A 235,858-nucleotide genomic window follows, 5' to 3' on the forward strand; every position below is an offset into this window, starting at 1 on the left:
CAGGTACACAACCCCATAACCCACCTGTTCTTTTTCTAATTACTTCAGTCCCTTACTTACAGGGTTTATTTTAACCATTTCTAATATAATAATGAGTTTCCTTTTTATCCTAACTACTGTTTTAGCTTTAACTGTAAGTTACATTTATGATCTCTTTTGTTGTTGTTGTTGTTGTTGTTGTTGTTTGGTGTGTGTGTGTGTGTGTGTGTGTGTGTGTGTGTGTGTGTTTCCAGGCAGGGTTTCTCTGTAGTCCTGGCTGTCCTGGAACTCACTATGTAGACCAGTCTAAACTCAAACTCAGAGATCCACCTGCCTCTGCCTCCCAGAGTGCTGGGATTAAAGGCGTGTACCACCACCACCCCACTACTTATGATCCCTTATCAGGTTTTTTGTTTTTTGTTTTATAAACACTTAAAACTTCCTTACCCTTTTTGTTGTTTTTCTATTTCCATTTTCTGTTGGAACCCACAGAGGTTTCCTAGTGAGATCTGAGCTTGCTGGGCTACATAAGAGGATGATTGGACCACTGGCCTGGGTACCAGGTGTCGGAAGGGTCTACAGTTGACTCTATCTAGCAAGGGGGAGGTCTTTCGCCTCGCCCCTTGGCATTGTTATAGAAAGCCCTTTTGAATAAAGTTCTAGGCTGGTGGGTTTTGACCCAGGCCCTCCCGAGGTTATGTGTTTCTGTCTTTCCTCTCATCATCTAGATATCTCTTTCTATGTAAATATTTCTCACTTCTCTCTTCTCAAGAGTTCCTTGATCATAAATGTGGGAGAGGGTGACCCGTCCCGCGGGCCAGGTTATTTGATGAGACCCGAGGAGGCACCTCCTGTAAGATCAATGGGGGTGAGAGAGAAAGGAGACCAGGCGCGTAAAGGAAGACAAAGTCAGTCTGAGTTGCGTCAAGGTCTCGTTTATTGCAAGGGGAGTCAGGCTTATATATGCTAGGAGCTAGGAGAAGTAGATAGAGGTATGGAAAGTTACTAGGAGGAAGTTAGGGTAAGGTAGGGTTCAGGAAAAGGTCTCTTTGTTCCAGGGCCTGATCAACGGACCATACAGCAAACCATTATTTTTCAGGGAGTCGATCAAAAGGTACATACTGTGGTTTTGTTGAAAAATGGTTGCTATTGAAACTGTTAACGGAAGGTTGGGTACACAACTTTTTCCCATGAGAATCAGTTAGGCTACTTGGCTCCTGACAAGAGGGTCTCCCAAAATTTTCTTCTTCTCAATATGTAGAATGTTATACACCATTATATGGTGATTTTGCCAAAAGTGCACATAAATGTTTTATATAAAAATGGTGATAACCATCAGGATGACATTCTTAGAGAAGAATTCCCTCACCACTTTCAAGTTCTGGACAATGACAAAATAATTATTGCCTGAAGTCCATGGCATGGAGTCCTAATGTAGATTTTTGTAGTTTTGGGGGACAGTGTTATGTAGTCCAAGCTGGCTTCAAACTCCTTTTGTAGCCAAGGCTGGCTTTGAAGGTCTGCTCCTCCTGTCTCCAACTTCTGAGTCCTGGGATTATAGGTGTGCACCACCAGGCCCTACTCAGAACGTTTGTTTGATCTTTTATTTTAATTATGTGTATGTGTGTGGGTTTGTGGATGTGAATTTGGTACCCACAGAGGCCAAAAGGGGGCATCAAATCCCCCGGAGTTGTGAGTCCCCTGATGTGGGTGCTGGGAGCTGATCTCAGAGCCTCCACGGAGCACTCACCTCAGCGGCCTGGGTTGTTTTTTGTTGTTATTGTTTGGGGGTTTGTTGTCGTTTGATTTTACTAGAGGCTTATTTTATCATCCTTTCCTTCAAACTATCTCAACTACGGCATACCTGTCTGTGAAGATGCTATCGAGTGTGTGTGTGTGTGTGTGTGTGTGTGTGTGTGTGTGTGTGTGTGTGATGTATGTGTTGTGTGATGTTTTGTTTGTGCTCTGACAAATAAAGCTTGCTTGGAGATTGGAGGGCAGAGCTAGCCACTAGATAACCATAGAGGCTAGGTGGTGGTGGCTCACAACTTTAATCCCAGCACTTGGGAGGTGCATGCCTTTAATCCCAGCACAATCGAGAGGTGGAGACAGAAATATAAGATGAGTGGAGACATGATCTTGGCCCCCCTTTCTGTCTGAGGATTCATAGAGATAAGAAGTCTCTAGTGACTGCTGCTCTGCTTCTCTGATCTTTCAGGTTATTACCCCAATATTTGACTCTTGGTTTTTATTGATAAGGCTAATTAGGATCATGCTTCATGTATGTATGTGCACATTCAGCTTGATTATCAACTGTTCAACATTGGACATATATATATACAAGAGAAATAACCTGTTTTAAGACAACATAACCCCAAACTTCTAACACCTTTTCTGTTGGCAATACAGTTCTGTCCTTCATAATATTCTCAGGATTTAATGAATGAATAAAATTGATGATATTCTCTGGATAGCAACCTACGGGGGAGAGGGGCAAATTGGAGGAGCAGTAAGGAAACTTCACTGTGAATGAAATCAGCTGTTTGAGGAGCATTTTACACTGCAATGCTACTTCAAACACACACACACACACACACACACACACACACACACACACAAAGCTTCCATTAGTGAGTCAGCTGATACACCTGATCACAGCTCCTGCCACACACAATCCGGGCAATAAGCAGCCTTCACCCTGTGGCCGAGCTTATGGGAGTCTCCAAACTTCCAAAAGCTCTCCATTCCCAGAATTAACATGGCTAATGGCTAACGGCAAAGGCTTTGTTGTGAAACAGTTATTTGCAGGGAAGTTTTGGTATTCGGGAAGTTCAAAAGGGATGCACACGGTGGGGCACTGCCCCTGCGTGTGTCTGCACAGTGGCTTTGCTTTTTAAGGGTTTTAGCCAGTCTGCGGGTCAGGCTGAACCTTCCTCTCTGACTCGTTCCTTACTAGCCCGGCTCTGTTTCTCTTCCCTCTGGACTGATACTTAGCAGGAAGTGAAAATGAATCTCAGTGGAGAGTCGGTCAGAGAAACGAAAGTAAATCCATCCAAGGGAAGCCAAAGTGCCAACATTTCCCTTTGCTACATACTATCACTGTCAGTGCTGCATGCGACATGGATAGAAAAGTCAAGCAGCGTCCTCACAGGCCAAAGTGAATGCTGTCAGGAGACCCTAGAGACACCATCCCTGCTGACTAGCCCTGAGCCTGCTCCTTTCTGCACTGGGCTTCAACGAAGCCAGCTTTGCTACACAGACTGCAAGGGGCTGAAATTCAGTTAAAGCTAGGTTCTTGTGGGAGCCCGTTCTCGGGTTCCTCGTGGCTTTACCCAGCAGGTCCTCATAGAGGATGATTAGACCACGGGCCTGAGTGCAGGTGTCTGAGATGGTCTGCACTTGGCTGTGCTGGGGGAGGAGGTCTTTTGCTCCACCCCTTGGCGTCTCTATAAAAACCCTGGGGCAGAGACAGTCGGGGCCTGTTGGAAAAGGTTCCAGGCCCTCTCGAGGCTATCCTTTATTTTCTGTCTGTTTATCTCGGCAAGATTCTCCGAAATAAATCCTTCTATCTAATATTTCCTGCTGCTCGCACTCAAGAAAACTCTGGGGAACTGTGGGGGTGGTGAGTAAATGCCCCACAGGTTCTCTCTAGAGAAAATTAGTCGTTTGCGGTAGAGATGTGGAGAGGGTCAAGAGATAAGACATTACCATCTTCCTTGTGGCTTAGTGCTTGGTAGGGACAGTAGATGTTGGATGTCTTCTGACTTTCCAGGAATCCGAGTATGGCCTTCTTGTACTCAAGCTGGGATGTTCCTCTTCAGAGCTATAATTTCAGACAGTGTGGGGGAACTCACTAGAGATTGCCTTAGACTGGGCAGTTACTGTTCCAGGCTGGATCCTCAGACTCCCCACTTGCTTCCAGGAAAATGCAACAATAACGGTCTAATGTAACACACAGCTAAGGTCAAAGTGAAACACTACTCTTGGTTAGCTTGTTTCTCAACTTGACACAAGCCAGAATTGCCTGAGGCGAGACACCTCATAGAGAAAATACCTCCACTAGATTGCGTATAAGGAAGCCCGATCTTATGATTGATTGATGTGGGAGGGCCCAGCTCTCTGAGGAGCAGTGCCAACCCTAGGCATGTGGCCCTGGGTGGACTAAGAAAGCAGGCGGGGCTAGCCATGAGGACCATGCTAGTGAGCAGCACTCCGCCACAGCGTCTGCTTCAGTTCCTGCCTCCAGGTTCCTGTCTCGGCTTCTCTTCATGAAGGACTGTAAGCTGAATGAGCCATTTCTTCCCAAGTTACTTTTGGTTACCATGCTAATCACAGCAACCCATGGCAAACTAAAGCAAAGACCCTGCCTGGAAGGATCCAGGTAACTGTGTCTGTGCCCACTGCTGACACACACGGCTTGGGCGGGCGGCAGCCTTCCTCCCTGGCAGCAGCAAGTGTGAAGAGATGAGGAGGGGCGAGGTGGCAGGGTTCCCAAGTTACAATCATACTCTTTCCCACAGCACTATTCCCCTTCAGACCCGAGTCCTTCCGCCTTGGAGGTACCGCCATCAGTCACATACCCCAGGTTTCTATCCTGTCTTCAGAGTCAACAACAGCCGCCCAATTAGACAGATGAGATTCGAAGTCTGTGGGAACAACAGCTGCCTGGATCTTCATTCTCTCCACGTGGTTATTGCCATGGTTCAGCTCAGCATTCTCCCATGGAGAGGCTGTTTCCGGACTGTAAGACCCGAGATGCCCCTCTCCTTCAAGCCGCTGGTTTGAGTCACTTCTCTCTCGTACTCATATAGACACCCTATTTTCCAGACTTTTTTCTCCTTTCTGTGGCCGAACAATTATGGTTTAGTCAAGGCTTCTGAGATGAGTCCCAATTGAGAGCCCAGACATTCAGATCCTCTTTACTCCCCACCAGATTTGGGTAAAAGCCCAGCATTTAAAAAACAGAAACAAAAAACACAGAAACCAACCTCTGAGGGTCGTTTAGAAGAAATAATGCAGATGACATAGAGGGTGTTTGCTTCCGTTGCCCAATCCAATCGCATGTCTCCCCACTTCCGGGGCCAGCTCTTTTTCATAACTTTCTTCATGATGTGGTTGGAGATCTGACCTCTTTTCTCAGAATATTCATATTCTGGTGTTCGCACAGAGCTCGGGCCCCTCGGCTCTGGCAGGCCTTGTCCTTCTCCCCCATTCCCTCTGCCTTGCTGAGAACCGTTAGATTACATTCCTAAAGCTAGCACCACGGTCTAGTCCCTTATTCGACCACTTCCTCCTCGTGAGGCTGACTACCAAAGTCCAGCTATCGAAGTATCAATCAAAAGCTTCAAAAGCTTCCTTTGGATCACCTAATTAACATGTCCAATTAAAATTAAACCTGAAGCTAACACGAAGTTCCCCCTTTACCTTTATAAACTGCCATTTCCTACAGGCCACATCTGTCTCCTCTCTATCCAGAGGCAGTCCTTTGTCCTCCGACGCAAATACTCCATCTCCCTCTCCCGTGTTCCCTTCCCGCTTCTCCCTCATCTCCTTCACCACCCCATCCTAGCCCATTCTAACACAGACCTCCCCTTTTCCTCCTCTTAAAAAGTACACCTGCGAGGTCGTTTGCTGCTGTTTTCTTCTGCCTGAGTCAGAAATCAGACACTTTTCTTCCCCGATTAATAAAGGGTCTCTCTGTGAAAACGAGGTGTTTGATGTGGTTTGTGCCTAATCCGGGTCCTGGCCCCGCTGTGCCGGAGACCCCTTCAGTTATAGATTGTAATTTGTTCTAAAGTTCTCTTCTTCTACAAAAGTACACGCACTTACTGAATACCTTTGGAACAAACCAGGAAAAGCATAAATACCGCAAGATGTTTCTTTTTAGCACCTTACGTTAAGAAAAGGCTTTTATTAACAGATGGACATCGGTGGGGTCATTTTGTTTTGATATCTCTACAGAAAAGGCCCGAGGGAATTGTTATCACATGGAACTGGAAGGCAGGTTCAGTTGGTTTGTGGAGAAGGAAGCCAGCCCAGGCCGGTCCCCCCTCCCCACACACCAGAATGAGCGTTATTAGGAGGGAGAATCCGGAGCCCACGGGGCGCGATCCAGCCTTGAGCTGCTTGAGCTGGGAGAGCAGTCAGGAGAGTTAGGGGAGAGCTAGCCCAAAGTGAAGGAGAGGAAGGAGAGGCGGGTGCCATGGACAGAACGGCGCGGGAACAAGCTGTAAAGACGCAGAGGGAACGTACTCTCACTTTATAGTCTTGGGGGAACTGGATTTGCTGCCTCAGCCAAGATCTGTGCGCTCTGAGGAGGAGGTGCTCTCGGTTCTTTTGTCTCAGGGGACAAACTGCAGGTTGGGGACCCTGGCCTGACTTCGGGGAGGGAAGGTCTCCGGATAAGGTGTCTGTGTAGTCCAGGAGCTAACTGCAATTGTTTATTCCGGTGATCGAAGTCGGGGCGTGTTGAGCATCCTTAGAAGATTTGAAGAGCATTTTCTTCCGCCACTCTCTGGATTCTAGGTCTCAAAAACATACTCTTAACTTCAGAATTTAGTAACAGGGTCTCACTTAGCCCAGGCTGGTCTCACCCTCACCTTAGCCTGACATTCCCACCGGTACCGGTTCTTACTACTCCAAACCCAATGACATCTCTAGGCTTTCGACACGCTCCAACACAATAGAAGAGCCACTATCAACAACCGGCGACTGACCGAACTGCCAAGACAAAAGTCGTAGGGACCAGAGCACAAAGGGGAAGAGAAAAAAGCTCACTCAAAATTGGAGACAACATAGCTAAAGTTATCACTGGGAAAAGAGATAAAAGACTTACTTTTGCACACCAATACCAGGGGAGAGCGCGCACGCAGTCCCCACTACCATAAATTTTGCAGTCGAGTTTCCCGCATTTGGGGAAATCGCAGGGGTCAACACACCCCAAGTGCAATGGGTGAGCCTCGCCCTGGGAAAACCACCTGCTTAATCATGGTGTCTCCCCTGCCAGGTAAGTATGCTCGCCTCCCCACCACACACCGCTCAGACACCCCGGACCTGCGCTCTCAACACACGGTCACTTCGCCGACAGCGATCGCGGGCCTCCTCGGACCCGCGCCCGGTTCCTGCGTTCCGCTGTCACCCGCGGACCCGCGCTCCCTCCCACGCCGCGTCCCAAATTCCTCGCCTTTCCGCAGCGGGTGCGGACCGGCAGCCCCTGCGCGCCCCTCATCTGCATAGACCACGCCCATATTCTTGACAAGGCTGACGTCCCTGTCCCCAGCTAACAGGAGCCCCCCACCTCGGAGAAGGTGGTGTCACCTGCGGGGTCCTTTTCTGCACCTCCTCTGCATAGACCACGCCCCTCGCCTTCGCGCTGTTGGCTTGGTGAACTTTTTTTTCCCCTTGGTTTTCTCTGTGTGATATTTGATAGGTATTTGTTACACACTCAGCATTTTTCACTTCCGTATTGGAGTCCAAGCATTCATAGAGGAAGAGTCATTGCCCTGATTCATTTGAGTCTTGCTTCATAAGGAGGACACTGAGACAATATCATCGAAATGCTTGGTGATGACAAAACATCCACGTCGTTTTAAGTTAGACTAGTGTGGTGGCACACTCCTCTGATCCCAGCGCTTGAGAGACTGATGGGGAGTGTTGTAAGTTTGAGGCCAGCCTGGGCTGTGTAGTAAGACCTGCAACGAGTAGAGGAAGCTCTGGCTGTGTGATGTCCTGAGTGGATGTGTGCTGTTGACACGGGCATGGCCGTGACAAGGACCCCAAAGCCTCAGACGGCGAGGGAGGCAAAGCCCGTTTCTGGTCTGTGTGTGAATGTTGATAGTGTGTGAAGAAAATGTCCACCATGATTTTCTTCCCCTGTATTCATGGCCAAGACTGCTCCCTACAAAGACTGCTCCTACCAAGATTAGTTCACCCCATCTCCTTGGTCCAGCTGCGCACCACAAACACTGCCTCCTCGTTTATCTGGGTGTCACAAGGCCGCCTTCCTTTTCAACGTGATGAGCTTCCCGGCTTCTCCCTCAGCGTCCACTCCACAGGATCCCAGCTTCTCTGTGTGTCTGTGTGTCTGTCTTTTCTTCATCTCCTTGCCATTCCAGTCTGGCCAAATCCCCAGAGCAGCACAACGATGCAGCCAAAACCCCCCCGCTCAAAATAGCCAACCTGAAGAGCAACAGAGTTTCGCGCAGGTTTACCCTCCCGTCTCCACAGAACCGCTGTCATTTCGACTCGGGCTATTTGTCCCGCCTCCAGCACAGAGGTTCTCAGCCTTCCTAACCCTTCAGCACGTTAGTTCTTCATGTGGTGGTGACCCCCAACCATAAGATGATTTTCGTTGCCACTCCACAACTGTAATTTTGCTACTGTTATGATTCCTAATGCAAGTATGTGGTTCCAGCGGGGGGTCGTGACCCACGGGTTGAGAACCGCTGCTCTAGACGCTGCCATTTATTATATTTTGATTTTTCAAAAATACTATCCACACTAAAATTAAAAAGAGCTAACTGCTTTTAGTTTCAAGAGTTTCTAGGTCAGAAAGGAATTTCGGCAGGCCATAATTCATTTTTCGTTTTGAAGACTCCATTGCTAGAGGCTCTCCTCGGTTAACTGCTGGTTAAGTAGATCAAAAACCTTCCCTCCCACTAAGGATGCGAAGGATGGACCAAATCGTTTCAGTTGCTCCTTGTTTCCACTGTTCCAAGTCCCAAGAGAACACCTTCGTGGTTTGTTTTCCATCTGATCAATTCACCATCCGAGAACTCTTCCTGAGCTTGTAGCTCAGACTCGGCTGGCCTTAAACATTACGGGCTCTGCGAGAAACAACGGGCACGTATTTTTAATACCTGGTCTCCGAAGACAGCCTGCTACTTAAAAGATGAGAAAGTAAGGAGCTGGAGAGATGGCTCAGGGTTAAGAGCACTTCCGGCTCTTGCAGAGGACCCAGGTTCGGTTCCCAGGTCCGGTCCCCAGCACCCACATTGGGCAGCTCACAACCACCTGTGACTCCAGAGCGATCTGGTGTCTCTGGCCTCCATGGCCACCTGCACTCACGTACGTGCACATGCCCACACATACCTACACATAGTTAAAAGTAAAATTAATTATTTCTTTAAAATATGTATACTTGTAACCTCAGCACTCAAAAGGCTAAAACAGAATGATGGAAGGATCAAAAGTGTGGGCTATACAGAAAAAAAAAAAAAAAAAAGGCAATCAGGGATCAATCACAAGGACCGTTGCCAGACCCAACATTAAATTATGCATGAACCTGCAGTGTAGGGTCCATGATGGCTGGGGTGCCCACACATAGGTATCTTGATATGACTTAGTCTAAGATAATCCTTACAGTTGGAAATAATCCCAGTATTATGACATGGTTCAGGCATAACCCCAGAGCATCTGGAGGACTCAATGGTGGAGAATTACTCTACCAGTTAGTTCACTAAAGTCCTTGAGTAAGCAGTCTTCCCATGCTTTTGTACAAGCTCCAGAGTTACTTTGTCAGCAGGGCCAGTTACCCTGGGAAAGACGAGCACCTGCTGAGAAGCCTCGCTTCCGCTTTATTTATTTTCTGCAGTGCATACTCAAAGACAATAAGCACGAAGGTACTAGGAATTGATCCTTAATAAGTCAGTGATATGGAAAATTTCAGAAAAGCCATAAAATATACCACCTAAAATTGCTCAGGAAACAATAAGGGTCTGGAAGAATTTTGCCTAGAAAGAGGTTTTCTTAGTGTCAGCTGAACATTCAGGATTACAAGAGGCTCGTGGACCACACATGATACCGGTCAATTAGAAGGGTGCAGCATAAGAACCACACACAGCTTGCTTTAAAAGCAGGAGAGGGGCAGCATCAGGAGCGGCTTCCAGGGTGGCGACGGTGGGGGGCTGTGGTGATGGTTGCTCATCCATCCCTCACCTGCCACAATGGGGGCGGGGGTGACAGCTGAAATGCTTGCTTGGAAGCTGGTTTAGAAATGCCTGGTCCCACGGGAGCCATAATCTCTGGAAGGGACATAACAGAGCAGCTTCCAGTGTCCACACAGGTGTGAGCAGCTTACCTGCATCTCATACTCAGAAACTTTAAACACACCCTCTTACCAGGGGCTGTGCCTTTTCCCCTGAGCCAAGTGCAGTCTGTCAGTCAGGAGTTAAGGTGCCAAAAAGATCCAACTGTTGATGAACCAGACTGCCTCCATCTTAGGCTTGAAAGCCATCTTATAGTAAAGACATACTAGGCTCGTTCCTGTTTGTGATCAAACTTCATTTTCTCAAGGATGGGCTATACCCCAGCTGTAACCTTAACCTGTGACCTACAAATGGTTCTGTACTGCCTGTCCAGGGCATGGCAACCACGCCTTTGTTCAAAAGTTAAAACCGTCTTGCAACCCTATCTTTGTTTCAAAGGGTAACATGACTACCTTCTTATGACCACCTTGCAATCATGTCTTTGTTTCAGGAGGTCATTCTGAGTAACTTGTTATGCTTATGTTCTGTTCCTGTAACCCCACATATTTTGCCCACTAAATCCCCCATTTGGAAGCCCCCTGCCCCTGAGCTATAAAAACCGTGTCTTCTCACATCCAATGCTGACCTCTTGAACCCCACCTTAGGGAGAGGCTGCCTGTGTACACCAAGAAAAAAGCTTGCTTTAATTAATTGCTTGCTTTAATTATAATTAATAGCTTGCTTTAATTAATTTGGCTATGGTGATTTGGGTCAGTGGTCTTTCTCCTTGAATCTTTGGGATTAATACTCTGAAAGTCATCAGTCTGGTTATCACTCAGAAAAAGGAAAGGGTTTTGTTAACAAAATACACACAAGCTACTGGAATAAAAAACAGATTTAGAGGGTCGAATAGAAATTACTAAATGAAATTAAAGGAACAAAATCAACAACTCGGTGGCAGAGTTTAACAAAAGAGAAACCCTCTTGAGAGTCAGTGGAGTGGAGGCTAAGGAAGAAAAAGGAAATCCAAGACGCAGAGCAGAAGACAGAGCTAGACACACCCTAAGAAATAGCAGATAGGGTGAGAAGGAGGAAAGAGAGGTGTATTCGAAGACGTGTTTCCCAGTGTTCAGCACCAGGAGAGCACACACACACACACACACACACACACACACACACACACACGTGTGAGTGTTGTAATAACAAATTTTTTTCTTTTATAATTTAATTTAATTTTACATATCAGCCACGGATTCCCCTGTCTTCCCTTTGGGAAGATATTTAAGGTCAAAACTATAGAGAGTTAAACATATTTAGATCTATGTTAAATAATAACAGTATATAGCACATATGCTGAGTAAGACTAACTGTGATAAAGGCAATACAGGGTTGTTACTTTGTCTGGCATAAGAATAAGGGTATTAATTATCAGTATAAGTAATTATGGGTTAACAACTCAGGGTTTTATGTGTGTGTGTGTGTGTGTGTGTGTGTGTGTGTGTGTGTGTGCACCACATGCATGCAGTACTGTGAGTCAAGAAGGCGTTGTATCTCTTAGACCTGGAGTTAGAGGCGACTGGCAGAAACCATGTGTATACCAGGATCCTCTGGGTCCTCTGCAAGAGCAAGCAGGTGCTCTCAACTGCTGAGCCATCTCTCCAGCCCCACCAAAGCAGGTTTTAAAGTAACCACTAAAAGAATGGAATCAAAAGAAGAAAAAAGTGAAAGCAAAGAATATAGAAGAGTAAAAGCCTCAGTGCTATAATAGTTAAAAGAACCAATCCAAAGCAGACAAGACGTAAACAGAAACAGAGACAGAGCAAGGACAAATGGGGGGGGGGGGAGTAAAGATGGCAAATTTAAAATTAACATATTTTTTAATTACCTTAACTGTAAAGAGGACCAGATTCATTCAGCAAATAAACAAATAAATAAATATTACTATATTCATTCTATTATGTATTTGTTTTTCACTTTGTGTATGTGGAGTCCAGAGGACAGCCTTGGGTGCTGTTCCTGTGTTTTTGAGGCAGGGTCTCTCATTGACCTGGGGCTCCCCTGATAAAGCTAGGCTGACACCACCCCCCACTACAGCTGGCTTTTTAATGTGGGTTCTGGGGATCAAATTCAAGTCCTTATGAGGTGAGCACTTTAGTGAGCTTTCCTCAAGCCCCGGGAAAACTAGATTTAAGAAATAGCTCTTTGCTATACTCAGGGTCACCTGGTCCCAGTTACATCAGAAAGTAACAAAATATTGGGAACAAAATGAGAGAAGGTGTTCACTTTAAAGTGTTAACCAAAAAGGAGTTACATTAAAGATGCTGGGCGGTGGTGGTGCACACCTTTGATCCCAGAACTCAGGAAGCAGAAGCCAATCTCTGTGAGTTTGAGGCTAGCCTGGTCTACAGAATGAGTTTCAGGACAGCTGGGGCTACACAAAGAAACCCTGTCTTGAAACAACAACAAGAAAGAAAGAAAGAAAGAAAGAAAGAAAGAAAGAAAGAAAGAAAGAAAGAAAGAAAGAAAGAAAGAAAGAAAGATGTCAAAGCAAAGAGGAGGACTTCAGATTATATCTCTTGTGGAAAATAATAATTCCTTTCCAGATGCCTCTCATGACAATTATCATAGATAGGAATGTATATTAATTTCTGAGTCTGTCTGTTCGAAAAGGAGCTTTGATGTTTTCATCTTCATCTTCCACCCAGAAAGGTGTAATCAATTCATAAACAGCTAATGATTTTTATTTTAAAAAGTGTTGAGCTGGGCGGTGGTGGCACACGCCTTTAGTCCCAGCACTTGGGAGGCAGAGGCAGGCGGATCTCTGTGAATTCAAGGCCAGCCTGGGCTACCAAGTGAGTTCCAGGAGAGGCGCAAAGCTACACAGAGAAACCCTGTCTCGAAAAACCAAAAAAAAAAAAGTTTATGTAAGTGATTATTGTCATGTTACTGAACTTACGATGATGTGTGCACCACACTCTGCCTAAGATCAGAACGTCCCTCTGCAAATCTCTAAGATGATAATAATGATGATAATAATAATGGCGATTAGCCGTTGAGTGTTGTTTAGACAGCCTTGAGTGCTCAATCATTTTCTCCTGCCTTCCTAGTGATGTGATTGCAGGTTTGTGCCATCCCCAACCCAGAGCCCAAGTTTTTAACTGCCTGGTGGAAACCATGAGAAAGATCCCACAATGGCATCGATTCTGACACGAGGATGAACGGTAGTGCATGAGTGGGACTATTTGTCATTGTGACGATACCCAAGGATGGATGGCAGTGCATGGGTGGGACTATTTGTCATTGTGACGATACCCAAGGATGGATGGCAGTGCATGGGTGGGACTACTTGTCATTGTGACGATACCCAAGGATGGATGGCAGTGCATGGGTGGGACTACTTGTCATTGTGACAATACCCAAGGATGGATGGCAGTGCATGGGTGGGACTACTTGTCATTGTGACAATACCCAAGAGAAACAGTTTTGAGGAGGTCAGGTCTTGTTGAGCTCACAGTGTCAGTCCATGGCCAGAGGGCTTGTTGCCGTGGCCTTACTTGAGGCTCAGTATCATTGTGGGGACCGTGCGGTGAGAGGCTCAGCATCATCATGGGGACCGTGTGGTGAGAGGCCCAGCCATCATCGTGGGGACCGTGTGGTGAGAGGTCCAGCATCATCGTGGGGACCATGCAGTGAGAGGCCCAGCATCATCGTGTGGACCGTGTGGTGAGAGGCCCAGCATCATCGTGGGGACCGTGTGGTGAGAGGACCAGCATCATTGTGCAGACTGTGGTGAGGCAGAGCAGCTCACCTGTCCACAGACAGGAAGAGGAAAGGCCAGTGCTCAGATACTCCTTCAGGATACACACCAGCAACTTTTTCCAGTTAGGTCCCATCTCCTTAATGTTCTAACACCACCCAAAATAATGTCACCATCAAGGCACCAAGGCTAAGACACATGAGCTGGGGTGGAGAAAGGTATTTTATACTCAGACAACAACATGTCCAAACAGCCTTCTGCTGCTCAGAGCTTTCCTGTTCTTCTCTCTCTCATATAGATGGTTTCTTCATACCAACTGTCTCCCTCATCACTGAACCAACAGTATCCAGAGACAGTGGAACCTTTAAGAGGCGGTCCCTAGCGACAGATTTTCAGGTCATTGGAGGCATGCCTTTGAGTGGGATAGTGGGATCCCAGTGGCTTCCTCTTTTCCTGGTTGTGTGGTAAAGGATTTTGTTCTGTAGATGCAGAGACCATGATATCTGGCCTCACCACAGGTCCAAAAGCAACAGAAACAATCAAAAATGGTCTAAAATTTCTGTGATAGTTTTTTTTTTTTTCTAACACAAGCTGGAGTTATCTGGGAAGAGGGAACCTCAAGCGAGAAAATGCCTCCTGTAGGCAAGTCTGTGGGGCATTTTTCTGATTAATGATTGATGTCGGAGGGCCCAGTCACCCCTGGGCCTGGGTTGTATAAGAAAGCAGGCTGAGCAAGCCAGTCAGCAGCATCCTTCCATGGTCTCTGCTTCAGGCCCTGCCTCCAGGTTCCTGCCACGACTTCCCTTCATGAAGGACTGACTATATGCTATAAAATAAAATAACCCTTTTCTCCCCAGGTCACTTTTAGTCATGGTGTTTATCACAGGAATAGAAACCTAAGACAACTTCTAAAACTGGGCATTAAAAATAACATGGTTTCCTTATGTTGAGTTTTCTTCATTGTTTGTTAAAGTACTTGAAGCCGAGTAACACAGCTATATCAGTAGATACGGTTTTGTTTTAACTATAGATGTGCCCAGACTTGTATTGCAAAATCCTCACTTGGGATACAATGTTGCAAATGGACCAGACTAGGCAAAGCTGGCTATAGAGAAGCCCTGTTTTTGAGCCATCTATATTTAATGGATATAAGAAGTAATGTAGGACAGAGTGCAGTTGATGGGGCACTGAATCTGTAAAGAATCCAGTAAACCTAAACAACTAAACTAGAAACAAATTGTAGTGTTGAGAGATTGGGACTGTCTATCTAAGGAAAATGGCAAATTCTGGGTCAGACAAAAAGATGAATGTTAATGAGAACACATAGACCAGGCAGGGATAGAGACAGGTTCCTGTGATGGACTAAAGCTCTCAGAACAGTGTACTGCTCATAGGGGGATCACAGTGCTGACGTGGAGGGTGGCATGGGATACCAATCTTGGATACACTGGTGTGTGCCATTGCGGAATTTGACACTATAAAGTGCATCTGAGGTCTCCTCTACGTTTAGGAATTGAGTGCAGGAAGTGCAAGTGTGTAGGCTGGGAAATAAATGCAGTTCAGTCGATGCATGTGGCGCTTAGAAGGTGTTTGCCGAAGCTGTCTGTGTCTTAGGGGTGGGCAAAGGGCCCCTAGGACCGACCACTTGGCTAGGTCAGCACGAAGCTGGAGTTTCTTGCCGAGGTCAGGTCTGTAATTCAGTCTGCACCTGAGTCCAGAACCTGCTGCCTTGGCTTGCAGTGACAGAAACACAATTCTGCAGGTGGCTCTTGTCTTTTCAAAGTCAGGAGGACTCCTGGACCCAGAGCCTGTGACAGCTGTTCTATTCCGTTTTCTTCCTCCTAAAGGATTGGGCCAACAGATCTCTCCAACACTTAAACTTTGTCAAAATAAAGATAAAACAGAAGGCACATACTGTTGCTACAATAATTAGGAGACTGATCAACTCAACAAACATCACATAACATGATCAACTATAAAAACTAACTCTTCAACCCAAAATTTGATTATGCCTGTTTGCCCCTATATTTCCTTTAATTTTAATTCTTCTCATTTCTCCCTTGATTAGACTTTTACCCAGGTCACCACCACAGACTGGTCACCTCAGAAACACCGAAATAAACACCAAGGCAACCATTTGAAATTAAAAATTGAAGATTGGTGATCAGAAATAAGAGGTTCATGCAACCTAAAAGCTATTTTTCAGGTTGAGTTGGATCGGGCAAATCAGATAATTATGGTTTCTTCTAGTACAATGCTTGTATTTTTTTTTGTTTGTTTGTTTGGTTTTGTTTTTAATGGTTTGGATGCATTAGTTACTTTTTAGGTAACACCGAGACCAAATCAAACCACAAACCCTTGTTGAAGAAATTAGGTCTTCCTACCCTTCAATAGGGGTAAGCATGAGGCATTGGTGGTTCAGTGGTAGAATTCTCGCTTCCCACGCGGGAGACCCGGGTTCGATTCCCGGCCAATGCAACGTTTTCAGAGTTCGGGTTTACATCTAATTGGTAAAGACCGCACAGAGTCTGCAATTTTACAATACAATCCAGTTGAAATGCTGGAGCTGCGGTACTGGATGTCTGTACCTAACATGGTTGTTTTCTTCCTTTAGAATCCTCAGAAGCCGGAAGGTCCGCAATTCTGGATGGACCTTAGACTGAGACGTTGAAAGGAGATCCGCTGCAGGGGGCAGGCCCTGGGCAGATGCAGGCGGGGGTTGGGGGGACGACCCGACCACAGGACCCCGACCACAGGACCACGGTGCATACCCTGGACGTAGGAACCCTGGTCGTCACCACGCTAGCCGCGCGTCCCACAGTCCTTCTGGAGATCCAAGAAGGAAAGGGTCCATATCCCCAGCAATGTGTGCCAACAGACTCGGCCCCAAAACTGTCCTTTTAATAAGAAAAAACAAGGTACAGAATCTGAGTCTTGTTTATGTTTCTTAGCACTTAGGGAGGCTTCGGGTAAAGTGTACAACAGAAAGTAACGTGGGCGTGGTGAGATGGCTCAGCAGGTAAAGGACTTGCCACCACGTGTTGATGACCCGAGTTCAATCCCAGGAACCCCACGGTGGAAGGCCAGAACTAACCTCTGTCTTCGCGTGCCCCCAAACAAATACACACAATAAATTAGATAAACCTTTTTTATTTTAAATAATGCCACTGAATGCCACTGTGTCAGAAAGATAATTGATCTCCCAAATTCTCTCTTATCCAAGAATAGCTTAAATCTAAGATTTTTTTAAAAGTGTTTTCAAGCCGGGCAGTGGTGGCGCACGCCTTTAATCCCAGCACTCGGGAGGCATCCAGGAGGATCTCTGTGAGTTCAAGGCCAGCCTGGGCTACCAAGTGAGTTCCAGGAAAGGTGCAAAGCTACACAGAGAAACCCTGTCTCGAAAAACCAAAAAAAAAAAAAAAAAAAAAAAAGTGTTTTCAGACCAGTGATAATTCTTCTGTTTAGACACAGGCTAGCAGTGAAGTGCTGGCATTCTGGGCCTGTAGCAGGACAGCCGGTCAATATCCGCCCCCCCCCCCTTTTTGTTTATTGTTCAAGACAGGGTTTCTTTCTGTGTAGCCTTAGCTGTCCCAGAACTCACTCTGTAGACCAGACTGGCCTCCAACTCACGGCTCAGTATTTCTCTTTTTAATAATGTATGTACAGCTGGGTGTGGTGGCCCACACCTTTAATTCCTTTGCTTGGAGAGGCAGAGGCGGGTGGATCTCTGTGAGTTCGAGGTCAGCCTGGTCTACAAAGCAAGTTCCAGGACAGCCAGAGCTGTTACACAGAAAAACCCTGTCTCAAAAAACCAAAATAAAATAATGTATGTACTTATTAGCATTCAGGTTTCTTTCTTCTGCTGTTATGCCTTTCTGGGTTTGGTTAATAGATTGATGGTGAGTTTTTGTTCTTCAATGACCATACTGTGCTGAAAACATCAGGTTTTTTTGTTGTTTTGAGGTTTTGCTTGTTTTCCTATTTTGTTTTGACTTGTTTGGAAACCCCTGAATAAAAACTGTCACACACACTACATAACTTCTTGTTTGGTTGGGGTTTGCTTGCTTCCAACACTTTTCTCTACATAGGAAGCAGGTTTTAAGAATAACCCGGGAGAGCTTTGCTGGTTAGGTTTGTCAACTTTTCACCACTAAAGTCAAGGAAGAGGGAATGCCAGTTGAGATAATGTCTCCATCAGATTGGCAAGTCTGTGGGACGTTTCCTGATTAATGATTGATGTGGGAAGATCAGATTACTGTGAGCAATGTCACTCCTGGACAGGTGGCCCGGGTGGCATAAGAACGCAGGCTGAGAGAGATGGACAGAGGCACAAAGGGCATGAATCCCACAATGTGTCCTCAGGCAAAGGCACCGTGAAGCTAAAGTAGGCCTCCTCTGGAAACCAGAGGCTCCCAATCGCTGTTGCACTGAAATCCTGTCTCCCAGGCCTGACTCCAGTCACAGCTGGGCAGCACCTGGACTTAAATGGTAATCATCTCTCCTTGTGCTTTGGAAGATGCCAGCAGGGAAAAGGGCAAGCCCCAGTCTGGGATGGCACATTCACACACCATGCAGACAAGGGAGCTCCATCCTGGAGAGGTGGCGAGTTTCCAAACACACTGACAAAAATGGAGGCACTGCAGCTTCTAAAATGGACACTTAGGAAGGGAAACACAGCAATGACCCACTGACACATCCAAGGGTGCTCAAAGCATTAGCTGTCAGGAAACCAGGGTTAGAATCATGTTGGGACACCGCTAAACCCAGTGGTATAGCTATAAAATTTGAAGACACCAAGTCGTAGTAAAGATGAAACACACCAGAACGCAGAAAAAAAAATTTTTTCGAGACAGTTTCTTCTGTATAGCTTTAGCTCCTTTGCTCCTTTCCTGGACTATTGGTTGAAATATTATGGCCACTCCACATAGTTAAAATGGAGGTTTATTTTGTGGGGTAACTTACAAGTGAAGGGATAGGTTACAGGGTCTGGGAAAGATGAAGCGCAGTCCAGCGGTGTTCTCTGGAGAACTCTGCTCGGTCTACCTCCAGCGTCCAGGATCCAGGAACCAAGAGAGCTGCCCATCTGGATCTCGGGTCTTCAGGGTCCTCTCTCCTCTCTTGTAGGCGTGACAGTTACCAAAGCCTCAATACAGGTTGGAACTTCCAGGTCAAAGCTGGAACGGCTACCCACTACATCTCCCCCTTTTGTCTAAATAAGAAGGTTCTAACCTAATACAAAACTATATACAATAGGAATGATTATCAAATATTGTCCAGGAGTAATGAGGGATAATGACCTAGATAAGATGGAACTACAACCAACAAGAACAATATCAAACAAGAGACACATACTAAAATCCAGAGAAGTCTGGAGCATGGGTAGATGGCACGTTACAGAGATCATTCCAAAAGGTGTCCTATCCTAAAGAACCTGAACCTAATACTTAATATGTTCTAAGATACTATATATCTATATCTATCTATATATATATCTATACACACACACACACACACACACACACACACACACACACACACTAAGTTGTAACTATAACTGCTAGTCTTCAATCCCATCAAAGACCTGAGAAGGAATATAATGGTACCTGAGAAATGGAAGATGGATGTAAGCAACTTTCGGGAATCTTGCGAGAGTAGACCGAGACAGCTGGCAGCCTGGACAGTCACCTAATGTTTCTCAGCATTGTTGGTGCATTCAAATTGGCTACAGGCCTAGAGTATCTGACAGACCATTTTCCGAAGCAGGAATTCTGAAAGACCATCTTACCCTGTCTTGGCAGAGTACAGTGGTCGCTTTCCTTGTGTCCCGCTTGTCCAGAAAGGATAGCATTGCATTCGTACTGTCAGCAGTCGAGGCAAGGGCAGTTCTTTGCCCAGTAGGCCATTTTGTGCCAAGAAGACAAACTTCCAAATGGAAATGTCTAGAAGCCCAACATTCTCTCGGGATCAAATTGGTGCAGCCAGGAGCAATTGTGTCTCACGTCAACAGAATTCTAAGTTATTTAAATGCCATATTCTCTAGGTCTATGAAGTGTTTGAAGATTACCTGTCCATCTGACCTATGTATCTGTAAATCTGGATAACCTAACTAACGTAACTATAGAGATAACAAGCATAGGTGACTATAAATCTATAAGTCTTATCTACCGAAATAACCTAAGGACTAAGGCTTCATGTAAACAAGGTAAACAGTCTGTAAGCAAATGGTAAAGGATGATGACTTCAAAATTGTGACAATACACAAAATATCTTTAACAGAGGTAGTAATTATAGTGCAATATGTAATATGACAATAATCCTAAATATATATCAAATATATATATTTACAAATATATACAAAATATCCTAAACAGAGGTAGAACATACATACACTATGACAGATTATAAATTTACATGTGTATCAATATACAAATATTTCAAAAAAGAGTAGAAATGTATGTACATTATAACAAATATAGTTCTGTATTTGTGTAGCATGAATCTTAAAAAGTTCTTATTAATAAGACAAACCCGGGGCCAGTTATTGGGGTGAAATGTTGCATGGTCAGAGAGACAGAACAAGCCACAGCTAACCTCACCTGGCCAACTTCTCAGCTGATCTTGTTTCCTCAGACTGGAAGCTTCTGTGTCCTCATCCCAATGGCTCTCAGCTGAACTGTGCTGCTAGAAGCCTGAAAGCTTAACTAGCCAAATGCTTCTAAGTTTCTGGTCCTCACGCCTTACAAACCTTTCTGCTTTCTACCACCACTCCCTGGGATTAAAGGCTTGCTTTCTGGGATTAAAGGCGTGAGTCACCATGCTTGGCTGTATCCTTGAACACATGGATTTCTGCCTCTGGAATGCTAGGATTAAAGGCGTGTGCTACCACTGCCTAACTTCTATGTTTAATATTGTGGCTGTTCTGTCTCTGACCCCAGATAAGTTTATTAGCATGCACAATATTTGGGGGCATACAATAACACATATTTGTATCAATATACAAATTATCTTAAACAGGAATATAAAAATAGTTTACATTTGTATCAACATATAAGAATCCATAACAGTGCAAATTATCTAAGGCTGCTATTTTACTAAATTTGTTTACTAGTATATACAATAATCTATCATAGTATCTTATACCTATCCATTCCACTTTTTCTTTTCTTTTTTTTTTTTGAGACACTTTTTCTTTTCTTAAGGAGAATACTGTCTAATATTTTCTTCCACCCCCAACCCTATAACCATCATCCATAACCCTGAGAAATATGAAACCTTTGGGAGAAAGGGCGTCGTTTTCTTAGAATTGCTTCCTGCTGGTCAGGGGGTGATGGTATCTCTGTTGGGTACTGTAAGAAAGCTCAGATAGGTAAGTCTCAGTTGGACTAACTGTAGATTCTGCAGTAAGTCTCAGAGTAATGGGTAAGACTGTCTCAAATTCTGGCTAGAAGTGTAGTAAGATGATGAGTACCATGGCATCATTCTGGACTGGGTAGAGTTGTTGTTGTTGGGGCCCCATCTTCCTTCTGGAGACTTCAGAGATTGCTATTGAAAAAACTTATTTTTTTACCATGAAAAACTTGAACATTATTAATATATCAAAATGGAAAGTTTGGATTTAAAGATGATATGACATGTAAGAAAGGATTCCGAGAAATCAAGAGTAAGCATGGAGAGAATTAGAATCTAGAAGACAATGGTTCCTTTTTATTGGTTTCCTTCTGTCCCACACCAGAGGGCTCTTCTGACATGGGACTGAAGAATCTCTCAACCTTTTCTTTTAGCAATATGCTTGGGTTTAGAGAAGGAGTGAGCCAATTCCATCTCCAAAGCCAGCTTGGTTTATAATTGAATTGGAACCACAACTTTTCTCCCCCACCCCCCCAGCTGAGGACCGAATCCAGGGCCTTGCGCTTGCTAGGCAAGCACTCTACCACTGAGCTAAATCCCCAACCCCACAACTTTTCTATATTGAAAGAGATATAGATGTTAGGCAGTGAGATTTTACTCTGTGTAGATTGGTACCAATAGATTCTTTCTGCTGTAGACATCCGGATATCCAAGGCCTTATGATTTCTGGAAGATGGGTATTTCCATTATCCTGGAAAGACAAAAACAGAACCCTACCCCAACCTTTGTTAAATTTTTCTTACAACTTGTAGAGATGTCACATTGGTGGATGAGCTTTTACTTCTCCTCAAGGGGTTTCTCCTGTTAGAATCAAATTTTTATTAATTTTGTTGGTATCCATAGCTTTTTTTCTCCTGCAGAAACAAAAGCAAAACTCCTTCCCCAGCGTAGGACATATCCAGGTTTCCATTCTGAGGTCAGCACATCTTTGAAATAAACAGGCTGGTTTAGCTCAGGAGTTTTGTCTGTCGTCCAATGTCTCTCCGCAGCTGTTGTTCCTTTCTTATCAGCATTGAGAAGATTCAAGGTTAATAAAGCACTATGCAATCTATTTCTAGGAGTCATTGTTACCTGTTGCTGTTTATTTAGCATATCCTTTAAAGTCTGATTGGATCTTTCTATGAATGCTTGGCCTGTGGGATTGTGTGGTATACCTGTAACATGTTTTATATTGTAATAAGCAAAGAACTGTTTCATTTTATTGGAGACATATGGTGGGGCATTGTCTGTCTTAATTTGTACAGGTATTCCCATGATGGCCATAACTTCTAATAGGTGTGTAATCACAGAATCAGCCTTTTCAGAACTCATAGGAGTTGCCCACTGAAATCCTGAATAGTTGTCAATGGTATGGTGTACATACTTTAATCTTCCAAATTCTGCAAAATGAAACACATTCATCTGCCAAATTTCATTTCTTTGTATAAAACATTTGGTACCACGGGGCCTTCTTCCACCTCTGGGATTTGTCTCTCCTATCCAAGCCTCATTACTGTAGTTACGAGACTCAACACCATTAGTATACTGAATCCATTCTTTCAAAGGAGCTAATCTGATCTTTAATGGTGTAAGTATTCTTTTGCATTCTGCATTAGCATTGTCAAACGCCAAGGACTCAGTTAATACTTTTCTTAATTCTTTATCTGACACAGCTTTTCTTATAGCTGTGTTCAGCCTCTTTAAAAAATCAGTGAAGGGTTCGTGTGGTCCCTGAAATATCTTTGTGTATATCTCAGTTGGTTTTCCAGGTTCTGGAATTTTTTCCCAAGCATTTAGAGCTGCTGTACGGCATAGCGATATTGTATGCTCATCATAATTGGCTTGTACATTCCTGTCAGCGAAACATCCCTCACCAAGTATTTGATCTTGGGAGATCACAAAACCTCTGAGTTTACCTTGTTGTTCTAAATTTCTTGCCTCTTCTCTCAACCAGCTTTTCCACTGTAACTGCTGGCTATATTCTAGAACAGCTGAAATTAACTGATGCCAGTCATCTGGAATGATTCTATGTGAGGTAGACCACGAATTTAACAATTGTTTTACGTATGTGGAGTGTATCCCATACGTAACTACTGCTTCCTTTATATTTTTAAAGTCCCTTGTTAAAATTGGTTGTAATGTATATGTATTATATGGCTCAGGGTGTTCATCATCTGCTGGCTTCTCATGGACGATAACAGGACAAGGCATTGTATGAGAGTCATTTGGAGATGTTACAACCTGTATGGTCTTGCCCTTCTGCTTATTAGGTCCCTTGTCATGTTTACTGAGAGTTTCTTCCAGGGCTTGCAAACGAGCACCTAGGGTCTGTTTTAGGGAGTGAACCTCCTCTCTTACTAGGGATTCTAGATTTCTCATGGAATCATGGAAGTTTTTATTTTCTTCTGAAATACATGATTCCATAGACCTTATTTTATCAATTAATGATAATCTTCCTTCCTTATATAGTGTCTGGAGAGTTAGTGTTCTATTCATTAAATATTCACATTTACTATCAATAAAATCAATTTTGGGTTCAAGCCTGTTTTGTAAATCCTGGTTAGCAGATTCCAGGGAGAGAATCTTTTTCTGTAAGCCTTCATTGTTATCTTTGAAAGCCTGTAAATCCTGGTTAGCAGATTCCAGAGAAAGAATCTTTTTCTTTAAGCCTTCATTGTTATCTTTGAAAGCCTGTAAATCCTGGTTAGCAGATTCCAGGGAGAGAATCTTTTTATGTAAGCCTTCACTGCTATTTTTTAAAGCCTGTAAATCCTGGTTAGCAGATTCCAGAGACAGAATCTTTTTATGTAAATCCTGGTTAGCAGATTCCAGGGAGAGAATCTTTTTACGTAAATCCTGGTTAGCAGATTCCAGAGAAAGAATCTTTTTCTTTAAGCCTTCATTGTTATCTTTCAAAGCCTGTAAATCCTGGTTAGCAGATTCCAGAGACAGAATCTTTTTATGTAAATCCTGGTTAGCAGATTCCAGAGAGAGAATCTTTTTATGTAAATCCTGGTTAGCAGATTCCAGAGAAAGAATCTTTTTCTTTAAGCCTTCATTGTTATCTTTGAAAGCCTGTAAATCCTGGTTAGCAGATTCCAGGGAGAAAATCTTTTTATGTAAATCCTGGTTAGCAGATTCCAGGGAGAGAATCTTTTTATGTAAATCCTGGTTAGCAGATTCCAGAGACAGAATCTTTTTATGTAAATCCTGGTTAGCAGATTCCAGAGACAGAATCTTTTTATGTAAGCCTTCACTGCTATTTTTTAAAGCCTGTAAATCCTGGTTAGCAGATTCCAGAGACAGAATCTTTTTATGTAAATCCTGGTTAGCAGATTCCAGAGAGAGAATCTTTTTATGTAAATCCTGGTTAGCAGATTCCAGGGAGAGAATCTTTTCATCTAAGCCTTCACTGCTATCTTTGAAGGCCTGTATCAATCCCAATAATGACTCATCTTTGTTCTTATTATTAAACCAGCATTTGAACACTGTGTGAATTATTACGATGAAAGCCAAAATGGTACAGGCCAGATAAGCCTTAGGAAGGTTGTATATTTCCAGGAAAATGTCATTCATCATACAGGCAAAGAAGTTTTTAAATTCTTGTGAGGTAATGTTGTCGGCCATATTACAAGAATTACTCAAAATTTGTCGGTTTTAAGGTGTAAAATTATCAGGTACTTCTACTTGAAATAAAACGCTGGTTTGCCCAGCTTACCTTTCGGTGGTGTGGGGGTGTAGTAGCGCCTTTCAGCCAGCAGGAGGCGCTGGTACAGCTCCAAAGCAGGTCCTGCTGGCAACCTTGGCTGGCGGCAGCTGGAGGCGGGAGCCGGGACGGGATGGGGCGGGGACCTGGGATGGCGGGAGGGGAGCCGGGGACGGGGACGGCGGGGATCCGGAGCCTGCTCAGGGAGGAGGGGATCGCCTCACTCACAGCGGTTTTTCGCTGGTCTGCGGGCTAAGCTAGGGAGCTGAGACCGGACTTGCTCCCTTTTTGGGAATGGAGCCGTGTAGGCGTTCCCTGGTTCTATGGAACTCTGCAGGCGGGTTTAGGTACCCGCCGGCCCGGGAGGAGGCTGAGGGCGGGAGCCACCCAGGCCGTTGGAACTTGCCCCACGTGAGCGCCAGATATTGGTGAAACTATTAAGGCCACTCCACGTAGTTAAAGGGAGGTTTATTTTGTGGGGTAACTCACAAGTGAAGGGATAGGTAACAGGGTCTGGGAGAGACGTAGCGCAGAACGGCGGTGTTCTCTGGAGAACTCTGCACGGTCTACCTCCAGCGTCCAGGGTCCAGGAAGCAAGAGAGCCCGCCCTTCCGGATCTCGGGTCTTCAGGGCCCTCTCTGGGCCCGCCTTGTGGGCGTGACAGTTACCAAAGCCTCAATGGGGGTGGTACTTCCAGGGCAAAGCTGGAATGGCTACCCACTACACTAGAACTCACTGTAGACCAGGCTGGCCTCAAACTCACAGAGATCCAGGTGCCTCTGCCTCCGGTGCTGGGTTTAAAGGCGTGCGCCACCACCGCCCGGCTGTAATCCTGTTCTTACTGACTTTTCACCCACGTTTCCATGATAACTGAAAACACATGTCTGCACACACACACACACAAGCACAAAGATACACACATACAAGCATGCACATGTGCACACACATGCACCCATGCATGTACATGTACAAACATGTACACGTGCACACACACATACATGTACACACACACACACACACAAACACACTAACAAGAATTTTCATAGCAATTTTATCCACAATAGTCCAACCTTCAAGCCACACTCAAGAGTCCATTATTGGAATATTGATAGATTGTGCTGTATCCAAATTGTGGAACAGTACTCAACAGTTAAAAGGAATGACTGTCTGATTTCTCAATAATATGAATAAAACTCAGAGACATTATACAGGGAAAACTGGACAAAACAGCACGTGTTATAGAAACCCATCTACAGGGGATTTCTACCAGAAACACCAGTTTAATGTGCAGAATATCTAAACAGTGGCTTTCAAAAATAGTGCAGACAGATACAATTATCAGAAGTGAGCCGGGCGGTGGTGGCGCACGCCTTTAATCCCAGCACTCGGGAGGCAGAGCCAGGAGGATCTCTGTGAGTTCGAGGCCAGCCTGGGCTACAGAGTGAGATCCAGGAGAGGCGCAAAGCTACACAGAGAAACCCTGTCTCGAAAAACCAAAAAAAAAAAAAAAAAAAAAAAACAATTATCAGAAGTGATGACGCTGAGGAAAATGATTCTCCAGAGTTGCCTTATTGGTTATCTTCAGATACAGCCGAGGGAAGAATGAGGTGGACCTTTCCATTAGTCCCATTTCATGGAAGAAAGAATGGAGACACACAACTGAAGTTCAAGGCCGCACAACAACAGAATAGATTCACAAGCCAGAAAACAGGCCAGGTCAGGTCAAGGTACAGGTTAGACCCTAATTTTCTTTTTCTCTGTTTTAGCTATTTTTGATTTTCATAACCATAGAGGTGAGAAGAGAAAATGAGAGAAGGCCAAAGGCCAAGGAGGTTTGCAGGAAGAACGTAACTGGAAATGCTGTGGGTATTGGTCTGCTGGCTGAGTCTAGAATTTTAATGAGATCAGGAAATAAAAAAATAGATTTTTAGCATGAAGACTAAAAAGCTTCGAAAAGAAAATGTTACTCTCTGTTTCAGGTAGGAGAAATGTCTTGGAGATCACAGAGGCTTTAGCAATAAAAGGGAAAATGAAATTGAATTTCATCAAATTCTGAAGCTTGTCAAAGACAAAAAGCCTTGTAAGAATTGTGGGGTGTCGTGTCACAGGCCTCAAATTCAAGAGCTGGGGGGGGGGGCCAAAGGCAAATAATTTGGAAATTTCATCTTTCCCCAGTAAGAATGATAAAGATAAGAAACAAATACTGAAGAGGATGTGGAGAAAAGGGATCCTTAACTCACTGTTGGTGAGATTTTGAACTGGCCCAACCACTCTGAAATCAGTGTAGAGGTTCTCAAAAAGTTAAAGATAAGTGCACCATATCATACGACTCAGCCGCGTCACCTCTTAACATATCCTAAGGACTTGACCCCTACTCCACAGCACTTACTCAGCATGCTCACGAGCGCTCTGTTCACAACAGCTAGGAAGTGGAAACGACCTACACGTCCTTCAGCCAACGAATGGGAAATGAACACGCGGTGCATATCATGATGGAATACTATTCAACTGTAAAGAAAACCGAAATCGTGAGCTTCTCAGGTAGATGAAAGCACAGAAGATCAGGTTGATGAGGTGAAGGCAAGTGTTGCGTGTCCTCTCTCATCGGAGGCTCCTGGCTCCACATCCCCAGGTGCGAGCAGATGTCCTGGGGTAACTGCAGAAACCAGGGCAGCAAAAAGGGACCATTGCCAAGGTGCAGGGATGGGAGAGCAATAGAGAGGAGGACAGTAGGACCCGATGATCTGATGGGGAGATGATGGACAAATGTAAGAGACTAACTAGGGAGAGGGGGAGAAATAGGAAGAAAAGAGGAGGGGAAATACCAGGAAGGGTGTGTGAAAGGTCATAACATTGCCGGGTGGTGGCGGTGGTGGCGGCGGCCGGGCACGCCTTTAATCCCAGCACTTGGGAGGCAGAGACAGGAGGGTGTAGCAAAGCTACACAGAGAAACCCTGTCTTGAAAAAAAAAAATCATAACAAACTGTATTATTAACTATCTACCTTGAAAAACCAAACCAAAAACCTCTCTCCTGTGTGTATCTGTGTGTGTGTGTGTAGTTCAAATGAAATTTTCCCATCTGGGCTGACAATGACCCCCTCCAAGAGTCAAAGACCATCAACAAACACACAAACACACCAGCTACGAGAAGCCTTCTTTTGAGTTGTGGGTCAGGGTTGTCCAAGAGATTCCCAAAACATTGCTATTGTCCTCGGTTGTCCCCCAAAGGTAGATGGTAAGTCCTCACTGCTGAAGGTACTTCGGACAAAGGGCCCAGAGGCCCCTGAGCTGGGACTGACCTGGGAGCCCCCTCCCTGAGGAGTAGCTTCTGTGGTACCAGAAGGCACCACACAAGCTTCCCAAGGAGGAAAACAACCAACTACAGTCCCACCCGGCTGTGAACCACAACAATGACCAGCATCGCACACAGCCCTTGGCAGTAGCCCACAGCTTCTTAACTGGACTTCAGAGGGAATCACACCTGGAGACATAGCCAACGCCCGGGACTAGTAAGACCATAGCTGTTGGAGCAGAACCTACAACCACCCCTTTACTAAACCAGCAAAACCCCTAATTTCTAAATATTTGTCGTTATAGCTGCAGGTAAGTGCAGTCCTCTCCCCTCATCAAGGAGACTTCTCTTTGCAACCGACCCGACGGCAACCATTACAGAAAAACACAACCAACCAAAATGCACACTTGTGAAGCCCAGTCCCAATGGACACATCCACAAAACACTCCAATACCTAAGGCTCAGGGAACTTTTCAGAAGAGGGGGCTGAAATACTTTAAGAGCCAGGGGATCAGGGAGTTTGCTGTGAGATTGTGTCTCCTAGGAATGTCAGAAGCTACACGGTTAAGTCTCATCAACATAGGGCTGGAGAGATGGCTCAGCCGTTAAAGGCTAGGCTCACAACCAAAAGTATAAGTCTCACCAACATGAGTGCCTAAGTGTGAGTTGACCAAAGACAATAACAATATGCTAATAATAGTGCTAGAGTGGATTCGAGAAAGCCCACGAGGCCTCAGCCTTACACAAAGAACTACAGGCAACTGAGGAATGCTGTGGGCTGGAGAAATAGTCTTCCCCAGGGAAGAGCACACTGATGGGTTATCCAATACCAAATGGTCAGCCCTGAGAACATACAAACGAGTAATTATACAGACTGGGCTGTTGTATTTAGGAATGTATATGTGTATACATGTGTCTACACACTCACATATGCGTGTTACAGCAATGAAAGAAAAGAAGTCATGAATTTGAAAGAGAACAAGAAGGTGTATGTAGGAGGGTTTGGAGAGAGGAAAGGGAAGGGGGAAGTGATGTAACTATAATCTCGAAAAATAAAAGAAGTAATAGATAAAAAATTACCAGAGACCATTCCAGAAAATCACAACCAATCAAAATGCAATTGTGGAGTCCAATCCCAGTGGATACATCCACAAAACACTCTCAGACCTAAGGCTCAAGGAACATTGTAGAAGAGATTGGAAAGATTGTAAGAGCCAGAGGATCAGGGAGTTTGCTGTGAGACTGTGTCTGTTAGTAATGTCAGAAGCTACACCATAAAGTCTCACCAACATGACTGCCTAACCATGAGATGAACAAGTACAACATACACATACCAAAGTGGACAGGGAAGCCCACAGAGACCTCAACCCTACACGAAGAACTACGGGCAACTAAGAAACACTGGGGGTAGGAGATCCTTTCCGATTGGTTAGCCAGTACCAAATGGTCAACCCTGAAAATATATATACGAGTAACATTATACAGGTTGTATTTATGTATTTAGAAATATATATATACATATGCAATACAATGAATATGTGTATGTAACAACAATTAATGAGAAGAGACCGTGAATTTGAAAGGAGGGTATAAGGGAAGGTTTGGAGGGAGGAAAGGAAAGGGAGGGGTAAATGAAGAAACTTCATTATAATCTCAACAAAGATGGGAGGAGGGAGGAGGGGGGGATCTGTGGATAGTATGTGGAGTGAGTAGAAAATTTCTTAATAAAGAAAACTGAAAGGAAAAAATAGTCTCAACAAAGAACTGTTTAAAAGAGGGGGGAAAAAAAGAAAACAGTACCGACTCAACAAGTTCTACTGTCGCTCGGAGGGTGTTAGCTTCTCGTAGGTCCCACCTGGGCAGACCCGGGAGACAGACCCGCGGGGCGGGGCGGCGGGGCGGGGGCGGCGGGGCTTCTGAGCTGGGGAACACTAAGAAGGCGATTCAGCTGCTGTTCTGATTCAAAGCGCAGGCTTCAAAGGACAAGAGCAATTGGATTCGCCGCTCCAAATACTCCAGGTTTGCAAGGCTCTGGAACAAGAGCAATTGGATTCGCCGCTCCAAATACTCCAGGTTTGCAAGGCTCTGGAACTGACCCAGGAGTTCTGCAACAGCTGTGCGTTATTGGCTAGGGGACAGCTCACTCTTCACTGGAATGTAGTCATGAGTGCGGCTGTGTCTCTGTGGCGCAATCGGTTAGCGCGTTCGGCTGTTAACCGAAAGGTTGGTGGTTCAAGCCCACCCAGGGACGTCGTGTGGCTTTTATGTTTAAGCCTGTCTCATTGTAATGAGACAGGACTTCCTTACTAATTTACTTGCTTGCTCTTGTGGCCTCTTATTCTAAGATAAAATGTCCTGGGAAATTTGATTATATCTGCTGTGAACTAAGCGGGGCGCTCCGCCCTCGAGTGAGCCTTTTCTGTGTAGTCTTGGGCAAGAGAAAACGTTCTGTACCAATACTGTTTTGTTTTTTTTTTCTGTCAACTATAATGTGAATTTAATGGTACATACTACATTATCTACAGGACAAGCTGGCTTTAGTGATTGTTCATCCCATATTGCTACCAGGAGAGGCAAAGTTCATCACTACCATGCTTGCCTAATATTCCTGAGCCCTGGGTTGATCTCCAGCACTTGAAAGAAGTTACCGTGAGGCTGGAGTTCTGGCTGAAAGGATAAGGATGTGTGTTGCTTTTGCAGAGGACCCAAGTTCAGTTCCCAACACCTATTCCAGACTCATCACGCTGTCGCCACCAAAATCCACCAGCGCCTGACCCCTGTAGACATCTATCCACACATATATTACAAATCTTTTTAAGTCAAATAACTCCGCCTCTTCCTCTGCTGTCCCATTATCTATTCCTATACAGGTTACTTTTACAGTTCAGCTGTTTCTGTAATTTTATGCTCACACATTCTCGTGCAAATATCGTTTGCCAGTTGTACAAGTGTTTCTAGGAGACTGAGCCCTAGACTTACAAACGCTATACCAAAGAGATTATAGTATATGTGCTTCTCAGCAACAAACCTTATGCATTTACTTTCTATAGACAGGGAGCCAATTTACATTCCAATTTATTTTGTTAAAAAACAACAACAACAACAAAAAAACAAAAAAACACTTCAACTCCTGCTACTGCAGCAAACCGCTCTCCATACATCTAGGAATGTCATTCTAAGAGCATGTTGCCCTTCTGTGAAGAGGGTGGGGGGACACAACACACAATGAGGACCAAGTAGGGTGTCTCCCTGTCTGCCCACCAGCTACATCTTCAAGGTATTTTGCGTGACGGTAACTTTCTGGTGGCCTGTTCAACCAGGGCTAGATCTAGTGACCGGCCGGAGTGACTCCTGGAGTAGCTTTGTATCCAGCCATCTTACCCAAAAAGAGAACCGCGTCACTGACCCCTAATGTTTGTGCCCCCTCTCTCTCTTCTGTCCATGACTGGAGCGAATCAGTATAACATGCTCTGTTATTCAGAATTTTCCAATCTACACGTTGATCAACCAATATTTATTTTAAGAGACTGGCTCCCATAATTGTGGAGCTTGGCAAATCCAAAAGTGGCTGTGTGACCTGGCAAATGCGTTCATGAAGCATTTTGGTTTAAGTGAGTCTTCTAGGACTAGTAATGCAATGTTAGAATTATATAAGTATATTATATAATATATATAATCGATTCCCTCCTTGGGAAGGTCAACCTTTTTTTTTTTTTTTTTTTTTTTTTCGGTTTTTCGAGACAGGGTTTCTCTGTGTAGCTTTGCGCCTTTCCTGGGACTCACTTGGTAGCCCAGGCTGGCCTCGAACTCACAGAGATCCGCCTGGCTCTGCCTCCCGAGTGCTGGGATTAAAGGCGTGCGCCACCACCGCCCGGCTACAACCTTATTTTTTTATTAAAGCCTTCAAGTGATTGGATGAATGTTTTGGAGTATTTGTTTAATGATGTAAAGATGTGTTGTTGTTTTATCTTGCCTGCCTAAGGCACCTGATTGGTCTAATAAAAAGCTGAATGGCCAGTAGCAAGGAAAGAGGTATTGGTGGGACTTCCAGGCAAGGAGAACAAGTGGGAGGAGGAATTTAGGCTCAAGGAAGAAAGAAAAGAGATGCCAGGGGCCAGCCAGACACAGAGGAAGTGGGAGAGTAGGACATACAGCATGAAAGAAAGGTAGAAAGCCCTGAGGTGGCCAGGCAGAGGTGGTGCACGCCTTTAATCCTGGCATTCAGGAGGCAGGGGCAGGCGGATCTCTGTGAGTTTGAGGCCAGCCTGGTCTACAGAGCGAGATCCAGGACAGGCACCAAAACTACACAGAGAAACCCTGTCTCGAAAAAAAGAAAAAAAGCTCCGAGGCAAAATGTAAATACCTAGAAACAGGTTAAATTAAGTCAAAAGAGCTAGTGGGACAAGCCTAAGCGAAGGCTGAGCATTCATAATTAATAAGAAGTCTCTGTGTCTTTATTTGGGAGCTGGTTGGCGGCCCAAAGAAAATCCCAACTACAGATGAAGCCCACTCACATTCTGTTTCTCTTAGCATTTACTAATTTAAAAGTTAATCTCATTGAAAATACATCTTTGTCTGGTCTACAGAGTGAGTTCAGAACAGCCTGGACTATGTAGAGGGACCCTGTCTCAAAAAAAAAAAAAAGTAGTTAGTAATTTAATTCAATATACCTTTGCCAAAACATCTAGCATCTTGTTGGACCAAATATCTATGTACTGTGACCTAGCCAGGTTGGCACATAAAATTGACTATGATACTATCTTTACATTATCCCTCGATTGGAGGGAATGCTTTTTCTGATGAATTATCCATCTTAGATATAATAGTCAATAGAGTTCCACACCTTTTGACACCTGATACAGAAACAATTCCACAGAACTCATTCCTTTGTCTGTTGACTCGAGTTCTTTGAGTTTATTTTTTATGGTGTTGTTGTTGTTGTTTATTTGTTTGTTTTTTCAAGAAAGAGTTTCTGTGTGTATCCCCGGCTGTCCTGGAACTTGCTCTGTAGACCAGGCTGGCCTCAAACTCAGAGATCCTCCTGCCTCTGCCTCCTGAGTGTTAGGATTAAAGGCCTCCGCGGCTGCCACCACTTGGTAACAACTTTATATCTTTATCTGTTCACTGTCAGACCTTCTCCCATGAGTGTGTGCATGTGGACTTCTGAGATGCTCCCTGCTGAGCAGTGGCCCGCACTGTTCGTTCTCTGTGAGGTGACACATGGCAGTTAATGCAGTCTGTGGGTCTATTTCGATTGGCATTGATTTGTTCTGAGGTGTTGGTTATGTGTTGTTTTGGGTCCTCCTGGTAGTTGACTCTTGCTGTGTTGAAAATGATTCACATTTTATCTTCCATAGGATAAAAATCCAATGGGACCAGCAGGTGTCAGTATATATCCCTAACACGAATGCTCTCCATACACGCTCTCCCTTATGAACAATACAGCCCTCTGCCTGAGAGTGGAAAGAAAACAGGGTCCCTGGCCTCCAGTAGTGCAATGAAGGTCTCCAGCTTTGGAATAATTTTACAATTGTTTAATGGGCTGCAGAAAGGAGGGAAGAGATATTCTGTCGTTATATGGCAGTGAATGTATATGTGATCTGTGACAGGGATCCCCGGAGAATGAAATGAAGGCTTCTGGAAACTATGGAAGCCAAGAATTAACAATCATTTGTGTAACAATTAGTTACAATTTGAATGAAGGCTTAGTTATTAGTATACAATTAGTTCTCTGGTGTATCCATTAGTTTTAAGGGTTTTGGAGTGTTTTTGCCCCCATTGAAGGAATATAAATTAGTTTTTAAGGCAAGAAAGTTTACTCTGACTCACAGGTTTGGAAAGTTTGTTCATAATCTGGTAGACCTGTGGCTTTCAGGCTTTTCATGGTGGGGCAGAGGCATGCCTTAGTGGAAGGGTGTGTTGAAACAAAACTTGATCTCATGATATGGAAGCCAAAGAGAGGAGAGAATGGGGCTGAGATCCCGTTATCCCCACCAAGGGCAGATATCCAATGGCACAGGCCCTCAAGTCTCTCCTATCACAAAGCTGGGACTAAGGCTTTTTAACACAGGGCCTCTGAGACACTTAAGATTCAAGCTCTGTCATGAGTAATCAAATGACTTTCTGATGCTCACAGAATCAGGCGCCACCTGGACCACACACACCTGGCCATTCTAATTTCTAAAATACAAAGAGTTTCTCTTTCTCGCTATGCTGGGGATGAAACCCAGGGCATGTACACAACAGGCAGTCCTACCACTGAGTTACACCCCCAACCCTTTAAAAACAAAAAGACCATCTCCCTCTGGGACACAGACAGCCTCAAATCCATGGTCCTCCTGCCTCCACATCCAGAGTGCTGGGAATAGAGGTGTGTGCCCCCATGCCTGGCTTCCTTTCGGAACCTAACATGAGCTAGGGTTGGTGGCACGCACCTGTAACCTGAGCATTACCTATTATCGAAGCACTTAGGACTCTGAGGCAGGAGGATGGCAGGTCCAAGGACAGCCTGAGCTACAGAGCATGATCTTGTCTCAGGCAAACAAAAACCTAACTGTCACCATATAACCCATCCACAATTATTCTTTTCTTTTTTTGTTTTCCGAGACAGAGTTTCTTTGTGTAGCCCTGGCTGTCCTGAAATTCTCTCTCTGTAGCCCAGGCTGGCCTCAAACTCACAGAGATCCTTCTGCCTCTGCCTCCCGAGTGCTGGGATTAATCTAAGACTCTAATTTTTAAAAATTAAAATTTTTTTTTTAAAAAGCATGGTGTGGTGGCGCACACCTTTTATTGCAGCACTGGAAAGGAGGCAGAGGCAGGAGGATCTCGTGAGTTCGAGGCCAGCCTGGTCTACATATCGAGCTCCAGCACCACCAAGCTATGTTGAGAGACCCTGTTTCAGAGAGAGACGGAGACAGGGACAAAGTTAGACAGAGACCTACAGATTTTAAGGGGTCAGAGAGATGACTTAACGGTAAGGGCGGTTGCCATCAGAGCTTGATCCATGGAGCCCACGCGGTAGAAAGCGATCCGACTGTCACAAAGTGTCTGCTGGCCTCCACACGCCAGTCAGGCACACACACACCGCCACACACACACACACACACACACACACACACACACACACACACACACCCCGCCACACACACACACACCGCCACACACACACACACACACACACACACACACAGACAACACAGAAAACAGAGTACTTATTTATTTTGTATATATGTGTTTCTGCCAGAGTGTATGCAGGAGCCTGAGGAGGTCCAGAGAGGGCACAGTGGATCCCCTGGACCAGGAACACAGATTTTGGTCACCCCAAATACCATGTCCCCACGTAGTGTCAGCTTCACGGTGTTTCTGTAGAAGAGAACAAAGAAACCCATACATCAAGAGCTTTTTAAAATACAGGGGTGGAGACACTAGGTAGGCAGGTTGGAGCGAAGCGGGGAGACCTCTGCTGTAGGGCTGGCTCCCGGGCTCCCCGATCACATTCTCCGACTTGGTGTTGGAGGGAGATGGGGGTCTGTTCGAACTCACCAAAACCAGTTACAAGGCTGTTAGGCCAAGCGGTGGGCAGCCCACGGCTGTTTAGGGTTTGGGGACAATTCAAGATGATTTGTCTCTGGTCCTTCAACACTCCATCCAGCTCTCCGCGAGCAAGAGAGTTCGCCAAGCCAACGTGGCGAAGGGGAGGGGTGTGATGTCACCCTTGGGTGCCAGTCGGGGGCGTGGTCTATGCAGATGAGGGGCGCGCAGGGGCTGCCGGTCCGCACCCGCTGCGGAAACGCGAGGGATTTCGCGCGTCGTGGGAGGGAGCGCGGGTCGGCGGGTGGCAGCGGAGCGCAGAAATCGGGCGCGGGTCCGGGGAGACCCGCGATCGCTGGCGGCGAAGTGACCGTGTGTTGAGAGCGCAGGTCCGGGGTGTCTGAGCGGTGTGTGGTGGGGAGGCGAGCATACTTACCTGGCAGGGGAGACATCATGATCAAGCAGGTGGTTTTCCCAGGGCGAGGCTCACCCATTGCACTTGGGGTGTGTTGACCCCTGCGATTTCCCCAAATGCGGGAAACTCGACTGCAAAATTTATGGTAGTGGGGGACTGCGTGCGCGCTCTCCCCTGGCAACATTGTGGGAAATAGTAGACTGATTGCTATGGCTTATGGTTTGGGTCTGTTAGCTTCAGAAGTACATGGGAAACCTGCAAAACTGTTTTATCAAAGAAGACTGAGACTTTCACTGGCCGTATAACTAACAACTGAGAAATCTTACTCCATGTAAACTATAGTTCAATAACTTTACCAACAAAACAAGGTAAATGGTCAGTTAAGTTGTACTAAGTAGCCAATGTCAACTTGACATTAACTATTGAGAAAATAACCTCCGTCAGATTGGGCTGTAGTGTAGGCAAGCCTGTGGAGTCGTCTTGGTTAATGATTGAGGTGGAGTGGTACCACCTCTGGGCAGGTAGTCCCGAGAAGTATGAGGAATCAGGCTGAGCAACCCTTGGGCAGCAAGCAAGCTTGAATAAGGAGGAAATATGCTCACACACACACATTAAATACTGTGCAATACCAGCAGAAGGTTGACATCTCAGTGATTTGGGAGTTGAGTGCTGGCATCCAAAACTTTTTTTTTTTCTTTTTTGAGGCAGGGTTTTTTAGTGTTAACAGCCCTGGCTGTCTTGAAACTTGCTCTGTAGACGAGGTTGGCCTTGAACTCACAGAGATCCACCTGCCTCTGACTCCCGAGCGCTTGGGATTAAAGGTCTAGGCCACCACAGTCCAGCTCTCAAACATTTTTAAAAATATCTAACTGGTTCTTAAAAGTTTCAAATTATAAAATTATCCCTGACTTCCAAAGGGGCATTCCCTATGCCCTTTATCTTAAGTGTAAGAATTTAAAATTTCATCTTTTCACCCAATTTAAATTTTATTTGTCTTCATTCATCCTCATCATTTTCTTCCCTTTTATTTTATGATTTATTTTGAGACAAGGACTCACTGTGTAGACCTGGCTGGCCTTGAACTCATGGAAGGCCTGTGTCTCCCAAGTTCTAGGTTTAAAGGTGTGTGCCACTACACTCGACTGCCCCCTATTTTAATACATATGCCAGCCTTCCTTTTCCTCGTCCTGCAGTGGCATCTCCCCATACCTGCTCCATCTTTCTCTAACGGGTTGAGTGGGTCCTCAGAGCTGAGGAGGGACTCTTCAAAGGGATACAGTGTACCCTTCCTTCATCTTTACTTCCCCGTGGAGCTGCTGATGTGGTCATCCCTGTGGCAATCTCCTCCCATAACCTCGCTTCTTCAAATTAATATTAGTTCAATTCTTTTTAGGTAGCACTGGAGAAAAGCTGGATCTAGACACTTTTCTTCTGTAACAAGTTCTTCATAACAAAATGCTCCAATTGAAGACCAGGCTACATCGGGTCTTAGAGAAGAAGGACCAGCGGAGAGGTGTGGCTGAGTCTTCTACTCAGTCTGAGGAGTCTCTTCCATGTCTTATAGCAGGCAAGACGGTGCTCACACACTTCCACCTCAGGATGAAGTCGCCAATGTACCGTATGTTAATTGTAGAGCTCTAAGATCTCCTTAAAATGCTTTTGGAGAAGTGTATAAAATTACTAACTGAATATTCAGAGCAATTTGACCTTACTCCCTATCTTAGTTAGGGTTTCTATTGCTGTGAAGAGACACTATGACCTCGGCAACTCTTACAAAGGGAAGCATTTAATTGAAATGGCGGCTTACATTCTCAGAGGTTTAGTCCATTGTCATCATGGTACTACATGGTGGCGTACAGGCAGACATGGTGCTGGAGAAGGAACCGAGTGTCCTATATCTTGATCCGCAGGCAACAGGAAGTGGTCTGAGTGTCACACTGAGTGAAGCCTGAGTGAAAGAGACCTCAAAGCCCGGCCCCTCAGTGACATACTTCCTCCAACAAAGCCACACCTCCTAACAGTTCCTCTTGCTCTGGGGGCTGTTGTTTTTCAAACCACCACACTCCCACCAACAACACGTGCATTCACTAAATACATCATCTTCAGGTGTACTTTGGCTGGAAATCTTGTGAGTGATGTCTCTTTTCTAGATTGACAGGAATGTGTAGGACTCTGAACACCTTAGATGTTTCTCTAGTGGAAGCTGAACCATCTCAGTGCCTGAGGTGAGATTTATACAGAAGTTCCTGCACCTCTCTCTAACTCAATGTCATGGATCATGGTAAAATTGCCTGTTAGACTTAAGCTCTTAATAATAGTCTCTGATTTCTGTCAAATCGATAAAAGGGTCCTAGGCAAGAAGAGACAGGTACTCTTGTATCATATTCAAAGCTACAGTTTAACTGTGTGAGGAATCCATAGTGAAGCTTAGAAATGAAACGGAGACAGACAAGTGGAAGAATGGACAGAAAGCTGGGATCCAGTGGTCTGGGCTCTTGGATGGAGAAACCTGAGAACCCAGAAAGCTCACATGTCCTTCACAGAGTTGAACAGACCAGGAGGAGTTACTGCATACAGCTGAACTGGGCAGCAGGGTTTGGGCACACAGCTGGCTTAGGACACAGCGTTAGCTGATCTTTGTAGGACAGTCTGTGGAGAGAAGCTGACTCCAGGCCACGAATATCATGGGTGTGGCGTGGAAAGCTATGGTGGGCATGTTTTACATATTGTCATCCAGCCTTTGCACACGGTTCCCTGAGGAAGGCCTCTCCACCCCCCTGAGCTCACTTGGGGAAGGCTTTGCCACTCAGGACCTCACTCATTCAGAGCCTCGTCTGATCTCACAAGTAGCTCTGCATTTTTCTGTAAATTAACAGGGTGGTTTGTGTAACATACGCATTCCTGAGAACTTCTTCAGTTTCTAGTAAGCATTCTGTGTGGCTGTGACAATCATCCCTCAGAGACTGGTGGGAATGGAGGTAGAGACTCACATTTATCGAATGCTATATTTTCATCAAACTCTTAAAGCAAATTTGCGTATCACAAAGTCTACTCATTTAGTTCTGTAACTGATGTTTTATTGATAAGTATTCCGGAATATAAACAGCTTGAGTAAATTGCCAACTACTGTGCAGTTTGTAAGTGCAGAATCAGGATTTAAGTCCAGGACTGTATCCACGCCCCCGAACTGGCCATGTAGCCCAAGGATGGACTTGAACTCCTGATACAGAAGAGAAACGCCAGCACACCCAGCTATGAGATGGTTTTTATTTCTACCTCTAGGGAAAGTCCACTAAATTAATGTTTGTTTTTCAACAAATACATATGGAATATTTTCTGTGGCAGGCATGTATGTAGGCACCCAGGCTGGGGTAAACATGGCAGACCTTTTCAAACAAAGATACTCAACACTATGTAAACATCTCACTTAAAGACACTTATTGTGATGTGTTGTTCATTACTTGAAAACTAAGAATAAACAGATCTAAATATCCGGAATAATGGATAGGTCCCAGCCAAGACTCAGAGAGTACCTCAAAGTCAGACCAATGAGACACACAGCATTACTAAAGAACAGTATTAGGTCCGGAGTGTCCACAGTGGCCGAGGGTGTTGCCTTGTCCAGGACACATCTCACAACTGACCTCGAGATGTGCCCACCTCTGCAAGGTCACAGTGTGGGAGGACACTAAGGATGGGGGGGGGCGTTAATCAGGGTGAGAAAGGGCACACCTTGAAGACCTCAGGAACCCCAACATCTTAAAGGAGTTTGAAGGATGCAGGAAGAGAGACAGCCAGGATAGAAAACTATCAAGGTTTGGCTCCAGGACCCTGAACTCATCTCCAAACTTCACTCCACAATGCACTTGGCAGTCTCCCAGTCCTGGACTCTCATCCTTATTGAGTTTCTGTGAAAATCAAAGGCGCTGCTCTTTTCCTCAAAGCATTTTCTATCAACTGTGTAGACCTTGTCTACACAATCCCTCCTTTTGGAAACTCTAATTTTGAACAAAGACTGGAAAAGGCACTGGAGATCAGTTTAACTGGAGTCTAGATTTACCCTGGAAGTCTTTGAATTAGTCTATCGTTACCCTTTTTGATTTTCTGGGTCTGTTCCTAGAACCAGCAAGAGGAAGCACAGCGTTCCGTCCTAACGGCTCCTCTCTGGAGAAGAACTGCATACCGCTGCTGTTCCAGCCCGCAGAGGCTCATGGCCAAGTCTCTGTGGAACCTGCAGGGTCGAGTGATGCAGGTGGGCACAGCCGAGGGTCTGTGGTCTTCGGGGCCCATGCCCTTCCCGCTTAGGTAGCAGAATGGACATCTGCTACCTGTCTTGTGTGTGTTGGACCCCAAAGGATCTAGACTCGTCTCTAGGTGGGTGCGGGAGTGGGGAGACACGCTATGAAGGGTAGGAGAGAAAGGTCTCTCCAAATGTCTCCATGTAAAGCTACCAGGAGAAAGACCGGCCGTGCCTCTCCCGATGAAAACGGGATTGGAGAAAATGGAACGCGAAGCTGATGGATTAATTGATTAATCTTCACAGCCTCAGCCTTCTCTTTGCCCTTCTGGCAGTTTGCTCTAAGGCGAATTGTCCTGGGTTAAAATTCTCACTTCATTCAAAGCCAGTTGAACAGGAAAATAACAAAAACACAAAAGATGCTTGCAGTTTTGTAAAGAATAAACTAAAGCTGTCGTCCGAAAAAAGAACCTCAAGACCAAAGAAGTTCTGGTCGGTGTTAGGGATTCCAAAGTCTCCCAGTGATTTATTTATACCTGACCTGGCGGCGGGGTCCTCAAACCAGTACAGTCCAGGCTGCGGACTTGTGGCTTGGCTTGGCTTGATATTTGGTATTTTAAAAAACGAGTACCTTAACTGGTAAGGTGATTAAGTACTGGATTTTGAGTTGCACAGACTGAATGACCGCAGCCGGAACCCGAATGGCCCACTCGGGGTCGCTCTAACGGTGGAGCTTGAGAGGAAAGAGTGTGGGGTCGGGCCACTGAGTCAGGGGAGAGAGCAGGGCCGGAGGAAACGTCCCACAGCTTCGGGGTGGACGCATCGATCGCTGGCGCCCTGGGGCGCGGGGGAGCCACCCTGCGGCCACCGGCTTCCCGGGAGCGGGTCGTAGCGAGGTGCCCAGAGGCTGGGGCACACCCAAGTGCCCGGGTTCCCCTCGGAGGTACCACCTATTTCCAGTCCGTGAACTCGAACCCTGGTGAGGGGCAGCATTCCGCCCCGCAGTGTGCCGCCCCAGGGCCTGCGCGTTCAGCATGGGCAGGCTTGCAAGACACCGTGTCCGCTTGTCCGAGGGATCCCAGGCGTGCCCCGGGACTTGCTTGTTACATTTCAAATGCCTTTGGATTTCATGTCAGAAACCGATGGAGACGGCAGGGGCGCAACTTTCACGACGTCTCTCAGGGACCTCCCCATGTGTGGTTTCCGTAGTGTAGTGGTTATCACGTTCGCCTCACACGCGAAAGGTCCCCGGTTCGAAACCGGGCGGAAACAAGCGGTTCTTTTTAACCGGAATCACAGCCTTTTCATATGGTGATTGTTTATGATCAGCACACTAGGGAAAGCCCCCGCTGGGCTCGCTCTCGTGCTGGTTGTAAGTACTGGATGGTTTGTGCCTCCAAATGCATCTGTGAAAGGCTGGACTCCCCAAAGCCTTTGAAGCTTTTGATAGGAAATCAGGGTTAGACGAGGTCATGACAGTTCCACCCTCAGGACTAGGTCAGTGTCCTTAAATGAACAAAAACCCCTTATTGGGACTAGGAACCACAGCTGCTAGAAAAGAAAACGTTCCAGTTGTTTAAAAATGTAGGTTTTGATATTTTGTTATGACAACCTGGGCTGAAAACCCGCTGTTCTCTAGAAAATCCGCTGGCTTGGCACTATGGGAAGTTCGGGTCCTTAGTGGATTTCAGTACTTAGTGGTGAGAGGCGTGAGAATGGGCCTGGACGGCGAAGGGAGCCGATGTTCGTGCGCAGGCAGCAAGTGGGGTATGCAGGTGAGGAGCTTTGCTTGCCCAGCTTCACCTCCACGGTGATCTGCTTGACCGGACGGCGCCTGGACAAGTGAAGTCACGGCAGTCTCCTGCACGGAGCAACTCGGAGTCACGGTGACATCTGGGTTGGAGGGAGGGTCGTGAGCGTCAGGGAACAGGACGGTAGAAAGGGGCTTTGAAAGTGTCCCCAACAGCTTTCCTGCTTACCTGGCGGGGAGAATACCACAGCCGACAAGGTGGTTCTCCTCGGTGAGACTCACACCACTGCTCTCCGGGGTCCTGATCCGTGCGGCTCCTCCAAATGCGGGGATTCCGGCTGCATCATTTATGGTCTTGGCGGACTGCAGCAATCCGCTTTTGAGACCCACTCTGACTGTGCTCCCCACCGCACGCACGCCCAGCCAACTAGGGTCAGGTATCGTGCGCTCTGCGTAGCTGACTTGGGGTGTGGGGAGTGGCGCTGCTCTGCGGGTTTCTGTCGGGTCAGGCCTCTCTAGCTCAGGTGCCGTAGGGTGCAAAGCCCTGCCTGGAAAAATCTGGGCGCACCGTGATCGCCCCAGTTCTGTTTTGAAAGAACGTTGTGCTGTGCGAATGAGTTTAGTCCCAAGTGTCTCTTCAAAGGACGAGGCCTGCAGACCGGCCCGTGGCCCCGTGCACCACACTGAGGCACTCGGGGGCGGGGGGGGGGTCTCCACCCTGTGGGCTCTGGCTGCTGGAACCAGAAGAAGAAAAGCTGCAGGCTAGCCTGGGCGTAGCGGTTCCTTCCTTTAATTCCAGCGCTCGGGAAGCAGTGTCGGTGAGGAGTTGCAAGCCAACCAAAAGAAAACAACAAACAAAACCTAGGCTGGGCATTTCAGCTATCTCCCACGTCTCTCCTCATTTCCTTATAGTCTCCCGACCTCCCGACCGATACCATTTAATAAGGTTTTTTTTCTTCCTCTATCCCCTCAACCCCCTTCCCTATGCTCTTGCTTTTGACACGGAATAGCAAAGCACGCGCGGTCTCTCCAGAGCGCTCTCTTCACGCTGCTCTCCACCTAGGAGCCGGAACGAGGGAGCTGGTGCAGGACTTTGTTGCTAATTTCTGCATAAAGGAGACGCACACAGAAAATCCAAGGTTTCTCCTGACCAGCACCCTGACATGGAGCTCCCCGTCCTCGCCCGCCAGCCCGGCTCGGCGGCCGCCAGTGGGGTGGTGAGAGCTGGAAAAAGGCGAGAGGACTAAGGGGGAGTCGTGAAAAGAAGTGGGGCAAGTATCAGAGGCACCGGCCAGGTCCAGAGAAATGTGTTCGGATGGGACGAAGAAGAGGAAGACACTAGAGGAAAACGAGGCTCTGTCGCTGTACCGTAGCAAAGCTGATTTTTAAAAAAAAATGTAAATTAAAAAACAAAGGCCACCAAAAAATAAGGGAATTCGTGTTTAGGGTGCCTAGTGGTGTTTAAGTGTGAGCCTACGGCCACGTGGGTTCTGATCTGAGACCTGGTAGTGCCGTGCCCTCTCTTGGGCCCACTGGGACTAACTCGTGTATCTTTTGGTGTTGGGTTTTGTTGCTGTTTCCCAATGCACGCACACGGTCATACGGTATGCTTTACCTCCAGCCGCCGAGATCCCAGCGAGAGCACTGGGGCATGCGCTGAGAGAGAACACGGAGCCAAGCCGGAGGCCGTGATTTGTTTCTTCTTACAGAGATGAGTAGGACGCTTTTCGTTCCCTGTCTTCGTGGCGCAAGCGGTCGGTGCGTTGGGCTGTTAAACAAAAGGTTGATGGTTCGAGCCCACCGGGGGACCTCCATGAGGCTGAGATTTCTCAGTACTTCTCTCCATTAACACTGTGCTGCTTTCTCAACACTGTCCTGTTTTCCGAACAGAACAAGCCAAAGCGAAATTCTTTTCAGGTTCTCAAACTAAGTTGTGTGGGCCGGTGAAACCAAAACTATAATTCGGTAAGATTTCCTTCCGGTTTTTTGCAGCTACTGTCTGTCCCTCTTCCGTAGACTTCTGACATTTGGTTCCGTGTTTCATTGTTATAATTAAGGACAGCAGCCGTTCTTGTGCACACATCTGCGGTCGCTTGTGCAAGTGCTTCCGTAGGGCAGAGTCCTGGAGAGCAAGTGTCCAATGCTAGTGGTTAAATTAAAACAGTTGCCTCTTACACTGCCCTACTGCTCACTGATGCTCTTTCATAAACCCTTTTTCTTTTCTTTTCTTTTGGTTTTCCGAGGCAGGGTTTCTCTGTGCTGTAACTACTTTGTAGACCAGGCTAGGCTCAAACTCAGAGACTTACCAAGCTCCAAGTGCTGGGATCTAAACCGTCACTTGAAATACAGAGAAACTAAAATTAACTGATTAATTCTGGAAAGTGACAAGCCCATTTTCAAGATGTAGAGTCATAATTTGAGTGTTTTTGTCTTTGTGAACTTCTACTGCAAGTAGGAATCCACAGTGCACTTAAATAAAGCTGTACAGACTTAAACAACTTTGTGATGATAATATGCCAGTAACTGTAATGGGTTAGGATACCAACAAGTTCCAATCACAGATCAAGTTATGTCAGGAAGGTGAGTGGTAAAGGAAGGATTCCATCGCCTAGAATAGTCCCTGAACAGCCTCTGTTTAAAAAGTGTCTGTTAAAAAAAAAAGTCTGTCCCCTGTCTAGTGGTTAGGATTCTGTCCCTGTCCAGTGTTAGGATTCTGTCCCCTGTCCAGTGGTTAGGATTCTGTCACTGTCCAGTGTTAGGATTCTGTCCCTGGTCCGGTGGTTAGGAGTCTGTCCCTGTCCAGTGTTAGGATTCTGTCCCTGTCTAGTGGTTAGGATTCTGTCCCTGTCTAGTGGTTAGGATTCTGTCCCTGTCTAGTGGTTAGGATTCTGTCCCTGGTCCAGTGGTTAGGATTCTGTCCCTGTCCAGTGTTAGGATTCTGTCCCTGTTCAGTGGTTAGGAGTCTGTCCCCTGTCTAGTGGTTAGGATTCTGTCCCTGGTCCAGTGGTTAGGAGTCTGTCCCTGTCTAGTGGTTAGGATTCTGTCCCTGTCCAGTGGTTAGGAGTCTGTCCCCTGTCTAGTGGTTAGGAGTCTGTCCCTGTCTAGTGGTTAGGAGTCTGTCCCTGTCTAGTGACTAGGATTCTGTCCCTGGTCCGGTGGTTAGGAGTCTGTCCCTGTCTAGTGGTTAGGATTCTGTCCCTGGTCCAGTGGCTAGGATTCTGTCCCTGGTCCAGTGGCTAGGATTCTGTCCCTGGTCCAGTGGCTAGGATTCTGTCCCTGGTCTACTGGTTAGGATTTGGTACTTTCATCACTGTGGTTCAGGTTTGGTTCCTGGTCAGGGAAGCATGTTTTGTAAACTCGGTCCTGGGAAGTGTTCAAAGTTTAGATAATCAAGATGCTATCCATCTTTCAGGAAAGGAGAAATGGACCTCTTCCTCCAGGTACTATTGTTCTCCATTAAGCCTTTCCCGTGTCTGTGTTCTAATTCAAAAAGCCTAAGGGATCCCCTCCCCTTTCTGTCTCCCAGGATACCGGCTAAAAGCCTAAGTATTGTCTGTCCTGACACACTGAGCATTCTTTCTCTGGGTCTGCCATTCCCTCATTGACCCACTCAGGTTATCACAGCCTGGCTAACATTCACGAGGCTCTGGGTTCACTTCTACACAACGAAAGAGAATATACAGGAAAATATAACTGTAATCAATTTTAAAATGGAAATCTTGGAGATAGGAACAATGTGGGACTACATGCTGAGTCTGGAGGAGTGAATATTCCAGAAGCAATTACAATCAACTTAATTACATGACGGAGGTGACAGAAGTTAGTGCACTTGAGGAGAGAAACAGAAACCACACACAGGAAGCACAGGAGGAATGCGGCAACTTTTCTGAAAATTAACAAAACTTTGGAACCTGTGAGAGAAATATCAACAGTTTTAACATCCAGGAAGATGAAGAAAACGTGGAAAAATAGTTGCTTAGTACCAGATTAGTTGAAAAACCGCTGTTGGCTAGCGCCCACAGAGTGTGGTGTTCCAGGAGAGGATGCGACCTGAAGGCTGCAGCCTTCACACAGTGGAGACCATGCTTCAGGGCCCTCTGCCCTTCCGGTGTCTCAAGGATCACCTCCAGCCACAGCTTCCAAACGCCCATTAAGCAGTCTACTCGTAAAAGTCGATGAGGTCGAATTTGAATATGAATATTCAGGTCGTGAACGACAGAGGTGTGGAACAGAGAGAGCCACAGAGCCAGAATAGCCGCCCCAGGAGGCTGTGGCGACCGGCGAGCCCCAGGAACTGCAGAGTATCCTAGACAGTGGGCGCTCAGTTCCAATGAGTATCAGACACTTGAATCTAGAAAGTCATCAGCTGGCGCCTGTCTCCAGGAGGAGAGCTGCTGGCCTTGCTCCAGGGGCCGCTGCCCACCCGCCCTCCTCCGGGGCTCTTCCCGCCCGGTCCGGTCCTGGGGAGTCGCTGCGAGAGGAGTCGCCTCTTCCGGGAGCCTGACCTAGAGATACACTTCGGTGTAGAGTTGACTCTACACGCTAAAAGTGATCCATTAAACATTCCGAGGACGTTTTCACCCAGGTATGTTTTGTCACATCTGAAGAATCTGTTTGTCTTTGCAGAATACACAGATGATCACGGAAGTCTGACGATGTAGATTGAAGAGACGACGCCTATAACAAAATCCATCCCTACCGACGACGGTTGTCTGATTTACTCTGCTAGGACAACATATTTCCATATTTAAAAAATAAAATAGCAAAGAAAACTCTTGTGGGATTTGTGATATTAGAAGAGTATCTGTCTCTGTAAAATAAGTCAATAAACAAACAAACCAAAAAACCCCAGTAAGGATGCGTGGTTTTCCAATACGTCAAACTCGTTTCTGTGTGATATTGGATACTTAAATTTTATTTGGCTAACTAAGACACAACCTTTTCTGGAAATGGTCCCACTGATAGACACCACGCGTTTCCGCAGTCCTAGGTACCTAATAATCCAGCCAAACTGATGACCGAAGCCATCAACGGTGGTTTAAAGATAGATTGGACGAAAAAGATGTCAAGGTAGCCACAGTAAATTCTAGGTTGTGGTTACAGGGTGTTCTTTATGTATTTGTCAAATGTATTTGTTTGTTTGTTTAACCGAGCGGCCCGGGGGTGGGGTGGGCACGAAAAGAATGTGGGACAAGTGAGAGGAACGCTTATTGAGAGCACAGATCCAGAAAGAATGTTGTTTGAAATGAAAATGTTGGGAGAGCAGCTGTTGAGATAAATAATATTGAGTAGACAGAAGGACCGGAGGGGATTTGGGACAGTTTTTAACTTGTCATTTGGTTTTACATTCAGTCTTTTTAAACGATTCGAATTTCTTTTTTATTATTATTATTTATTTTAATTACAGTTTGCGATGCTCTCCCGGTGCTTCTGAGCCCGTCTTCCGGAGCCAGGCTGCCTGCATTCCTTCGGTTCTGATTCCTGCTTTGAAATTTCAGCCCGCTCCTGCAGTCGTTGAACCACAGTTATCCGGTTTCCCGTTTTCCACCCGAGGTTCTGCAGACCCGCCAGGACAACAGGAGTTTCTGCCAGCGCTCTGCCAAGCAACCTCACCCTCCCAGTCCCGGAGCCACGAGAGCAAAACCCAGGCCACGCTCGAACCTCGTTCCGAGTGCATCCTGAGGGACGCAGCTGAGTCCGCTGTTGCGGAAACCCCGACATATCAGTAAACCATCAGTAAACCAAAACCCAGCGCGGCACCTGGGCAAAACCCAGGGCTGCAGCCTGCACCAAAACGCCCACTCGAGCAACCAGCTAACCTCCGAGAGTGAACGGAGAGACCTGGGGGCCACCCAGCCCCAGCTCACTGAAGAGAACTTAGGACTTTCAGGTCTCTGGGGACCGGCAGGGCGCCGGGAAGGGGCGGCTGGACTCAAATCTTGCATGAGCACAGGAATGAAATGAAAGAAAAAGGTTGATCTCCCTTTGCGGGAGAGAAGGTCCCACCGAGATTTGAACTCGGATCGCTGGATTCAGAGTCCAGAGTGCTAACCATTACACCATGGAACCTACAAGTACTACTACTCTGTACTATCCTCTTAGATGTGTCAGAGAGATTATTTATCCATTTTCTTATTTGTTTGTGTATTTTATTTTATCTGTGCCTCAGGAAATGAGAAACTAAAGTCAAGTCTCCTATGGTCTTAAAAACCAAACAAGAGCCCCCATCAAAAACAACGTGTTCTCCCTTCTTGTAAACCTCTCTGTCCTGAGATGAAATTTCCGAGAGCGAAGGGGTTTATTTCTTTCCTGTCATTCTATTCCTCCTCCTCCTCCTCCTCCTCCTCCTCCTCCTCCTCCTCCTCCTCCTCCTCCTCCTCCTCCTCCTCCTCCTCCAAGGAGGCTCAGAGGTGAAAGGGTGTGATCTGGGACCTCCCCTCTTCTTCCTTGGACTACTGGTTCCTAGGATGTTTCACACCACCCACCTCTAACATGCAAACGTAAGGCTGCGATAGAAAGGTCTGGAGGGACCTTCGTGTATTTCTTCATACACATATGTGTCCTTCGTTTGGCTTAAGTTTTTTCTGCAAAAACAAACAAACAAACAAGCACCATGTGTATTTATTGAACAAAATAAGAATTCGAGATGTTTAGGGTTATAAACCACTCAAACTAGGTCACATTTCCCTGAAATCCATCTGTGCCAGCCAAGGCAGAAGGCTTCACTCGGACCTTTAGACACACTGATTTCTGAGAGCTGGCCATTGATTCCATTCCAATTTCCCTATCATAACTGAAAATTTTTGTTTTTTTAAAGTAGATACCATCCAAAGTTACCCAAATCACTCCCTGGAGAGCCATAGACTATATGTATCCAAGGCCTCATAAAACACATAGATAAAAATCAATATTGTATCTCAGAATAGTGATATGTGCATATTGCAAGAACGGTCTCCAGGCAGCCTTGGAGTGTTAAAGATAAGCCTGTGTTCGCTAAGGTTTAATTTAAAATTCTTTGATCCCTCATTTATTTATAATCCTAGCAGAATGAAGGCAGTTTTGCACTTTGCAGGGGGAGGAAAGTTATAAAATTATATATAATATATCATATATACTAATTTATATATGTATAAATTATAAAGTGATCATGAGAAGCAAAACAAAAAGTTATGTTTGATTGTTCAGAGTGGAAACGACCTAGTTAGTCCTTTATGATTGGTAAAGTCTCTGGTTTTGTTGATCTCTGGTCTGAATTGTTTGGTTTGGAGCTAGGGAAACACATAAAATCAAGCTTTGTAGCACGATCTAGCTTCCAGCTGCCTGTCTTCCCGCCTGAGCCGACCGACCATGCACTGGGCTTACTGACAGGCACAACCAGCTCTCTGTTTACGCTGGGCTTTGGTGCGCTTATCCAGGATCTCATCCATTCCATGAACTTCTTAGAAGAAGAACAGTTTAGGTTGACAGATGCTTGGGAAAGCCATTGACTGAATCAATGAACTCTGTGGAAAAGGGCCATGGTTAAAGATCTGGTGAGAACCCGTTACCATGACAACCCAGCTAACAAGGAAATTTGATGATTTCTATGTCACACACTATGTGAAGATAACAGCTATGACTGTGTTATACCAAGTTGTAGTGGATTTCTGGGGATATCACAACAGTTCCACAGAACCTTGTCAATAACATGCATCTGTATGCATGTTATTTACTCAAAGACAGTGAAATGCTACTTGTTTTCTGTGCTGAGAATGAGTCCAAGGCCTCTTGCAGGCTTGAGGTTTAATCTACCACGGAAATGTATCACAAGCCCACACACCGTTTTTTATCTGATACCACTTCCTACGTAAATTAAATATATTATGTAAGCATTATTTAGTGACTATTTTTATTTTTAAAAAAGAGTACTTTTTTGTTTCTTTGTTTGTTTGAGACAGTATATAGCTCAAGCTGGCCTGAAACACATTGAGATCCTCCTGCCTCTGCCTCCCCAGTGCTGGGATTAAAGATGTGTGCCACAAGCCTGTTGAAAATATAACACATTTTTAGATAGTCTATGGACCCTTTAGAAATCCTCAAAATTAGTTAGATATCAGATTTCACTTAGAGTTCTATATTAGGAAATTTGTCCAAAAATATCAACAAAGCCAGGTATGGTGACACATGACTTTAATCTCAGCACTTGGGTAGGAGGATCTCTGAGTTCAAGGCCAGTCTGGTCAACAGTGTAAATTCCAGGAGAGCCAGGGCTACACAGAGAAACCCTGTCTTGAAAAACCAAAACAAAAAATAAATAAATAAATAAATCAATAACAACAGCAACAAAAAACCCGCAGCAGGGTAAGGTGGGGCTGGAAGTGTGATCTACTAGAGCAGAAACGGGCTATGCACGCCTTTGGGGTTAATCATCACCACTCAGAAGTCGTTGGCTTAGCTTGCTTGTGAGTAGATACTGCAAGCGATAGATCACATTTTAAGAGAAATGAACTTTATACATTACGAGAGGAAAGGAAACTAGAGGCACCCATGCGCCTCTAATAAATAAGTGTAAATTTAAACATGTTTCTGTGGTTGTTGATGAAAAGGAGAGTAACAGAATCATAGCTGGGATTTTTGTTTGTTTTAAAACAGAGGCTCACAATTTGGCTCTGGCTGTCCTGGAACTCACAGATATCTGCTTGCTTCTGCCTCTCAGATGCCGGGATTAAAGGCGTGAACCACCATGCCCAGCCCCAGCCCTGACTGGGATTCTAACATGTTCCTGGGCATACAACCCAGAAAAACAACCACTGTGTCATCTCACAAACTCCTGAAACTGACTCTCCCAAACCCAGTTCTAGATCAGCTGGCTACAGGAGCAACCAGAATCGGGTGGTTTTGTTGTTGATGCATTTTTGTTTTTTTTTTTTTTTTAGGCATCATTCGTTCCTAAATTTCTTCAGTAATAATTCTCAGAGGTTCCTTTAAAAAAAAAACGCTCCTTTTTGGTTTTCAGACTGCTACAAGAGGACTTCTCTTGCTTTGGTTGTCGCCTCGCTTCTCAGTCCTCCTCTCCCTCCCTTTCTGCGCCCATTGAAACCGGTTTTCCTTTCTGTGCAGGCCCCCGAGCCTCCAGCCACACCTGGGGGTGTGACCAGTCCCTCGCCGCTCGGGGGGCTTCGAAGGACCTGGCCCTAAAGCGCGCGTGGGCTCCTTCTCCGAGTCCTCTGTAACCCGGCCAGCGTGGAGTCCCTGGTGGCAGCGGGATCCAGCGTCCGGGAGGTGCTGGCCAGTGCGAAGAGTTCACACTCTCCGCGCAAGAGCTACCCAGTAGAGGATCGTTAACTGAAATGTTCGGGGTTCACACCTACCTTGGGACACCTGCTGCCTTAACAGGTTCTTGTCCTCCTCAAGGGTGGACAGATAAACATCATTATCAGTGGCAGATGGATAAACACAAGGGCCACCTAAACCTGCTGGTGGGACACCACTGTTAAACCCGTGAGACTCAGCCAATTCCTGAAACCAGTGCCCTCTGCCCCATTCTAGATCAACAGATCCTTATCTCTTTATCAAGCCTTGCACCCCTAAGGCATGTGCCCCATGCTTTTCACCTGCAAAATGAGGTGGACAGGGGCATTCTAAGAGTAGCAGGGTACCTGAATTTTAAGTAATTGCTCTAGCAACGATGTTACCACTACAGAGAACATCAGCATAATCACTCGGCTGCACATAGTGCAAGCATTTTGTGTTTGAGAAAACATTTTATGTTTGAGAAAAAATTTTACGAATCCCATGCTGGCCTGGAACTCACTCTTTTGACTCAGACTCTGGAGTGCTGGGGTACAAGTGTAGGCCACCTCACCGCACACGACTTTATTATGTGGGAAAAGAGCATATCTTACTTGGTTTATGCACTATGTTGCTTACGCCTTTCCAATTTTTAAAAACTGGATTGTTTTCCTGGTTCTCTGGGGACTTCTACAGATGTTTACTTCAGTAGGAGATGCCTGCACCATTGCCACACGGTAGTGTTTATGTCGTGCCGTGGCTGTGCTCACACCAAGTTATTCCTCTCTTCACAGCTGCTGCTGAACCAGCCTGTCTCCATCCTTGGCTTGAGCCATCTTACAGTAAAGACAGACTAGGTTCATTCCTGTTTATGATTAAATCTGTTCCTCAAGGATTGGGCTCGGCCCCACCTGTCACCTTAACTACAAATGGTTCTGTATGGCCTCTTCCAGGAAACAACCATGCCTTTGTTTCAAAAAGTTGTCATGACCAACTTGTTATGTTTATGTTCTGCTTCTGTAACCCCACCTATTTGGAAACCCCCTGCTCCTGAACTATAAAAACCCTTATCTTCTCCATGTCCAGTGTTCAATGCTGATCTCTTGAATCCTGCCTTTAGAGAGACACAATCCATGTACACAAATAAAAAAAAGCTTGCTTTAATTTTTGTCAGTGGTCTTTGTCCTCGAATCTATGGGATTAACACTGTGTCACTAAAGCTTTCTGGTACTGCTTTTGACAAAGCTAAAAGCAGACATTAGCTGAGGCTGTGAAACAGACTTTATTCAGTACCTACCAAACACAGCTGCCACTGTTGAGTTGTGGGCATGAGTACCCGGGCATTCTAAAGGAGAGGTGGGCAACAGAGGGCAGGCCAGGGAGGGGTTAGCACAAGTGAAAACCCACAAAAGGCTTGCCGGTGTAAATGTCTGTCTATCAGGCTGCTGAGGCTGAGCTCCCTGCGGATTATCCTCCCCTTCCTTCCCAGAGACGCTGCCCCCAGGTCTGGAGTCACTGTGAATCTCTGGCACACTCCTCCACGGTCAAGCACGTTGGTCCTGCAGGAGAATCTGGAACCACAGTGGCATGTCTGCTTTAATGGCAGCCAGAGTTGCACAAGGTGGAGATTCGGTTTCATGGATGAATCCTCAAGGGATGGTGTGGGCTTTTTCTCCTGCCCCCCCTCGGTGTTTTCCATAACACTTGAAAGAGCCCTGAGAGGCACACGCTTGCTTTTCTATCAGTAATGTTCACTTTAAAATAATTATCTAAAAGAAGAGGCAGAGGAAGACGGGGATGTGGAAAGGAGAAGGAGGAAGGGAGGGGTGTGTGGAGAGGAGGAGAAAGTGACAGAACCTTGGTGGCCTCCAGGTGGAAAAGGAATGCCTGGGAGTTCCCACCCATTGCGACACAAGGATTAACCTGCATCCCCGCTGTGACTGGGTTAGGCTGGGGCACCGCAGCCAGCAAACTTCCCCTGAGCATTAGATCAGGAATGTGCAACTTTCCTCTTCCTAAGTCTCTGTAAGTTGGCAGGGTCTAGTGTCTAAAAACCAGAAAGGATCTTCTGCTGAACCCTGCTTTCTTGCCTCCCTAAGCACAACTGCAGAGCGGAGCATCTCGTCAGGAAGAGGTCACGCTAAGTCTCCACCTGGAGAGCCAGGGGGCCGTCTTAAAATGACGATCCGCTGGAATGATTGCGATGGTCAGAGAGGAAATGGAACCAGTGTGCCGGTTCTCCCTTGAGCCAATTACCACATCAGGAACCTGAAAGATGATGTGAGTCACCTGCCGAGAGCTGGCTGAGTGGCCACTTTACACACCAGGAACCCAAGGCTTCAAAGAATTTCTGCACAAGGCTAGACTGGAATGGAACCCCGGTGAGTTTCCTTGTGGCCTGGCCCCAGAGCCCAGAGATTCAAGGGACCCCGGAGAGTGAGAGGTGCCAGCAAGTGGACCAGAGGCTTTGGGTGCTGGGGGTGACTCTAACCACACTTGGCACCTCCTAGTCTTCAGGTTCAAGTCTTTGCTTACAGCTCTATCGTATGCTGCCCTTCCCTAGGATTAGGTGCTTTCACCTGTCAGGGAGGCCAAAGTGATACGTGACCTCCCTCTTGAACGCTCGGAGGTTTGGCCACACACACTTAAGGTCCACAAACACAAGAATCCTCCCCTAGGACACCAAGATCCAACAAGAGAGCTTGTGGGCTGTCCAGGAGAGGTCAGTGGAGGCAGCCCTCTCAGGTCCTGCTCTCCTCATCAAATCACAGCAACTCCAATTGCTCTCTTCTCAAAACCAGAACGAAAACGGGGCCTGAGAGACGTGTCAGAGATTAAACGTGCTTGCTGCTCTTGTAGAGCGGCCCAGCATTCAGCTCACAACCGTCTGCTCCAAAGGGTCTGGTTTACAGGCAACAAGCATGCACATGATGCACATGAGTGCTGCCCTACACATGAATTCTTTAATTTGCCTATTCTTCTCCCATGTATTATTACATCCCAACACAGTTTCCCCTCCCTCCATACACGTAATTTTTTTTTTTTTTTAAGAATATGACTTGTTTCTCTTCTCAGGACAATTCAGCAGGTGTTACCAGACATAAAAATAAGCAAAGACTTTGATCTAGAAATGGCTTTTTCAGGATTCATTATATGTGTAATATACTTACTATAATTGTATTATAATATAGTCTATATAGAGAGCCTAGTTCATGTGCACGAATTTTTAAATATATACTGCTCTATCCATAACACAAAAGAAGCTGCAGTTTTTGAAGGGCTGATACAGGTGATGGATGGGACCAGTGTTGTGGACAGGTTCTTTTTTAATTTTTTAAAAAAAATGTATGTGTATGAATGTCTCAACGGCATGGATGTCTTTGCACCACATCTGTGGCTGGTACCCAGGAAAGCCAGAAAAGGCCCCGGTATTGACTACAAAGGAGAAAGCTCTCACTCTCTTTGAAGTTGTAGTGTGACTGGCTGCCGTGCCCGGACGCGATGGTCTGTAGCCTCAAACTCCGAGCCAAATTACGCCCTACCTTCTTTAAGCTGCTCTTCTCCGATCTTTTGTCACAGAAAGTACATGCAAGGAGCCATTTAATTTTGGGGGACAATCTGTAAAGAAAGTATTTCTAGCCTGCTTCAAAATGCAGAAATTTGGGTACAGAAAACCTCCGAGACTTGTTTAAGGTCTCACCGGAGCCACTGAGGCTCCCCGCAAGTCTGCTGCGTGCGTCCCATCCTCCTCAGGTCTTGGCAGCTTCCCAGAGGTCCGAAGCTTTTAAAACCAAGTCTGGAGAAAAATAATTGCTAAGAGTTTGTAAGTTGTGTTTGATGGCCTCGCCTGCCTCTGTTTAGGACGCCCGTGGACCCACAGGGAACAGTGGAGATCGGAAGAGAGTTCTTCCGTGGTTACTCAGAGTCAAACCTGGATTCTTCGGGGAGCTCTCTTAGTCTAAGCCGTCTCTCTCTCTTTCTAGCTCCTTATTAGAAAAATTCTTGATGAAACTTAATCTTGGAGAGAGCATTAAATAAAGCTGTTGTCCTCACACAAAAGGATTCTTGCGCTGGTGAGACATTGGAACCCTTACTCAAAACTTCTTACCCAGAAGCTGCAGTTCAGTGATACCGAAACCTCAGGACAGGATCCCTAGGGATAAAGACCTTTTTGGATGTTTTTTGAGACAGGGTCTCACTATTTAGCTCTGGCTGGCCTGGAGCGCGCTGTGTAAATTAGGCTGATATCCGTATCTCAGAGATCCTCCTGCCTCTGACTCCGGAATGCTGGAATTAAAGGCGTGTGCCGGTTTTAACCCCCACACGCCTGATAGCCACTCCCCTCCCTGTATCTTCCAGCCAGGCGTTACCAGGTAACTAACTCAGTTACAGAATAAAGCAGATAGGTGAAGCCTCTGGGGACGGCACTCTTCCCTGAACAAAAACGTTTGAATACCTTCTGCCTGCCCGCCCTCTCCTCTTTTTCCTGCCTAGAATACCGGTGTGAAGCCATCTTCAGCCAAGAGAATAGATTAACCTCGGGCTAAGGGTGTCTGAATGGAAACAGGAAGAGCTTGGAAATCATCGAACAGTTGTGGTAGCGGTATTCGATATTCACAAATTTGTAAATGTGTACCTGGACACCTTGATACCTGGAAGACAGGTGCTAACGTGCTTGAGCTGATGCTAGTCAAGTTCGCTGTTAACATTTCCAGCCAAAAACAGTCTGAAAAAATAGACTTGGGGATTCTCTGCTCGCACCAAAAAAAAAACAAATAAGAAAAACAAACAAACAAACAAACAAAAAAAAAACAAAAACAAAAAAACCTGCAGGAGGTGGCAGGCAGGAAGAAAGCCAGACTGCATTGGCCGGGAATCAAACCCGGGTCTCCTGTGCAGAAGGCGGGAATTCTGTCGTTGAACTACCAACACACCAACAGCATATTGAGAAAAGAGAGGTAAGAGAAGCCATGCTTCTCAATGAATTTCTACTGAAAAACAGCAGTGCAAACCAACGCTTCCTCATAACTGAGTTTTCCAGTGTTGAAGAGGAAACACAGGTTTCTTGTTACATGCTAGGCTGTGATAAATCACAGCCCGGCAAAGAGAAGTGTCTTTACCGTTACTCGAGTATTTGGTCCTAGATGCTTTGCTGGTACCAAGAAAACACGCTGGTGATAGACCAAAGAGGAAGAAAAAGACCCCTACTTTGCATTGGCCGGGAATCGAACCCGGGTCTCCCGCGTGGGAGGCGAGAATTCTACCACTGAACCACCAATGCTCTCCTAAGGGTGCTCCCTGACAACACAAAAAAAGGTAAAAGAATCCACCCGTCCATCTGTTTTCATCGACTGACAGAAATGTAATTCACTGTCTCTACAATTTTGTAAATACAGTATCTTTTGTATTTCCCAGTGTTGAGTAAAAAGGCTCAGGTCCTCTCACGCGTCAATCTGGGCCAGGTTTGCCCCTCAAGGAGTTTTGAGGAATTGGCTTACTGAATTCCTTCAACTTCTACCTGCCATGACCTTGAAGTTTCAGCTCATTCGAAGGGAAATGCTAAAGCAGTTCAAACTCATGGCTCTGCAAAGCCTCCTTTGAAGTTTACCAGACCTCAGTAAGGATACCACCGAAGTCCAGCTTGGTGAAGCAATGCGTTTGTCAGGGTTTGTCAGGGTTACAGGAATGTGGGAGAGGGTGACACTCGAGAAAGCTAGAAGCCAGGAGGAGTTCACCCTCTTTAGAACGTCCTGTGTCTTAAGGAGTCAGCATGGAATGCTCAGCCAGGAGGAAATCGCTACATCACTCAAAGTGCAGAGGGGTGCACAGTCACCCGCCTGCAGACAGTGGTGCCTCGTGTTCTGAACAGAGACTTCCTCTACGTGAGTTCCAAAGATTTCATTTCTGGTTGCAATGAATACATGTTGCTGACCAGGGTAGGAACCACTCCTCCATTGATGCATTTTTAGGCAACACCTTTTCACTTTCAGGAATAAGCTGCTTATGCTCTGCACCTCATGGGTGGTGGTGGGCAAATGATGATATTTCCCTGCACAGCGGGCATCAGAGGAGTCCTGCCGCTTCATCTGTATTGAAAATGAAGCCTGCCTCTCCCTGATCTCACTTGCTCAAATAATAGAAACATGATCTGCAGGTAAGACTCCCTGATTGGTGCCCGGCACCCCCCCTACTCCCCCAATTTGTGTTTGTACTTTTGTTAGTACAATAGACTTTTGGATAGCTTGCTTTTTTGTTTTAAAACAGAAACCAAATGGCCAGTTTGTACCGCCCTATGGAAACCGGGCTGGCCCCATTTCATCCGGGAATCCGCCTACCTCTGGATGCTGAGTTTAAAGGTGCACACCACCCACCCTTCCCGAGAAATTTCTTACCTAGTGTGCCATAGTTCAAAATGGTCTCATTTAATGTGGGTTTTGCCAACACTTTTGTTAAGGAGATCGTAATAGTGGTACAGCCGTGGTTCTCAACCTTCCTAATGCTTCGACTCCTTAATACAGTTCCTCATGTTGTAGTGAGCCCCAACCGTGACATTATTTTCGTTACTACTTCATAACTGTAATTTTGCTACTGTTGAGTTATAAAATATCTGTGTTTTCCGATGGTCTTAGCAAACCCTGTGACCCATAACGGGGTCGAGACCCACACATTGAGAACCAGTTCTCTACAGGATCACATGGTGTGCTGCAGATAGGTGGCTATTTAGGGGTTTAAGATAATTCAAGATGATTTGTCTCTGGGTCTTCCACACTCCAGCTCTCCAGAAGCAGGAAAGTTCAACAAGCCAATGGAGTGAAGGGGAGGAGCATGGCAGCTCCCCTGGGTCAATGATGGGCATGGCCTATGCAGATTAGGTACCAAAACGGGGCGTGACAGGGTGACAACACTACCTCCCAGGTGGCGGGAACATTTGTTGGCAGGGAACAAGTGGAAGAGCAGGAACTTTCGCCTTGATGTCAAGGATATGGGCGTGGTCTATGCAGATGAGGGGCGCGCAGGGGCTGCCGGTCCGCACCCGCTGCGGAAATGCGAGGAATTTGGGACGCGGCGTGGGAGGGAGCGCGGGTCCGCGGGTGGCAGCGGAGCGCAGGAATCGGGCGCGGGTCTGGGGAGGCCCGCGATCGCTGTCGGCGAAGTAACCGTGTGTTGAGAGCGCAGGTCCGGGGTGTCTGAGCGGTGTGTGGTGGGGAGGCGAGCATACTTACCTGACAGGGGAGACACCGTGATCAAGCAGGTGGTTTTCCCAGGGCGAGGCTCAGCCATTGCACTTGGGGTTTGTTGGCCCCTGCGATTTCCACAAATGCGGGAAACTCGACTGCAAAATTTATGGTAGTGGGGGACTGCGTGCGCGCTCTCCCCTAGTAATTTTGGTACAGAAAGAAAGAACATTTTGTTTCACTCTGGTTTAAATTTCTTTAACTAGGTTCACTTGCAACTATGCATTTTTTTTCTCTCTCCAAAGATTTATCTGTTTTCCTTGCATGAAGGTCCGCGTGCTACATGTTGGTCTGGTGTCCAAAGAGGTCAGATCCGTGAAATTGGAGTTCCAGAAGGTTGTGAGCCCCCCACTTCCTCTGCAAACCCAGGTCCTCTGCAAGAGCAACAAACCCTCTTAATTATGTACCTAACTCTCCAGCCCTTATTTATTTCTCCTTTAGACAAGGTTTCAAGGAACACAGGCTGTTTGTACCTATGGCTTTGGACTCCTAATATTCTCGAGCCAACTTCCTAAACATGTATCTCTAGCTCTTGGGGGTCCCTGTCCCCCGTTTCCTGGGCCTGACTCTGGGTCTCTTATTCTTTGTCTTGGTGTCTGCTCCCCACTCTTTGGCTCTGCTGCCCACCCTGCCTCTGCAGAGCCCAGACTGGTTGGTGATCATTGGTTCCAGAACAGACTCTGGCAAGGGAGGGAGGTGGAGAGAGGAATCAGGATGAAGACGTCAAAGAAGCCAGTGGCCGGAAGACTGGAAGCCCCCAGCACAGGGATGCATGTGAAGAAAGATCATGAGAAAGTGTGGAATGTACAGACATAAAGATGGTGTACTACGTAAAGCACATATAAACTCACGACTCACTGACCCTTTCCCAGCTCTATCAACCACTTGGAAGTGTTTTTAATAAATTCTCTTTAATGCTTACTACTGTCCATGGGATTCTGCTACAATTCTTCTCTTCTGGTCCACAATGAGCTGGAATCCCAGCAGATGCTCTCTGGACTCCCAGTCCATGCCTATAACAGGACTCTGCTCCTTTCCACTGCAGATCCTGCTCTCCCACTACTTAGGATCACGGGCACCTGATGGCTGAGAACACAATGGAGGCAGGCTGTCAAGAACCAGGTACACCTGCTCTGTCCCTACTGTCCCTCCCCCAATCTCTGTCCTCTGGCTTTACTGTTCTGGGCCTCCCCTGCCTGTGTGGTGGTGTCACGGCTTCCCGTCTCCCCACTGACACCTGCCCCCTCTGACCGTCTCCTGCCTCTTCCTTACTGACTTCTGCCTCTGCCCTCTTTCCGACATCACTGCTGCCGTCCTGTGAAGATCCACACTCATCTCTCCATGCATCTCTGTGACTTCTTTTGGGATGTTCCTCCCTGCCTCACATTTGCCATCCGCATCGAGCTTCCTCTTCTTTCATGCGTCTCCTTAATTCTCTTAGTCTTTGATCTCTCTCTACCTGTGCGGGTGTTTTCTAAGGGCCTGTCTTTCCCTGTTCCTCTCACATGTAAAGAAGCGTGCTGACACGACAGAGACTATTATCCTGTTGGCGCCCCTGCTCACCCCTGTACAAACTGGGAAACTCTGTCGCCCTACTTACCCAACCCCACCCACACTGAGAAAACCCTGAACAAAAGAATGGCCCCCAAAGCCCAGTTCCGAATTTCTGGTAGTGGATGGAACCCACCTTTCTGACATGACCAGCCCACCCAAGTGCCCGCCCCGCAGCTTAGCTTTTGACCTTATTTGGGCACAGTCCTAGCTCCTGGCTGACATGTCATCACCCATTGCCTAAGATCTATAAAACCTCCTTGCCTTAGCCCAGGCACTCGGCTTCCCTACCGGTGTTCTTGGGGATGCACACAGCTCCTCTGTAGCAGCTGGCACCTCGCATACTGTGTGGACTCGTTGAATGGGAACGCTCCTACTTAAGGTACAACACTTCAGAGACAAGAGATTATAAACTGATTGTACTGAGGTGACACCTTCAGGACTTAACCATGTGGCAGGCCCTGTGAGGCTTGTCCTCTCTGTGTAGCAATCATTCTTGGGCTGGGAGAACCCCAGAGCCCAAGTCCCCAGCAGGTCTGTCTGCTCTCTGTGTACCGCTCCCCTCTCCCTCGTCCCTTTCCTTTCCTCCTTGTCCTCTATCTCCTGTCTTTGTCTCTTTTTACTGTATTTCTTTATGTGCATTGGTGTTTTGTCTGCATGTATGCCTATGTGAGGATCCTCTGGAGCTGGAGTTCCAGACACTTGTGAGATGAGCCTTACGGGTGCTGGAAATTGAACCTGGGACGTCCCTCCTGCCTCCTATCTTTGTCTCTTATTCCCTGCCCTCTGTCCTTCTGGGGCAAATACATCTTTGTGCTGAGAACTTGGTCCTGGGGTGTCTTGTGCCAGTACGGGTCCCTTCACTCGGCTCTTGACTAGAGCTGTTACCACAAATGACAGTGTTAACGGCTGCTGACAGTGTGAGTTCATTATCACAGCAGAAGGGCCTCCAGCTGAGGGGAGCCAGAGGATTCAGACAGGCGTTCTGATGACAGGGAGACAGTGGGGGAAAAGTATGACAGGGCCAGAGGTCTGTGACACACACTCATACTCAGGAAAACTCAGCCAGCTGCTCCCTCCTCTGTCTTCCTGTCTTCAGGCCCCTGCGGTGTGACACAGGGACACATGGACTTCTACTCATTCCGCGGAGCAAACCTACTCATCTCAGGTAGGGAAGGGAGAATAAAACCAAGTATGGATACCACCAAAGCCTTAGGAGAAGCAGCGAATTTCACTGGGGTCACTTCCAGAAGCAGAAACAACTCCAAAGACAGCTGCAACCCAGAAGCCCATGTAGAGTGGCTGCCAGCTCACAAAGTCTGGGAACCTGGAGTGCACTGCACAGCCTGAAGGCAGGCTCAGCAGGTGTGCTTCCCGGGCAGCTCAGGAGGTCGGAGAATCCCAGGTGTGCTTCCCAGGGAGCTCAGGGGGTCGGAGAATCCCAGGTGTGCTTCCCAGGGAGCTCAGGGGGTCGGAGAATCCCAGGTGTGCTTCCCAGGGAGCTCAGGGGGTCGGAGAGTCTCAGGTGTGCTTCCCGGGCAGCTCAGGAGGTCGGAGAGTCTCAGGTGTGCTTCCCGGGCAGCTCAGGAGGTCGGAGAGTCTCAGGTGTGCTTCCCAGGGAGCTCAGGAGGTCGGAGAGTCTCAGGTGTGCTTCCCAGGGAGCTCAGGGGGTCGGAGAGTCTCAGGTGTGCTTCCCAGGCACCTCAGGGGGTCGGAGAGTCACAGGTGTGCTTCCCAGGCGGCTCAGGAGGTCGGAGAGTCTCTCTGCAGTCCTTGCAGGGTGTGTGCATGCTTGTGAGGGCGGGCCCTATTGAATCTGGTCAGTTTCGGTGACTTCCTGAAGCTATTGAGTTGTTTATTCCTTGAACTTCTTTCAGGATACAATGTTTCACTTCATCTCCTTTTAACATCCTGTCTTCACTTCCCCTTAGAACATGTGTTGTTTTGCTTCCCATTTAAATTCTGTCTCTCAAGGAGAGTCCCTCCAGTAAGGAAGGTGTTAACCTCCCGGGAACTGCTACACAACGGGTACACCTCCCATGAGGGTCTTGGTGCCTGCTTGGAAGAGGGCAGATGTGGAGGAAGAGTGAGTGCCCTTCCAGCTTCTGCTTAACATGATTAATGAACCAAAGTGCCATGTTTCAGGCTAGTGTGTCCCAAACTCATCATCCCTAAGATGCAAAACCCAGAATCCAAATCAGTGATATCAGTGACTGTAGATGTAATTCTGAACGGTTTATTAAATAAGAAACACAGAGCCAAATGCAGAGTTAAAAGCCCCAGAGGTCAGAGCAGTAGCTAAGAGCTGAGACTAAAAACCACCTTCTTACCACCGCTGCCGTCCTTCCCCTGAGAAAGAGACCTACTTCCTGTGTGCCTGTCTTTTTATTGACTTTCTGTTCTGCCTTCTCATTGATTGTAAACCCAATCACATGACCTCCCCGTCACTGCCTGTCTATACAGACCTCCAGGTCTCTATGGTTGGTATTGAGATTAAAGGCGTGAGTCTCCAAGATGGCTGTATCCTTGAACACACAGAGATCTGCCTGTCATGTGATCTGGATTAAAAGTGTGTGCCACCACTGCCCGGCTTCTGCTATGGCTTGCTATGAGCTCTGACCCCCAGGCAACTTTATTTATTAACATACAAATAAAATCACATTTCAGCACAAATAAAATATCACCATTAAGTGACTGGGAAGATGAATTTCAAATGCTTACATCCACACAAAGGAATGAGTTTGTATTTATTATACATTCTTTTCTCTCAGATTTATGTGTCCAAAGCTTGTTGTGAAAACAGCAGTCCCCTAAGGAATGTCATTATCCAGGAGTACAGCCGTCCTGTTGTTTGGTATTTATCTGATCTCTGGTAACTACTGTCTTTCCTTGGTTCTCGGTCTCCATTCAAGGCTGTCAGACCAGCAAGGATTCAGCCCCCAGGCGACCTCTGAACAGAGGTCCTCCCTGAGCCTTGGCCAAGCTAGGAGGCATCTATGGTGAAGGCCGCCTCATGCCTAGGAATTCCGCCTCATGCCTGGGAGTTCCGTTCCAGAGACCATGGCGCCGCAGCCACTCAGCTTTTGGAGGGTACTACAGAAAGGCAGCCGCGGCCTCTGCTCCAGCCTGAACCAAAGCAAAACTTGCACCCAGGAACCCAAGGACAGCTGTGGCCGTGTTTCCTGTTACAGCTCACCTGTGCAAGGTTGAGGGACCTGGTGATTCGGTGACCTTGGGGTCACCCAGAGCCCCAGGGCAGGTCACCCTGTTGTGTGTGGTCAACTTCCCCGTCTCTCTGCCTTTCCTCAGGATCAGGATCTCCTCATTTAAATGAAAGAAAACTTTCCTCTGAAGGTAAACATAAAGGTCCCACCGAGATTTGAACTCGGATCGCTGGATTCAGAGTCCAGAGTGCTCACCATTACACCATGGAACCAACACACCAAGTCTGTTTCCTGTCTAACATTTCCTGGGCTGTGGAATAGAGACTACCATCCAATTTTTCCTATTGACTATCCTATTGCATTTCACCTGCACCTGCAAAAATGAGATTAAGTCCCCTCAACTCAGAGCTGGGAAGTCTTTCCAGCCTCCATCATCTGTCTCAGACTGCCACCCCTTCCTGTCCTTGTGACATTTCTCCAATAAATGGTGTTAGTGTTACTGTCTTGTCTGCATTTCCCCACCTCCCAGGAACACCAAGAGCAGCATTTGGAAGTTCCTGCCTTCCTTGGTCACCTAGCAGCCACAGAGGCCTTCCACTACTTCCTATAATATATGAAAGTGGGTCAGCAATGGAGGGGGGGGTTGAGATGTGGGGGAACCTTCAAATTTTCATCATATATACACATGTATATACATTTGTGTACCTTTGGTTTTTGTGTTTCTTACAGCAAATGTATTTTTAAAAAGCAAGTTAAATGCAAGCAATTATGTTTAAAGGTTTACACAAAACATTTAAGCAAGTGTTAATCCCCAAAATGTGAGGAAAGAGACCACTGACCTAAATTATCATGGCCAAATTAATTAAAACACACAATTGGCTGGGCAGTGGTGGTGCATGCCTTTAATCCCAGTACTCGGGAGGTAGAGCCAGCCGGATCTCTGTGAGTTCGAGGGCAGCTTGGGCTACAGAGTGAGTTCCAGAAAAGGCGCAAAGCTACACAGAGAAACCCTGTCTCAAAGAACAAAAAAAAAATTAAAATTAAAGTAAGCTTTTTTAATGGTGTACATGGGCTGCCTCCCCCTAATGTGGGCTTCGAGAGGTCAGCATTGGACATGAGGAAGAAAGGGTTTTTATAGTTCTGGGGGTTTCCAAATGGGAGATTTGGCGGGCAAAATAGGCAGGGTTGCAGAAACAGAACATAACAAGGTAGTCATAACAACCCTTTGAAACAAAGGTAGGGTTGCCAGATGGTTATAACTTTTGAAACAAAGGCTTTTGCCATTCCCTAGAACAGGCAGTATAGAAACATTTGTAGTTAAGATTACAGGTGGGCATAGTCCATCTTTGAGAAAATGAGGTTTGATCATAAACAGGAACAAGCCTAGTTTGTCTTTAGTATAAGATGGCTGTAAGAGATCAGTTTCAGCTGAGGATCCCCAAGATCAATTTCTCAGCACAAAGGAGATTTATTTGCCTTTGAAAAGGGGGAGGGAACAAGGGAGAGGGGTATAGTCAAAAGATTTCCTGTGTCCTGCCCAGCCCGCTGTGGGACCAGAGTTTGGAGAGACTCCTGTCTCCGCACACCTTATGTGCCTTTCTCTGCCCGGCCGTCACTTCCTGGGATTAAAGCCAGGTGTGCTTCCCAAGCAAAGGCATGAGATCTCAAGTGCTAGGATTAAAGGTGTGTGCCACCACTGCCTGCCTGTTTCTCTCCTAGACTGAGTCAATCTCATGTAGTCCAAGGTGACTTCGAAGTTACAGAGATCCAGACGGATCTCTGCCTACCAAGTGCTAGGATTAAAGGTGTGTGCCACCACTGCCTGGCCTCTATATTTAATCTAGTGGCTTGTTCTGTTCTCTGATCTTCAGGTAAATTTTATTAGGGTACACAATATATCACCACAGAGAGGAGAGAAAAGGGGCAAGAGAGAAGAGGAAGGGGTATTTGTCCTGCAGGGACAAAGGACTGTCTCTGGATAGAGAGGAGGCAGACATGGCCCATAGTCAAATGGCAGCTTATAAAGGTAAAAGGGGAAACCCCATGTTAGGAGGAGGTGTTTAATTTTAATTAATTTATTTATTGTTTTTTAAAGACAGGGTTTCTCTGTGTAGCTTTGGAGCCTGTCCTGGAACTCACTCTGTAGCTCAGGCTGGCCTCGAACTCACAGAGATCTGCCTCCTGACTGCTGGGATTAAAGGCGTGCACCACCACCACCACCACCCGGAGAGGTGTTTAATTTTATTTTTATTTTTTTTTTATTTTTTTTAAAAAAAAAAATATGGAACGCTTCACGAATTTGCGTGTCATCCTTGCGCAGGGGCCATGCTAATCTTCTCTGTATCGTTCCAATTTTAGTATATGTGCTGCCGAAGCGAGCATGAGGTGTTTAATTTTAATTGGGCATGTTAAGTGAGCCAAAGGAAGCTTTTGATTGCTGGACTAATACTTTGATAGCTGGACCTTGGTAGTCAGTGTCAGGAAGAGGAAGTGGCCGAATAAGGGACTAGACCGTGGTGCTAGCTTTAGGAATGTAGTCTAAAGGTTTTCAGCAAGGCAGAGGGAATGGGGGAGAAGGACAAGGCCCACCAGAGCCACATGCTGGAGTGGGCTAGTGTCCTTTCAACGGCTTTTAAGTTCAAGATGGAGGCAGACTGGTTCATCACTAGACCAAACTTGCCTGTGTTAAAATACCATATGTCAGATTAGACAGGCAGTCTTATTTTCTTACTTATTTTCAATAGTCACTTAGCAATAACCACTTTTTAAAAAATTGACTATAATCCTGGTGTAGAGGCATGTACCTTTAATGGTATGGAGGCCTATACCTTTAATCCCAGCACTTGGGAGGCAGAAAGCAGGCGGATCTCTGTGAGTTTCAGGTCAGCCTGGTCTACAGAGCGAGCTCCAGGTCAGCCAGAGCTACATGATTAGATATTGTCTCAAAATAAATAAATTTAAGAATTATTAAATTGTAGTAGATTCGCTCATGTTTTGCAAAGAACATTTTTAATAACACTGCAAACGTTCATCTCTTGAACAAATAGCTGTGTAAATTGCTTTGAATGAACAAACACTTGCTCCCTCCCTGGTCTCCACAGTTCTTAACTCCAGTAAGGGCAGCTCCCACCTTTCGGGAACCATGAGGCCTAGTCTCAGACCAGTATATGAGTGCTTGTCCAATGGGTCTCCAGATGAGGCAAAGCCCACGGGGACAGTCTCACTTGGCAAGGACCAGTGGAGTTTGAGGACACCGGAGAATACTGCTGGGACCTCCAGGCCTGAATACTCTCTTCTCTCTTATAATGATGGATGATTCTCTTGGCGGTTTTAGTGTCATTTTGTCAGTCACACACGGGACAGATATGATCATTCCTGGAAACCCCATTTTTTTCTCAACATATTTTCCCTAAAATTCTTTGGGAGCTGATGCTTCCCAAGTTTCTTGTCTGGGGAAGCTAGCTGTCACTTCAGACCCGGGGAGCTGTTCTGATTCAGTGCTGACAGGATCGGAAGCAGATCACCCCTATTTCTGTAAATATGTTTTGAACGATATTGCTATTTTTGAAATTGTGTGCCTACGTTTATCACCTTTTAGTTTTGTAAAGACAGGGTGCACCCGGCTCGGCATTTGACCAAGCTAACAAAATGATGTGTTGTTTTGGTTTAAAGATGTTTTGATGTTAAAGTTGGGAGAAAACATATTTGACCTATTTGTTTTTGGCGGAGGTTAACCTTGGAGGATGGGAAATACTTGTTAGTGTGGACAAACGTGCTTGTTTTTGATGTATAAATAAAGATGGAGCTACTCGGGCCGGCCGCTTGTGTGAAACTCATCTGGTGGTTGGACAATTCATTTCTTGGGGCCAACTCCCCGGCTCAGGACCTAAACCCAGGTCTTTGGTCTCCCCTACACCCAGGCCCAAGCCCGGACGGCGCCGCGGCTCCAGCACACACGTGGGATGAGCAGCCCCAGGGGCTGCGAACCGTCGGACCCCAAAGCGTAAGTGTGCTCCTTCGCTCAGTCTTGCTGGGCGCCCGGGCTGTGACCCCACCAGCATGGGACCCCCAGACCCCCTTGTGGCGGCGCGATCCCAGCATCGGAAGTCACGGGCAGGACGCTTGGGGTTCCCAACGTTTGTGCGAGCTCGGGAAGCAGGCGCGGGGCCGACCCCAACGTCTGCACAGCGGCCAGCACCGCCGCCGGCTGATGAGGACTGAACCCAGCCCTGCGGTCAGCCCGAGGTGACGCCGACGCGGTGACGCCTCACTCACCACCCAGCCGCACTAACAGCGTCCCGCATCGTCTCTGTGGCGCAATCGGTTAGCGCGTTCGGCTGTTAACCGAAAGGTTGGTGGTTCAAGCCCACCCAGGGACGGCTGGTGTTCCTTTTGTTAGTACCTTCCTTACCTTACTAAAGTGCTAGCCGTGTACATCTCAAGAAACAGAAACCATCCATCCCAGGCCACCCCCGCCACCTCCAGAGTCAACAGTAGACTCTTGTAACCTACGCCAAGAAAGTTGGCAGGAATATCCAGGGTGGGATTAGATTGTGGAGGAGGGGGCACTGCTAATACTGCTGCCATCATCATTTTATTTATTTACTTTAGTTGTTTTAGACAAGGCCTGGAAATGTCTCACGCCGGCTGATATTTGCTTCTGCCTCCACCACAGCGGAAATGAAAACAGAGGCAAGACACATCGCGCCCGACAGTGACCTAGTCTGACCCAGTCATTCTCCAGGATCTCCAGATACAAATTTAGGGTGGTTTCCTTTGACTCCTTGTTTGGGTTTGGACACTTGAAAGATGAAAACTGAGGATTCTAGACCTAAAGGGAAGTCCTCTTGCTGCGCTTTCTTGGCCCTGGTCTCCACGGTACTGCTGGGGTTGGTCCTAGCACCTAGTAGGGCAGCAGGAGTAGAGAAGTCCTCTGCGTTTCTTTCTCTTTTGATTCGTTTATTGAGACAGTTTCTCACTGAGTAGCTTTGGCTGGCCTGGGATTCCCGAAGATCTGCTGGCTGCTGCCTCTGGAGTGCCCGCACTAAAGGCACGTGTCACCACCACGCCCAGCCATGCCCAACTCTGCGTTTCTTTTATATTACAAAAGAAATCTATATGACTATATATAAGAAAGAGAAATTTTATGAAGGATGCTTTGTTTTGTTTGAGACGGGGTCTGACTAGGTAGCCCTGGCTGTCCTGGAACTCCCTATGTAGATAGGCTGGTCTCTAACTCAGGAGATCCACCTGCCTCCTGTCTGGGATGCTGGGACTGAAGGTATATGACCCCACACCTGGCTAAGATTTTATTTTTGTGTATGTGTATGCTCACAAGAAGTCAGAAGAGGATGTCAAATCTGCTGGAACTGGAGTTGCCGGGCCGTTGTGAGCGGCCTGGTGTGGTTGCCAGTGGAGAACTCTCCAAGCAGAGGAAGGACTCTTAACTGCTGAGCCCTGTCAGCACCTACTCGGAATTTATGTCATTCTCCTCCTCCTCCTCCTCCTCCTCCTCCTCCTCCTCCTCCTCCCCCCCCCCCCCTCCTCCTCCTCCTCCTCCTCCTCCTCCTCTTCTGAGACAGGTTTTCCCTGTGTTGTCCTAGAACTTTCGATGTAGACCAGGCTGGCCTCAAACTCACCAAGATCACCTGCCTCTGCCTCCCGAGGGTGAGGTCATTAAAGGCTTGCGCCTGGCCCTACTCTGAATTCCTTAAGGCCTCAAATACAGCTAGGTTCCTCCGGATCCCCACCCTCCCTTTCCTTCCCTGTCACTTTCTTCCAGATAATTGTTTTTAAGTGGATAGAACGGCTGTGAAAGCAAACACACACTTGTTGACTCCTGCAAATGTTTGCTTCAACAGTGGAGAGATGGGTCTGCCATTGTCACGTGATGGTGTTGATAGCGTGCTCTACTCTGAGCCCATTCTGCAAATGTATCTTCCACAGGGGTGGTGCCTGGTCCTGGTCAGTGTTCCCAGCTGTAACCGTGTTCCTTTCTTGTTTACTTGCCTGCACACCAAACTTTCTCCCAGCTGTCTCCAGTGCTGACCCAGGGCAATGCTGTCATCCCGGCTTATTAGCTCGGGGAAGGTGCAGCGGAGGACCACAGTGCACAGGCTTAGCGGGGGGTGGGGGGGGGTGGGGGGGGGTGGGGGGTGTGTGTGACCACAGTGCACAGGCTTAGCTTGGGGTGAGGGTGGGGTGCAGCGGAGGACCACAGTGCACCGGCTTAGCTCAGGGGTGGGGTGGGGTGAGGGTGGGGTGCAGCGGAGGACCACAGTGCACCGGCTTAGCTGGGGGGAGGGGTGCCACGGAGGACCACAGTCCACAGGCACACAGACACTATACAGCACAATTTGGATGGAAATAAGGCACTTCAGAGTCCTCCAAAAGCTGGAGGACTTTCTGGGATGACCTGGTCACTCAGATCAAAGAAGACTGGCCAGTCGGGCTCTTGGACAGTTCGCTGCCAAGCTGCTTGTCCAAAGGGAAGAAAATCTTGACTGTCCTTGTCCGGTTTTGTTCCTCACCTCTCCTCTTTGCTCTTTGGGTCTTGGTCTGACACATAAGGTCTTTGCTATAAACAATGAGACCAGTACCTGCCCCCCAGGAAACTCTACAGTGTTCTTGACAGAAAGTGGGCAGGCTCTGTCACTGAAAACTCTCTTGTCTGAGACAGTCCTGCCAGTGTGCTTTTCTTGCCCTTTGGAAACATCAGTGTCTCTGGGAACTTGTGTCTGAAGAGAGACAAAGGGAGGAAATCTTTGCAAGTGTTTGTACATGATGTCACGGAATCCTCTACAACACCCAGATCCTTGCTGGTCCTTGGCTGCCCACATCAGCAAGCCTATCAAAAGTGTTCATGCTCTTTCTCCAGATTGGGAAGGGGTCAGCCCCAGATTTAGGATAGTTCCTTTGCAGAGGTGGGCTTTCTTCTGTTCTTCCCTGTCCTTTGTGGGGAACTACACGCTGAGTGGAACCTGCACTTTGGTCCTTGTGGACAAGAGCAGTTCTCCTGGGCTGACCGAGGAACAAGGCAGGGTGGTTCCCAGAGCACCCCACCCCCACCCCCCACCCCTGCACAGGCTCTCCGTCCGGCTCTTTGTTTTAGCGGTCCCGCATCTTACGGAACTTTTCTAGGTAGACCCCTCAGTCAGGTCACTCTGAAGACCACAGCTGTTTGAACTCTTCAAGCCTGCCCTCCATGTGGTATCAGTGAGCACCCATGCTGCTTCCGGGTACTTCTCTGAAAATGTTCTGCTCAAGGACAGACACTGCAGATTGGCATCAGGAGGACTTCTTCCAGGTCTCTCTCTCTCTCTCTCTCTCTCTCTCTCTCTCTCTCTCTCTCTCTCTCCTCTGCCACAGATGGACTTGTTCTAGAATTTTCTGTCTGCATCTTTCTCTAATAGTTACAACTATAAAGGATGAAATTATGTTATTTGCTAGAAAATGGATGCACCTCGAGATAACCATAGTAAGTAAGTTAATAGGTAAGAAATTGTGCTAAATTGAATAGTTATAGTGAGTGAGGTATCAGTGATAGATAATTTTTGTTGTTTTGAGACAGGGTTTCTCTGAGATATGGAACTCACTCTGTAGCCCAGACTGGTCTCCAACTCAGGGATCTGCCTGCCTCTGCCTCCAGAGTGCTGGGATTAAAGACATGAGCCACCACCCCCAGGCCAGTGAGTTAATTTTATCTATTTAACTAGACTCGAAGATGCGCCGATATGTAGGTAAGCATTTCTGCATTCGGTTCCCATCTGAGTCAGTAGACTGGGCAAACCACACCGTGCTCCCCACAGTAGGTGAAGCTCAGCAAACTCTTGAAGCCTGAGTAAAATAAAGACTAAGGAAGAACTTCTCCCTGCTTGACTGTCCTTGAGCTGGGGAATCGGTCTTTTCACTGTGAACTTGAACTGGGAGGGGAATGATTCCATCAGTTCTCCTGGATCTCCACCTAGCCTAGTGCAGATTTTGAACTCTGTGCTGTGACACAGTCCCTCACTCTGTGCGTGTGTGTATGTGTGAGAAAGCATGTATATACATGTATGATGCTGGGGGGGGGGCTGTCTTAGAAACTTCTCTATTGCTGTGACAAAGCACTGTGGCCAAGGCAACTTATAAAAGAAACTGTTGAATTTGTCAGGGCGGGTTAGGGTCCATGATGGCAGAGTGAAGGCCTGGTGTCAGGAACAGCTGACAGCTCACATCTCAGACCACAAGCAGGAGAGAGAGCACACAGAATGGTAAGAGGCTTTGAAACCTCAAGCCCGCCCCAGGGACACATCTTCTCCAACAGGGCCACACGGCCTAATCCTTCCCAAATAGCCACTAATGGGGACCAAGTATTCCAGTGCCAAGACTTACTCAGGACATCTTGTTCAAACCATCAGAGCTCTGCTCTTAAGTGTGTAGCCCAGTGTAAAGATCAGCAAAATATAAGCCAGGTGGTGGGGGCACACGCCCTTAGTCCCAGCAGAGGCAGAGGCAGAGGCAGAGGCAGAGGCAGAGGCAGAGGCAGAGGCAGAGGCAGAGGCAGAGGCAGAGGCAGGCAGATCTCTGAGTTTGAAGCCAGCCTACAGGACAGGTCTATAGGAGAAGCAGGGCTGCTTCACAGAGAAACCCTGTCTCAAACAAAATAAAACAAAACAAGCAGCTATAAACTTTAGTGTACAGGGTTTTGTGTGAACACAGTATTTACTTCTCTGCAACAGTGCTGGTCCCTGCCAGATACAGCTGATATCTATAAGGTAAACAGATACAGTTTACCTTCAGACAATAGACTATTCCCTAGAAAAACTGTACTATGTAGCAGGAATCTAGTATAGTCATTGTATCTAGGGTAAATATTACAATGCAACAGTATCACTGTATCTAGAGTAACAGTTGAATGAATGTATCAGTTGAATGAATGTATTAATATTTGTTATCTAGACCTTGAAGAAATCATAGAGATTTCTTTCTATGGTTGATAGAGTTGTTTTTCTGAGGAGGTTTTCCATCTGTTGCATGACTTTGGTCACAAACAGTACACAATCAGGACTAAGGTTGTGGGCTGTGATGACTTCCTTCAGTGAACATACAGAATAGATCAAAGGGGCTTTGATATGAGGAACTTGTTGTACCTCAAACACAACCTTTGTGTACAGCAACTAAATATGCTTCCGAACAGAAGTTCGAGGTTCAGGTCTCAAAAACTGTTCCGCCCTGCTGCCAGAGAACCTAAAATTACATTCTGGGGTGACTCTTCTTTTTTGAACAGCCCACACAACACAGAACACAACACAGAACAACAGTAATATCTTGCATTTCCAACAGTAATATACAGGATGATCCCGCTGTTCTGGATCTTTCCAGTCCTGGATGGATTCACAATTTCATTTCCATTCTGATGGCTATGTATAGACTTCTCTTTAGCTGTAACTAGCCTATCACTAGTGGCTTATGACGTTAGGACTTTGGGTTTCTTTTCTACTGCTGTGATCACATGTGCTAACAGAAAGTAAGGGAAGAAAGGTTGAGTCTGGCTCTCAGTTCAAGGGAGAGTCAGTCCATCATGGTGGGGAAGTCAGAGACGGGAACTCGAAGTCACTGGTCACATCAAATCCATAATCAGGAGGCAAAGAGGGATGCCTGTCTGCAGCCCCCCAGCTCCCTCCCTTCACTCATGTAGTCCAGGATCCCAGGTAGGGACTGCTGTCACACTCCGGGGGCTGGTCTTGCCATCCCAACACAATCACAATAATCCCCCTAGGTGATCATAGATGTGTCAAGTGACAGTTACCCCTACCCATCACAGTCATGGCATCTGAACCTCAGTTCAGCTCACCACGAATATTATGCTGCTACTGGGGGTTGTGAATGGGGCAGGAAATTCTTCTTCATTGTCTTCTTCATCTTCTTCTTTTCTTCATCTCCTCCTCTTCCTCCTCCTCCTTCTTACCCTCTAGCTGTCTTCTTTTGTTCGTGAAACTGTTATGTTTACATATTTTCAATCATCTTTTTTTTGTATCGGCAAGTCTGCAGTGACTGTACACTCATTTCCGAGTCTCATATTTATCTTACTTTTTCTCTTCAGTCTTGTTTTTGTTTGGTTTTGAGGCACAGTCTCATAGCTAAGTCTGGAATGCAATGTCTATGCAGCTAAGAATGACTAGGAGTGTGTGTGTGTGTGTGTGTGTGTGTGTGTGTGTGTGGTGTGTGTGCGCGTGCGTGTGTGTTGGGCAGAGAGACAAAGACACAGACAGAGGGAGATCACCTACCTTTTCCGAGAACCAGCTTTGTTTGTTAGTTAAACTTGGTCTGTCTCTCAGTTTTCCCAGGCACTGGTTTCAGGGTTTTTGTCTCCCCGACTTCCTCCTCCCTTCTGTGCTCCAGGACTTACCCTGTTGGTCTCTCAATCTGACCTTTAAAACCTGACAAATGTCCCCAAGCCATTGCTTTCCCAGGGACTGTTGATAAACCAGCCTGCCCCCAGCACAGGTTTAAAAGCTATTTTATAGTAAAGACAAATGAGGTTCACTCCTGTTTATGATTAAATCTCTGTTTCTCAAGGACTGAGCTAGGCCCATCTGTCACCTTAATTATAAATGGTTCTGTACTGCCTGTTCCAGGAAAAGACGCCCATGCTTTGTTTCAAGAGGTTGTTATGACCACCTTGTTCCGACCACCTTGTTACGGCTGCCTGTAACCATGCCTTTGTTCCAGGAGGTTTTCATAACCAACTTGTTATCTGCTTCTGTCACCGCCCCCTTGCCCTTTATTTACCTTCCAAATCCCCCATTTGGAAACCTGAGCTATGAAAAAAATTACCTTCCCCATGTCTAGGGCTGAGCTCTTGAACCCCACCTTAATCTTGCTTCAGCTTGGCTATTTGGATCGGTGGTCTTTCTCCAAGCGCTTGTAGGATTACACTGTCCAAATCACCAAGGTGTAGCTGGGTATTATTCATAGGCCAGAGCAGTGGGAATCCCTGTGGGCCGAGGACTATTCAGGCCACGGATGTGAGGACTAGGACGGGTCCGAGGTTCTCGCTGCTGGAAGCGCTCATCGGTGGAAAAGCTCCAGGACGCCGGCGTCCGCTTTTCCCACCTGGTCCCCCTCCGCGGAGGACCCCAAACGGCCGCCCGTGGTCCACAGTCACAGGCGGCCGCCCGCACCCTGGGTTCGGACGTCGGAGCCCGGGGGCTTCTGCAGCGGTGGGAGCCCAGGAGTCAGCGGGGAAGCGTGGAGAAAGCGTGAGTCCGCATCATTCTGGAACAGGAAACACCCGCACCACAGTCGGGACCTCAGGCCAGGGCAGGAGTCCCTAGAGACGGTATTGGCAGGAGGAGGAAGGGCGGTCTCTCGGGTGCCCACCCAGGGTCCATCGGGGCCACAGTCTCCTGGTCTGGAAAGATCGTCAGGCCTCTGGCGCACGCTTCCCCTGGCGAGCACTTTCTGCCTTGGAAGACCTTGGACACGCAGTGGCAGGAGCTTTGCGGGCAGCCAGAGCGCACTGGGTAGAGCACAAGACTCCCCTGGTGACAGATCCACCGGGGACCCCGTCGGCTGGTTCTCCTCACCCCTGAGCAGTTTTCCACATTGCCAAGCTCTCTGGGCAGGACCTTGTTCGCTATCCCGCCAGTTACAGTCGCTCAAAAGACTTTCTGGGCCGTGGTGGGGCACGCCTTTAATCACACACTCGGGAGGCGGAGGAAGGCGCTCGAGCGAAGTGAGCTGGAGGACCAACCTGGTCTACAAGGCGCATTCCAGACCCATCAGGGCTACAGAGAGACACCTGTGTCGAAAACAGAACAGAACAATTTTCTAAAAGAGACAGAGGAAGAAAAGACAGGATGAGAGAGGAAAGGGAAGGTCGAGGATCACTGAGATGAGTTGCAGAGGCCTTCCTCACCTCCAGCAACCTGCTCCGGGCTGGGATCCATCTGGCTTCCCGCTGTGAGCGAGATAGAAACCCGGACGCTGCAGCCCGAGCCCTTCCCCTCCGCGTTAGATCCAGAACCCCACCACTTTCCCCTCCGCCTAAATCCCTCCAGGCTGAACAGGGTCTGAAAATCAAGTCTTTCTCCTGAAGTCCATTCGCCTTGATCTCACCCTGAGCACAGCTGGAGCACAGCTGGAGCACAGCTGCCGGGCGGGCTGACTGGAGCCGCAGAGAAACCAACACAGTGGGAGAAAGGACCCCGGTCCGTCCCTGGAGGTCTTCGGATGCTGTCCGCTGCGGTGGTGGAGGAGGGAGGGGAGGAACAGCAGCCCCTCCCTGCGGGAGCGTCCCGGGAGCCGGTTCCCGTGACAGGGACCAGGAGGACTCGCGGGCCCGCCGCGCTGAGGCAAACCGACAGTTTACCCACCAGGAACCCGGAGCTCAGAGGAAGAGAGGGATGCGCCATCCTGGCGCACTTGGTGCGAAGGCTGCAGTGGAGTGGGTTCCCCATGCGCTCTCCTGTCTGCTGGTTTCAGAGGCAGCCGGTTCCCCAGGCTGTAAAGGGGAGAGATGATGATGATGATGATGATGATGATGGTGATGGCCTGGACCCGAGGAGCGAGGAGCGGGCTCAAAGCTGGGCTCGCCAGCCTTGGAAAGCGAGTAAGGTTTCCTCCTGGGAGTTTCCTTAAAGAGGTCAGTGGGGAGCATTATCTATATCCCTGGTGGTCTAGTGGCTAGGATTCGGCGCTTTCACCGCCGCGGCCCGGGTTCGATTCCCGGTCAGGGAATCTCCTTTTAGCAGCCTCTCACCGGCTCTGAGGCACAAGAGCCCTGCCTTGAACACCAATAAGGAAGTCCAGTGGGTACTCTCAGAGAGGTCTTTGCTAAGATAAAGGGGTTGAGGGAGGGAAGTGGGGGCATTAGTTCCAAAAAGAGAAGGAAAACAAAACCTCTGAAGCACTCAAAAGTTGGGACAACAGCGACTGTTTCTTCCCTAAACTCCCGACTTAGCATCTTCCCACTTCGGAGTCCTTCCCGTTTTTATGTGCCCCATCCTTGGAGAGCAATTCCCACAGGCTCTGAGGCACAAGAGCCCTGCCTTGGACACCAATAAGCACAGTCTAGTGGGTACTCTCAGAGAGGTCTTTGCTAAGATAAAGGGGTTGAGGGAGGGAAGTGGGGGCATTAGTTCCAAACAGAGAAGGAAAACAAAACCTCTGAAGCACTCAAAAGTTGGAACAACAGCGACTGTTTCTTCCCTAAACTCCCGACTTAGCATCTTCCCACTTCGGAGTCCTTCCCGTTTTTATGTGCCCCATCCTTGGAGAGCACTTCCCACACACCAAGACCTCTGGCTTGGGCTACAGTGGCTCCTCTCCCTTGTCAGGGTCAGTGCCTGGAAGACCAGGGGAAGGCTGGATCCTCCTAGGGAAGGCCCTCTTGTCCCTCAGAACCCAACACCCATGTGCTCCAGACTCTTGGAGAAGCTTCAGGTAGAGGCTGTTTGGGTTTTCCTGGACAGTCCAGGCCAAGCTTGTCCAACTCAGGCTTGTAGCCCTGAATGTTCTCATTTTGCCATCCTGATAACATTAGCCCCCCCACTCCCTGGTTGCTCTGAAAGTGTCTTGTGTATCCTGGGCTGCCCTGGAGCTCACTATGTAGCTGAGGATGGCCCTCAACTCCTTCTCCACCTTCCAAGTACCAAGACAGATGTGTGCCATCAGACTTTGCCCTCCAGTGGGGTCTTGGATCATCATGAGCTCTACCACATCCCAAGTAAAGGGAGACCTCAGGGAATCAACGTTTGCCCTCTGCTCCCTCCTGTCTCTGTGTGTGCTGTGGAGGTCTGACAGGGCTAGGAGGAATGGACAGAGCCAGCATGGTGGCGCACACCTTTGATCCCAGCACTTGGGAGTCAGACACAGGCAGAAATATGGGAGTTTGAGGCCAGACTGGTTTACAGAGTGAGTTTCAGGACACCCAGGGCTACGTAGAGAGACCTTGTCTCAAAAACAAAACAAAACAAAACAAAAACCAAGAGCCATCTTCCATTGTTGGCAGAGTTACAGAAAGTGTAAAATGAATAAAAGAAGAGGACTAAGGTCTCTAGAATTGTCTGGTTAGGGGCTGCCCTTTTGACTTGGCCTGGCCTGGCCTTGAACTGGTCTCACCTCCTGTTTATGTCCAGGCAGGCAGATGTGTGGCAGGTCTTTCCAAGCTCCTCTCCTGGATGTACACTTAACATGCTTCTGTTTCCAGGGTCCGAGTGGAGCCCAAGGCTGTCACTGGTGAGTCTTTCCCCTTTGCGTGACCGTCCTCGCCCAGTCTCTAACTTTGGGGGTCTCAGTGTCATCTGTGAGAGAAGAAAGGGGAGCTGGAGGGAGGGCTCGGCAGTTAAGAGTAGGAGCCGCTCTTGCAGAGGTCCCAAGGTCAGCTCTCAGCATCTGTATAGACGGCTCACAACTGCTGTAACTCCAGGCAAGATGCATCTGAGATGCCTCTTAGCACTCACACTAAGAAAACAATAGCCAGTCGGTGGTGGCACACACCTTTATTCCCAGCACTCAGCAGGCTGTAGATCTTGGTCTACAGAGCAAGATCCAGGCAGGACAGGCACCAAAACTAAAAAAACAAAAAAAGAAAACAATAAAGCAAGTTGACAGTAAAGATATATTTTTAGCTTCTCTAAACACTTTAAAAATTTTAATACTTGATGGTGTGAATCTGTCTTCTACTTTCAATTAAGTGACTCCTTGGCTGCATCATACCATTGTCATGATGCTGGCCTATGCTCTATCCTGTTGTGATTTCTAGATTTCCTAATTTTGTAGAACTTGTTGGTGACATTGTATCTTAGCTTACAGAAGCCCTGGCCTAATTTCCAATTCAAATATCTAATTATGCTGAACTTGCTAAATTTACTGTATCAATTTTACCTGTCAAAGGTAAGCTGGGTGTGTATGTCAGTGGTGGAACACGTTTGGTATGTGTGAGGTCCTGGGTTGAACCCTCAACATCCCGCTCCCCTGAAGAAGCAAAACAAATCGGTGAATATTGTAGTTTTGTTGATGCCAAAACACAGCTCTTAGGCAGTAAGAGGTAGTTCAATCTGATTGTGGCATGGGGCAGGGTCACAGATTTCAGTCACTGCAGGCCCCATGTCCCAGTGTAGTAACAGTTTCATGAAGTATTTATAATGACCGAATGAAGAAAGTCATAAATCAGGGTTCCTCCCGAACTTCAGGTAGGTGGGTTACAGTGAAGCAGAAAGTGTCTGCTCTAGGCCCCAGATTCTGTCTGATGATATGCTCAGCACCAGGACCGGTGAAGGACGGGAATCTGCTTATACATTCCCAAAACGATTTTACCTGCCAGTCACAAGGATATCAGATCATACACAGTGCCGGGCAATAAATGATTTTTTAAGGGAGAGGCTGAAGAGATAGCCCAGAGTAACTTGGTTTGGACCTGCAATGTTCTGGGTCTGTACAATCTGAGACATTCTCATCAGTCAGTCACAGGACCTTTAACACAGGCACAACTTTTTTTTTGGGGGGGGGGGACTTCAATTCATACTTTCAATGAAGATTTAAATTTATATAATATTAAAATTATGAATCAAGTAAGTTAAATATACTTTGCATTTAAAATCAAAATCACTTAAACCAAGATGAGCTTATTATTCTAGAAAGCATAGTGATTCCATCCATTTACCAGCAATTTCTATATAAATGTTTCTAGGAATCATCTAACACATGATTTCCCATATGCATTTCTTAATTACATGGCAGCTCAGCTGGCACATTTAATATCTGTATTATCTTTCACAGACACTAAGTCACACTGATTGATGCGTGTCTTTGACACCTAACCAATGTAATACATGTTATCAGTCACCCTCAGAAGTTGGGAAGCTTGAGCAATGTCTGTCCCAGGAACTGAAGAAGAGTTCCCAAGGCCTCCTGGTCTCCCAGTGTGCTTACTTATTTAAAAGACCAATTCCTTGCTTTTGAACATGCCATTTAGGTTTTTCTGTGCTTATGAAGGAGCAAAAGTTGCTAACTTTGGTTCAACTCTGGGAAGTAATATGGATTCCTAGTACAAATGAAGTTTTGGAACATACTTGGAAAAGTTGAAATAACAAAAGATAAGGCAGACCAGGTACCAGGAAATATCAGGCCAAGAGGATACAAGACTGTCTTGTCTACTTGTAAATAAACTTGATTTGATTATTATTATTGCAATGGGGTCTTGTAACATAGCTCAGGCTGATTCCAACTGGAGATCCGGCCATCTGAAACCCTGACCCGGGATTCCAGAACGCACACCTGGCCAGTACACTGACTCTGAGGCACCTTGCCAAACCCTATCACTTTCATGCTAGCAGCTGTAGTTTTCACTGGAGAGGGAGGACCCAGTCCTAAAGCATTTCCAGAATCATCCTGCCAAGAACTGCCTTGTGTGTATTCTTCATACGGGATTGGTCCCTTTGTTGTCAAAGACAGCTTGCTTTCCTGTCTCTGCCAATCTAAATTCTTTTTGTTTGTTCATTTTGGGTTTTGAGACAGGATTTCACTATGTAGCTCTGACTAATCTGGAATTCCTAAGTAGACCAGGCTGATCTCAAATTCATAGAGATCCACCTTCCTGGTTTCTGAGTGCTGGGATAAGAGGCATGAGCTCAGCTCCAATCTAAAATTTTAACAAACCACTGATGTAGTCTTCTCCACTCAAAATCTAAGACACCGGAGCACACCGGAGCTTGCCTAAAAGTGTGTTGCCTGAGTGGCATCTATTATCTGCTCTAATAAACTCCTTTATCTCTTAAAGAATTTATTCCTCTTCCTCTCATAAAGATCTACTCCTACAAAGAATCGTGACCACCTTCGGTACATATAGAAGATGCAAGTTAATGCTTGGGATGTTTATGAACTCAGTTATTAGACTTCTACCAGCCATTCAGCTGCATCCTATGACATTCACATTTTTATTAACATCTCGTGACCCTGAGAAGTTTCAGAGCAGGACTCCCACAGCTGCAGCCTGCACATGGGGGGCGGGGGGGGGGGGAGCCAGACAGACTCTATCTTCTGCTGAGGAATGATTTAATCCTCAGTGTTGCCACCGCGTGCTTCTGGAAAACAGATGATCAGGTCTAGTTCTGTCTGGTTTTAGTTTCCTAAAATGACATGGACCACATGGAGACCATTGCTGCTTGACACAGTTCCAGCATTTCGACATTGCAGACCACACTTCCCCAGCACCTTTTTAACTTTCATTTTCAGTGATTCTCAATATTAATGCCTTTCCCTTTGGGAAATTTTGTGTGGGCTTTGGCAAAGGATAAAAATGTGTACAATGGTAGCCTCTCTAATCAAAATAATTCTTTGGAAAAAAAAATCCCCGCCACGGTGGAACCATGGTGCCTTCCCCCAATTACACCAAGAACAGTTAAGTTAGAGATTTACTAGACACACCTGATCCCAAGGATGAAATGCCTACAATTGAGACCCAGAACCTGAGGCCCTTAACGGCAAGAGTTCAGTTAATAAACAGAGAAATCAGAATGATATGGTATAATGGGAAAAGAGTACAACATCCGGATCTTCCCTTTGGGGAGTGTTATAAGGGGAACAGGCCCATATACTACCACCAGGAAAGTTCCTGCTTGCTAAAGCAGTCCTTCTCCTTATCTGGACAGAGGAGCTTGTGGCCCTTTCCTTAACATATAACTGGTGCCTGTTGTCAAGGTCAAGGCTAGCTTCCTCAATCCCAGATTTCAAACCAGACCCCCAGCTCTCACGCCCCTTGTCACCGGTTTAATCCCGTGCGCAGCTATGGAGTATAAAGGATTTAGTCTTGTTTCCATTAAATGCTGCTGGCAGCCATCCTGAATCACCCTCAGATGACGTCTGTCTCCTCCTCCTGCCCCTCCCCCTGCCCCTCTCTGACTCCACACATCCTCTTTGGGACCTGAACTCCCCTTCCCCCCACTGAAGCAGGTCTTGGGACTAAAACAGCAGCTTTTGAGGCAAACCCAGGGCAGTAATGTCTAACTGGTCCCTGTTGGACGCTTTAAGGGGATCTGAGAGATCCAGCTTCAGAAATTCCCGTGTGTAGAGTAGAGAGGATCTGTTCAATCAGGTGTCTGCCTCCCTGAGAGAGATCGGAAGACAGTATAAGCTTGCTCCCTGGGAGAATGAAGTGCTCCTTGAGATGGGAAAGCTCTGATCCAGGCCTCCTTAAGCCTTCCAGACTCAAGCCTATGCATATATTCATGTGTCATATGTTTTAAAGGCTGGATCTCACTGAAGGAAGTCAAAGCAGGAACCAAAGCAGGACTATGGAAAACTACTGCTCACTATTGTTCCCCAGGACTTGCTCGGCCGGCTTACTTTTCATTCTTTTGCTTTTATATTTATTTATTATCTCTATCTATCTATCTATCTATCTATCTATCTATCTATCTACCTATCTATCTGAGACAGGGTCTCACTAGGTAGCCCCAGCTGTCCTGGAACTCACAACTCACAGAGATTCACCTATCTATCTATCTATCTATCTATCTATCTATCTATCTATCTATCTATCTGAGACAGGGTCTCACTAGGTAGCCCCAGCTGTCCTGGAACTCACAACTCACAGAGATTCACCTATCTATCTATCTATCTATCTATCTATCTATCTATCTATCTGAGACAGGGTCTCACTAGGTAGCCCCAGCTGTCCTGGAACTCACAACTCACAGAGATTCACCTTCCTCTGCCTTCCCGAGTGCTGGAATGAAAGGTGAGTTGGCACCCACCACATCCCTCTGAGGCATTTTCCTGATTGAGGTTCCTCTTCTGAGATAACTCTAGCTTGTATCAAGTTGACAAAAATACTAACCAGGACAGACCAGTCATGTCCTCGGTGGCCACAAGACATAGCCAGTTGTCTGTTGATATCGGTACATTCATGTCGGGAGCCATGCAGCCTAGTTTCAGACCAGTGTATGAGTGCTTGTCCATATTGTCAACTGGTCTCCAGATGAGGAAAGGCCTAAAGGGACAGTCTCACTTGGCAAGGACCAGGGGACTGCAGAACAGCACACAATACTGCTGGGACTGCTCGGCCTGCACACTCTTCTCTCTCAATATGGATGATTCTCTTGGCGGTTTTTAGCGTCATTTTGCAATCACACATGGGACAGATGTGATCATTCCTGGAAACCCCATTTTTTTTCTGGAACATTTCCCCCTAAAATTCATTGGGAGCTGATGCTTCTCAGGTTTCTCCGTGGGGATGCCTGATGTGACTCCAGACCCCCGGAGCTGTCCTTATTCAGTGCTGACAGGATCCGAAGGCAATCACCCCTATTTCTGTAAAAATGCCTTAAGTTTTGAACGATATTGTTGTTCTTAAAAATGTGTGTCCACGTTTGTCATCTTTTAGTTTTGTAAAGACAGGCTGTTCCTGGCTTGATAACTGGCCAGCAAAATGGTGAGTGTTGTTTGGGGTTTAAAGATGTTTTGATGTTAAAGTTGGGGGAAAAACGTATTTGACATATTCGTTTTTGCCAAAGGTTAACAACGTTGGAGGATGGGAAAATCTTGTTGGTTAGTATGGGAAAACGTGCTTGTTTTTGAAGTGTAAATAAAGACAGCAAGAGCTATTTGGGCCAGTGGCTTGGGTGAAACTCATGTGGTGGTCGGTCAATTCATTTCTTCCCGTGGTCGCCCCTTCTCCGTCTCAGGACCTGAACACAGGCTGGGGCAGGACTCCCGGAACATTCACATACTGGAAAAGTGCTCACCCCCACAACCAGTCACCCCTGCAGCAAATACATGGGCATAATAAGAAAGGTGTTGCCTTGAAAACACAAACCCCCTGACAAAAAGCTATGATGCTCATGTATGTGGATTTTAAGTGTAAGAAAAGTTCATTCTGGGCAAAGATATCAGAATGGTGATTGTATAACGGGCCTTGAGGTCGGGATGACCATAAAGGACTGGGACTTTCTGAGCTGTTGAAAATCAATGATCTGAACTAGGAGATGATGGGTCGCTCTGTCAAAATTCACCAGGCTAAACTAGAATTCTGTGCGTTTCAATCTGTATGAATTATACTTCAATCACTCGCTCACTGTGAGGGGGAAAACAGTTGGGAAACGTCTTGACGTTTTATTTTCGTGTATTGATCAAGAGTATTTAAAATACCCTACTGAGTGAGAAGTCCGATCTCATTTTTAACTTGGCCTAGAAATCGAATACCGTTCGAAGTATCTGAGATAACAAAACGAAAACAAAACCCAAAACCGAATCTGGCCACACCATGGCATTAAAGCACGTTGCAGCGAGACAGAGAGGAAGCCCTTCCTCCCTTGCGCCAAAACCAAATCCTCCTGTTTGCCGGGCCTTGGGTGTGCACGAGGCAGTTTACTTTTTCCGTTCTTCTGCCTCAGTAGTCCTAGGCAAGGCTTGCGCTGTGGTGGCCGGTAAGTGACAGAAAAGCTCAGTCGCTCGGTGGAAGCCCATTCCCACGTCTCGGATTCCAACAGCAGCTGCAGCGTCAACACGCAAATTACTAAGAGCTCCGCAAGAGCTTGCGGATCCGGGCACCTGGGCAAGCATGAACCGCATGCAGTTCGTGAGTTTGAAAATTCAGACAGGTAGGGGTTCCGTCGCTCCCCTGCTGGCCCTTCTGCCCTCCTCTCGCTAGCCTTCCGCACCCACAGAAACCCATTCGCGAAGGCTGGCCAGCCACCGATCTCCTCACGTCCGAGGTTCGGGCTCCACCGGCTCTTGCCGAGTTCTATCCTCGCGTTGCGTTCCCCCTCTTCCTCCCCTCCCACCCACAAGGCCCCCCGCCCCACCCCACCCCAGACTCGGCCCTCGCGCTCCAGTGCTCTGGATCTGCGAAGGACTAGACCCCAAAGCGCACGCGGTTTCCTTGCCGAGTCCTGTTGGGGGCCCGGGTGGAGCCCCCTGTCGGCTTGGAGCTCCGGGCAGCTCGGTGACGCCGGGGTGGTGTCTAGGAGGAGCCGAGGGGAGCTCGAGGCTCATCCACTTTGGGAGACTAAACAGTCATCACTGGGTCCTTATTTACAGTCTCTTCCGAAATAGCTACTTGCCGCGACCCGCGCAACTGGAGCACGAAATCTGGCGAGGGACGCCGAGGTTAAACAGCACTCAGGACACCCAGTCTCCGTTCATCAGGGAAGCTCTCTTTATTCACACAAACATGGGTTTATATACCCTTCTAACAGCAGGGGTCAAGGAACGGTTACTCTGTATCCGGAGGCAAGCCGGACACTGTTTACCAAACAGGAAAAACCACAGGGGAACCGATCCCCAGCACTTTCAAGAACCCAACCGCACATTTTCACACCAACAACTTACGCAAACACAGCATAACTGGGACAGGACAAAAAAAGGGCATTTAGGATTAAGGCAGCAAACTTACTGCTGCCAACATGTTATTCCTGGCTGACATCCCGAGTTTGTGTTGAATCGCGGAGCAGCGTTTTGTTTGTCAGCGTGCAACCCTGGCTGGCCTAGACCTCACTGTGCTGACCAGGCTAAGTGAGGACCACAGAGCCCTTCTTGGGCTTCTCTGCAGGAGTTAAAGGCGTGAGGCACTGTCTCTTCACCTTCTCTTGAAACAATTCTATGAAAGAGACATGGAAGGAAGACAGAGGAGGCAAAAGGAAAGGAAATGGAACGAAAAGCGACGGAACGCAGCCGGAGGTGCGGTCTCAAGACCTTGTCTTTAATATTCGCCTTGCTCTCACCCTGAGCACAGCTGGAGCACAGCTGGAGCACAGCTGCGGGGCGGGCTGACTGGAGCCGCAGAGAAACCAACACAGTGGGAGAAACGACCCCGGAGGTCTTCGGATGCTGTCCGCTGCGGTGGTGGAGGAGGGAGGGGAGGAACAGCAGCCCCTCCCTGCGGGAGCGTCCCGGGAGCCGGTTCCCGCCGTGACAGGGACCAGGAGGACTCGCTGGCCCGCCGCGCGCTGAGGCAAACCGACAGTTTACCCCCCAGGAACCCGGAGCTCAGAGGAAGAGAGGGATGCGAAGGCTACAGTGGAGTGGGTTCTCCATGCGCTCTCCTGTCTGCCGGTTTCAGAGGCAGCCCGTTCCCCAGGCTGTAAAGGGGAGAGATGATGATGATGATGATGATGGCCTGGACCCGAGGAGCGGGCTCAAAGCTGGGCTCGTCAACCTTGGAAAGTGAGTAAGGTTTCCTCCTGGGAGTTTCCTTAAAGAGGTCAGTGGGGAGCATTGTGCACATCCCTGGTGGTCTAGTGGCTAGGATTCGGCGCTTTCACCGCCGCGGCCCGGGTTCGATTCCCGGTCAGGGAACTTCTTTTTAGCGGATTCTCGCTTCAGCACTGCTCTGAGGCACTAGAGCGCTCTGCCTTGGACTCAGAAGACCCCAGAAGCCTTCCAACAAGCACAGTCTTGTGGGCTCATCCAGAGATGTCTTTGATGAGTTCGAGATAAAGGGCTTGTGAAGGGGGGAAGTGGGGGACATTAGTTCCACCTGTTCTTTCTCAGAGAAGGAAAACAAAACCTCTGAAGCACTCAAAAGTTGGGACAACAGCGACTGTTTCTTCCCTAAACTCCCGACTTAGCATCTTCCCACTTCGGAGTCCTTCCCGTTTTTATGTGCCCCATCCTTGGAGAGCACTTCCCACACACCAAGACCTCTGGCTTGGGCTACAGAGGCTCCTCTCCCTTGTCAGGGTCAGTGCCTGGAAGACCAGGGGAAGGCTGGATCCTCCCTAGGGAAGGCCCTTCATTCTTGAAGGAAGTCAGGACGGGAGCTCACACAGGGCAGGAACCTGGAGGCGGGAGTTGACGCAGAGGCCGCGGACGGGTGCTGCGTACTGAGCATGGCTTGCTCAGCCTGCTTTCTTATAGAACCTGGGACCACACTGGGCCGCGCTCTCCCCCATCAATCACTAATTAAGAAAATGCCCTACAGGTCCGCCTACAGCCCAATCTTACCGAAGCTTTTTTTCCTAATCGAGGCTCCCTCCTCTCCGATGACTACAGCTTGGGTCGCTGACGGAACACTTCCTAGCACGGGCTCTGGTGATGATTATAATTAGTTTGCCACCCTAAGGGCATCAGGCGCCCTCACACTCACCCCGGTCTTTTGTGGCGGCCCTTTGATTCAGTGGCTGCTGCTGCTGCTGCTGCTTCCGCCTCCTCTTCCTCCTCCTCCCTCCTCTTTCTCTTTCTTGACAGTATCCCAGACTCCTTCCTGGCACTCACTTTGTACCCGAGGATGACCTTCAACTCCTGATCCTATTGCCTTTTACCTTCCAAGCGCTGGGATGACGGCTCTGCGCTGGAATATCGGGTCAACCTGAACGCTACATTGATTGCACAGTTAGCAGCGGCTCTCTCCACCCGACCGAGGCGCAGACGCGTGCACTCGGCGCCGCTCCCAACGCACCGGGAAGAAATCACTTCTGCCGGACAGGCGGTTCCGAAAACCAGCAGAGACCGGTCCGCGCCCGGCGCTGGGCTGCGCCCCACTGGGGCTCCGGCGGGAACAGACAGAGAGCAGGGCACGACTGGGCCGATCGGGACTGAGGCTCAGTCAACAGCGTCAGCGCCAGAGGTGTGCTCGTCGTCCGGTTCGTGGCTCGCCGTGATCGTATAGTGGTTAGTACTCTGCGTTGTGGCCGCAGCAACCTCGGTTCGAATCCGAGTCACGGCACTATCGCCGTTCTACCCGGCGATCTTTTTGCGTCAAGCTCATCTGCCACCAGTGGTCGGCAGCAGTAAGTTTGCTGCCTTAGTTTTAAATGCCCTTTTTTGTCCTGTCCCAGTTAAGTTGTTGGTGTGAAAAATGTGCAGTTGGGTTCCGGAGGGTGCTGGGGATCGGTTCCCCTGTGGTTTTTCCTGTTTGGAAAACAGTGTCCGGCTTGCCTACGGATACAGAGTAACCGTTCCTTGACCCCTGCTGTTAGAGGGGTTTATAAGCCCATGTTGGTACGAATAAAGAGAGCGGCTTCCTTGACGAACGGAAACTGGGTGTCTAGAGTGCCGTTTAACCCCGGCGTCCCTCGCCAGATTTCGTGCTCCAGCTGCGCGGGCCGCGGCAACCAGTGGGCCTGGGGAGCTGAAAACACCGGGCAGTGCTCTCCCGCCCAGACTCCGGGATCGCTGCATTTGAGCAGCTCACAACAGCCTGTTTCCAGCATCGCCCAGGGATTCTCCCAGTTAAACAGGACGAAACTTGATCTTTCAGCAGCTGTTCTGTGTTCTACTCCCCCGGTGTTTAATGCTCACAGAAAAGGACTGAACCACATTTCGGTTAGAGTCAAATATACCACTGCCTTGATTTTGACAAACGTTATTTACACCCAGATTAGGTTACTATGAATTACTTTCCCACAGCAAGACCAGATTAGTGACTACTGACCTATACATGATCTCTCTCCCTCTCCCTCTCCCTCCCCCCCCCCCCAGGGTCTCACTATTTAGCCCTGACTGACCTGCAAGTGGTTCTGGCTGGATTCAAACTCATGGAGATCTACCTGCTTCTGCCTCCCAAGTGACTTCTATTTGTATTGGCTTATTGTACACCTTTAATCCCATCACTCAGGAGGCAAAAGCTGGCAGATCTCTGTGAATTCAAAGCCAGCCTAGTCCACACAGTGAGTTCTAGGCCACCCAGGGCCAAAAGTGAGAGGGCTTCGGAACAAATAAATTTAAACATGAGTGCTCATCGAAAATGAGCTCAAATTCTTTTTAGTTCATGGGACCTAAATCTCTAATGAAGAACTTAAAATAGTTTTGTTGGTAAGGCAAAATAAAACATCTCCTGTTCATCAGCATCTTCCCTATGTATACATTCATGACTGTGGGATGCTTAAGATGTCTTGCCCATGGTTTCCACGCTTTACATATAGCTGCCTGGGTTTTCAACAACAGAGGTGAAACAGGGCTGGGGAAAATGATTTCAGGCCCAGGGCTCAGCCCAGACAATGGCCTGAGCCCTGGGGAATAGCACATCCCCAGACACATAAGGACCTACCTGAACCCTCAAGGAAACCCCAGACGAAAGAGGATTCTACGGGCCTGACACTTGCACAGCTGTGGTTTCCAACCCACAGCACTAAAAGAGAATGGTCCCCAGTGGAGTTTGTTGTTAGTGCTGGAAACAGAGGTGATCTTTGTGTATTGATCTGCGACCTGGCAACCATCCCGAGATCATCTGTTAGCTTGACAAGTTCAATTTACCTTTATTTTGTTTCCTTAATGGTTAACAAATCTGCAAATAAAAATTTTGCTTGTTAGCCGGGCGGTGGTGGCGCACGCCTTTAATCCCAGCACTCGGGAGGCAGAGCCAGGCGGATCTCTGTGAGTTCGAGGCCAGCCTGGTCTCCAAAGAAAGTTCCAGGAAAGGCGCAAAGCTACACAGAGAAACCCTGTCTCAAAAAACCAAAAAAAAAAAAAAAAAAAAAAAAAAAAAAAAAAATTTCCTTCTTTCCAATATGGTTGTCATTATGTCTACTTGCCTAACTGCCCGGCAAAAATCTCTGACAAAAATCTGTTTTCTAGACTTATTTGTTTTATTGTATGTGTATAAGTGTTTTCCTTCATGTGTGTATGTATGTGCACTACATGTGTGCTTGGTACCCACAGAGTTCAGAAGAGAAGCTCTGGAACCGGAGTTATAGATGGCGGTGAGCCACCATGTGGATGCTGGGAATCAAATCCAAATCCTTCGATTTCATCCTATCAAATGCTGGTATTAGGTGTGTACCACCATGCCTGGCTTCCAACAAATATTGATGACAATAAATAAGGGACCAAATTCAATGTCTGTGGATTAGGAAATATCTAGATAAACACTGCTTCACTCATACTACAAAAGAGAACATATTTATTTGAAAAGTTGATGCCAACTGTCAGAACAGGAGTGGCAGCACCCACATCAGTAATAATGACGAGTGCTAACAAAACGTTTATTCCACTGAAGTCCTCAGACTTCATGTTTCAACCAAAAGTGTCATTTAATATTTGGAACAACGTGTGAAGAGAGCTCTCCTACCAGCCTGTTCTATAATGTAGGTGCAGAAAACCTCAGTGAGTTTTTCTAAGGCTCGCCTGTTCACTGAGGTCTGATGCTTCCTGTGGAGCAGTGCAAGCTTCTCACTGCCTTCTCTGGGTATCAGTGGCATCTCAGAGGTGTGCAGCCTTAACATCCGCTCTGGGGAGATTACAGTAGACGGAGATATGTCTAGGCACATTCGGAAAGTCCAGAGATGATATTCATGGAAAAAGTGATATTTTAGGGTGTTTGTGTTCTGAACAGATCTTTAACCTCAGACAGGATTTTCTTTTTGGATTTAAGCAGAGGAGTGCCAAACACTTGAAAGTACTGGATGGTTGAATGAAGGCAGGGAGCAGGGAAATATGAGTCACCATGTGTTTTGGGTGGGATGGAATGACTGTGCCCCACTTGAGCACCCCCCAAAACAACCTGTCATGGCCAGATCTGGACTGATATGTGCCTCCTACCCACAGGCTAGGGTACCATCAAGAGTGACCTCAGAAAGCTGACTCTGTCAGGTGGTAGGGAAGCCTGAGAACAGCCTGGACCATGAGGGACAGAGAATGGCAGAGGCGGTTGGAGCAGAGGGGATTGAGAGTGGAAAGTATGTGGGTCACGGAGACCTGGTGTCGCTATCCGGTAGCTCCCCTTCCACAAGTCTTTCTCTATCAAGAATTACAGGATGAGAAGTGTGTGGTCCACAGCACACACTATTTATTGCAGCAAAGATGTTACACACTACACTAAACCAGAGTCCCCTGCATCACACGGGACAGGGTGTCCAGAGAGGGAGCATTGTCTGGCCCCTGGGGATCTGGGTTTATATGCTGTTTGTTTGTTTTGAGACAGGGTTTCTCTGTGTAACAATCCTGACCGTAACTCACTTTGTAGACCAGACTGGCCTTGAATTTACAGAGATCCACCTGCCTCTCTTTCTCCCAAGTGCTGGGATTAAAGGCATGGACACTCACTGCTAGGTGGTTTATATGCTTTTTAATAGAGGGTTTAGCAAAACTTGGCTCCATTTCTCTTTCTTGAATTGGGCTGTGCAGGATGCATTTAGCTGGTTGGGTCATTTTAAAGATGGCAGGGACCTGGATGGATGCAATGCAGGAGACTTGAAGTTCCTGTGAAGAGTAAAGCCCAAGGAGCCCATCCAGCCTTGTTAACTACCTTGTTACCGTCCTATTAGATGAGATGCTTGACAAGCAGCTGTGCGCCTTCAGGACCGTCTTTTCCAGATCCACTTAGTGAAAACACAAGGGAACTGCTGGTCTTGGAAGGCTTCCTGGGCAGCTCACAAATGTAAGAGTATGTCTAGGTGTTGACCACGCCCTGCTCTTGTACCTCCTGCTTACTTCAGTCAGGAAGTATTATAGAACGTTTGTTATAATGACGAGTGTGATTAAAAAAAGGCTGTGTTGTGAATTTGAATATTACATTGGAACATCGATGGTTCTATTGCCTTTGGTTCTACAAAAGTTATGACCAACATCAGAAACAAATGAGGAGATTTTTGTTTGGGGGAAAAAGATTGATTGATGCCAGGCAGTGGTGGCACACGCCTTTAGTCCCAGCACTCAGGAGGCAGAAGCAGGAGGATCTCTGAGTTCGAGGCCAGCCTGGCCTGGTCTACAGAGTTCCAGGACAGCCAGGGCTATACAGAGAAACCTTGTCCTAAAAAATAAGACAAAATAAAACAAAACAAAATTTGCTGTTGGTTGTTTTTACTCTTTTGGGGGCCCGCCACCCATCTCCCAAATAAATCACACACAGAGGCTTATTCTTAATTAGAAATGCCCGGCCTTCGCTTGGCTTGTTTCTAGCCAGCTTTTCTTAACTTAAAATTATCCCGTTTATCTTTGGCCTCGGGGCTTTTATCTTTCTCTATTCCTGTATATCTTTCCTTTCCTTCTTACTCCATGTCTGGCTATTTAGCTGGGTGGCTGGCCCCTGGAGTCCTCCTCCTCTCTGGCTATTTGATCTCTCTCTCCCAGATTTCTCGTTTTATATATAGTCTCTTTATTCTATATATTCTCTCTGCCTGCCAGCCCCGCCTATCCTTTCTCCTGCCTTGCTATTGGCTGTTCAGCTTTTTATTAGACCATCAGGTGTTTTAGACAGGCACAGTGACACAGCTTCACAGAGTTAAACAAATGCAGCATAAACAAAAGTAACACGCCTTAAAATGATATTCCCCAACAACTGACTGTTTAGACAAAAATAATAACAACAATAAATTATGAAGTCTACAAACTTGGAAGAAGCAAAATTCATGATAAGAACAGCGTAAGCGCCAGGAAGGGAAGAATAGTCCTTGAGCGCAGGCTGTGGGAAAGTAAAGGTAATGCCATAAACCTTTGCTACAGCCAATGAGCCAATCAGACAGCGAAAATGCCATGATGGTACACAACACACACAGGGAGGAAGGAGAAGCGACCAAAGGCGGGACTTGTCGCAAAGGGGCGTGGTCTATGCAGATGAGGGGCGCGCAGGGGCTGCCGGGTCTACATTTCTTCATAAACGGTAGAGATTTCTCATGGCGTGGGAAGGAATGACCGGCCGTGGGTGGCAGATGTACTCAGAACATAAGTGTGCGTCTGAGAAAGCTAGCAAGCGCTCGCAGCGAAGTGACCGTGTGTTGAGAGCGCAGGTCCGGGGTGTCTGAGCGGTGTGTGGTGGGGAGGCGAGCATACTTACCTGGCAGGGGAGACACCATGATTAAGCAGGTGGTTTTCCCAGGGCGAGGCTCACCCATTGCACTTGGGGTGTGTTGACCCCTGCGATTTCCCCAAATGCGGGAAACTCGACTGCAAAATTTATGGTAGTGGGGGACTGCGTGCGCGCTCTTCCCTGGTATTTGTTGTAAATAAAAGCAGACTAAGTAACTTACTAGTAGAAGTGGAGGTGGTGTTCCTTACTTTAGTTGCCTTTACAGGTATAGTTTTTTTTTGTTTTTTTGTTTTTGCCTTATTTCTATTGTTTTTGTCTTACTCCCGGTTTCATGTAGCGCGCTTTGTCGGATATGTGTAAAAAGAAGGTAGTAAAAACGTGTTTGAAGAATGCTGGGCTATTTTTCTCCTTTTTGTGGTCTATAACGATTGGACGGGAATGTAGCATGACAACGGGGTTTTTGTTAAAAAAAGCTTCTGTATGTGAATATTTTGCCTACTTTGTACATTAAATACTTATCTTAATTGCGACGCTGGCACCGCGGCGGTCAGAAGCGTCCTTGTGTGGTTGGAGTCCAACCCGGGTTGTCGGGAGACTCTTGCTCTGAGTTCTAAGGGATTTAACCCGGGTGAGAACTGCAAGTTTAAAGTCCCAGGGCTTTGGGTCCTGGGTCTTCTAACGTAATGTTTTTCTAGTCCTACGTTTAGGGTTTTATTTAGTTGCGGTTCTCATGCAATATTGTTGTCAAAAAGGGTGGTTGCGGTTGAGGGACATTTTAACCCTAGAAGAAGTCTAGGCTTGAGCCGTCCTTAACTGCGGTTCGGTTGCTGAGAAGTACCAGGACCGGATCCATAGAGATGAAAGGCCTTCCAAACCTCTTTCCCTGTTTCGGCTTTTGTTGTTTTTAGGTTTTTAGGTGGTGGTGGTGGAATTGGTTTTTGTTGTTGTATTGTTTTTTTTGTTGCTTTGTTTTTCTCTTTTAGAGACAGGGTCCCTAGAGATGAAAAATTTTTTGTTTGGTTGGTTTAATTGAGACAGGGTCTCACTATTTCGCTCTGGCTGGCCTGGAGCGCGCTATGTAAATTAGGCTGATATCCGTATCTCAGAGATCCTCCTGCCTCTGACTCCGGAATGCTGGAATTAAAGGCTTGTGCCGGTTTTAACCCCCACACGCCTGATAGCCACTCCCTTCCCTGTATCTTCCAGCCAGGCGTTACCAGGTAACTAACTCAGTTACAGTCTAAAGCAGATAGGTGAAGCCTCTGGGGACGGCGCTCTTCCCTGAACAAAAACGTTTGAATACCTTCTGCCTGCCCGCCCTCTCCTCTTTTTCCTGCCTAGAATACCGGTGTGAAGCCATCTTCTGCCATGAGAATAAATTAACCTCAGGCTAAGGGTGTCTGAATGGAAACAGGAAGAGCTTGGAAATCATTGAACAGTTGTGGTAGCGGTATTCGATATTCACAAATTTGTGCCGGAACTCATTGATAAATGAGAGTACTTACCTGCTTGAGCCACTGTTAGTAAAGTTCTCTGTTAACGTTTCTAGCCAAAAACAGTCTGAAAGGATAGACTTGGGTGCTGGTCCGTTCTCTGTTTGCATAAAAATGCACTGTGGGTGGCAGGCAGAAGAGGAGAAAAATAATAAAAATGACAAGCTGCATTGGCCGGGAATCGAACCCGGGTCTCCCGCGTGGGAGGCGAGAATTCTACCACTGAACCACCAATGCACCCTTAAGGATGCTCTCAATCAGCACATCGAGAAAAGGTAAGGGAAACCATGCTTTCCTCGTGACTTCTTTAATTTTCTAGGGTTGAGGAGGAAACACAGGTCCTCCTACATGCCAGGCTGTGATAAATCTGGGCCGGATTAGCCACTCAAGGAGTTTCGGGCACAACTTACAGAATTTCCTCTACTTCTGCCTGGCCTTCAGCTCGTTAGAAGGGAAATGCCAATTCCAGCTCAAACTCGTGGCTCTGAAAAGTCTCCCTTGAAGTTTTTTAGTGCCCAAACTGTGCTCACTTCAGAAGCAGTCAAAAACACACGTGACGCGGGTCCTGGGGACAATTCGGTAACAAACCCTATCTGTGTGAAACATTCTCTTACAGTGCTCATTCTCCTCCCACTGGATTGGACAGGAAGGGGAAGAGGTGTGAAGGGAAGAGGTGTGAACAAAACCAGCCACTGTTTTTCAGGTTTATATGATGTTTTATTCGCTGGGCCTATGGCGTCCAATAGCTGCTCTTCCAGGACCATGATGTGACCATGAGTAGTAACCTAACTGAGTTCCGTTTGTGTAAAAATGCATACCATTCTTTTTAAAGCTTTTATTGATTCTTCGTGGATTTCACATCGTGCATCTCGATCCCATCCATTTCCCCGTATCATTCATAAAACTGCCCAGAAGATGGACACAAGCAAAAAAGAGGCAGAAATTCATACACACACCCACTCTCCCCCTCCACCCGGCCCTCCCCACACACACACCCACTCTCCCCCTCCACCCAGCCCTCCCCACACACCCACTCTCCCTCCACCCAGCCCTCCCCACACACCCACTCTCCCCCTCCACCCAGCCCTCCCCACACACCCACTCTCCCCCTCCACCCAGCCCTCCCCACACACCCACTCTCCCCCTCCACCCGGCCCTCCCCACACACCCACTCTCCCCCTCCACCCGGCCCTCCCCACACACCCACTCTCCCTCCACCCAGCCCTCCCCACACACCCACTCTCCCTCCACCCAGCCCTCCCCACACACCCACTCTCCTCTACCCAGCCCTCCCCACATACAGAGCAAGTTCCAGGACAGCTAGGGCGCCATAGCGAAACCCCGTTTTGAAAAACAAAAACAAGAAAAGTTAAGGTGTCATTACACAGGTATGATGACAGCCTTCTCTTCAGGATGTGCTCCAGGCTATGGAGACTCAGAAGGGACAGCTTTAATCCACAAAGAATGTTTTGTAGTTTGATTGAAGGACTGGTAAGGAAGGGCCTCTCCATCTGGCTGATCCAATGGGATCCTTTCTTACAGGTCTTCAATGGTTAGTCTTCAGACTGTACTTGTGGCTCATATTTTATTACCAGGATATGGGAGGGCATTAATATTACATATTTAAATTTTTTTTAATTGTATATGTTTTACCTACATGTATGTCTGTGTACCCTGTACATAGCTGGTGTCCAGTGAGGCCACAAGGGGGCATCGGATCCCCTGGGGCTGTACTCTAACCTGGGTCCTCTGACTCACCTCTTCAGTCCCCATTACCATATTTTGATAAAGCTTTCTGTACCTGTCCTGAATTATTATGTGTTACCATTATTTGGGTTTGTTGGAGCTATTATTAGGTCAGAGGCTAGAAAGGGCCAACTGTAAAGACTCTCTCTCACAGGGCTGAGCTATGAGACCTTAGGGACAATTCTAGTTCTTGGTGCAGAACAGCTTTTCCTAACTAGGACGCTGTGGAGGTGAGAATTTATCCCTGGCATTCCTCTTCCTACACCCTTGCATTCCACAGTAATATATATATATATATATATATATATATATATATATATATATATATATATCCACAGCAAGGCACGGGGTCCAGTTCTATCATACACCACCACTACTACTACTTCTTCTTCTTCTCCTTCTTCTTGTTCTTTCTTGTCCTTGTTCTCCTTCCTGCTCCTCCTTCTTCTCAGGACTACTTCTTGTTCTTCTTCTTCTTCTTCCTCCCCCTCCTCCTCTCCTCCTTCTATATAGGGTCTTCTTATCCAGGAGACCTGAACTCACTGTAGTGCAGAGGATAGCTTTGAACTTCTGATCTTCCTGCCTCCATCTCCCAAGTGCTGGCATAGCAAGTGGATAGCACCCCACTGGCAGCTCTGTGGAAAACTGAACCATGTCTCCTACCTTCTTCGTAGGTAGGTACTCTATCATCCAAGCCTCGTCTCTAGCCTTGTATCATATACTTTGATTTTTAAAAAATCAGTAATCCTACTCGCTACCAAATAGTGTCTGGTGTTCATTTTCGATGTCAAGTGGCTAATGATGTAGACTGTCTTTCCAAACATGGACTTGTTGGCAGTTGCATACTTGCTGTATATCTGCAGAACGTTTCGTCTCTTATACATCGGCTTGCCTTTTAGTTGTTGGGCTGTAACCATTCTTTGTGATTTGGAGGATACAAGTCCTCTATCCAATGCATAAATTGCAACTACATGCTCTCCTCACTGAGAGAGTCTTTTCTCTTTCTTGAATACACGTAAATGCTTTATTTCTACATACAGCAGGGATGATGTGTTGGAGACAGGGTTTGAGTGTGTCAAAGCCAATGAATTCAGGTTACTCCAGAGGCTCAGCAGGAAAGATACTCAACATCATTATTGATCCATATCTGCCTAAGATGGGGTGTCGTGAGGAGTCTGTGATGGCTCCACTGCTTTGTCTCAGTAGACAAGAAAGATGAAGAAGAAACAAACGCTGGGGCTGGAGAGATGGCTGAGAGGTTAAGGGCCCTGCTGTTCTTCCAGAGGACCTGAGGTGGGTTCCTAGCACCCACACTGGGTGGCCACAGCTGCCTGTTAACTCCAACTCCCGAGGGTCTGATAACATCTTCTGGCCTCCACGGACAACTGCACTCACATACACCTCCGTGATGGCTATTCTTGGTTGTCAACTTGACTACATCTAAAATCCAAATGACTGGGCACACCTGTGAGGGATTTTTTCTCAACTAAACATTTGAAGTGGAAAGACCTACTTCTAATCTAGATCTTTGAGATGGGAAGATAAACCTTTAATCCAGATTGGGAAGATTCATCTTTAGTCTGGACCACACCTTCTGGTGGACTCTTATATAAGGACATGGAAGAAGGAAGCTCTTGCTCTTTGCCTGCTTGCCCTCAGTCTCACTGGCAAGTCTACTCCTTTCCTGGCATTAGAGCTTACTTCTTCAGTATTCCACTGAATATTGAAGACCAGCTATGGCATCCAGCCTCGTGAAGTGACCAACTACTGGATTCTTGGACCTTCCCTTCATAGGTAGCCATTGTTGGATTAGCTGGGCCACAGCCTGTAAGCCATTTTAATACATTCCACCATATATATAATTAATTAAAATTAATCTTTCTAAAAAAAAAAAAAAAAAAAACAGCCAGGCAGTGGTGGTGCATGCCTTTAATCCCAGCACTTGGGAGGCAGAGCCAGGCAGATCTCTGTGAGTTTGAGGCCAGCCTGGTCTACAGAGTGAGTTCCAGGACAGGCACCAAAACTACACAGAGAAACTCTGTCTGGGGTGGGGGAACCTGTGTATCAGAACATGTGAATGAAACTGTGTGAAGATTCTGAGTGCTTGTGAGAAAACTCCCAAGAAAATAGGACAAGAGTCCTGTGACCTCAGTCCTCCAAAGCACAGGTTGTTCTTGGAATGTGCTTTTGTGCCCCACCCATGTGTAGTAAATAGGAGTGGGCTTGCTTCGGGTTACACATTGCCATTTACCACTGTTACACAGCCATGCACAGCTGCCCTTGTGACGGTATACAGCTTGAACCCACGTGAACTTTGCTCCTATGACCTTGCTTAACCCTCAGAATATAAATTGTCTGACGCTCTAAATAAGGTTGGCTATTGCATGAAACTTTAGTCTGCCTCATTCTTAGGCTCTATTCTCCCAGGTCCCACTGCTTCTAAAGCCATCATTGTGAAACCAGAAGAGAAGCCACATTGTTGTTAAGGAGCCACATGGTTATACATTGTTATTAAGTCTCCATACCTTACAAGGTTAAGTTTCTGTTTCCTAAGCCTAATGTGTCCTGCAAACCACATTTTTCAACCTACATCAAACCTGTGACCCCATGATGTATACCACCCCTTTGCCTTGCTAAACTCCTGAACCTGTGATATATGATTGCCCTTTTGCCTTACCAAAGTGCGTGTTCCCAGACACCTCCTAACTGCCAATTATCCCGACAGTTGTTTTCTATTACACTTATCCACGCCACAGGCAGCCTGGAGTCCTGAGTCCCCTACTCTTCTGTCCAGGTGCTAACAGTCAAATTATCTCAACAGCTGTTTTCTATCCACCTTAACCCTTCCCCGTGAAAGGGACCTCAAGCCAGTGAGGGGCTGCTCTCTGAAACCACGACTTAGGGGGAGGCAGTCATCAGGCAAGTCCCTTTCCCACTTCCAAAACCAGCCTGCTTTAATCAGACAGTCGTGGAAATGCAGGTCTAACATACCACCTGTGAAAGACGGTTGGGGTTTGACGGTAAAATGGCTGCCATAGGCTTATGTGTCTGAATACTTGGTCCCCGTCTAGTCACACTGTCTTAGAAGGCTCTGTGTGACCTTTGGGAAGTAGAAACATGCAGGAACAAGTAAGTCATTAGAGATCAGCTTTGACACTAGGTAGCCTGAGCTACTTCCTCTCTGCATTCTGCTTCCTGATTTGGACTCGAGGTGATGGAACATCTCAGGCACCGTCCTGCCTTCACCACTGTCCCAAATTGTGTCCCCTGCAACTGTAAACCCGAATGAACCCTTCCTCACTTAACTTTCCCAATGTCAGGCATTCGGTCAAAGCAACAAGGAAAACAACCACTCCAGGAATAACAGAGATGGTTGTCAGCATGCTAATTCTGCTAGTGAGGAGAGAACATTGCTATATCCAGCACAGACAAATGCAATCCATAAAGAAAACAGAAGAATACTGGGCATGGCTTACACCTTTAATCCCAGCATTTGGGAAGCAGATCTCTGTGAGTTCAAGGCCAGCCTGGGCATTTACATAATGAGTTCCAGGCCAACCAGGGCTACCTAGTGAGAACCTGTCAAAAAAAAAAAAAAAAAAAAAAAAAAAAAAGGAAAAAGAGGAGGAACAAATGCCCAGGACTAGCAATTCCCCTTCCTGTTAGATGAGCTGTTTGAAGGAAGAAAGGTGGGCTCATTCCAGTCTGTTTCCCCGGGCCTGTGCAAAACCCAAGGGCTCAGTTATCATCATTGGGAAGCAACCAAGGAACAGCACAGGCGGCCATGACCCCTGACAAGTAGAAAATCCCATCAGTGCAACAGAATCAGATGTGTTATGGTGTTAGAACTAGGAGACAGGACTTTCATTTATTATGCCTGAATCCCATAGGCCCAAATCTCCAAAAGGAGATTCAGGATATTTAAAATCAACCAAATGAGAGATTAGAGATTAAAAGTAAGATGTTAGAGAGGGCAGCTTGCCTAGAGGGATTAGCGGCAGGTTACCCATTGCAGAACACCTGATCAGGGAAATATATCCATAAGCAATTGAAAATATCTAATCTGGAGCTGGAGAAATGGCTCAGTGGTTAAGAGCACTGGCTGCTCTTCCAGAGGACCCTCGTCCAATTCCCAGCATCCGCACAGTCTCTCATAACCAGTCTCAGGGTATCTGATGCCCTCTTCTGGCCTCCCAGGGCACTGCACACATGCGTTGTGCATATACACACGGTGGCAAAAATCCCATACACATATAAATAAATCTTAAAAATAAAAAAATATTCAAACCGAGACTTAAGGACAAAAAAAGAATTTTAAAAAATGAACATATCTATGAATTGTAAGACAAACTTATATGGCCTAGTATGTGAAGACTGGGCTTCATGAAAACTGTGGGTAGAGGAAAAAGAAGGAAAAAATGTTTGAAGAAACAATGGCTGGAAATTCCCCAGCCAGGACAAAGGTTATTGTGTTGTGGGGGATCTGCCAGAGAAGACTACTCAGAAGCGATAGAAAGCCATTAGTAAGCTGAGTGTGGCGCACACCTTCAATCCCAGCACTGGGGAGGCAGAGCCAGGTGGATCTCTGTGAGTTTGCGGCCAGCCTGGTCTACAGAGTGAGATCCAGGACAACTGTTATGAAGGAAAAGCTCTGTCTCACAAAACAAAAGCAAACAAATAAAAAAAGTCATGATTAGTAGCTGGTGGCGGCTACAGTGGGCGCTCGGGATCCCAGTATAGACAGAGTCTTTCTCAGGGTGAGCTTTTAGCACAAAACCACATTCTGGGGGACAGGCCTAAGTTAACAAGAACAGTTAGCCAGAAGTGGAGTCACGGGGCAGCTGAAAAGCAAGGTCAGTGCATTTAGAGACTTTCCCAGAACCGTGGACTCTGATGGATTAGGTCTTTGTTTTGTTTCGGCAGGTGGTACTGTCTATGTGCAGAGTTTGGTGGCTTGGATGGCATTTCCACCATGGCATCTGTTGGGTAAGTAAGGTCCGGAGCCTGTCACAGTGAAAGCAAGACACGCAGAAAGCTGAGGAACTCAATCGGAGCGTCGTGATGTAAAATAAGCCTCAGACAGGCTGTAATCAACTCCAGCGAAAACGACGCTGTAATCCGTGGGAACGAGGAGAAAGCTCATGTCAGATTCCTCCCTGAGTTCCTGAGACTCCATCTGAAGCCATGTGAAGGAGAACACAGCAAAGGCAATTTTTTTAAAACACTGAGGGCAAGAAAAATCTATGCCATTATATGTTGTGGAATAATCTTTTTGTTCACTGTGAAGACATGTCTTTGCCAAGGCACCTTCTGATCGGTTTAATAAAGAGCTGAATGGCCAATAGCTAGGCAGGAAGAGGTTAGGTGGGATTTCCAGGCAGAGAGAGAGAGGAAGAGATGAATCTAGGTGCAGGAGAGACCAGAGGACACCCAGAGGAAACAGGAGGTATGAGGCAGAAGAGAGGTAAAAAGCCATGAGGAAAAATGTAGATTAATACAAATGGGTTAATTTAAGTTATAAGAGCTAGTGGGATAAGCCTAAGCTACAGGCCAAGCTTTCATAATTAATAAGAAGTCTCCATGTTATTATTTGGGAGTTGGCTGGTGGGACAGAAAAAGACTTGTTACAATAATATTTATTTTCTAAAAATGGATCCAGGAAAGGGAAAAAAAAAAAAAAAAAAAAAAAAAAAAAAAAAAGGATCCAGCCTTGATGGCATAGACCTGCCTGAAATTCTAACACTGGAAAAGCTGAGGCAGGAGGATGGGGAGTTCAAGGCCATGTTCTACACACAGGGAACTGAGGTCAGCCTGGGCTATATAAGATCCTACTTTTAAAAAATAACTCATCTAAACAAGGGCATTCCAGGAAATGCTGAGATAATTCACTGAGGGATGGCATACCACCTAAGCCAGGAAGGGAAGAATGTCACTTAAACATGTGGAAAACAAACGGCATGTCAGAAACCCTAAAGCAAGCATTAAGAGAGTTTTAGAAAATAAGCCACCAAAGGACAGAAACAAATCAATGAAAAATAAAATAGAATACATAAACGCTCTAATAGGGCAATTGGACTCCTCCCCCAGAAAAACTTAGATCATTGGTCAAAGGTATAGGGACAAGAAGGGGGACCAAAGCTCATGTCAGATTCCCTGTCTGATTTGTAATCAGAAAATCCTAGACCCAATTTAATTCAACATGTATGTGGTAACAGCGAAATAAATCATTGACACGGGAAAAAAAAATGGCAAAAATGCCTAATATGGTGAAGAACCCCGAGACTGCTGGTGGTTGTTTTGTTATTTAAAAGAGTCTGTGTACGGCTGGTTTCTTCCCTGGCTCTTTGAAAAGAGAACGACTTTTAACTTTTCTTTTCTTGTTTTAATATCATTGTTACTCTTTTGAGTAGGGTCTTACTGCGCACCTCTGGCTGAACTCCCTATGTAGTCCAGGCTGGCCAGGACCACCATTCACAACCTCTCCAAGGGCACCAGCCACAGCAAAGACATTGGAGGACAATGAAGGTGTCCCGACGTCTTGAGAAAGTCAGGGGGTGGGGGCGGCAAACATCAAAACAAAAACAGGAAAAGAAAATGAAAGCAGCAGAGGTTCGAACTTTTCACCTTCCGACCACCACACGCCCTCACTAACCGAGTGAGCCACAGAAGAAAACGAGGGAAGCGTTTCTCACCGCAGCAGGAGAAAGTTTCCAGCTCGGTGCTGGCCGCAGCCACAGCCGTCTGCGTCACAGGCTGCGCAGAGACCTCGCCAACGAGCAGCGGGTTCATCCGCGTCCGCTCGCTTCCAGCCGAGCAGCGGGGGGCCGAGTTACCGCGCAGGCACCCGGGAGAAGCAGCCGCCGTGACCGGTCAGGGCCGGGAGGAACGGGACTGAAGGTCAGCCAATTGTGTGAGCGTCGGTAGCGTCCTCGTCGTTCGGTCGGTGGCTCGCCGTGATCGTATAGTGGTTAGTACTCTGCGTTGTGGCCGCAGCAACCTCGGTTCGAATCCGAGTCACGGCACTATCGCCGTTCTACCCGGCGATCTTTTGCTCCAGCTCTGAGCTCATTTCTAGCCACAGATCTCCCCGCCAGCGCCCCCCGGTGCTCTGGGGAGCACAAACACCGGACACTGCTCTCCCCCAAGATCTGGGATGGGCGACAACACTCCTCCCATGCCCCTCCTCCCCTCGGTCACCTACAATAGCACGCCAGCCGGCGGCACCCTTACTCTGGCGCCCGCGGGCACTCACAGCCGCGTGTTTCCAGCATCGCCGAGAACATGGTGCGTGAAATGGAAATGAACGTCTTCAGACTCATCCCTACAGCCTACAGCGGTTGTCAGCACTCAAGAGTTCCCCTCGTTCGCATTTGTGTACTAACAGAAGTACTGGAGCATCTTTCAATAAAAATGGTTTTTAAAAGTCGGCATCTGGACCAAGTTACTGTGAATTCCCCTCATCCCAGCAAGGTCGGGGAGGGGGTAGAGAGGAAGCGGGGACAGGGAGAGGGAGCCATGGTGTGCCTACGAAGGTCAGAGGACAGTTTTCAGAGTTGAAGGAACTCATTCGCCAGGCTTGCAGGGCGCGAGTCCTAAAGTCATCCACCTTAAAAAGTGAGGGTCCAAGGCTGACTTAAAGCTCGAATTCCTGATCCTCCTGCCTTGGACCCTATGTAGGATTACAGACATTAGCCCACAAGCCAGGCAGAGTTTTATTCCTTGATAGTAACATGAACAAAGGTATCTCCTCTGTCCCCTCCTGGCTTTTCCCACGCCTCATACCCCTCCTGCCTTGGGAGTCTGTCCACTTTCCTGTGATTATCACTCCCTCTGTGGTGTCCTTTCTGGTTTGGAATGTGTCTTAGTCAGTGTTCTATTGCTGTGAAGAGGTGCCATGACCACGTCAACTCTTATAAAGGAATACATTTAAACTCTGAAACATTTAAACTTACAATTCAGAGGTTTAGTCTATCATCATCATGGTGGGACATGGCGGCATGCAGGCAGACATGGTGCTGGAGACGGAGCTGAGACTTCTACACCTGGATCCTCAGGCAGCAGGAAGGAAGAGTGAGCCAGTGGGTCTAGCTTGAGCTTCTGAAACCTCAAAGCCCACCCCAGGTGACACAATTTCTCCAACAAGGCCACACCTCCTAATAGTGCCACTTCCTAGGCGTCTATGGGGGCCAGTTTCATTCAAACCATCATGTAGTCGGGTGGCGGTATGTGTCTGTTCCATCACACTGGCGGTCCATCTTGGGGCCTAGAGCGTACTGAGTACCTGCTCCAACACGGAGCTACTCCTCCATCCTTACTTTGGTCTCATTGATGAGTGTGACCACAGGACATGAACGAAGAGGTGCTTCTGTTTGTATTGTGTGAAGCGTTGTGGAAAAGCTGGGCCCACCAGCCACTCTAAAGCAGAAGAAAGGGTTTGTGGCCCAGAAGACTTCTTCCTTCCTTACAGGAAAGAGTCCTTACATCCAGTGCTAAACTTACCAGATCCAACACTGTAGCCCGATCTAGCCTTGAAATGCCTGTGTAGCCCAGTGAGTGTGGCCTTGATCTTACAGCGATCCTCTTGCCTCAGCGTACCAGACTCTAGGATTATAGCCATGAACCATCACCTCCAGCTAACTTATTTCGTTGAAATCATTCTCTGTGTGCCTTTTAAAAAATATTTATTATTTTAAAAATTATGTCTATGGGGGGTTATGGGGGCACATATGTGTCTGTACCAGCGAAGGCTATAAGGGCATCAATTATAACCCATCTGATGTGAGTGCCAAGACCTGAACTTGGGTCCTGTGGAAGAGCAGAATTGCTGGTCTTTCTGCTTCTGCCCCCCAAGATCCAGTATTTCAGGCAGACTTCCAAATTCAGCTCCATTTTTTTTTATACATTTTTTCCTAGGTGCTATTTAGCATATCTTTGCATAACTACATATCACCATCTCCTTGAAGTACTTTGCCACTAGATTTTAAGGTTTGACCTATGACACACATCAAATTAACTTTTGAGTGTGGCTGGGGATCAAACCCAGGACCATGTACATGCCAGGCAAGCACTGAACCACTTTAGACCCACAGCCTCAAATTAACTTTTATGTTAGTGTTCAACAGAAATAAAGTTGATGACATTTTTGCTCTCCAACATGGACATTGAGTTAAGTTGTTCCAACATCATTTATTAAAGCTGGTTTCTTTCCCTCACTGAGCTATTAGAGCTGAAAACCAGTTGATCAAGTAGCTGTGGGTTGGTTTCAATTCTTTTTTTTTTTTTTTTTTGGTTTCAATTCTTATTATTCACCCATTTATGTATCTGTGCCTCCTGTTGCTACTCACCCATTGCCTAGTCTAAAATGGCTTCCAGTACGTCTTTTGTTTGTTTGTTTGTTTGTTTTTCGAGACAGGGTTTCTATGTATAGCTTTGTGCCTTTCCTAGAACTCACTCTGTAGGCCAGGTTGGCCTCGAACTCACAGAGATCCACCTGCCTCTGCCTCCCGCGTGCTGGGATTAAAGGCGTGCGCTACCACCACCCAGCTCCAGTACGTCTTAAAGTCAAGCAGTTTGTCAGTTTTCTCCAATGGGCATTCCTGGGCATGGCAGCCACACTCCATGGCAGCCACATTCCAGGGCAGCCACACTCCATGGCAGCCACACTCCAGGGCAGCCACACTCCAGGGCAGGCCCCATGCCCAGGAATAGCTGTCCAGCAAAATATGAATCCTCATTTGTTTGTTTTGTTTTGTTCTGACATCTCTTGTCTTATTGTGGTTTTGTTTGTCTGTTTTGATTTTTGGTATTTTGTTTGGAAGAACATGAGAGAGAAAAAACATGAACTTGGGTGGGTGGGGAGGATTTGGGAGGAGTTGTGGAAAGAAAAAACATAATAAAAATATGTTGTATGAAAAAATTGTACCATCCTGTCTGGCTGTATTATACAGATCAAAATATTCTGGGACCTTACCTTTCCCACTCGTTGTGAGCTACATGCCTTCCAATATGGGCTAGTTGTCCCCTGTGGCCAAAAACTCTAGACCTTTAATAAAGAAGAAAATGAAAGTTTTGCAGTCCTTTGATTTTTAGGGAGTTTCTTCATCTCTAAGGTGTGAGAGTGCACAGATTGTTTAGGATGTCCTGTTCTTTCTGGGTAGATTGCAGCAGACTGCGTGTGTCTGCCTCCACTCCAAGTCCGTGTGTTGAAACCCCAACCGATGATGCAAGGGAATTAGGAGGTGGAGTTAATTCACAATAATTAGATCATGAGTGAGATGGCTCTGGGACTGTGCTCATGTAGGAGGAGACCTAGAGGATTCTCGGACTCTCTTTGCCCTGTGTGGAAAGGAGCATGTAGCACTACAGTCCCAGAGAGGCCTTTGCCGTAACCCTAGGGGGCCAGGCAAGGATGCACTTACTTACAGACCAACATGTGATGACGTTTGGGTGAATCCTAAGTTGAAATGGAGACCCCAAGGTGTTGGAGATTTAGGCCTACCTCAGGCAAGGACAGGCACTAAGTTCTGGATCAATCTGGTAGCCTGTATCGCTCAGATTCCCATCCTGCTGTCATTTGAAATCTGCTTGCTTTTCTTTCATTTTGCTCTTCTCCCTGTCTCCACCCCCACCCCACCCCCTGTAGGCCTTGTCAGGCTGATCCCCAGTAAATCTTTCTTCTTTTCTACCCACAGAGAGGTCTAGTTCGGTAGTTTCTCTGTGCCATTGCTTACACTCACTTTATCCTTTTGGAATGGAGATGTTTATGGTTTACCACTTTCGAGTTTTTTATTTCATAGTTAAGAATGTCTTGAGTCTCAAAAGCAACTGAGCTTCAGAACAGTGTTGGAATTGTTGAGACTACGGGACTCTTGAGGTTGAATTGAATGCACTATGAAATGACTCTTCTGGAGGAGGGGCAGAATGTTCTGGCTTGAATGCAAAGTATACCCTCCAGGCTCGTGGGATGGAGCACTTGCTCCCCGTTAAGGGGCTATCCAGAGAGGTTGCCATCTTCGTCATGGTCATCGTCCAGTCGTTCCCCCCTCACCCCCCCCCGCCCCACCCCAGAATGCGAATGAGCCAGTGCCAGAGGCGAGCCCTGTGGGTGCTCTGCCTTCCTCACTACAGTGCTCTGCATCCTCTGAAACGGGGACAGAAGCAGGGTGCTCTTTCCTTAGGGTGCTCTTTCCTTAGGGTGCTCTTTCCTTAGGGTGCTCTTTCCTTAGGGTGCTCTTTCCTTAGGGTGCTCTTTCCTTAGGGTGCTCTTTCCTTAGGGTGCTCTTTCCTTAGGGTGCTCTTTCCTTAGGGTGCTCTGTTGGGTATTCTGTCACATCGGCAAGGAAGGAAAGTGGTACGATCGGAGATACAGAGCGGAGGAAGCATAAGCTAGAATCAGCAAGCTGAAATCCAGGGCTGGATCTGGGCACCTGACTTTGGAGGACACTGATGGGCGCACACAGACAGGAAAGTCGCTGGAAATAGCAGACAGTTTAAGGGCATTTTATAGTTTTCATTTACATGCAATTCTTTTTTCCCATTTTTGTAAATATAGCACAGGTGATTTTGATATGTATTCAATGTTTGCATATTTTGTTTGTTTGTTTGCTTTTTATGTTTTCCAAGGCAGGGTTTCTCTGTGTGCTCCCAGCTATCCTGAGATTCATTCTGTAGACCAGGCTGACCTCAACTCAGAGATCCACCTGCCTCTATCTCCTGAGTGCTGGAATTAGAAACATATGCCACCACACCCATCAAGTTAAATATATTTTTGCAATATACTCTTGTATCCCCAATTTTAGATCAAAGAACTCTCAGAGGCAGTAGAGTTGCAAAGTACAAATCTTTATCACGATGCTGGGCCTACTCACTCTGCACTGGAATAGGAGAAGATCGGTGGCAATACTGGGATACACAGACATTGTATTCCAATACACAGCATTGACAGAGAATACAGAGATGTTGGGTTCAACCATAGCTCAACAGATCAGGACAGACAAGATGTCCCCAAAACCACAAAAGCAGAACTGCCTGTTTACAAAAGAGTTTAAACCAAGGGTCAGCCGATTGGAACGGCAGCACGTTTACAGTCTTAAGATTAGGACATTTGGTGTCATTTGATTAATGTGACAGGTTTCACAACCTCATGGTGTTTACTGTCTCTAAGGTTACAACCCCACTGTGACAGGTTTTACAAGTCCATGTTTTTGTTGTGGGATATTTGTACACTGTGTGAAGATGTGTTGCTGTGATTGGTGTAATAAAGAGCTGAATGGCCAATAGCTAGGCAGGAGAGGCTAGGCGGGATTTCCCGAGAGAGAGAGAGAGAGAGAGAGAGAGAGAGAGAGAGAGAGAGAGAGAGGAAGAGGAGGAGGAATCCAGGCACGTGGATTTCACCAGAGACTCGGAAGAAGTCAGACACAGGGTACAGAACAGAGGTAACTAAGCCACATGGCAGAATGTAGATGAAAAGAAACAGGTTAATTTAAGTTTTAAGAGCTACTGTAACAACTCTAAGCTAATGGTCAGGCTTTCCTAATCAATAACAAGTCTCTGTGTCCTTATTTGTGGATTGGCGGACCTGATGAGAAAGTACAAGTGCAAATGTTTTATCTCCTGCTTTAGTTAGAGAGATTCAGTGGATCCTTTAGCAACCGTGGGTGTGGCCAGATCCAGGTGAGGACCTGAACTCGTAACACATGTGACAAAAACAGCTGCTGTCCAAGCAGACTCCCTCTTCTGCTCCTGCTGGACGCGGCCCTGGCTCCATTGTAACTCGGTGTGGAGGTTTGCTGCGTGTGGTTATGTATTTCGCTTAAGCATTTCCCTGTTGTAAATGATTTCTCAGGATGCCCTGTGAGATTTGTAAAACCTTAGAGATCTTCCTCTGTACAAGTGTTATACGATCCCGTGTACAGCAGGTTCACTGGTCTGTTTAACTTTAGGAAACATTTAGGGCCTCAGGCCAACTGCCGCCTTGGTCAGTCTGCAAACCTCGGCACTGTCCTTTGAGACCCCAAAGCCATCCTTGCGTTACCGAGGTCTCCTCAACTCTAGACATACCTTCTTTTTCTTTTCATGAAGGTACTATAATGGAAGCAGTTCTGCAAATTTAAATGATTTATAAACAGAGTAAAATTATTTTTAAAACAACAACAAAAAATAGAACACTTTGTCGTTCTTGCTTTTCCAGTGCTGGGTACTGAACACTTAAACTTGCTTAAGGCCCTTCAAACCTTGAAAGAGTCTCTTGTCCCCTCTCTGGTGTGAGCAGTGGTCTGTTTGTAAGTCTCCAGTTCTTAGAAATGACAGTCTAGTCGGCTGTAAATGAGTGGGAAGAGCTGTAAGATTTGAAGTCTGGAGCTTTCGTGAAACCACAGAGAGCACTCAAAGTCAAGCAACTCCACGTTTGGTTTGAATTTCTTCCTTGGCTTCTGTGCTTTTCACATGCACCAAACCTGCGTTTAGTTGCCAGACGACCTTCTCAGTGGATGTTCTGAATAGTTGAGTCAGTGGCAATTGAAAGAACAGGGATGAGCGGACCAGCCTCAGCAGTTTCGGGGGTCCACCCCCGAAGGACGGGATACCTGGAAGGCGCAGTAACGACTCAGAGACAGTGCTCGGGCAAGCTGACAGGTCACTTCCGGCTTCTGCAGTTGCTGAGTAGCTTCTGCTACAGCTTCTGCTTTTGCCTTGGTAACCTCAGTCTTTTATTATCATAAGCAAGGGGAAACAGAAAGGAAAGGGGAAATCACCCAATTCGGAATATTCTCATGATTCCAAAGGCTATTCTTAGAAAATCACCAATATATTCTTCATCGTCTTTGATTAAACACAGGAACTATCCCAGACTTAACACCAAAGCAAGCATAATCTATTTTTTATTATTGATGATTATACAGTGTTCTGTGTACTTGACTCAGAGGCTAGCAACATGCAATTTTGCAAAAAAGGATAAAAATAAGAACAATGTTTAATGTACCAGACAGTCATTTCCTTCTCACACAGCCTGCTCCGACCTCAAAACCCCTGCAGATGCCTAAGTTCCTCCTCAGCCTTCTGCAAACACTAAGCCCAGTGACTGGTGGGCCACAATGACTTCAGACAAGAAATCTGTCCCTGCAAATCAGCAGCTTCTGTCCTTCTGTATCCCAACAGTTCCAAGGAAGACCTGATCCAATTTTCAGAGCTTCCATAAAAGGAAGCTCACCTTTTCTGGCAGTTCTTTTCAATCTAGGAATCCAATAAAACTTACAGCAATCACTCCATCCATTGCCACATTGTCTCCACACTCCTTCAGGAAGAATAAAAAATGTCTGGATTAGAGTTGTCATCTCCCTTTCTTGGTGGAGGCCACCATTTTCCTCCTATTCTAGGTTCCCACACTTCTAGTTTGTCATCCCATCTATATGTTACTCCATCCACAGTCTTCAGCCAATACCCCTTAGGGTCTCAAGTTTTACACAATGCTTGGAATATCCTCAGAAACTGAATTATTCATCATGGCCAAATTGAATCCAGTGTGTTAATACACCATACCATGTGCTATAATTACCACACATTCAGTAAGTACAATTTATCCAAGCCTGAAAAGCTCCCCCAGGCTGCAGGTTCTTTCCCATGACCTGCATTGACCTCAGCCTTATCATCTCTGTATAATTTCCTGTGAAATTTACTTCACTCCTTTCCTGTATCACAGAAATCACCATTGATCTAGGAACACAGAAGATCAGATAGAAGAAAAAGACTAGCATTACAAGAAGTAATTATATGGAGGAGAACATGACATGTGCACCCCATAAAGCATGACCTTGGGACATGTAGGCATTTCTGCCTTGGACCTCTAGAGGCATGCTAAGCAGAAGATCTGGAACACACGGAGGGGTGATGGTCCACAATCTCGGGTCCCTCATCTCCAATCTCTGCTGGCAGCATGTCAGGCATCTTATATGCCATCCCTGGCACAGAGAAACAGTTGCTAGGAAACAACTCTTCCCTTATTTTTTGTTTTCCCTCCAGACATATGCTGTTAACTTTTTTTCTTTGAAACCCAACCTTACAATCTTACTGTTTTCATGACAAAATCAACTTAGAGCTGGATCACTTGGCCCTTTCTCTTCTTGTCTCCTCCCAGTTCAAAGTCCTTGCATAGCAAGCATCCTCTTAGGTCTGCAGTCCGGCTCTGGGCACACTCTTCTTTGGAGGCTTTTATATATATAGTTGAGGAAAATATGCTCAGTTGGCCACTTAGGTTCCCTGTCAGAAAGACACTAATCTTCACCCTTCTAGTACTAGGTCTGGTGAGTTTTAGGAAAGTTCAGCCTGCTTGCAGGTGTGCTATCCAATCAGGAAGCAGTTACATTTCTGTAAAGATGCTATCATTTGTGTGTTTTAAGCAGGATAACTACAGTGGTTCCGAGTATATTCTTAGGAGCCAGGATGGCTAAGTTCATATTCAGTGTTTCATGTCCAATTTCATAAGCTGACTGACCTTGAACCAAAGGTTGCTTCAAGTCCCTGTCCCCTTTCCCTTATTTACCTTTCCAGGCATCCTGGGTTCACAAGTGCCCATCGGAAATGGAAAAGTGGGCTTTTCCATTCTGCCAGCCAGTTCCCATATAATCACATGGAAACTTATTAATTATAAATGCTCAGCCAATAGCTTAGGCTTATCTCCAGCCGTCTCTTACAACTTAAGTCAACCCATTTCTATTACTCTATACGTTACCACAAGGCTCGATTCTCTCATCTATGAACTTCCCATGTTTTGTTTGCATCTGGCTTGAGACTCCTCAGACTCCGCCCTTCTTCTTCCCAGCATTCTCTCTGCCCCCAAAATCCCACCTAGCTCTCAGCTAATCAGCTTTTTATTAACAATGAGAGCAACACATTTTCACATTGTGCAGAAGGATTATTCCACCCCATATTTTGTCTAATAAGAAAGGAAGGTTTGAAGGACATGCAGAGATGACTGGCCACACTACAGGAAGCCCATGAACTGTGGACTGGTGGCTGTGGAGCCCCCATGGGACTGGACTAGGCCCTCCGGATATGGAAGACGGTTGTTTGGCTCGAACTGTTTTGGGGGGCACCCAGGCAGGGGGATCAGGATCTGTCCCTGGTACATGGGCAGGCTGTTGGGAGCCTGGTGACTGTGAAGTGACGCCTTGTGCAGCCTTGGTGCAGTGGGAAGGGTCTTGGACCTGCCTAGGCTCAGTGTGCTGGGCTCTGATGACTCCCCATGGGAGACCTTGATTTGGGGGATGTGGGGATGTGGTGTGGCTTGGGAGAGAGGGCTGGGGGGTGGGAGGAGGGAGGAGGGAGGATCTGTGGGTGGTATGTGGAGTGAATAGAAAATTTCTTTTTTTTTTTTTTTTGGTTTTTTGAGACAGGGTTTCTCTGTGTAGCTTTGTGCGCCTTTCCTGGAACTCACTTTGTAGACCAGGCTGGCCTCAAACTCACAGAGATCCGCCTGGCTCTGCCTCCCGAGTGCTGGGATTAAAGGCGTGCGCCACCACCGCCCGGCCGAAAATTTCTTAATGAAGAAAAATGAAAAAAATATTTTAAACAGCAGTGAAAACAGAAAAAAAGGAAAGGAAGATTTTAACTTTAACACAGTAAAATTATATACAACAAATATAGGTATCAAGCAAGAATTACAGTTACAATATCCAATCTATTTGTATCTGCAAATTTAGAAAAAATATTCTATTATTTATCTTATATTTGTGAGCTCAAACAAAGAAAAACAAACTAACAAACAAAAACTAAAAACCCTTCATAAGCACAGGTACTACTTAATGTTTTCCTTAGTTATGATAAAAAGTAAATTTGATAAAAAAAAAAAAAACTTAAAATGGGAAATGTACAGAGAGTCTGATCCTGTATGTTATTGTGTTGTCTTTAGATTTTCTGATTGCTGATGAAGGAACCACAGCTACTAAGACACACAGGATTATGAAGACTCCTGGGTTAATACACTTCAAAAATTCTTGACTTCAAAATGGGAGTCAAAAGATGTATTACTTTAGGGAAGAGGTTATGCTTTTATTTCCACAGGAAATGCCAGCCTGTGGATTCATTCCAGGTTGATATGGATCAGGTTTGATCAGGTAAGACCCCATGAAAATCCTGCTTACAGGAATAAACCTAAAAAAAGCTACAAGACAAGTAACATATATTTTACCTGCTCAAACATAAAACAAAAATCATCTTTGGCTGACTTGTGTGTAACACACAGTCTATACTTGTATTAATGCAGATATGTATGTTACCTTTAAAAGTTTATGTGTTTTCAGAGCAAGAGGACCAGACACCAAGAAAAACAGATAGCCCAAATGATCCAGCATCTCAGAGCATCTCTTCTGTGCCCCTCTGTCTCTGTGGCTCTCTGTCTCTGTGCCCCTCTGTCTCTGTGGCTCTCTGTCTCTGTGCCCCTCTGTCTCTGTGCCCCTCTGTCTCTGTGCCCCTCTGTCTCTGTGCCCCTCTGTCTCTGTGCCCCTCTGTCTCTGTGCCCCTCTGTCTCTGTGGCTCTCTGTCTCTGTGGCTCTCTGTGCCCCTCTGTCTCTGTGCCCCTCTGCCTCTGTGGCTCTCTTCCTCCTCCATCTTTAGATCCCTTTTCTCTCTCCAGTGTCTCTGTTCGCTGCTCTCGGAGTCAGCTGCTGTCTCTCGCTATCTACGCCTGCTCCCATCTGATCCACTGCAGAGTCCATGTCATGATCACCAGCTGGGTCCCTAAACATCTTCCTTCCAGTTTGGGAACCTGCTTCATGTACCACAAAAAACCAAGAACATGAGGGGACAGATTGCCAGGACCAGTTGTCCCTGCTCTAGTCCTGAATCTCTGCCTGTCCTACTGATCTCTTCTCCTCCTTACTGTAGTTGGATTTTTCTCTGGGCTTCCAGCTCACAAAAAGCAATATGGAGACTTTTTATTAATTACAAAAGTTCGACCTTAACTTAGGCTTGTCCCCAACTAGCTCTTATGGCTTAAATTAACCCATTCATATTAATCAACATCCTATCACGTGACGTTACCTCTCTTCCACCTTGCGCCTCCTGTTTCTTCTCCATGCCTCCATCTCTCTCAGCTCCGGCAGTGCTTGGACTTTGTGGGTATGCCCGATAGAGCCTTTTCAGACAAGATTCACTGCGGTAGGAAACAGGCCTTCAAAGTGGATGGAGTTTTCCAACACAGGGTGTAGGGATAAAATGGCCCAAAGAAACGCAGCGTGTACCTGCCTGCCCTAACAGTATTGCCTGCCACCACAGCTTCAACCCACTGTTGACTTTAGACCAGCCTTACAGCCTAGACTCCATCCCGGGACTCTCCTGGGAGCGCCAGGCCATCAGCACCAGGTTGGGAGTGCAGAGGCATCCTGTGCAATGGACTGAACTGGTTTCCCTGCTTCCCAGCGTGGTGATAGTTCTGTGTGGACTAAACAGCCCCTACCATGTAACCATCCTATCAGATACACACATGTGCAAACACACGGAGGCAAACATACACTGTTGATTCTGCCCCTCTACGGAATCCTGCTGTCTTCGTCACTTTTCTTTTTGCTGTGACAAGATACTAGACGAGAAGCAAGTTAAGGGGGAGAGACCTAATTTTGTTCATGGTCTGAGGGTATATTCCATCATGGCAGGGAAGACCCAGCATCCAGTGTCAGGCAATGGATCACACTGTATATGCAGTAGGGTATGTGTGGGAGAGAGAGACAGAGAGACAGAGAGAGACAGAGACAGAGAGAGACAGAGAGAGAGAGAGAGACAGAGAGAGAGAGAGAGAGAGAGAACACTGGTACTAAGCTGACTTCTACTTCTTCCTCTCTAATTTTCCCTTTGGTCTGTGATCTGAGTTGAGATGGTGCTGCACACATTCAGGATAGGCTTTCTCTCAGTCAGACCTTTCTGGAAACACCCTTACAGGCAGGCCTAGAGAGGTATGTCCTAGAGGATTCTAAGCCTATGCCAAGTTGACACTGAAGGTTAAGCACACCTCTGCCAAGTTCTCTCGGCCTTCAACACGTCTACCCCAGGACAGTATTTATTTGAGTCTCTCTGTCTCCCCTTGGTTCTCCACATGGGGAGAATCAAGCCAGCCAATCACAAAATCTGTCCCTTCAGCTGTGGCTGGAACACAGCACAAGGCACTGAGCGTTGACTGGTGGAGTTGGGAAGCGCTCTATTTGGATTCCACACTGCAGAGTCAGGACCTTATAAAACTGTGTTTAGGTTACGTCTTCAGTACTCATCAGCGCCACAGACTCTGCTGCAGAGGGGAGACTTTTCTGCTTGCTCTCCCTGCTGTCTCCTGGGCTGGGGCATCCCAGAACCCCAAGTCCCCAGTAGGTGAGCTTCTCACAGTTCAGGGGACCCGCTACAGCATTCACTGTGGGATCTTCTGCCCATTGCAAGGAAAGTTGATTAGCATACTAGCCTCAAAACTGCTCATATGACATCTTTTTTACTTTATTTTCAAGACAGGGTTTCTCTGTGTAGCTTTGGAGCCTGTCCTGGATCTCGCTCTGCAGACCAGGCTGGCCTCGAACTCACAGAGATCCGCCTGGCTCTGCCTCCCGAGTGCTGGTTTAAAGGTATGCACCGCCACTGCCCGGCTGGCACCCCTGGCAAGTTAAATGTTTTTGCAATATGCATTTACAGAAAAAGGATGATCATATTTCAAATATTCATCTGTGACAAACCTGACCTCCTTCAAGTTGTCCTCTTACCGCCACACCAACTATAGCCTGCACGAGCACACTGTACACACACACACACACACACACACACACACACACACACACACACGTAATTACCAAAAGTTTTTGTATTCTTTGAAAGTTTCACTCATTTTCACAATGTATTTTGATCATATCTGTGATGGCTAATTTTTGTTGTCAACTGGACTACATCTGAAATGAACTAGAACTCAAGTTGCTAGGCATGTCTGGGAGGGATTTTAAAAAAAATCAGATCATTTGAAGCAGGAAGACACACCCCAAATTGTGGCCACACCTTCTAGAGGCAGCCTACAAAAAGGGCCTGGACGAAAGAAACTGCACTTAGCCTGTTTGTCCTCACTCTCCACCCTGTGCCGTTGCTGTGACAGGTGTTAAATCCACCTTCTCCAGCATTCCAACATAGACTGAAGAGCAGCCCCCTCCAGGGGTCTCTTCTCAGGCTTCCAGGACCAGACTGGGACCGCAGAGACATCCCGCCTCCCGGACTGACCGAGGACCGGATTCTTGGCAGACAGCCATTGCTGGACTACTCAGAACACGACCGTTAACCAGTTTAACAAATTCCCTTTTAATATACATTTTTCTCCCATCCTATCAGTCCTGTTCCTTTAGAGAACCTCAATATACTATTTGGCTCACGACTACTTCCCTCCAACCCCCTCTAGATGGGGTAGGGGATACTAGAGGACACACCCCATTTTATGAGGTTTTTTTTTCTTTTTAATTTTACAAGTTTTATTACAAAATATCACAACACCTGCCTTCACTTAAGTTCTCTCTCCCCATATCTGGTGAGCCTTTGGACAGATGGGGACTCTCTTGGCGTGGTATCTTCCAACAAACCCACGGTACGCTTCACTGAGGCGCACTAATGGCTGCTGCACTCGGAAACCTCAAGTCAGTTTTGAAATGCTGGGCGATCTCTCTCGTCAACTTCTGGAAATGCAGCTTCCAGGTAACAACAGTTCAGTGGATTTCCAGTAACCACGAATCTGTGGAAGAGACAGGATCCTGCGCCTGTAGCTATGAGGTTTCTTCACCCCTCAAGTAGAAGGCGCACTGTTTCTGGCAGCCTTTCTGCCCAGTTGTTTGCGGGGTGGAGACTTTCCCTTCCATGGACTTCGGAATGCTTGGCTTGGTTCGGGGGGAAAAAACGAAGTCTGAGGGCTTTCTGTGACCACCGCAACTCTGATAGCCGAGGAGCTGAGCAGGAAGATGCTATAGCAAACCACCGAAGATTCTGCGCCCCTAGTCACCTTTAGAACTGTTATTAATAACCTGCTGAGTGCAATTAGTGCTGCCCATACGCACGTGGGTGTGGGGGCCCGAAGACCCACCATGAACCCAGCACCGAAGGAGAGTGGCTCATTCCAGAGAAGCCATCAACTTCTGATCCTTGCTCCTTTACAGATGATGCCTCCAAAGCGGTTTCTTTGCTTTTTAATATTTACCTAGTGGTCACAAGGATGACACAAGATGGTCAATCAATAACTATTTATGCAGCTAAGATAGCCCAAGACAACCTGGCTGCCGACTTGTACCAGCACACTGATCACAGGAATCCCAATCAGCCAATGGGCCTGAAAAACCGCACAGAGCTGTGGCTGGTTCTGGAAACTTGAGTCTGCAGTTCCCCTTGTTGGCCGAGGATCACGCTATGGACATGGGGGGTGGGGCATGATTGTATGTCCCTCGTGCTGAAGGACTCATTCTAGGATGTGCCATAGACAAGGCTGTATAGGCAGGGAAGCAGTCTTCAAGAGAAAAGGAAATGGTTGGTAAACCATAAAAGGAAGACATCTGTGGACTAGATTGTCAAATGCGCTTAGGTATCAGGATCTGGGTTTGATTTCTATCTTTGATTCTTTTCCACCTGCAGTCTAACATTGACCTACGACTCAACACTGGAGTGGTACACCTAAGGTTAAAATAATCAAGAACATAGAATGATCTAAACAAAGACACCGGGTTAGAGAGATGGCTCAGAGGGTAAGGGCCCTTGCCGTTCTTCCAGAGGACCTGAGTTCAACTCCCAGCACCCACATCAGGTGACTCACAATCACCTGTAATTCCCCCTCCAAGGGATCCCAGGCCTCTGGCTGCTGGAGGCATGTACACATGCCACCAACCCCTTACTGGTACACATGTACATATACATAATTTAAACAAATCTATTTATTTTAAAAAGGAAGCAAAGACAACTGATAATAGAAACCGGTACTTCAATCAACTAAAAAATGTATTTTTTAAACCATATTGAATATATTTTTTCATGGCTAGCCAGGCTGGCCTCAAACTCACACAAACCCACCTGCCTCTTCTTCCCAAGTACCGAAGTTAATAACTTTTCCACCTGATTGCCTCAGTATTTTACCAAATTTTAGTTTGAGGAATAAAGAGAAAGTCACATTACAGACAAAAATCACATAACAATATAGTTGTTTGGTTTGGTTTGGTTTGGTTTATAGGACTTGCTGATTTGCCTTTTGAGACAGTCTCACTTTGTAGCCCTGGCTAGCCTAGAACTCACTTTGTAGACCAGGTTAGCCTCAAACTCACACAAATCCATTTGCCTCTACTTCTGAGTGCTGGGATTGAAGGTGGGCCCCACCGTGCTGGCTGTTATGATTTTTATTTTATGCCTACAGGTGTGTTGCCCGAAGGTCCGTAGCATGCAGGCCTATTGCCTGCGGGGGCCGGAAGAGGACTCTAGATTTCTTGGACCTGGAGTGATGGTCTTCTGTGGGACAGTATGTGGGTGGTGGAAAATGAAGCTCGGTCCCCAAACAGTAGCAAGTGCTCCTAACTGCTGAGCAACCGCTCTAGCTTCCAATACAGCAGTTTCAGAATTTCCTTTTAACAAAATTGTCTGGTTGTTTTTATGTGCCAAATATTATTAATAGCAGGGATAGCAATAAAGAGATCAGACCTGCGGGCGGTGGTGGGCACGCCTTTAATCCCAGCACTCGGGAGGCAGAGCCAGGCAGATCTTTGTGAGTTCGAGGCCAGCCTGGTCTACAGAGCGAGATCCAGGACAGGCACCAAAGCTACACAGAGAAACCCTGTCTCAAAAAAACAAAACAAAACAAAACAAAACAAAAAGCAAAAAAAAAAAAAAAAAAAAAACGAGGTCGGACATGTCAAAAATCGAGACTTGTAGGTTTGGGGGCATAACTAAATAGCATTGCTTGTTTTATGTTACAAAGTGAATTGGGACTCCAATAGGAGTCACTTTATATTATTGTCTGTTGCTTATTGGGGAGCTGTAAATGGTAAAGACTGGACAGTTAGTCCGGGGGTTAAGAGCACTGGCTGCTCTTGTAGAGGATCCAGATTCAGTTCCTGGCTCCTACATGGTGGCTCATAACCACCCATAAATCCAGATACAGGGTTCTGATCCCCTCTCCTGACCATCATGGGCACTGCTTGACTGTGGTAGACAGATACACAAAAGCAAAAGCATTCATATGCATAAAGTAAATCTTTTCTTTTCTTTTTCTTTCTTTCTTTTTTGGTTTTTTTGTTTTGTTTTGTTTTGTTTTTTGTTTTTTTGAGACAGGGTTTCTCTGTGTCTGTGTAGCTTTGCGCCTTTTCTGGATAACACTCTGTGGACCAGGCTGGCCTCGAACTCACAAAGATCCACCTGCCTCTGCCTCCCGAGTGCTGGGATTAAAGGTGTGGGCCACCACCGCCCGGCCATAAAGTAAATCTTTAAAACATACATTTTTATTTAATTAGTCTTTTTAAACCCAGGGTAGGTGTGCTATAAGGCTTCTCAGATACTTGTTTAATCAAGAAACATGGACTTTTAGTTATAATCACCATGGATGTCGTTCTTATTGAAGGTGCCTGTTTTGAATAATGTGCATGAGAAGAACTAACTAAAGGCTTTGGATATTTCTAGTAACAGTCTTCGGAAGGGATGGAGAGATGGCTCAGCAGTTAAGAGCACTTGACCTTCTTGTAGAGGACCCAGGTTTGGTTCCCAAGACCTGTGTGACATCTCAGAACCATCAAACATTTGATCAGACCCTGTCCAAGGGCACCAGGCACTCAACATAGAAAACACTATCTGAAGGGACGCCAGCCAGCCCGAGCGTGGCAAGCACAGCTCTGGTGGGCCTTGCCCTTCTCCCCCATTCCCTCTGCCTTGCTAAAAACCTTTAGACTACATTCCTAAAGCTAGCCACCACGGTCTAGTCCCTTATTTGGCCACTTCCTCCTCCTGAGGCTGACTACTAAGGTCCAGCTATCAAAGTATTAAGTCTGGCAATCAAAAGCTTCCTTTGGCTCACCTAACGAACATGCCCAATTAAAATTAAACACCTCATCCCAACACTGGGTTTCCCCCTTTACCTTTATAAACTGACATTTGCCCATGGGCCACCTCTGTCTCCCCTCTATCCAGAGGTAGCCTTTGGTCCCTCTGGGACAAATACCCCTGCCCCCTCTCCTCCTTGTTCCCTTAGTCTTCTGCTTCCCATTTTGTCTCTTATTCCCTGCCCTCTGTCCCTCTGGGGCAAATATATCTCTTTGTGTTGAGAACTTGGCCCTGGGGCTCCTGAGCCCATACTGGTCACTTCCCTATCCAGCAAGCCTAGTACAGCAAGCCCTGAATATTCCAACACAGCTGAAGCCCAAGAAAACGACCTTAAAACCAATTGTATGAGATGATAGAGCTCCTTAAAGAGGAGATGAATAAATTCCTTAAAGAAAGCCAGGAAAAACAAAGTGTGGTGAAGGAAATGGATAAAACGGTTCAAGACCTCAAAGTGGAAACAGTGGAAACAGAAGCAATAAAGAAAACACAAACTGAGAGATCATATAGAAAACTGTTTTCTTTCTAAAATAGCTATATTCCAAACCAAAATCCAGGCAGCTGTATCCAAAACACAGAAAATGTGTATTTTGTATCTTAGCTATCTAACAATTATAAATACAGGCAAAGCATGCTATGAATCCTGCAGACATTTACATTTTCTTCTGGCCAACAAAACTGCACTAACCAACTTGTTACAATTTTGTTTGTTTTTATTTTTATTTTGCAGTACAATTCAGTTCTACATATCAGCCACGGATTCCCTTGTTCTCCCCCCTCCGGCTGCCCTCACCTTCCCCTCAGCCCAACCCCCATTCCCACCTCCTCTAGGGCAAAGCCTCCCCCAAGGACTGAGATCAACCTGGTAGACTCAGTCCAGGCAGGTCCAGTCCCCTCCTCCCAGGCCGAGCCAAGCGACTCTGCATAGGCCCCAGGTTTCAAACAGCCGACTCATGCAATGAGCACAGGACCCGGTCCCACTGCCTGGATGCCTCCCAAACAGATCAGGCCAATCAACTGTCTCACCCATTCAGACGGCCTGATCCAGTTGGTGACCCCACATAGTTCATGTGTTTCCATTCGTTTGGCTATTTAATTTGTTACAATTTTAAGCCAAGTGGCAACAGACACTTAGAGATTTCCCTTTGAACCTTCAGACAGTGAGAAGCAGAGATATTATCTGATTTTTATTTGTTTGGTCGATTTTTTTTTTCAGCCTTTACTACCGAGTCCTCTCTTTGCCTTCCTGATGCGCATGTTCATCATTTGATGAGTATCTCACCTCAGTCACTCTAACCTTCTTTGAGCCCGAAGCTCCGAAAACATTGTATAAGAGTAATTATGTTTATGAGTTAATGACTAAACATTAGAGTCATCTGTAAACCTTAAAATGCTGTACTACGTCTGTAAACGGGCTAAAGAGGGTTTAAAGGAACCGGGTGTGGTGGCACAAAGCTCTTATTCCTAGAACTATGTAGACACACCCTGTCTCCGGGTGAAGGTAGTGGGCATTGAGGGGGAATGCAGAGAGAGACAGAGAGTGAAGGGAGAGGGGTGCGGGGAGGGGTGTTTAAAGAGCCAGAGAGATGGCTTATAGGCAAGGGCAAGGGCGGTTGCCATCAGGCCTGACAGTCCAAGAGCTTGATCCACAGGGCCCACGCGGTAGAGAGAGATCCGACTGTCACAAAGTGTCCGCTGGCCTCCACACGCCAGTCAGGCACACACACACCGCCACACACACACACACACACAGACAACACAGAAAACAGAGTACTCATTTATTTTGTATATATGTATTTCTGCCAGAGTGTATGCAGGAGCCTGAGGAGGTCCAGAGAGGGCACAGTGGATCCCCTGGATCAGGAACACGGACTTGGGTCACCCCAAATACCATGTCCCCACGTAGTGTCAGCTTCACGGTGTTTCTGTAGAAGAGAACAAAGAAACCCATACATCAAGAGCTTTTTAAAATACAGGGGTGGAGACACGAGGTAGGTAGGTTGGAGCGAAGCGGGGAGACCTCTGCTGTAGGGCTGGCTCCCGGGCTCCCTGACCACATTCTCCGACTTGGTGTTGGAGGGAGATGGGGGTCTGTTCGAACTCACCAAAACCAGTCACAAGGCTGTTAGGCCAAGCGGTGGGCAGCCCACGGCTGTTCAGGGTTTGGGGACAATTCAAGATGATTTGTCTCTGGTCCTTCAACACTCCATCCAGCTCTCCGCGAGCAAGAGAGTTCGCCAGCCAACGTGGCAAAGGGGAGGGGTGTGATGTCACCCTTGGGTGCCAGTCGGGGGCGTGGTCTATGCAGATGAGGGGCGCGCAGGGGCTGCCGGTCCGCACCCGCTGCGGAAACGCGAGGGATTTCGCGCGGCGTGGGAGGGAGCGCGGGTCCGCGGGTAGCAGCGGAGGGCAGGAACCGGGCGCGGGTCCGGGGAGGCCCGATCGCTGTCGGCGAAGTAACCGTGTGTTGAGAGCGCAGGTCCGGGGTGTCTGAGCGGTGTGTGGTGGGGAGGCAAACATACTTACCTGGCAGGGGAGACACCATGATCAAGCAGGTGGTTTTCCCAGGGCGAGGCTCACCCATTGCACTTGGGGTGTGTTGACCCCTGCGATTTCCCCAAATGCGGGAAACTCGACTGCAAAATTTATGGTAGTGGGGGACTGCGTGCGCGCTTTCCCCTGATTTTTTCCGGTAACAAAAAACAGACACCTATTTACTAGGTGTTTGGAGCAGCTGGAGTCATAGACCTGTAATCCACCAGCTCTTCAGCATTTAGAATCATCTCTTCGCACTTTTGACAAGAACCATAAGAGGTTCTAGATTAATACAAAGACAAAAGGAAAACAAGACAGAAAAAGCAATATTGGACGACTGGAGTGGAGTCTCTGCCTGACAGACAAACAGCACTTTTAGGGAAACTACGTCCCAACCTGGGTTTCACACTCCAGACCTTCCTCTCTTTCTTTCTTTCTTGGTTCCCGTGTTGAACATGAGCACCACTCCTGGGTCCCGGGGCCAGCAGCACCACTGTCCAAAACCTGTTGTAAGTTTAGTAAGAACGAGTCACCCCTAGAAACCGCTGATAGGAAGCAATTCTTCCTCTGCTTTGTTCGTTTCTCCCCGTCTCCCCCGTTTTTGCGGTGAATTGAAAAGAACAAACACACCCGGGTGACTTTATTGTCTTCCTAATGAAGTTGGCTTCGACCGCGTCCGCTCGGTTCTAACGCTCCAGTCTCTTGGATACGTGCGCCCTGGGGCTCCACGGGGCTCGCGCCTCCTCCGGGCCCGGCTGCGTGTCCCCACCCACCCACCCCACCCTCGCTCCCGCCCGTCCCTCTCCACCCCGGGTCCAGTCCCGCCGTCTCCCTCCCGTCCGGCCTCCCCGAGCACCGCACCGCGCTCGCCGCCTTTCCCACGCGGCCGCGCCGAGGCTCCAGCACACACCGGGGTGACGAGCCCTCGCGCGTCCGTGCTCGGGGTCTGCAAAGGACCCGACCCTAAAGCGCCCTTGGGCTCCTCCGCCGAGTCCTGCTGGGCGCCGGGGCCGCGAGCCCGCCAGCGTGGAGCCCCGGAGCCCCGACCCCGGGTGGCCGAGGGTCCCTGCGTCCCGGCGTCCCGGAGCCGCCGGCGGCTCGCCCCGGGTTCCTGAGGTTCGCGCGAGCTCGGGGAGCGGGTGCGCGGCGCGGGTCACGGCGGGGCGCGGGCCCGGGGGCTTCGGGGCTCGGTCGTCCCAGGTGTGGCCGCCGCGGTGACGCCGGCCTCACCAAGGAGACGCCGCCCTACCTGCCGCACCGTCTCTGTGGCGCAATCGGTTAGCGCGTTCGGCTGTTAACCGAAAGGTTGGTGGTTCGAGCCCACCCAGGGACGACGGCCCTTAGGCTTTTAACAGCTTTCCCAGGAAACAGCCACTGTGAACGACTGGGAAATGCACGTTCCTGCATTCTGCTGAGATCCTTGAGACCCACATAAAACTCAAGCCTATGTGTGAAAAAGCCCTACCTTCCCCTGTCACACATTATTCACGGCCAGGCCTCTGGCAAGGAAAATTTCAACAGGAAAGCTTTTTTTTTTTTTTAAACCCCCCCCACTCCGAATGGGGGCAGCAGTAGACAAACCCCCTGCAGCTGTCTTTGGTGTATTACAGAATGGGTAAAGTAGGAATGCTTTCTCAATAAAAGAAAATTATGGACAAGTCCCCAAAGCACAGGACACAGACCGGATTTTAATAAAACAGGTAAACTTTACACCACTGTTTAAAGATACGCATACAAGAAGGGCGACCCTGCAACGTAATTGGTAATCAGAAAACCCTGGAACCAATTTAATTCGAAAACCACGTGCTGTGGAAACATAAATCACAGACACGGGCAGGACGGGCCGTGTGGTACGGAATCCCGGGCCGTGGGGTTTGGGTCTCTGCAGACCGGCGTCCACCGAAGCCTCCGGACCGCTGGTTTGCTGCCCTGCTCTCTGCAAGGACCCGTAGCAGTCTGCCCCTCCCGCGGTGCTCCAGCCTCGGCCGACAGCAGGCGGTGGAAGTCTGTCACGTGCTGGGGAAAACACTGCTCCCGCAGGAGTGGCATCGACCCACGCACTTCCCAGTTAGCAGCCGCCCTCTCCACCCGACCGAGGTGCAGATCGTGTCCCCGGCGCCGCTCCCAACGCAGCAGCCGGAGAAACCCCGATGCAGGACAGGCGCTTCCAAAGCGTCGGGACGCCCGTGGGGCGTGTGGCTCGCCGTGATCGTATAGTGGTTAGTACTCTGCGTTGTGGCCGCAGCAACCTCGGTTCGAATCCGAGTCACGGCACTCGCGCCCGCCCCCGCATGCTGCTTTCTTGCCCCCTGCGCCCCGTACCTGGCTAACGTCTTGCCACAGGCTCCAGTCTCCTTGTCCGAGCCCAGCTGACTCCAGGAACTCAAGCAGCACTGTTGCAGTTTGGGGCTGTGGTCTTCGCTGTCCATCCCGCTGTCTCCGGTGCACTCGTAAATTCGCCTTCACCGTCATCACGCCCAAGACCTCGGACATAACACCCTCACCCCTAATTTTGGCCTTGGTCAGGATGATACAGGGTCTGAATGTTCTGTCTGGTATTTGTCTTAGTGGTAACACATCACAAGTGGAAAAACTTGTTTTATGTGTGCTGCCCCACCCCCTTGAGAGTAAAATCTTTATCGTCTACATGCTGAATAATTATTGAAGGTGAAAATCCGTTCTAACAAAGCAACAAGACTACAATTTCCATAGAATACACTCTATGATCTAATCGACACAAGAAAATAAGAATACTCATATATATATATATCTCCTGGTCAAAGAGATGTGAGAAGCATGAGCCGCATCCCCACGGTGATCCGTTCTCCAGAGCCCCACTGAGAGGAAATTCCAACACACTAGGACACTTAACACAACCTGGGCTCATCCCAGTGCAGGACGGCAGACGGGAGACGGATTATGTCTAGATGTGCTCTTTAAGTGTGTGATAGCTTTACTTGAGACGCTTTTATTAGTGAGTTACAGAACAAATACTATTCGATGGGCTATTTGGAATTAATTTGAAACCCATTTGACAGACACTCACGTTTAAAAGTGGTGGAATAATCTCACAGTATAAAAGACAGGGGCTGAAGAAGAGCCTGCTTGATGGACATGCAGAAAACCGTTTTAAATTATGCTCGTGTGTTTGTGTAAGCTCCCATGTGCTTGTGAGCACACGTGTCCCAGCATGCTGTGGGGTAAGGTGGCAACTTGAAGGAGTCAGTTCTCTCCTTCCACTCCACCATGTGGGCTCAGGGCGGGAACTCTGCACGTGACAGACTTCCACCGCCTGCTGTCGGCCGAGGCTGGAGCACCGCGGGAGGGGCAGACTGCTACGGGTCCTTGCAGAGAGCAGGGCAGCAAACCAGCGGTCCGGAGGCTTCGGTGGACGCCGGTCTGCAGAGACCGAAACCACACGGCCCGGGATTCCGTACCACACGGCCCGTCCTGCCCGTGTCTGTGATTTATGTTTCCACAGCACGTGGTTTTCGAATTAAATTGGTTCCAGGGTTTTCTGATTACCAATTACGTTGCGGGGTCGTCCCTTCTCGTATGCGTATCTTTAAACAGTGGTGTAAAGTTTACCTGTTTTATTAAAATCCGGTCTGTGTCCTGTGCTTTGGGGACTCGTCATGATTTTTTTTTTATTGAGAAAGCATTCCTACTTTACCCATTCTGTAATACACCAAAGACAGATGCAGGGGGTTTGTCTACTGCTGCCCCCATTCGGAGTGGGGGGGGGGGTTTAAAAAAAAAAAAAAAGCTTTCCTGTTGAAATTTTCCTTGCCAGAGGCCTGGCGGTGAATGATGTGTGACAGGGGAAGGTAGGGCTTATTTTACACAGGCTTGAGTTTTATGTGGGTCTCAAGGATCTCAGTAGAATGCAGGAACGTGCATTTCCAGTCGTTCACAGTGGCTGTTTCCTGGGAAAGCTGTTAAAAGCCTAAGGCCCGTCGTCCCTGGGTGGGCTCGAACCACCAACCTTTCGGTTAACAGCCGAACGCGCTAACCGATTGCGCCACAGAGACGGTGCAGTAGACAGGGTGGCGTCTCCTTGGTGAGGCCGGCGTCACCGCGGCGGTTACACCTGGGACGACCGAGCCCCGAAGCCCCCGGGCCCGCGCCCCGCCGTGACCCGCGCCGCGCAGCCGCTCCCCGAGCTCGCGCGAACCTCAGGAACCCGGGGCGAGCCGCCGGCGGCTCCGGGACGCCCGGACGCAGGGACCCTCGGCCACCCGGGGTCGGGGCTCCGGGGCTCCACGCTGGCGGGCTCGCGGCCCCGGCGCCCAGCAGGACTCGGCGGAGGAGCCAAGGGCGCTTTAGGGTCGGGTCCTTTGCAGACCCCGAGCGCGGACGCGCGAGGGCTCGTCACCCCGGTAGTGCTGGAGCCTCGGCGCGGCCCGCGTGGGAAAGGCGGCGAGTGCGGTGCGGTGCTCGGGGAGGCCGGACGGGAGGGAGACGGCGGGACTGGACCCGGGGTGGAGAGGGACGGGCGGGAGCGAGGGTGGGGTGGGTGGGTGGGGACACGCATCCGGGCCCGGAGGAGGCGCAAGCCCGGTGGAGCCCCAGGGCGCACGTATCCAAGAGACTGGAGCGTTAGAACCGAGCGGACGCGGTCGATGCCAACTTCGTTAGGAAGACAATAAAGTCATGCGGGTGTGTTTGGTTTTGTTCTTTTCATTTCACGGAAAAAACAGGGGTCAGTGGTGTTGTTGGCCCGGGACCCAGGTGTGGTGCTCATGTTCAACATGGGAACCAAGAAAGAGAAAGAAAGAAAGAAAGAAAAAGAAAGAAAGAAAGAAAGAAAAAGAAAGAAAGAAAGAAAGAGAAAGAAAGAAAGAAAGAGAAAGAAAGAAAGAAAGAAAGGAAGGAAGGAAGGTCTGGAGTATGAAACCCAGGTTGGGACGTAGTTTCCCTAAAAGTGCTGTTTGTCTGTCAGGCAGTGACTCCAGTCGTCCAATATTGCTTTTTCTGTCTTGTTTTCGTTTTGTCTTTGCATTAATCTAGAACCTCTTAAGGTTCTTGTCAAAAGTGCGAAGAGATGATTTCAAATGCTGAAGAGCTGGTGGATTACAGGTCTATGACTCCAGCTGCTCCAAACACCTAGTAAATAGGTGTCTGTTTTTTGTTACCGGGAAAAAGTCAGGGGAGAGCGCGCACGCAGTCCCCCACTACCATAAATTTTGCAGTCGAGTTTCCCGCATTTGGGGAAATCGCAGGGGTCAACACACCCCAAGTGCAATGGGTGAGCCTCGCCCTGGGAAAACCACCTGCTTGATCATGGTGTCTCCCCTGCCAGGTAAGTATGTTTGCCTCCCCACCACACACCGCTCAGACACACCGGACCTGCGCTCTCAACACACGGTCACTTCGCCGCCAGCGATCGCGGGTCTCCCCGGACCGCGCCCGGTTCCTGCGCTCCGCTGTCATCCGCGGACCCGCGCTCCTTTCCACGCCGCGCGAAATCCCTCGCGTTTCCGCAGCGGGTGCGGACCGGCAGCCCCTGCGCGCCCCTCATCTGCATAGACCACGCCCCCGACTGGCACCCAAGGGTGACATCACACCCCTCCCCTTCGCCACGTTGGCTTGGCGAACTCCCTTGCTCGCGGAGAGCTGGATGGAGTGTTGAAGGACCAGAGACAAATCATCTTGAATTGTCCCCGAAACCCTGAACAGCCGTGGGCTGCCCACCGCTTGCCCTAACAGCCTTGTGACTGGTTTTGGTGAGTTACGAACAGACCCCCATCTCCCTCCAACACCAAGTCGGAGAATGTGATCGGGGAGCCCGGGAACCAGCCCTACAGCAGAGGTAGACCAAAGAGAGATATGCATGGTAATCCTTTACCTTCAGGAAACTTGATGAAGGGCTCAGCTTGGGGCCCAGGAACAAACAAGATGAGCTACCTATTTTCTGATGCAATGGGATGACTCATCACCAGCTATTGGGGGAACACAGGCTCAGCATTGGGGATTTAATGCCTGCTACTCAGGAAGCGCTGCTTTAGACCTGACGGTGTCAAACATCCTTTGTTATCTCCACAAATTCCTTGTTATAGAATAGCCACTGCGGTGTATGGTCCCCTTCCCCTAGGAACAGTAGGAATAATTTGGGAAGAAGCGGTTTAATGTCTCAAGGATTTATTGTACACCCAGGAATTACAGATGAAGATTACCAGGGTGAAAATAAAATTATGGCATATGTAAAAAGAACTATGCAAAGAGAAGCTGGTGATAGAACTGCTCAGTTGTTATTACTCCCATGTTTTAAAGGTAAAGCAGCTCCTGTATGTAGGAGAGAAGGTTTTGGAAGTATGGGGGAAAAGGTATTTGGCAAACAGTCATCAATGGTGAAAGGCCTAAACTGAAAATAAAACTAAATGAGGTTGATATTGAAGGATTATTGGATTCTGGTGCCAATGTATCTATAATTTCACAAGAATCCTGGGATCCCAACTGGCCTTTAAAAGAATCTGTAGGCATTGGAGCCTTATCTTAGGTAAAACAGAGTGTAGAGTGGATTAGATGTGTAGGGCCTGAAGGACAAATAGGGATGTTAAAGCCTTGTGTAGCTGATACAGCCATGAATTCAGGGGGGAGAGATTTGTTGCAACAATGGGGAGCTCAAATGAATATTCCTACAATTTCAGAAACAGCTTGTAAATGATGTTTAAAATGGGGTATGTTCTGGAAAAGGTATTGGAAAAAGTTATCAAGGAAAATCACAGCCTATACAGGTTGTCCAACAAGATAAAACAGGAATTGGCTCTCCAAATTTAGAGTAGGGGCCACTGCTGGTAACCCAACTGCTCTGCCTTTGAAATGGCTAACTAATGAGCCTGTATGGGTGGAGTGATATTTTATTGACTGCTTCTGATACAAATATCTTAGAAAAAAATGTTTAACGTGATACAGAAAATTTTACCCTGTTGGGGATTACAAATTTCTCCTGAAAAAAAAAATACTAATAACTAAGGAGATTCTCTTAGTTATTTGAGATTTAAATTAAGTAAACAGAGAATTCAGTAGCAAAAGGTACAGATTAGAAGAGATCAGTTCCACACTTTTTTGTTTGTTTGTTTGTTTGTTTGTTGAGACTGGGTTTCTCTGTGTAGCTTTGGCTCCTTTCCTGGAACTCACTCTGTAGCCCAGGCTGGCCTCAAACTCACAGAGATCTGCCTGCCTCTGCCTCCCGAGTGCTGGGATTAAAGGCATGCGCCATCACTTCCCAGCTTTTTTTTTTCAGTTCCACATTCTCAATGATATTAAAAAATTATTGGATGATATTAACTGTTTGCAGCCTACCATTGGATTGTCTATTTAAGAATTAAGTCATTTGTTTCAAAATTTTCAAGATGTCTCAGATTTAAACAGTCCAAGACAATTAACAGCTGAGGCTGAAAGGGAATTAGCCCAAGTAGAACAAAACGTACAAAATGCCTCTGTGGGTGGATTAGATCTCACAACTGAATGTATTTCCATAATTGTACCTTCCAATCATTCCCCTACTGGAGTCCTTATGAGAGGGGCAGTAATATTTTGGAATAGATTTTTCTAGCTCACAAACAAAGTAAAAAGTTAAAGACCTATATAAAAAGGGTTTCTGAATTTATCATAAAGGGAAGAATAAGACTTCATCAGTTGTCAGGAAAGGATCCAGCTGAGACTGTAGTACCCTATACCAATGCTGAAATCTTGCAATTGTTGGTGATTAATGATGTTGGCAAAGAGCTGGCAGTAATTTCTCAGGAGAAATTAACAACAAAGTTAAAAAAAATAAGGAACTTCAATGTATAAAAAGAACTGAATAGATTCTTCCCTGCATAGTGAGAAGAGCACCTGGAGCCCTTACATTTTATCCTGATGCAAATAAATTAGGAACAGCTGGTTATAAAGCAGGAAGCATCAGTAAAGTAATTCTAAGTCCATATGATTCGGTTCAAAGATCAGCTAGACAGCCCCCACCGAGTCTGTTTGCTGTCCCTTCCCTTCTGCTTCTGAGTTGTGTCAGGACATTTGGGGAACTTCTGACTCACAGCAAGAGACTGTGGCCTTTCTACAGAAAGTGATGACTCAAGGCATGAGGCAGCTGTGACCTAGAATGGATCCGAACACTCTGTCTGAGGCCAACCCAGGGCCCAGCTGCCGATCCTGCGAAACCCAACAACTTGGAGGTGTTGCTGAGATTACCCTACTAAACAACCTGCTCAGCTGAGATCCATTCGGGAGAGGATTCAGAATCCTACAGTCTGTGGTCTGAGGAAACAAGACCCGCTGAGGAGTTGACGAATGAGCAAAATGTGACCTGAGAACATAAAAGAAGGTCCAGCCACCGAACCAGATCACCAGAATCATAAACCTACATTACACCCACTGGGAACAGGTAAGCTCCATCTCCGGACCGGCAGATCAGGTCTCTAGCCCCTAGGCCCTACCCATTGGAGTCCCAGGGACCAAACAGATACCTTTCCCTGCTCTCCCACCAAAAAAAAAAAAAAAAAAAAAAAAAAAAAACCTACAAACCTAACAACCACTGAAACCATAAGCACACCCTGCACCAACTGGGAACAGCTGCTCCCTGAGACAGAACCCATTAACACTGATTGGACTAAGCTGCTCCAGAAGAAACAGAGCCCAACAGCACTGATTTAACCAAGAACTCCTAGTGGACCAAGACTGTCAATTAGAACAAGAGAGGCACCTTCAGACACAGACACTGCCTACACTGAGCAGAGGAAGAAATGAGTAGACGCCAGTGCAAAAATACAGACAACAACATACAGACCTATATGACAACATCAGAACCTAGTGATTCTACACCTGCAAGACCTGAACATACCAACGCAGAAGAAACAGAAGAAATCAATCCTAAAAATGACTTTAAGAAGATGATAGAGGCCCTTAAAGAGGAAATGAAAAACTCCCTTAAAGAGGAAATAAAAAATTCCCTTTAAGAAATGGAAGAGGCCGGCCCCCAGCTCCCATCTTGCCCTGGACTTCCCTTCTGAAGCACAGCTCCCAGCTCCCATCTTGCCCCGGACTTCCCTTCTGAAGCACAGAGCTCCCATCCTGCCCCGGACTTCCAATTTGGACAAGAGAGCTCCCATCTGGACAAGAGAGAGAGACTTCCTGAATCTGTCAGCTCTGTCTGAACCAAGTGTGCGGATAAGGCCAAGAACGAACCACAAGGAGATGGGCAGACGTCAAGGCAGAAACACATACAACAAAATGAATAGCAATACACCATCACCAGGCCCTAGCCCTCCTCCAACACCTAGACCTGAACATCAGAAATTGGAAGAAGCAGAAGAAAATAGCCTTATGAATGTCATCATGAAGAAGCTAGAGGCTCTTGTAGAGGAAAAGACAAAAAAATGTGAAGAACGCTGTAAACAACTAGAGGAAAGGGCAAACAAATTAGAAGAAATAAAAAAAGTCCTGGAAGAGAACAATAAAATACTGAAAGAAAATCAAGAAAAATCAATGAAACAAATGAAGGAAACAGTCTAAGACCTGAAAAGGGAAATAGAAAAAATGAAGAAGACACAAACAGAGGGAATGCTGGAAATATAAAATCTGAGAAAACGATTGGGAACTTCAGATGCAAGTATAATCAACAGAATGCAAGAGATGGAAGAGAGAATCTCTAGCGTTGAAGATACAATAGAAGAAATAGATTCATCAGTCAAAGAAAACACTAAAGTCAACAAAGTCATGAACCAAAATGTCCAAGAAATTTGGGACACCATGAAAAGACCAAACCTAAGAATAATAGGGGTAGAAGAAGGAGAAGAATACCAACTCAAGGGCACAGAAAATATATTCAACAAGATCATAGAAGAAAACTTTCCCAACTTAAAGAAGGAAATGCCTATGAAGATACAGGAAGCCTATAGAACACCAAACAGACTAGACCCCCAAAAAAAGTCCCCTCGCCACATAATAATTAAACAATTAAATGTACAGAATAAAGAAAGAATATTAAGAGCAGCAAAGGAAAAAGGCCAAGTGACATATAAAGGCAAACCTATCAGAATAACACCCGATTTCTCAATGGAGACTTTGAAAGCCAGAAGGTCCTGGACAGATGTAATGCAGACACTAAGAGACCATGGATGTCAGCCTAGACTAATATACCCAGCAAAACTTTCAATCATCATAGATGGAGTGAACAAGACATTCCATGACAAAGCCAGATTTAAACAATATTTATCCACAAACCCAGCCCTACAGAAAGCACTAGAAGGAAAATTCCAACCTAAGGAAGTCAGATACACCCTCGAAAACGCAGGCAATAGATAAAGCCACAGCAGTAAACCCCAACGAAGAAAAGTACACACACATCACCACCAAAAAATAACAGGAATGAACAATCACTGGACATTAATATCCCTCAATATCAATGGACTTAATTCACCTATAAAAAGACATAGGCTTACAGAATGGATACGAAAGCAGGACCCATCTTTCTGCTGCATACAAGAAACATATCTCAAATTCAAAGATAGACACTACCTAAAAATAAAAGGCTGGGAAAAGACTTTCCAATCAAACGGTCTTAAGAAACAAGCGGGTGTAGCCATCCTGATATCCAGCAAAATAGACTTCAAACTAAAATCAATCAAAAGAGATCAAGAAGGGCATTACATACTCATCACAGGAAAGATCCACCAAGATGAAGTCTCAATTCTGAACATTTATGCCCCAAACACAAGGGCACCCACATATGTAAAAGAAACATTATTAAAGCTTAAATCACATATAAAACCCCACACATTAATAGTGGGAGACCTCAACACCCCACTTTCACCACTGGACAGATCCCCCAAATCGAAACTTAACAGAGAAATAAAGGACTTAATTGATGTCATGACTCAAATGGACTTAATCGACATCTACAGAACATTCCATCCTAACAAAAAAGAATATACCTTCTTCTCAGCACCCCATGGAACCTTCTCTAAAATCGACCACATACTTGGTCACAAAACAAATCTAAACAGATACAAAACAATTGGAATAACCTCCTGTGTTCTATCACACCACCATGGTCTAAAGTTGGATTTCAACAACAACAAAAACTACAGAAAACCTACAATCTCATGGAAACTGAACAATACCCACCTGAATCACCAATGGGTTAAGGAAGAAATAAAGAAAGAAATTAAAGACTTCCTAGAGATCAACGAAAATGAAGACACCACATATCCAAACCTATGGGACACTATGAAAGCAGTACTAAGAGGGAAATTCATAGCACTAAATGCCCACATAAATAAGCTGGAGAAATCTCACACTAGTGACTTAACAGCACACCTGAAAGTTCTAGAACAGGAAGAAGCAAAGTCTCCCAGGAAAAATAGATGCCAGGAAATTATCAAAGTGAGAGCTGAAATCAATAAAATAGAAACAAAGAGAACAATACAAAAAATTAATGAAACAAAGAGTTGGTTCTTTGAGAAAATCAACAAGATAGACAAGCCCTTATCCAAACTAACCAAAAGACAGAGAGAGAGCATCCAAATCAACAAAATCAGAAATGAAAAGGGGGACATAACAACAGACATTGAGGAAATCCAGAGAATCATCAGGTCATACTTCAAAAACCTCTATTCCACAAAGCTGGAAAACCTAAAAGAAATGGATAATTTTCTGGATAGTTACCACATACCTAAATTAAATCAAGACCAGATAAACTATTTAAATAGTCCAATAACCCCTAACGAAATAGAAACAGTCATTAAAAGTCTCCCAACCAAAAAAAGCCCAGGACCAGATGGTTTCAGTGCAGAATTCTACCAGATCTTCAAAGAAGAGTTAATACCAATACTCTCTAAATTGTTCCATACAATAGAAACAGAAGGAACATTACCAAACTCCTTCTATGAGGCTACAATTACCCTGATTCCCAAACCAAACAAGGATACAACAAAGAAAGAGAACTACAGACCGATCTCCCTCATGAACATTGATGCAAAAATACTCAATAAAATACTGGCAAACAGACTCCAAGAACACATCAAAACAATTATCCACCATGATCAAGTAGGATTCATTCCAGGGATGCAAGGATGGTTCAACATACGAAAGTCTGTCAATGTGATACACCATATAAACAAACTCAAAGAAAAAAACCACATGATCATCTCACTAGATGCTGAAAAGGCATTTGACAAAATCCAACACCCCTTCATGATAAAGGTCTTGGAGCGATCAGGAATACAGGGAACATACCTAAACATAATAAAGGCAATTTACAGCAAGCCAACAGCCAACATCAAATTAAATGGAGAGAAACTCAAAGCAATTCCACTAAAATCAGGAACGAGGCAAGGCTGTCCGCTCTCCCCATACTTATTCAATATAGTACTTGAAGTTCTAGCCAGAGCAATAAGACAACATAAGGAGATTAAGGGGATACAAATTGGAAAGGAAGAAGTCAAGCTTTCCCTATTTGCAGATGACATGATAGTATACTTGAGCAACCCCAAAGATTCCACCAAGGAACTGATACAACTTATAAACACCTTCAGCAACATAGCAGGATACAAGATCAACTCAAAAAAATCAGTAGCCCTCCTAGATACAATGGACAAAAAAGCGGAGAAGGAAATCAGAGATACATCACCCTTTACTATAGCCACAAATGACATAAAATACCTTGGGGTAACACTAACCAAGCAAGTGAAGGACCTATATGACAAGAACTTTAAGTCCCTGAAAAAAGAAATTGAAGAAGATGTCAGAAAATGGAAAGATCTCCCATGCTCATGGATAGGCAGAACTAACATAGTAAAAATGGCAATCTTACCAAAAGCAATCTACAGATTCAATGCAATCCCCATCAAAATACCAACACAATTCTTCACAGACCTGGAAAGAATAATACTCAACTTCATATGGAAAAACAAAAAACCCAGGATAGCCAAAAGAATCCTGTACAATAAAACAACCTCTGGAGGCATCACGATCCCTGACTTCAAGCTGTACTATAGAGCTACAGTAATAAAAACAGCTTGGTACTGGCATAAAAACCGACATGTGGACCAATGGAATCAAATTGAAGACCCTGACATTAATCCGCACACCTATGAACAAATAATTTTTGACAAAGAAGCCAAAAGTGCACAATGGAAAAAAGAAAGCATCTTCAACAAATGGTGCTGGCAAAACTGGATATCAACATGTAGAAGGCTGCAAATAGATCCATATCTATCACCGTGCACAAAACTTAAGTCCAAGTGGATCAAGGACCTCAACATAAATCCAGCTACTCTGAACCTGCTAGAAGAGAAAGTAGGAAGTAGTCTTGAACGCATTGGCATAGGAGACCATTTTCTAAATAGAACACCAGTAGCACAGACACTGAGAGAAACAATCAATCAATGGGACCTCTTGAAACCGAGAAGCTTTTGTAGGGCAAAGGATACGGTCAACAAAGCAAAGCGACAGCCTACAGAATGGGAAAAGATATTCACCAATCCCACATCTGACAGAGGACTGATATCCAGAATATATAAGGAACTCAAGAAATTAGATATCAAAATGCCCAACAGTCCAATTAAGAAATGGGCTATAGAACTAAACAGAGAATTCTCAACAGAGGAAACTCAAATGGCTGAAAGACATTTAAGGAATTGCTCAATATCCCTAATCATCAGGGAAATGCAAATCAAAACAACTCTGAGATACCACCTTACGCCTGTCAGAATGGCTAAGATCAAAAACACTGAAGACACCTTATGCTGGAGAGGATGTGGAGCTAGGGGAACTCTCCTCCACTGCTGGTGGGAATGCAAGCTTGTACAACCACTTTGGAAATCAATATGGCGCTTTCTTAGAAAATTGGGAATCCATCTCCCCCAAGATCCAGCTATACCACTCTTGGGCATATACCCAAGGAATGCTCAACCACACCACAAGAGCACTTGTTCAGCTATGTTCATATCAGCATTGTTTGTAATAGCCAGAACATGGAAACAACCTAGATGCTCTTCAACTGAAGAATGGATAAACAAAATGTGGTACATATACACAATGGAATACTACTCAGCAGAGAAAAACAATGACATCATGAGGTTTGCAGACAAATGGATGGACCTAGAAAAAAATCATCCTGAGTGAGGTATCCCAGACTCAGAAAGACAAACATGGTATGTACTCACTCATAACAGGATACTAGATGTGGAACAAGGATGACTGGACTGCTACTCACATCACCAGGCAGGCTACCTGGAAAACAGGACCCCAAGAAAGACACAGGGATCGCCCAATGACAGAGAAATGGAATGAGATCTACATGAACAGCCTGGACATGAGTGGGGGTAGTGAAGGGCGAGGGTCGAGGGAAAGAGAGCTTGGGTGAGTGGGAGATCCCAGCTGGATCAACAACAGAGAGGGAGAACAAGGAATAGGAGACCATGGTAAATGAAGACCACATGAGAATAGGAAGAAACAAAGTGCTAGAGAGGCCCACAGAAATCCACAAAGATACCCCCACAACAGACTGGTGGCAATGGTCGAGAGACAGTCCGAATTGACCTACTCTGGTGATGGGATGGCCAAACACCCTAATTGTCGTGCTAGAAACCTCATCCAACTACTGAGGGATCTGGATGCAGAGATCCATGACTAGGCCCCAGGTGGATCTCTGGGAGTCCAATTAGCGAGAATGAGGAGGGTTTATATGAGAGAGAATTGTTGAGACCAAGGTCGGATAAAGCACAGAGACAAATAGCCAAACAAACGGAAACACATGAAATATGAACCAATGGCTGAGGGGTCACCAACTGGATCAGGCCCTCTGAGTGGGTGAGACAGTTGATTGGCCTGATCTGTTTGGGAGGCATCCAGGCAGTGGCACTGGGTCCTGTGCTCATTGCATGAGTCGGCTGTTTGAAACCTGGGGCCTATGCAGGGTCGCTTGGCTCGGCCTGGGAGGAGGGGACTGGACCTACCTGGACTGAGTCCACCAGGTTGATCTCAGTCTGTGGGGAAGGCTTTGCCCTGGAGGAGATTGGAATGGGGGGCGGGATGGGGGGAAGGTGAGTGGGGCAGGAGGGGGGAGAACAAGGGAATCTGTGCCTGTATGTAGAACTTAATTGTATTGCAAAATAAAAATTTAAAAAAAAAAAGAAATGGAAGAAAAAGCAAACAAAAAATTGGAAGAAATCAAAGAAAGCCAAGAAAAAGTAATTAAACAGATGAAGGAAACAATTCAAGATTTGAAAACTGAAATTGAGACAATAAAGAAAACAAACTGAGGGAATGCTGGAAATAGAAATCCTGACTAAACAAACAGGAACTACAGAAGCAAGCATAACCAACTGAATGCAAGAGATGGAACAGAAAATCTCTGACACTGAAGATACAATAGAGAAAATAGATTGTCAGTCAAAGAAAACACTAAAGACAAAAAGTTGTAACACAAAACATCCAAGAAATTTGGGACACCATGAAAAGACCAAACCTAAGAATAATAGGGATAGAAGAAGGAGAAGAATACCAACTCAAAGGCACAGAAAATATATTCAACAAAATCATAGAAGAAAACTTTCCTAACCTAAAGAAAGAAATACCTATGAAGATACAAGAAGGTTACAGAACACCAAATAGGCTGGATCCCCAAAAAAAGTCCCCCTGCCACATAATAATCAAAACACTAAACACACAGAACAAAGACAAAATATTAAGAGCTGCAAAGGAAAAAGGCCAAGTAACATATAAAGGCAGACCCATCAGAATAACACCAGACTTCCCAATAGAGACTATGAAAGCTAGAAGGTCCTGGACAAATGTTATGCAGACACTAAGAGACCACGGATGCCAACCCAGACTATTATACCCAGCAAAACTCTCAATCACCATAGACGGAGTAAACAAAATATTCCATGATAAAACCAGATTTAACCAATACCTGTCCACAAACCCAGCCCTACAGAAAGCACTAGAAGGAAAAATCCAACCTAAAGAAGCTAAACACACCCATGAAAACTCAGGCAATAGATAATCCCACACCAACAAATACCAAAGAAGGAAAACGCAACACTACCACAAAAAAAGTAACAGGAATTAACAATCACTAGTCATTAATATCCATCAATATCAATGTTCTCAACTCACCTATAAAAAGACACAGACTAACAGAATAGATAAGAAAACAGGATCCATCCTTCTGCTGCATACAAGAAACACACCTTAACTTCAAAGACAGATACCACCTCAGAGTAAAGGACTGGGAAAAGACTTTCCAATAAAATGGACCTAAGAAGTAAAATGGTGTAACTATCCTAATATCTAATAAAATAGACTTCAAACAAAAATTAATCCAAGAGATCAGGATGGACATTACATATTTATCACAGGAAAAATCCACCAAGACGAAGTCTCAATTCTGAACATTTATGCCCAAATACAAAGGCACCCGCATTAATAAAAGAAACATTACTAAAGCTTAAATCACACATCAAACCCCACACATTAGTAGTGGGAGATTTCAACACACCACTCTCACCAAAATACAGATCTACCAGACTGAAACTTAACAAAGAAATAAAGGACCTAACAGATGTTATGACTCAAATGGACTTAATAGATATCTACAGAACATTCCATCTTAACACAAAATAATATACCTTCTTCTCAGCACCCCATGGAACCTTCTCAAAAACTGACCACATACTTGGTCACAAAGCAAATCTCAACAGATACAAAAACAGTGGAATAACCTCTTGTATCTTATTGGACCACCATGCCTTAAAATTAGATTTCAACAACAACAAAAATTATAGAAAGCCTACAATCTCATGGAAACTGAATAATGCCCACCTAAAACATCAATGGGTCAAGGAAGAAATAAAGAAAGAAATTAAAGATTTCCTAGAATTCAATGAAAATGAAAGTACAGCATACCCAAACTTATGGGATACTATGAAAGCAGTGCTAAGAGAAAAATTCAAAGCTCTAAATGCCCACATAAAGAAGATGGAGAAATCTCATACCAATGACTTAACAGCACAACTGAAAGCTCTAGAACAAAAAGAAACAAACTCACCCAGGAGAAATAGATGCCAGGAAATAATCAAATTGAGGGCTGAAATTAACAAAATAGAAACCAAGAGAACAATACAAAAAATCAATGAAACAAAGAGTTGGTTCTTTGAAAAAAGTCAACAAGATAGACAAACCCCTAGCCAAATTAACCAAAAGGCAAAGAGAGAGCACCCAAATTCACAAAATCAGAAATGAAAAGGGAGATATAACAACAGACAACGAGGAAATCCAGAGAATCATCAAGTCATACTTCAAAAACCTGTACTCCACAAAACTGGAAAATCTGGAAAAAATGGACAATTTTCTGGATAGATACCACATACCAAAGTTAAATCAAGACCAGATAAACTATTTAAATAGACCAATAACCCCTAAAGAAATAGAAACAGTCATCAAAAGTCTTCCAACCAAAAAAAGCCCAGGACCAGATGGTTTCAGTACAGAATTCTACCAGATTTTCAAAGAACTAATTCTAATACTCTTCAAATTGTTTCACACAATAGAAACAGAAGGAATATTACCAAACTCTTTTTATGAGGCTACAATTACCCTGATACCCAAACCACACAAAGATTCAACAAAGAAAGAGAATTACAGACCAATCTCCCTCATGAACATTGATGCAAAAATATTCAATAAAATATTGACAAACCGAATCCAAGAACACATCAAAAAAAATTCTCCACTATGACCAAGTAGGTTTCATCCCAGGGATGTATGGATGGTTCAACATATGAAAATCTGTCAATGTAATACACCATATAAACAAACTGAAAGAAAAAAAACACATGATCATCTCATTAGATGCTGAAAAAGCCTTTGACAAAATCCAACACCCCTTCATGATAAAGGTCTTAGAGAGATCAGGAATACAAGGAACATTCCTAAACATAATAAAGGCAATTTACAGCAAGCCAACAGCCACCATCAAATTAAATGGAGAGAAGCTCAAAGCGATTCCACTAAAATCAGGAACAAGACAAGGCTGTCTACTCTCCCCATATTTATTCAATATAGTACTTGAAGTTCTAGCTAGAGCAATAAGACAACAAAAAGAGATCAAAGGGATACATATTGGAAAGGAAGAAATCAAACTTTCACTATTTGCAGATGATATGATAGTATACATAAATAACCCCAAAAATTCTACTAGGGAACTCCTACAGCTGATAAACTCCTTCAGTAAAGTGGCAGGATACAAGATCAACTCCAAAAAATCAGTAGCCCTCCTATACACAAATGATAAAAGGGCTGAGAAAGAAATCAGAGAAACATCACCCTTTACAATAGCCACAAATAATATAAAATACCTTGGGATAACACTAACTAAACAAGTGAAGGACCTTTTTGATAAGATCTTTAAATCTCTAAACAAAGAAATTGAAGAAGATATCAGAAAATGGAAGGATCTCCCATGCTCATGAATAGATAGGATTAATATAGTAAAAATGGCAATCTTACCAAAAGCAATCTACAGATTCAGTGCAATCCCCATCAAAATCCCAACACAATTCTTCACAGACATGGAAAGAAAAATACTCAACTTCATATGGAAAAACAAAAGACCCAGGATAACTAAAAGAATCCTGTATAATAAAGCAACCTCTGGAGGCATCACCATCCCTGACCTCAAGCTCTACTATAGAGCTATAGTAATAAAAACAGCTTGGTACTGGTATAAAAACCAACATACAGACCAATGGAATTGAATTGAAGACCCTGACATTAATCCACGCACATATGAACACCTGATTTTTGACAAAGAAGCCAAAACTATACAATGGAAAAAAGAAAGTATCTTCAACAAATGGTGCTGGCATAACTGGATGTTAATATGTAAAAGATTATAAATAGATCCATATCTGTCACTTGTAAACTCAAGTCCAAGTGGATCGAAGACCTCAACATAAATCCAGTTACACTAAACTTAATAGAAGAGAAAGTAGGAAGTACTCTTGAACACATTGGCACAGGAGATTGCTTCCTAAATATAACACCAGCAGCACAGACACTGAGCACAACAATTAATAAATGGGACCTCTTGAAACTGAGAAGCTTTTGTAGGGCAAAAGACACAGTCAATAAGACAAAAAGACAGCCTACAGAATGGGAAAAGATCTTCACCAACCCCACATCTGACAGAGGGCTGATATCCAAAGTATATAAAGAACTCAAGAAACTAGACATCAAAATACTGAACAATCCAATTAAAAAATGGGCTAAAGAGCTAAACAGAGAATTCTCAAAAGAAGAATCTCAAATGACTGAAAGATGTTTAAGGAAATGCTCAACATCTCTAGTCATCAGAGAAATGCAAATCAAAATGACTCTGAGATACCACCTTATACCTGTCAGAATGGCTAAGATCAAAAACACTAATGACAGTCAATGTTGGAGAGGATACAGAGCAAAGGGAACACTCCTCCACTGTTGGTGGGAATGCAAACTTGTACAACCACCATGGAAATCAGTATGGCAGTTTCTCAGAAAATTGGGAATCGATCTACCTCAAGACCCAGCCATACCACCCTTGGGCATATACCCAAGGAATGTTCAATCATACCACAAAGATACATGCTCAACTATGTTCATAGCAGCACTATTTGTAATAGCCAGAACCTGGAAACAACCTAGATGCCCGCCATCTGAAGAATGGATTAAGAAAATGTGGTACATATACACAATGGAGTACTACTCAGCAGAGAAAAACAATGACAGCATGAAATTTGCAGGCAAATGGATGGAACTAGAAAATATCATCCTGAGTGACGTAACCCAAACCCAGAAGGACAAACATGTTATGTACTCATTCATAAGTGGATTCTAGATATAAAGCAAAGAACAATCAGACTGCAACCCACAAAACCAGGGAGGCTACATAGCAGGGGGGACCCTAGGATGACTGTGGCTTATAATAAGTTTTGGTTTTACTCAATTACTGGGCAAGCCTCAATGAAACATTTCACTATTAGGATAAGAATTTATACTGAGCCGGGCGGTGGTGGCGCACGCCTTTAATCCCAGCACTCGGGAGGCAGAGCCAGGCGGATCTCTGTGAGTTCGAGGCCAGCCTGGGCTACCAAGTGAGTTCCAGGAAAGGCACAAAGCTACACAGAGAAACCCTGTCTCGAAAAACAAAACAAAACAAAACAAAACAAAACAAAAAAAAGAATTTATACTGTATCAAGCTGATAATAGAAAAATAAATAAATAAATAAAAATGGGGAAAATATATATATATACACCCCCCAAAAAAAGAAAAAGAAAAGAAATCCATTTATAGATTTTTTAAAAATCACTTTGAGGCTGGGGAGATGGGACAGTTGGTAAGGTGCTTGCTACATAAGCGTTAGGATTTGAGTTTGAACCAGAACCCCGTGGGAGACAGGAGAGATGAAAGAAGGGGTCGAGAGTTCTGAGTGGATATTATGGTGATATTTTATTTGTACTGAAATGTGATTTTATTTGTATGTTAATAAATAAAGTTGCCTGGGGGTCAGAGCTAATAGCAAGCCATAACAGAAGCTGGGTGGTGGTGGTGGTGGTGGTGGTGGTGGTGGTGGTGGTGGTGGTGGTGGTGGTGCACACCTTTAATCCCGATCACATGACAGGCAGATCTCTGTGTGTTCAAGGATACAGCCAGCATGGAGACACACGCCTTTAATCTCAATACCAACCATAGAGACCTGGAGGTCTGTATAGACAGGCAGTGACGAGGAGGTCATGTGGTTGGGTTTACAACCAATGAGAAGGCAGAACAGAAAGTCAATAAAAAGACAGGCACACAGGAAGTAGGTCTCTTTCTGAGGGGAAGGACGACAGCGGCATCGAAGGGTAAGAAGGCGGTTTTAAGTCTCAGCTCTTAGCTACTGCTCTGACCTCTTGGACTTTTAACTCTGCATTTGGCTCTGTGTTTCTTATTTAATAAGGCCTTTACACCTACAGGATTTAACACCTTCTAGCCTGTGCTCATAAGAAGAGCTGCCTGGCGACAAACACAGGGAAGACGCTCGAAGAATTTCCACACTGGTCCTCCTGTGTCCTCCAGGATGCATCCATTGGTCCATCGCCACCGCCCTGTTGATACTGTTACTGATTGGATGTGTCCTGAGCACACGCCAGCTGTGAGTAAGAGCCAAGAGCCTGATGTCTTGGGGACCTCTCCTCCTTGGAATCAGAACTGTGGAAAACCCAGAATGAACAGGCTAAAGCTGTCCCCTGGGAGGCGTCTGTGATTTGGGATGTCATTTAGCCATGGATAGGTTCACGGATCCTAGGCGGGAGGGAAGAGGGAGAGCAGAACGGTGTTGAGTGGGATCAGAGTTCTGTGCTCAGACTTTGTCTGGACCTTGTAATGCCCAGTTTCACTGTTCAAAAGCCTTTTTGACTCCAAGCAGTCAAGACTTGTGAAAAAAAAAAAAAATGGAAGTTAGTGCATGGAGCAATATTCCAAAGCAACCTTGGAAAGGCACTTTGTGAGAGCTAACCTAGATTCTGAATCCAATGTCTTCTGGGTTCAAATGCAAGCTCTACTGAGTACTAGCTGTGTGACTTAGAGTGTGTTATATAACCTTTTCGTGCCCCAGCTTTTTTTACTACACTCCGTGGATGATGATACCTGACTCATAGTATTGTTGGGAGATTGAAATAAAGTGAAGCACATAGAAAAAAATCAGAGTTATATGCCATTCTGATGGTTTTATTAGACTTTAATGAATTTCTTAATATGATTACTGATTCTCAATATGCAAAAAGGATTATATTGCATATAAAAACTGCTGAAATTATTCCTGATAAATCAGAATTAACTTTGTTATTTGTACAACTACAACAGGTAATCTGAGAAAGGAATTACCCACTTTATATTACCCATATTTGATCTCATACTGGGTTGCCTGGACCATTAACAAAAGGAAATGAAGAGATTGATCAATTACTGATAGGAAACGTGTTGGAAGCTTCAGAATTTCATAAGAAACATTATGTTAATAGTAGGGGCTTAAGAAAAAAAATTCCATTACTTGGCAACAAGCTAAGGAAATTATGAAAAAAAAAACTGTCCTACTTGTTCTTTGTATAACCAAGTTCCTTTTCTTGCAGGAACTAATCCTAAAGGTACACAAAGAAATGTAATTTGGCAAATGGATATATTTCATTTAGCAAAATTTGGAAAATTAAAATATATCATCATACCATTGATACATAGATGTTCTGGAAAGGCTGATCTATAATTACACATTTATTAGAAACAATGGCTATGATAGGCATACCGATACAAATTAAGACTGATAATTCCCGAGTTTATGTTTCCAGTAAAATGAAACATTTTTTTTTTTACCCATTACAGGGATACCATGTAATCCTACGAGAGAAGCAATTGTTGAAAGAGCTAATCGCACTTTACAGGAGATGCTTGTTAAACAGAAGGGGATGTGAGGACCCCCAGGGACAGACTGCATACCGCTTTACCAACTTTAAATTTTTTTAAATGCTAATGAAACAGGGACACTGAAAGACTTTGGATTGTGGAAAAAACTGCTGAACTGGGTCAGCCAGTATATTATAAATGTTTTAACACCTTTATGGAGTCCAGGAAAAGTGTTGAGATGGGGCCAAGGGTATGCTTATGGTTCTATGGGAGACGTGAAGTTACGGATCCCATCAAAACTGATCAAAATCTGGCATGAGCAAGAGGAATCTCTTGGATGCTTTGGCTGCTGAGATGCCTCTGTTTAAAAAAAAAAAAATACAGAAGGCCTGTTGGAGCCTGCAGACCAGTCAGCTGAGTAGCTGGGTAGAGGCATGCAGATTTGTAGAGACAGTCTTGAAGGACAGAGGTAAAACAATGCACAGCACAGGCATTCAACTACTATCCTGTCCTTGAATTAAGGAGCAGGCAGTTCATTTTTTTTTTCAAAGATTAATTTATTATGTATACAATGTTCTGCCTGCATGTATGTATCCCTGCACACCAGAAGAGGGCACCAGATCTCACTACAGATGGTTGTGAGCCACCATGTGGTTGTTGGAACTCAGGACCTCTGGGAGAGCAGCTAGTGCTCTTAACCACTGAGCCATTCTCCAGCCCCACCTGGTAGTTCATTTTCTATCTCCATGTTCCTCCGGCTGTCGTCAGCAGCCTGCATCTAGCTAGATAGTATGTTCCTTCCTGTGGGCTAATCAGGACTTTCTCACAGCCCTGGAGCAAGCAAGCCTGAACTTGATTGACTCAGAATAGACTTCAGTTTCAAACTGGGAACCTGAGACAGTTGTGGGCTCCCACAAAGGCCTTTGGAACAGACAGCTAATCCTCCCACCTGGGGACAGCTTAAGAATTGGTGTGACAAAGGACAGGCAATAATTCAAATGACTCAAAAACTTCTGAATGTTACAAATCTGTTCCTTGCTATGCTGTCTGTGGAAACTGTACAGGCAACAGGGATTGGTCATAATTACTGGGCCTATATCCCTAATCCTCCAATTAACTTAGCAGTAAGTTGGGGAGATATGGATATTCCTGTGGTGGTTAATGAATCTTCTTGGCTCCCTGGTCCTTATGACAACTGAGGTCCTGCTCAGTCAATGGAGGAGGGTAAAGAGATTAAATATTACACTGGGGGAGTACAAGGATGTAACACGGATTTTAAATGGTCTTATTAATTAAAAAAAAAAAAAAAAAACCTGAGTGCCAGCTGGACGGTGGTGGCGCACACCTTTAATCCCAGCACTCGGGAGGCAGAGGCAGGCGGATCTCTGTGAGTTCGAGGCCAGCCTGGTCCGCAGAGTGAGATCCAGGACAGGCACCAAAACTACACAGAGAAACCCTGTCTCGAAAAACAAAAAAAACAAAACAACAACAACAAAAAAAAACCCTCAGTGCCAGCTATTGGGGTGAATTCTGAAAGATCAGAGAGACAGAACAAGCCACAGCTAACCTCACCAACTTCTCAGCCAATCCTGTTTCCTCAAACTGGAAGCCTCTGAGTCCTCATCCAAATGGATCTCAGTTGAACTGCTGCTAAAAGCCTAAAAGCTTTAATGCCTCTAATTCCAGGTCTTCACATCTTATATACCTTTCTGCTTCTTGCCATCACTTCCTGGGATTAAAGGTGTGCGTCTTTCCCAAGCAAGATATGAGATCTTTTTTTTTTTTGGTTTTTTCGAGACAGGGTTTCTCTGTGTAGCTTTGCGCCTTTTCCTGGAACTCACTTGGTAGCCCAGGCTGGCCTCGAACTCACAGAGATCCGCCTGGCTCTGCCTCCCGAGTGCTGGGATTAAAGGCATGCGCCACCAACGCCCGGCTAAGATATGAGATCTTAAGTCCTGGGATTGAAAGTGTGTGCCACTACGCATGGCTCTGTTTCTACTGTGGCCTTGAACTCACAGAGATCTGGATCGATTTCTGCCTCTGGAATGCTAGGATTAAGGGTGTGTACCACCACTGTCTGGCCTCTATGTCTAACCTAGTGGCTGTTCTGTTCTCTGACCCCAGATAAGTTTTATTAAGGTACACAATATATTGGGGGACACAATTTACCTCCACACAAGGAATTCCTATTTGTATGGGAAATGGAATTTAATGTCTAAATATAACCTTTCAAGTATGACTATACATAGTCAATATTACCCAAGATTCTCATAATAGATTTCATATGCTTCATGAATCTGGTTTTAAAGGACAGGAGATTAATGCCACTAGTTCCATAAATCTACCCTTCTGTGAGATGAGGGTTACCAACATGGAATCTGACTGGGTACATTGGCAACAATGTAAGAGAAACCTTGAGTGCTAATTAATGTCTCCCATGGAGACATCACTGATTGCAGCCCTTATGGCTCCCCTCAAATAAAACAGTCTCACTCAAAGTTAAGATGGCAGCAGTGTAGTTTGAATGGAATTATAGAAATTAGTCTTCTGTTAATGAACCTATCCAATGGCATGGAGTTGGAACGTCAAGTCCTCTCCTGCAAGTTGGCAATTCAATTCAGACTAATTTGTGGAAATTAGCAAGTGCCTTCCACCCTCTTAAAGCATGGGAAGGAAAGTTAAACAATGGCACCCTAATAATGACAGCATCGCTTGTGCACACTGTACCCTCCACACCTGTGTTAATTCTAGTATGCCTTTAAACTTAACCTCTGAAAGTTTATGTGTTCTTAGAGCAAGGCCAACAATCGGATGTCAGTGAAGTTGTTGAGGCCATGGCAAGACTCACCTGTGATGATCCTGGTACAGAAGCTCGCTGAAAGAATATTAAGAAGAATACGTCGAATGGTTGGACTGATTATTACTGGTATGGGAATTACTGCATTGACTGCTACTGCTCCAACAGCCAGCCCTTCATAAAGAAATTCAAACTGCTGAGTTCGTTAGCGACTGGCATAGGCATTCTACAGAGCTTTGGACTGAACAAAATAAAATAGATGATGAAATAGTTAATGAATTAGCTGATTTGAGACAAGTTGTTATATTGTTAGAAATACTGAAGGAGCAGATAAAATTAAAACGTGATTGGAATGTAACATCCTATTGTATTACACCTTTAAAGGTCAATGATAGCAAGTATGATTGGGAAAAGGTTAAGATGCTTTTGATGGGTCACCCTAATTCTTCTCAAATGATTTATGATTTACAGCAAGAAATAAGGAAAATTCTACAAAAAAGTTACCTGATATGACAGGAATGGATGTTATGGAAAGCCTTGCAGATATGATACCCTCATTCAGCCCTGTGAATAGATTTCTTGTTTTAGCAACTGTTACACTTGTGCTAGCAATAGTAACCTTATTGGCTTTAAAATGTGTTTTGGCTTACTTACATAAGATTGTAAAACAGAACAGAGAAAAGGCTGTTTATGCTGCAAAGCTACATAATCTACAAAATGGGGGTATGTTAGTGGAGTTCCTGCAGATTTCAACAGCTGGATTGATTCTGGAGTGTTAGCACCTAGCTTTGATCTGCTTTTTGTGATTGCTACCTTTTGTTTCCAGAACTTTCTGTTTGAAGTCTTATCTGAGGGTTTCCTAGGGGTTCAAAGCCTATGCAGAACTTGGTTGGGGGACAACCCAGAAAACCATGGTGTACCTTAACTGAGAATTTGCATTTGGCACTGTCCCTTTGGGGAGCTGAAATAAGAGGTTTTGGGGTAAGGAAATTAAACTTGTTACAGGTATAAATTGGAGAACAATAAAAAAGCCCTTTGTTAAGCTTCAAGAGTCAGTCTGGAGAGGCTGATCCCCCTGCAGCTGGAAAGGCTAAAAATCATCCTTAGGTGCTTCTGTGTCTTTTTTCTGGGGACCCACATGAGTCCACACTCGTTATGCAACAATGTTTGGTTGTTGTCCCTGGGAATCCTGTTCTTTTCTAATGAGAGGAAGAAATGGGATGGATCCGGAGGGGAGGGGGGGGAGTGCAGGGAGGGGAAACTATAATCAGGATATATTGCATGAGAAACGAGTCTATTTTCAACACAGGGGGAAAAAAACTGGAAAGTGATACTCTAAATGAAGGAGATTTCATTTTTAAAGATTGCTCTCTTTTAAAAAAAATAAAAACTAAGATAAAATTATGCAAACATTGAAAAGAAAGATTCTCTGAAAGAAAGAAAACAGTTCACTTGTTAGAGTGAGAAAGGATAGGTGGGGGAGACTTTGCTCTCTGTGTTTTTATACTTTTTGGTGTTTTTTGTTTGCTTGTTTGTTTTTTTTTTAAGACAGGTTTCTCAGGGGTTGGGGATTTAGCTCAGAGGTAGAGCGCTTGCGCAAGGCCCTGGGTTCGGTACTCAGCTGGGGGTGGGGGGAACGGGCTTCTCTGGGTAGTTTTGGAGCCTGTCCTGGAACTCACTCTGTAGCCCAGGCTGGCCTCAAATCACAGAAATCCACCCGGTTCTGCTTCCCGAGTGCTGGGAGTAAAGACATGCGCCACTGCTACCCGGCTTATTTTTTGATGCTTTAACCAAATAAATATAGCATCTATTCCAAAAACTCATTTTGAAATTTTGATTCTCAATTTGCTAAGAATATATAAGCATTCATTAGCCGAAAAAATAAAGAAATGAGGAAGGAAGAAATGAATCCGTGTTAAAACAATGATATTCTAAGAACTGCCTTTATTCATTCACAATGTGACAAGAAAATTTTTTGCAGAGGAACTATTTTTCAGTAATCCTCTTGATATGCTTGATAAATACGTTATCAGTTTCTTTCAGAAATGTAACATAGTAAAGGAGATATAACTAATAATGATGGTAAATTCTAATCATCCCATTTCTTCTGATAGTGGACTTTAGCTTATATGGGTGAGGACAGTAATTAAATATGAATTTAGAATATATACAATAACACAGTGTCAAATTATTATGGATATGAGACCCGCGTTAAAAAGATTACTGTTATGTTAAGGATTTCAAAGCTAACAAATTTTAAATCTATTGTGTAAAATTACAATTTTAGCCATTCAGACTTTAATATGTATTCTTAGTGGTCCTCTAATTTATAGAAAACATTATACATGTTATAGTTACATAGTTTATTAAAGTACCTTTCCATAGAAAGTAAAAATAATTATGTTTCACAAAATGACTGACAAGATGGCTGAGCGGGTACCTGCGGGCAAGTCTGACCCCGAGTTCCCGCCCTGAGCCCACATGGTGGAGTGGAAGGAGAGAACTGACTCCTTCAAGTTGCCACCTTACCCCACAGCATGCTGGGACACGTGTGCTCACAAGCACATGGGAGCTTACACAAACACACGAGCATAATTTAAAACGGTTTTCTGCATGTCCATCAAGCAGGCTCTTCTTCAGCCCCTGTCTTTTGTACTGTGAGATTACTCCACCACTTTTAAACGTGAGTGTCTGTCAAATGGGTTTCAAATTAATTCCAAATAGCCCATCGAATAGTATTTGTTCTGTAACTCAACTAATAAAAGCGTCTCAAGTAAAGCTATCACACACTTAAAGAGCACATCTAGACATAATCCGTCTCCCGTCTGCCGTCCTGCACTGGGATGAGCCCAGGTTGTGTTAAGTGTCCTAGTGTGTTGGAATTTCCTCTCAGTGGGGCTCTGGAGAACGGATCACCGTGGGAGTGCGGCTCATGCTTCTCACATCTCTTTGACCAGGAGATACACACACACACACACACACACACACACACATATATATGTATATATATATATATATATATATATATATATATACATATATATGTATTCTTATTTTCTTGTGTCGATTAGATCCTAGAGTGTATTCTATGGAAATTGTAGTCTTGTTGCTTAGTTAGAACCGATTTTCATCTTGAATAGTTATTCAGCATGTAGACGATAAAGATTTTACTCTCAAGGGGGTGGGGCAGCACACATAAAACAAGCTTTTCCACTTGTGATGTGTTACCACTAAGACAAATACCAGACAGAACATTCAGACCCTGTATCATCCTGACCAAGGCCAAAATTAGGGGTGAGGGTGTTATGTCCGAGATCTTGGGCCTGATGACGGTGAAGGCGAATTTACGAGTGCACCGGAGACAGCGGGATGGACAGCGAAGACCACAGCCCCAAACTGCAACAGTGCTGCTTGAGTTCCTGGAGTCAGCTGGGCTCGGACAAGGAGACTGGAGCCTGTGGCAAGACGTTAGCCAGGTACGGGGCGCAGGGGGCAAGAAAGCAGCATGCGGGGGCGGGCGCGAGTGCCGTGACTCGGATTCGAACCGAGGTTGCTGCGGCCACAACGCAGAGTACTAACCACTATACGATCACGGCGAGCCACACCGCCCCACGGGCGTCCCGACGCTTTGGAAGCGCCTGTCCTGCATCGAGGCTTCTCCGGCTGCTGCGTTGGGAGCGGCGCTGGGGACACGATCTGCGCCTCGGCCGGGTGGAGAGGGCGGCTGCTAACTGGGAAGTGCGTGGGTCGATGCCACTCCTGCGGGAGCAGTGTTTTCCCCAGCACGTGACAGACTTCCACCGCCTGCTGTCGGCCGAGGCTGGAGCACCGCGGGAGGGGCAGACTGCTACGGGTCCTTGCAGAGAGCAGGGCAGCAAACCAGCGGCCCGGAGGCTTCGGTGGACGCCGGTCTGCAGAGACCCAAACCCCACGGCCCGGGATTCCGTACCACACGGCCCGTCCTGCCCGTGTCTGTGATTTATTTTGGTGTCTACACACTGTTGTACCCAGAGTCCCCCAAAGATCACCAAGAGACCAAATCTGATGCAAAAGCGAAGTCTTTTTATTGTTGCGGGATAACTCGGGACTCGGTCGTTCTGACGGAGCAGCAGAGCTGGAGAGACCCTGAGTAGCCATCAAGCAGGGTTTTTATAAGGGTAGGATTTCTAGGGCAATTCCAACTGTATACAGTTACAAGCTCAGGGTTGGTGCCTACTTCAGGTCAGAGACGCTTGGTTTGAACTGATTGGAGAGTTGCAGCTGCGAGGGAATGGCCATCTCCTCTAGCCATCCATGTTACTGTGTCTATTTTGTCAGCAGACCCATTTCCTCTGACAGTCAGAATCCCGTTTTTATCCGGAGGAAACCCATTCCCTCTGACAGCTATGGTATACAATCTATAACAGCAGAAGACATCCCACAGGACATATCTGGGGCTTTATTATGCCAGTTATGTTATAGAACATCCTTTAGGCTATGGCAGGAAATGTCTGGTGTGCAGCTCCTAATTGTCTGGGTCTAGGAGCAAAGGGGCAGCACATACCCTAGCGTTTTTTGTTTTGTTTTAGAACAATTTGTCCAAGGGCCTGCTGCCCCCGTGTGACCCTTCTCTAAGATAGTTGCAAACCTGGCATCCTCCCTCACACCACGTGGTTTTCGAATTAAATTGGTTCCAGGGTTTTCTGATTACCAATTACGTTGCGGGGTCGCCCTTCTCGTATGCGTATCTTTAAACGGTGGTGTAAAGTTTACCTGTTTTATTAAAATCTGGTCCGTGTCCTGTGCTTTGGGGACTTGTCCATAATTTTCTTTTAGTAAGAAAGGATTCCCACTCCACCCATTCCGAAATAAACCAAAGACAGCAGCAGGGAAGGGTTGTCCACTGGTGCCCCCATTCAAAAAAAAAAAAAAAAAGACTTTGTTGTTGCTTTCCTTGCCAGAGACCCGGCCATAAATAAACAATCCGTGAAAGGGAAAGATAGGCCCTTTATATGCACAGGCTGGAGTATTGTGTGGGTTTCAGGGATTTCTGAGTAGGAGGTAGGAATGTGCATTTTCCACCTGCCGAGTGAGGTCGTTCACAGCGGCTGTTTCCTTGGAAAGCTGTTAAAAGCCTAAGGCCCGTCGTCCCTGGGTGGGCTCGAACCACCAACCTTTCGGTTAACAGCCGAACGCGCTAACCGATTGCGCCACAGAGACGGTGCAGTGGGCAGGGTGGCGTCTCCTTGGTGAGGCCGGCGTCACCGCGGCGGTCACACCCGGGACGACCGAGCCCCGAGGCCCCCGGGCCCGCGCCCCGCCGTGACCCGCGCCGCGCAGCCGCTCCCCGAGCTCGCGCGAACCTCAGGAACCCGGGGCGAGCCGCCGGCGGCTCCGGGACGCGGGGACCCTCGGCCACCCGGGGTCGGGGCCAACTTCGTTAGGAAGACAATATAGCCACGCGGGTGTGTTTGTTCTTTTCAATTAACCGCAAAAACACGAATTGCTTCTATCAGCGGTTTCTAGGGGTGACTCGTTTTTACTAAACTCACAACAGGCTTTGGACAGTGGTGCTGCTGGCCCGGGAGCCAGGTGTGGTGCTCATGTTCAACACGGGAACCAAGAAAGGAAGAAAGAAAGAAAGAAAGAAAGAAAGAAAGAAAGGTCTGGAGTATGAAACCCAGGTTGGGACGTAGTTTTCCTAAAAGTGCTGTTTGGTTTCATGCAAAAGCTCCAGACCCCCATTATTGCGTTTTCTGTCCTGTTTTTCTTTTGTTTTTGCATTAATCTAGAACCTCATAAGATTTTTGTCGGGCGAAGAGATGAAACCAAATGCTGAAGAGCTGGTGGGTTACAGGTCTTAACTCCAGCTGCTCCAAACACGTAGTAAATAGCAAAGGTGAAAGAGAGTCGGAGGTGGAAAAGATCTGCTTTTTGCTACAGGAAAAAGTCAGGGGAGAGCGCGCACGCAGTCCCCCACTACCATAAATTTTGCAGTCGAATTTCCCGCATTTGGGGAAATCGCAGGGGTCAACACACCCCAAGTGCAATGGCTGAGCCTCGCCCTGGGAAAACCACCTGCTTGATCATGGTGTCTCCCCTGCCAGGTAAGTATGCTCACCTCCACACCACACACCGCTCAGACACACCGGACCTGCGCTCTCAACACACGGTCACTTCGCCGCCAGCGATCGCCGGCCTCCTCGGACCCGCGCCCGGTTCCTGCGCTCCGTTGTCATCCGCGGACCCGCGCTCCCTCCCACGCCGCGCGCCAAATCCCTCGCGTTTCCGCAGCGGGTGGGGACCGGCAGCCCCTGCGCGCCTCTCATCTGCATAGACCACGCCCCCAACTGGCACCCAAGGGTGACATCACACCCCTCCCCTTCGCCACGTTGGCTGGGCGAACTCTCTTGCTCGCGGAGGGCTGGATGGAGTGTTGAAGGACCAGAGACAAACCATCTTGAATTGTCCCCAAACCCTAAACAGCCGTGGGCTGCCCACCGCTTGGCCTAACAGCCTTGTGACTGGTTTTGGTGAGTTCGAACAGACCCCCATCTCCCTCCAACACCAAGTCGGAGAATGTGATCGGGGAGCCCGGGAGCCAGCCCTACAGCAGAGGTCTCCCCGCTTCGCTCCAACCTACCTACCTCGTGTCTCCACCCCTGTATTTTAAAAAGCTCTTGATGTATGGGTTTCTTTGTTCTCTTCTACGGAAACACCGTGAAGCTGACACTACATGGGGACATGGTATTTGGGGTGACCCAAGTCCGTGTTCCTGATCCAGGGGATCCACTGTGCCCTCTCTGGACCTCCTCAGACTCCTGCATGTATGTGGTGCACACACACATACACTCAAGCACAAACATACACAAATTAGGCCAGCTTTCTGATGGTAACTTTCTCTTTTACTTCATCTTGAAAATCCTCTTACTGTCTCCACAAGTTACATCTCTTTAATACAGAACATTCCTTGGTTAAACAGTCGTCACCAAATGATTATCTTGTGACTGTGTACTTTGCACTTTCTAATTTCTGGAATCTGAGTTGACTGGTTCCACTAACTCAAGGCCTGTTCCAGTAACTCAAGGCCTATTCCTAAAATGGAGAAAGCTTAGGCCTTATTTCTAAGATGGAGGCATTTTGTTCTTATTTTGGTCTCACATTACACAGAGAAACCCTGTCTCGGAAAAAAAAATTTTTTTTTTTATTGGATTCAACCAAATTACTAGGGCAAACAGGTTTTTTGACAAATTGCCATCAGCAAAACTGCTAAACCTTGTGAATTTGTAGTTATTCAGTAAATTCTGACATTGTGGAATAATACAAGCCATTTTATCTGTTTCTGGCATCATGAGCTCATGACAATGGTGTACCCTGCCTAACTCTGCTGTTCTCACAGCTACAGCAACCAGGAAGCTAGTAAGTGTCCTAGTGAGCCCTGTGGCTCCAGAGTGTGTCTCCTCCCACACACCCAGGAAATGAGTGCCTGGAAATTAATATGATCAACGAAATTAGCCAGACTCAGAAAGACAAATATCATGTTGTCCCCCTTATACAAACTCAGATATAAAAATGTATGTGTATATATTTATGCCAGGCATGGTGGCACAGACCTTTAATCCTAGCAGTTGGGAGGCAGAGGCAGGCAGATCCCTGTGAGTTTGAGGCCAGCCTGGTCTACAGAGTGAGTCTAGGACAGTCGGCTACATAAAGAAACTATGGGTGTTTGAAAAAAAAAAAAAACTCCCAAAGAGTGGTACTATTAGGAGGTGTGGCTTGTTGGAGTAGGTGTGGCCTTGTTGGAGGAATTATGTTGTTGTGGGTGTTGGCTTTGAGGTCTCACATATGCTCAAGCCACACTGAGTGCCTCAATCCATTTCCTGTTGCCTGCACAAGATGTAGAACTCTCAGCTACCTCCCCAGCACCATGCCTGCCTGCCCACCACCATGTCCTGCCATGGTGACAATGGACTAAACTTCTGAAAATGTAAGCCACTGCAATTAATGTTTTCCTTTCCTTTGTAAGAGTTGCTATGGTCATGGTGTCTCTTCACAGCAACAGAAACCCTAACTACGACAGAGACCCAGTCTCAAAAATAAAAAATAAAAAGTGCATATGCATGTATTTATACATGTGTGTAGATGTCATGAGACTAGAAAGGGCATCATGAGGAAAGAGGAGGCAGCTTGAAAGGGTGGTAGAATACAAGTTGTAAAAAGCAGAAAGGGGCCAGGTGTGCTGGGTCCTGCCCGACTACCCAACAGTCTTGAATAGAGGGGTGAGGATTAAAAAATAATAGACATGAAAAATAGAGACGCAGACATACAAGAAAAAAGGCAGAGACACATAATAGTATCGGGATGCTCCTAGTCAACACCACAATCTCTCTGGGTTTGTTTTTCAGGGCCTTTTTATACCCTAAGCAAGGGGGCAAAAGACCTCCCCCTCCCAATGACATCACTGTTCAAACAAGTATAAACACCTCCTTAATTCTCAAGACATCTAGTACCACCTCTTTGGCAAAACATCCTGTTATTCAAAACATCCTGTTTTTCATCCTTGAAGGGCAAAACAAGCTCAGACTCTCTGACCTTGAGTCAAGATGGAAAAAGGCCACACTATGGAGTCTCTGTGGGCCCACACACAGGTGTTGGTGGTGCACGCCTTTAATCCCAGCACTCGAAGCAGAGGAAGGCAGATGTCTGTGAGTTCAGAGCCAGCCTGGTCCACAGAGTGAAACAGGACAGCCAGAGCTATTAAAAGAAACTGTCTCAAGAAACCTTAAAAAAAAAAAAAAAGCAGATTGTATCAAGAAAGGGAGGAAACTAGCCAGAGGGGAGCAGGGGGTGGGGAGGCACTTGAAGAGGAGACCAAAGAGAACATAACACACATATGTGTAAAAAGTCTATATCAAACCCCACTAATCTATATGCTAGTCTAAAAACTTAATAACTCCACTATATTTCCTTCAGGAGTGAAGACATACATCCAAAAGGGCTCTTCATAACAATTCGATGATTCTGACCAAAGGACTCTGACCCTTACATGCTATGGTCTCCTTTCCTAAGACATGCTCAGCTCTAGCAATTTATGAAAACTGAGAGTTCATACGGAACAGAAGGACTGTTGCGTATCCAAGTCTCCCTTTCTCTAGATCTGCTCATGTTGCAGAAATCAACAACTATTGGACCCACAGAATTTTTACCAAATACTGGAAGGATGGGAAGCTTTCTTACTATTGTGCTCTCGACAGAAAATATGAGATCCTTCGGAATAGTAAGCAATTAAAAACAAAGAAAAAGATGGTACATATCAATGTCAATCACTATAGTACTCAGAAATCCACCTTATAATACCAGAAGCTCACTTATGATGGGGGGAGTGAGGCTAGAGAGAGACAAACAGAGAGAAACAACGCCTGTTCTATAACCTTACTGCCCAGATAAGGGCAATGTCAGCCAATTGCACAGCATTTGTCTGTTACAGATTTTCATCGGCTCCCACATTTCATGTGCATTAATTTCTAAGGACATAGCCCCTGGAACAACCTGCCAGGAAATAACACAACCAAGGGGTGGAGAGATGGCTCAGCACTTGTGTGTAGACGTAGAGCACTTGTTCTTGCAGGGGACCTGGGTTTGATTCCCAGCACCCACAGGATGGCTCACAACTGCCCGTAATTCCACTTCCAAGGGATCTCTTAGTCACTGTTCTGTTGCTGTGAAGAGACACCATGACCAAGGCAACTCTTATAAAAGAAAGTGTTTAACTGAGGGCTTGCTAACACTTTCAGAGGTTTAGTCCATTATCATCATGGCGGGGAGCATGGTGCTGGAGCAGTAGCTGAGAGCTACATGCTGATCTGCAGGAACTGGGGGGCTGCAACCAGAAGCCTTTCTCTGTCCCGCCCTGTCCTGTGGCCCCACAGCTGCTTATAAAATAATCATTCAGAGGTTAATATTAAGTATAAATTTTTGGCCAATGACTCGGGCATGTCACTCTTTTATCCTAAATTAACCCATTTCTATTAATCTATATTTTGTCAGGCAGCCATGGCGTTACTGGTCCACTGTCATCTTGCTCCTTGGGCAGCTGGAAGGCGTCTTCCTGACTCCGCCCTCCTCCCTGTCTCTCTGCTGGGACTTCCTGCCTGGCTGTAACCTGTCTTGCCATAGGTCAAAGCAGCTTCTTTATTAACCAATGGTAGCAACATATATTCACAGCATACAGAAAGACCATCCCACAGCAGGGGGCTGGGCCTGGTATTGGCTTCTGAAACCTCAAAGCCCACCCCCAGTGACACATTTCCTCTAGCAAGGCCACACCCACTCCAACAAAGCCACTTCTATTCCTTCTAATCCTCAAATAGCGCCACTTCCTGACGGCTATGCATTCAAATGTATGAGCTTATGGTAGCTATTCTCATTCAAAAGGATCTAATGACCTCTTCTGGCCTCCAGGGACACCAGGCATGCATGTAGTGCACAGACATACATGTAGGCAAAACACCCATATGTATAAAATCATTAAATCTAAGTGTAGCCACTGTTACCTGCATACTATTCTCTATCACGTGGGAGCAAGCACAAACTGCTAAGAGGAACCCAAGATTTGTAAGGAAAGAAGAAATACAAGGAGGAAAGGAACTTAGGGATATTCTTTCCCCTGGACAGCAGTTTGTCAGGAAACTATCTATGACAGTGGTTCTCACCTTTATAAAGGGTTACTGCAACCTTTTTCTAAGTTCCTCATGTCGTGGAGACCCCTAACTATAAGATTATTTTCTGTGCTACTTCATAACTGGTTTTGCTGTTATGAAGTGTAATGTAAATATCTGATATGCAACCCTGTGAAAGGGTTGTTCAACCCCAGGGGGTCTTGACCCACAGGTTGAGAACCCCTGATCTAAGAGTGTGTGTGTGCGTGTGTGTGTGTGTGTGTGTGTGTGTGTGTGTGTGCGTGTGCGTGTGCATGCAAAACAACTGCAGTTATTGGAGGACTTTGAAGTTCTTGGGAGTTTCTGTCCAAAGATACAACATAGCATCTGTGTGCCTGTGCACTGTGGTCCTCCGCTGCACCCCACCCCCCCCCACCCCCGAGCTAAGCCTGTGCACTGCACCTTCCCCGAGCTAAGCCGGGATGACAGCATTGGCCTGGGTCAGCACTGGAGACAGCTGGGAGAAAGTTTGGTGTGCAGGCAAGTAAACAAGAAAGGAACACGGTTACAGCTGGGAACACTGACCAGGACCAGGCACCACCCCTGTGGAAGATACATTTGCAGAATGGGCTCAGAGTAGAGCACGCTATCAACACCATCACGTGACAATGGCAGACCCATCTCTCCACTGTTGAAATAAACATTTGCAGAAGTCCCCAAAGACGTGGTGCTAGAAATGATGATTGCAACAGCATGGCTTGTAATTGTAAACCTGGAAAAGATAAACCAACAATTCATAATTTAAGTAAGAATTCTCTTTCCCTAAAACAAATAATAGCAGACAGTGGTTATAGCCCCCAGAACACTATGGGCAGAAAAGTAGGAGGATTTTGAAATCAAGTCCAGCTTGAGCTAAATGTCAACCAATCAACAGTGTTTATCCCTTTCTGAGAGGGTAACATCACTGCAATCGATTTTGCTTGCCTGAGGCTATAGACAAATTATGACTGGTCGGTTTTCCCTGCATCTCAGCAATTTTTGTTGTTGTTAGATGGGGTCTCACTATGTGGCCCTGGCTGGCCTGGAACTCACAAGAGATCTGCCTGCCCCGCTCTCCCGAATGCTGGGATTAAAGGGTATCTAGGAGATTTTTGAATCCTACGATTGTAAAGGTAATGTGCCAGCAGCTACCGTAAAAATGGAAGCTGGTGGGTACTCTAAGGGAATGTGAATGTACCAGTTCCGGAATTCAACCGCCGGTGACTGTTTAATGGGGAGGCTGCTAAAAACCTAAGGGCCGGCATCCCAGGGTCGGCTCGGAGAATGCACTAACGGATTGAGCCACAATGACAGTGAAGGAGACATCCTGTGATGTTCGTTGATGGGTGAGCGGTCACCGCACCCCTCCTGAGCTCGCGGGAACCGAATGAACCCCGCGGGTCCCTCGGCCACCCGGGGGTCGGGGCTCCTGGACTCCACGCTGGCGGGCTCGCGGCCCCGGCGCCCAGCAGGACTCGGCTCTTTAGGGTCCGGTCCTTTGCAGACCCCGAGCACGGACGCGCGAGGGCTCGTCACCCCGGTAGTGCTGGAGCCTCGGCGCGGCCGCGTGGGAAAGGCGGCGAGTGCGGTGCCGGTGCTTGGGGAGGCCGGACGGGAGGAACAGGAGGAAACGGGGGTAGGGGGAACGGGGGTGCAGAGAACAGGGAGGGTAGCGTCGGAGCCTAGAGCCTGGAGCCGCGGAGACCGTCGCTTGCTAGGCGCGGCTAACGGGGGTGGGGGGTGGGGGGGCAGGTTAAGAAAATGGGTTTTTGTGGGCGCAGAACGTGAGCAAATGGGGGGGCAGAAGAAGAAAGGAGCGACGACCTTTACTGTCTGAATTTTTAGGGGGTGGGGTGGGGATTCAAGCCAGGGTTTCTCTGTGTTGCCCTGGCTGTCCTGGAACTCACAGAGATCCACCTGCCTCTGCCTCCTGAGTGAAGGGATTAAAGGCTGCTCCACTACCGCCGGGTTTACCTGTCTGATTTTTTGAAGGCGGCCACCGGTTTTTACACTTACACTTGACAAACAGTAAAAAAGCCACGTCTTTGGTGGTGTTCCTGCGGCTCACGGTGATCCCACAGTTGCTAATACTCTGTGTTGTTTGTGGTCAGAGTAATGTGGATTCGAATTCAAGACACGTAAGTAATTTCTAGGGTGTGGTAAAACGGCCCTTCCAGTCTCCAGTCTTCCCATCACCGCACCGTAAGTGCGTGAGGCCGAATGAGAAGGCATCTGAGACCCTGAAACTGCGTTCGCCTTTTCTGAGCAAAGTGCATGAACCAAGCCACCCTCACGGAGGTCTCGCTTTAATCCAGGGATGTAGTCCTACCATTCTTTCCCGTGGTGGATGTTTTTAAATACTGGGCCTTCCTCCTTAAGACAGATCACAAATTCTGAGATGAGAGTTCCTGTCTCAATGCAGTATTTTGAATAACATCTAATAAATGTAATAAAATTAAGCCTGGCATTGTGACTAATGCCTGTAATCCCAACACTTGGGACGCCAAGGCAGGACAATCAAGTGGACTTCCAAGTCAGCCTGAGATACGTAGTGACATCCTGACCTTCCCCCAAAGAAATGTCCAAAAGAATTAAACACAATACATGTCCAGCTACCTTTTTTTAAACAGTGAAGTATACAGACCAAATTGTACAACTATCTGATGCTTAAATGGTGAGTTTAATGAAGGGAATTGCCCCCTCCCCCTTTCCTATTGTTGTGATGAAATACCTGACAAGGTCCATTCATGGGAGAAAGGTTGATCTATAGCTCACAGATCCAGGCTAAAGTCCATCGTTTTGAGGGAATCAGTGGTTGGAGTTTGAGGCAGCTGATCACTTTGCATCCTTATTAAAGAAACAGAGAGGAACCAATCAATGCATTCATGCCAGAACTCTCTCTCCAGTCTCATACTGTTCAGGACACTCAGCCTAAAGAATGGTGTCACCCACAGTGGGCAGGTCCTAAAAACCTCAATCTAATCAAGACATCTAATCAATTAATATTAAATTAATATTAAATCAATTAATCCAATCAAGATAATCCCCTACAAACATGCCCACAGGCCAACCTGATCTAGCTAAGAATGTCATCAGCATCTTGGGCTTATAGAAAAGCTTCCCCCATCTTGTTATAGAAGCCTCCCTGAGGTACCCACTAATGTATTTTAAACCTGCCTTGATTTATGACTTTCTTCAATCTTAAAACCATAAAACTTCATAAAACTGCTTCCATTTTGGAACATGCAATTTGGAGAAACCTAAATCTGTTTTCCTGGGCCACGGTCACTCTAAATGACTCTAAAACTATCTCTTATTCCCTTTAAGATGACTGCTATGTTTTGTCTTGTTTTGCATTAACAATATCTCCTAAGACCTTGTCTCAAAAAACAGAACATGAAAACTCCAATCAAACAAACAAAAATCGTGAGTTCCTGTAATCTAGCACTGGAGAGGCATAGGCCGGAGGGTCAGTTCTAGGCTTAAGCAGCAGACAAGGCCAATTCACCTCTCCTTACTGATTCTGGAAGAAGTGAACCGGGAAACCAGGCAAAGAGCACAAGAGTGCAAACTACCTCCAAGCTTATTTGTATTGTTACCGCCCCTTTGATAATAGTTCAACAAGGAAGCCTGATTCCAAGTGGGCATGTTCAAGGTTCTCGGTGGGATCTTTGTTTGCCGTGGGAGAAAGTTGTTTTCTTTAAGTGACACTTCAGCCCTCCGTCCAAGGTATGAGTCCGGGGCAGCAATGTCCAGGTCCTGAGCCGGTGCAGAAAGGCCAGAGGGGGCAAAAGGCCTAGGGCGCGGGGTCCTCCGGCAACTACCAGAACATCGAGTTCACGAAACCCCTGGTCTCTGCCTCCTGCACAGGTGAACCCTAGCAGGAAATACGGCCACAGCTGCGCCTGGACACCTTGGAGCAAGTTTTGCGGTGCAGGCTGGAACAGAGGCCATGACTGCCTTTCTGCAGTCGACCTGTTTCCTTCCAGATCTTGTTTTGCTGATGGTTTTCGGATGGTGCTGGGAGAAGGACAGAGCTCGGGAATGTCGTCCTTATTAACACATGGACATCGGTGGGGTCATTTTGTTTTGGTATCTCTACAGAAAAGGCCCGAGGGAATTATTATCACATGGAACTGGAAGGCAGGTTCAGTTGGTTTGTGGAGAAGGAAGCCAGCCCAGGCCGGTCCTCCCTCCCCACACACCCAGAATGAGCGTCATTAGGAGGGAGAATCCGGAGCCCACGGGGGGGGGCGGGGGGGGGGCGATCCAGCCTTGAGCTGGGAGAGCAGTCAGGAGAGTTAGGGGAGAGCTAGCCCAAAGTGAAGGAGAGGAAGGAGAGGCGGGTGCCATGGACAGAACGGCGCGGGAACAAGCTGTGAAGACGCAGAGGGAACGTACTCTCACTTTATAGTCTTGGGGGAACTGGATTTGCTGCCTCAGCCAAGATCTGTGCGCTCTGAGGAGGAGGTGCTCTCGGTTCTTTTGTCTCAGGGGACAAACTGCAGGTTGGGGACCCTGGCCTGACTTCGGGGAGGGAAGGTCTCCGGATAAGGTGTCTGTGTAGTCCAGGAGCTAACTGCAATTGTTTATTCCGGTGATCGAAGTCGGGGCGTGTTGAGCATCCTTAGAAGATTTGAAGCGCATTTTGTCGAGCATCCTTAGAAGATTTGAAGCGCATTTTGTTGAGCATCCTTAGAAGATTTGAAGAGCATTTTCTTCTGGGTTCGAGGTCTGAAAAACGAATTCTTAACTTCAGGATTTAGTAATCATTGACCTTTTAAAGCAGAGTCAAGGTCAATCTAGCAAGGAAAAGAGTGAACACACTGGAGAGCGGGAGGCGTTTGGGGTGAGGGAGGGCAGAAGTACCTGTTCCGTCATTTGAGACAAGGTCTCACTTAGCGCAGGCTGGCCTCAACCTCAACGAGGACCAATCTCGGGGGATAGAGCTCAGTCGTGTTAACACAGATGCTGACGCTAACAAAAAAGGGAAGAGCACCTCACTCAAGCATCTAGTGTGGAGACCAGTTACTAGTTTAGAGGAAAGAAACTGTTGGGGAAAGAAGTTAACAGTCTTACTTTTGCACACCAATACCAGGGGAGAGCGCGGACGCAGTCCCCCACTACCATAAATTTTGCAGTCGAGTTTCCCGCATTTGGGGAAATCGCAGGGGTCAACACACCCCAAGTGCAATGGGTGAGCCTCGCCCTGGGAAAACCACCTGCTTGATCATGGTGTCTCCCCTGCCAGGTAAGTATGCTCGCCTCCCCACCACACACCGCTCAGACACACCGGACCTGCGCTCTCAACACACGGTCACTTCGCCGCCACCGATCGCGGGCCTCCCCGGACCCGCGCCCGGTTCCTGCGCTCCGCTGTCACCCGCGGACCCGCGCTCCCTCCCACGCCGCGCGCCAAATCCCTCGCGTTTCCGCAGTGGGTGCCGACGCGGCAGCCCCTGCGCGCCCCTCATCTGCATAGATCACGCCTACGTCCGTGACGTCGAGGATGACGTCCCTGTCCCCAGCCAACCAGTGCGCCCCCCACCTCGGGAAGGTGGTGACAACCTGCCCGGCCCTTTCCTGCACCTCCTCTGCATAGACCACGCCCCTCGCCTGCGCCCCTTTGGCTTGGTGAACTTTCTGGCTTTTTCTCCCCTTGGTTTTCTCTGTGTAACAGCCCTGGCTGACCTGGAACTCGCCCTGTAGACCAGGCTGGCCTCGGAACTCACAGACATCCGCCTGCCTCTGCCTCCCAGGGCTGAGATCAGAGGCGTGTTTTCTTTCTCCCCTTCCCCCTCTTTATTTATTGTATGTCTGTTACATTTTTGTATCTTAATTCATTTCCCTGTCCCTTCGCATCTGCCCTCGGCTCCTGCAACCCCCTCCTCAAATAAAACAAAATTTAAGAGAAGGAAGGGCAAAGGACAAAGGGAGGGGGGATTTAAAAATAAATCTCATCATGGAAGCTGCAGTTTGACATGAGCTTGGAGACTCTCGCTTGCCTCCGGTTGAGCTGGAGTGTTGAAGGACCAGAGACAAATCCTCTTGAATTGTCTCCAAACCCTAAACAACCGTGGGCTGCCCACTGCTTGGCCTAACAGCCTTGTGACTGGTTTTTGGTGAGTACGAACAACTCCCCCATCTTCTGCCAACACCCAAGTCAGAGAATGTCGGGGAGCCAGCCTAACAGCAGAGGCCTCACGGCTTTGTGCCTTCCATAGGCACAAGGAGCCTGTGTGAAAGGAAATCTCACTGAGGCCTTAATATCTGTTACAGGTTTAATATGCCTTTGCAGTAAGAAATCCCTCTGCACACTCTGAATAGGCTTCCCTAGTATATACAGACTATATATGTATACAGACAAAGGTTTGTGCATTCTGTATATGCTGTCATCCTGAAATCTCCCCGGTCCCAGCTCCAGGTTACTGTTACGGCTAAAGCAGCTCCGTTTTATGTTAGGCATCCATGTTAGTACCCACCAGCAGTTTGACTCCAGTCCCTGGAAGATACGTTCCCAGAACTCCCAACTCAGTGACCCCCACCCAGAAATGTATAGCCGTGACTATCTACTTCTTATGATGACTAATTGCTTTTTTTGCTTCTGTAAATTGCTTACACAGATACGCAAAGACTGTTCTGAGTTGCCTAAATCACTTGACAGAACATTTTTGCTTGCTTGCATAGATATTGAAGGACTTCATTTGGTTTTCCCCTGAAATCCTTCCCCATAACCCTCCTTTACAGCAGTCTCAAATTTGGCTCAGAGATTGTTTATCCAGCTAGCAGCTAATCAATAAATCCTTTAATTACAATGACATTGAGTCTATTTCTCAGGGGTCACAGTTACAGTTTGAACAATTAAACAGAGAGGAGACTGTCAGCCCAAACTATCAACCCAGGCGCTGGGGCGGGTGGCGGATTTACACAGCAAGGATTGCCTGAATTGGTTTTTGTTGTTGTTGTTGTTGTTTAAGAGTCAGGGTTTCTCTGTGTAGCTTTGGAGCCTGTCCTGGATCTCGCGCTGTGGACCAGGCTGGCCTCGAACTCACAGGGAGCTGCCTGCCTCTGCCTCCCCAGTGCTGGGATTAAAGATGTGCGCTTGCGCTTCCGACCCCCATCCCATCCCTAGCTGCACTGTTTAAGTACAACAGTGATGTTGTTTTTGAACTGTAGTTACCCAGGTGCACCTTGTGCATTTGGCAGAATTACGCTTTTCTGACAAGAGTGCAGGGTAGTTAATGGCAGACAAGGACTTAATGGTGGTTATGACCCTGAGGTGTCCGGTTGAGCTGCCTGTTAGAGACATGTTCTGTGATGTGGGGATGATCCTCAAGGCTGTTTCCTAGTCAGAGGTGACTCCTTTTATTACGGACATGGAGACTAATGGAGTCAGTCTTGGCAATGTTTATTTCCTTAGGAGATACTTTCTCAGCAACCCTAAACTTCAGTCATAGCACAAAGTTTCTTTCTTCCACAGCCTTATAAGTGCACCACTTATCTCCAGTCACTGGCAGCAGCCTTTTAGATAAATTCTCCTTTTTGTGACTTAATGTTTCCTAAGCATGTTTATTAGTAAATGCTTTATAGCACTGATTTTGCTACATGAAGTTTCTCCTACATCAGTTCCAAACCGGTTAGTGCTACAGGAAGAGGCATCTCTCCCCACCCCCACCCCCCAAAAAAAAGGAAAAGAAAAATAAGCATGAAATGAAAACAAATGCTTGGAAATTACAATAGAAGAATAGAAACAAGGAATAAGAAGAATTTAAAGATAACGTGAAGGCCGGGCCCAGTGGTGCACGCCTCTGATCTCAGCCCTGGGAGGCAGAGGCAGGCGGATGTCTGTGAGTTCCGAGGCCAGCCTGGTCTACAGGGCGAGTTCCAGGTCAGCCAGGGCTGTTACACAGAGAAAACCAAGGGGAGAAAAAGCCAGAAAGTTCACCAAGCCAAAGGGGCGCAGGCGAGGGGCGTGGTCTATGCAGAGGAGGTGCAGGAAAGGGCCGGGCAGGTTGTCACCACCTTCCCGAGGTGGGGGGCGCACTGGTTGGCTGGGGACAGGGACGTCATCCTCGACGTCACGGACGTAGGCGTGATCTATGCAGATGAGGGGCGCGCAGGGGCTGCCGCGTCGGCACCCACTGCGGAAACGCGAGGGATTTGGCGCGCGGCGTGGGAGGGAGCGCGGGTCCGCGGGTGACAGCGGAGCGCAGGAACCGGGCGCGGGTCCGGGGAGGCCCGCGATCGGTGGCGGCGAAGTGACCGTGTGTTGAGAGCGCAGGTCCGGTGTGTCTGAGCGGTGTGTGGTGGGGAGGCGAGCATACTTACCTGGCAGGGGAGACACCATGATCAAGCAGGTGGTTTTCCCAGGGCGAGGCTCACCCATTGCACTTGGGGTGTGTTGACCCCTGCGATTTCCCCAAATGCGGGAAACTCGACTGCAAAATTTATGGTAGTGGGGGACTGCGTCCGCGCTCTCCCCTGGTATTGGTGTGCAAAAGTAAGACTGTTAACTTCTTTCCCCAACAGTTTCTTTCCTCTAAACTAGTAACTGGTCTCCACACTAGATGCTTGAGTGAGGTGCTCTTCCCTTTTTTGTTAGCGTCAGCATCTGTGTTAACACGACTGAGCTCTATCCCCCGAGATTGGTCCTCGTTGAGGTTGAGGCCAGCCTGCGCTAAGTGAGACCTTGTCTCAAATGACGGAACAGGTACTTCTGCCCTCCCTCACCCCAAACGCCTCCCGCTCTCCAGTGTGTTCACTCTTTTCCTTGCTAGATTGACCTTGACTCTGCTTTAAAAGGTCAATGATTACTAAATCCTGAAGTTAAGAATTCGTTTTTCAGACCTCGAACCCAGAAGAAAATGCTCTTCAAATCTTCTAAGGATGCTCAACAAAATGCGCTTCAAATCTTCTAAGGATGCTCGACAAAATGCGCTTCAAATCTTCTAAGGATGCTCAACACGCCCCGACTTCGATCACCGGAATAAACAATTGCAGTTAGCTCCTGGACTACACAGACACCTTATCCGGAGACCTTCCCTCCCCGAAGTCAGGCCAGGGTCCCCAACCTGCAGTTTGTCCCCTGAGACAAAAGAACCGAGAGCACCTCCTCCTCAGAGCGCACAGATCTTGGCTGAGGCAGCAAATCCAGTTCCCCCAAGACTATAAAGTGAGAGTACGTTCCCTCTGCGTCTTCACAGCTTGTTCCCGCGCCGTTCTGTCCATGGCACCCGCCTCTCCTGCCTCTCCTTCACTTTGGGCTAGCTCTCCCCTAACTCTCCTGACTGCTCTCCCAGCTCAAGCAGCTCAAGGCTGGATCGCGCCCCCTGGGCTCCGGATTCTCCCTCCTAATGACGCTCATTCTGGGTGTGTGGGGAGGGAGGACCGGCCTGGGCTGGCTTCCTTCTCCACAAACCAACTGAACCTGCCTTCCAGTTCCATGTGATAACAATTCCCTCGGGCCTTTTCTGTAGAGATACCAAAACAAAATGACCCCACCGATGTCCATCTGTTAATAAAAGCCTTTTCTTAACGTAAGGTGCTAAAAAGAAACATCTTGCGGTATTTATGCTTTTCCTGGTTTGTTCCAACGGTATTCAGTAAGTGCGTGTACTTTCGCAGAAGAAGAGAACTTTAGAACAAATTACAATCTATAACTGAAGGGGTCTCCCGCACAGCGGGGCCAGGACCCGGATTAGGCACAAACCACATCAAACACCTCGTTTTCACAGAGAGACCCTTTATTAATCGGGGAAGAAAAGTGTCTGATTTCTGACTCGGGCAGAAGAAAACAGCAGCAAACGACCTCGCAGGTGTACTTTTTAAGAGGAGGAAAAGGGGAGGTCTGTGTTATAATGGGCTAGGATGGGGTGGTGAAGGAGATGAGGGAGAAGCGGGAAGGGAACACGGGAGAGGGAGACGGAGTATTTGCGTCGGAGGACAAAGGACTGCCTCTGGATAGAGAGGAGACAGATGTGGCCTGTAGGAAATGGCAGTTTATAAAGGTAAAGGGGAAACCCCATGTTAGGATGAGGTGTTTAATTGTAATTGGGCATTTAAATTGAGTGAGTCAAAGCGGGCTTCTGATTGCTGGACTTCAATACTTTGATAGCTGGACCTTGGTAGTCAGCCTCAGGAGGAGGAAGTGGTCGAATAAGGGACTAGACCGTGGTGCTAGCTTTAGGAATGTAGTCTAAAGGTTTTTAGCAAGGCAGAGGGATTGGGGGAGAAGGACAAGGCCTGCCAGAGCCACATGCTGGAGTGGGCTGGTGTCCCTTCAATAACGGTAGTGTCAAGTGTTCAAAACATGGATGGCTTGTTATGGTCTCTGTATATTTCATGTGTGTGTGGTTTTTTTTTTTTTAATTTTTTAAAGGTTTATTTTTAATTCTCTTGTGTCTGTGTGTAGGAGGTACAAGTGTTCTCAGAGGTCAGATCCTCCCAGAGCTGATGTTACGGACACTTGTGAGCCTTTAGATGTGGGTCCTAACCATTGATCCATCTCTCTAGCTCTTTCGCGTTTTAAATTCAAAACGTTGATGACCTGTCATGGAGAGAACAGGATGTGGAGGGATGTGGAGCAAGTGAGAGTAAAGTATGAGAGGAAGAAAAAAACTAGATTTAGAAAGTGTTACGATGGATAGTTGGTCCTCACACTGGGGACGCATAGGCAAGGATCTCTGTGAGTTCGAGACCAGTCTGGTCTATACAACTGGTTCCAGGTCAGTCAGGGTTACACAAAGAAATCCTGTCTAAATAAATAAACAAACAAACAAACAAATAAATGTAGTTGGAAGGTTTCTCTGGTCCCAACCGGCCTTGCGGTCCTGTAGTCACTTATAAAATAATCACTCAGAGGCTTAATATTATTTACAAACTGTATAGCCTATGGCAGGCCTCTTGCTAGCTAGCTCTTATATCTTAAATTAAACCATTTCTATTAATCTTTGTTTTGCCACGTGTTCCATGCCTTACCGGTCTGCTGGCATGTTCCCTGGGCAGCAGGCTGGCATCTCTCCAGACTCCACCTTTCTCTTTCCTGTCTCTCTCCTTGGATTTCCCACCTGCCTCTAAGCTGCCTTGCCATAGGCCAAAGCAGTTTATTTATTAACCAGTGGGAACAACATATATTCACAGGGTACAGAAAGATATCCCCCAGCAAATAAATAAATATGAAACAAAAAGATACCTATTTAGAGGTTGGCATGATGGTTTCTCTGCAGCTCCCAAAGTGTGAATGCACACACACCGAAGATAAACAAATGAAAATGTAATTAAAAGTTTTTTGTTTAGGTTTTATTTTTTGTAGTTGTTTTTGAGACAGGATCTCATTATGTAGCCCTAGTTGACCTGGAACTCTAGGTAAATCAAGCTGGCCTAACTTATGGTGATCCATCCACACTACCTCTGCCTCCCCAAGACTGGGGTTGAAGGTGTGTGCCACCATGAAGAGCACAAGAAGGATTTTGTTCTGTTTTAAGATGGCCGGTTTGGAGGCAGGTGTTAGATAATCATTACGTAGAGGCCAGCAGATCATGAGGACATTTGGGTGCGCTTAGGCTTGTCACATGATCTCTCTTCTGGTTTTAAACAGGTACATAGTCGAATTTCTTTGCAGAGGCACAGTGATTCTGAGCCATGCCACCTCGGTTTCCAGTTCCACGTTCGGAATGCCGTGTCCGTAGATGTGGCTGTCTCTGTCCTGGTTTTCCCACACTCCCCTTCTCCCAAGCATCTGTGTTCACCAAAGCCCTCTGCTAAGCATGGGCTTCTCCTGAGATAGCCAAACTCTGCCATCTGTCTGCTATTGCTTCTCTCGGTACTTGGGACAGAATCCATGCTGCCGGCTTCTGTCGGAAAGAGCCATGACTTCCCTGATCTGCCCTTTTACAGCCAACTACCCTCCAGCAGCGACAGGAGCATCTGGTTCCCTATTACCGTATACCCAGAACACTTACAATCCCCACACTAGCTCCCAGGCTCTCTGTCCTGTTCACACATACCTGTATGTAACACATCAAAGTTCCACACTCGTCCCCAGGCTGTTTTGGCTTGCATATGTCCCTCCCCCGCAGCTACCTGCTCCCCTTAAAATGGGCAAGGATTTCCCCACCGTTTGCTGTTCTTCCTACCTCCGAGAGATAGCCATAGCAGTTTAAAATTCCCCAATAAACCGTTCTACTCATGGCGTGGTCCAGTTCCGCGGTTTCACTGTGCACTGGCTTGCGCTTCTGAGTCCTCTTCCCTGAGCTCTGTGTCCAGCCCTCCTTTTATCCTTTGATTTTGTGGTGTTTCTGAATCCCACAGAGTGACCTTCAATTCACCCCGTAGACCAGGCTGGCCTTGCGTATGGGATCCTCTTGCCTCGGCCCGCCACAGTCGATGGATCACTGGCCTGAGTAAACAGGCTAGGCTTGTTGTTTTCAACACAGCCGCTGGAGGAGACCCAAGGATGAGGTCACTTTACCTGGAAAGGCGGGAAATTGGTTTGTTTTTAGTGCACATGGAGTCCCAAGTGAGGGCCTCTGCCAGCTAACAGCTCAGGGAATGTAAGAAACACTCCTCCAAAGAAGCAGGTCTGCTTTTCTCGTTCTGGAATTCTGGTAGGGCTCAAGGCCCACCCTGACATTTTTTCCTTTTGAAGCTACGTGGTGGTGTCTTTCTCTCGGATCGCACATGCGTGGGTGTTTCATGAGGTGCTGGGCGTGCTCTGGAAAAGGCGAACCAGCCCCAGGGTAGGCGGCCGGGTACCGCGGTTCTTCCCACTCTCAGGCCGGCCTGCCGGGTAAGGACCGTGAGGACAGTACCTGAGTGGGCACGTACGCGGCGGCGGCGGCGACCAGTAGAGGGCAGGCGACTTTGGAGACTGAAATCAGGCTGGAGCCCGGTGATGGGAGGTCTGCGGCACGGAGCTGACTTAAACCGGGTTAATATGCAAGCTTGACAAGCACGCCCACTGGCCTCGGTGTATTGTTTTGCTTTCTGGAATCCTAGGAGGTGGGCAGGCCGCAGACGAGGGTGGCTGGCCAGCCCGGAGTGCAAAAGCACGTTCCAAGATTAGCAAATGAATTTACAGCCAGAGCCCTGCATGTCTCTGTGGCGCAATCGGTTAGCGCGTTCGGCTGTTAACCGAAAGGTTGGTGGTTCGAGCCCACCCAGGGACGCAGCCTTTTGCCTGATTGGAATCCTCCTTTCTAGGCATTTAAAATCGACTTAGGTTTATCATCCTCGCTCATCCTTAGATAATGTGGTGAAAGTACGCGATGATGCAAAGACTCAAGTTCCACGAAAGCCTCTAAACTGCGAATAATTCAGAAAAAGTAGCTTTTCAGTGGGGCACGTGTTGGGGCCTCGGGACGTCAGGGCCACTGGGCACTGAGCCTTTGTTTGCTTGCGGAACAATTTCATCCGTGTACACTATGCGTTCTGGTCCTCCGTCCGGTCCGCTCCCATTTCCCTCAGAATACGGCTGCGAACAAATTACTCAGTTTCCCCAGCTGCAGAAGAGGGTTAACAGGAACACTTCCTTTACAAAGCCATCCAACATTTGACGAGAAGAGCTTGGAAAACATTTGAGCCAGAAATCAATGTTCATCAATCACTGGCCACTATAATTATTTTCAGTTGCAGCAGCTTTTCATTATTTACCTCCGTCTTATCCCCTCCTCACTTACCTTTTTCTTTTCTTTGGAGGTGCGGTGGTGTTCACTTTTTTTATTTTGAGACAGAGTTTTATTAATTGCTAAGCCTGCCCTTACACTAAATGTGTAGACCAGGCAGGCCTTGGCTTGTGACCTCCAGAGGTGGCTGGGGTTAGAGGCCCGCCCTGGCAGGCCCGGCCGTCCTCGGATGTGTTTAAAGGCATTGCCATGTTTCTCCCTAATTGCTGAGACAGAAAGAAAAACAGCAGCAGCAAAGTGCCGTAGACGGCCAGGTGAGAGGGGGTCTGACTAAACTCCCCAGCCAGGCTGTCCCGTTAAATAAAAAATGTGCTGGGCTTGATAGCGCACCCCTTTAATCCCAGCACCCCGGAGGCCGAGGCAGGCACGTCTCTGTGAGTCCGAGGCCAGCCTGGTCTACAGAGTGGCCCTGTCTCCAAGGGGAAGAAAAGTGAAAAATCTGCAGTTGGGAGGCTGAGACCAGAGGATCAGAGCCAACCTGGGCTACATAGCAAGACCATGTCTGAACGCACGCACACACACACACACACACACACACACACACACACACACACACACACGCTTCCACAATCATATCTCCACAGAAATAGAGCGCTGTCCTAGCCGCAACTGTGACAAGCTCCGCCCTTTGTCAGCTCCAAGAGTGACTTCCAGTTCTTCACCAATTTTCTCTAGCCTTGCTCCCCCCCCTCACCCTCTGGATAAAAATTACTAAGATTTCCAACTGGCGAGGCTGACACAGAAGCGCTCTATCTCCAAGGCTAGACTGGTTCGCAGAATGAGTTCAGGTCCAGCCTGGGCAAATCAGTGGACCTCTTGTCTCCAATAAAAAGTAAAGAGCGTTTGGTGGGGTCGAGGACTTAGCTCGGTGGGAGAGAGTTTACCTAACAAACTTGAAAGCCCTGGATTTGGTCTCCAATACCCCCAAAGAAGGACCAAAAAAGGAAGAAAAAAAAAAAAAAGTAACTCAGTAGTGGAGTGTTTGCCCAGGAAGACAAAGAGAAAGAAAAGAAAGCTATGGCATGGTAGAGCCTTTCCTACAGTTTGTCCATGTTGTAGAGAACCAGAAACCAACGGGTCCGAGGGAGGGCAGGTTTGCTCTGCCGGCCACAGGCTAGAAGCATCCACACCGCAGACCGATGCCTCTGAGTCTTACCTGTTCTCCCTCATCTCGCTTCGCAGAAGCTCGCAGTCTTCTCGTGGTTCCCACTGTTTTGAAATGAAATGTCTTAGGTCCACCCACCCCGCAGAATTTGAATCTCCTGGATATCATTCCCAGCATGCTTGTGTATGGACCAGTGAAGGTGTACATTTTCTTGCCAACACCATCAACCTTTTGATACAAATAATTGCCTATTTTAAGTGGTCCTCATTTTGGAATTTTCACTTAATTTTATGTATGAATGAAGAGTGTAATTTCCCAAAGATCAGGGAACAAGTGCTAAGTCCAGCTAAGGTCTTCTTAAAGCAGGGTCCTGGTGAGACGGAGGGAGGGATGGAGGGAAGCCGTGGGCTCTGTGGGCTTCTCCGGGCAGAGTCGCGTGGGACAGGACCCCAGTTCTCCCACGACCCTGAAGCCGCCGGCTGGATTCTGTTCCTTTAACGAGTTTGGCGTAAACGGGGCGAAGTTTTGGAGACATTGGCGCGTTTATTTTATCATCGCCATCCTTATCATTATTATTATTAATGGTTATTTTGGTGTTTTTTTTTTTTAATTGTTATTGCTTTGTTACTTTTTTCAGACAAGGCTTCACCTTCACTTTCTAAGACCACTTTACTGAAATTTAAAACAACAGTGACTTCAGTGTTCAATGAAAATGTAGATGCTCATGATTCTGTTCCCAGCTAAGGAGAGAATTAAAAACCACAAGGGGTAGAGATTTAAAAAAAAAAAAAAAAAAAACACCCATAAAAGGAAGCGCCCAACGTGGGGCTCGAACCCACGACCCTGAGATTAAGAGTCTCATGCTCTACCGACTGAGCTAGCCGGGCGTTGGAGCTCCTGTCAATCCTATGCCTATATAACCTTGTTGGGTAATGGCGCCCTCGTCCCTCTGGCCCCTTGGCGTCAGCAAACTTCTAGATCCAGAATCAATGGCTTTTGTCTGAGGAACCTGAAGTCCAGAGAGGGGGGACTAGAGAGAGCCAGGCGGGCCTCTCTGTTTCCTCCAGTTCCCTCTGAACGGAGTCGCCGGAGAGCGGGAGTCTGGGCGCGTGGTGCCGAGGACAGCCGACCGAGCGCGGGGACGCGGAGGGCAGTCCTTGCGGCGACAGGGGAGTGGGGAGCGGGCGCGCGGAGACTCGTCTTCCGGGAAGCTTGAGCTTTGCTCTGGTGCCTTTTCGCGGCTCGACCTCAGTGATGGGGGCTCGGGGCGTGAGGGAGCCTTACTGGGAAAGTAGTTCCTCTTCACTCCTCCTCGGCGGAAGTTTCTTTCTAACACCCAGTTTGTGCTGCCCGAGAAACAAGGCCAAGGCCATCCGGTGTGAAATTCGCCGAGACACACTCGTTATAGCATCCGGGTGTAGTATTTGCTGCAGAGGCAGGCGCTCGGCTCCCGAGGTGTTTGCTTTTCCGACCGGTAGAAGAGGCGCCAAGTTTCGGGGTCACGGGAGAACTTCGCCCCTGCGCTGGGGGAGGCCGGAAGAGCCTCCTCTGCAGCCCTGGTTCTTTCCAAGAGTTCAGGTTCCTCTTGTTGGGTGAGCCGCGTGGAATCATTTCAGTGACTCGGTCTTTCCGCAGAGGCAAAATTAGAATGTTGTTACTTTAAGTAGTGCATAAAAGAGCTGCACAGGGACGGTACTACTACCTGCCGTGACTCGGATTCGAACCGAGGTTGCTGCGGCCACAACGCAGAGTACTAACCACTATACGATCACGGCGAGCCACCGAGCGAGCAGCGGGTTGCGGGCTCAATTTAATGGCCTTTCAATGAGAGTGCCCTGCCGTCATGCCTGATTAATTTATTAGCCTAGGTGGCTGCGACGTCAAAAGTCTGGCTTTGTAAACCTTGACGCTTCCGGGGTGCTGGCGCGGGCATCAATTCCTCACCTCCTAGTCCCTCTCCCCGCGATCTGGGATGAGAAACCGACGCCCGCCGCACCGACCCACTTGGGCTATTCCTGTCCAAAGAAGCAAACCACCTCGCAGGCAGCCCCAGACGATATTTACACTCCAGCCAGGGCTCTGGAATCGAGGGTTTTGTTACCAGGATGGTGCGGTTGGAAAAGGAGCGGAGCTGGCGCGCTGAAGGAGCCCTTCTCCCGAGCGGTGTTGTCTGTCTCCACGAGTTCCCTCCGGAACCGAAGGCGGAGCCGCCTCTCAAGTTTCGGGGGAGAGCAGCCTCCATTTCGGACACTACGGAGCCCCGAGAGGACGAGTCCGCGACGCCGTCCGCGACGCCATCCGCGGCTCCCGCACGGCTTGTGGCAGGGGACACCACCTCGCCTTGTCCCTACACCAGCTTGGAGAAGAAACTCCGAGGCTTGGGACCCGAGGATCAACACAAAAATTAGACGATGCGTTGGCCGGGAATCGAACCCGGGTCAACTGCTTGGAAGGCAGCTATGCTCACCACTATACCACCAACGCTCGCTGACCCGGTCCCCGGTTGGTTTTCTTATGAAGAGTGCAACAACAAGTCCTCCGGCAAACGACTTCACACTGAAGGGAAAACTAAGACAAAAGAAAAGGACAAAGGGAGAAATAAACTCTGGAACTCTAGGATTCGTCCTGTGGAACTTACGGTAGTGGTTCTTGATCTCCAAGTTTAAAGAAGATCAGTTAGTTCCTCTTACCGTTTGAAGGGAGCTTCTGGAATCGAGTGATCCAGAAAAGGCTCTGCTGTGGGTTGTTGGTGGGAGACTTTCTTGAGGACAAATGCAGAAACGGTTGCGCTGAGACCCGCGCTTAGCGCCTTAGATAGATGTTGTCGATCTGCTCACTACTCAGCGAGTCAAACATCGGCTGGAATATGTCGCCTTCTTCTCTTCTTTGCAAAAGTATAGGATCTCATTATGGCGTCTCGCTTTAATTTGCATTTATTTTATTACTATCGAAACGGATCGTGTTCCATGGTTTGGCAATTATTTACACCAGTGATTTGCATTTACTGAGTTTTATGTTTCCCCTACTGATTTATGCCAGACCAGCATTTTCCTTTTAATACTAATTCTGAGAAATTTTTTAATAGGCAGAAGTGTTCTTTTATATTCTCAGGCTCATGAGTTTTGTTCTTTATGATCTCTGCCTTGCTTCTATCTTGAAAAAGTCATTCTAGCCAAAAATCAAGACGCTTCTTCATGTTTTCTTGTAGCTTTATAATGTTTCTTGTTCTTTAATGCACGGTGGTATGAGATACCAGTTCCATAACTAGACGTTTATCCAGAGGAAATAGCTAAAGATGTTATGCCCAGATCACGAGGACCCCCAAAAGACCGAATCCCGCATGTAAAAGCAAAGAGCCTTTATTTCAAGCTCCGGAGCTTGATCCCCCTGTCTGTCCAACTCAGCGGTGAGAACAGAGAGCCCTGAGCTCAGGTGGGGTAGAGTTTTTAATCATAACAGAGGTTGGGGTGAAGGAGTTTCCAGGACCCTAATTGGCTGACAATTGTCTAGGGGTATCTGTAAAACAAAAAATAGGAGGTGTGTGCTAGACTCAAGGACATATGGCCATCTTATCTAGCGGTTGGAATGTTTGGGGTGTCAGGTACTTCCTCACCCCTGGGTGGCCCCCTGGGTGGTATCAGCTTAAGGCTTTTCCTGGATCTGGGTGTTGCCTGCCAGTAAGCCTGTCACAGAAGCTGTGTCTAAGCCCCTAAGCCTGTCATAGCTGCTGTGTGGTCAAGCTATTTTCGGGCCCTTTCACATTCCCCCCTTCACAAGTGCCAATAATAGGACTCAATCATGAGTCCTACCTGTCAAGGGATGCAAGGGTATTGGGACCTATGAGCCATTAGCTAACAGGTTTTTCCAGGGCAGTGGCACATATATCTATTGTCATTTTCAAGGCCCTGTAGTTCCGATCTTTGAGTACAACCAGACTATGATCTTATATAATACCTCTTTGATTCTGCATAAAAAAGGTCAAGTGTCTTATATTATTGCAGAACAATTTTAGTTAATAAATTTATCTATTGACAACTCTGAATCTATTTTCCTGGTATGTCAATGGACATTATAGTTGGCCATCTTGCCTCTATGCCAAGGAGTTTCCTTTTGACCCAGCATTTCAGCCTTTTCTGAACAGGGAACATGGGATGACATTCTCTTCTGGAACTGCTTCAAGCTAGCATTGGGGCACCATTGTCAGGCCCCCCCGCCCAGTTAAAGGCTGGGTAAAAGGGGCATCTCTCAGAAGCATGTGGGTATCTGATCCTGCAGAGACAGGAAACAATCACATTGGTTGAACCGGTCCACATTAGCTTTTAGCAAGTCCAGAGCTCATAGTCGTCCAGAGCAGTGTAGTCAGCAACTGAAGCTTGGAGGTGTCTGCCAGCCAAGTGGAAATCTGTTGAGACAAACTTGAACTAGGAACAGATGTTAAAATTTATGAATTTCAGGGCCAGCCTGGGCCAAATTATGACATATCCAAAACTGGGCATACTAAGGTAGGCTAACACATTTTCCAGCATTGGTTGATACTTTGCAAATTTTCTTGAGATAAAATATTAAATGAAACCTTCATGGACCCACATCAAATGAATAGCATTCTTTCAACCTCTTAGTATGTGCAAACAAAAACTATCCGAAAGAAATAAAAATTCGAAAGCCGGGCGGTAGTGGCGCACGCCTTTAATCCCAGCACTTGGGAGGCAGAGCCAGGAGGATGTTTGTGAGTTCGAGGCCAGCCTGGTCTACAGAGCGAGATCCAGGAAAAGCGCAAAGCTACACAGAGAGACCCTGTCTTGAAAAAACAAAAGATAAATAAAATAAAGATAAATAAAAATAAAAGATAAATAAAAAAATTATGAACTTATTTGGAATCCTTAGGCCCACCTTCTTAGTAACTGGGAAGGAAGAACAGGAGTCCCAAGACAAGAGTACCTACATCTGGAGTCCTTTTAACCTCTGTGAAGTGGATCCAAGTTTTGACTCTTTTAATCCTCTGAGGCCTACAGGAACTGTCTTACAAAATGACATAAAAGTTTTAGACACATTAGTATTACCAATCTGTACTGATATCCATATCTCAGACAAAGCGGGTGATGGATATCTGCAGAACAGCAGAAGTGGACTCATACCTTTGAGTCCCAACAAGAACTACGGATTTGGGGTGAAAGCATAAGCGTTTTCCTTCTGTCCAGAGTGAAGGATGAAAAACGGCACTGGTTACCGTCTGGAAAGGTCCCGGTCACGACAGAACCCAGTGTTAGTTTTCAGAGCTTTATTAGGAGGGAAAAGGGGAGGGCCAGGTGTGGAGAGAGAGAAAGATGGGGGGGGGGGGAGCAGAGCAGTGGAGAGAGAGGGTGGGGTCTGCGGGGGGGGGGAGGAGCAGAGCGGAGAGGGTGGGGTCTGCGGGGGGGAGGAGCAGAGCGGAGAGGGTGGGGTCTGCGGGGGGGAGGAGCAGAGCGGAGAGGGTGGGGTCTGCTTCCAGCTTTTAAGTAGAGCACACTGATGATGTAAGACGCTAGACCCTGTTCTGCACATAGCTGGAGTGAGGGCAGAATCCTAACACAGAGAGCCAGGTATAAATTGGACAGAGATTTTTGGCCTGATGAGAAGCATTTCTAGGTTTATAGATGACAACTAAAATAATCTAAAATGTTGAGCTTGTGACTGAACAGTAAGTAGTCAGTCATTGCTCCACCAACTTATCAGACCTCTATTAAATGTTAAGCTCTGAACTGTTATATCATAGAACTGGAGAGCAATCTGAAACATTTCTCATCAAAGCTTATAGGCTTTCATATCCTCAGATCTTTCTTAGACCCATATTTAAGCCTTTGTGACTTATTTAAATTTTAAATTTTCTTAAAAATTTTAGAACATTTTCTTAAAAATGAGCTGGCTGTGGTCTTGTAGAAGGATCTGGTTGTCTGATACTGTCAAGCTGACAAAGTCATAGCCAGCCTAGCTATTTTGGGGCCCCTCCACAAGGACACACACAGATCTACATGGACGCTGATCAAAGTATAAAACCAAAAATTTAGTTGAAGCCTCGGAGGGGCACGCTAAACATCCAGCAACAAGATTAGTTAAGTTCAAACCACGTTTACTTTGTTGTGCATTGTTGGCGGAATATTACTTTCTGAAGGGCAGAAAGGTAACATCTATCCACAAACGCACATTTCATCCTGGGCCTTAAAACCACACATGTGCAAAATGCCATACGCACAAAGTTATTTATGAAAGCACTGTTTTGTAATGGCGCGGAGTTAGAAAACAAAACAAAAACGAAACCCTAAGGTTTCATCAGTAGGAAGCTATTAACTATGGAATACTCAAACGATGGAATGGTACATGCCATTAAAAAAACCCTCCTTGTAAAAAGGCCTTGTTGAACTGGGCGTGGTGAGGCAAGCCCGGTGATCTCTGGCCTTGGGAGGCAGATCTGCAAATTTGACGCCAGCCTGGCCTACATAAGAGTCCCAAGCCAGCCAGGACTGAAAAAGAATTGTCTGTCAGACGGAAGAGACAAGGTACAGAGGAGATCGCCTCTACTCGTGCAAGAGCACAAATAAAGCGTCTCCGAAGTTGAAAATAACACTGATCACCTCAGTAGACACGGAGGGAATGTAGCAGGGAAGTCTGATTACAGTTGTTCGTTTTTTGCCAATTGAATTCTAAATTACGTAAAACATATACCAAAGAATATTTTGTCTACTGGAAAGTGTTAGAAATGTTCATCTTTTAAAACATCCTATATTAAAACTGCGTAGCATGACTTCACTTTGTATTATATTTCAAGTGTCAAATGATTATTTTGTACTTTCCTACTAAGTTGGGAAATAAAAACGCAATTCCCTGACCGGGAATCGAACCCGGGCCGCGGCGGTGAGAGCGCCGAATCCTAACCACTAGACCACCAGGGACGCTGGCGGTCGTGCCTCGCTAAGATCATATGACTCCCAGTAACTGTGAGCTTCCGCCTCTCCATGGTTCCGCTGAAGTTCTGAAATTCTGCACGAGACATTCTGCTTATTGAGACAACTTCTTCAAAAGAGAAAAGAGCGACAGAGTTCTCAGGCCTGGCTCTTAAACCCTGGAGAGGATTACATACACAGGATCGCAGTCCCAAGACCAGAAAGAGAGACAAACCTCTGCAGACAGACTGCTCCTCCCTAGAAAGCCAAATCGTCCAGACTAGCAGGGGTCGCGGGAGCAGCGCTAAGACATCCTAGGCCTGCCGCAGCCTCCAGGTCCCGGGAGAGCGGCGCTGGCTACGGCAGCTCCATCACAGACCGTCGGTGGTGCCCAGACTGCGGAAATCCGCCTGCTGGTTGGTGCGCAGAAGTGCCTCAGTTTAACTCGCTTTTTTTAAAAAAAGAACTTAATCTGAGAGAGTGGGGAGGAAAACAAAACAAAACAAAACAAAACTGGCGTGCATTCCCAGATGAAGGAGCTTTTTAAAGTTCCCTACCCACCCCCTCTCAAGGTAGTGCACGGAATTTGGGGGGAAGAGAGACAGAGACGGAGAGAGAGAGGGAGAAACAGACAGGGAGAAAGCAAACACGGTAAAATGCTGGCCACGAAGGCAACAAATAGAACGTTATACCCACTTTTCTGTAGATTTGAAATTGTTTAAAACAAACAGTTGAGGGGGGAAAAAAAACAATATTAAGCAATCAAATTAAGCCGCTCCTCCGGCCTTGTTCTTTGTTGGTCTGTTTTTGTGTGATCTAACCGTGAAGTGATGAACTCTACACACCAATTAGTTCAACTAGAACATTTTAAAAGCAGCTGGATGGAATTATTTCTTTGGCTTTGGTCAAAGCCTTACCTAGAGTGAATAGACGTCACTTTTGATAATGGATTATAAAAACAAACAAATAGAATTTAAAAACTGAGTCATTAACGACGTGCCCATATCAACAGGGCCTACCGGGATGTTTGACGAAAGGGTATCTTTCTGCTTGTTTTGCTTGTTTTTAACGAGTGTGCTAAGATGTTAAGTATTAACCTTCCATTCATCCACTCTCCACCTCCCTGTACATCGAGACTCTGCCCAAATCAGGTTGTGCAGCAGCCTTCGCTCGCGCTTTTCCAAACTCTGACAGGCTCCATAAGGCTCTGATTCCCTGCAGGACCCGCCACGGTATCTGTCTCTGGTCCTGGGGCCGGAACTCTCCTGGGAGACGCGGGCATGCTGCTGCTTCTCTGTTGGTTCGTGGCACTAACAAAACTCTTTTAATAAATTCCTTTGTCCCCAGTCTCAGTGTCTCTTGAATCCCTCCTATCCCAGACTTAACAGGTGTCCAAATGTTGGACATTTATTTTCATAAAAACTCAGGAATCCTGTGCTGTCATGGGGAAGTCTAATAGTTCTCTTGCTCTTTTACTTTGGATGTTTTCACAGACAAAACCACCCAGGGAGTTGGTAAAAGGAAACAAATGTATTTCTCTGGTCTTGCAGCTGTTTCCTCTGGATTGCAACATTTCCTGCTGCAGAGAAAGGGCGCAAGGACCTCACCAGAACCCTTACAGAGGCTATACACTTAGTGTAAACAATCCCCAGGGAGAAGACCCTGAGTAGAGTGGCCTAAAAATTGTACAGGGGACTCCAGTGATTGTCACCCAGGCAGGGCTTTTCAGTGATGCCCAAGAAACCCGAGTTCCTGTAACTCAAACTCTGGGTCAGCAAAATAGACTTCGGTGGGATTATTTCTTTGGTTCATCCCCAGACCCTTACCTGGAGTGAACAGACACACGTTCAGTGTCCTCAAGAAGTCATACAACATTCAAAAGAAAACAGAAATTCGAAAGAAATAGGCCTTCGGAGCGTAAAGATGATCAAAATATAGTGTATGAAAAAAATAAAAACAAACAAAAAGCAAACCAAATGCACAGGTTGCTCTTCAAAACTGGAGCGGGAGATGATCAGCCTGCCTCTGGACAAGAGCCTTTCATTGAGTATCCTGCCACCTGCTGGTGAGTTTTGGCAACACACGAGAACCGAGGAAAGCGTATGTGCTCTGGGATTGGAACTTGTCACTTGCTAGAAAATGGTCTGGGGTCCCAAGAAAATGATCGCACATTCCAAAGTATTTCGGCAAGACAAATCGTTTTCATCCTGTAGAAGGTGCGTACCTATGTCAAATCAATCAGGCAAACACCCGCAGCGGGGTTCCCCTGTTTTTTCCCCCTAACGCAAAGGGATCCCCATGTCTCTCAAATTTCTACCACTGGCTAATTTAAAACCGCGCATTTGATAAGCAAAATTCAGTCTGAGCACCCAGTGCGACCCTGAGCACTTACTTTGATTGCAAGAAGTGCTGACCCTGGAGGAATTAGAATTTCTGACAAACCGTTTCTTTATAGTTTTACATTTATTTTGAGGTGTCTACTTATTTAACCCTTTAGTAGAAAAGTCTTCCACACCACCTATCTCAACATCAAAGAACCAGGGGAGGGGTAAGTCTCCTCTTCCTGGCATCGAATCTAAGAGTGGCTATGATGTGGTGTTTCATTTTCTTTTGTCAAGCATTTACAAATTGTGCCTGAATACAGATCAATGATACAAAGAAATTTACTTAAACTGCCCCCATCTGGTGAAAACAAACCAGGAAACCTGTGAGGACACAAGAATGGACCAGAGAAGATTGACGTGCTTTTCTCTAATTCCTCCTTCTAATATGATAAAAAACCCTGGGCATTGTGTAGAAAGAAAATACAAGACTGAGAGATAGAAGGATTCAAACCAGCCAGAAGTGGGGATCTCTCTGGGCTCCCTGCCCTACACATAGTCCAGATTTGGAGCTGAAGAAGGCTGACAACTTGGAGGGCCGTCACTTGGGGCTGGAAGTAGGAGTCTTAGTTCAAAGTCATCTCAGATACAGGGGAGTTCAAAACCATCCTGGCTACACAAGACACTGTCTCTAAAAACAAAACATAAATAAGTAAATGAATAAATGTTAAAAAAAAAACTCAATTGCGTGTAATAGCACATACCTCATGCACTACTCAGGTCCCTGTGTAAATAAAAAAATATCTGAAACAAAAGCCTACTGTATCAAGCCAAAGGACCAGGGGAGTGGTAGCCTGGAAAGCAGAAAACTTTCAGACAAGAGTGGCCCTGTTCAGCCAACACCACAGAAATAAGCTGTGCCTCACTCCTGTTCTGAGACTGAAAGGGTGCCCAGACATCTGCCCTCAGCAGGTCTCAGAGGAGATGGGATACCAGAGAAAACTTAAAGCATTTGAGTTTGAATTTCACCAAAATGTGGTGATAACAAAGCAACTTCAGTGGTGTGCGCCTTTAATTCCAGCACTCGAGAGTCGGAAGCAGGCAGATCTCTGTGAGTTCGAGGCCAGCCTGGACAGAGCTACACAGCAAAAACCCTGTCTCAAAAAACCAAGGTGGGGGAAAAAAAAAGATAAAAGAATAAGCTGAGGAACTGCACACAGAGAAAAAAAAAAAAAACCGTATTCGAAACAGAGGGGGAAGCTGAAAAATCTAGTTTCTTGAATCAGTTTCTTCTCGAGGCCTGGAAATTTTAAGGCCTGAGGAAGTCTTCCTCCCTTACTTTAAGGCTGGTCAGTTTGAAGACAGTTCTGGTTGGCCCAGAACTGTTGTGTGACTTGTCCGGATCCAACCTGCAGCTTGCTGAGCCAGTCCATCAGTGGGGGCCACATGGTGGGAGACAAAATTGTCTCAGTTAGCTTTTGCCTCAAGTCAAGAGGTTGAGGAAGAAAATTCACCATCTTTATTACTTATTATTTGCAAATTTGCCATATTTATTACATATCACTTATGTTTATATACATAATTATATATTAAATACATAATTATAAATAAATAATTATTATTTTGTTACATATTACTTATCCCTGTCGGCCTAACTTCTAGTCTCTCAATCTGACCCCTCTTTGGCCTCTACAGGCACAAGCGATGCACAGACATACGTTCAGGCAAAACACACATACATATAAAATAAAGATTAATAAGTAACATCTCAAAAGAATAAAAAAAAAGTCTGAGGTAGAGGGAGGGATTTGAAAAAAATAATCCCCCAAATTTAATGGAGAGCCAAACCTACAGATGTAAACACCCATCCAGCAAACAAATGCCAAAGCGCCTCATAGAAAGTGCTGGAAGTTAAAATAAGAAGAAAGAAAGAAAAAGCAAAGTATGCTGAAATTAAGGACAGGAAAATGATCTGAATGATAGTGGATTTCTCATTAGAAAGCACAAATCTTTTTAAAGCTCTGCAGGGCTCTCAGCCTAGATTTCTGTATCCATGAAAATATCCTTCAAGAATTGGGGTGGGGGAAGGGTTTGCTGGAGAGATGGTCAGTAGTAAAAATGCTTCCTTTTCTTCTATAGAACCTGAGTTCCATTCCCAGGACCCACATCTGCCAGCTCACAACCAACTGTAACTCCAGCTCCAGGGGACTCAATGCCTTCTGCCCTCTTCTGGTCTCCAAGGGTAGCTACACTCATGTGCACAGACCCATACACAAATATACACACATACACATAAATAAAAACAGAAATAAATCCTTATTCAAATGGCCAACAAGAACATGAAGACATTATCCATAGGGAAATAAAAACAAAAACACATTTAAAAATGACAGCATTTATACATGTCTTAGCCAGTGTTCTATTGCTGTGAAGAGACATTATGACCACAGCAACCCTTATAAAGAAATACATTTAATTGGGACTGGCTTACAGGTTCAGAGGCTTGGTCCATTATCATCATGGTGAGAAGCATGATGGTGTGCAGGCAGACATGGTGCTGGAGACGGAGCCAAAAGTTCTGCATCTGGATTGGCAGGCAGCAGGAAGAGAGAGTGAGCCACTGGGCCTGGCTTGAGCTTCTGAAACTTCAAAGCCTACCCCTAGTGACACACTTCCTCCAACAAGGCCATACCTACCCTAGCAAGGTCACATGTCCTAATCCTTTCAAATAATACCACTCCCTATGAACCTACGGGGGCCATTTTCATTCAAATCACCACAACACCTACCAGGTGTAGATAGCTATAAATTAAAAAAAAAATAGGAAAGAGCAAGTGTTGATGAGAAGAAGCAGTTGGACCCTTGGGGCCTACTGGTAGAACGGTACAGCTGCTATGAGAAAGTTTGGCAGCTCCTCCATGAGGTAAATATAGACTATGACTCAGTAATTCCACTCCTGGGAATAAACCTCAAAGAACTGAAAGCAAGTAAATAAATATTTGTCTATGCATGCTCCCTGGAGCACTGTTAGATATGGGTACCTTTAGATTTCTATAAATGTGGAAACCGTCTAAATGCCCTTCAGCAAATGAAGAGGTAAAATGGGTCTGCTGTCGTAGCTCAGTGGTAAAGCACTTGCCCAGCATATGGAAGTCATGAATTTGATCCTTAACACTGAAGAAAAGAAAGCTCTCTAAGAGAAGGAGAACTGTGTGTATTCTAGAGTTCAGGAAGCGATCCTTCAGCCTCCAGTGATATATGAATACATTGCTCACCTGTAAAAAGGAACGAAACACTGATGCATGCTACAAACGGGCTGGGACTCAAAAGCTTCACCTTAAAGCTGGACTTGGTGGCTCATGCCTGAAGTCCTGGCACTTGGGAGGTAGAGGCAGGAGCATCAGGAGTTCAAGGACAGCTCGGGCTACATGACACTCTGTTTCAAAACCTCTCAAACCAGCCACCTTTAATCATAACACTGGGGGAAAGGTGACAGATCTCTGTGAGTTCAAGGCCAGCCTGGTCTGCATCATCAGTCCTAGGCCAGCCTGGGCTATATAGTGAGACCCTATCTACACCACAAACAAAACAAAACAAATCCCTCCAAACAAAAGCCATCAAGAAGCTAGACTCGAAGGTCACATGTTGGATAACTTCATGAATTTGACATGTGCAGAGTAGGTAAGTTTGGAGAGACAGAAAGTCTGGTAGTCGTCAGAGGGTGTGGAATGGCTGGTCAGTGGGTTCAGGGTTTCCTTTTGGGGTGGTGAAAATATAGAACTAGGTGGTTGCACAATATCTTTAATATACTGGGTTTTTGTTGTTTTTTTGTTTTTTGTTTTTTCAAGTCAGGATTTCTCTGTGTAGCCTGAGTGTCCTGGATCTCACTCTGTAGACCATGCTGGCCTCGAACTCATAGAGATCCACCTGCCTCTGTCCTGGGATCAAAGGCATGTGTACCACTGCTCTGAAAATATACTGGTTTTCGTTTGTTAGCTTATTTTGTTGGTGTTGTTTTGGATTTTTTGTTTTGGAGAGGGTCTCATGTTGCCCCGCCTGGCCTTAAGCTAACTATGAGGCCAGGTTTTTACCTTAACTCCTGGTCCTCCTGCCTGGGCCTCCAGGGTACTGGGACTTCAGGGATGAGCCACCATGCTTCACTCAAGAGCTTGTGTTCCAGGACAGCCTGGACTACCCAGAGAGACCTAGGTTCAAAAAGTTAAAAAAAAAAAAAAGTTTAAAAAAAATGCTGGAGAGATGACTCAGTGGCCAAGAGCTAGTGGTTCTTTGAGAGAACCTGAGTTCTTCACAGCACTCCCCACAGGCCCTCAGCCACTCACTCCCCACAGGCCCTCACAGACACTCACTCACTCCCCACAGGCCCTCACAGACACTCACTCCCCACAGGCCCCTCAGCCACTCACTCCCCACAGGCCCTTCAGCCACTCACTCCCCACAGGCCCTCACAGACACTCACTCCCCACAGGCCCTCAGCCACTCACTCCCCACAGGCCCCTCAGCCACTCACTCCCCACAGGCCGCTCACAGCCATTTTTAATGCCTGTCCTAGGAAGATCTGATATCCCTTTCTGGCTTCTACTCTTCTGCTCACACAAACACGTAACACAAAAATACAAACTGTTTTGTTTTGTTTATTTTTTATTTTTTATTTTTGATAGACTCTCACTATGTAACCCTGGCTGGCCAGGAACCCACTATGTAGGCCACCAGGCTGTCCCCAAATTCACAGAAATCCACCTGCCTTGGCCTCCCTAGTCTTGGGATTAAAGAAGTTCGCCACCATGCCCGCTAAACATAAATCTTTAAAAATTAAAAGCAAATAGAAGCCTCCACTTTTGCTCGCCACCCCTGTTTGTGCTGTCATATTTTCCTGCGTGGTGATGTGAGTCTGGACTTTTCCTAATCACCCGTAGTATTTCCTGCCTACATAGGCCTGTGCGTGCAATCCTCTTGGGCCAGCGGTCCAACCACAGGGATGATTTTCAATCTTCAAGTTTGAGTCTCCTCCCCAGGGATTCTGGTTTGAGTGGTGTGGGGTGTAGCCTGAGTGTCCGGCACCTGCAAAGCTTCCCAGCTGTCCGCAGTGCACACCCAGGCTTTACTGAGGCTATTTCAGGCCCAGGAGGGCATGCATCCCAGGGACACTGTATTGCTTTTCTCTTACGTTCAGCTGTTACTCTTAATTTGAGCGGATTTTGTCTCCATGGAAAGACTGCACTAGCCTAGAGGGCCTTCACTGTTACACATGTCTAGCTGCCTTAATGAGCTTAGCCAGTAGCGGAAGACTCCATCTAGACCAATTAGCTGAGAAAGTTCCTGTGCTGTGCCAAGATTCAAGTTTAACTTAGGATAATTGATGCGATCCCAGCCTAAGGTGGACCAGGAAGGAAATGAAACCTAACATTTAATGAGAAAAGACGACCCTAAATAACGGTAGTGGCTAAGGCCAGGCCTAGTGACATCATCACCTGATTGGCAGTGAGTGCCTGGGGACAGGAAACAGCAAGAGCCTAAACCTTCAGTTATCAACCCTGGGGCGTTAGTTTCTTTTCTTTTCTTTTTCTTTTTTTTTTTTTTTTTTTGTTTTTTTTTCGAGACAGGGTTTCTCTGTGTAGCTTTGTGCCTTTCCTGGAACTCACTTGGTAGCCCAGGCTGGCCTCGAACTCACAGAGATCCGCCTGGCTCTGCCTCCCGAGTGCTGGGATTAAAGGCGTGCGCCACCACCGCCCGGCTGGGGCGTTAGTTTTGTTATGGTAACTTTTCCTGTCAGTCTGACTTGGTTATTTTGTCTATAGCATTACTTGTTCTCTCTCTCTCTCTCTCTCTCTCTCTCTCTCTCTCTCTCTCTCTCTCACACACACACACACACACACACACACACACACACATTTTTAAGTTGGGTGTGACACACTTTTAATCCCAGCACTCAGGAGGCAGAGGCAGAGGCAGAGGCAGGCAGATCTCTGAGTTCGAGGCCTGTCTCAAAAAGCCGAGAGACAGAGAGATCTGGGCCAGCCAAGGCTACATATTAAAACCCTGTTTTTAATAGAAAATACTTTAAAAACATGTATCAAGAACTCTTCAGCATAGTCTGGGATATAGTTCAGTGGTAGAATGCCTGCCTAGCATATGTGAGGTCTTGGATTTGATCCCTAACTCTAGGGGGTAAAAAGTTCTTGTGCACACAGATAAGCACTGAAGAAGCCAGGGATGTTAAACTTGAAGGCATCCTTCAAAGGAAGGGGATGTTGAATCTGTTCTTCCTCCTGGAATGCTGGGAACGGATGTAGTTTACACCTGGTGATCCTGTACTCTCTGGTGAGCCAGGCTCTGCCCATATCTCCTAGAATTTATGTTTTTCTTATCTCAGACCCTTTCTCCCTAAAACCTTGACCATGACCGCTAGATAATAAAACCCATCCTTGTGAGAGTTGACCTTTGTACTTCACAACAGCCTAAGTGACTTCTGTGCTATTTTAGGGCCAGGCACAATCCTGACTCCCACGGGGCATTATGTTTTACCTCAGTCATTCTCCCGAGACCCTTACCTTGAGCATTGTTTCTAAGCCAACAAGAACCCATCTTTTGGATGGAGCCACATGTACTTTGTAAAGAGAAAACTTTTTTCCCAAACTGTGCTGTGCTTAAATATGGCTGAAGTAAAGGATCTGGGTCAGACTCTGGAAGTCTTGGCCCAGCACTGATTATCTAAATTGGGCAGTACCAAGAACCTTCTGTTTATAAAGCCTTCAGGGACCTCCCATACCTAACACTGAAAAAGAAGGGGAAAAAATTAAAGAAGAAAACAAAAAAGACCAAAAAAAAGTGCTGCATGTATGCTAGAGTTTAGAAATCATGCAGAAATATTTAAAGTTCTTCTGATGAATAGTCTAGGATATAATCTCTACTGTATAGCTAAAGAAAAAAAAATCAGCAACTAGACCCAAACATACTAATTCACTGACCTACATCATGAACTCCAATCACCTATATGCAAGAGACTAAAGAGTCCACATATTGAGAAACCATCCTCCTGTGTAATTTAGACTAGGCGTTACCCATGCTTACCTAACTTCCAAGACAATATGAATTCCTGTGGGATGAGGAGAAAAGAGGAACACCAGAATTGTAAAGACTATGGGCTCCAGCATGGTGTCCCGTGACGGCAATCCCAGCATATCCAGGATGTGGAGCAGAAGGATCAGGAATCCAAGGCTCTCCTCAGTGAGTTCCAGGCCAACCTGGGCTACATGAGACCCTGTCTAAAAAAGTAGAAAGAAAGGAGAATGAAAGAACTGTTGATACTAAAAAGATAATTTAGACTTACTAGGTTTTCAATTTACTTTAGCAACGAAGTCCCTTTCCTAATGAAATAATATTCCACGGTATAAAACAGCTCAAAGCAGAGTTGTGTGGTTAGACGGGGGTGTAGGAAGTCCTCAAGCTCTGGGCAAATGAGAACAAAAGCCAGCTTCTATGGGCAGGGGGATGGTTAACAGTCACCCTTGTATAGTTTTGGTCTTTAGGGGCTCTGAGAAAAGCCAAACATATGAATGAAAAGGAATTAAACACCACTCTTATATAGAATATTTGGAAGGTCTTCTTAGCTCCACAGGGGTAGATTTTTCTGGTACTGGAGTGCTGGTTCAAAGGTTAAAAGCATGTACTGCTCTGGTAGAAGACCTGAGTTCAGTTCCCAGCGCCTACATCAGGCAACTTATAATTGCCAGTGTGTGTGTGAATCACAACAGGCCTGTGGAGGTCAGAGGGCCACCTGCAGGAGTCAGTTCCCTCTCCCACCATGTGGATCCAGGAGACTGAACTCAACTCCCCAGCTGAACCATCTCATTAGCTTGGAGTCCTCCTCCTTTTGAAACAGAAATGCAGCCATGTTCTCCAATCAAAAGGTCTGCGTCAAGGAGACACAAAGAAAAATATGACTTCATGAAATGGTATCAAACGAATATAATGGCAAAATTCCAGGCTATGAAAAATGTAAAATGTCCTGGCGACAGTGGCGCACGCCTTTAGTCCCAGCATTTGGGAGGCAGAGGCAGGCAGATCTCTCTGAGTTTGAGGCCAGCCTGGTCTACAGGGCTACACAGAGAAACCCTGTCTCAAAAAAAAAAAATAAAATAAAATAAAACAAAACAAAAATAAGAAAAGAAAAAGAAAAATGTAAAATGCCATTTTATTTCACTTAATTTTAAGCTCATACTTCTAACAATATTTCATTTACTGTAATTTTTACCGTATTTTTTTCAAAAAGGATTTCAAGTGACCCACAAAAAGAAGACATATGTTGTATGTATAACAAAACGAACATAACAAATGACAACTGAGACAAAATTCAGGGCCTTAGGTCTGTGGGTGCAGGACCTGGGTTCAATCCCCACCACCATCAAGGCCGAAACGAAAAAGAAATTCAAAAGCAATAGAAGAGGTGGGCATGGTGGGATGTGCCTACAATCCCAGCAGTCAGGAGGCTGAAGCAGAAGAATCGTCATACATTCAAGGCTAGCCTCGACTACATAGGGAATTTCAGGCCAACCTGGGCTACAGAATAGCACCCTGTCTCAAAAACAAACAAACAAACAAACAAACAAAACCCCACAGCCGTCCTGTCCCGGGCATTTTGGGAGTGTTTTGCCAAGAAGCACAAGCAGAGCATGAAGGAGATGCCAGCAAAGAACGCAAAGGCAAGGAGTGCGGATGCTCAGGCTGGGAGGCCCCTGTGAAGCCTAAGGATTAACCCCAAGCTGCTGAAGGCTCCCATACGCGAGCTCCTCCAGTCTGGGTCTGATTTCATCGTCCCCGCCCCGCCCCCCATGAATCCGCTTGGATTCATGGCTGCAAGGCTAAGGGTTGCAGACTCTTGCCAACCAAAGGCCAAGGCCCAAACCAATACAAAGACTGCAACTCCAGCTCATGTCCAGCCTTAGCCTGGGTTCCAGCTCCAACTCTAGCTCAGGCTCCCAGAGGTGAAGGCCTCTGTCAGAGTAAAGACAGTGGAGTGGCCAGGCGGTGGTGGTGCACACCTTTAATCCCAGCACTCGGGAGGCATGACCCCGCCCCCCCTACATTATTTATAAATGACTAGTGTTCTGTGCTGTTTTACAAATAAACTTGAGGCAAGGTCTGTTTGTTTGTTTGTTGTTGTTTTGTTTTTTAACCTATAGAAGCTGGGATTAAAATCATGCACCACCAGCTCCTGGACTTACTCTTCTTAAACAATGTCTTACTCACTCACTGTTCTATCGCTGAGAAGAGACATCATGACCAAGGCAACTTATATAAGAAAGCATTCAGTTGAGGACTTGCTTACAATTTCAGAGGCTTAGCCCTCCTTTATCATCATGGTGGGGGGTGTGGCAGCAGGCAGGCAGGTGTGGTGCTGGAGAAGAAGCGGAGAGTACCACATCCTGATCCACAGGCAGCAGACAGAGACAGACACAGGGCTTGGCATGGGCTTTTGAAACACACACACACACACACACACACACACACACACACACACACACACGCGCGCGCGCCCTGCCCCCGCCGTGACAGGCAGGCTTCCTCCAACAAAGCCACGGCTATGCCACACCTCCTAATTCTTCTCAAACAGTCTACCAACTGATGATTAAGCATTCAAGCATATGAGCCGATGAGGGTTATTTTCATCCTAACCACCACAAGCAATGCGAGATATACATATATATTTGCTTTTCGATGTATCCGTATTAAGCCATCAAAAGGCAAAGTTATTACATAGGGAATTTGTCACGTGAGCCCTTGCAATATAAAGAAGTCTATTTTTTTCCATGTCACCTTTTCTTTAAAATTTTACTAAATTTTAAAATTGTTAAATTTAAATTTTTTTAAAAAAATTATTTATTTATTTTGAGACAGGGTGTCACTTTGTAGCCCAGACTGGTTACCAATTTGTAGTGCTCCTCATGCCTCAGCCTCTTGAGTGCTGGGATTGGTTTTTATCATTTGGCACAAAATAAATGAAGCATCAGGCGGATTTTCCTGTTTATGGAAGAAGTGAGTGTGTTTACTATTCCATCTCCCATCTGACTCCATCTTTCTGTTTCCAAATCATTCTTTTTCAGTGAACCCCTTGACAGTTCTTTTCACAGAGATTTGCTGAGGTCAAATTTAAGTTTCAGTTTCTCTCAACACCTTCACCTGTTCGAATGTTTTATTTGCAGTGGATCAAACACCAGGCCCCGCCCACTAGCCAATGCGTACCACTGGGTCCCCAGCCACAGGAATGGTGGCCCACACCTGGCATTCAGGCACGTGGGAGGTGGAGGCAGGGGGATCATCCTAGGCTACATTTTGAGTTGGACACTAACCTTTGAAACTCTGTATTCAAAAAACCAAAAAACCAAAGAGGGCTGGTGTGAGGTTCGGTAGGCACAGGTGCTTGCTGCCAAGCCTGACAACCTTTCTTGGATCTCCTGGACCTACATAGTGGACCTGGTCCTGCAAGTTGTCCTGTGACTTCCACTCCTGTGCTGTGGCACACGCAACTACCCCCTCCACCCACAAATCTATAAATATAAATAAATGTAACAAAAATTTAAAACAAAACAAAACAGTATAACTATTTGGTTCTTTCCATTTACTAGCAGTTTTCAAAATGAACTGATACAACAGCTTTCTCCAATAATGGCCAGTCACTTTTCACTTTCAAGGATAATCCTTTCGGTTTAAAATGTTTGGTGTGTTTCAATCCAATACATAACTGTAACAGGCTTTCTTTCTTTCTTTTTTTTTTTTTTGGAGCTGAGGGTCGAACCCAGGGCCTTGTGCTTGCTAGGCAAGCGCTCTACCACTGAGCTAAATCCTCAACCCCATGCAACAGGCTTTTTTTTGGGCCACCAACCAGCTCCCAAATCATGACACGGAGACTTACTATTAGTTATGAATTCTCAGCCTTGTCTTATGCTTGTCCCACTAGCTCTTATAACTTAAATTGACCTGTTTCTCTTCATCTATGTTTTGCCTCGGGGCTTTTTAGCTTTCTTTCATTCTGTATGCCCTGCTCTGTGTCTGGCTGGCTTGAAGCTGCCTGGCTGGCTCAGGCCGTCTCCTTCTTTTTCTCCCTCATTCTCTTCTCTCTCATTCTCTTGAGCCTAGATGTCTCCTTCTACTTATTCTCTCTGCCCGCCAGCCTGCCTATCCCTCTCCTGCCTAGCTATTGATCACTCAGCTTTTTATTAGACCAGTCAGGTGCCTTAGGCAGGCAACGTAAAACAGCAACACATCTTTCCATAATTAAACAAATACAACATAAATAAATGCAATACACTTTTACATAAAGTAATATTCCACAACAACATGCAGTATCATTTTGATAATTATTTGTTCCGTCTTTGGCAGAACTACCATATTCTAGTTGCCTTCTATTCCCTTTGATATATTTTTTGTTTGTTTGCTTGATTGCTTTGAGACAGGATGTCATTATGTAGCTTTGTTTAGCTTGGAACTCCTTATGTAGACCAGGCTAGCCTGAAACTTGTAAAGATCCTGAAACTTGTAGAGATCCATATGCCTCTGCTTCCTGAGTGCTGGGAATAAAGGCATGCACCATCATGCCCTGGTTAATACAGCATTTTAAAGCTTTCTTGCCTATCTTGCATAATTCCTGGCCCAAAATAGGAATAAGCTATTTCTTCAAGGAATCTCAGTTTCCTTCTTTCTCTCTTTCTTTCTTTCTTTCTTTCTTTCTTTCTTTCTTTCTTTCCTTCCTTCCTTCCTTCCTCCTTTTTCTCTTTCTTCTTTCCTTTCTTTCTTTCTCTCTCTTTCTTTCTTCCTTCTTTCCTTCCTTCATTCCTTTCTTCCTTTTTTTTGAGATAAGTTTTCTCTGTGTAGCTCTAGCTGTCCTGGAACTTGCTCTGTAGCCCAGGCTGGCCTTAAACTTTCAGACATCTGCATGCCTCTGTCTCCCAAGTGCTGTGACTAAAGGTATGCATGCACCATCACCACCCAACTGAACCCTGGTTTTAATAATGGGTGGCCTTGAGAAGTGTTCATTGCCACATCATCACTGCTTCTAGGTCTTTTCATTATAAATTAGAAAATTTTAAAGACAAAATGCTGCGAACACAGTTACCTTTTTTTTTTTTTTTTTTTTTACGATTATGGGTGTTTTGCCTGCCTGTGTGTCTGTACCAGCTGGATGCGGTGCCTACGAGACCAGAAGGGAGTATCGGATTCCCTGGAGAAGTTTAGATTTAGAATTATATAGCTTTGACTTGATTTCATCAACAACATGAATCAGCATTTCTATCCCACATCAAAAATTATGGTTCAAAAACCCCAGCATTAGCTGCCTGTAATTACACCACCAAAAGTTGAGGCAGGAGGATTGCAAGTTCAGGCCAGTCTGGGGTATATAGTAAGACTCTGTTTCAAACAAAACAAAAACCCACCATTATTACTTAATTTAAAAATAAGATTTTACAACTGGATGTGGTGGCACACGCCTTTAATCTAAGTACTCAGGAGGCAGAGACAGGCTGAACTCTGAGCTCGAGGCCAATCTGATCTACAGAGTGAGTTCCAGGACAACCAGGGCTACACAGAGAAACCCTGTCTCAAAAAAAAAAAAAAAAAAAGATTTTATTATTTATGTGTGTCTGTGTAGGGGTTCAAGTGGTCCCCAAGGAGGCCAAAAGAAAGCACTGACTCCCCTGGAGCCAGCCACCTGATGTCGGTGCTGGGGACCAAACTCAGGTTCTCTAAAAAATCAGGACGTGCCCTCAACTGTGGAGCCGAATCTCCAGGCTCAATTCATTTTTTTAATTTCACAACACACTCAGAATAGTTCCAGAATAATGCCAACACTACTGTCAATGATAATGAGTACTTTAAAATACTTTTGCAGTAGCTGGGCACAGTGGCCTATTCCTATAATCCCAGCACCATCAGGATGATTGTGTCCATCTTGAGACCTATCTGGTCAACACAGTGAGTTCTAGGCCAGCCCAGGACTGTGCATGTAACAACACCATTTCAAAACAACAATGATTTTCTTTAAAAAAAAAAATACTTTTTTAAAAAAATTTTATGTCTATGTGTGTGTGAGCTAGAGTGTATGTATGTGTACATGTGTGTGCAGAAGCCGTCAGAGGTCAGCCAAGAGCATTGGATCCCCTGGAACTGGAGTGAGTTAGTCATGAGCTGTAACGCGGATGCTGGAAATGGAACCCAGGTCCTCCGTAGGAGCAGCAAGTGCTCTTAACCACTGAACCATCTCTCCAGCCTCAAGGAAAAAAAAAAGATTTTTTTTGTACTTACTTTTGGTTTTAGAGTATGTGCCACGTTGCATATTACAGACAAATTATTATGTCTTAAAGCCACTTGATTAGTTTAGTGTGGGGGGGGCGTTTTATAGACTAAAAGTTCTTGTGATGTAGGCTTGTGAGGTGGTTCAGCAGGTACAGGGACCTGCCACCAAACTGGGGCCCACATTTTGGGAGGGGAGCTGACATCTACATGGGTACACACAGACACACACACACACACACACACACACACACACAGACACACACACACACACACACACACACACACACACACACACACGGCGGGGGGGGGGGTACTAAAAAGTCATGGTATGGTCTTCCATAGTTGAGAAAAAAAACTAAATTGATTATAAAAACATGCCCGCATGTTCTCACCCCTTCTCTCTTGCGGACTGTGTGTTTGTATGCGTACCTGGACCTGCAGGCTGGACGGGGTGTAGGGTTGCCAGGGCCTCCAGCCCTGGTGACACCATTTGTAAGCAGTCCTGTGCAGCTTTTCCTTAGCTGAGGGGTGGTGACCGCAGAAATGCCCAGGTGCAAAAACAGGACATGAATAGATTCCTTGGTTCTATTAATATCTTCAGAAAGTCAGACTCTCTTCTCTCCCCGTTCATCCTCCCAACTCCCCTTCCCCACTTGTGGTCTCCAGAAACGTCTGCTCTGATCCTTCTCCTCTGTTACTGTCCCCCGACTCCTTGCTCTGCCTCTGTTACTGTGTCCCCGCAGCCCCCCCAACACACACAACCCAGAAACTTGTGACTTGTGTGTGTATTGATGAGGGGGAGGGAGGGGGGATTGTTGCACAAACTAGCATCATGGAAACGGTGGAGATGGGATAGACAGCTGCAGAGATCCGAGCCGGACAGACTGAATAAACCCTCCTCCCAAACAACTGTGCTCTCGGATTTCTTCTCTGGACAGCTGGGCCTTTCGGCTTCTGAAATACTTGGCAGAGATGGGGGAGGGTCTCTGAACTGTGCTTGCTGTCCATCTTCAAAGCCAAACACCTCTACATACCACACATGGAAACCCAATGGGTTACTCGGTACAGCAAGGATAAGAGCAATAAACGAGAGGCATTCCCTGCCATTTTTGAGGGCCAGGAGCTCCTTACTGAGAATGCGGGAGGACCGGAGTGGTACGGAAGGTAGACCATACAAGCTGGACGTGGATCTCTGAATTGGCTGTCTCTTTATTCTCTCCCTCCCTTGGTACCCAACATTCCATATTCCATCCATTCTGCTTATCGTAAATACTCCCTGCCTTCACTCCTGCACCCTACTGCCACCGATGTCCCTGGAATTTTGGACTTAGCTATTTTTAAAACTGTCAGCTCAGTAGCCACCCCCCTCCTGCTCTCAGCTGTCCAGTACTCGGGCCAGCCATATACTCTCCCTTCCCCCTCCCCCCACACCAAACCTTCTCTGGCTCTCTGACCTCGGTGAGATTGCAGCCAGTCTGGGGAACTGGGAGAGACATGGAGAAAGAGATGGGGGACCCCTGGCTGCAGCAGACCAACAGAACAGGCGACTGTGGCTGGAGAGTCGGGTATCCGAGTAATGTTTGACCTCGGGAAACAGTAAGTCCAGACAAAACTGCAATTGCTTTGATAAGCGTTTGGGTTGAGGCTAGAATTTCATAAAATTACAGACATCTGTCCTGAAAACTAAGATTTCTCCTTAGCAAGTATCCCATCGCCACTCCTCCTGCCTCATGGTTTTGGTTTCCAAGCCATGTCTACTTGAAGCTTAGTGTGGCCTCTTCTCTGGCCCTCTTACTGTACTGCACTAAGCCTTTTGGGGTGTGGGGTGTGGGGTGTGGGGACAGTGCTGAGGACTGAACCCAGGGCCTTGAGCGTCTACCACTGAGTTACACTCCCAGGGCCACCTCAAGACCTCTCAGACCTCCTGCAGGACTCTCCCAACTCACAGACTTACTCCAAAGAGGGGCCAGGAGAAAGGGAGACAGACCCTCTCCAATACCTGTCCCCCTCAAAAAGCCAGGAACTTCTGGATTTGCAAAGTGTGTGTGTAGGGGGGTAGATAATAGAAAGAGTTGCCCTTCAGTCAGTCTTGACAAACACACGGACTGTTGGTCGACCAGGCAAAAACAAATATTAATCTGAATGCTTGGTTTGTGTCCTGTCCTGTGAGAGAAGGATCATAAGGCCAGCCCTCTGGAACGGCTAAGAGACTGGCTCCCTTTTCATTGGAAATATGACATTCTAGAAGGCACTGGTCTACAGTGTTTGCCCTCTGTGCCCTTCTAAGATGATGAAGAAGTGGCGGGTGGTTGAGATGGTCAGGACCTCACTTTCCCCAGGAATTCCTCCACTTCTGACACATCTGCTATTCGGTAGTCGGGATGGGGCAATACAGTGGACTCTGTCCCCTGAGGTCATTCACCCTTCCCTCCACCCCCGCCCAGCGGTGTTGCACAAGGGACCTGAAGGTGACAGGGCCCAGAGGCTCACCAGCCACACTCACCTCACATCTGGAAGCCTCCAACTTCCTGAGCTCGCCTGTGTAATTCTTGTCTTGATCTCCCCAGATTCTCTCCACACCACCTAGACCTGTCTTCCGCCCTTCTCTTCCCCCAAACCCAGTCAAATTTCTTTTTTCCAGTCACAGAACTGCCGGTCGAAACTCACTAGGTGGGAGGTTCATCAGCTGGGAAGAATCGGCGCCTGGGGGGGATCTGGCTGGATAGGTATGGGGGATCGAGGCCAAGCCCCTAGTCCCCGGTCCCCCCATGGCAGCCCCCCAGCTCTAAGCACCCTCACTCTCCTGCTGCTCCTCTGTGGACAGGGTAAGGAAGGGTTGGCCACATCTAGAGGACAGGCTGCCGGGTAGGGGTGGGCGTGTGAGCACGTGTGAGTGAGGGGGGATGAGTGCTGAGCCCCAGTCCCTCGCTCGCCAGCGCTGAAAGAGGCCTGTCTTGTTTCCCATTTAACCGGAGGAAGACTACAGATGGAGTCCTTGGACCCCAGAGATAAGAGGTCTGACCGGCTTACACGATTTTTAGTATAGAAAACGAGGGAGCCGGGCGGTGGTGGTGCATGCCTTTGATCCCAGCACACGGGAGGCCGAGCCAGGTGTATCTCTGTGAGTTCGAGGCCAGCCTGGGCTACAGAGCGAGCTCCAGGACAGGCACCAAAACTACACAGTGAAACCCTGTCTCGAAGAAGGAGGCGAGGAGTAGGAGTCTGAAGGCTGGGGCTGGGAAAGCGCCCACCAGAGTGGTAGGAATGGCTGGGATGGAGGATGCCTTTTGGCAATTTGGCGCGTCCTGGACTTGGGTAGAACCTGAGTCTGGGCACCGTCTCACTGTCCTCTCCCTTCCGTCCTCAGCTCACTCCCAGTGCAAGATCCTCCGCTGCAATGCCGAGTACGTCTCGTCCACTCTGAGCCTTCGGGAAGGGGGCTCATCGGGCACGCCGCGTGGAGGCGGCCGTGGTGGGCTGGCCTCGGGTGGCTTGTGTCGCGCCCTGCGCTCCTATGCGCTCTGCACTCGGCGCACGGCCCGCACCTGCCGCGGGGACCTCGCCTTCCACTCGGCGGTGCACGGCATCGAGGACCTCATGATCCAGCACAACTGCTCCCGCCAGGGCCCCACGGCCCCGCCCCCGGCCCGGGGCCCCTCCCTTCCCGGAGCTGGCCCCGACCCCCCGACCCCGGACCCCTGCGACTATGAGGCCCGGTTTTCCCGGCTGCACGGACGGGCCCCGGGCTTCTTGCATTGCGCCTCCTTCGGGGACCCCCACGTGCGCAGCTTCCACCACCACTTTCACACATGCCGTGTCCAAGGAGCCTGGCCCCTGCTGGATAACGATTTCCTTTTTGTCCAGGCCACCAGCTCCCCCGTGGCATCGGGGGCCAACGCTACCACCACCCGGAAGGTCAGGGATTCAATTTTCCTCCTAACCCACTTTCTGAAGTCCTCTCGCGGTCCACTCGTCATCCCACTCCTGGGGCTATAGCCGTAGATATCCACCCAGCTCCTGGTTCCTTCTCTTCCCCAAACATGCCTCCCATCTTGAATGGCTTCCTCCTAATAAGCATTGGCTCTTGTAAATCAGTTCCTCTCGATAGGAATGTTATTCAAATGCAGGTAACACTGAAGACGAAGCTGGGGTGGCAGCCAGGACTAGCAGAGCTGAGGAGTCAGAAGGGACATTTTATTTTCGTTGGGAGTTGCTGAGATTGAGACAAAAAAAAAAAAAAAAATTGAGCGAGGGGTTGAATAGGGGTCAGGTACTATTGGAAGGCAATAGGGGATGGGATGAAGGATGAGGACCGTGAAGACACCCTGCATCTGCTGGAGTCAGATCCCTGACAGTATATGCTATTTTCCCTTTTGCCCGCACAGATCACCATCATATTTAAGAACATGCAGGAATGCATTGACCAGAAAGTCTACCAGGCCGAGGTGGACAATCTTCCTGCAGCCTTTGAAGACGGCTCTGTCAACGGAGGCGACAGACCCGGGGGCTCGAGTCTGTCCATTCGAACCGCTAACCCCGGGAGCCATGTGGAGATCCGAGCTGCCTACATTGGGACGACTATAATCATTCGACAGACCGCTGGACAGCTCTCCTTCTCCATCAGGGTCGCCGAGGACGTGGCGCGGGCCTTCTCCGCCGAGCAGGACCTGCAGCTGTGTGTCGGGGGATGCCCTCCGAGTCAGCGACTCTCTCGCTCGGAGCGCAACCGGCGCGGGGCTCTAGCCGTAGATACTGCCAGAAGGCTGTGTAAGGAGGGCCTTCCCGTTGAAGACGCCTACTTCCAGTCCTGCGTCTTTGATGTTTCAGTCTCTGGTGACCCCAACTTTACTGTGGCAGCCCAGACAGCTCTGGATGATGCCCGAGTCTTCTTGCCGGATTTAGAGAAATTACATCTTTTCCCCTCAGATGCGGGGCCTCCTCTCTCCCCAGCCACCTTCCTAGTGCCGCTTCTCTCAGGCCTCTTTGTTCTGTGGTTTGGCATTCAGTAAGTAGGCCAGCAGCCCCGTGACTAGCTTGGAAATGATCTGAGGGTAGAGGTTGGTGTGAGAAGACACAAAGATGTGCCGAAGGAAGTAAGTGGGGACAGGGAGATACAGGAGACAGTGACACCCACCTGGAGTCAGATGAGGCTGCAATCCAGGGCTGAAATGATCCTAGAACAAGGATTCTGGGCCAGGGTTTTGCATTCCAGACCTTGGTAGGGGGTCTTCACCATGAATTTCCCCGGTCCCGTCTGTAGTAAGCTGATTATTCCACTCCACGTACACCTGATGTCACTCTGCAAGCCTGGAGACTGTGAGAGTGCTAATGGCCAGCAAAATATTGAAGGGCTGAGCGCTCTTAAAGGCGGGAGCTAAGAAAAGGAAGACGTGATTATCTATAAGACAGTGGAAAGAGGAAAATAATTAGGGAAAGCTTTTGGGTTCAGAAATGAAGCAGGCATTGTCCAGCTCTCAGACAAAGGAAGTCAGCCTTTGGAGACTAGTACCAATACAGAAACTGGCATCCCCACCCCTTACTAATCCATTATTAAAGCTCTAAATTCCCCACACTGTCCTCTGTCACCTGTGTTGAATCCCCTTACAGATGTGTGACATGGAGTTGAGACAATGTGTTCACTTCCACTGGAAGAAGTCTCAGAGTTCTCAGCCATTGGATCTGCCCTTTTGGAGTTCACAGGCTATTATTACACAAAACTGATTCACAGAAGGGAATCATGAGTATTATTATTATTTATTATTATCATTTTTTTTTAATTTTCCATGGAGCCTCATGTAGCCCAGGCTGGCCTCGAACTGCTGGTCTGACTGTCTGTACTCCTCAAGGGCTGAAGCTGAAGTGCACCTATGTCCCGGAGCATGTAATTCCTCACCCTTTGGTGAGGCCTTTGGATTCATGTGGGGAGATGGTGGTTGAGAACCAGAGTACTGAGCAGTAATGAAAGACACAGAGACGGCACTGTGAGCTGTGTAGGGTCTGAACAGTTCAGGGCTTTGCAGGAAGTGAAAACCGTGGGGAGTTATCCACAGAGTCACCAGTATCGAGGAAACGAGTGGAACTCGGAGGGCAAGCATGGAGTCACGAGAGAGAAGGCCTAGATAGGCTGAAGGAATTACAGAGCGCCACGGGAGTGGGGCCGCAGAGTTCAAACTGATCACGAACATTTATGTAGAACTTAAAATCTGCCAGGCAATGTTATCAACACTTAAAAAATGTGCAATAGGGACTGGAGAGATGGCTCAGTGGTTAAGAGCACTGACTGCCTTTCCAAAGGTCCTGAGTTCTGTTCCTAGCAACCACATGGTGGCTCACAACCACCCGTAATGAGATCTGGTGCCCCCTTCTGGCCTGCAGGGACACATGCAGGCAGAATACTGTATATGTAATAAAAAAAAAATAAATCTTAAAAAGAAAATTTTTATTTTTAATAAAAATAAATAAATCTTAAAAAGAAAAAATGTGCAATAAAGTTATAAACACATTAAAGATGCATGGAGCTGGAGAGATGGCTCACAGTTGAGAGAACTTACTGTTCTTGCAGAGAGCTCAGGTTCTGTTCCCAGCACCCACAGTGCTAACAATGGTCTACAACTCCAGATCCAGGGCATCTGACATATCTTCAGGCCTCCTCGGCACCTGAAGGCACATGGTGCACACAAGTCCATGCAGGCACACACATACACATACATTTTTTAAGATCTTAAATATGTATTTATGCATTAAGGACTAGGCAGTAGCTCAGTAATAGAGCACTGGAGGAGCAGGCACAAGGGCCTGGGTTTGATCGCTAGTACTGCAAAATAATAATAACAATAATAACAATTCTTTCAGCTTGCTGTGGTGGCACATTCCAGTAATCTCAGCACTCAGAAAATGGAAGCAGAAGGATCAGGAGTTCAAGGTCATCCTTAGCTATATATGAAGTTCAAGGCCAGCCTGGGCTACGTGAAATCCTGTTTCAACCTTCCTTCTCAAAACTAAACTAAGTAATGGTGCTTATTATTCATAACTCTCTAAGAAAGACAGTATTCTTCTATCTGTATTTATCACTCCATACACAGATAGAAATGGAGCGATCAAAGGCATGCACCATCACACCCAGCTCAGAAACCTAACTCTTAACCACTCCAGCATATTGCTGAGGAGACAGAGTAATGAAGGATTGTGATTGTGGAGCCAGGCATGACGGACCCAAAAGGTTTAGGGTCTCAAGTGGGCACCCCAAGAACCCAGACTCCAGTCCAGTTGATGCAATAGCACAAGGTTTTTATTGAAGCAACTGTACAGATGGGCAAACTCTGCTCCTAAGAGCAAGAGCCGCATCTTACTGCAGCCACATGGGGGGTTTTAAAGGAAAAACCCACAAAAACCACAAGATTACAATTCTCATACAATTTCATTTCACAAGAACATGGTCTGATCACAGAATGGGTACAGTCACGTCTGCATGCACATTCTTCCTGAAACCTCAAGGGGGGTATCAGGGCGGGAGTGGAGTTTACACAAAGGTCACAGTGGTCCTTCCTGGAACACCTGCAACTATCCCAGTCACAGTTGAGCACATCTCTTAACAGAAATCTTTTTACATTGTTACATTGTGGCAGGGGTGGTTGAACAATGATTGAGTCAGCTTGCCCCTGGAACTAGATTTTTAGTTTCTCATTTCCTGGGGCTTGGGGGGGGTGTGTGAGCCTGAAGGGTTAGGGTCTTTCAGGAAGAGCAGGACTGAGGCTGTGGATGCCACTACAAAAGCTCCCTTCTGGCCAGGCAGTGGTGCTGCACGCCTTTAATCCCAGCCCTTGGAAGGCAGAGGCAGGCAGATCTCTGCGAGTTTGAGACCAGCTTGGTCTACAAAGAGTTCTAGGACAGCCACAGTTACACAGAGAAACCCTGTCTCGAAAAAACAAAACAAAACAAAATGTGCCCTCCTTTTCTCAAGTGTTGGGAAAGGTAAACAAGCTCAAAGCAATCCGGTTTGTAGAGGAGAGACTAAGGAGAGAAGGTACGCTATTTGGGGTACTAACCAAATAGGAAGGTGGTGATTCCACACTTAGTGTCTCAGCCTTCCCTTTCAGGTACCCCACGGTCTGGGGTCTCCTCTCTCTGACCTGCTCACACATTCGCTGTCATCCTCTGTAGCTCTGGGTCCCACTCTCCTGACAACACACCCCTGTGTACCCGCATACAGCCTGCACACCCCTGTGTACCCGCATAAGAACTGGCCAGTGCTTACCCTGTCAGCCCTGGCCTCACAAACGTCTTCTGCATTTTAGATCTCTTTTGGAACAGGGTCTCCTGGCCCAGACTGGCCTGGAACTCTGTGTAGCCCAGGATAGCTTTGTCCTCCTGATCCTCCTGTCTCTGACTCCCGAGTGATGGTGTTAGCACCATGCCTGGATCTTCTGCAGAGTTCATCCTGTCTTCGACTCCTCCCTAGCAACTCTGCCCATTCCCTCAAGTCATGTGGGTTCTGGGGATTAACCCGAGGTCATCAGGCTTGGTGTCACTTGCCTTTATTGAGCCGTCTCAAAGGCCCCCACATACTCTTTTAAATTTAAATTTTTATATCCAGCTTTTTTGTTTTGATTTGTCTTGAGACAGGGTCTCACGATATTGACTAGGCTGGCCTCACATTCACAGAGATCCACTTATCTCTGATGCCCAAGCACTGGGATTGAATGTGTGTGATACCCAGTGTCCTGTTTTTTTTTTTTTTTTATTGTTGTTGTTTGTTTATTTTTTGTTTCTGTTTTGTCTTGTCAACTTGACACAAGCTGGAGTTATCTGGGAAAAGGAACTTCAATTGAGAAAATGCCTCCCCCAGACAGCCTGCACACAAGCCTGTAGGGCATTTTCTTGATTAATGATCAATGTGGGGGTGCCACCCCTGGGCTGTGGTCCTGAAGTGTAGAAGAAATCGGGCTGAGCAAACCATGCGGGGCACCAACTCCAGCCCACAGGTCCCTCCCTGATCCTGCTCTGACTTCCTCAGTGACAGAGTGTGTCCTGGAAACTGGAAACTACAACAAAGCCTTCCCTTCCTAAGTTGTTCTTGATCATGGTGTCTATCACAGCAACAGAAACCTTACTGAGCCTACCCAGCCTTTTCAAAGATTCATTTCTATTATTTCTAACTATGTGCATGTGTGTCTCTGTGCAGGTATGTGCATGTGAATGCAGGGTTAGTTAGATCTCCCTGGACTGGAGTTACAGGCAACAAATAATGAGTCTCCTGACCTGGGTGCTAGGGATCGAACTGTCCTCTGGGAGATCTGAATGTGCTCCCTCCCCAGCCTTTTTGTTTTTAGATTTATTTATTTTTATTTTATGTGGGTGGGGGTGTGGCCTGCACGTGTGTCTGTGCACTGTGTGCATGTCTGGTGTCCTCGGAGGCCAGAAGAGGACATCGATCTCCTGGAGCTGAAGTTACAGATGTTTGTGAGCTGCATTGTGGGTGCCAGAAATCAAACATGGCTCATATGTAAGAACGACATGTGCTCCTAACTGCTGATCCATCTCTATTGGGATTATATCGTTAGCAATCCATGGAGTCTATTTAATGAGCAAAGGAATTCATTTGGGGGTTAACTCACAAGACAGAATAAAGGAATTTGTTGCAGGATCTTGGCATGGCCCAATGCTGTTCTCAGGTGAGCTCTGCCCTGGTCCGTTCCAGCCTCCAAAACCACGAGGTAGTGAAGAGAAGAGTGTTTTTGTGCATCCCAGGTCTTAAGGGTCCCCCAGTGGCCACACCCCAGGGGCATGTACCTCAAGGTCATAGGCAGGTGTAACAGTCACCTGCTACCTCACGGTGCTTCCGGGCATGGCTCAAACAGCCAACCACTACACATCTCTCCAACTCCACGCCCAGCTTGTTAAATGAGGGTTTTCGGGATTCAAAATTCAGGAGCTCATGCTTGCATAGCAAACTAACATTTTATCATCTGGGCTCTCTCCAGCCCTTGGCAGGCATCATGGAATCTGACTACAATTCTAACATGTAGAGAGCGGAGGCAGGAGGCTCACTACAAGCTCCAGGACCTGCACACAGGTAAACAGGGAGTCCAGATCAGCCAGGGCTGTATAGTATGGCCCTGAGGAGAGAGGGGAGAGAGGAAGAGGGTAAGGGGTGGGAGAGGGAAGGAGGGAGGGAGGGAGGGAGGGGGGAGGGAGGGAGGGGAGGAGGGAGGGAGGGAAGGAGGGAAGGGTAAGAAGAGTTGAGGATGTAGCTCAGTTGGTGGAGTGCCTGTTAGTGAGCATGACGTCCTGAGATCTGTCCCTAGCTCTGCAGAAAATGACTTGGTGATACAATCCTAGCACTCAGGAGGCAGAGGCAGGCAGATCTCGTGACAACTTGTGAAAACTGCATTCCTGGAGCTCCCTGAACAGCTCACAGGCATTTTTACAAAACAAGCCTGCTTTCCCTAGCCATTACTGTTGTTTATGTAACTCTCAGAAGGGGCCTTGTGCATGTGGACATTTCCTTTTTTCTTTTTAAAGATTGATTTATTTATTATGTATACAGTGTTCCACTTGCATGTATGCCTGCATGACAGAAGAGGGCACCAGATCTCATTGTAGATGGTTGTGAGCCACCAGGTAGTTGCTGGGAATTGAACTCAGGACTTCTGGAAGAGCAGACATCTATCTCTCCAGCCCATATCTGGATGTTTCTGAAGGGAAGCCCCACACCTTCCATTAGCTTCTGGAGCTTCCCTCCCCTCTCCAGAAGGAAATGTTTCAATTAGGAGGAAACTGCTAGAAACAACCATCAACAAGTAAGGGACAGACAATCTGCTGACTATGTAGAACAGGACAATGACCTGGCAGCAGCATGAAATCATAGACTCCTGGGAACACATGGCAGCATCTCACCGTAATAGTGCACAGCGAAAGCAACCCGCGACAGTCTTGTTTTCCATTGCTAGAATGAATTGCCTGAGACTGGGTAACGTCACAAAGAAAAGAGGTTGATTTAACTCAGCTCCGGCACCGGCTGGGCTCTGGTGAGGAAGTCATAGTAGATGGTACCACAGCGGTGGTGGCATAGCGGTGAGAGGGAGAGACATGGAGAGATTGGGAGTTAGAGAAGTTCAAAGTCCAGGGTGGGTTCTTCCTTACAGCAAGCTGCTCTGGTGAGAAATGCCTCGGGACTCCTGAGAACTACCTCTATTCCTCCCACTGACCAAAAGCTGTCCGCTAAGGTCCGTCTCTTACACATCCCACCACTCAACACTGCCACAGTAAAGACCTTCAATACTTGAGGGACAAACTGCATCAAAACCAGGCCAGAGAGCCGGGCCAGCTGTTCTGGAGGCTGAAGCCGGAGGAGCTCAAGTCCAAGGTCAACCTGGGCAACTTGGACTCAATAAATAAATTAATTAAATGGGGCCTGGCAGGCCGGCACGAGTCTATAATCCCAGCACTTGGGAGGATAACATGTCCATTGACAGCTGGGCTGCACAGAGTCATCCAGGGTAGGAGGATGCTATTACTATTTTTTCCGTTTATATAGAAACAGAAGATGCAAACTGACATATAGTTAGAGATGATCAATGGATGCTTGGAGATGGCCAAAGAGAGGGAAAGAAGCAAGAAACCTTGATGTGGTGATCATTTTGTGGACATATATATGCACATATCTACTTTTTTTTTTCAAGACATGATCTCAATATATAGCTCTGGTTGTTTCTGGAACTCACTCTGTAAACCAGGCTGACCATGAACTCGGAGACCATGTCTAGCTGATGGATGTATATATTAAAGCTGATATAGCTATATCCTGTCAGTGTGTGCAACTTTTTTTTTTTTTTTTTGAGCTGAGGACTGAATCCAGGGTCTTGTGCTTGCTAGGCAAGCGCTCTACCACTGAGCTAAATCCCCAACCCTAGTATGTGCAACTTATAAATCAAGCACACCCAAATAAAGTTGCAATTTAAAGGGGCGAGGGGCGGCATGGTGGCGCACGCCCAACACTTGGGAGGCAGAGGCAGGTGGATCTCTGAGGCATTCCAGGACATCCAGGACTACACAGAGAACCCAAGTCTTGGAAAACAAACCAAAATCAAACAAACAAACAAAAAGGTGGTCCACATTTTCCTCTTCCTCTGGTGAAGGAGGTAAGAAACATATATTTAACCCTGTGAGTAGTTCTGACGGTCCACTCCACAAGCTGTCAGCAGGTGGCGCTAGTGACTAAAAAGTTACTCAAAGTAGACTCAGGCAATTCTCTGGAGAAAGGAAAATCCATTTCTTTCTTTTTTTGTTTTTCGAAACAGAGTTTCTCTGTATAGCCCTGGCTCTCCGGGAACTCACTCTGCAAACCAGGCTAGCTTTGAACTCAAAGAGATTCACCCACCTCTGCCCCCTGAGCGCTGGGATTAAAGGCATGTGCCACCACCATCTGGTGAGGGAAATCAATTTCTAAAAAGTGTCTGAGTCCCCCACCCCCACCCCCATACCAGCAATACAGTCTTGGTTGCACAACATGACTAAGTGTCGAGACCCTACTACCAAAGATAACACGCCTTTCAGTTTGCAGAGCATGGAGAAATCAGTCTTGCCAAGTCCAGCTTCAGCAGGGTTCATGTCCCAAAGAGGAAGTGTAGAAGAAAGGGATGATGCACATTGAGGACTCAGCAGCTCTTTCAACCAGAGACTCTTTGTTTATATAGCATACTGACCACATAAGTCATTAACTATATAAGTCATTTGGCAAGCATCAGAGTCCGGATCTCTTTTTCACTTCCTCACTAAATGTCCAGGGTGAAAAAAGCAAAGTACAAAACAGACAGTCTTATCTGAAACAGTATCTTCAGACAGCTTCTGACAAATCAGGAAGTTACACATTTTCCAGGGTCTACAAAGCGTAGGACCTCCGATTTTTACAGCCTGTGTCTTGGCTGGCTGCTTATGGGGTTACAATAAGTTAGACAGTCTGAAATTATTTTTACCTTTACCAAGTTATGTGTAGAGTCACTTGATGTTTCCTAAAATGCAAGCTTTACGAAATAACTCACAATATGCACTTGACTGGCTGACTATGGGATTTTTCTGTTCCTCAGTTTTATAGTAGAGTCTTGCTGTTTTCATACACTCTCAGAAAGGCCGATTCTGGTATCTCATTCTTTTCCCATCAACCCACACTATTCCTATTTCCTCTATATAGGCTCCAGTATAGGGCAATGGACGTATTGTATCCAGAGCTGAGCAAGAAATTTCTCAGAATCTACCCTATTGGTACCACAAATCCCTGGGGCACAAGGAAGACTTCGTACTGTGACACTCCTTTCAGGCTATGACCTCCTGTCTTCAAAGTTTTCTCCCGGGTACATGAATATGTCTCCCCAGGGGTTGCATAAACAGAAAACTCCCCATTGCGCAAACAGCCGCTTCTAAAAGCGGAAGCAAAAGCCAGCACACCAGCTGCTGAATCTCTTAGTGAAGTTTCTCTGGAACTTTGTCAAGCAGCGTCCTCCGCCTCAGGACTGAGGCGTCCCTTGTGCTGTGGCCTGCACCACAATCTGGAACTGACCAGGAAACTTCAAGCTTAATGCGGCCGGAAGGTGCTAGGCAGGTCACTACGGAAGATGAGACACCACAGTGTTAGTTACTCCGGGCTGGACCCTGCATCTACAACGCCCATGAGCAGTGGCGTGGCTATTGGGGGTAACCAACTGCTTTCTGCTTGGATTTGAGGGCTGCCCCTCAGGAGGAAACACGCCTGATGTGGCAGCCATTACATGGAGATACATTTTTTCTCTCGTGAAGTTATATCCTGTAAATATATGCTATTCATTGTACATTGAGTATTCTGAAATAAAGCTGTGATTTCTTTTAAATCTGTAATTTTTAAAAAGTCGTCTACTGGGCTGGAGAGATGACTCAGAGGTTAAGAACACTGACTGTTCTTCCAGAGGTCCTGAGTTCAATTCCCAGCACCCATAAGGTGGCTCACAATCATCTATAATGAGATCTGGCACCCTCTTCTGGCCTGCAGGCATACATCAGACAGAACACTGTATACATAATAAATAAATAAATCGTAAAAAAAAAAAAAGTGGTCTAGTAAAGAATTTCTTCTTATCCCTTACAAACATCCATTGATTTCCTGCCTCAAACTATAGATCAGTTTGAATCTTTTGATTTTTTATAAACAAAACGGTATTTTCCTTCATTCTGTTTCTTTCTTTTTTTCTGAGAGAAGATGTCTCTACGTGGTCCAGCTGTAAACCTGGAAAGCCTGTGGCTGGGAGGACAGAGGCCATCCGAGGGGGCCTGTTATTGTCAACTGGTCATGCTGTCAAACTGCCCTCCACATAGTGATGTTTATACCCACAGATTGTGCCACCACAGGGTGCCCACGTCAGTGAATGCCTGCAGGCTCATGTGCATATCGGCAGCACTGATTGACTCAATGGGTTAATGAGGGAAAAAGTCATAAAGTTGGGAGGTGGTGCTAAGGATGGTTGGGAATTGGAGGGAGGGGGTGTGGGAATGGGTGTGATCTACATACATTGACTACACACATGCTATTCCCAAAGAATAATCTTTTTAAAGAAGATCTGGCTGGGCGGTGGTGGCGCACACCTTTAATCCCAGCACTGGGAGGCAGAGGCAGGCGGATCTCTGTGAGTTTGAGGCCAGCCTGGTCTACAGAAGGAGTTGCAGGATAGCCAGAGCTGTTACACAGAGAAACCCTGGGGGGGCGGGGATTATATGGCTCTGGCTCTTGCTGTAAGCAGCCTGAGCTGACCTGTGAAAATGGATCACCACTCTCTTGAACCAAAAAACCCTACAAAATTATGTAAATCAAGAGGTTCAAATCTTAGTTAAGGACACCTATAAAACTGCCCAGGTATGTATATCCAAAAGCCACCAAGTGTCTGAAAGATGTCTTTAATGAAGCAATGTGCACCGTTAAGGAAGCAGAAGGGTGGTGTCGATACGTGTGCTCAGGGCGAACAGTGGGACTGCACACAGGTCGGTGGCTGAAAACACTGCTGAGGTCTGCTGAGCATGCTTAACGGTGCAGAATAACGCTCACCTTAAGGGTTTAGCTGTGGATTCTCCGGGCTTTGAACGTATCCAGGTGGGCAAAGCACCCACTTTTAGAACTCATGATCATATTAACCCATACATGAGCTCCCCCGACACATGGAGGTGACCCTCATTGAAAAGAAACAAATTGTTCCTAAGCCCAAAGAAGAGGTTTCACAGAAGAAAAAGGCATCTTAGACACAGTGGTTCTCAACCTTCCTAACGCTGCGACCCTTTAGTACAGATCCTCGTGTTGTGGGGACCCCCAACTATTAAATTATTTTGTTGCTACTTCATAACTGTGATTTTGCTTCTGTTATGAATCATAATGTGAATATCTGATATACAGGATATCTGAAATATGACACCCTCCCCCAAAGGTCACAACCCACAGGTTGAGAACTGCTGTCCTAGAGGAACCTGAAGAAACAAAAACTTATAGCCTGGAAATAAATTCAGCACAAAATAAATGCAAATAAAAGAAAAAAAATCATCTGGTATATTTTTAAGTTCTGTCTTCTGAAGAAAAGAAGACAGTGGAAATATATACGTCCATATATAAAAGAAAACACATAAAGTCAGGTGTGGTTTGTTTTTTTTTTAATCCCAGAATGAAGAAGGCAGAGGCAGAAGGCTCTCTGAGTTCCAGGCTAGCCGGGGCTGCACAGTGAAAGCCTGCCCAAAACAAACAAACAAACAATATATATTAAACTAGAAATATTAAGAAACAGAGATACATTTCAGTGCATTCCTACCATGAGGCTTCAGGTCCCATCCCTAGCATCACAAAGAAAAAACAAAAAGCAAGCAAACAAACAAAACAGATACCGTGGTTAGTTTTTGTTAACTTGACACCAGCCAACGTCAAACTGGACGGAAGAACCTCAGTTGAGAAAATGCCTTCATCAGATCGCCCGTAAGCCAGCCAGCGGGGCATTTTCCTGGATAATACTGGATGTGGAAGTATTAGCCCACTGGGGTGCGCCACCCCTGGGCAGGTGGTCCTGGGTGGTATAAGAAAATGGGCTGAGCAAGCCACGCAGAGCAAGGCCTCTGCGTGAGTTCCTCCAAGGCCTCTGCGCGAGTTCCTCCAAGGCCTCTGCGTGAGGAGTTCCTCCAAGGCCTCTGCGTGAGGAGTTCCTCCAAGGCCTCTGCATGAGTTCCTCCAAGGCCTCTGCGTGAGGAGTTCCTCCAAGGCCTCTGCGTGAGGAGTTCCTCCAGGTTCCTGCCCTGACCTCCATCAGTGAGGCGCTGTAAGTGTAAGCCGAAATGGACCCTTCTCCTCCCAAGTTGCTTTTGGTCAAGGTGTTTGTCACGGCGATAGAAAGCAGACTAAGGCACCAGACAAAAGCTCAGAGACTGGAGAACTACTCAGGAGACAAGCTTGGGTACAGCTGCTTTCTGAATACATTTAACACAGAGTGATTTTTATTTTTATTTTATCTATCTATCTGTCTATTTATTTATTTATTACCACCCAGCTAGAGTGATTTTTAAAAGATATTTTTGTTTTTAACATTTTTATGCTTATCTTAATGATTTTTGAAAGAATTTTAAAGTGTTTTCTTTAAATTATGTCTTGAGTGTGGGTTTACCAATGTGAATGTGAGTGCAATGCTGACTGAAGCCAGCAGAGGGCAGCAGTCGGACACTGGAATAACAGTACTCAGCAGACTGGGAACTCCGCTCTCATCCTCTGCCTGAGTCTGTGCTCTTAATCCCTGAGTCGTGCCTCCAACTCCACATAACTTAACTATATTACATTTCATTTGGGACTGAGACATTTCTACCTTGGCTCGAACGTTCCCACACAATCCCCGTCCCCAGGGGATAATGCTGGAACAATCCCAGGGCCTTAGCTTCAGACAAAACCTGAAGATAAACTCTGCCCCACTGCAGGGCTCCATCGCCAGGGAGCTACATCCCCAGTCACCACCTCCACCCCCACCCACACACACTGAGGCCAAGGCTAGCCTGGAACACATGGCATGGGCCAGGCTAGCCTTAAATTATTCTGCTAACACCTCTGACTCCCTTTCTTTTCTGTTTGTGTGGTTTGTTTTTGTTTTTCGACAGGGTTTCTTTGTGTAGCCCTGACTGTCCTGGAACTTGCTATGTAGACCAGGCTGGCCTCAAACTCTCCGCCCGGTATATATATATATATATTGGTGTTTCGAGACAGGGTTTCTCTGTGTAGTTTTGGTTCCTGTCCTAGATTTTGCTCTGTAGACCAGGCTGCCCGGCATATATATTTAAATTAGGTGAAGTGCCGGAGAGGTGACTCTGTGGTTAAGGGTACTTGCTGCTCTTCACAGGACCTGGGTTCAGCTCCCAGTACCCACACGTTGAAGCTCATGACTGTTTTTAACTCTAGTTCCAGGGGATCAGTTCCCACATACGCAGCCAGTTATCTTCTTTAATTTGTTTATTTTTAGTAGCAAACAAACACTAGGTTTCCTTAGGCGCCAGCCATGCATGTGGTACACATATACATGCAGTCAAAATACACACATGAAGTAAAAACAAACCTCTGCATTTTTAAAAATTGGGTTTAAACAGTCTCTCCATCCCCTCTTCCACTTCACCCCACTGCAGACAAGATCTGAAAGGCCCTTTGCTAAAATTAAATCACCTGAAACAGAAAGCGGTCATTGTTTTATTTTCTTTTTGTGAGGAAATGCATTGCCTTGCTTCTGTCACGGCCAAGTCTACAGACAATCCGAAGGGTCCAGACTGGACTAAAAAGCAAACAAACAACAACAAAGAGCAAGCGTGGCTTATACCTGTAACTGTAGTAGTCGGGAGGTGGAGGCAGGGGGATCACCTCTTGTTCAAAGCCAACCTGAGCTACATTAGCTGGTCAGGCTAGACTAGAGAAGCTAAAATATTTCATGGATTTTGTTTTGTTTTGTTTATCTATTTGTTTGTTATGGAGTACCCAGGGGTCTGGGGGTTAGCTAGGTCCGGTGTGGGATATCTGAGGGGAAAAATCTACGTACACTATGTTCTTATGTCAGCTAACTTTGTTCCTCTAAGACAAAATTCTATCAATTCAGCTACAGCTACACCAGGTGTTCAAGGCAGGAGTAACTCTAGACATACCAAGCTCTATATCCGTCTACTTTATTTCTCTGGGATGAAATCCTGTCTCCATAACTACAGTTCCGTCCAGTTCCCCAGCTCATAGTCCTGCTAATGACTAAACTCCTATGCTTCCAGCCTCATCTTCGTCCTCTGTATCCTCTTTCTCCATCTCTGCTGCTCTCTACTCCTGGCACTCAGAAAACTCTACCCGAGATCTGCTTACCCTCCACGGAACTTCTGTCGTCCACTCTTCTCTCTTGCCATGCCGTTCTGTCTGTTTCTACAGAAAATGCCTGCCCATTCTTTCCCTGGGCACTGGTTCTCTGCCTCTTCAGGAATGTTATTCTACCTCTCTTCTTGATATGTAAAATCCTCTTTTGTTCTCAGTCAATTGCTCTGGAGAACCACTAGGCCTCTTCAAGCCGAGGGGATGGTCTGAGCTTCATTAGCACAGGAAACAAAGCTATGTGTCTCAGCAGGGGGGTTAGTTAGTAGGTTCAGCAGGTCTGGGGAGCTGAACTGTTTAACAATTGGTCTGGACACACAAGGATTTCATAGCAGAAAACAGCTGAAATATTAAAGGCTGGATAACACCAAATATTCATAATAAATGACTTTGCCTTTTGACAGACCCTTGGCTGGTCAAAGTTTAGCTTTAATACACAGCTGAATCTCTATAATATATTCTTGCAGCCTGCAAGAGTTTGTTTTTTCAAGACAGGTTTCTCTGTATTACCCTGACTGTCCTGGAACTCACTCTGTAGACCAGGCTGACCTCGAACTCACAGAGATCTGCCTGCCTCTGTCTCCTGAGTGCTGGGATTAAGTCCAAGCTGGCCTAGAACTCAGAGGATGACCTTGAACTTCTGACCAGTTGCCTTCCATCTCTCCAAGTGCTAGGATTACAGGCCTGCGCCACGGGCCTGCTTTGGTACTGGAGATCAAACCCAGGACGTCATGCATGCTAGTCAGTGCTCCACCAGCTGAGCTGCCGCCGCCCCATCCTGTGATCCGTCTTTAGAACTTCTGTGCTGAGACAGGGTTCTACTCTGTCCCAAGCTGGCCTTGAACTCCTAGCCGTTCTCCTGCCTCAGCCTCCTGTAAGTATAGGGATTACACCTTGTTCTTTAAGATTTCTGAGGTCCTCAAGTTAGGCCATGTGGTAACATGGGAAGAGAGACAAATCCCTACAAAGCAGTCAATATACACACAGAAGGTGCTTCGCCTGCTGCTGGAGTACCCAGAGTTAGGGCTAAGTCTGTTTAGAGAAGTCAAAGGAAACAAAGGAGGTGATGTTTGTTTGAAGGGTCAGAGAAGCACTAGTGGAAAGACTTTCTGACCCGTACCTCGGATGATATGGTACCCCATATCATCTATCAGCTATGAGTGACCACAGACAAGTTACGTCCTGTCAATCACAATACTCTCTTCTCAGAGGTATCATCTACCCACTTCTGAATAAGAGACAGCTGTCTTCACATTTTTGTTTGGAGACAGAGTCTCAATATGAAAACTAAACTGACCTAGAATTTACAGACATCCACCTGCCTCTGCCTCCCAAGTGTTAGAATTAAAACCCTGTGCCACCACCTCCAGTTTGCAATTTTTTTTTTTTCTTTTTTGAGACAGGGTTTCTCAGTGAAACAGCTCTGGCTGTCCTGGAACTCACTTTCTGAATTGGGCTGGCCTCGATCTCAGAGATCCGCCTGCCTCTGCTTCCCAAGTGCTGGGATTAAAGGTGTGCGCCACCACTGCTGGGCCTTTGCAACTATTTTCAAAATTTCTTTATTTGTTTTTATTTTATGTGCATTGGTGTTCTGCCTGCATGTATGTCTGTGCGAGGGTGTCAAATCATTTGGAGCTGGATTACAGACAGGTGTGAGCCACCATGTGGGTGCTGGGAATTGAACCGAGGTCCTCTGGAAGAGCAGTCAGCGCTCTTAACTGCTGAGCCATTTCTCCAGCCCTGCAACTGTTTTTTTGTTTTTCAAATAACAAGCTAAGAAAAAGGGTGCTGCTAAATGTTGCCCGGATAAAAAGATAAGAAACTGCTTTAATATACAGTTTCTTCCTCAGTCCTAAACACTGTTTCCCTAATCTATTCCTTTTTCTCATGATCAAGAACCATCTCTGCCCTTCAGTGGAATGCTCTAGATCAAGTATCAGGTCACCACCAAAGCTCATGTGTTTGAGACAATTGTTAGAGCAAGGATCTTGCTAGTGCATCCAACTACCCACTGGGTGGCAGGGCTGAGCCGACTGAATTCCTGAACTAGTGAAGAAAGGATTTCTCAGAAAAGGGAAGTTTTCAGGAAAGGCTAAGGACGCAGCGTCCCGGTGTCCGGGTCTCCCCGAAGCGTTTACATCCACACAGTGCAGCTGAACAACACACCGTCGTCCTCGATGCTGTCACCTCTTGCTCTGATACATAATTGATCCAGCCATAGATTTTGGGGTGGAAAGAACTGGAATCGGGTTTAAAACCTAACATTTAACGACAACAACAATGGGGGGAGGGGGGAGAAAGAAAGAAAGGAACCAAAGCGAACATTGGAACACCACCAGGTTCCAGGTTGTCGAATATCCTCCTCTAGAGAGGTACTGCAGTCTGTCAGCTCAGTCTCTCCTTACCCTGGAGCTGCGCTCTGACAGGTGCTGGGAGGAATACAAAGGACATAGCCCTGCTCTCTAGAAACTCATTATCTAGGAAAAAGGCAGCTTACCTGTGAATGTGCCTGAGAAACATAAACAACATGCTAGGGAGTATTTAAAATAAATACTAATAAAATAGAATTTAGTTATAAGGCAAAAAGTGGGAAGACTTGGCCTCAAGACTTCAGAGGGGAGAGTCTTTTGGCTCTCTACTTGGGGAGAAGGGGCCTGTGTAGGATTCCAAACCCCGGGGCTGGGGAGGGAAGGCAGGTGTTCCAGGTAGAGAGGAAAGTATAAGCAAGAACATCACACAGGAAGGGCCGGACGTAAGGAGAACACGGAGTACCTAGGTTTGCTGAGGTGTAGGGTGAGCAGATCCGGAAGCAGCGCACAATGAGACGGGCAAGTTTGGCCAACCTTTTTGTGAAGGCTTTAAACTCAGGATGGAGCATTTGAATGAGGCTCAGGAAGCCCAGGATTTTGGAGAATCATGAGAGCAGCAGGAAAGAAATTCTATTGGGTTAATCTAGTTGTAATCTATAGACTATAGTGGGGAGATTAGCCAAAGACTATTAAGAAATCTATGGTGAGGTCTGGAGAGATGGCTCAGTGGTTAAGAGCACTGGCTGTTGTTCCAGAGGTCTTGAGTTCAATTCCCAGCAACCACATGGTGGCTCACAACCATCTGTAATGAGATCTGGCGCCCTCTTCTGGTGTGCATGAAGACAGGTCACTTATATACATAAAATAAATATTAAAAAAAGAAATCTAAGGTGAGTGTGGAGGTACTTGAGAGATGGAGGTAAGGTAAATAAAATAATAAAAATAAATCTAAAAATTAGAAAGAGGGGAAAGCCAAGGAAAAAATCCTTAGGAAAAGTTCTGAGGGAGCAGGCAGAAGAGAAACAAAATAGAATTGCTAACAAAAGAGAGTAGAATAAAGTCCAAAAGTCGAGATGAATGTCTGATTCTTTTTTTTTTTTTAAGATTTATTTATTTATTATGTATACAGTGTTCTGTCTGCATGTATGTCTGCAGGCCAGAAGAGGGCACCAGATCTCATTACAGATGGTCGTGAGCCACCATGTGGTTGCTGGGAATTGAACTCAGGACCTCTGGAAGGGCAGTCAGTGCTCTCAACCTCTGAGCCAACTCTCCAGCCCCGATGTCTAATTCTTTAAATGGCAGTCTTTAAACTATGTATTTGTCAATAAATAAATAAATAAATAAATAAATAAATAAATAAATAAATCCCACTTGGGCGTCTTCCAGAAATCTTGAAGAAAGCCTTCTAGAGCAGTGGTTCTCACTCTTCCTAATGCTGTGACCCTTTAATACAGTTTCATGATGTGGTGACCCCCAACTGCAAAATTATTTTCGATGCTACTTCATAACTGTGATTTTGCTAGTGCTCTGAATCGTAATGTAAATGTCTGTTTTCCAACGGTCTTAGGCGACCCCCAGTTTGAGAACCACTGTTCTAGAGGGACGAGAAGGCGCGGACTGGAAAGGGAGCAGTCTTGTCCAACAGACTAAGCTGACCTCGGGGGTTCTCTTTCCGGATTCAAGCCAGCTGTGGTATGGTTTACAGACCTGGCACTCAGGAGGCGGAGGCAGGAAGGTCAACTGAGCTCCAGGACTTCAGAACTAGCCTGGGCAGCCAGGCAAGACCTTTTTTCCGGGTGTCAAAAGAAGAAAAGGGCCTCAGTTCCTCAATAACCGAAGCGTGGGCCTCCAGATGAGGTATTTTATGCGTGAGTCCCGCCACACCAGTCTTTATTTCAGGTACCCATGATGAAAGCTTCAAAGCAGACACCAGAGGGTCCTGGCCAGGAATGGCTCCAACCAAACTTTAGCTGGCTGGCTGAGGGGATGTCATGTGACCAAAATAAGGCAACTAGTTAGAGTTAGTTCTCTTTAACTCTAAAACTTGCAGTCTTGCCCTTTACAATTCCTTTACTATGGATGAACAAGATACATGTCAAAGCTCCAAGAAACAATGTCTCACACTGTAGTCCAGGCTGGCCTGCAACTCACTATACAGCCCAGACTAGTCCTGCAGTGGCGGCAATCGGCCTGCCTTACTCTCCCAATGCTGGGCTTGTAAGAGTGAGTCACCTGCCTGGCACCAGACAGACCTAGGTTTCAGTTCTGGATGTACTTACAAAACCTGTGACCTGGGGCAGATCACTGAGTCTTCCTGTGCCTGATCTAGTTAACGCCCAGCCACAGGGTTATTGTGAGAATTAAATGAAATAACTCAACTTTAATTCTGTCTAGACCAAGATGATAGATGGCTTTACAAATAAAGTGGTCTTGACACAAGGATGCAGAGAACTGGTTCTTGGGTTGGGGGTGAATCTCAGTTGGGAGAGCACTTGGGCATCTGTTAGTTCCAATGTTAGGGAGGCAGAGGCAGGCGGATCTCTGTGAGGTTGAGGCTACCTCAAGATTCATAGTGAAATCCTGTCTTTAAAAAAATAACTTTGGCCGGGAGGTGGTGGCGCACGCCTTTAATCCCAGCACTCGGGAGGCAGAGCCAGGCGGATCTCTGTGAGTTCGAGGCCAGCCTGGGCTACCAAGTGAGTTCCAGGACAGGCACAAAGCTACACAGAGAAACCCTGTCTCGAAAAACCAAAAATAAATAAATAAATAAAATAACTTTGAAGTCACTTTTGGCTAAATAGCAAGTGTGAGGCCAGTCTGGGATACATGCAACCTTGTCTTTAAAAAAAAAGTCTCAGCCGGGTGGTGGTGGCACACGCCTTTAATCCCAGCACTCAGGAGGCAGAGGCAGGTGGATCTCTGTGAGTTCGAGGCCAGCCTGGGCTACCAAGCAAGTTCCAGGAAAGGCGCAAAGCTACACAGAGAAACCCTGTCTCGAAAAACCAAAAAAAAAAAAAAAAAAAAAAAAAAAAAAAAAAAAAGTCTCTTTGAATTCTTAAGATATCATGTAAATATTTAGGTATTCTTATTTATGTATGACTTGGAGTCATGTATACAAGTGAGCAGTCTCAAATCCCAGTCTCATTTAACATTTTCCCTCCTCTAAACTAACATTCCTTAGGGAAAAACAAGAAAGAAAGGGATGGACGAAGGAAAAGACAAATTTACAGAGTGGAGGGTCCTGACAAGAGATTCAGAAAACACAGTTTTCTTAAATGTCTGCAAAGCCGGAGGTGAAGGAAAGGGTATGGAGTCACGGCCCTATCCCCTCCTGTCCACTGGGCTTGCGGGCTGCCAGCTCTGGCCATCAGGTCATCTAGAGGAAAACAAAGGACAAACACCACGGGTTTCCTACTGGAACCCGGAAGAAGAGGGTGGGAAAGGGGCAGGTAAACGATGACCTCACTTGCAAACTCCCGAGCCAAGCCCTGCCTTCTGCTCCTCCTGGGCACCTCGTCCTTGTACCCACAGGCATCTGTCCTGTGTGCAGGGCAAGAGTTTATAATACAGACCTTTTCTTTCTTCCACCCAAGAACTGAGGAGTGTGCGTGTGTGTGTGTGTGTGTGTGTGTGTGTGTGTGTGTGTGAAGAGGGACAGACTGTTATCGGAATACCAGGTGAAAGGTTATAAACAGCTTATCCAAGAGGCAGCCAATTCAGAACATGCCTTGGCGAAGGGCCCGGGAAGCAGCTGCGCTCGGCTGCCAAAGTTAAACAGATTTTTGGCCGAACACAGAACAAACAAGTGGTCTGCACTGAGTGCTGCAAAACAACAAGAAGGGACTGTCGGGCAGGGGACAAGACACAGAACTGTCCACGGGATTGTTTTAAATTAAAAAAACTCAGTACACCATAGACGACCTCGAATAAGACCGGCGTCTTTTCTCCAGGACAGCCCAAGTCAACACCCTGGGACCCACTAGTGGCCACCTCTCCTCTGGTCTCCTCAAACATTAAAAAACAACAATAGTTGTTTACATTTCATTTATTTTGTGTGCCTCTGGGAGTGAGTAGTGGGGTGGGGGGCAGGGTGGTTCTCTCCCACTGTGGGGGTTCTGGGGATGGCACACTTACGAATTCCCCAGTGAAGGAGTGGGGTGGGCATGGCTCCCAGAACAAAGCGGCTTCCTGCTTCGGATGAGATGTTCTGGAGCATAGCTCTCACCTCAGAAGGGGGCTCTGGAGCTAGGTGTGGCCTGTCTCCAGTCGCGAGGCACAGCTCTCACCTCAGAAGGGGGCTCTGGAGCTAGGTGTGGCCTGTCTCCAGGCGCGAGGCGAGGGAAACCAGCACCCCAATGCTGCCTTCACAGGGTTAAACCAGGGCGGTCGGCAGGGCTCTTCAGTAGGGTCGCTCCGTGTAGGCCCCTTTATGCTCTGCCCCACAGCTCCTGGCTACACCTCCTGTGCCTCCCGGACTGGCCTGTGGCTGACATGCCGGAAGGGCTTGAGCTCTGGGACAGGGACTTTCCGAGGAGGAAAGGGAAGGGGCTACTGAACGGGAATTCTTGGCCTGGCACCACCTCCCTGGTTATCCTCAAATCTTATGTAGCTGGGGCTGAAGAGATGGCTTGGTGGTTTATAGTATCAGAGGACCTGGGTTCGATTCCCAGCACCGAAAGGGCAATTACAACTGTGTAACTCCAATTTCCAGGGTGTCTGACATCTTCAGGACTCTGCCTCAGCAGGCAAACACGTGGCAAAGCACCCAAACACATACAATTTTTAAATCTTATGCCGCTACATACCACACTATTTAACAATATTGATATGTGCGCTTTTGGTAAACATTTTGATTTTCTATTAACACCAAGCTAATATTTCCCCCCAGATGCCTCCTACAGTTTGGAACTAATATTAGAGTCCTACCTCCTTTGTTCTTAATCAATACTGTTTATCATCAGAAGACACCTCAAGCCTAGTTACCTTTCTGGAACAAACACACACACCCTAAGGACCAACATGTTCCGAGGCTTCAGTGCTGTGTATGTGGTTTTCAACCGCGTGGTGTCCAACTCTGAGCTTGCTTAATATTGAGGTTGAGTTGTAACTTGTTAGCCTTAGGATGTCAGTGAGGTTAGGGCTTGTGAGCAAGGGGAGGGTGTGTTTATTAACGTCAGTGAACAGGCTCCCAATGGTGCAAAGGCAGAATTTTATCCATGCAAAAGCTCTTAATTATCCAATTCAATAAAATTATCCAATTTAATAAAAAATTAAACTCAGAACCACTGTCTTTTATTTTCCAGCACAAGGAACAAGGCAACAGTCTCCTAATAAGTGCCCAAATATGGAAGGAGTCTAGGACTCAATGCCTAGGGGGAGAAATCTGGAGGGTGTTGGGGGGAAGTGTTGGAAATTGGGAATCCCTTCTTCTGCACACCAGGTTTTCTTAGCACACTTAAGAGTTATTTCTTGAGTCAGCTCCTGGAGGATTCTCTGTCAGATTGGTCTACCAGATACCCAAGTGAAACCAATCAATACAACCTGAGCCCTGGAGAGTGTGAAACTAGGGATATTCATTTCATTTAGTGAGTTTGGAGAGAGAGAGAGAGAAAGAGAGGAGAGAGAGAGGGAGGAGAGAGAGAGAGAGAGAGAGAGAGAGAGAGAGAGAGAGAGAGAGATACAGATACTTGGGAACAAAGTCACAGAGTCATGAGTGCTGGATCTTTTTCTTCCTTTTTTTTTTTTTTTTTCCCTTGCTTGTACCCTCCCTTGTTTCCTGGAGAAACAGGGACGAAAGGAGAGGTCTACACACCTCCCCAAAGCTGCAATGAGGTAAATGTGGGAACATATACAAAGTGTTCCCCAGCTTCACAGGTAGACTTCAGAGATGAGGGGATAAGCGACAGGATGTGGGCACTCCCTTACCGCTTCCGTTCCAGAGAACAGAATAGAGTACACGGGTGAGGAGCAGTGGAGCCCAGAGGGCCGGGGAAGGAAGGGGGCACACCAGACCACCGCACCGGTTCCCAGTGAGGGCTGGGAGGGCACCTCAACCATCTGGCCCCCGCGTTTGGTCTTCCGTAGACATGCACTAGGAGGGCACCGGGTGGGGCGCTTTCTCACTAACACATCTGCACCCTCGCCCTCCCCGCAGGCCCGAAGTTTCCTTGGGGCAATGGGATTGTTTTTCACACACTTCGCGAACTTGTGAGCCAGGAATGAGCAGTCGCCTGGGCATGAACTGCGCTGGCTAATGCGAGGCATGAAACCCTCTCCTAAGCACATTTTTTTTCTTTCACCTAAAAAAAGAAAAAAAAAAACAAAACCCAACACACCCAAACAACCGTGACCCCAGGCCGAGTCCCTGGATGGGGTTCGGGGACGCGGCGCCAGGGCCGCCCAGCTCCCGGGGGAGCCGTCGGCAGCCCCGAACCCCGCCCCTGCTCCGGGCACGGCAGCGCACCCGAACAACAACCGCCTTCCCGGCTGGAGCACACCGTGTCCACGCGCCCCTGCGGCCTCGCTGATTGGTGGGAGGCCCGGTAAACAAGGCCCGAGCAGCCAATGGGAGGCCTGTGCACGAGGGCTGCACGAGCCCCGGAGCCGGCGCTCGCGTGGGGCTGCGGGCCGGGCAGCTATATAAGGGCGTTTCCGGCTCCTGATTGACACTCTCCTCCTCGCGTCCCCTGGATAGTCTCGGTTCCTCCAGCTGCCGGAGCGGAGACCGCGGTTGTCGCTCCCCTCGCAAAGCCTTCGGCACAGCCAGCGGGTTGGAACTTCCAGGCACCGTTGGTTAGAGGGCTTCTCTTCACATTTTGATTGGGGTTTGTCGAGCCCTGTCTGCCCTCCCAAGGGTGAACTCTTCGTTTGCTTCCAAGGGCTCTTGGCGTTTTCCCTCTCCCGCTTCCGTTTTTTTTTTTCCCCCCCTTGAACCCGCTGAGCCCAATCATGGTGATGTTCAAGAAGATCAAGTCTTTTGAGGTGGTCTTCAACGACCCGGAAAAGGTGTACGGCGGTGGGGAGAAGGTGGCCGGCCGGGTGATAGTGGAAGTGTGTGAAGTTACTCGAGTCAAAGCCGTCAGGATCCTGGCTTGCGGAGTGGCCAAGGTCCTGTGGATGCAGGGGTCTCAGCAGTGCAAACAGACCTTGGACTACCTGCGCTATGAAGACACGCTTCTCCTAGAGGACCAGCCAACAGGTACTGACCCAGCTGTTCTTTGCAGGACGGATGGTGACTGGGGGAGGGGGGGGGCGGGGGGGGGGGTAAAGGAGGCGCTGGAGTCGCCACCAAGTGTTTGAGTTGTTCATTTAAGGGTTTGAATTGTGTTCGTCCCGATATTTTTAAGTTTTAATTTGCAAGTATTTAGCTACACTCCCCACCACTTCGTCCCCGCCCCCCCCACCACCACCACCAAGGGTGATGTGTACAGTTTCCTGAAGGTGTTGCCTTAGCTACTTAAAGATTAATGTATTCACAGTCTGTACCCGATTCCTGGGGCAACTGTGCTGGATGGGCCTTTTAGTCATTGTGGGCTTTGCAACTTTCTGTCCAAAAAAAGTGCAGTGGGATCTTTTATTCCATCGTGTAAGAGATGAAAAAGCAAGTAAACTAGCCCTGTCTGCTGCCGGGAGAGTCTTCGCTGACTTTGGAAGTGTAACCAGAAACTTCATGGCCTCCTGCCTTTGTTTCCCTGCAGGTGAGAACGAGATGGTGATCATGAGACCTGGAAACACCTACGAGTACAAGTTTGGCTTTGAACTTCCGCAAGGGTAAGCATCGACCCAAAGCACCTTCGACTCTATTTCTAAAAGCCCCCCACCCCATTGATCTCTTACTGTTCTTAGAGAGCATTAATTTTTTTCCCATCGTTTTGACACAGACCCCTGGGAACATCCTTCAAAGGAAAATATGGTTGTGTCGACTACTGGGTGAAGGCTTTCCTTGATCGCCCCAGCCAGCCGACTCAGGAGGCAAAGAAAAGCTTTGAAGTGATGGATTTAGTGGACGTCAATACCCCTGATTTAATGGTGAGGTTTGTTTTACAGTTCTGTTCTCCTTGGTCAGGGATAATAAATTAGATGCTTGGGGCCTTGAAATATCTCAAAATACTGTGTCCTTCTCCGCAGGCACCAGTATCGGCTAAAAAGGAGAAGAAGGTCTCCTGCATGTTCATTCCTGATGGGCGTGTGTCCGTCTCTGCCCGAATCGACAGGAAAGGATTCTGTGAAGGTAAAAACCTAGTGCTTTAAAACACTACCCGGGGTAGGTGGGCATGGAGGGGTCATGGAGTAGAGGCAGTGGTAGTACCAGTTATTTAGTGGATGCTCACACCTCTTCATCTTTCTTAACCAGGTGATGACATTTCCATCCATGCCGACTTCGAGAACACGTGTTCCCGAATTGTGGTCCCCAAAGCAGCTATTGTGGCCCGGCACACATACCTTGCCAATGGCCAGACCAAAGTGTTGACTCAGAAGCTGTCCTCAGTGAGAGGCAATCACATTATCTCAGGGACCTGCGCTTCATGGCGTGGCAAGAGCCTCCGAGTGCAGAAGATCAGACCGTCCATCCTGGGCTGCAACATCCTTCGCGTGGAATATTCCTTGCTGGTGAGTGAAGTAGGGGCTTGGTTCTCGAAGAGAAACAGTTCTTCAGTTAGAAATTCAGTGCTTCCTCCACACCACCCATCTAACACACTGCCACCTTCCTTTCTAGATCTATGTTAGTGTCCCTGGCTCCAAGAAAGTCATCCTTGACCTCCCCCTGGTGATTGGCAGCAGGTCAGGTCTGAGCAGCCGGACATCCAGCATGGCCAGCAGAGCAAGCTCTGAAATGAGTTGGATAGATCTAAACATCCCAGATACCCCAGAAGGTAAGCTACATCTAATATCTTTCTTTCTTTTGGCCTGATGGGGCTTGTGAAATGTGGTGGTCAGGCATTTCTTAGCTGGATTTCTCATCCCGTTTTCTCTCTGTAGCTCCTCCTTGCTATATGGACATCATTCCTGAAGACCACCGGTTAGAGAGCCCCACCACCCCCCTGCTGGATGACGTGGATGGTTCTCAAGACAGCCCTATCTTTATGTATGCTCCTGAGTTCCAGTTCATGCCCCCACCCACGTACACTGAGGTGAGAATTGCTATTTTTTTATTGTTGACATTTTGTCCCAGGCCTTCTGAAGGAAGGAAGGATTATTAAATCCATGGTTATTCTACTTACTAAAAAACTAAAATAGTTTCTTCACTCTTCCTCCCCCCAGGTGGACCCCTGCATCCTTAACAACAACAACAATGTGCAGTGAGCGTGTGGGGAAAAGATGCATCTACTCACTCATTTCTTTCTGCCTCTCTGCTTGGACTCCAGTGTTTTAGAGACTCTGTCTCGCAGTGGGGAAGGGGTCCGCCCCAGCCTCTGACTCCACGACAGGGCGGCCGTCAGCAGGCCGGTCTCCTGCTTCAGTGGTGCAGACTCAGCCAGGGCCCGCACTGTGTGTACAAGTGTCTGCCGGGTGGATGGATATACGAACACGAGAGAAGTTCAGACCCAGTCCACTTTGTCCCAGTCTTGGAAATGAAGACATTGTCTGTAGTTTTTGAGTCAGAGTATAAATGACCTTCTGGAATGGTCTTTCCAAGGTTTTTTTTTAAAGGGAGTTCTAGATTAACAGCAAACCATGAACTTCCGTGCCATGGGGGACAGAATCAATTTCACATCCTAGGAAAAGGAAAATCATGGCCAAAATTTTGGGAAAGGTGTGTTTTTTTTTTTGTTTTGTTTTTTTAAACCAGTGTTCCCCTCTTATCCTTACAAAGAAAAGTCTTTCCGAGGCTGATGTGGTTTGGACTTGGGAGATCGGGTGAACCCTGTGAATTCTAGGACAGCTGCTCCAGTTGACTTTAACCGGGGTAGAGCAGCTGTGGCTGTGCCCACCGACAGCCGTAGAAGCCATTTTATAGCCTGTTGCACCGTGTTCTCTTGCTGCAAACTTAATCCGATGGGGACTCTTTCTTCCGTGTGACTCCTTGGAGTTGACTCTAAGGTGACGTCCTTAGCACTTTAGTCCCCTGTCAGCTTTGTTTTAATCTCGATGGCAGGTGTAAACTCTACTGTCTGTGTCTCAAGGGTCAAGCCCAGTGACAGGGCAAAGGGACTTTTTTTGGGGGGGGGCAGGATCTCTCTCCTTTGCTAACCTGGAGCTCTATACATAGACCAGGCTGGCTCAGAGATCCCCCTGCCTCTGCCTCCTGAGCGCTGAGATTCAAGGCCCAGCTTTGTTATTACTTTTGAGACTGTCCCGGTGTGCAGAATTGTGTAGTTCTGATTTGGTTAGGATGGTTGCGGCTGACAGCCGTGCCCGATGTGAGCCTCTGCGTCGAGATGCCACCGCGCTGAGCAGGTTTTCACGAAACGCCCCCGACCCTTGTCCTGCCCAGTGTTAAGGACTCCTGCTCTCACTGGCTGCCAGCGCCTGACCAGTCACTCAGCCATAGCACTTTGTCCCGCGTCCTGTGTCGGAGTGCTGAGCTCCACCCTTTTCTGAGTCTCAGCCAGAAAGCATGTGAGCTGAAGGGGGTTTCACTTTTGTTTTTTGTATTTTGTGTATCTTTTTGTATGACAAAAACTATATTTTGTACTCATTCAAATATATTTTCACCCCAAGGTGGGGATATCCTTTGTAAAAAAAAAAAAATAAAGTTTTTTAATGGCAAAAAAAAAAACTTGTTTTCTTGTCTGTGAGATGACGTTAGAGGCATTACTAGAAAACAGCTTTCCCATGCTTCACAATGCTGAAAAACCTGTGGAGAAGACCCCACGTGATGTCAGTGTTGAGGGACAGCTCAACATCAGGTGGTTTGGCCTCCATTCAGACTAAATTGGTGGGATCTGGTGATGGAAGCGAATTAACCACGTCTACAGCTAGCTATTACCAAATTCCTTCAGCCTTGCTCCTGGAGCTAAGGATGATCTTGAACTTTGGTCCTCCGGGCCCTGCCCCTCAGGTGCTGGGATTAAAGGCATACAGGACCATACCCGGGGGATTTTTATTTATGTTGGACGTGTGTGGGTGCAGGCAGGAATGTGGAGCTTAGAGCCCACCTTGCAAGACGTATTTCCCTCCCTGTGGGACCCAGAGACCAGGTCCTCAGGCTTTGAAGAAAGAGTCGTTAACCGCTGAGCCGCCGGTCACAGTTCTCCATGCTCAGTTTTAAGAATTCTTAAAGAAGAAAGAGCTTTGTGAGGGGATTTGGAAGGGAAAGCGTCAGCTTCCTTTTTATATTTTTAATGCGTGTGAGCAGCTTTTATTTACACAAAGGCAGGGATCTGGGAGGAAGGCACTGGGGAGGCAAATGTCAGAGGGAAATGAAAGGGTGTTACTCAGGTGGGGGGCAGGAACTCAATACTGGAGTCCTGTAGATCCCCTGATGGTCCTTCATGCCCAGCAGAGGACACTCGGTAAATCCAAAGAGGGAGACTGGGTCAGGACTGGCAGAGGACTTGGTCCACCTACCCCAGGGATGGTTGGTGGGGATGGAGATTTGTTTTTGTTTCTTTGAGACAAGTTCTCTGTAGCTCAGGCTAGCCTCAGCCTCCCAGACACTGGAGTTAGAATTGTGTATCGCCATGCCTGACTGCCATTCTCTTTCATAACTTGGTTTTTATTGTAGAGGTTTCCCCAACATCCACATGGTTTATATGCTGAAAAGAATAACTATTTGGGAGTTAGAGCTTAGTTGCAGGTATTGGGTGTTGTGGAGGCAGCTACAGTTTTCCCTTTATAGTTCTTAACATATAATTAGAACTCAATGATGGTTGACTGTTTAGCCCCACCCTAATTCCTTGGGAGCTGTTTTGTTTTAGCAGTCTCTGTTTCTCACAGGGAGTTGATGACTGATAAAACCATTTCACTGCTAAGTAAATTATTGCTGTGGTGGTGCACACCTAAAACCCAGCATTTGAGAAGCAGATGCAGAAGGATCACCAAGAGTTCAAGGCAGCCTTGGCCATGGGTACCACTTGTGGGTACTTTGGGAACGTGTGTCCCCCAAAACAAACCAAAACCACAAAAAGCCTGTGAACGCTGAATTGAGCAGAAAGTGAAATTGAAGACAGAAATTCTTTCCTACTCTAGTGATTGACCTTTATTGTCCATTCTCTATAGCTCATCTCCTTACCTTCCTGCCTTACTTAAGAAAATGATCATGTGTGTATATACAGGTATGTGAGTGTATGCCACAGTGCGTACGAGGGTCAGAGGTCAACCATGGAGTTGGTTCTCTCCTTCCAACTTTCTATGATTCCAGGGATCCATCAAACACAGGTCACCAAGCTCACCCAGCCAGGGCCTTTACCCCTAGCCTGATGACCTTTTTCTTCGTCCTTTGATATGGATTTCATTTAGCCTAGGCTGTGTCATGAGGGTGACCTTGAATTCTGATCCTCCTGCCTCTACCTTCCTAGGGCTGGGATTATAGGCATGCCTGTGTTACGGTGCCCACTTTACACACCCCTGAGGACTGAACGCAGGCTTACATCCACGCTAGGCAAACACCTTACCAACTGATCCACAGCTCGGCCTGGGCTGGCTCCTTTCTGTTCTGTTGACCATGTGCTGGAATCTAGCTCTCCCTAAAGACTCACCTGAAGCCTTCCCCATTTCTCACCTGTTCGAACATTTAGTGGCCCCTCCCCTTTCAATCTACGATCCGGGGAAACTAGGTCAAAGTTGACGGGAAAGTTTTTTATGCGGCTTGGTTTCCAGGGATTGGGGGGTGGAGCAGGGACAAGAGCAGGAAAGAGGGCCAGGCTGGAGGATGGAGAGACGGGGAGGCCTGCACCCGGGTGTGTGCGGACACAGTCTAGTTACTCAGACTTGACATGAGTGGCAGGAGAGGGTAACTACACCCCAGGCCACTGAAGAGATTCGAGCTTGCAAGAGGCGGAACATAGGCACCCTCTCCTGATACCCCAACCCCCATCCCCACCCCATCTAGCTCTGTCTACAAGATTCAGTTTTCTTTCTGAGGTTGGTCTCACTTGTCGTCCAAACTAGACTGGGACTCGCTCTCGCACGGGCTGGCAATCCCACTGCCTCAACCTCTGAGCGCTGGGCTTCTAGGTGTAAGTCGCCACAGCTGGCCTTCTGAAGGAGGGTCCTCTGGGGATGGGAATGCTGTGTGGACCTGTGCTGTCGGGCACCCAGCCTTGAGCACATGGAACTGTCAGACTGTGACGAAAAATGGAATTTCAGGCCGGGCGGTGGTGGCGCACGCCTTTAATCCCAGCACTCGGGAGGCAGAGCCAGGCGGATCTCTGTGAGTTCGAGGCCAGCCTGGACTACCAAGTGAGTTCCAGGAAAGGCGCAAAGCTACACAGAGAAACCCTGTCTCGAAAAACCAAAAAAAAAAAAAAAAAAAAAAAAAATGGCATTTCAGTTCTGTGTAATTAATTTAGACTTAACTAGCACGGCGTCACTACTCACTGCCATATCGTGCGGCACAGCAATTAGCGGAGGAAGGAAGTTGCCGGAAGCACTCCCCAAGAGGAAACCCATCCCTCCCGAGAGCCGAGCAGGCTGCACTCTGCTTCCTTTGGCCTTCTCTACACAATTTCTGCCTCACCCTGGGACGTTCTGTCTGCAGACTCACTTAGCTTTACTTCCTCAGCACCACGGCCGCTGTTTCCCCACTTAACACCGGGCCTTCTTTTCCCACACTCTTCTCACATGCTTTTCAATCTTTAAAGAGCCACAGCCTACGCGTACAGCCAGGAGTAGAGATCTAGTTCTGAGTATTATTTATTCATCAGGTCCAATCTAGTATTGGAAGATCTGAGGGAAGCCAAAAAGAAAATTAAAGAGAGAGAGAGGGAGAAAAATACCCCAAGGAAAATAAAATTAATAGCAGGACCTAATGGCACATGCCTGTAATCGGGATACTGAGGCAAATGGATCAAGAGTTCAAGCTAGGGCCGGGCATGGTGGCGCACGCCTTTAATCCCAGCACTCAGGAGGCAGAGGCATGCAGATCGCAGAGAGTTCAAAGTCAGCCTGGTCTACAAAGCAAGTTCCAGTACAGTCAGAGCTGCTACACAGAGAAACTCAGTCTTGAAAAACCAAAGAGGTGGGTGGGGAAGAGAGAGGAGAGAGAGAGAGAGAGAGGGAAAGAGAGAGAGAGAGAAAGAAAGAAGAAAGAGAGAAGAGAGAAAGAGAGAAGAGAAGAGAGAAAGAGAGAGAGAGACAGACAGAGAGAGACAGACAGAGAGACAGAGATCAAGCTAGTTTGGGCTACACAGCAAGACTTTTTTTAAGACTAGAGATGAGGCTCGGTGGTAAACTGTTGGCCTGAAATGCACAAAGCCAAAGCCTTGAGTTGGATCTTCAGTACAGTGTAAAAGAGCCTGGTGCCTCACACCAGCAATCCTGGAACTAGAGGGGCAGAGGCAGGAAGATCACGGAGGGTCAAGTCATGCTCAGCTGTTTAATGAGTTTGAGGCCAGCCTGGGATACATGAGATCCTCTCTCAAAAAAGGAGACAGAAGAACCAGGAAATTCAGGCCATCCTCAGCTACATGGCATCAAGTTTGAGGCCAGCCTGGGCTACAAAGCGACAGCTACAGGTAGTTAATTAAAAAAATCAAGGGCCTTCTTTAAACATAAGGAAAATGAAGGATCCAACTAGAGTTGGGGTGTTGAGAGAGAACATTGTGGAGAGAGGATGTAACTAAACATACAGTCAGCAAGAATCACACAGGTCTAATGACACTGACTAATATCCTGTGTGTGCGCACGCGCATGTGTGTGTGTGTGTGTGTGTGTGTGTGTGTGTGTGTGTGTACCTGAGCACAACTTTGGGTGTTATTGCCTTGTCCACAATTATTATTTTTTTTAAGCTAGGATGTCTCAATAGGAGTTTGAGGTTCACTAAGGAGCTCCGCTGGCTGGCTAGGGATCCCCAGAGATCTTCTTGTCTCCACCTCTCCACCACTGGGATTATAAACATTAGTCAGGTCCTGCTTTTTAAGTAGGTTTGGGGATTCTAACTCAGATCCTCCTACTTGTGTGGCAAACACGTTACTGACCGAGCCTCTCCCCAGCCCACCCCTGACTAATTCTTCAAGCAGTCCACAGAGTCCTGCCTGAGCTTCTTTTCCTTGAATCACCTCGAAGTGACAGAACACAGAAGGGAGATAAAGAATACACTTAACTGGCCCTCCTGTCCTAAGCCTCCTAACAGGAAGAAGATCTTACCCTCCTCCATGCTGACCTTCTGTACACAGTATTTCTGAGGTTGAAAATCCCTCCCAGAGATGGCTGCAGATCTAGGGCCGCAGGCCTTGGCCCAGTAAGTACGAATCTAGAACCTGGAAAAAGTTCAGTGAGGAGCCCCCCGATACAGTTCTGTCTTAGTTTATCTTCTATCGCTGTGATAAACACCGTGCCCGAAAGCAGCTGGGAGCAGAAAAAGATTTTATTTGACTTACGTGTCCAGAGCACAGACCATCGTTGAAGGAAGTCAGGGCAGGACCCTGGAGGCAGGAACTGATGCAGAGGCCATGGAGGGGTGCTGCTGACTGGCTTGCTCCCCATGGCTTATTCGTCTTGCTCTTTTATTAATCTCAGGGCCACATGGTTAGAGACAGCACCACCCACAGTGGGCTGGGTCCTCCCACATCAATCATTAATCAAAACGCCCCACAGACTTGCCCACAGGCCAGTCTGATGGAAGCAGCTCCTCTATCAAGGTGCCCTCCTCCCACATGACTTTAGTGGGGGTCAAGCTGAGGTACTAACCAGCACAGGTACTTAGGAGAAATAGTTATTAAGAATGCTGCAGACCCGGGACCCGCGCCCCCTGCGTCTCCGCCCGCCCTGTGACTTTGGACGGCGTGTTTAAACTCGCCATGCCATGTTCATTCGCTGCCACCACCTTGCTTTCAAGTTTGTTTATTTAATGACTGTGGATGGCTGTGTCCTCATGTCTGTCTATGTCCCGTGCCATCCCGTGCCCTCTGGAGCTCGAGGGAACAGAACAGGAGTCAGAGACGCTTGTGAGCTGCCGTTGGGTGCTGGGAATCCAGGCCAGGTTAAATGCTCTTAACTGCTGCCCCATCATGTGTCTTTTTTTTTTAAATAAGGTGAATCACAATTAAGGAAGATCCCTCCCCCTCCATGATGACCTTTGACCTCTAGATGCCCCAGCTAGTGTGTGTGTGTGTGTGTGTGTGTGTGTTTTGGAGAAAGAGTCTCGATAGACTCGAGATAGCCCACATTGACCTCACTCTCCTGACCCTCTTGCCTCCCAAATGCTGGGATTGTAGACATGTGTCACCCCTAGGTCAGACTGTTCATCTATAAAATGAAAGCCGATCACACAACTGCCCCCAGAGGTGTTGTGAAGATCACAAAAACATAAATGGGGCCAGCGAGATAACTCAGCGGGTAAAGGTGTTTGCCACCAGCTGGATGGTAGTGGCGCACACCTTTAATCCCAGCAGTCGGGAGGATCTCAGTGAGTTCGAGGCCAGCCTAGTCTACAGAGCAAGTTCCAGAATCGGCTCCAAAGCTACAGAAAAACCCGGTCTCAAAAAAAAAAAAAAAAAAAAAGGTATTTGCCACCAAACCTGATGACCAGAGTTCAATCCCCACTACTCACATGGAAGGAGAGAGCCAACTCCTCATAAACTGTCCTCTGACTTCGCACGCACGCACGCACGCACGCACGCACGCACACTGATGTAGGGGCTGGAGAAATGGCTCAGTGGTTAGGAATGCTTGCTGCTGTTCAGAGGACCTGATTTGGTCCCCAGCACCCACATCAGGTGGCTCACAAACCCAAGCTCCAAGGGGGTGAAGCCCTCGTCTGGCCTCTCCTTGAGCACCACAGACACGTGCTGTTCACTCACACAAACACAGGCACACAAACATTAAAAAAAAAGGAACAAATACTTTTAAAAAAATACATAAAGCACAGTAAGTGGAGAATCTATCTGGGCACTGTTAGGCCAAAAAGTGTTTGTTACTCAAAATCAGCGTAGCCTGGGCAGCACGGTGCACATCTGTAACCCCAGAGGAGAACCTGCTCCCACAAATTGTTCTCTGACCCCCTCAAGCACACTGTAACTGAATCTGCTAATGTCTCCGGTTTACACATTTAGGGGAAGCTTTCTACCATTTAGTGTGGCAAACTGAGGACCAGAGAATGCAGACATCCAACACAAGACTAGAGAGGTCTCGAATTCCTTTTCCTCTCTTTCTCTTTCTTTCCTTTCTTTCTCTTCTTTTTTTTACATTTCTTCTTGTTATTATTATTTTTATTTTATTTTATTTTATTTTATTTTTTTGAGACAGGGTTTCTCTGTGTAGCCCTGGCTGTCCTGGAATTCACTCTGCAGACCAGGCTGGCCTCGAATTCACAGTGATCCGCCTGCCTCTGCCTCCCGAGTGCTGAGATTAAAGGCGTGTGCCACCACCACCTGGCTGTTTTTAATCTTTTATGTGTATGAGCGTTTATCTTCATGTATGTATGTGCACCACTTGTACGTCTGGTGCCTGCAGAGGTCAGAAAGGTCCTGGAACTGGAGTTACAGAAGGCTGTGAGCTACCGTATATACGTGCTGAGAACAGAACCTGGTCCTCTGCAAGATTAATGGGTCTCTGAGCCTTCTCTCCGGTTTTAGAATTCCTTTTTCTGAGGTATTCTGATCTTTTCCCAGAGGTGGACTAGCGGGTTAGTACAAGGGTCTGACGTCTTGAGACTACCCACGAGGCCCAGTTCCGTTGATCTAGATTGTTCTGGTCCCATCCTGACCTTCCTGGGCCTCGTCCTTTCTAGTCTTTCTTCAGCCTGTTCCGTAAAGAGAAAAGAATGAACAAACTCAGTAAGCTGGGATTTTTCTGTGTACCGATTGCCTGTTTATCTCCAGGCAACAGGGTGATGGAGGGAGAGAGACAGAACACCACGGGGACAGGATTGTGAATTCCACGTGACCTGAGTCCCGGGATGTCAAGCGAGGTCCACTCTCTGTCTTTTTTTGGGGTGATGGAACTACTGACTAGACATCTTCAAGTCAACCGAGCGGTCAGTAAACAGGCTCTTGGAAATGTCTGGCTAGGTGCTCATCGCGGGTATTTTTAACCTCCTGGACAGACGGAGAGAGAGGAAGGGTTTCAGTTGCTGGGAGAGGAGGGGAATTGGGGGGCTTCCTTTATATAGCTCCACGGATGAAGACTCCTCCACTGACATCCTCTCCCACCCACCCGGACTGACGGCCAGTGCTGTGCGTCCTGCTCTGTCCCTTCTCCCCGTGGGCTTTCAGCCTTGCCTCTTTCCAGCTGCAGAAGCTTTCTTCCTGTCCCACACTCAGAAAGTGGGGTTGGGCAGGGAGCCAGGGCTCTTTTCCCCATGGAGGGAGTTCTCCACGTCTACCTCCCTGGCTGGCCTGCGGGAGGGTTCCAGACACTCCGGAACCCTCTGGGCCGTACTCTCCCTGTTCCTGGGAACAGAATTTAAGACTGGAAACCCAGGTAGAAGAGATGCCTGTGGAGGCCGGAGAGATGGAAAACCGTGACCTGTTGACATTGCTGCCTAGAAAACCAGGTCACGTGGGAGCTGGAAGGGCCGGGAAGCAGAGATTCAATTGCAAGCCTAATAGATCCCTGTCGACCATGGGAGGAGGGGTCCTGAAGACTAGGCACGGAGCTGAGGGGAGAAGAGAAAAATTATGGAACTTCTCAATGTGGCCTTCGTCTTCTCTTGGCCTTCTTTCTAAACCGTACAGCCGCACCGTCCCCTCCCTCCCTGGGTTCCTTCCTGTGTCCTAGTATTTCTTCCCAGACTCTCTACTCTGTTTTGCGGTAAAGGAAGGAATTCTGAACACAGATACTCCAAGGTTGCTGGGAAGCCTGCAGGGTGGTGGAATTTCAGTCTGTGATAGAATCCCAGCACAAACACACTGTGATTACTGTGATTTGTGTTCCTCTTCCTGTATCTTGATTTTAGCTGAAGTTGACAAAACAGAGCACAGACAGAGAAAAGGCCAAGCCAGAGGCAGAGCACTAGCCAAAACAGCTTCCTGATGTTTAGAAGCCTGCACGGCTTCCTCCTAAAGGTTTGGTTGTAAACATTTAGAAACTCTTATTACTCCATTTTAGGGGCCCGGTGTGGCATTGCATTCCTGAAATCCCAGCATTTGGAAGCATGCGGCAGGAGGATTAATAGTTACAGGCTACAGGCCACGACTGGCAACATGACAAGCTGTTCTCAGAGGCGACTGAAGTGGGGGAGGGTGGGCAGGAAAAATGGTGAGATGGCTCAGAGGGAAAGGCACAGAGTCTGGTGACCTGAGTTCAAGCCCCGGAACCCATGTAAAGACGGAAGGGGGGAACAGAGTCCACAGACTTGTCCCCTGAGGTCCGCGTGCACAACTGTAGCACAAATGCACAAGCACCTGCAATTTCATACAACACACACACCCCAAAATCCAAGGGGGAAATCTCAGCACTAGGGAGGCCGAGACAGGAGGATCAGGAGTTCAAGGCTATTCTCTGCTGCATAGCAAGTTTTAGGTCAACCTGGGTTGCATAAGATCTTATCTGTCACAAAAATAAATAAATACATAAATAAAACAAGAGGAAAATTATCTGAAGTACCTGGAGGACTGGGAGGACAAGTCTCAGTGAGAAGACCTCCTTGTCCACAGCCACCTCTGCTGGCCAGGCCCCGAACAACCCCTGAGAGGTCTGCGGACATTGCTGACACCCCTGGACAGGTGTGAGGGTGCTGGTTTGGACTGGAAAACAAGAGTCAAAACAGGATCCAGGCCAAGTAAGGGAGAGGTGAGGGGCTGAATGCAGCCAGATCCAAGTATGGTCAGACAGGAAAAAGTCGCCGGGTGCCAGAGAGAGGCCTGGATAAGAAAAGGACTGCACAGCGCTGCTCTTCTCCCTGAGTGAGGGGTTGGCCCTCCCACAGAGCGCCCATTTTTGCTCACTTCCTTTTGCCACGCTGCCTGGCCGAAGCATTAACTGGAGAAGAAGGGAGTTTCCTCTCAAAATGGTTGCAAACCTGGCCAGAACAGAGCAAGAGAAAAACCAACATCAAGGCCTTTGTCCCTGTCCAAAGGGGACTGCAGGAGTCATCTCCATGATAAGAAGGCCCTCCAGTTTAGGCGGGCTTTCTTTTTTTCTTTTCTTTTCTTTTTTTTTCTGA

The 235,858-nt window shown here is 46.8% G+C and overlaps 2 protein-coding genes, 2 long non-coding RNA genes and 33 other non-coding genes across 38 annotated transcripts; 20 read left to right on the forward strand and 17 right to left on the reverse strand.

Moving 5' to 3' along the window:
• Window positions 1-6,831: 6,831 nt before the first annotated feature.
• Window positions 6,832-6,993, reverse strand: LOC131913962 (U1 spliceosomal RNA). The gene has a single exon (XR_009380030.1). It is a non-coding gene; the product is annotated as a U1 spliceosomal RNA (small nuclear RNA).
• Window positions 6,994-13,401: 6,408 nt separating this feature from the next.
• Window positions 13,402-16,627, forward strand: LOC131912587 (uncharacterized). Of its 2 annotated transcripts, none has more exons than XR_009379651.1 (2): window positions 13,402-13,825; window positions 16,316-16,627. It is a non-coding gene; the product is annotated as an uncharacterized LOC131912587 (long non-coding RNA). The 2 variants fall into 2 exon arrangements; XR_009379652.1 differs by having other exon boundaries at window positions 13,402-13,701.
• Trnag-ccc (transfer RNA glycine (anticodon CCC)) lies at window positions 16,109-16,179 on the forward strand. The gene has a single exon. It is a non-coding gene; the product is annotated as a tRNA-Gly (tRNA).
• A 13,636-nt stretch (window positions 16,628-30,263) lies between the features above and the next one.
• Trnan-guu (transfer RNA asparagine (anticodon GUU)) lies at window positions 30,264-30,337 on the forward strand. The gene has a single exon. It is a non-coding gene; the product is annotated as a tRNA-Asn (tRNA).
• A 5,707-nt stretch (window positions 30,338-36,044) lies between these two features.
• Window positions 36,045-36,208, forward strand: LOC131913958 (U1 spliceosomal RNA). Its single transcript, XR_009380026.1, has one exon. It is a non-coding gene; the product is annotated as a U1 spliceosomal RNA (small nuclear RNA).
• Window positions 36,209-41,467: 5,259 nt separating this feature from the next.
• On the forward strand, window positions 41,468-41,540 carry Trnav-cac (transfer RNA valine (anticodon CAC)). The gene has a single exon. It is a non-coding gene; the product is annotated as a tRNA-Val (tRNA).
• Window positions 41,541-42,239: 699 nt separating this feature from the next.
• LOC131913978 (U1 spliceosomal RNA) lies at window positions 42,240-42,397 on the forward strand. The gene has a single exon (XR_009380043.1). It is a non-coding gene; the product is annotated as a U1 spliceosomal RNA (small nuclear RNA).
• A 5,618-nt stretch (window positions 42,398-48,015) lies between these two features.
• Window positions 48,016-48,087, reverse strand: Trnaq-cug (transfer RNA glutamine (anticodon CUG)). Its single transcript has one exon. It is a non-coding gene; the product is annotated as a tRNA-Gln (tRNA).
• An 8,411-nt stretch (window positions 48,088-56,498) lies between these two features.
• Window positions 56,499-56,569, reverse strand: Trnag-ccc (transfer RNA glycine (anticodon CCC)). The gene has a single exon. It is a non-coding gene; the product is annotated as a tRNA-Gly (tRNA).
• Window positions 56,570-58,503: 1,934 nt separating this feature from the next.
• Window positions 58,504-58,667, forward strand: LOC131913964 (U1 spliceosomal RNA). The gene has a single exon (XR_009380032.1). It is a non-coding gene; the product is annotated as a U1 spliceosomal RNA (small nuclear RNA).
• Window positions 58,668-63,438: 4,771 nt separating this feature from the next.
• Trnaq-cug (transfer RNA glutamine (anticodon CUG)) lies at window positions 63,439-63,510 on the reverse strand. Its single transcript has one exon. It is a non-coding gene; the product is annotated as a tRNA-Gln (tRNA).
• Window positions 63,511-65,513: 2,003 nt separating this feature from the next.
• On the reverse strand, window positions 65,514-65,620 carry LOC131913989 (U6 spliceosomal RNA). The gene has a single exon (XR_009380050.1). It is a non-coding gene; the product is annotated as a U6 spliceosomal RNA (small nuclear RNA).
• Window positions 65,621-67,543: 1,923 nt separating this feature from the next.
• On the forward strand, window positions 67,544-67,617 carry Trnan-guu (transfer RNA asparagine (anticodon GUU)). The gene has a single exon. It is a non-coding gene; the product is annotated as a tRNA-Asn (tRNA).
• Window positions 67,618-75,889: 8,272 nt separating this feature from the next.
• Window positions 75,890-75,961, forward strand: Trnae-uuc (transfer RNA glutamic acid (anticodon UUC)). Its single transcript has one exon. It is a non-coding gene; the product is annotated as a tRNA-Glu (tRNA).
• A 9,486-nt stretch (window positions 75,962-85,447) lies between these two features.
• Window positions 85,448-85,519, forward strand: Trnae-uuc (transfer RNA glutamic acid (anticodon UUC)). Its single transcript has one exon. It is a non-coding gene; the product is annotated as a tRNA-Glu (tRNA).
• A 1,297-nt stretch (window positions 85,520-86,816) lies between these two features.
• Trnah-gug (transfer RNA histidin (anticodon GUG)) lies at window positions 86,817-86,888 on the forward strand. Its single transcript has one exon. It is a non-coding gene; the product is annotated as a tRNA-His (tRNA).
• Window positions 86,889-91,926: 5,038 nt separating this feature from the next.
• Window positions 91,927-92,090, forward strand: LOC131913961 (U1 spliceosomal RNA). Its single transcript, XR_009380029.1, has one exon. It is a non-coding gene; the product is annotated as a U1 spliceosomal RNA (small nuclear RNA).
• A 1,476-nt stretch (window positions 92,091-93,566) lies between these two features.
• Window positions 93,567-93,637, reverse strand: Trnag-ccc (transfer RNA glycine (anticodon CCC)). Its single transcript has one exon. It is a non-coding gene; the product is annotated as a tRNA-Gly (tRNA).
• Window positions 93,638-102,096: 8,459 nt separating this feature from the next.
• Window positions 102,097-102,168, forward strand: Trnah-gug (transfer RNA histidin (anticodon GUG)). Its single transcript has one exon. It is a non-coding gene; the product is annotated as a tRNA-His (tRNA).
• An 18,802-nt stretch (window positions 102,169-120,970) lies between these two features.
• On the reverse strand, window positions 120,971-121,439 carry LOC131912588 (uncharacterized). The gene is made up of 2 exons (XR_009379653.1): window positions 121,312-121,439; window positions 120,971-121,131 (listed from the first exon to the last, which is right to left on the reverse strand). It is a non-coding gene; the product is annotated as an uncharacterized LOC131912588 (long non-coding RNA).
• Window positions 121,440-121,724: 285 nt separating this feature from the next.
• Window positions 121,725-121,888, forward strand: LOC131913904 (U1 spliceosomal RNA). The gene has a single exon (XR_009379980.1). It is a non-coding gene; the product is annotated as a U1 spliceosomal RNA (small nuclear RNA).
• Window positions 121,889-123,000: 1,112 nt separating this feature from the next.
• Window positions 123,001-123,074, forward strand: Trnan-guu (transfer RNA asparagine (anticodon GUU)). The gene has a single exon. It is a non-coding gene; the product is annotated as a tRNA-Asn (tRNA).
• Window positions 123,075-123,943: 869 nt separating this feature from the next.
• On the forward strand, window positions 123,944-124,015 carry Trnah-gug (transfer RNA histidin (anticodon GUG)). Its single transcript has one exon. It is a non-coding gene; the product is annotated as a tRNA-His (tRNA).
• Window positions 124,016-125,698: 1,683 nt separating this feature from the next.
• Trnan-guu (transfer RNA asparagine (anticodon GUU)) lies at window positions 125,699-125,772 on the reverse strand. Its single transcript has one exon. It is a non-coding gene; the product is annotated as a tRNA-Asn (tRNA).
• A 1,115-nt stretch (window positions 125,773-126,887) lies between these two features.
• LOC131913950 (U1 spliceosomal RNA) lies at window positions 126,888-127,051 on the reverse strand. Its single transcript, XR_009380019.1, has one exon. It is a non-coding gene; the product is annotated as a U1 spliceosomal RNA (small nuclear RNA).
• Window positions 127,052-150,482: 23,431 nt separating this feature from the next.
• Trnah-gug (transfer RNA histidin (anticodon GUG)) lies at window positions 150,483-150,554 on the reverse strand. Its single transcript has one exon. It is a non-coding gene; the product is annotated as a tRNA-His (tRNA).
• Window positions 150,555-152,083: 1,529 nt separating this feature from the next.
• Window positions 152,084-152,157, reverse strand: Trnan-guu (transfer RNA asparagine (anticodon GUU)). Its single transcript has one exon. It is a non-coding gene; the product is annotated as a tRNA-Asn (tRNA).
• A 731-nt stretch (window positions 152,158-152,888) lies between these two features.
• LOC131913960 (U1 spliceosomal RNA) lies at window positions 152,889-153,052 on the reverse strand. The gene has a single exon (XR_009380028.1). It is a non-coding gene; the product is annotated as a U1 spliceosomal RNA (small nuclear RNA).
• Window positions 153,053-162,729: 9,677 nt separating this feature from the next.
• Window positions 162,730-162,893, reverse strand: LOC131913915 (U1 spliceosomal RNA). Its single transcript, XR_009379988.1, has one exon. It is a non-coding gene; the product is annotated as a U1 spliceosomal RNA (small nuclear RNA).
• A 3,061-nt stretch (window positions 162,894-165,954) lies between these two features.
• On the forward strand, window positions 165,955-166,118 carry LOC131913926 (U1 spliceosomal RNA). Its single transcript, XR_009379997.1, has one exon. It is a non-coding gene; the product is annotated as a U1 spliceosomal RNA (small nuclear RNA).
• A 4,608-nt stretch (window positions 166,119-170,726) lies between these two features.
• On the forward strand, window positions 170,727-170,800 carry Trnan-guu (transfer RNA asparagine (anticodon GUU)). Its single transcript has one exon. It is a non-coding gene; the product is annotated as a tRNA-Asn (tRNA).
• A 2,435-nt stretch (window positions 170,801-173,235) lies between these two features.
• Window positions 173,236-173,308, reverse strand: Trnak-cuu (transfer RNA lysine (anticodon CUU)). The gene has a single exon. It is a non-coding gene; the product is annotated as a tRNA-Lys (tRNA).
• Window positions 173,309-174,124: 816 nt separating this feature from the next.
• On the reverse strand, window positions 174,125-174,196 carry Trnah-gug (transfer RNA histidin (anticodon GUG)). The gene has a single exon. It is a non-coding gene; the product is annotated as a tRNA-His (tRNA).
• A 637-nt stretch (window positions 174,197-174,833) lies between these two features.
• Trnag-ucc (transfer RNA glycine (anticodon UCC)) lies at window positions 174,834-174,905 on the reverse strand. The gene has a single exon. It is a non-coding gene; the product is annotated as a tRNA-Gly (tRNA).
• Window positions 174,906-179,275: 4,370 nt separating this feature from the next.
• Window positions 179,276-179,347, reverse strand: Trnae-cuc (transfer RNA glutamic acid (anticodon CUC)). Its single transcript has one exon. It is a non-coding gene; the product is annotated as a tRNA-Glu (tRNA).
• An 18,348-nt stretch (window positions 179,348-197,695) lies between these two features.
• On the forward strand, window positions 197,696-199,976 carry Hjv (hemojuvelin BMP co-receptor). Its single transcript, XM_059264897.1, has 3 exons — window positions 197,696-197,792; window positions 198,335-198,882; window positions 199,353-199,976. Exons 1-3 carry the CDS (start codon window positions 197,696-197,698, stop codon window positions 199,974-199,976), a joined length of 1,269 nt encoding a protein of 422 aa, XP_059120880.1.
• A 22,357-nt stretch (window positions 199,977-222,333) lies between these two features.
• On the forward strand, window positions 222,334-226,159 carry Txnip (thioredoxin interacting protein). The gene is made up of 8 exons (XM_059264899.1): window positions 222,334-222,847; window positions 223,347-223,419; window positions 223,530-223,677; window positions 223,777-223,879; window positions 224,003-224,259; window positions 224,366-224,522; window positions 224,629-224,780; window positions 224,911-226,159. Exons 1-8 carry the CDS (start codon window positions 222,598-222,600, stop codon window positions 224,950-224,952), a joined length of 1,182 nt encoding a protein of 393 aa, XP_059120882.1. The 5' UTR covers window positions 222,334-222,597; the 3' UTR covers window positions 224,953-226,159.
• Window positions 226,160-235,858: the final 9,699 nt, after the last annotated feature.

Source organism: Peromyscus eremicus, chromosome 6 (assembly GCF_949786415.1).
Source record: "Peromyscus eremicus chromosome 6, PerEre_H2_v1, whole genome shotgun sequence".
Lineage (NCBI taxonomy): Eukaryota > Metazoa > Chordata > Mammalia > Rodentia > Cricetidae > Peromyscus > Peromyscus eremicus.

Excerpts from the sequence above, each read along its gene's own strand:
- Hjv (XM_059264897.1), top strand. The coding sequence starts at position 197,696 with ATGGGGGATCGAGGCCAAGCCCCTAGTCCCCGGTCCCCCCATGGCAGC. Across the intron at positions 197,793-198,334 it reads GCTGCTCCTCTGTGGACAGG|CTCACTCCCAGTGCAAGATC; the intron begins GTAAGGAAGGGT and ends TTCCGTCCTCAG. Across the intron at positions 198,883-199,352 it reads ACGCTACCACCACCCGGAAG|ATCACCATCATATTTAAGAA; the intron begins GTCAGGGATTCA and ends TTGCCCGCACAG.
- Txnip (XM_059264899.1), top strand. The coding sequence starts at position 222,598 with ATGGTGATGTTCAAGAAGATCAAGTCTTTTGAGGTGGTCTTCAACGAC. Across the intron at positions 223,880-224,002 it reads CAGGAAAGGATTCTGTGAAG|GTGATGACATTTCCATCCAT; the intron begins GTAAAAACCTAG and ends TTTCTTAACCAG. Across the intron at positions 224,781-224,910 it reads CCCCACCCACGTACACTGAG|GTGGACCCCTGCATCCTTAA; the intron begins GTGAGAATTGCT and ends TCCTCCCCCCAG.